General features: G+C 43.8%; 3 protein-coding genes across 4 annotated transcripts in view; 1 reads left to right on the top strand and 2 right to left on the bottom strand.

Annotated features, from left to right (window-relative positions):
• Positions 1–55,133, bottom strand: part of LOC146195979 (venom metalloproteinase BumaMPs1-like) — a 102,812-nt gene extending 47,679 nt beyond the window's left edge. The window contains exons 1-4 of the mRNA XM_084596892.1: positions 54,834–55,133; positions 50,598–50,788; positions 368–463; positions 152–284 (exon numbers count right to left, since the gene is read on the bottom strand). Coding sequence (XP_084453018.1) covers positions 152–284; positions 368–463; positions 50,598–50,788; positions 54,834–54,909 — 496 coding nt within the window. The 5' untranslated portion in view covers positions 54,910–55,133. The remainder of the gene's footprint in view (positions 1–151; positions 285–367; positions 464–50,597; positions 50,789–54,833) is intronic.
• A 22,075-nt stretch (positions 55,134–77,208) lies between these two features.
• LOC146195978 (venom metalloproteinase antarease-like TtrivMP_A) lies at positions 77,209–142,029 on the bottom strand. 2 transcript variants are annotated; one of them, XM_084597982.1, is made up of 14 exons: positions 141,817–142,029; positions 132,641–132,831; positions 129,466–129,561; positions 129,210–129,342; positions 125,417–125,455; positions 124,868–124,992; positions 123,772–123,843; positions 123,587–123,717; positions 116,968–117,017; positions 110,998–111,106; positions 94,012–94,152; positions 93,215–93,365; positions 89,391–89,516; positions 77,209–77,284 (listed from the first exon to the last, which is right to left on the bottom strand). In XM_084597982.1, the coding sequence occupies exons 1-14, from the start codon at positions 141,887–141,889 to the stop codon at positions 77,258–77,260; spliced, it is 1,464 nt and encodes a 487-aa protein (XP_084454108.1). In that variant the 5' UTR covers positions 141,890–142,029; the 3' UTR covers positions 77,209–77,257. The 2 variants fall into 2 exon arrangements, with proteins under 2 accessions (XP_084454108.1, XP_084454109.1); XM_084597983.1 differs by having other exon boundaries at positions 123,587–123,714.
• A 7,819-nt stretch (positions 142,030–149,848) lies between these two features.
• LOC146195977 (uncharacterized) lies at positions 149,849–276,514 on the top strand. The gene is made up of 40 exons (XM_084596891.1): positions 149,849–150,431; positions 175,026–175,210; positions 175,979–176,229; positions 182,073–182,138; positions 196,045–196,155; positions 197,126–197,238; positions 198,482–198,534; positions 200,610–200,662; positions 201,013–201,128; positions 203,175–203,322; positions 204,176–204,231; positions 211,158–211,288; positions 216,959–217,065; positions 217,848–217,886; positions 221,159–221,274; positions 221,345–221,415; positions 221,499–221,563; positions 222,460–222,607; positions 225,494–225,611; positions 228,321–228,421; positions 230,480–230,551; positions 231,259–231,365; positions 231,802–231,874; positions 233,940–234,044; positions 237,230–237,388; positions 240,114–240,248; positions 240,648–240,732; positions 246,167–246,252; positions 247,625–247,687; positions 249,794–249,886; positions 252,474–252,533; positions 259,096–259,187; positions 260,017–260,080; positions 264,216–264,379; positions 265,107–265,185; positions 266,569–266,614; positions 268,013–268,089; positions 270,679–270,781; positions 273,499–273,573; positions 276,299–276,514. Exons 1-40 carry the CDS (start codon positions 149,849–149,851, stop codon positions 276,370–276,372), a joined length of 4,443 nt encoding a protein of 1,480 aa, XP_084453017.1. The 3' UTR covers positions 276,373–276,514.
• The last annotated feature ends 11,844 nt before the right edge of the window (positions 276,515–288,358 follow it).

Raw genomic sequence — 288,358 nt, 5'->3', positions numbered from 1 at the left:
GCTATTCGATCAATAACGTCCGATATTTTTATTTATAACCGAAACGAAAAGAACCGTGATTATTTTCAGCTGTTTCTCCTTTCTATAAGCACTTAGTCAACCACGAACCAGCGTTTCGAAGCGATGTTGACGACAGCCTTTGTAGACTCACCAAGAGATTCTGCGATGCGGTGGATTCCGTCCTTGAAAGGTATTTTCACTATTCTGTGGGCTCGAGCTCCAGATGATGATCTCTCAATATTTTGATCAGGCTCGATTCGATACGTGAAGTTCAAGAGACCAGTCTAACAAGAAGAGTTCATGTGGAAAAACATTGAAGTAGATTCGCGTGGAGGGCTCTAATGCGCATAGAGCAATATCAACTCACAACTTCGTAATGGCCGTTGCCTTCTGGTTTAACAATAAGGGAGGATTTCCCCTCGATATCTTGGTATAAATGTCGTTCGTAGAAGCTGCCATCAACCTGGAATATATACAGTGATAAATGAGTAATGCCGCTAGCACAAGAAATGCAAACTGTTTGATAATTGCCACCTCATTAGTGAAATAACTGACGCAATGAAGGCGCCACGCATAACATTAGGACTCCACTTGCCATTAGTTGGTTATAATTAAACCTCAGCTATATGTGAAATGCGTATGAACAAAATGGACGATACAAGCTCGGCGTATGTTTGCCTACATAATCTCGAAAACGTTCATCATCTGTTTTCGGCCTGTAAAAACTTCGTGCATCTGGCCTTGCAAATACGTGTAGCGCCCGCTTGTAACTCAATGCTTGTTTTAAAATGTCATTGATATAGCACATGGCCACTGCGAATTTTATCACCACTGAGGCAGTCACTAATGCACAGGTGCAAACGAAGTAGCTGATCACACTCGGCTCCCGAATCAGCACAACTTTCGTTGGCTGGAAGAGGAGATGAACACAAACGCATAGCCATAACAGTCGCAAGAAATAAATAGTAGCGTATGATATGCCACGAAGTCTAAAAAAAAAACAAAACAATAATAGCCTTATTATGAAAAGGCAGGATTTAAGCACCGCAATGACGAGTAGTCAAAGGCCTTGACAGTTTTATTGGGCGAGAAAAAACGGTGCATTAAATTTAAATAGACGAAATGAAAGCTGCAAGTGCTTCCTGTGTGATAACTTGCCAGTGCGGTTAGATGAGACAATTTTGTATATTTGTCATGTGCCTCAAACCGCGGGATTTTTTTTAACGCATCTTATACCTTCTCAAAGTCAACATAATACATATCTAGGAAAATGGAAATCACCTACCGTTGTTCAGACAGAACGTCACATATTTTTGATGCTGATAAATATAGACTAGAGACAATTTTTAAGCGAATTTCAACTTTGTTTCCATTCAAAAGTGTATGTGCGTTTGAAACGACACACCTTGTCATAGGATTAGGTTGGTTAATTATTTCTCTGCGTGTAACCTGCTATCTAACGCACTAACGTGCAACAGCTGGCGCAAGTGTCTGATCGTATGCAGAGCTTTCGTATGTAACTTATTCACGTGTTCAGGTTACTGCATGTCCTCCACAAATGTGTAGTCTTTGTCAGTTCAGTTCAGTCATTCAGTCGTGTCCGACTCTTCGTGACCCTATGAACCATATCAAGCCAAACCTTCCGGTCTCCCACTGCCTGCCTAATATCACAATGCTTCATCTGCAGCTCCTCGAGGATGCCATATAAACATCGCGTTCGCTGCCTAACCCTTCTTCTGTGACCCTCAACCTTTCCCGGCATCAAAGTTTTCTCCAGCGACTCCTATCTTCTCATCAGATGACCAAAGTAACTGAGCTTTAACTTTAAAATTTTACCCTCCAATATAAAAAAATAGTTGTCTTCATATTGTTCTATTTAAAGAATGTTTGAAAATCCAATCACATACATGCCAAAGACAATATTTATACTTTTGATAAAATAGGGCTAACGTCTCTTGTTGCGCATCGTGCATAAATCTTCAGGGGTCTTATTGAGAGGTAGTAATCAAGTTAGTGAATATGTCTACATAGGAAATGTAGCAACGGTAGATCCAGACGATGAAAGGGAAATAACAAACATAATAAGATATATGGAGCGCATTTGGCATGTGTTCGTAGATTATGACCAGCAGCTTACCGGTATCGCTCAAGGGGAAAGTATACAATAGTTGCAACTTACTTGCACTCACCTATGGGGCTGAAACGTGGAGGCTAACCAAGAAGGTTCTACATAAGTTGAGGACAGCGCAGAAGGCTATTGAACGCAAAATGGTAGGGGTAACATTAACAGATAGGAAGCGTGCAGATTGGGTCAGAGAAAAAACTCAAGTTAACGAGATTCTAGTGGAAATTAAGAAGAAATGAGAATGGATAGGACATTTAGTGCGAACAGAGAATAACCGATGGTCGCTTAGGGTAACAAACTGGACTTCAAGGGAAGGAAAGCGCAGCGGGGGCAGCAGAAAGTTAGGCGGGCGAACGAGGTTAACAAGTTGGCAGGGGTCAAACTGATGCAGCTCGCACAGGGTCGGGTTATTTGGAGGATTATGGGAGAGGACTTCGCCCTGCAGAGAGTATAGTTAGGCTGATGACGGTGATGATTATGATGAGGAAGATAATGATGATCAAGACATATTTCATTTCGCATGTAGCACGCAATATAGCACCCTAAAGTATTAGATGACAGTTGTATACGAATAGAAGCAGGCTGCGAGCAAAATCATGAGTGAAGCATGTTAAAATGCTAGTGATCAGCTATCCTGCAGCATTGATACAAGCACGTTGTTGGTGTTTTGAAAAAGGCTAGCTATACACACCAAGATGTCGTATCTTGAGGCTTGGATATAGAGCTGAACTTGAATTTAAATCGATTTCATGTTACTATATTTTGAATGATCTATCTTGCACTATTAGTTATTTTATAGCTTACTTCGAGATGTTTCTCCTTCTAGGCTGTTACCAACATGTTCGAATGAGTAAAAACATAGCGGATGTAAGCCGAAGGTAAAAATGTGAGACTGTGAAGCTCAGAGAGCCGGCATAATTTTAAGAAGGTAGCTTCGCCAGGTCGGCCGACCTTTGAATACCGCTAGAGGATGGATCAATAGTTCAAATATTGTCCCGCTTGTGACAAAGTGCCAACCTAGTTCACGAAAAGTTTTTTTCATGGTCGGCATAGCAGGTGCTTTGCTCAATATCAATGGCGAAGTGTGGAAACCTCCAAATCAAAATCAAGCCGCATTCATTCTACATTTCTGCATTAAAAGAAGGTAAATTTTACCTGGAGCAGTGCATACCTTTCTCGGAATATCTACTGCGGTATCCCTATAAATTCCCAGGTAGCACAAAGCGGGCTATGAAGGCGGGCCCCTAGTGGGTCCGATGTAGGCAATGCAGGACAGCCCCGATGGGCTCAATGTGGGTGCTGCAAGAGGGGCCGACGTAGGCCTTAAGGGGGCTGTCGACAAAGCCCCGATGGGCCCCACTAGGGACCGATGCTCGCAGCCCTTACGGGGCTGCCCACATTTGCTCGGCATTGCCAAAAGGGCACATCCCGCCAACTCCCTACGATGGTCCTAATTTGGACAGATTCGGGCAGCCGCTCTGGATGAACATTTATTTTTTTATTTCGGTTAGCCCCTCAGATAATGACATAGGATCGATGTGGGCTCTATAGCGCAAGCCGCACTTGGGCTTGCCCACCATATTCTCATAGAGGTCCGATGCAGGAAATTGATGGCAAGCCCTTGTCCATGTTTTCCCAATCATTATTTACGCACATAATTAAGTTATTATTTTATGCATGTCTGCCCTTTCTACACAGCCACAATAATAAATTTTACAATAATTCTTAACATTAATCTAGCCTAAATGACTTCGTGTACATCTTCTTCAGACTATGGAGATGTGTGTTCTGAACAGTAATTCTGTGCTGAGTGTTGCAGGCTATCCACAGCAACCACATTAGGAGCAACAGTTAGCAATCAGTATGTTTCAGTATTTTTAGCGCAATTTGCATGAGTGCGAGAACTAAAGCCACGTAATATTTCTGACCGACTAAACATGACAACAAGTGTATATACAAATGATTTATAATAGTAATATAGGGCACCATCTAATACAAATAAAGGTTGGAAAGAATCATTACACAATTGCACGAACGCCTTCTAGCCACATTGCGGCCGATGTGGGAACTACAGTAGTTTTGCGTGAACAGCCCCAATTAGGCTCGGTGTTGTTTTTGAACCTAGAGCCCACCTGCGGTTGCACGTGCCTTCAAATTTCCCACAAGGGAGCAATTTTGGTACCATGCGGGCACGCCCGCCTTCCAGCCCCATTACAGCCTATGTGGGACCTAAAGCGGTTCAGCTAAGGCTGCCTCATTTGGGCTTCACGAGGGCTTGCCAAAATTAAGCTCTTATTCATATTTCACCTGCCCTCAAGCAACCTACAAGGGGCCGATTGGGGCAGCATGTGGGGATGTCCATTTTTTTTTTGCCCCACTATGGCCGATGTAGGTCCCACAAAGATTTTATGGGGGCGGCCTCATTCCGGATCTATGAGGGCTTTCCCATAAAGAGCCCACGTTTAGTTTGGATTGCCCTTAAATATCCGACAAAGGACCCTTGCGGTCTTGATGCAGGAATGGGCTCTGCAGTAGCCCGAGCAACGCCGCTATGGGACCCATGCAGAAGGAACAGGGGCAAGCCCAAATGGGGCTTGCCCACAGTTGCCCCATCGGGGACCGATGCGGGTTTTATGATGGTTGCGCCAGCCCCACTTGCCTACATCGAACCTACTGGGGCCCCACATGCTGTGCTACCTGGGGTGCTCTTATATTTGGTAGAAATGGGCACACTGCAACTGATATAAGTATAGGAGAAGCTAGCTTTCTAGCCTTTTCCAGCCATTGATTTAAATCTCGATAGCGATTCGCCTTGTCCCAAACCGATGTCAACAATCATATACAGGGAGCCATGGAACAAAGGGCAATCGCGGAGGCGGCTTCGTAGACCGTATTTCCTGTATCAAAATTACACTTTCTGCGCTATATCTACAGAGGTAAGTATGCTTGAGTATAGAACGCTGGAGCGGGGCACTACGAGGTAAGTAATGGCGAATTGTTTGGTTTTATTTATCTTCAATATCTATCCAGCTGCGCTGGAGGGTAAATATTACAATTGTATGCTAGTATCTGCTTTCAAATTTCAGCTTTGGTTTTAGGAAACCGCACTAGTCCTCTAGACAACTAAGCTGGCCTTTTTACCTGTGTGGTTATATTGCCCCTCAGTTTCTCCAACTGCGTCCGAAAGTAGTAACTGGGGTGTATAACCAAGTGCGTTTACACTTTGTGGCTCTATGTCCTCCCATACTAGTCACTGAACATCTATCACTGAACAACTGTTCCTCGTTAGGACACCGGGCTATTTGCTTCACTCATTAAGCAAGGGTGCCTTCGCATTTTAAAATTGAGGTAAGCTACTTTTCTGATCTCATTATAGATTTGTACTTCAGTTTATTGGACACAGGCTTCGCTATATTAAATATGACTTTTGCGACATGATTTCGCCACTCACTAACCCTTTTTAATTCTGGCTGTTTCTACAACTTCCCTACTTCTTGAAGGAACGCACCTTTTTTCCTTCGTGTTTATACCTTTGAAAACTCATGGAGACATTACAGAAGCCTTTACAAACGAACGATGTATATAAACAACGTCTCGTGAACTTTTGCAAAACGCCCAGAATAGGCATAATAAAAAGTGAATCAAACTGTGCGGAATTAAATTACTATTTTAAAAACTCTCACCGTAAGAATTTTAAACCTTATTTCAGGTATTGCGTTTTTTGGTATTTTTGTCTGATTTCTTTATGCACTTCGGGTTGTAGTTATGACATTTGCAACTGGCACAAAAATACCTTATAGTTATACCTGATATAGAATCACAAGACACATACGAAAAATATTTATACTGCACTGAAAATCGGACGATCGGAACAGACTATGAAAAAGGTGCGTGCATGCATCAAAAGTTCTGTAAAAAAAGTAAAACGTCCCTTATTATCTGCGCAGCCACTCGTTGCAAAATTTCTGAAATACCTTTTTGGGGCTAAAGAGGTAACTTTATCAAATTGAAACCATCAAGGCAGCAGCAATGCAGCGAAAATGGGGTTTATTATAGTGATCTTGAACAAAGGTGCATATTAGAACAGGATACTAACTGCCCTTACAAAATTGGTCGTCAACAGTCTTTAGAATTTGTATTAACACCTGATTGACTCTATCAATATTGTACGTACTTTTAATTTCTATGGACATGTGTAAATACGAAGTTCATACACGGTTACTTTTGTGTATTTAGATCAGTTCATATAAAGTTAGTACATAGCAAGTTGTTAGGTGAATATACTTCTCTGTATATACACCTGTCAATATACAGCAGGGGCGTAGCCAAGGCTCTGTTTCGAGGTCAAAACACCTTCCGACAGTTTTTGAACTCCTTTTTTGGCCTTTTTTGCAATTTTTTATCGATGCCGTATAACGCCCTCGACAATTATGTCTGGTTATACCACTCATACACAGCTATTGCAATATATTGAAGCAATTTGGCATGTCAGAAAAAATGTTCATATCGAAAGTATATAGTCCCAATTAACTGACCGAAAGCATGCTGTTCATTGCAAATCAGATTTGAATTACTTTTTTATTTTTAATATGAGTAACATCTGTTAAAAAAAGAAATGAAAAAAGACAATTGATACGACCAATTTGCAAGAATCATTGATAAAAACGTATAAGTTTATATTTTGAAAAATTTAACTCGTTACAATTTCACTCTTCATCGCGCATTTCTTCGTCAAGCGTCCGCTCTTGTTGAGGACGCACTGAGTCCTGTTATCGAGCTCGCTCGCACGATTAAAGACTAAAACATCACAAATGGAAGGTAAACGCGGACAGCACGGCGTCAGCCACCGCGCCGCCTTTACGATGGCGAATGTGCGCTGAGTGGTTTTGTCGGGTTACATCGCGCGATGCTCTCCAAGAAGCGCACGCCCTGGACGCTCGGATCCACGTAGCCCAGAAGCTGTATGGGCGGGACTTCAGCAATTTTTGATGGTATACACACAACTATTGAGTATATGCACATGTTCAGTAAAATACCGAACGAGCTCCCCCCCCCCCTCCGCCTCCTTCCCTTTTCACGTACCGCAATTACTGGAAAATGGAGAGTGCTTTTCCCTGACGAGGACAAAACGTTCACCAGAAAAAAAATGAACTTCTCTTCTTTTTTTTTTTTATCGACACGATCGGGATTAGAACTGTGCGCCCAGACGCCGTAGAGCCACCCCACTGTTCACGCTACTCACCTGCCCACCACTTATACAAACAATTCAGACATTTTATATCGCCGCGCTCAAGATGTTAGCAATTGTCTTATTCACTTCTGCGCCACAGCTCCCGTCAAGGCAGAGGCCATATCTCAGCCCAGCTGTTCCTGACCGCGCGCATCGTATGTTTCGCTCACGGAGGTTATCCGAGACCACACAGCAGCCTTTGAGCATGTGCGTCAACCGAGCGAGTGCTCTACAGGTTCTACTTTTGTTTGTTATGTTTTTGCTGGAGGGGGTGTCTGGGTGAGGTGCGTGCTAAGGGCATGGGTAGGGAAGGGAGGCGCGCTAATGATAAGAGAAGAGAGCGGAAGAGGGAAGGCGTAGAGAAGGGGGCGGTGCGGGCGAACTAGCACACATAACGGCTTAGAATGCGCTAGCTGCAGCCACCCTCTCCAGAGGGTGGTTGCAAGGTGTCTTTCAAATCCAATGCGCGGGGAGGATGCCAAGGAGACTCTTGACCATCGGAGCGCGCGCCTTCGAGCTGGAGGAGGGGGAGCGTCTAGCCGTCCTTCGAGCAAAGCACACAGCAGCACGCACACTCGCACGCATTCTTCACCCCCCCCCCCTTGAAGTGCGGAAAGTGTGAAAGGAGAAGCGGGCAGGCTTGCCAACGTAAACAGCATGGTATCAAACCTGTGACGGCTTGGAGCTGCCCTCGGCAAACCACAGAGCAGGTTGCACGCTTTCTTCCTTTCGTTTATTTTTTTAAAGTTTGGTATGGATGCTTTAGCCTTATCGGCAGCTAGGTAGCGCTGGCGATTTGACTGATACGTTAACATTTACGCGCCTTTCAATCAATCAATCAATCAATCAAATTATCACTCAATCAATCAATCTTATTTTCAAATACGAGGACGAGGGAGGGGGGGGGGGCTCCTCAGCGAGAAAGCAGTTGCACACTGCTTGAGAGTTTACATGGAACACATTACAGGCATAAACATTTCAGGCATTACAGAGATGAACAGCATCAAAAGTAAAGAAAAGGAAAATAGATAAGTGTTTACCGAATAACAGCGCAATTTCATGGTAATACCGCAGTGATGTCATCAATACAGCGAAAAGGATGGCTTCAAAGTTTCACAAAATATTCACGAAGCTGTCTCCGAGTAAAAGTAACCAAATCAGCAATCAGTTTTACGTGTTTATTTTGCATAAATGGATAATGCTCTCAGCTTTGAGAGCTATATCTTTTCCGCCACTGCAAATCTGCATCTGTGTGTGCGGGCGTGTGTGCAAATAACTTATGCGCAGGTACTCAATATGTGTGGCCCCGCATACGGTCAAAACTCAAGTTTTCATTACAATGAGGAAAGCAAACACACGACCCATGCAGCGCGCTGTGAAGAAGCGGGCTCGCCACTCCGAGTCTCTGCGTCGCCTCGAATACAAGCCACCCAACAAAATTCAGTTCAGTCGTTCAGTCGTGTCTGACTCTTCGTGACCCTATGGACCATGTCACGCCACGCTTTCCGGTCTCTCACTATCTTCCTAACATCACATAACTTCATCTGCAGTGCCTCGAGGATGCCATCTAACCATCGCGTTCGCTGCCTACCCCTTCTCCAGCGACCCTCAAGTTTTCCCAACGTCAACTCTTTCTCCAGCGACTCCTCTCTTCTCATCAAATGACCAAAGTAGCTGAGCTTTAACTTTAGAATTTGACCCTCCAATGAGCAGTCAGGGTTTATGGTTGACAATATCGACTGATTTGATCTTCTGGCAGTCCAAGGAACTCTCAAGAGTCTCCGCCAGCACCACAATTCAAACGCGTCAATTCTTCGGCGGGCAGCCTTTTTCACAGTCCAACTCTCGCATCCATACATCACAACTGGAACGACCATAGCACGAGTTATACAGATCTTGGTTGGCCGACTAATGTCTCTGCTCTTTACTAGGCGGTTAAGGCTAACCATTGCTCTCTTTGCCAGAAGCAGGCGTCTCCTAATTTCATGGCTGCAGTCTCCTTCTGAGGTAATCTTGGAACCCAATAACAGAAAATATGTCACAGCTTCCACTTCTTGTCCATTGATGCTCCAGGACTTGATAGGGCAAGACGCCATGACCTTTGTCTTTTTAATGTTCAGTTTAAGCCCAAACTTCTCACTCTCTTCTTTTACGCGCATCAGAAGTCTCTTGAGTTCTACTTCACTTTCTGCAATTAAAGTGGTATCATCCGCATATCTAAAGTTGTTGATACGTTTTCCAGCAATCTTCACTCCAGCTGAAGACTCGTCCAGACCAGCCTTCCTCATGATGCACTCTGCATATAGGTTAAATAGGCAGGGCGACAGTATGCAACCTTGCCTCACTCCTTTCTCGAACGGAAACCAATCAGTAAGACCATGCCCAGTTCTGACTGTGGCCTCTTGCCCTTCATACAGATTCCTGAGGAGACAGATGAGGTGAATTGGAACTCCCATCTCTTGGAGAGCTTGCCACAATCTGCTGTGATCTACGCAGTCAAACGCTTTCGCATAGTCAATAAAGCAGAAGTAGATGGATTTCTGGAACTCTCTTGCTTTTTCCATGATCCAGCGAAGGTTGGCAATTTGGTCTCTAGTTCCTCTGCCCTTGCGAAACCCAGCTTGCCCGTCCGGAAGCTCCCGATGCAAATACTGCTGCAGCCTACCTTGGAGGATTTTCAACATCACCTTGCTAGCATGCGAAATAAGCGCAATCGTGCGGTAGTTGGAACAATCTTTGGCACTGCCTTTCTTTGGAATGGGGATGTAAACTGACCTCCTCCAATCCTGTGGCCACTGCAGGGTTGTCCAAATATTCTGACATAATGTATGCAGAATGTTAACAGCGTCATGGTTGAGGTTTTGAAGCAGCTCAGCTGGAATGCCATCAATTCCGCTAGCTTAATTCTTAGCAAGGGTGGCTAAGTCCCCTTCAACTTCACTCTTCAGGATGCCCGGCTCGAGATCAGTAATCACAATCGTCTTATGTTGGGTTTGCACATTCGGGTCCTTCTTGTACAGTTCTGTGTATTCCTGCCACCTCTTCTTTATCTCTGAGGCTTCAGTGAGATCCTTGCCTCGTTTGTCCTTTATCACGCCCAGCTTAGCACAGAAGCTTCCTTTGATATCTTTGATTGTCTTATACAGAGCTCTTGTGTTCCTTAACTGGCTATTGTCCTCAACTGCTTGGCACTGTATGTTCAGGAAGGCATTCTTATCTCTCCTTGCTATTTTCTGAAAATCCGCATTGAGAACCTTGTATCTTTCTCTTCCCCCATAACTTTTGCCATCCTCCTTTCCTCAGCTATTTGCAAAGCCTCTTCAGATAACCAGTTTGCTTTCTTGCATTTTTTTTGCTTTGGAACTACCTTAGTAGCAACTCCTTGTATTATATCACGAACATCAGTCCACATCTCTTCGGGCTCTGTCTTATAGATCTAATTCTTGAAATCGATTCCTCACTTCCACAGCATATTCTAGTGGAATTTGATCCAGATTATACCTGAAAGGCCTTCTAGTTTTCTGCGTTTTCCTCAATCGAAGCTTAATTTTGGCACCAAGAAGCTGATGATCGGTGCCACAATCGGCCCCAGGCCTTGTTTTTACCCACAAAACCACCGGAAGAAAAAGAACGAAAGCTAAAGATTGCGAACGCACAGAACCGGGGCTCGCTCGGCATTCCACGCTTCCCGCTTTGCGTCTGAGCAGCGCGGCAGCGCGACTAAAAAAAGAAAAAAGCGAACTCCACGATACACGCGTGATCGGACGCCGAGACTACGGCTTGGCTTCGGCAACCATGTGTCACGTGATTGCTCTCCGAATGCCTGCAAAAATAGAGGCATGCGTCACGTGATTGTGTCACGTGATTGTGCACCGAAGACCTGCAAAAAACTTCTCGGGGAGGCGGCGTTTGGCGACGTCGAGCACGGAAAATAATACTTCTTTCTGCTAGAAATCTTCAATGTAAGTTGCCAAACGTTTTCATTCCTTTTTTATAAACCCTTTGCGCATACTCACGGAAAATTTTATGTTTCTGAACTGAGCGGTTTTTAACTTACACGCGTTTACCCATTTTTTAATTTGGTGCACAGAGCATGACCATTGTGCTAGGAAGATTTTTCAACGTTTAGCCTTTTTAGCACCTAGTTAAGTTCTAAAAAGTGATCCTCGATGGTCCGCGGTCTCTTTCCGATCAATTTGCAACAAAGTTCAGATAGTTAAGGCGTTTTTTTTTTGCGGAGTTATTACCAATTATTCAAACGTAAACAACCGCTTTGCCTCTCAGCCATAACTGTCAGCGCTTTGCCTCTCAGCCATAACTGTCAGCTTCAAATATTGAGAGAGTCCTTGTACTGCGTAAAAGCGATGTAGACGCTATTTTTATCTTCCATCAGACGTGTGCGATATCGCTCGCTACCTATCTTTTTTATTTGTAGGGTTTCTTTGCTGAGCTATTTGCACATAGAGCCGGTAATTCGAGGTTGATTGGAATAGTCCATAAGCAACGACTGTTGCGCGTAAAATTATACTGTATTTTAAGCTTTCCTTTCGAGTAAGCACAGATTGGGGGGGGGGGGGAGTGATATATCATTTTATTCATAACATACTGCAGACTCCAACACAATAATAGTTATATTTGTATCCTCAGTGGGTCAGTACGTATTGTTTATTTAAGTCTCAACGGTTTTTTTTTATGGAGGCGTGGCAAGTTATGTGGGTCAAGCTAACAATTGGCTTTGAATTAAATGATTAGAGCTTTCAAACTTAGTCTTCTGGTTTGTTTCATTTCTAAGAACCTTTAAGCTTCACAGAGAAACAGCATATTTTGAAAAGTGAATTTCAACTATGGAAGTTCTTCGTTTATTGATGTTTGACATTGCTGACAAGGGTCAGAACTGGAACAGATGATAGGATCGAGTTTTTTGGTAACTTATGGCATGTGACCTAGAGCTGCTAGGAATTCGTTTTCTGAGACAGCTTTTCTTTAGGAGTATAGGGAAAGTAATGGTATGTTATGGATTTTGAGAAGCATGGATTTAATGAAGTCTTTCTTTTACTGCGTTTACGGCTTGTTTGGCAATAATGCTTGCAGTCCAGCTGATGCAATTGTACTGTCACACTGCTTTTGCAGCAGATTTCATCTGTCATCGAGGGAGTGCTGCCTTAATATGAAGCAGACAGCGTCATCAATCTGTTGAGGCAGTTTATTCTATCAGCCATGGGTGCCCTGCCCTAAAGCATCCTTCCTGTAAAGGAAACATTGAATTGGTAGTTGTCACATGCTGATGTTTTTGCATTCATGTGCTTGCTTTATAACTGTAAAATGTTTACTGGTTCATGCTTTCTTGCATTTATTGTTTTCTTTTGAGAGTATAAAGGGCGGATATGTAACAGGCTTCATTAAAGCAAAGCTTGAAACCAGCTCGGTGTTGTTACATGATTCTTGCTGTGTTTTTAGCGCAAGACTGACGTGTTGGTGAATCTTGCTCATAGTCTGCACTCAAGAACATGGCCTCTTCAGAGCTTTAAAACAGGAGACATACTTAGCTGTTTTATTGCAGTAGTACCTACTATTTTTATGAGGCAAAATTGAGTAAACCTGTGTTTTAATAGTTCAGTGACAAATATGGTTTCATAATATAGCTGACTGCACTGTGCATATGTGTGCATGTTCATGCTGACATTCAGTTACTGTTTATTTAGACTGCCTCAGCATATGTACACATACAGTGATGCTTCACTTGAACAAAGTTCAAGGGACCTTAGGAAAAAGTTTGTTGAAATGAAAGTTCATTGGACTGAAATAAATGCGTGGAAGATTGTTTCCATTAGCTTCAATATATTCAGTTCAGTCGTTCAGTCGTGTCCGACTCTTCATGACCCTATGGGCCATGTCACACCACGCTTTCCGGTCTCTCACTATCTTCCTAACACCACATAACTTCATCAGTAGTGCCTCGAGGATGCCATCTAACCATCGCGTTCGCTGCGTGCCCCTTCTCCGGCGACCCTCAACCTTTCCCAACATCAAATCTTTCTCCAGCGACTCCTCTCTTCTCATCAGATGACCAAAGTAGCTGAGCTTTAACTTTAGAATTTGACCCTCCAATGAGCAGTCAGGGTTTATGGTCGACAATATCGACTGATTTGATCTTCTGGCAGTCCAAGGAACTCTCAAGAGTCTTCGCCAGCACCACATTTCAAACGCGTTAATTCTTCGGCGGTCAGCCTTTTTCACAGTCCAACTCTCGCATGCATACATCACAACTGGAAAGACCATAGCACGAGTTATACGGATCTTGGTTGGCAGACTAATGTCTCTGCTCTTTACTAGGTGGTCAAGGCTAACCATTGCTCTCTTTCCCAGAAGCAGGCGTCTCCTAATTTCATGACTGCGGTCTCCTTCCGAGGCAATCTTGGAGCCCAAGAAGAGAAAATCTGTCACAGATTTTTAGGTTGTTCAAATCTTATCTGAGCCCAATTATTTGTCACTGCGCTCATTTGCAAGTAAAGAATGCGTAACCTTTCGCAGCACTTTTGAAAGGACTACAGGCGTTTTGAACTTGCAAGCTCCTGAGACTCTTGCCTATCACAATGGCCTGCTGAGGAGAAAAGGCTTTCATTTTCTCCAAACAGATCATGGTAAACCAAAATGCACACATTCGCAATTCTTGGAGCTAAAGGGCCTGGTAGGGCTGAATATCTGGCTTTGACTGGCTATGACTGTGCAGCTAATTAAGCGTGCAGACAGCTACGGATTCATCTGGTTACAAGCTAGTTTAGACAGCCAATTCACTTTAAAGCTAAATAACGGCCACTTTTCTTCACGCGATAATGAAGAGTGGTTCTTAACATAAAAATATGCTACAAAGAGTGCGGACTGTGCTTTTTTAAGCGCTCAGTATGACTTTGAAGACACGGGATAGCACCGCGGAAAATGTTCGTTGAACTGAAATGAGCAATAAGTGAAGTTTGTTAAAATGAAGTGCGTTTGCATAGTGTTCAATAGAGCTTGAGTGGGGGGATTTAATAAAGTTCGTACAACTGAATACATCGTCGAAGTGACGTTCGTTCAAGTGGTATTCTGTTTTTCTGTGACTAAATGAGAACATTTACTTTGCTCAAAGCAACACATACACAAATATTTACTTTCTTGCTAGTCACCAAGATTTGCAATTAACTTCCGAACTCATTTTATTCACAACCTAAATAAATGCATCTTTAACCCTAGAACCAAATAGTTACTAGCAATAACAAAAGTAATATGTTGATATTTATCTGTTGGAGGACATTTTTTGTTTAATTGTTTTGTGTGTTTTTGGGTTCTGCAAACATGAGGGGGCTTGTTACAGAAGGGGTGGGCTGCAAGACGAAGGGAAGTATCAGTGTGGCGGCCCTTTTGTGTTTATCAAATAATAATGCATCCTAACATGTAAAACGAATGCCTTTACAGCCTGCTAAAAATCTTCTTTAAATTGCATGTTTGGGTTCTGCCTGGATATACATAGATGGCAGAGAGAGATCTGTCTGCCATGGCGTGTGAACTGTATTTTGTTCAGAAAGCCAGAGGCTGTCGAACATGTGTTTATAGATTGTTGTGATTGGGTTTTTTGGGAGCAATATCCTACAGTGAACTTTGCTCAAAGATGTCCCTTTAAACCCCCAAGGAATTTGGCTCTCAGGTGTTGAAAATTACAACAGTGTTCTGTAAGATATGATAAGGCTATGAAGCTTGAAAACTCATGGAAGCGCTGAATGGCTGTTCGCCATGCTGATCTTTATTATCAGACCTATCCAAGAGTATAATGAGGGTTTTGTCCAACAGATGATGTTTTGAAAGCTCAGCCATGTGTACCTGTGTTTATCAATGTATTTGAAAAAGTGATCAGTTTGAATGCAATAATTAGAGGTATTGTATCTAAACTAGCTCTCGGCCAGCCTGTAGTGTTTGTGAAAAGGCAACAGTGACAAGAAGGGTGTTTTGCTAGAGCTTTTAAGGCTCTTAAATCTGTGCAGCTCTGCTTTAGTACATGCATTGTCTGCTGTACATGGCTAGTTAAAAGATTTCTGTTCATTTTATTACAAAAAGTCATTTTAAATCTTTAGATAAGCTTGCTCACCTCTACTGTTTGTTTGCATTGTGTTCACGCATGCTATAGCCGGAAATGATGCAGTATTAGTTACAAGTAAATAAATAAAAGGAGCAGCAACTACATTACCTTCGTCCGCACATTTTTAAGAGAAACATACATGGGCTCATTAGATTTTATTGTTGTTTCCAACTGTGTTTGATAGTGAAAGATCTTCCTATCATTGCATAGAAATCTTTCAGAAACTTCCGAAATAGTTTGATACCTAAGGTGTGGAGGTTGACTTCCCAGACAGTAATGTATTCCTATAGTACCGTATGCATGCACAATAGATAAACGTAACCCCTTGCATATATCACTGAATCTTCCACTCTAGAAAAGAATTTAGTGCACAAGCATTTTACTGTAGTTTGCCTATGTGGAGCATTGTATTTTTAATTCTGTGCTTCTCTTTTTATGCTGTTACTCAGCAACATATGAAGTATTCCTTGTTTGTTTCTGTTACTTCTGCATTTGACTTTTCCTTTTTTTATTATTCAAAATAACTTTCTTCCTGCTGTTCTGACTAGTGTTCTCGTATGCATATGCAGTCCTCTTGATGCTTCATTGAGCCATATCTGGAGACTCCCTGTTGCCGTGGTCGGTGCCGACAAGTAAAAACTGGGCAACCTGACTTCCGGGACAACTAGCAGTGGGACGTAGCTGCATGGTTTCTTCAGCATCCATGTGGATTTCTTATAAAAGACAGGTATTTCTTCTATATTTGACTTTCATATGTGATCAAGATTTTACCTTGGTGACAAGCTCTTGAAGGAAAGGATGGACATGAATGGCACTATCTTGATTTCTTACTCTCGGGAATACACTATTACGACTTGTTAACTGCATATGTAGCAAAAATTATGTGTGACTGCATATTCCAGCAGTATGTTGCGTGATTTTTTAAGGATGAAATAATTTAGCTCCTATTGTCGGTAGTCTATTATAGTCGAGCCAAAGCAGGCAATACTAGGTACCAAAACGTGATTATGCGGGGCCGTGTGTGTTGGGTTTTAATTAGACAAGCTCTCCACGTTTTAAGCCTTTGTACAGGGCCAACGTGTCTCCCTGAATGTGTCTGGGACACATGCAAGTCTTGTATCCTCAAAAGGAGCTTGTCTAAATCTAAATAAAAGTAGCGCCAACCTATTTTGATTACGACCAGTTCAACAGTAAGCTCAAAATTGAAGCAAAAAGGCATTCATGTCCTGTGCATTATCGGTGCACGTTAAAGAGCCCCAGCTCGTCGAACGCTCTGAAGTCCTCCCCTACAGCATCTCTCATAGCCTGGGTTGCTTTGGGATGTTAAACCACATAAACCAAACCAGTCATTTTTTTACTACCCCATCTGACTTGTCTTTCCACGTATCTCAAAAGATAGTGCCTACATAAGACTTGCCACTATTCCTGAGTTTACCTAGATTATTATGTATTTATGTATTTTATGATTATGTAATTTTCCTCAGTGGAGCATTGCGTTTCCAATTCTGGGCTTTTCATGCTGTCACTCAGCAACCATATGAAATACTTCTCCTATGTTTCTTTTACTTGTGCATTTGACTTTTCCTTTACTATTAAAAAAATCTCTTCCTGCTGTTCTGACTAGTGTTCTCATATGTACATGCAGTCCTCTTGTTGCTTCATTCGACCATATCTGAAGACGCCCTGTTGCCGTGGTCTGTGCCGACAAGTAACAAGTCAACCTTACTTCCGGGACAAGTTGCAGTGGGACGTAGCAGCATCCATGTGGACTTCTTATAAAAGAAAGGTATTCTAAATTTTGCTTTCATATGTGATAAAGATTTTACCTTGGTGACAAGCTCTTGAAAGGAAAAGATGGGCATGAGTGGTACTTTCTTATTTTCTTACTCTCTGGGAATACACTATGTGAGTGCATATTGTAGGGTAACTATAATATACTTCATCATTCCCTATTACTGCTCTTGTATTCACCTAAGTGCTTGGTGTAGCTGGTCTCCTTCAGTAATTAGTTAGGTGTGTGTGTTATCTGCTATGGCTAACATAGGCATCACTCAGGAAAAATGGGAGCAAACAGGCATAGTGGCATTACTTGCTGGTAGCATGCACCAAAATGTATGTATACATACTGATACGTTGCCGCTCAACATGTGTATTTGCTTGATGTAGCAAATGGCAGAGGAGAGAGTTTATCTGATGACTGAGCATACTGGCGTGTAAATTTCCCTCCTTTGCTTCCTGGGCCCCTATTGTGATAAACTAATGTCGAATGATATAGAGGATCAAAAGGAATACAACTAAACACAGCAATAGTCTCTATATCCTGAGTGTGTTTTGCAGGTACTAGTTTGTACAGAAAGTGGTTGGAAACCAGTTAGCATATTTTGAGGAAAAAGAGGCATCTGAGTGAAGAGAGATGTGTGTGAGGCTAGCACAAAGCACGTGAAATTAGCAGAGAAATTTTGAGCATGTATATTTCTTTTCTAGGTGACACCATGATAAATTTGATATGGCTGCTACATCAAACACACAATGCCGTTGCCATCGGAAACCAAGTGTTTCTGTGTCAAGGGTTTGTGCAATAAATGAAGGTATGAATTCGCATCTGTTTCTTTCACCACTCTCACTTTTCACGAAATATTACACGCATGTGAACAGTGAGTAAAATACACATTATTATTGGACACTTGAAATATAGTTAGCGTAACGCAAGATATTAATACTTTGTATGAACATGATTCTTTAAAATGACGGTGGCCAATTATCGGAACACAATCAATAGGCTAATCATAGGAGGTATAAATACGTTCTATGTAAATACATTCTATTCAATCACGGTGGCAAATTGTTGGAAGGGAGGTCATACCTAGATTATACGTGTTCTAAAGACTTTCTTTTGATGGTCGATAGCTTCTATGATCATATTGTCTAAAGACACCGCATAAAGTGATCATAGACATTTTTGTAAGGGTGAACTGAAACGTATGCGAACATCACTGAGCGTTCTTTCAGACTTTCAGCACACTTTGAATGGTAATTAATTATCAGAATGTATTCTTATTGCAGCGCTTAACGCGCAGCAGTGGCGTTGCAGTAGAGCATCCGCCTCGCATGCAAGAGGATCAAGGTTCGAATCCCGGTTCCGTGCAATTCTCCACCGCATAAAAAAAAATCGGCGTGTTGGTGGGATTACATAAAAGGTTTGAGGTGCGACCTGATGCCGGCAAGCACCTCCGGCAACGCACTCCCTCACCAGAACCGGAGTTGGCCACCCTGGTGCAGTATTTGGCCGCAACCTCACATGGTTAGTTCCATAAAACCCTGGCTAGTTTAACAGTGCTGTTAGAAGAACTAGAGGGTGAGGTTAGGAGGCCGAATGAGGCATATACGGTACTGAAGGATGGGAATGTACTGTGTTATCGAGGGTTACCGGAGAGGCGGGAGCAAGGATTAGGTTTTCTTGTCAATAAGTATATAGGAGATAACATAGATAATTTTTATAGTATTACCGAGAGGGTGGCAAGCATCGTAATTAAGTTTAATAAATGGTATAAACTTAAGGTTGTACAGGCCTATGCACCTACGTGAAGTTATGATGACCAGGCAGTTGAAAGCTTCTCCGATGATGTAGAATCGGCATTGCGAAAAGTAAAGACGCAGTACACTGTACTAATGGGCTACTTCAATACCAAGGTAGGGGAAAAGCCGGAAGGGGACCAGGCAGTAGGTGACTATGGCGTTGGTTCTTGGAATAGCAGGGGGGAGTTACTAGTTCAGTTTGCAAGAAGTAAATCGCATGCTTTTTAAAGGCTTTGTTTCCGCGCAAGAAGCAAAGAGCCAACTTGCACATGTTATTTTCGTCATTTTTAGACGCGCAGAGTGCTTTAGCAATTCTTTTATTTAGGCTTTGCGTGCTGGCACAAGCTGTTAGCCTCCATCTCCTATGTACTTTTTCACTAGCACTTTTTTGCAGTGGTGGCCTTTCCTTTCTTAGTATCCATGGATTATTTTCGAGTGCCTAATCTGCTAGCCGCATGCATGAAATACCTGGAAATATTCAATCTCCAACGTTACAGTGTCTGCGTTGCTTGCATCATCCAACCAACGCTACATGAGACAATCAGCTAGTAAAAGAAGGCAGAAAGCAATGATTGCTAGAAGACGACAACAGACAGCTCTATAGTACACGCCACGCCAGCGCCGCTGCAACCAATGTGATTACTCAATCCATAATTTGCTTGAAAGTGTGCAAAAATATTTCCTTAACGAAAACTTAGCTTGTGTATTCCTTTCATATACATTGCATGGCAACTTCAGTTTAATACCATTATGAATGTTTCCTCTCCAAAATTGACTCGGGTTTTGATGGCAGCAGTGTTGGACGGCTCCGGAAAGTTCTAGCCCCTGAGGATCGCTAACATGCACTGATATTTCACAGTATACTGGAGATTTGAGCTTCGCCTGCATAAAATGGTGGCAGTTGCCTCAATAATTATACGCCCCTGGGCGTTATGATGACCAGGCAGTTGAAAGCTTCAACGAAGATATAGAATCGGCATTGCGAAAAGTAAAGACGCAGTATACTGTACTAATGGCCGACTTCAATGCCAAGGTAGGGAAAAAGCAGGCAGGAGACCAGGCAGTAGGTGACTATGGCATTGGTTCTAGGAATAGCAGCGGGGAGTTACTAGTTGAGTTTGCAGAGCGCAATAACTTAAAAATCATGAATACCTTCTTCAGCAAACGGAAGAACCGGAAATTGACATGGAAAAGTCTTAATGGGGAGAAAAAATTAAATTGACTTCGTACTGTGTTCAACGCCCGCTATTATGCAAGGTGGAAAGGTAATCGGGAAAGGGCGATACACTGATCACATAATGGTGAGGTGCCGAATTCGTCTAAATCTGAAGAAGTAGCGCAACAGATTAGTAAGAAAGGAATCCATCAACGAATTAGCGGTCAGGAAGAGGGCAGAAGAGTTCAGGATCTCGCTACAAAATAGATATTCAGCTCTAGCCGAGGATGGCGACATTACCCTAGAAGCACTAAGGAATAATTTCAGAGATATGATTATTGAGTCCGCTGTAGAAGTAGGTGGTAGGATAGTTAGAGAGGATACCGATAAGCTGTCTATGGAGACGAAATATGTGATTAAGAAACGCCAGAGTATGAAAGCTTCCAATACAATAGACCAGATGGAATCGGCCAAGATATCAAAGCTAATCAATAAGCGAAAAGTGGCCGATTAAAGAAAGTAAAACATAAAAAAACATTGAGTGTGCTGTAAAGAACGGGGGAAGCTTTAAAGCGGTGAAGTAGAAATTCGCATAGGCAAAAATCAGATGTATGCGCTAAACGACAAGGCGAGCAACGTCATCACGAATATGGACAAGATAGTCAATGCAGCCTAGGAGTTCTATACTGACCTCTACAGTAGCCAAAGTAATCAGGACCATAATGATATTCGCGGTAGAGAAAAACAGTCAGACGTTCCACCCGTTATAAAAGATGAGACCAAGAAAGCAGTATAAACGGTGAAAAGGCCGAAACAGCTGGAAATAATCAGATAACTAGAGATTTGTCGATGGACGGGGGAGATAGGCTAGAAAAACTGGCCGCCCTGTATACGCAGTGCCTGGTGTCATCGACGGTACCGGAACCATGGAAGAATGCAAACATTATCCTCATTTATAAGAAAGGGGACTCTAAGGGCTTTAAAAAATATGGAGCAATCAACTTACTGTATATTACGTATAAGATATCTAAGGTAATCGCTAATGGAATCTGGACAACCTTACACTGCATTCAAGCAAAAAATCAACAGGTTTTCGGAAACGGTACTCAACTAACGATGATATTAATACCATCAATCAGGTGATTGAAATATGCTCGGAATATAACCAGCCCTTATACATGGCATTCATTGATTACGAAAAAGCATTTGACTCAGTAGAAACCTCAGCAGTAATGCCGGCATTGCGAATTCAGGGGGTAGATGAGCCATACGCGAAAGTGCTGGAGGATATATATAGTGGCTACACAGCAACCATAGTTCTGCATAAAGAAAGCAACAAAATTCCCATAAAGAAAGGTGATAGGCAGGGAGACACGATCTCCCCAGTACAATTAACAGCTTGTTTAGAGGAAGTATTCATAGCAATGGAGTGGGAGTAGTTAGCTATAAGGGCAGTGTGATATTACCACAGTAATCTGCGATTTGCTGATGATATTGCCTTGCTAAGTAACTCGGGGGATGAACGATAAAATCATTTGCAAGTTCCTTGTAAATGTTTGTATCGGAGAAAAAAATAAGAAATCTATGAAGCACTTTGAATAATTTTGTTTGAGATAACTTTTGAAGTTATAGTTTAAAATCTCTTATCTTTCAAATGTTTTAAATGGCTGGTCCCACTGCCTTAAATGCTGCAAGTGACTATCACGAGCGTGGCGCTAGAATTTCAATAAATCTGTGTGGGTTTTCGAGTCATCTAACTAATAGCTTGTAAAGGTCTGAAATCAACATCATATTATTGCCAAACACAGCCAATAAATACCATTTACCTTACGCCAGAAGGAGGACAAACCTTTTCCTCTTAATGGAAGGAAGAACACCATATACCGAATAATATCTCCACTTCACGCATTTTACGCGCTCGATTTGTATATTTAAAACAAGGCAACAGGTTCTCCACATTGAAACTAAAAAAGGATATATATATTAAGACCTGCATCACTATATAACATCCCATGCTCATTTTTTACCATCCCTGAAAGCCTAACACATTGTCTGCGGATTGTAGCCTATGGTAAAACACACAATGCCACAACCGCTCTATGCATTATTCAGAACCAAGCACAGAAAATTATATGAAGTATTCTGAACGACTGAAGAGAAAAATATTTGTACGCCTAACGTCTTCTTAAAGCGGTGTATTTCGGAGAAAAAATCTTCACCATAAATATGAATAAGTTAATACTACCAGATCCTGGTAATTTGATTATCTAATTTAAGAAATAATAGAGAGCCATTTCCACAAACTAAAAATTACTGCTTTCTAAATTACACATCAGCCGTGTAAAGAAATGAACTGATCATTTTTAAAATACCGGATCTGCGAATGGTAACTCCCAATTTTCAGTGAAATAAAAACGCAGTCCAATAAAACTAATTTCTTGGCTAGCTGTTACATTACTCAGAAAAGGAAAGATTTACAGCGCTAACAAATAGACACACAGGAAAAAAGCTGACTCCGACTTCTTTTTCGAAACAACCCTAAATAAAACTCTATCTTCAAAAAAATTAAAACATCAATCAATCAATCAGTTTATTTCCAGTTTTCTTTACAAAAAAACTGAGGGTGGCAAGATAAAAGCAGTCGTTACGACCGCTTGACAAGCCTCGCCACCCCTACAAAGAGGCAGTTTTGTAGCGACTGAAAGGGCGAGATTGATAAACACTTGTTGTTACACACGGAATAGAAGGTAGAAGGCATACACTCAAAATTATCAGGGTACATCGGACGTTCGAGAATAAAAAGAAAGAATAAGAAAGGAAAAAGAAACATAGTGGTTACATAACATTACAATTCAATACATGTTGGCAGAAGCACAGTACAATCAATTTATTCAAGGAATGTGTTCCGAATAGCTGCGGAAGACATACTCTGCAACTGGTCATAAAACGGTGTGTTTAAATACTTGGGGAGTATATATTTTAGTGTAGAAAGACCGTAATTTGTTCGGCATCGCGGTAAAGAGTAGGTAGGGCTTTTTCGTGTCGTATACGGCGTTTGGTGTCGGGTAAGTACCACCATGTTAGAAAAGAATTTGTTGTTATTGGCCGTTGTTTTTTTATAGAAGGATGCAAACCTGTAGTCAAACATTTTGTTTATCGCTATTATTTTGTATTGCAGGTAGATCGGACTTGTATGTGCGGCATATGGCACGTTGGCAATTACACGAAGTACTCTTTTCTGCAGAATTAAGATCTTCTGGATGTTAGAAGCTGTAGTTTTGTCATCTTTCTATTTGAAAAAAAAACCGCATATTTATGCTGTGCGGGATAGCATACATTTAACAACACAAAATGCATGTAACAACTCGGGAGCACTGTTTACCGTTTTGAAATATAAAACAAGAACCTCTTTTCGTAACCTGGAACTTCAATGGTTAATTCTGCCAGACTCAAATTTCTAACTTTTTCGGCAGATTTTCTGAAGAGTGCTTTTTAGTGGCTGAGTTTATATTTTATGCGTTTCTTTTTATTGGGGTTGGGGGAGTGTGCAGGGCAGTAATAATTTTCAATATCTTATATCTTGTATACATGTATGCTTGTTCAATTATTTAAGAACTTTGTTTTCGTATTTTATGTGTTTGCTAACACATACGTTGGCTTTGGATCCGTGATTTAAGTATGCTCAAAATATTTCCTTGTAATTATAATTTTGATCACGCGAGGGTCACCTCAATAATCTTGAAACCTTCGTCTTTAACACCACCCTCGAGCCGACTCCAATACGGGCAATTATGTCCATATAGTAGAACATTAGGAAACACAAAGAGCTTTGGAAGCACATTTTGAAAAGAGGCAGCTGTATAAAAGCCAAATATAACATAAAACAAAACCTGTTGTCTCATGTTTAGAATCACCATTTTGGGAGTTGCATTTGCTGTACGGGTGCTATTCACAATAGCAATACGACCAAGGCAAGTAAAGCGATATTATCGTGTTCTGCCCACGGCCAAAGTAAAATAATATCCGATTCTCGCAGCTGCTTTCGTCACTCAAGCAGCCCATTTTGTGTTTTATTTGCCATGGAAAAAATGGCCTGATCCCTTATGTGTAGCAGTGCATATGTTCTGCATAAGGTAGAAGTCAAGAGCAACCCTACTGAAAAAATTGTATGTGAGCTGTACAAGAAAGTGTGAGAGCGAATGAGAATGTATAAGAATATGTGAGTTCTTGGTAGATTAAACGTGGATTTATGAGAGCACGTAGAGCCACTGTGCAGGAACGCATGAGATTGTACAAGTTCTTGTGAGTTTGAATGAGCCCATGAGCGAGCTCACAGAAGCACGCACAGCCAATGTGCAAGATTGAATGAGAATGAGCTGGTCACGTATTTGTGCGAGCTTGTAGAAGCACATGGAGCCAGTGCGTGAACAGATGCTCTAAGAGAGCATGCAAACTACGTGGCCATGTACATGCTTGCATGCTAAAAAATTAGTCGTTGAGACTGTGTAGGTCCTTCCAATATGAAAGAGGTCAAAGTTAGAGCTTTCATATAATGATTACTTCATGATTATTTGCGACAGGTACACTTTTTCATATTTCACAATTTTGGTCTCGGCTTGCAGCACATTTTCAACATTAGTAGAAAAGTGCTTGCTTCCATTCATTATGAAGAAATCTTTATATGACAACATGCACGCTGAGCAACAACTACTCGACATATCAAGCTTACTGTAAAGCAATGTCAAAAGCGAGATACTTCAACTAGATCTAATAGCATCATTTGCTTCTCTTTCAACCGTTCGTTTCTGAAAGTTGGACGCAGCCATAGATGCACGACAAAGGCTGTGTGCACAACATTGATGTGTTGCCTGCCAAGCAGATGACGGTCAAACTGGCGATCAAAATCTCCCTTACATTGTGTTTTGCATATGAATGGAGACAACTCACTATAACTGCACACTATTACCACCATTAGGCATCACAAGTTTGTATGAACAACTGGCTTGTAGTTTCATCTGTAGAAGGAAAAGTAAATGTGATAGCAGAAATGTGAAAGCCAACTCCAGTACTAAACTTCACGAGCTCATATTCACTTGTAAAGACCACAGAAAGACAATTCTCAAACGACTGAACAGCACTAACAGATGGGATGGGAGAGAAGATGACAACAATTCTGATTCTTTATCTCCCTTACTATCTTAGAGCACTGTTCACTTAATCGACTCATTATAACCAACCAGCCTGACTCTCTTTTTCAGCACAAGGATAGGCTGAGCAAAACAGCTCCTACAGCCTTTTGAGTTTTGACTTGCACATCTACACCTATATACACCATTTTTAAGTTTCCTGAGACTATAGCAAAAATTTGCTGAACTGCACTACTCTAAATTGAAGCTTTCTGCTGCGTAATGACACTTGCAAATGTTGTCCGTCTCAATGTCAAATAAAAAGAAAAAAAAGAAAGGATTGAATCGGTGATCTTAGACTAATGAAGAGATACACAAATCCTAGTACTTTATGAGAGGCGATACCAACAGTATGTGTTGCATCTTGAAGCTATGCACACTATACACATATATGCTGAATCATCATATTGCAAGGAAATGTATTTTATTTGGCATATTTTTCAGTGTAACTGTAGGCTGCGTCACGCGAGAGGCATTGAGGAAAGCTGCATGTGCAACTCCACGAATATATGTTGTGCAGTTTCCACCAGCAGTGCATAATCATTATGCTGCATGGAAAGAGGAGCTTGATTGCTTTAGCTTCTTTACTGTATGCTGTAGGCCACAGAGATAAGTTGAAATATTTGTATGGTCAGTTTCTTAATTGAAGTAAAGAGCGTGCAAACACCCCACACTGCCTTCACTTGAAGCTTGACCGGTAAGCTATTTTTGCATATCGCATATCTTTCCTGATTGAGAGTTCAGGCTTTCACCCCACTGTCCTTGCTTTTGCTATAAGCTACAGGCATTCAAAAATTTCGTCACCATTTAAGAGTTAAACACTGAAGTAGTGAGGCACATATCACACAAGAAATTATCGCTCTCAGGTGACCAGTTCGAGCTGACAGCCATAGATGTGGCGCCCATAAAGGAACAGCGGACGAGCCGAATTGGGCTCGCCCACTGTTTTTTATGAGCGAGCACAATTAATTCAGCATCTTCTGTTTCCAAACAAATCACTTGATCTGTAAAACGCCGTATAGTCTTTCAATATTAACAAACAAACAATTGCCACTGTAACTGTTTATGAACAGGAGTTTTCGCAAGGAACTTGGCAATGAATTTGGGCCAAAGCTCCGATTCGCCGAACCACAGACCGCGGTCAACCTAACGTCCATGACAAGCAAAGCACGCAGTTTGTCCAGCATCGCGAGAAAAGAAGCGAAACTCACGGTGGTCTTTCGCTAGCACTGCTAATTTTTGAATGTACAAACTACAGGCGCGTATACACGACAAACATGCAGCGTTAGCGCGTAGACGCCCGACATCGTGCTTGCCACTGTTCGGCGAGCAGCAAAGTCGTTAGGTCAGCGACTTCCGAAACCGAAACAAGTCGAAACCAGACGAGGCAGCCGAAGCGGATCGAAGTGCTAGCCGTAGCCATTATGAGTTGGTGGCGTCGCGCCTTTTTCTCTTGTGTGTTGTTGGGGGCCTTGCTGCTGGCGGCTCTTTATTTCGAGATATACGAGGCACAGAGCGCAACAAAATAGCTCGTGCGATGTGCAGAAGCGTGGTAAGGTTGTGTGCATACCTGTGCAAAAAGTTTGCTCGCGTGCCCGACAGGTAGTGCGTTTCCTCTGTGCGCTCTCACTGCAAACACTACGCTGACGACGGGACTATTGGAGTGCGGCCACCACTCGGCATACATTTGACATCTCGGAGGTAAGTTAATTTCCATCTTCTCTGTACATTCTCCTAAAAACTTTGCGCAGAACTGATGATGCATGCCAACACAGCGCTAGTTCGTAAACATCAAGACGCGCATGTCATTATAACATACGGTAGTTTGCTTTTGACGAGGGAAGGGTGAATGCGTTTGCAGTGTCTAGGAAAAGAGACAATTAGTGCCAGGGGCTGCACGCTCAGAGTAGAATATGCCGTACAAATCATCACTCGTAAGACCATTGCGGGGTGCACGATGCTGGCGCCTACTGCAATTCAGCCTTCGGCAAGAATTTAGAATGGGCCAGTTCCAAGTGCCTCGACCCGGGCCTTATGTTGCGCTGCAGTTGAAGATCCGGCGCTTGTGCAGTTGCAACTACACGGATTGAATAAGTGGTAAAACCTACCTGCGTTACAACAGGGCTAGATCATTATTCTTATGTTCCATAAATATTGCGGATGACGAGATATGGAGCCGGCGAACATGCGACGGCAGTATGATTCAGCAGCAACCGTACTTAAACTCCATTGTCGAGCCTTGGGTAGCAGAAGGGGAAAAAAAAAAGTTTTGAGCTATTTTGAATTTTTTCGCCTGTATTGGGCTTGATATTTTCTTTTTCATACTTTGGTCGTGACTGAAGTAATCCCCAAAAACTACTAAGCGCATATAAATGACAGACACCAAACTCAGACCTTCAGTCCAGAAATGTCAGTAAGGTGTAAAGGTAATTATGCATTCAACAGTACCAATAGTATTGATTTTCTTGTTTAATTATTTACAAATGAAGCGAAAAAAAAATCTTAGTGCTGAGATGCCCCATTTTCATCTTCTCTAATATGAAATGTGAATCAAAATGTGCAGTTTTTCTGTACTCAGTATACCACTGATTCATCACAGATGTGAGAATATGAAATTCATGCAAGTTTCAAAATGAAGAGTGCATGCAGAATTCCAAGCAAAGCAAGCCTTTGCTTAAAGTATCATTCAGTTGTGGTGTTTTTGTTTAAATTTATGCATGTTTTGTAGAAGCAACGGTAGATGTTGATATGGAATTAGTGTTGTGTCTGGATCTAGATTATGAATGGCTACCACATTTATGAATTGCTTGGTAGCCACATGCACTTCCAGACATTGTTTGAACAGTCACATCACATTCTGCATTTGGCTTCTTTTTACTTTTTTTGCATGGAACTGTTTCCACTTTAGAGTGTGTAGCCTTTCACAATTCATAATTGATCGGTTGAGCATGTTTTGGCATGATAAAAGGTTTGGAAGTTCGAGAGCATTGGCCCTTCATGATGCACAAGGGGCAGGCTGCTTACTGCACTGGTACCACTATCTTCCTAGATTCCTAGATATCACTCATATTTCTATACAGAATACATGTTTTCAGAAATCCATATTTCTTGTCTGACTCTGCACATTCTTCAGTTGACATAATGGGAGCTAGGGACGAACTTTTGCCTTTCTTGGTGCACTGCTCCTATTTCATTTAAAGAGCCGCCACATTTTCTGTAACCCGATTTGGGGTGCAAACACTGCATGTTCATAGGGTGGTCAGGGAGCAAACTTGGTGGCCCTGTGAAGGCCATGAACAATATGCTGATGATAGGCTGCCTTTAGACTGACTGGCTTGCATTTCTCGGTGTGTTTTGTATGTGCGAGGGTTCCATAAGCTGCCACATATATTGCTTTGATTTGATGTTGAGGTGACTGGCATGATTAAAAAGTAAATGTGATGATCGAAGTCTTCAGAACATTCAGAACATGCTGGGATTGTACTCCTGGCTTAAGTTGCAGACATTGTTTGCTGGTTATACCTTTGAGAGGAAATCTAGTAGATAAAGCTATGGGCAGAGTGCTTGCTTGGTATTCCAACCTAACCACCCAAATGTCACTGTTTACTGGAAACAGATTGTTCAAGCTTCCAGCCTTCCACTTGTTTACTCGTACATTGTAGTGAAGTGCATTTACGCCTTGGCACATGGCAGGCTCAGGGGCTCGTTCATCGCCACTGTACTAGGTTAGACCTACAGTTGACTCGAAATGCCTTTTGCCATTGCCATGAAATAGTGTTTAAAAGAAGGTTCGATGACAGAAATACTGTTTGCTCTCTTAGTAGGTAAAGAAGAGTTAGCATAACATTTCTTTCGAGTTACATTACCTGGCATCTCTAGATGCGCGTTGTGCCTGCTATGGGCACTGAATTCTTGGTGTGAGATCAGAGGTTCCTGCAGAATCGCAGACTTTTATAATGCTACTTAAATTATGAGCAGATCGAGGTGATAGATGACAAGACTTTACTAATAGTCAATTCCAATCACAGGGTTTAGTGACTTACAGAACATTATTTTCTGCTCTTTTTGGAGTAACTGTATTCCAAATGCAGATCCGGAACACAGGTCCCATCTTCCCAATGCAGATGGGGAGCGATTGCTGAGCCAAGATCGGTCCCTGGAGCAGTGGATTGCTCTTCCGAAATCAACAGAACCGGCTAGAAGTTTGCTCGAGTATTTGTTCAGCTGCACCTTCTATTTCCAGTAGCATGCTCTGCTGTGCTGACTGTGCCCTCTGTGCTCTATAATAGATGATTATTACTTGCCACTGCTATGAATGCAAATTGCTGTCATGAACTAGTGCTTACTCTTGAGGACAGCAAGTCTAAGAGTAGCAGTATTATGCAATAATCTTTCTTAAAGACCTCAGCTCGGAGTGTGACTAGAAGATTTTGTGCGGAAGTCATCTTTATGTGCTATTCATGATCTTAAAGCCATTCCTGAACTCTGAAACAGTGAAAATGGTGAACTGCGACTTCCTTTTATTAGAGAATAGTGCCAAAGAAATTTTACCCTGCTTGCCCGCACTCGGCTATATGAAAGAATGGCATAAACTGTTGATGTCAATGCCATCCCAAGAAGCAGCGGGAGAAATGCAGACCTATTACAGGTTTAAAAACAGCTGGCACGTGTAGACGAAGCACGGGCTAGCACACAGAATAACAGGCAATTCTTCTGTCAGTTCATGGGCACCACCTACTTGCGCTGGCATGAGTTCCAAACGCAATGGGGACACAATCTGTACTGGATGCAGGTGCTCTTTTGCGGAGCAGGCAGACCACTTCACTTCTGGGATTGTAATTCACTGTATGTGCAGAGGAAAAGCAGGTGAACGTGTCTCTGCTGGCATATGTCGCATTGCCTGCTGTCATCCTTTTTACTTTCAATATGTGCTAATGACAGGAATGCTCATAGCACAAGTAGAGTGAAGACACTGATCTGCGCCATTATGGAAATGCCAAGATGTTAGCATGGGCAAACATCTCTTTGCATCACCGCGAAGCTTGCTAAGGCTCAGTTCAATATACGAGCAAGCTAATACAATGCGGGCATATGTCAGAGAGCTCTTTAGCTATGGGCCTACGCAACTGCTGCCATACCTTTAATGAGAACTCTTGACTAAAAAGGCAACATTTTACAAAGAGCAAAGTAAATGATAATGACTTTTTTTTTTCATTTAACAAAGCTGGTGGTCACAGTGAAGAACTCATGCCACGATTGTTAATATGCCTCTACTGCCCCATTTGTAAAGCAAGCATATTGAAATTCTCGAATGAGCATGGTTACAGTCGTGAGCAGTTCTGTTAGATGTATGTCCATAAGGGTGGCATATTGTTTCATTGTTCAAAAGAATTCTAAACAATAGGTGGTTTGGAACTTAAAGGAGAAAGAACAGAGAAGCTGGCTGTAGAGGCAGAAATACTGCAAATGGTGGGTGGTGGACAGGTGCCAAGCTGTCGGTATCTGCACTTTGCAAGGAGCCTCATGCTACTCATTAGCCGCAGCTTGGCCATACCCAGCTTATATAAGCTTGGCTTGTACAAAACATGCCTGCAAATGTAACCCTCTTCAAGGCTGCCTGCACCCCACTGTGGTGGTTTCAGTGTTTAGGGCATTTGACTAGTGAGCTGGGTGACGCGGGCTCGGTCTGAGCCGGGGTGGTTACATTTCGGTGGTAGCAAAACGCTAAGTCCCCATGTGCTGTACAGTGTCAGTGCACATTGAAGAAGTGCAGATAGTCAAAATTATCCAGAGCTACCTACTATTGCTGACCCTCATTGTCTAAGTTTCTTTGGCATGTTGAACCCTGTCATCAAATCAAGGTTGCCTACTGTTAGCGTTAGTAGATGACCTTCGTAATGCCACAAAGTCTGCTCCTCACCACTCTCCGAAATTTTGTTGTTTGCAACTCAACTCAGGTTACTTACAGTTTGATGACCCCTTTTTCTGAAACACTAGCAGTTGACGAACTCACTCCCATGCAGTGAACTCCGAGAAAAGGGCTGATTTAGTCATAAACATTTTTTTTTCATGAGAATTTGGTCAGTCATATGACCATTGAAAAGTCATCTGTTGATATGTTCATATAACAAGCTAGGTAGCTTTATAGATGGCTTGGATATGATATCAGAAGTACTATGATGGTGAGCTATGCTTAGTGTCTGCAATACCTTCATGATGAATGTGGTGAATGCAGATGACATTTTGCTCCACTTTTATTTCACCAGTGGGTGCCTGGTGAGTTGTCAGTGCAAGCTATTGAGTTTCACTTTTTTCATGCAGTTTACAGAGCTGTGGAATCTTGATAATAGCAGAAGTATTATATTTATGGTTCACTAACTACTGTTTTTTTTTTTAAATATAAAATAAGTATATGCACAGTCAGCAACCCTGGAGTGCAGCGTGCTATTCACCTGGACACCATAGATATTTTAATCATGCCATACCCCTTTGTTACTTTCAGTTTTCAGTTCTACGAGTCTTGATCACGGTAGCTCATCACTATACTCGGGGATAACTGTGGCTATGCAGCTGAAGTTAGGCAGAAAGGAAGAGGCAACATACCTCTTTCCCCTTGCCATGTAGAGTGGGTTACTTCAGCCCTAGTGTCCTTGCATTAACTCTCCAACTTCCTCCCTTCACTTCAGCCCAGTACACTCCTAGCCCAAATAGTGAGCAAACCACTCTTCACGGCAAGGGGACAGAAACTTTTCTCCTTTTCTTTCGTACCTAGACTCGGCTGCATAGCCCCAAAACATTGCCTCCATGTAAAGCAAGATTCAATGCCACATTTCTTCTCAGTGTCAGAGCACCCTCTGCTTGCTCTGTACCGCCCTTGCAGCAGCCCAGTGTTTTGTTTACCACAGAAAATCATGTCTGTGCAAGCTGTGTTGGCATGGAGAGCTGCATATCTGAGCCAACTTTCATGCTTTATGATGAGGCTCTCATTGATTGGCTTTAAGTTCCATGAAACGTGGTCATGTGTGTTGATTAGTGTCACATGGAGTAAAATTTCACTGACTAAAATACAATCATAAGGATGTAATTTGGGTGAGTTGGTAAGGTGTCATCTTGAAAGCAGCACGAAAAAACAAGGACGTGAAAAGAAGCAAGCAGATGCTAACTCGCAACTAATGTTTATTGATGCAAATAAGAAATATATAATGCCAAGCAGCACTGCAAACCGCTCAGTCACCAATAAGCAGACAGCAAAACATGAATCACTAAAACTTCCGAACGGTTCCATTTGAGTAGATATAGGTAGAGGTCAACTTGGCTGTGCATTGTAAGAATGCACTGGTTGCTTTCAGTTTCTTTCTGCTGTGCACATTCTGGCTGTCATCCATTGCAAATCAGCTGAGAAATCATTGAAGCTAGACATATTTTACAACTAGGTAATGAATGTGTTAGTGAGCCATCCATCATGTTACCATGCAGTGAGTTGGGTTATCTAGATAGGGAACTGTTCTTAAATTTTAGTGATTCATTTCTTGCTTTTTGCTTATCAGTGATTGAGTGGTTTGCGTTGTTGCTCGTCTTCTCTATATATTTCATGTGTGCTTCAATAAACATTAGTTGTAAGCTAGTGCCCGTATTGTCTCCTTTCATACCCTTGTTTTTTCTTGCTGCTTCTTTCAAGATAAAATACAATCTTTGCTACTTCGGTCATAAAATGAATTTTAATGAAGTTCCACATCTCTTAGAAAAGTAGTATTGTAGTTGCAGGCATGTATTAGGCCCTGCAGTACCAATTAAGGTGCTCGCTCGATGTAAAGCATAAAGAAAGGGAGGACTTGTCTGATCTCGAACCTAGTGGGAACTGGTGGATTATGGATAGGCTGTTAAAATGCACTTGCAGTTAAGGTCAAGTAAATGCTTTTTTATTTGTAACTAGGGGCACTGTGATGCCTGACTTGCTCTTTTGCCAGGCTGGCGACGAGATGGAGTGAAAGGAGTTATTTTATTTCACTGTTGGTATGTCTCGGGTGATGTCAACATTGTTTCTTCTCTGGCATTGTAGGCAATCGCCCTTCAACTAATTGAATCCCAAAGTGAAATTTTGAATTAAAAAAATAATAATTTAAGATTATTTAGCAGGCAGAGGCAAATTTCATGCAGTGACCTGCACCAGCATGTCGTGCATCATTTCAAGAAAAAAAACAGTATTGTGGTGTTCCTACTCTGTGCCTTTATTTCTTGCTCACAAAGCCTCTGCATGTACGTGTTGCACCATATTACGTTTTCACTAATTTCTTGGGTCATGGTACTTTTTACCTTGCAGCAAGTTCCATGTGGCTTCGTAAGCAATGGCTCCTTCAAGCTCTATACCCTTTGCCGGAATTGTGCTGTGCTGTGGTGGGCAAGAAGCAGGACATTGATGTAAGTACTGAAGACATCTTTCAGTATGTGTAGTTCTTTATTTGCCTAACCCACTACTGCATTTGTGACCCCTCATGTTTATTTTGACATTTAGGTTTCTTCAGTGTTTTCTTTGCTTGCTGCCGTTGCTTATTGGCTATGACATTTGGCTGTTGAGTTTGAGAATGCGGAGTGGAATGGTGCCTGTGGCCTGTTGATATAGGCAAAATGCAAATTTGCCTGCCCACATTTGGTGCCACTGCATAGCTTGAAGAGCTTTTGTGGAAGAGGGCTCTGGAAATTAACCCAGAGCCCTCCTTCTTGATGTCTCTCATAGCTCATGTTCAGCTTTAGAGTAATAAAAGGACATTGAGGACAAGCTGAAGCTGTATTTTATTATAAATTACTGCATTCTATCCACTAAAGTGCTACTTACTGAAAATGCGAGCTTACTTTAAGATAGGAAAAGCCAGAAGTTTTGAAACAGATGTCATTACCAGCTGATTTCATAAGTTCTACATGATGCATCCATACTTTATTGGGCACAGGCCCCAGAGGCTGGGCTGGTAAGCCATTCCCTTCAATATGATGATCATGGAGTGTGGTTTACACAGGTCTTTGATATCATTGAGTACGCTTGGTTTTCAGGAACTATTTCAAGGAGCTTTGGAACTCCTGTAATTATTTGCTGCTTAAAATTCTCAAAAAAATTGCATGGTTTTTCTCTAAAAGCAAGCCTACATGAAAACTAAAAGTGCACTTCAGAGGGAACAATCGAAGAGAGCATGAGCCTATATAATATAAACCCAAAGTGACAGCCTGGCATGCGTCTAGACCACGGTTACAGGTGGCTCTCTTTTTCGCAGTTGCCACCTCTCTTGTCCCTATTTAATTTTTCTTTTTTTCAGCATGTTTGTCTTTGTTTTCCTAAATTTCACACATTTATGCAAAACTACTGTGAATAATTTTTTCTCAAATTGGAACTCCTTGAAGACCTTTCTGGAGGGTTATTTTTCTGGTCTTCCTGTCTTCAACTAGACCCGTTGATGGCTGCTTTCTTATAAATCAGCTCTGACAAATTTCCTCTCTAAAAGGCCCCCCTGCACTTTTTTGGTAGCTAAACTGAGTGCGAATATAATTTGTATGTAAAGTGAAAAGAGAAAACAGGGGAGTGTTATTGATAATACTATGCCATATGTAATCATAGACCATGAATGAAGTATGGGGTTTTTCTGGCAGAATATTTCTGCAATGCTTCTCTGCTCAGCGCAAACCCCTTCACTGTGGCGACCAAACCTGTTTTGGGGGCAGAAATAGGTGGCTGCCAGGAGACATTTCTTGTGGCAATGACCACATCCATTACCTGCTCCACTCAGTAACAAAATGCATAACCCCCCCCCCCCCACTTCCGCCCTTCTGGTTTTCAATAGTGAAGGCATGCTTCTCGTCAGATTCGTGCATAACATGAGGTTTGATACAGAAATATTCAGCATTGCACCCTCTGCCCCAAAGGGAATTGGGAGGATATTTTTGCATGTCTTCAGTGCACAATCATGTGATACATCAGTGACATAGCCTATGTGTTACGTACACATATCTTGTGGAGTTTGTATTCTTTTTTTCCTTGAGAGAGAAGCGCTGCTCAGTCAAAAAGCATGATGCAAGGGAATTTAGAGTGAGCGCCGATTCTGTGCATTTGCTATCTTTTGCTTAGCTTTCATTCTTTTTCTTCAGGTGGTTTAGTGGCGTTGGTGGTATTCGAGCAATGCAAGGACACGGAGTCAAGAGTGTTCTTCTTCACAGTGCGCTGCAGGGATTGTGCATTTGTTTTCCTCATTGTAATGAAAACATGCAAGGCTAGTGCATGAGTTACTTGCACACACGCACGCCACACACATGCTGTTTTGCAGTGGCAGAAAAGAAATAACTGTCAAGACTGAGAGCATCTTCTAAGGGCACATAAACGTTGGTGTTTGAAGTTAAGTTGTAAATTCATAAAAGATGTGGCTTAGCTTATGAACCAACAATTTTCCGGCACTATCGTTTCACACAACGGGTTTAACTTAAGGTACAAGGGTGGCCGATCGAGCCCTGTGCTCTAACGTGCTGCGCACAGAAGCAATCAAATCTTGAGCGCTCCCTATACTGCTACTCAGGTCAAAGCAACCCAAACCTCATTGAAACAAAAGTGACGTGGCTATGTCACTCCTGCATGTCCTGCATGGGCTTTTTTTTTCATTCTACTGGGAGAGAGTGAGAAAGGGTTGCCTGGTCTGTGCGGGAAGGACGCAAGGGTGCTGGGATGTTGGTCCTTTAAAATGAGTGGCGGGTGGGAAGGGGGAGTGGAGGTAATGGGAGGGGAGTCTAGCTGTCCTGCGAGCTAAACGCACAGCAGTATGCATGCTTTCTTTTTTTTTTATTTAGCAGTGCGGAAAAAATGAATGAATCGAGGGGGGGGGGGGCAGGCTGGCCAACGCAGGCAGCACGGTTTCAAGTGAGTGATGGCTTGGAGCTGCCTCGGCAAAGCACAGAGCAGTGTGCATGCTTGCTTTTTTTTTTGTAGCACCGAAGGTTTCACTGCTTCTGTGTCCGCACATGGGCTGGTTTTGTACCTTGAGTTAAGCCCCCCATGTGATACAAGCCTGAGTCGCTTTGGGGCGTTAAACCCCATAAAGCAAACCTTATGTGAAACATCTTGTATAATTCCATTGCTTAATCCAAACGTCAAAGTTTACGTGCCCTTTAGAAGATGCTCTGTCTTGACAGAATTACTTTTTTTTGCGCCACTACAAAACTGCATGTGTATGGGCACGTATGGGCATGCGTGTGTGCAAATAACTCTCACTCTGGTACTCAATATATATGCAGCCCCGCACACGGCAAGTACTCTTGCACATTTTTTTTAGACTGCAGAAAGCAAACGCACCATCCCGGTGACATGCTGTGAAAAAACAGACTCACGACTCCAGAATCCCGCATCGCATTGCATACCAGCCGTTCCACCAAACTATCGGAAGAAACAGAACGAAAACAAAAAATTGCAAACGCACAGAATCGGTGTGCACTACACTCCCGCGCATCGCGTCTTTTGACTAAGCAGCATGCCTCTGTAAAAAAAAAAAAATCTAGGAGATATGTGTATGTGACATATAGGCTACATCACGTGACTGTGCACCCAAGATGTGCAAAAATATTGTCCCACCAAGATTTTGCTATATAATATAGGTGACGCATTGAGTTTTGCAAAGGGTCCAAGTAGGTCATTGTGCTCCTACTTTCTCCCTGGACAATTCAAGGGGTGAGAGGCACCTAAGAGCACAATTACCTACTATAATCTATATGATCTCGAATGGGCCAGGTGCAGCAGACAGCTTGCGAGATTGAGTATAGTGACAGGAAATCTTGACTTCATAAGAATACATTGACTTCAACTCCACGTAGCCCTGAATGCCTGCTTTTCATTTATTGGCAGTTATGTGACCTTGAGGGCTCATAGACTGGCACTCAACTTGTAAACACTTGACATCTTATCATTTGTTCTCTCTGTGGGCTTTGTTCTGCGGGTTTACAAGCTTTTTACTAAAGTGGATACAGTGAGTATGCACAGATCTGTTCTCTGAAGCATTGGCTGAGTGACAGCCCAGGTCAAACCTGGTTAACTTAGAACTTCTAGCACATTATTTTTTCTGGGTATGGCTTTGGTATTCCTCCTGACATCCCAGCTTCTGACACCAAGTAGGCATAATCATGGTCTATCACTAACTCCAGTGCTGTAGTTGATCATCACATACTTCTGTGGTGCTGCACATTTTAAGTATATGAGCAGTGTTTCAGAACCTACTTAGTGCAGAGCTACGGTACAAATTTGAGGACTAATAGTAAGTTTGCTCTGCTTGGTGGCTTCCACAGACAAGGACACACTTGTGGGGAAGGCATGTTGCATACATACCTGCAGCCAACCCTTCCGACCTTTTAGAAGACTTCAGATGTTTGACCAAACTTTCTGATTGCACGATCACTGCCCTAAATCTTCCGATAAGGGGCTTCTGCCTGCAAAGAATGGCTTTTGCGAAACCAGCACCGAGGAATCAGCAGCCGCATTATAATTTCAAGCATCTCCATCAGAGGCCACACTAGCACCATCGGCATCATTGGCTAAGCAGGAAATCAATCAAAACAGACTTTACCCCGCAGGGGGCACCTGTTAAAGCAGGTGTTTGTGTGTTTTGTGCGACACCACGGACCCCGAGCACCCACGCTTAGCCGTGCGTGGCATCGTCGTGTCTGGGGAAAAGGGGATCCTGGTGGTTGAGCCGATGCCGAGTGTTTGGACCTTTAAGGCCCCTCGGCGGAGGCAACACACCACTTTGGCCCACGCTTCCCATAGACGGCACCTCCGGGCTGACCCACCCGGGGGAAATCGGCAGTCGCCTTTTCCTGTTCTCCCCTCCATCTTTCACTTTCCTATTTTCTTTCTTAGAACTGTCCTGTCCTCTCTTACCTTCTTCATTTCTTCCTACTTCTAGGCGGCGAGGGTTAACCTTGTGTGGCTAGCTACCCTGAGTTACGCCATATTGGGTTATAGTTGCGGTGTACAGCTGGCGTGGGCAGGAATAGACAATTTCTGTCCCGTCCCCTCGTTGGGCTCCATGGTGGGTGGCTGGCACTGCAGCCGAAAAATACACTTTTCATGGCATCTAAACACCTTAACCCCGATCGTCCTCCTTCTAAAAGGGGGCGCACCGAGACCACCATGTTCTTCTCAAAGAACATAAACAACTTTCCTCGTTTCCACGTGGTCCACAGTGACCACGAGGAAATCACTGCACGACTTGTGTCCCCATTTGTTGTTTCTCGAACATTGACTGAGGCCATTGGCCAGGGCTATAAGATAAAGAAACTTGGAAACGGTGACCTGCTACTAGAATTAATATACAACCATCAGTATCAGAAGCTAAGTGCAGTCGAATCATTTGGAGAAATACCGGTACAGATTAGCCCGCACCGATCACTAAACACTGCCCGAGGAGTCATCTCTGATGATGACCTTAGGTACGTCAGTGAACAAGAACTTCTTGAAGGCCTGAAGGAACAAAATGTCACAGATGTTTACCGGATAAAGATCAGACGAGATAACAAAGAGATAGAAACAAAGCACATTGTACTCACCTTTGCTGCAAGCACTCTCCCAGAATCAGTCGAAGTAGGCTACACAAAGATAAAACTGAGGCCCTACATCCCTAACCCACGCCGCTGCTTCAAATGTCAGAAATATGGCCATGGCTCTCAGAGTTGCCGTGGCCAACTCACATGTGCAAAGTGTGCCTCGCACGAACACCCTACAGACAACTGCGAAGAACAGCTGCTTCTCTGCTCAAACTGTGAAGGTAACCACCCAGCTTATTCACGCTCATGCCCATACTGGAAAAAAGAAAAAGAAATAATTACACTGAAAGTCACCGAAAACATATCTTACGGAGAGGCACGAAAGCGGCTTTCTCTTCCTCAAAAGCCACAATACTCCGTTGTGACGCAGCAGGGCGCGGCATCACAGCGGTCGTTGGCACCTGCCCAGGAAGCACACAGTTCTTCCAGGGCAGTGCCACCTGCGCCCTCGGTGGAGTCAGCTAGCGCTACTCCACCACCACCCGCAAAGCTGGCTGCGCGGACCCCCAGGTCAGCCGGCCCAAAGGCCTCGACCCATGAGTCGAGGCCTAAAACTGACAATCCTGTGCTTTCTGCACAGTCGTCCACCGCATCTGAAGATGCGATGGACACAACTTCTTCACCCCAGCTGCCTAGGCGGCAAAGCTCACTGGAGCGAAAAAGAAAGGAAAAAGTCCCAATAACAGGTCCCAAGGACCTACAAACCTAAATTTAATCTTGTCCCTTAAATAACTTTTAATTATGGCGCTCCTCATTTATTGGAACTGCCGAGGACTCTTTAAAAATTTAGATGATATATATGAAATTCTTGCGGACTATCAGCCAAACATGCTTTGTCTGCAAGAAACCCATTTAAAACCAGCAGACTCAAATTTCCTTAAGCAATTTAATGTATTCAGGAACGACAGGCAAGGCAGCTCTCACTCCTCTGGTGGCGTTGCCATTGTAACACAAAAATCAATCCCCTCTCGAAACATCTCACTCAACACAGACTTAGAGGCAGTGGCAATCAGAAGCTTAGTTTATGGCAAAATAACAACCGTATGTTCCCTGTATATTGCTCCAACTTATAAGCTAAGTAGCGAAAGTTTTGAAAAATTGATTGATCAACTTCCGGAACCTTGGTTGCTGGTCGGAGACTTTAATGCTCACCACCCATTATGGGGATGTACAAGAACGGACTCCCGAGGTGTTCTAATCGAAAAATTCTTATTGTCCTCGGGATCATGCTTACTAAACACGAAACAGCCAACTTACTACAATATAGCTTATAACTCTTACACATCCATAGACCTAGCCATTGGCTCCTCGATGTTCCTGGCAGCTACAGAGTGGACTGTCATTAACAATCTATACGGAAGTGACCATTTTCCGATCTTAATAAAATATACTGGGAACGGAAATGAAAATGTGTCGAATCCCAGAAAATTCAAAGAAAATGCAGCCAACTGGAAGATGTTCAGGGAACAGTCATCATTGGCCAGTTCATCAGTTACTGACTTAGGCGTTGATGAAACTCAACGCTTAATCACGCTGCACATCATAGAGGCAGCAGAAAAATACATTCCACAGACGTCAAGTAAGCCACGAAATAAACGAAGACCCTGGTGGAATGCAGAATGTAAGACTGCTCGTGAAACTCAAAACAGGGCATGGTCGAAACTACGCCGATACCCCACAGCCGAAAACCTAATAGCCTTTAAGCGTGCAAAGGCAAATGGCAGGCGTATTCGACGCATCTCCAAGCGAGAAAGCTGGTCATCATTCCTGTCTTCAGTGAACTCCTATTCTGACGCACACAAAGTTCACAACAGGATAAGAGCACTTAAAGGATATAGCACAGTCCCAACGCCCCTTGTCAGCACCAGTGGTGACTCTCTTGAACATCAAGCAGACACACTAGGGCAACACTTTGAATACATATTCAGCTCAGCACACTATACAGATTCCTTTTTGCGGCACAAGGCAAGAGAGGAGAGGAAGCACATACATGATAAAAGGCCATCCTCAGGAGGATACAATAGCCCATTCACCATGCAGGAGCTGAAGATTGCACTAGACACATGTGGTAACACAGCTCCAGGTCCTGACAGGATCACATATGGAATGGAATGCTCAGGCATCTGCATGTGAACACTGTTGAAACCCTACTCTACCTGTATAATAAAGTATGGGCCACAGGACGCTTTCCTAAAGCATGGAAGGAAGCGATCATCATCCCAATATTAAAACCAGGAAAAGAACCCACACTTGCTGCTAGTTATCGGCCTATCGCACTAACCAGCTGTCTTTGCAAGCTTTTTGAGAAAATGGTAAATCGTCGCCTTCTCCATTTCCTTGAATACAATGGTCTTCTTTATCAAAACCAAGCTGGTTTTAGAGCTGGGCGATCAACAGCTGATCAGCTCATTGCCTTTGAGTCTTATGCAAGGGATGCTTTTGCACATAAACAACATTGTTTATCTGTCTTTTTCGATCTTGAAAAAGCATATGATACCACTTGGCGCTATGGTATCATCCGCGACCTCTTCTCTCTTGGCATCACAGGAAACATGTTGAGCACAATTCGAAGTTACTTGTCTGAACGGACCTTCAAAGTTCGTGTTGGCAATGCGTATTCAAAGCAGTACATTCAAGAAAATGGTGTCCCTCAAGGTGGTGTTCTCAGTTGCACACTTTTTGTAGTCAAAATGAACTCTTTAAAAAGCGTGCTGCCAAAAACTATTTCTTGTTCTGTATATGTTGATGACGTCCAGATAAGCTTCAAATCTTGCAACTTGGCCATCTGTGAACGACAAATTCAGCTAGGTGTAAACAAATTGTCCAGGTGGGCTGATGACAATGGGTTTAAATTTAACTCTGGAAAGAGTGTTTGTGTACTTTTCTCTAAGCAGCGTGGCATCAGGCCTGACCCCAACATTACACTGAATGGCCAGAGCCTTGCCTTTAAAAAAGAACATAAATTTCTTGGCGTAGTTGTTGACGAAAAACTTTCCTTCATTCCCCACATAAAACAGTTGCGACTGAAGTGTCTCAAAGCGATGAATTTGCTAAAAATTCTCTCTCACCGGTCATGGGGCACAGACCGCGACTGCCTTCTGAACCTTCTGAATAGTGTAGTTCTATCACGCATTGACTATTGCTCGATGGTTTATGGGTCAGCATCATCCTCTGCGCTAAAATTGCTCGATCCCGTGCACCACCTCGGCCTTCGCCTCGCTACAGGCGCTTTCCGAACTAGCCCAATTGCTAGCCTCTATGTCGAGGCGAACCGATGGTCACTGCAACGAAGGAGACAATTTACTTCTCTAACTTATGCTATGAAGGTACTATGCCAACTGGACCATCCATGTCGTCGGCTCCTGCTTGACAAAACTGGCACAGCACTTTTCTCAAAAAAACCATCTCTAACACCACCATATCCAATCAGAGTTGCCACGCACATTGAATACCTGAATGTTACGGTTACCAGTCTTCATACAACTTCCATAAAAGACCTAATTGCTCCTTGGGAAATGCACGGTGTTAATTGCGACCTGTCGTTTCTTGAAGTGGGCAAACATGCATCCCCTATTGCCATACAGCAGCACTTCATGTCACTTCAGGAGAAGTACACTTGTGATGAATATTACACTGATGCTTCGAAGTCTGCTCAAGTCTCCTGTGCAGCACATGGACCACAGTTTTCACAGTCAAAAACCCTGAACAGAAATACTAGTATATTTACCGCTGAATGCAATGGTATCCTTTTAGCTGTGAGACACATTATAGAAAATAAAATACAGACGTCGATCATCTACACAGACTCCCTCAGTGTTTTAAAGTCCCTATCCTTTTGGAAATGGCAAAATAAGAACCCAGTACTGAACTCTCTTTATAACACCCTTATGTTTGCCCATGAACAAGAAATTAAAATTACACTGTGTTGGGTGCCAGGCCACCGCTGTATACCTGGTAATGAGGCAGCTGATAGGCTAGCTGCTTCAGCTGCCCTTAGAAATGACAAAGACATTGATAAGATAACTTATCATGACCTCAAACCACACATAAAAAACATGATTCGACAACAATGGCAAGAGGAATGGGACGCAGCATCAGAAAATAAACTACACACAATAAAGGCAAAAATAGGCAGGTACACCACAGAAAAACAACACAGATTTAAAGAAGTAGCCCTGTGCAGGCTGAGAATTGGCCACACATACATAACCCATACATATCTTTTAACCAACTCTCCTGCACCACACTGCTCGAGATGTGGTGATAGACTCACTGTCATACATGTTTTAATCATATGTGCACAACTGGAACCAGAAAGAAGACGTCATTTTCCCTCCTTGTTCACTCATCAAATACCTGCACACCCATCCATTTTTATTGGCGACAACCCAATGTTTCCTTTAAAACAGGTGCTTAAATTTTTATCACAAGTAGGCTTTTTACATGAAATTTTTTATCGACGTGGGTCTCAGCCCGCTCCTCCTTGAGAGGACGGATGAGATCTTTTAATACATCTACTTATACATTGCGCATCCATTATATATCACAAATGAATTTTAGGCCCTATACACCATTGTTTTTAGCGATATTACAGAGCGAATACATTTTTAGGCCCTATACACCAGTTTTTTATCCCTTCATGAAAAATCACAACTATTCCATCATATAAACTTGAGTGCACCATTAACCTTGAGTTTGGCGCTCTTTGGCCTGAGTCGCCCTTGCGCCATTAAAATCCATCATCATCATCATCAAAACAGACTTTAGCCGAGCAAGAGTAGGTGTCGCTGGCTGCGAAAACAGTTGGTGTACTGCGCTTCTTGTAGGCAGTGATGCACAGCTAATGCAGTCACAGTAGATATAGATGCTGTGCTGGCTTTGCTTTCGATCTCAGCTAAGGGCAGCCACTCAGTGTACTTGAGGTTAAAGGCTTTGCCCAAATGTCATGTTATCTGATCCTTCTTATTGAGCTCAGCCGCATGCCTTATGTTACTAAGCTGCTCTATGCTCAGCAATGGCGTGATTGCTCTTTTTTTTTCGGAACCAACGCAGCCAACGACGGTCACGGATGAAATTACGTGTAAATGGGCTAGTTATGGTTTTGCATTAAAAAATTTAAACAGCGCTCCGATGGTACTGAGAGAAAACTGGTGGTGGGCATGCAGATCAGTTTTGCGCTGGCTATAGAGACGTAGTGAGAACATTTGGTTGCGGGCTGCAGATATCTCGACGGACGCACACCTTTAGACATGCATTGCATGCTTGCTGCTGCATGTTTTTGTGCTTAGGATGTTTAGATTAGGACGCATCAGACACTGCCTGAAAGTAGCAGCCGCCTCCCCCTTTTGTACACATATGCTGCCTCCTCCCCCCCCCCCCCCCATTTTTGCACTCTTCCCATTTTTGGTCTTAGCAAGTACGTGTTGAAAATCAGTATGCAGAAGACTAAGGTAATGTTCAACAGCCTCGGGAAGGAACAGCAGTTTACATTAGGTAGCGAAATACTGGAAGTAGCAGGCGAATATGTCTACTTAGGACAGGTAGTAACCGCAGATCCGGACCACGAAAAGGAAATAATAAGAAGAATAAGATAGGGATGGAGCGCATTTGACAAGCACTCTCAGATTATGACTAGCAGCTTACCGGTATCGCTCAAGAGGAAAGTATACAACAGTTGCATCTTGCCTGTACTCACCTATGGGGCTGAAATGTGGAGGCTAACCAAGAGAGTTCTACTTAAGTTGAGGACAACCCAGAGGGCTATGGAACGAAAAATGGTAGGGGTAACATTAAGAGATAGAAAGCGTGCAGAGTGGGTAAGAGAAATAACTCAAGTTACCGACATTCTAGTAGAAATTAGGAAGAAGAAATGGACATGGGCAGGACATGTAGTGCGAAGAGAGGATAACTGATGGTCGCTGAGGGTAACAAACTGGATTCCAAGGGAAGGAAAGCGTAGCAGGGGGCGGCAGAAAGTTAGGTGGGCGGATGAGATTAAGAAGTTCGCAGGGGTCAAGTGGACGCAGCTAGCACAGAACCGGGTTAAGTGGAGAAATATGGGAGAGGCCTTCGCCCTGCAGTGGATATAATCAGGCTGATGATGATGATGAAGAAGTACGTGTAAAGGAAGCTGGGGCCACTAGTAGCGCGATTGAGCCTTGTGAACAATGTCAACATCTGTGCTACAGGCATCAATGTCTTGCTTGTCACATCAGGGTACTATGTACTCTATGGACACACGGTGCTGTCAAAGCGGTTGGTTCACTTGTTCTGTGGAGACATATTCACGGTAGGCAGAAGGCATGGCTTTTCAAGTGCAGTGACCATTGTGGCTCCAAGCTTTGTTTGGAAACTGAAATCAGCGAGTTGAATTTGTTGGTTTGGGTGTATATGTAGCGAAGAAGCACGCATATTTTCTTCCCTCTCCCCTGAGCCCTGCAAGCTTAAAGATCAAGTGTAGCAGCAACTTCAAATCAAATCTTAATAAACAAATTTGGTCACTAAATTTCACAGCATTTCTCAATGCATATGTCATGCTCTACATGAACAATATCACCGCAGCAGCGACATTTTGCCTAACATTAAGCGTTTTCAGCTGTTTTTCACAGCTGCCTTTTCATGCAGCCTGTGAATATCGAGTTTGCTTCTGAATGTTCAGAGGACTTGACATTAGGACATGAGTGTTTTGCGTGTGGAATAGTTAATTCAAATTTTACCCTTGTGGCCAAATTCAAAAACTTGTCTCCACTCGACGCTACCTCAGCTCCATAAAGTGCAGAAAACAGTCTTTTCTCTACTTAAGGTTCAGTTCAAATTCTTGAATGCTTTTCAGCATTTCTTCCGACTTACCCTTCAGAAATATTTCTCCACTCCAGACAGCACAAGTGGCATACGGGGCAAGACTAATGGCGAATTCGAGCGGGAGAGCAGGCGCCCTCGAGAGCACTTCGAAAGTGCTCTCAGACAAGTGGGTGCCCTCCAGTGGTAGAGCAGGAGTAGAATCACTGGCTTCCAATGGTAGAGGAGGAGGTCTTTTCCTTTGCTGAGAGCACCTGAATGCACTCCCGGCTGCTCCCTCATCTAAAGCGAGTGTAGAGGAAGTCACATGACATAAAGCGGTGTATCCGCACCATCTTTTTTCTTTTCTCAAGTCGGTGACGCTCTAAATGGTGGCTGCAAAGCATTGCTCAGGTTTGAGAGTCACTGCTGGCATCGAAAGGGCCAAAGGAGGCAGATCGCCGCGCTGTGAGAACAAAGGCATGCAAAGCAGTTCTACATGGAGTGTTTGCTTCTCGGGTTGCAACTGCTGCTACTGCGGGTAGGCGGAGAATGCTGGGGAGGGAAGTGCGGTCACAATGGTCGTGGCGTACTGCTCTCGACACGCAGAGAGCGTTCCCGTGGGAGGAAAATTACACCCTCGCTCGGCGTGCTCCTGTACTTCTCTGTACTGCTCGGCACCTCTGCTCTCGTCCCCCCAACCGAATGGGCCATAAGGCCAAAATTTGGCCCGGAAAGTGCATGCCACTACATGTAACATGCTCATTTTCTAATGCCAAGTCCTTGTGAACAGCATCGACAAGCTGCCTCAAGAGTCACAGGCTAGTAGGCTGTGGCGGCCGCTTTTCGATGGAGACTAAAAGCAAGGCGCCCATGTGCGGTGCGACATCAGTGCACGTTAAAGAACTCCAGGTGGTTGAAATTTCTGCAGTCCTCCACTACAGCATTTCTCATAGCCTGAGTCGCTTTTGGACGTTAAAAAAAAAGTCACAGCCTAGTAAAATATGTTTTGCAGACTGCATGAACAAGTCAGCTGTGAAAAATCGCTGAAAACAATTCACATCTATCAACATTCACTGCCAGTGACATATGGCTGATGTAGAACAGGATTTAGGCATTGAGAACTGCTCGAACTGCTGTGAACTCTAGTGACCTAGTTGCATATTTGCCCTCTGAGTGCTCAGCGGCGAGCGTTGAGCACGTGAGGTTCAAAGAAGCATGTTATAGCGCATGCACCCAAGCCAACAAATTTGTCTTTCCAGAAGCAAATGCCGCTTATGTTTCCAAGCAAGCTAGGAGCTTTAATTTTAAGCGCACTTGAAAAGCCATGCCTTCCACCAACTGCAAATATCTGTCCACAGCTAAAAAGACAGAATTGACCCCCCCCCCCTTCAGCACTGCACCTAGACATACAAGTATATTTGAGGCATTCAGAAAGCCATTGATGTGTGCAGCACAGGTGTTCCATGGCACAACTGCACCTCCGGTACCTCGCTGTCTTCCTATTTACAATATGACATTCCCCAGGATTGCACCACTGTCCACAGTGGTTCACAGAAACCACTGCACATGTTTCATTTGCTGTTAGCCATCAAATGCTTTCTGCAACTTGGCACTCGGCGTGCTCTGAAATGTTGCTAAGGTATCTGGTGATGACTTGAAATGTGTTTACACCACAGTAGCATAATGCGATGATCAACTACAGCATTGAAATCTGCAACTGACGATAGTTATCCATGCTCAACGTCAGCCGCAGAAACTTAGGAGGCTTTTCTTGGTCGTACTTGAAACGATGCTTCAGTATTTTCGCGTCAGATTGAGGTTCTCGGAGCCAATGCTTCAGAGAGTGGGTCTGTGAATCCTTATTGTATCCACTTTCATGAAAGGCTTGGTATGCAGTAGAACGAAGTCTGCACAGTGTGTGAAAGCTGCGATACCCCATGTTTGCAAGTGGAAGTCTAGGTGTCCCCATAGTAGTGTCATTGCCACTTATAGATGCTCTGTTTTCTCATGCACTCGAGGAGCAATTCAAGTGGAGCTTCATTTCAAAAAAAAAAAAAAAAGGGCCTCGAGGACCGCTTGGAGTAAAGGTCTTAGTCAAGGCATGTTTGTGAATAATAGTTAACCTGATCCCTATGCACTGTTTCCACTGCCTCGGGTGGTTAGGGTATTTCTCGACCTTATTGGAAGGAAGGCTGAGGGGCCGTCATGAATCCTAACCAAGCTTTTAGTAAACTTGGGGAGAGCTGTGCCACTTCTACATGGCATTCTCGATCACCATTGAAAGATTCCATCATCTCACTAAGCTCTTGTACCCCGCTATTGCCATTGATAATTCGCTGCTGGGCTCAAGTAATACTCGTGCACTTTTGAAGATGTGTTATCAACTGTTTTTGTACAAGTTGCAATGATGATATACTTTCCGTACTGTTCTGTGTGCAATTTTGTTTTTCTTCTATGACCATATATGTAGAATTGCATAATCTTTCATTTCAGGTTTGGTTTTATTCCTAGCTCTGTGTGCTAAGCCATATCTAGAATGCACACTTCTATTTCTCAAAGTCCAGTCTCCAGTTCTGGACTGCTCTGTTCACTCTAGTTATTGTAGCTTTCCATGAAGCAGTGCTCAGATGTCTTTGATTGATAGGATATGGTTCAGACCCTTGAAATATCTGTTCGACTAAGGTATTAGATTTTGTGATGGACTGATGCTGAACGCCTGTATTCTTGTGTCAGTTCGTCATATTTCTGTAGTTCAGAATCGAAACTTTTTGAATTGTTATCAATTAAAAATAGAGCACCTAATTACCCCTTTCTCAGAATGTTTTGTAAAGACAGCTGAATTTTAGGATTTTGGAATATAGTCCTGCTTTTTTTTTTGCATTTTGCAGATGTCGCACAGCAAAAACCTGTATCCAAGCTCGAATCCAACAGGCCAAGAGCAGCTGAAGAAGGAAACCTGCATCCAAGCTCGAACCTGGTGGACCGAAAGCAGATGTTTTGTGACCACACTGTATCAGCCAATAAAGCCAATCCAGGTGACCACATGTATCTTTTGGAAGCTTGCATTCTTTGCACTTGAGACTCATCTCATGGAGAGCATCATTTCTGCAAAACATTTTGTGTCATAACTGTAGCAGAAACTGATTGAGGCCTTGCACAAGGCCTAAAGCTGGCATATTAGTATTATGCACAACACAAACATGAGGTGTGATGTAGGAGCCTTGCAACCATGCAGAGTATCACCATAGCATGGTAGCATTTCCATGCCGAATGTCTCATCGTTTGAGATCAGACTAATGTCTTGCACCTTCAGAGTGTACTCATTCCTTGCACTAAAGGCCCTAATATAGTCCGACGTTTTCGACGCAACTGGCTAAGTCTGCGACGTCAGCCACGGCACGTCGGCCATGACGGGCGCATCAAAAAACTGCCGCTTCTACAGGATGGCGCGGCTGGCGTGCCCGATGCCACGGCGCGCATGCGCACAAGACGCCCTCGAGGGCTGGTACATTTTTGGGGTGCATTTTCGAGCAGACGATAGGGCACCTACAGGGACCTGGCTGCAGCCTATCAAGGCACTAATTACTATTGTGATGAAGGCAATGACGCGATGTGTTTACTGCGAATGTTCAAATGGCACAAAGCATTTACAGGCAGCCGTGGAGACGTCCAGCCCAGCAACGGCCTGAGCCCGCGTCGACGACGGCTACAGACGGAACGATGATTGTGTACGTGCGTGTTTTACTGAAAACTAATCAAAATTTAAGTGTATGTACGATTACAGAGGAGTTAGCGATTACACAGTAATGAGGATCACATTCTCGGCTGGCTGCAGCTCCTGTAGAATTCCATAAATTTCGCGAATTCCCTGGTTGTTGAGCCGCTGACGTTCCGTGAGGCCAAATCGAGTACGGCCTTCGATTCCGGCGTGTACCGGTCACAACTCTATGCGAAGCCGCTTCCGCAGTTTTTGGTATTCTTCCAATGAATGTACTGCAGATAAGTGAAACAACACCATCGTTACACCTTCTAGAGCAATGCATTAGAAGGAGCATGGTACACACACCGCAGCGAAGAACTCACAGCTGTGCCCAGCCGCACTACTGACAGTTTGCATCCCAGGCATTTTTCTTTCCTTTGAACGTCTGTGTATAGTCAATCCGCTTGGTATCATTAACGCAGGGCTGGCCTCGAATTCCTTCTAGCAGCTTTTCCGCAACAGTGTCTGAAATGCGCGCGTGGTTATAGCGCAGTCTCTGTCTACATGCAAGCCGCCATCTTCACTGCGCGTGAGGAATGCTGGGATGGATGGCCGACGCGGCTGAGGCGGTCGGCGAGAAATAGGCGAGATTCTGTTTGCGCGTCAGCGACGTTGGGCCGCGTCGGCTCGCGCTCGCTACGTCCATCACGCCGTGACGTTGGACTATAGACCTCGGTTTTTCGCCGACGTAACGTCGCGGAGGGCGACGTGCGCGCGCGCGTTACGTCGGACTATATTGGGGCCTTAAGTGAGTGCCCACATCCATGCACTCTGAATGTTGATAGCTATGCACAAATTTTGCCACACACACACGGGTACAAAAATCTTCACAGTGTGCACGCCTTCGCGCCGTGAACACGTTGCACGTTCTCCCACCGTGCACACATCGCACATCCTCGCTCGCACATTCTCACTCGCACATTCTCGCTCGCACATTCTCGCTCGCACATCCTCGAATCGCACATTCTCGAATCGCACATCCTCGCACGCACAAACTCGCGCTGTGCGGGTCGATAACCACGCACAGATAATCACGCAGAGCCTCGCACAATATTTTCAGTAGGGAAGCAGCGCTCTTTGAAAGTAGTATAGTATAAACGAAAGTGCTCACGTAAGTCTCACTGATGCCGACATCTCTTATGTCTTGGAGGAGAAGCGCTTGGGCGAGCACAGAGGCTTTCCTCAAACTAATGGGATATCCGTCGTTAATTGCAAGAATTTTTTCTGGGGCTTCTTTACGGTCCTCATAGACTTGAGGGTAAACAATTGTGGTCTCAGCTATTTCCGTCGAGACAATAAGAGCTGGAAGAAATACCAACCAAGATTAGACTCATTTCATATCCTCTAAAGCTTTCATGAGCGCGAAATTTTACACCAGGTATGCTCCCAATACAAGTAAGTTTTTTAACTGTTCCTAGATAAAGTCATAAAAAACTTCTGATGGGTTAAAAAATAACAAATACAGTGCTTTCAGGTCCACAGGCTTCTTGTTAAAGAGTGTTTTTATTACACCATAAGGGGCACCACTTGAGTCAGAAGACGCACTTATGCATTTTAGACAATGGGTTTCTGTGTACAACCAGGGGAACATTATAGTACAAAACGCCTCTGAAAAACACTTCTTATTTTATTCATAGTAGTAGAGTGCAATAGTATTTCTCATGCAGACATAGTTTAAAACCGCATTGCTGCTAATAAAAGCAATTATTTTTGTAGTAGTGCTAGATTCCCAGCCATAATTGTTCCTTTTAGTGAATATGAGAAAGCGTTGTTTTCTGCAAGTATTCAGTCGGTTAGGCTTCAGGCTTGATGCGTCGCTACGCCTATAAGGGTTGTGCATCTTCACACCAATAGCGACCTCCAGTGCAAAGTTCAGTTTTTTCAGATAAACAAGATGATGCTTCACTTCTAGCTGGTTAACGCACAATGAAGTATTAAAACCAGTACTGGAATATGTATGAACAGGTGGACATTTTAGCAATGGTTACTTTTCTGAATTAGACCCGTAGAGGCGAGCAGATGAAAGAAGTGCACCATTTCTGAAGATACACAGACCCACAGATGAGTGATGTCACATTTTTATTCTTCTAAGCTGGTGTCCTTGTACTCAAGCTTCTCTACCCAATGAGTCGTATACCGAATAACACGTCACATTATGACTCAGCTGATAGTGAGGTTGTGTTGTTGGGGTAGTCTGTCAATTATGCTAAACAAGATGTTACTGCGCACTGCGCTCTTTCTGTATGTGATCAGTAGCACTTTATTTGCCTGGTTATGTATGGGGCATAGCAAAATGGTGCTGATTTACACAGAAGTAAACCCCTCACTTCTAGTCCAAATATTCAGATATGGCTAGTGGATTCAACGCACCGATGCAGACACGGTATAAATATATATGTTTTGCGGATATCTAAACGATATAGTGTTTAGCATTACTTTGAATCATAGAGTTTCTTCCACTCTTAACTAGGGGGAAAGCTGATGGCGCTGCACTTCAGCCACCATGGGCGCGCTAAGGATCATGAGCCGATGTGTTACTTGGTGCGGGACGCGTATTGCCAAACCGTATCCCGTAGGCGCACTGGAGCAGACTACGCTGTCAGCGAGCTGAACGGTGATTGTTGCTGAAAGGTCTCTCTGAACGCAACCTAAAGGTAACATATACTCACTGTAAATGGCGATTGTTGCTGAAAGATGTGTCTGAACGCAACCTAAATGTAACATGCACTCACTGAAGGCAGGAAATAATTACGGTGAAGGTAATTGCTTAGTGTAACATTTGTTACTGAAATACCGATTGTTACTGAAATGTGTCAGTGAACGCACCCTAAAGGTAACATACACTCACTGAAGGCAGGAAATAGTTACGGTGAAGGAAACTGAAAAAAAAAATCAGAAAAATTACCACACAGGATTTGAACACATGTCTGAGTGGCATCAGTGCAGAGGTGGGAGATGTTAATTCATTGCGCCACCAAAACGACGGGAACAGTGCCCTTTAAAAGCATTTTTATTCGTTTAGACAATATATCTACAATTTGTCGCCAGGTGGCGTGCTCAGAGGAATCACGCGCCAGAGCGTCGTCTGCTCGCGTGCTCCTACGGGATATGGTTTGGTAATAAGCGTGCGGGACAGTTGATTTTTCTCGGGTGTTTGGTGTGGCATTACTATGATATTTCTTTTTCATCATCATCTCGAGTTGCGTACATACACCGCAAAAGCCATAGTAGCGAAGGCGCAAAAGCAGACGTCGCCAATAAACGGTCTTTGTTTCCCGAAATGACACTAGAAACTTTTTTAAATTTTCCAGAACATTTCTTTCCTTCCAAGTGTGCCTGTTAAGTGAAATTTTGGTATTTGTGCGGCTCAAAACTAAGCCAAAAGGAGAATTATATCGCTTAATTGGATAAATTTCACAGTGACACTGTTTCGTTCTGTTTTTGTAATTTATAGTCACAAAATTGGATGTTGGAGCATTGTTTACTGTACAACAACGATTATCTTTGCATTAGTTTTGGCAAAAAGTTGTAGTTCTGCACTCGATAGCTCTCCGGCTCATGATGCTTTGAGCGCCCATGGTGGCTGAACCGGTCGTCAGGAAACTCCATGCAAACTCCCACAGATTGCAGCACAGCTTTCTCTCTAGGTAAGAGTAAGAAACTCTATGCTTTGAATAGAACCAGTGAAGTATTGTTAAGGCCTTAGTCAACGGCACTATTTTTCGACGCATAAATAAAAAATAAAATCCTTAAATATATTTTTCACGAATTTTGTGTTTTAGAACTCTCATTACAAGGACCGAACACCAACGTAGAAGAATACAACGAAATAAATGAGCTTGTTTATGTGTGGTTATTGTCGCTTTGTGTACACGCGTAAACTTCTCAATTCATTCTTTTCGAAAAAACCCATAAAATTTCAATGAACGCCCTCAGAGATATTTCCTTGCCAAGTCGCTATAAGACCGCCGCTAAGCTATTGCCTCTAGAAACGCCCATGTATCTTCATGGTGGAGGCTTGCTGGGTACGACTGATCTCGTAAGCAACTGCTCCACCACTTGGATCTTGCCGCAGTCGAGGCATGCTGGTTTGCCACCTTCCATTCATGAGAATACCCTGGACGGAGACGGATCACCTTCTGGCTGCATTACTGCAAGCCCCAATCCTTCGCGGGCGCTGCAGATGAGGTTGTCGACGAATGGTTGACAAACTATCAACGCGTAAGCCGATATCACAAGTGGTACGCGACTGCCCAAACTGTTAACGTGGCCTCCCTGCTCACAGACACGCATGTTAAATATCACAAACGCTCTTTCTCGTTTTCCACACATTCTGTAGAAGAGCTCAGTAAATGCTTCGGTGACACCTCTTCAAAGAAGAAGACTGCAGAACAGACACTGGCTCACCGAGAACAGGCTCATGGAGAGACCTTGACCCAGTACATCAAGGCTGTCCTAAAGCTTTGCAGAATCGCTTCACCTCGCATATCCGACGAAGATAACGTCGGCTACTTGCTAAAAGGCTTCGCTGAGGACATCTGCCGATTGGAACTGTCTTCCTGAAGCCATTTTTCGTTCCCCCATTTTTAGTGAAGCTCTAGCGGAGCATTTGCATGAGCAAACAGGTGCTGTATTTTGTTGTTGGTTAGTGACCGCAATCGCCTGAACTGCCTATTTATTTTATCTATCTTTTTTTTTTTATCTCTGAAGCATTGAATGCCTTGTATTGCCCCTCCTGCACCGGCCAAAATATTGGCCTGCAGTACGCTCGAATAAATAAAATAAATCTACCCCTACTTGATCAGTAAAGAAAACCTGGCATCGGTATTGAACGTGATCGAGCCTTTCCGCACGTTCCAAAACCTTGGTTGCGGAGAATTCCTCCGAAGTTTGCTCGCTTTGCTACTGTGCATACGGTGGCAGCCATTGACTTAAATGTCCACCAGTGACCTTGCCGCTACTATTCACCAGATCGCGTGCGACGAGCTCAGCCGCTGGCAAGATATAACCTGCCTTCCCATTGAACAGCCAAATTATGCATCCGATGCTTCAGCCCCAGCCCCTGCCTGCCAACGCAGCGGACTATGATAAGTATCAGGTACACCAGCAGTCCCGACACTGCCTAGCTTGCCATACCCCAAAATCGCAACTTGAAGCACGTGTCCGCTCCAAACGCAACCGCCGTAAGCCCCTGCCAGTCGAGAGGAGGACGTGACATATAATGCTTCCCATATGGGTCTAAATTCTAAAATGGCCGAAAGCTAGCCAAATGGATGTAGAAAGATAGCGACTGAAGACAAAATAATCTGAATGAACATTCAAACTAAGAATACAAAATTGCACTCACAAGGAACGACGCCTGTAATATACAACAGGAGGAAATGCTGCCATCTTCGCCTTTGGACGCCTTGGTTAATGAGCATATTTCTTTACATAGGAATAGCTGCTGCTTTGGATAATTTGGCGAAAAGGCTACTGCACTAATACTTTGGCACCAGCGGTGTGTTTATATTTCAATCACACACTGGTTTGCGTGGTCAGATATCGCCATAGAAATTGTTCATGACATCCTCAAATGTCGTGCTTTCTTAATCGGCAGCGCTCAGCTGCCTTTTGAAGCAGTGATTCTTAGAGCTGAATTATTTGTCCTTTTATGCTTCCTGAAACACACCTTGTGATCGCAGTAGTAGTGCTGTCGCCAGTAAGAATTCATCGCTCAAATAAATGTCAGTTCAAAACTGTAGGAAACTTTGAGTGCATAGATGTCCGAATATGACTTTTCTTTTCAGATTACAGCTTCTTTACTAACCAGACGTCAAATTAATTATTCTTTGGTACGAGGCTATTATATTCTAATGCTGCGTAGGTAACACTGATTAGTACGAGCTGTTATGAAAAAAATAAGAATATGATCAGTATATTTTTGAAAAACAATAAAATACAAAGTGAAACTGGCTCGCACAACACACTCTTCTATATCTCCAACAAAGGGCTTCACAGAATACAAAAAAATAAATGAAAGAAATGACAAAGCTTTGTCATTCGGTATTTGAAGACCGAGTTGACTTTCCTTGTCACCTTCTGAAAGAAAACTCGGTGTTTCAGATGTGGCCGGTACCTTTGAAAATTGCAAGGTTTTAAAATATAACCTAATCCTCGTATATAACACTTAGAAGACATTTATTTTCAGCCTTTTTTAAAACCACTACTGTGCTCCAGTACTTTCTGTGTAATATTCCTGTGCACGTACAGCCAACAATCAATACCGATATCATTACAGTCTCTTTAGAGTCTTACGCAGAATTTGTAGTAAGCCACGTCAGAATCATTTTTGAAGCTATTCTATCTTCTCTATTGTTTAGCTCATTATGAAGCTGACTGAGAAACGTGGGTTTTGTTTTACTACACTTTAGATGTTTTCGTTTTCAGTCTGGCAAAAGAGTAATGCGATACTTAAATTTCACCTTCAATAGCACGACGATACAACATTAATGGCTCCCACCTGCGGCTTCCTTTGCAGATGTTTCCGTACTCGTACTTCAATATTTGTGTATTTCTCTCATAAAATAATTTGCGCAGCTACAACGTCAAACGCACATATTACCATAAAGTCGTAACCTACTACATTATTTGAAATGCGTACGAGCCGTAAGATTTAATTCCCCATTTTAACGAAGCGTAAACATTTGCCCGCTTTATTTAATTGTGGTGTGTCTTACTTGACAAGCGCGGGCCAATTAGGGTTGAAATCCAATCCCACACTTGCAAAAAAAAAAAAAAGAAATTACTAGGTTTGGCAGCTCACGCAAGCCTGAGTTGGGTGCTTTGAAAGCGATTTATTATGAAAGACACACCGATACACCTCTGGTTGAAGAGAAGGTCGTATCACATTATTTCCTTCCCGACTATCGTATTGCAGCCCTGCAGGGGGCATTACGAGTAAGAAGAATTACACGCTCGGTTAACCATACAGCTGAAAAGAATTTCGAGAATATTTAAAGCTACACAAGTACACCTCAAGACTGACGAAATGGTCCTGTAGTCTAAAACATGAACTCTTTAAATATATCAGATATGCAGATGCAAACTTAGAGAATTGAGCAAAAATAATAAGCTACATGAAAATGAAGGCCGTAAGACATCAACTCCATGTCTTTTAGACACACAAATTCTGAGAACACCGCGTATACTAACTATCTATGGCATGTCACACGTAAACAACAAGTCCGCCTTCTTTTAAATAACATGAAATATTATTGATTTCAGCCAATACACATACACAAATAATTCCGGATATTATTCAAGGCTGAAGTAGGAAGTGTTAGACGTTTAGGCTGATAGACGGTTTAGAGATTGTCTTGCTTTTTAAGGGTACACATGTTTTCCTTCCTGTTCGAGTTCAGTACCTGACATGTGAGTATGATGTATTATATTGCATATGCTTGTTATTGTTTGCATTATTTGCAGTGTGTATGCTGTGATTGCTCAATAGCGCAGGAGCACAGGTTAGGCTACGCCTTCAACTACTGCTGTATTCCTGGTCTTTTTCTCCTTTATTGGAAGCTGAACAATAAACTCCAAGCATCCTACTCGGCAATACATGTGGCCTTTAGACGTCACGCACTACAACCACCGAAGGACACGTGGCGGTCTCGCCTGTCAAAACGGCAAGTGTTAGAGGTGTGGTTTTGAGTTTTCGCCCACAATGTCTACAACACCAACTATGTAAACACCATGTTTATTTTTTCCTTAATGTGTCAGGTAACGCTATAACGTTAAAGACCTAACACTATTCCAAACTTGTTTAACGGAGGTATGTTGAATGCTAGAATAAGAATGGTTGAGGATAAAGGTCCTGAAGAATATGGTGACAATCTTGGTTTCTGCAACACCTATTATGTGTAAGTAACTGAGAATACAAATTTAAAAAATGAGACGTTATCAAGCCAGTTAAAGCAGAACTTTAGCTTTAAATGAAGTACAGAAGACAAAAGTAACGTACGGGTATGTCAGAAAAAAATTAGTTTATGACAGGTAGCCAGGCAGGGAAGTGTTAGGGAAATATGTCTGCTAAAAAGGGGTAGTAACCGCAGATTCGCATGAGGAAAGTGAAGTAACGAAGTGAATGTGATTTACGTGATTCGCATCTCGCAAGCATTGCCAGAAATATGGCGGTCAAGAATATTTTTCAAGAAGAAAGTATATAATAGCGGCATCTTACGCTATTGTATAAATTACAGAAACTTGGAGACTAGAGAAGAAGGTTCAATAAAATGAAGAAAATGCAGCTGAATATAGAATCGAAAAGGATTAAATAACGTTAACAGAAAGGAATGGTGCAGATTAGTCGAATAAAAACAAACTGTTTGGCGGAGCATGTGATTATTATCTATGTTAGCAGGGCGATGATAAGAGTTAACTATTGGATTCCAACCGGAGGCAAGCGTAGCAAGGGGATGCAAAACATTTAGGAGATGCGATAAGAAAGTTTTTCGGGATTACGCGGGTACAGTAGGCACAGGAGCGGACTAATTATGTGGAGATGACACAGAGCTTTTCCCCGTAGTGAGTGTAATGAGAGCACTTATGGTGATGTAATTAGGGAATATCGAATACTATGGTAAACTCGATTGCAAATCTGTACATAAACTCTACGTGCAGAATGGGGCCGGAATGATTATAAAAAAAGCGATATTATGCTGGTAGCTGTAACAGGCAGCAACAAGGATGTCTTAAGCATTAGTGTTTATTCGTTATTTAATTCTAAACATTCTTGCAGCGCTAGGATGTTTTACATTTACCACACATTGCTACATCAAAATAAACGCTATAGCCAAATTAGCTCAAAATGCCTCAAGTATCAAGGGATGTGGAAGATCTGTGATTTTTGCGGTGCCTACTCTCATATAAACTCCGATTGTATTAGCTTAGCACAGCTGGCAACATCAAGTGGCGCGAGATTGCTGTGCCCAGCTCATAATATCGTCGCGTAAACGGGGACCCTCGCAGTTGCGTCCGAGGCAGGCTCAGGTTCCAGAAACAGCGCTCAAACTCATACCTAGAGCTAGCGCACTTCTTTCACAATCCTGCGTGTCTTCGTCGTCAGCGGATGCTGCATTAGCACCCCCATTCGGGAAGCATCGGCCCGGTGCTAAATTGAAGTGGGACAGAATAGTAGTCACTGTTATCTGACATGAAAAGGCTTCAGGCGAGCCACGTGGACCCCTTCCGAACGCTTGGGACGTCGGGGCTCCGGTTCTATATAGGAAACGCCTTCATAGTATAGGTCACCAATGGATTATTCAGTCCGCCGTCGCAGCTTATAGCGTTCTGCATCTCGACCTTCCTGCTTCTGGATTACCACCCGTGCAAGTTGACGGCCTCTTGGGCACGCTGTAGAAAAGAAGCGACATCGTCATTTGGACTTTTGTCTTATGAGCAGCATCGTGTCGAGCGCTGTCGTACCTTCTAGTCTGTAGACTAGCCTCAACGGACTCCTGTTGGTGATTTCTTGAACGGCGGTATTATATGCAAATGTTACGTAAGATAATACTTCGTCCCAGATCTTACGATGGACGTCCACATGCATCGACAGCATGTCGGCAATGGCCTTGTTCAGACGTTCCTTCAGGCCGTTTGTTTGTGGGTGGTATGTAGTCGTCCGGTGATCGTTGGTGCCACTAAGAATAAGGATATGCTGGACGAGCTCTGGAGAGCATATAGCTCTTCTGTCTGTAATCAGAACTTTTGGTGCGCCATGTCTCATGATAATTTCAAGAATGAAAGTTTGGCAACTTCAAAGGTGCCAGCACAAAGAAGAGCAGCGGTTTCCGCGTAGCGGGTCAGGTGGTCGGTTGCTACTATAATGCACTTGTGTCCACCGGTGGAAGTAGGTAACAGTTCGAGCAAATCTATCCCTACTAGCTGGAATAGTCGCAGAGGTATTGTAATGGGCTTTAAAAGACCGGCTGGCTTCAGGGGCTGAATCTTTCGACGCTGGCAGTCACGGCAAGTTCGAACCTATTGCGCCACATCGCGTGATAAACGAGACGGTAGCATTATTCTTTAATTATGAATAGCGTCCGAGTGACTTCCAGGTGGGCAATCCCATGCTGGTGTGACCATTCTGAGAGCTTCTGCGAACTGTCTACTAAGAATTGAATAATCGGCGCCAGTGTCGATTAGAGCAGTGGCGTCTGTGCCATCAACGGTGATCTGTATGTCGGCAGTTTGTGGCGTCGGGTGTCGACAGTTTCGAGTCATCTGGTCTCGGCTTTTGTGCTCTCAAGGAGTGGTGTACTGAATGTCGGCGTCATATGGTTACGTTAAGGATCGGTATGTTGTCGTTTCGGCATCGGTCATGTCCATGCGCAATGAACTATGGTGTACCGCGAAGAACTGTCTTGCATCTGTGGAGGATCTTAGAGTATTCGTACTTGAGCAGCCATACCTCCAGAGGCTGCTGGATCTAGTTTCCCCTACGGGTACTTTGGTGGTACTCCTGGCTTCCAGGAGAGCTGCACCTGCGTGGCGACGGTGATCGGAAGGGGCTTGGGCCTGTGTCAGCATGCGAAGTGTATTCTTCAATTTCGCCTGGCCGCTGTCCAGGCAACGGACGACGGGCATGACAACAAAATCCGCAGAGACCGAGTTCCCTGCAGGAATAGCGGCAACAGATGTGTCCAGCTTCCCTGCAATGATAGCACAACGGTTGGTGGTCAGGCGTCCGCCAGACATCTATCCTTCAAACGCCACGACGGCTTACGTGGAGGACACACGGGTGACCGGTGCGCGTAGCTCATAGGACGGTTGCGTCCTGGGCTTGGGTCCCGACTTGTAGGAGCGTACGGTGCGTGACATTTCTACCCAGCACATCCACGAAATGTCGCATAGACGGGGACTTTCGCAGTTGCGTCCGAGGAAGGGCTCAGGTTCCAGAAACAGCGTTCGAGCTCAGATTCGAATGTTCTATTCGGCTATTTAAAAGCAGTTCCACTTTTTCCCTGCGAAGTGTGCTCCTGAACGTACGCAAGTATTCCGCCTTGAATGTGTCCCATGTTAGGAGTCCGGTCTCGTAATTTTCAAACTATGTCCTCGCAGAATCTTCCAGAATCTTCAGGTCTGGGGCGACGGTACATCTGCGACGGGTGCAGGCGCGGTGGCCGGTGCAGGCACGCCCAGCGCTTGTTGTACTGGTGAGGTCGGAAGAGATTAGGCCACGTTTTCCCGGACTATCTTCCGGATAGTATCGAGTACAAATTCCGCGGAAAATTGTATGGCTTCACCTGCACTGGCGGCGGCCATGGACACAGTAGTGGGCTGGTATGCCGGGCATGCATTTCAAGTGCCTTTTCGATGGTGATGGCGTCACTGATGAATTCGCCTACTGTTGCTCGTGGACTTCGCCCTAGACCAGCAACAAATGTTCTTTACCACCTTTCATTAAATTGTGTACATTTTTATCTTCCGACATAGCCGGGTCTGCACGCCGAAAGAGTCGCTTCGAATGTTGTGGAGTAAATTCGAATGTTCTATTCGGCTATTTAAAAGCAGTTCCACCTTTTCCCTGCGAAATGTGCTCCTGAACGTACGCAAGTATTCCGCCTTGAATGTGTCCCATGTTAGGAGTCCGGTCTCGTGATTTTCAAACTATGTCCTCGCAGAATCTTCCAGTGCGAAGTATACATGGCGCAGGTTGGAGTCAGCGTTCCAGGCGTTGAAGACAGCCACCCGGTCGGACTACCCCAACTAGTTTTCAGCGTCCTCATGGGACAGGAGTAGACACGTGGTGAATCTCGCTGGTGGTGGAGCAGGACTGGAGTAGATAATATCCGCGGATCCACTGCGCTTACACCAATGTTCCTATTTAGTTTGTGGTCAGAGAGAGGACCACGCGCGGGAGGCAGACCTTGCAGTAGGCGACTGCTCTGATGTACTGGGGTCTCTACCGCAGGGATGCGTCCTGGGCTTGGGTCCCGACTTGTAGGAGCGTACGGTGCGTGACATTCCTACCCAGCACATCCACGAAATGTCGCGTAGACGGGGACTTTTGCAGTTGCGTCCGAGGAAGGGCTCAGGTTCCAGAAACAGCGTTCGAGCTCAGATTCGGAGCTATCGCACTACTTCAGCAACTCTGCGCGTCTTCGTCGTCAGGTCATGCCACAGTTTTGCACTGGATGTAATTCCGGGCCACGTTTTCATGCAGCCGCAGTTACTTATCAGGACTGTGACAATGTGGCTTCTCTAGGAGTTTAAATAACTAATTTCCGCACTGGCAAATCTGTTTGCAAAATGCTGTCTAAAATTGCGTTCTCCAGAGCGATAAAGAAATGATTCGTTTAGCGTTGCTCAAAGAGGTGGCGCGTACAATGACAGATTAAATTATCCAGGTGATGAATTGAGGAGTGCTGAGTGGAAAACGAACGCTTATGACTACACGCCAGTGCGAGTAAAAATATTGATTGTTCAATCCTGGCAGAGCTTCGCTGCACAATATTGCTTCATGTCTTGCTTAGAGAACACCGGCCGTGAACCGTATGCCGATGAGCTTTATTTTGTTGTTTTATTTAACGCCCCGTGTCTTCTCGCTCTTCTTCGCCTTAGTTCACGTATTCCCTAGCCACTATTCTTTCTCGTTCTCTCTCATAAGTTGTTCTGTCACGGGCTCCTGAAAGCTACTTTAGTTTTTTGCATATCAATTTATTGTCTCTCGTTGTGTGTTTCCATGTAAGTCAATCAATGTCTGAAACTTGTCACCTACATGGCTAATTGGGATACGTGATCTAAAAAATAGCGATTTCAAGCATAATCTTCAGCCACCTTTATCAAGGACCTTTCATTTTTTATATCTCTCTATACCTCGTGTAAACAAACGAACATTAAAACCTATATCATGTAGTGCTTCGCTCTGTACTAAATCCGTTTTGAGAGTGGTTGAAATTGTCGCTGTTGTTACCGAAAAATCACTGGAATCTCTGTTACTCTATCTGACAGGACACATGACCCTCTTATCACTTGTTGCAGCTGTCCGTAGCATCCCGGAATCACATGGAATGGCCGAGTTTATTTATTGTGCCCTAAGGGCCGAAAGGCATTACAAAGGGAAGTGACTTACATAAAACGCAACAGTAACTACAATACAGTGAATGTTATAAGAATTAAAACTCATTTTTCATCAGAGTAAACAAAACCAGCTAGTGCATCACGAAAACTCTGGTTATCTTCAATGGTTGCAATGTCGAAAGGAAGGCGGTTCCACTCGATGTATGTACAGGAAAGTTAAGACCGTAAAAACGCTTTTGTATGGTATTTAGCCCTTCCGAGCTTGTAACGATGATGGATGCAATGGGAAATGTATTCTGGTGGTGAGAAGAAGTCGTCGTGTGGTGTGTCGTGATGATATAGAGTTAATATCATCTGGAATCTAATATCTTCTGGAATAGAGTTAAGCGGTTGATTTTCTTGCGTTGTTGTAAGAATGGAAAGGAAAGATTAGCTTGCAGGGTAGTGATTATCGCAGTACGGTTATAATTTGAGAGAATGAAGCGGACGGAATTATTTTGGACACTTTCAAGGCAATGTGCTAAGTTATCAATCGCAGGGTCCCATATATGTGTTGCATATTCAGGTTTTGGACGTATTAGTGTTTTATAAAGTAGAAGTTTTAGAGATGACGAAGCACCGGAGAAGTTGCGGCGTAGATACCCTCACATGCGATTAGCGTTATTACTTACGCATTCGATATGAGTATGCGATGATATGTTTCGTGTGGTATTGACACCTACATACTTACATGTTTTAACTGAATCAAGAGGAATACCATTCAGATATTATAAGGAAGTGAATGAGGTGTTGGAAACGCGCATGAACCTGCATTTAATAACGTTTAATTCCGTATTCTATGTTTTGTACCAGTTGGCGACAAGATTACAATTGGACTGAAGTAAGTCAGTGTCGTTCTGTTTACGTATTTGCCGGAAAATGTCAGAGTCGTCTGCAAAAAGATCGATGCTAAAAGATACGGTGAAAGGTAGGTCATCAATATAAATTAGAAACAGAATTGGTCCAAGGAAATATCCTTGTCGTAGAGCAAACAGCACGTTAGTAAGCCATGAGGTAGTCCTATTAGCGAACACAAATTGCCATCAGTCAAGGAGAAATGATACAATCCACCAGAAGACATTAGGATCGATATTAACATTACTTAACTTGCAAAGCAGCAATTGATGACATATTTTATCAATAGTTAGCACGAGCTGCTAATTTAATGAGTGTTTCGTATATAGAAGGGAGAGATGGAAATCAATTCTTCTAAGCCTCACTGGTTTTGAATAAGACACCCTAACTGCAGGCTATAGAGGCACGCTGGCAAGGCTTGGCTCAAACAGGATGCACGCAATCTGTAATGGGTGCAACAGATGGGAACCATTAAAGGCTCTAGCGAGGCGCCTCTGATGATGGAGCTTAAGCCTCATCAAATTTCTCCCAAAAAGGAAGACGTAGAGAGCGGAAGTCGAATAAAATTAAATACACACTGTTTATTCTGCTTCATATTAAACATAATAGTTCCAGAGAGTAGTTTGACATAGCTTGTATCGCACATTTTGTGTGCGGCTGTAATTGCAGTGCAATCATATTATTGTTGACAGTATGCGCACTGGAACATTCTGCCTCAATAATAGTGCGTAGTAGTGGTTTGCTTAGAAGGCAAGAAAGAAAACGTTTTATTTGAAAATGTAATAAATATTATATATTTATTCAAGCATTGAAATTTTTATACTATGTTCAGCGGGAAGAACAAAAGAATTTTCTGTCAACAGGTGGGAAGAACGAGCACCTCATTCTTTAAATAGAGAGTAACTAACAAAACTTTATCATTCCTTTACACCTATTTGTTTGTTTGGTGTCAAAAAAGTTTACTCTGAGCTAATTAAATATGTCTTCTAGCAAGTATTTGTGTTGTATTTTATTTGTTACTTCTGAAGAATCCCTTTGAATGTATATTTACATTTACCGTAATCGTGTGTGCTTATCAAAAATATCTATCAACTATGGAATATGATAGCCTCCTGCCATAGTATAATTATCTTAACTCCTGGGCATTAAAGCAGCGGTAATATGAAAGGAAATTGTATATATATATATATATATATATATATATATATATATATATATATATATATATATATATATATCAACCTTTATGGAACAAACCGTTTTCTTTAGTTTTCGACTGACATTTCTTTAGGGTGATGAATAACTACCGCTGCCAGTTATCCTGCCATCGAAACTTGTTCTTCAAGGGGCGTAAAAGGACACATTATTCAGCACAAACAAACACTGCATCAAATGTCAGCAGAGCGCTGTTGATCACAAAGGGACATTTCTGTATTCTACAAACAATGCCTGCGGTGATGTCTGGATACTAAAAAGCAGTGTGTGACTCAAATGTACTTATAACAGTCCTTGCCACCTTTTAATGAACTAATGTGTGCCCCAAAGTATCTAAAAGTACATCTATTGCAGTGGCAAGGAATTTCTATCATGTTTTCTCCCCCGCTATACAGTATGTATCTTCTCGCCTCTTTATAATAAGCGCCGCTAAAAGAGGATTTGCTTTTGTCCCCAGTGTGTGCATGCTAATGAAGAATATTTTTTCTCGGGCATTCTCAGTCTACAGCCGTTTATCTCTTTTCTGAAAATTTTGAAACCTCCAGGACATAATGAGTCTTTACATAAGTGATCTGGTGACGTAGTTTAGAAAGAGCAGAAATGAACCCATGTAATGCCTTCGGGCCTTTAAGGGATCAATAAATAAATGAAATGGCTTACAAGGCAATGCAAGCTCAGCCTGGCGAGGCAGAAGGCGATCCGCGCTGCTGAAATTGATATGGGTTGGGTGTAAAGCCGCTGCAACTGGTGCAGAGCCAGACCAACTGGAAGTATGCTGAGAGGCCTTCTTTTTGCATAGGCTACAATTTGGCTTTCACTGATAATAAAATATTTTTTCTCAGGAACCACAGGCTAAATTCTTAATGTGTTCGTTTTCGTACACTGAAGAGACACGGGTGGTTTAAGTAGCAGCAGATTAACGAGAAGCTTTCAGTGGAAAAGTTGCAAAACACTTTAACGTTACATAATTTTGAGCCATGTCCCCCTAGCAATACTTGAAACTCTGTGTTTGATGCTAGGAATTTACTTTTGTTTATTCAGCCCTACTTAGCCTTAAACTCACGCATTATCACGGAGGCCAGATTTTGAAATGCCATGAGCTAGCCAGCTTTTTGTGGGAACCAGCGTGAATTTCGGGACACGCCCGTATGAAAACTAACAGCAGACATCGCGTAGAGTCATGGGGCCAGTTTCGACTAAGTACTTAGATTACTTTTTTTCGCCTGAATTGTGATGCATACGTGTCCTGCTTGGAGTACAGCCTTACACGTCTAAATAAAAGAAACCGTGCATTGCTGAAAGTTTAGTGTGTGTGTGTGTGTGTGTGTGTGTGTGTGTGTGTGTGTGTGTGTGTGTGTGTGTGTGTGTGTGTGTGTGTGTGTGTGTGTGTGTGTGTGTGTGTGTGTGTGTGTGTGTGTGTGTGTGTGTGTGTGTGTGTGTGTGTGTGTGTGTGTGTGTGTGTGTGTGTGTGTGTGTGTGTGTGTGTGTGTGTGTGTGTGTGTGTGTGTGTGTGTGTGTGCGCGTGGAGGGGGGGGGGTGCTTGTGTATTCACTGCACTACAGTGTTACCAGCTTACTCTAACCAGCTGAATGAATGAAAAAGGATATTTCACTGAACAAACTGTGCCTTGGAGGGGTATCGCTATAGGCGTAAACGTGTCAACTTCCTAATCAAGTAGAAGGTCCGGTCCTAACTGTGTATTGTGTTTCGAAGGACGACATTTGTGCCTACAAGTACACCTATTCATAGTGTGATTGGGGCAATATCTTCTCCCAGAATCTGCTTGAAACATTGAAGCATAAGTCAAATACGAAGGCACGCACATCTTGCACAATACGATCAGAGAACACTGTAATGCATGTTCTATATAGAACACCTGAAACTTCGCAGCATGGAAATATAATGCATTGACATCTAAAACGTTGGCATTCTTCAGTGCATCGAATGTTTCATTTATACTAGAAAACTTCTACGTTCCAATATGAGAAAACGGTGGCGACGTTGTCGCGACACGGTTTCGAAATATTCAGGCTATGGCAGGAAAACTATGGGGACATCACTAAGTGGCCGTAGGATGCGCACATCTTGGCGAGCAACTACAATGCATCTCCGATGCATGCAGACGCATACATGAGCTGGAACACTGGGCTTTAAGGCGAGTACGTGGAAGTCTTACGTCTATATTTACTGGGAGCTGGACGCGTTGCACGTTGGGAGAGTCTCACTTACTTTAAGTGAGCTGGGGCACACAGTTGATGCAAGCCCTACAGTGTAAAACAAGTGGCTCACCCTCATTTTCAGTGTCTTTCGTATAATATTTAAGTCGGTCATTCACGCAACGTCCTGGCTGTCCAATATAGGATTTTCCACTAGATAATTGAATTTCGTAAAAGATCCTGGTGGCGCACTTATTGAAATGCTGGCATTGCAGCAGGTCATTGCTCTACTGTTGGGAACAGCAAATTTTTTAATGTCGTCGACGCGAAGCGAGGTAAAAAAAATGGCTCTTTGTTGTGGTAATATAGCTTTGCAAAAGACAAATTCGTGAAAGTTTTACTGCGAGTAGATAGTAATTGAATCTTGAGGTTAGATTTCATACGCGTAACGCTTGCTGCCCGATAATAATTTCCAACTACGATACGCGCATCGATTCTTCACTGCAGTTCATTTATTGTGATATTACGGGGGTCCCAAATGAAGGACGCATACTCGAGTTGAGGAAGGATAAGTGTAGCGCACAATAACAATTTCAATCGAGGTGGCGATGAATAGAAATTTAGTGCGCAAGAGAGTTTCTTGCCATGTGGTTCTGCCCACTTGAAGGTAGTGAAAAGGGGCATCGCAACCCTCTGCTGGGAGTCGTCCCTCCGGAATTCGTGCGTATATGAGATGGAAGCTAGCTATACTAACCAATTGGACAGGCTTCATGAAGCTGGCTTCCCTCAGTTCAGTTCAGGCGTTCAGTCGTGTCCGACTCTTCGTGACCCTATGGACCAATTCACGCCACGCTTTCCGGACTCTCACTATCTTCCTAACATCACATAACTTCATCTGCAGTGCCTCGAGGATTCCATCTAACCATCGCGTTCGCTGCCTACCCCTTCTCCGGCGACCCTCAACCTTTCCCAACATCAAATCTTTCTCCAGCGACTCCTCTCTTCTCATCAGATGACCAAAGTAGCTGAGCTTTAACTTTAGAATTTGACCCTCCAATGAGCAGTCAGGGTTTATGGTCGACAATATCGACTGATTTGATCTTCTGGTAGTCCAAGGAACTCTCAAGAGTCTTCGCCAGCACCACAATTCAAACGCGTCAATTCTTCGGCGGGCAGCCTTTTTCACAGTCCAACTCTGGCATCCATACATCACAAGTGGAAAGACCATAGCACGGTTATACGGATCATGGTTGGCAGACTAATGTCTCTGCTCTTTACTAGGCGGTCAAGGCTAACCATTGCTTTCTTTCCCAGAAGCAGGCTTCTCCTAATTTCTTGGCTGCAGTCTCCTTCCAAGGTAATCCGAAGCTTCCACTTCTTGTCCATTGATGCTCCAGGACTTGATAGGGCAAGACGCCATGATCTTTGTCTTTTTAATGTTCAGTTTAAGCCCAAACTTCTCACTCTCTTCTTGTACGCGCATCAGAAGTCTCTTGAGTTCCACTTCACTTTCTGCCATTAAAGTGGTATCATCCGCATATCTAAGGTTGTTGATACGTTTTCTAGCAATCTTCACTCCATCTGAAGACTCGTCCAGACCGGCCTTCCTCATGATACACTCTGCATATAGGTTAAATAGACAGGGCGACAGTATGCAGCCTTGCCTCACCCCTTTCTCAATCGGAAACCAATCAGTAAGACCATGCCCAGTTCTGACTGTGGCCTCTTGCCCTTCATACAGGTTCCTGAGTAGACAGATGAGGTGAATTGGAACTCCCATCCCTGGGTCGGTCTTAATGCCAGTGGCGGAAACGCTTCTGAAGATTATGAAGGCTGGTTCGAGCACGAATAAACTGGCGAGAAAATAAAGGCCTGCTGTGGTTCCGTACGTCACCATAGTTTCTCACGGCCTAGAAGAAGTGGCGAACCAGTTTAATGTACGGGTGCTTTTTCTGCCCCCTCCCCCCTCAAAAATGCCCAGCTAAGCCGTCGCATAACGTGCGAAAGCCAAAACTTTGGCTGTCAGAAGAAACATTGCCAGCAGTTGAAGAAGTGCGCCACCAGGGCCGTCTACGAAATTCAATTGTCTAGTGGAAAATCCTATACTGGACAGACAGGACGTTGCGTGAAAGGCCGACTAAGGGAACATAAAAAAGACATTAAAAAACAATGAGGGTGAGCCTTTATTTTCCCGCCAGGCTATTCGTGCTCGAACCAGCCTTCATAATTTTCAGAACCGTTTTCGCCACTGGCACTAACACCGACCCAACGAAGCCGGCTTCAACAAGCCTGTCCAATATAAAGCTGGCTTCCATCTCATGTACGCACGACATACGGAGGGACGACTACCAGCAGAGGGTTGCGATGCCCCTTTTCATTCAGTTGCATTCTTTCAGACTGAGGCTTCGATGAATAAACTCCAAAAAAAGCGTAAAACATGAAAGTTTAAGTTCAACACCGAAAGACAACCGACAAATACGTCGCTAGCAGAATTAGGTTAATGCACCCCAAAACCTATGTCGAAAACATTTAAGCAGTAAGACACTTTTGCTTTCGCATTATGCACATAGGCAATATTACGTGTGGCTGGGGAAGTTTTCATTTGCATTCTTGTAACAATCAGAAAATAAAACTACTGGAGTCGCTGTAAACATGAAGCAAGCATAAAATAGAATTCTTCCCGCAGTACAGCCCTGTGTCATTTCCAAACCATGGGAGCGTCCGAGCGAAAAGAGCGGATTCGCTTTCAGCCACTTTGGGCTATCTCTTTATAAAACGTTATGGTGTCGCACTCACGTATCCTAAATCGTCTGGGTGGCTAGGCATCAGATGACATGTGTTCCACAGAGCCAGAAGAACACAACCGGAACCTGGGACTAAGAGCGGACGCAGATTTGTGCCAAACCTTCTGCAAAAATAATGCGAAAAATTTGTCGGGGTAGAAGGTTCTCTGAACGACAAACTGTGTACAGCAGAATAATCTCACCTTAGTATCTGCACATGCGATACGTTAACCTTGAGAGAGGCGATTATAAAAAAAAAAAAGAATTCTTACGACCGTCAATAACAGAAGACCGACGCTAACAAACGTAGTACAAACAGCTCTCCCACACTGCGATAGGCTAATTATGTCCGGAACAGGGCACATCCCTTCCCAGAGACTGGAGCGCACTGCGTTTTAGGTTCGGTGCTGGGAAACAGGGGCGTTTGTTCCAGTAGTCACTGCGAGAAGCTTCTTTGCAGGACTCAAATCGACATTTCAACGGCGCGGGTCGACAGCTAACGTCTAGCGACCTGCACGTCCTTTATTTACTTCGCGCTGAAGCGGAGCGGGAAAATACGCAATATCAGCTCGCCTAATATATAGGGAAAGGAACAAAACGAAGGAGTATTGTAAAAATATAGTTTTACGCATTAGGAGCAGAACAAAATACCGTACAGCTACAAAAAAAAAGGTTTTTAGCTTCCATCTTACTCTTCCAAGTTTAAGAATCCCTGAACCATAACCAGAGGTGGTAAACCCCGGCCCACAATGAAATTTTTAACTACAAAGCCTCCGGGAAAGATGCACAGCTTTTCTTTGACGCCGTTGTCAGCGCTTGGGTGAATGACCAAGACTAGTAGAGCAGCACCCCTTGGTTACAAAATGCGTTTTCGCAAAATGGAGTTTTCGCATCACCGTGCTTTTGAAATTCCCCCAAACGATGTCGTTGGTGTCGACTGCTTTGCAGTGATCGTCGTAGCAAGCAAATTACGACGAACATGTCTCTAGCAGGCGGTAGATGGTCAGCGAAAAGACGGGTTCTGACTACCTTGAGGTTTTGTCAAGTCAAGAGGCAATTAAACGTGGCCGAGTTGTCATTAAACGTGGACTAGGTGTCAGGAGATGTCTGTCGAGAATGAAATAGGGACTAAACTAGAGAAATCTAGAGTCCCAAAACTGGCACCTGTGTCTTTCCTGATTAAAGCGGGGCTTTATATATACCTCGGGCACATGGTCTTTCGCAGTGTGATAGCTTGGAACATATGCTAAGATAGTATCTGCGAGCGCAAGTATTTGTGATGGAGCCATGACGTCGACCATTTACTCAGGGCTGCCACGGGGAACCATAGACGTCAGTCAACGCTATCATGTCATACGTACTCATACAGGCGCAGCTTAATTGTTCCCACAATTCTAACGAACTAGCTTTGAAGGGCACGTTACGCAGGAACTCCCGCATCGATGTTGGCGTTGTGTGCGAGAACTCATAGGAATGGCGCTGGCAAGTGGACAGCTCACACACACACACGACACTGGATCCTTCAGTTGTTTGTGCGGCTTAACAAGTCCTTGTTGTACCAAAATTGAGAGAAGTTGCCTACTCAGATTACTCCTTGGATGTGGGAAGATAAATAAGAATCAGCCTTTCAGTGCTCTAGAATCCCTAGTAATGCATGCTATACCTGCGGCACGGAAGCACGCTTATGCAATTTCATAAGGTTCAGCTTTATAGTAGGGATGGCTGCCTGCGCTGTCGCGTCATACTCTGGAATGCAGACATTAAGTGCCCTATAATTATTTCCATCTGACAAGATTATCATTTATCTGGTAATATAACGCAAAATATTATTATTCAATTTATGGTGAAGTTGCTTTAAAGCTCCCGTTCAGCGGGAAAGGAAGCGTCTGTGTTTTACCCAGAAACTCATGGCATGCGTCGATGCCGGGAATTAAAATAATTAAGAATGCAGCTGTTATTGAAAACCAGTTGCTGCCGCTTGGCTGAGATGACTGCCGTTTATAGGATATTTTGGTTATACAGCAAAATGTTTGCACATTTGTCCCGGAATGGTACCACGAAGAGGTACCAAGCCAATGTAGCTAACGACTATACCGCGGCTTCATGCTTGCACGGCTTCAATACAAGCAGACCTATTTAGCTTGTAACAAGGGAGTAATTACTCATTATTTAGCTTATGCGGTTGTTCACGTTAACTGGTTAATTACGGGTGCGTGGAATGAGAATTTGAATTCAGTGGTTCTAACAACGGAAGTAGCAATGAAGGGTACTGGCAAAGTGCATGTGTCGGTTTGTTATCTTTAGATGACGGTGCTCAGAAGCGCCTGCAGGCAGCGGACACGCCCTAGATTTTACATATGTGGTGGACCCGGTAATTGGCACCAATACGCCAATATAAGATAACTCCAATACCTTGCTGCAGCATCCGTTCGACATATGGTGCTACAGTATATTTATGCATGAAAGACGACATAGGTTACAAGAGTAGAAATAAAAGTTTGTTCAGTGAAATGACGAATGTAAAGGATTTATTACAACACTTCAAAATATAAGAAAAAAAAAGCCGAGAATGGTGGAAAATTCACTGCCCTGCTTCAAAGGGAACACTTTTATAATCTACTAATTCATTGTGCACATGCCTTGCGCTTGTTGTTTCTTTGCGGAATTGCTGAGTCAGTATATGTCATCGTGATAAGCCGCGGGAGTCGCACGAAAGGATAGTATTCAATAAGCTAAGGCTGGATATTCGTCGCCGCATCAATGGCACGTAACGTTTTTGTGCCATATTTCTTAATGCGGTTTGAACACGTATACGACTGGCGTCCTACATCTACGACCTTACATTTTTCTAGCAACACTAAAAGTTTATTGAAATGCTTTACCCGCCGTTTGTATAGGTTCGGGCGGTTCTAAGCGTTTCTAGTGAAATGGTTGCATTTTGCGTTGTGTGCGTTCAGTTAAGTGTGCTGTGGGAGTTCAAAACTTTTCATTCCTGCTCTTGCGATGATATTAGTAAATACGGTCCAATTGACTATATTTTATTATTTCTGGAAAAACCAAAAAAATTGCATCATAGATATAGACAGTGTATATAGGAGTACGTGCTACTAATGAAGTTGGCAAATGCAACGTAATTATCAAGATTTATCTTACATTATTCTACAAATCTTGCACATCACCATAAAATATCATGTATATTAGAGCCCTTTTGCATGACAATACTCTAGAAGACTGCTGTCTTATGCAAAAATTTAGTAATACATTTATAAATTATTGCAGCTTACATTCCTTCTAATAATAGTAACAATAATAATATATTAATATAACAAACAATAATTTGTTTCCTTACACAGTCTAAGGAGGGCATTTCAAAATGGCAATAACTGTCGGTGATAGGAGCTCCGTGGTCTCAACTGCAGTCACTTATTTTGGAATTAAGAATGCGCCTAAGGAGTTCAGATTCTGGAAATAAAAGAATAATATGGTCCAGTATTATCTGCCAGTCTACACAAATGTAATATGGGACGACCATGGCGTGACCCCTTTAAGTGCGTAGCCATTTCCAATGACCAGGGATCCAGACAGGCCGTCTTGCTTTTATTACGAAAGGTTAGCGCTAGGAATGGCACAAACTTTCATTTCGAGAACCTCATTATTCATCATTTTTCTCTTTCATATCTCCTGAACAACCGATGACGAGCCTATCTTTGGCCGTCGGCCACATCATCCGCTTCTGTTCCACCCAACAAAAGCTGACTGCTACTATCGTTCCCACACTACTAGCCCCACAGAACGTTCCATAAAACAATAGATGTTGCTTCTACATCTATCTCAATCGATCATCTCTATTAGTATGTTGCATACAATTCTTTCAGAAGCGATGCCAGTGCATTTTGCCTTTCGCTTACATTTACATGGTCGGCAACAATATTTTGATACATTCGTACAGCTTGCTGACAGTTCAACCACACATTACGCCCAAAAGTCAATCGCATGGGGCAAATGGCGCGACAATGGCCCACGTTCGCCTCTCTGCAGCCCAAATACAGCAGAAGTCAACTTACAACAGCAGCCATCAGATGCTCACTACTATCCGGGGTCCCTCGCCCTGTCGTAATGCCATTCCCTAATAATTCACCCTCAGAAAATGTTCTGCTCAATACGTCGGTCCCTATCACGTGCTCGGTAAAGCGACTGATTTGAGTTTCGAAATGACTCAGCTCCACTGTTCGAATGAATACACCGTTCATGCTACGGACGTGTTTGATGAGGCCCTCCTGGAGACGGTACCATGTAACTGCTGTGCGTCTAGTACAGAAATAGAGCTCTTGTCACCGATTATTATGTCATTGTTGTTTGTTTCCTCTTGCGATTGTGTTTCCACTGTACATATTGTCAGGCATTCTTTCTATATAGACATAACTCGCAACAATATTTTTCGGGCTTTATTGCGAAGCTGTAAAGGGATAATGGGGTAACACGTTGGTTTCAATACAAAATAGTTTTTTTATGCTCACTACTGAACAAAAAACTCCCTTAGCTATAGGAAGAATATTAAACTTTTATATGATTCATTCTTACTTCATGATTTCTTTAAACACATATTATAACACTCTAAAATGAGCCGTATGAGCAGTGATGTTAACTTTCCGGTAAATTTAAAGGCGGTAAAATATTAAAAGAAACTGTTTTTCTTTAGAAATATTGCAACAGTTTCAAAATTATTAATTATTTGTAATATTCAGGAAATATAGCGGCGTTCAAACACCAGTCCTTTTTTTCCTAGCTATTTTTTGCTTTTGGATATGTTGCGTCACATTTCATGCTGCAGAAAGACATAAATGGAATCTTTCGTGGTTCTAGATTGTTGCTGCCGTATTTTTTGCACCCTACTATGCTGCATATGAGAGGAAGGGTTCGAAGTTCAGCTATGCGAACAATAAGAATAGGAATTCACATTTTAAAGTCTCTAGTTTGACGAGAAATGCCGGAAATGATTGCTGCAGCGATTCGGAGTAGTGCGAGTGAGCAATATTCTGGCCTTGCTTTCATGCCTCCTTTTCTCTGACGCATTCTTTGTTCAGCTTATATATTTTTACATACTGACTTTTTGCTTTTTGTGTTTTACTTTCTCTGGTTGAAATGTTATGTGCAGTTGAATCAATATGGTAACTTAATTTGTAGTCAATCATATGGGAATTAGGTCTGCAATATTCCCGTGTTTTCTTCTTCCTAGTTAGTACTTGCTTTTTCGTTCTATATAAGTGTTAAGGGGTGCTTTCTTATATTCCAGCGAGATCAGTTTTCCTGTTTGAGGTTTATCTCTTTTCCTTACATCAAACACGTGACCAAATGTGCAGGTGACGTTTATGTACGTCTTGTGTTCTTAGCTATATTTACTGTTGCTAGTGCTCTTTTGTTTAAATTTTAACGTGTACTAGTTCAAAGTTTGCCACATTTTCCTCTAAATTTACCACGCAGAAATATATTTTGGACACATTTATCATTTTGGCGGTATATTGTCTGATGGAAAACGCTCATTTTTATCCTGTGTGAAATTGTGGCAGTTCAAATTTTGCCACTTTTTCTCTAGTATATTAATCCATATGACCACAAAATGCCCTTTTTTGCGAGTGTTCTACTTCTCAGTTTAAATTAGTGCATGTACGTGTACTGCAAATAATACTACTTTGGCAGTTCAAAGTTCATCACCATTTTTATTAAATAATTCACATGGCAAGCAATATTGGCGATGTTCTTGTGTTCGCTTCTTCCTAGATGGTTCTAATCTGTTCATGTTGAGTTTCACTTGCTTTCCGTCATTTTTATACATACAACTGTTATCATGTTGTTCCTTAAAGGAGTTGGAACACCATATTTTGGGGCTACAAAATTTATTTTCAGTTTCTCCTTTTTATGTAACCTCACTCAGGGCCAAGTACTCTACACAGCAAACATGTTGTACATATTTTAATTCAGCTGCGCAGAATCATTGAATTCCCTTTCTCTTGATTGAGACCTGTTGTTAGCACCATTATTAGTGGCATATGAAACTCAGAAATGTCTCAGCGATTACTAGTGATATCACATCAAAGTAGCATGGCCGACGACATCAGCCAGCAGCTGCACGGGCGGTGAGTAGGCAGATCGGCAGGTGCCGACTCTGATGCCTCGGCATCCGTACCCGAGCGAAGCGTTCTCGCTGGTACTATCAACAACTCCAACTAGGATTGTTCGTCTTTGTACTTATTCGAAATAATAATAAGAAAAACGACATTACATTTCATATGTTCATGCTTCGAAAGTCAGCGGAAGAATAAAAAAGTAAAAATGCACCATTTTGGCCTACTCAAGCGTTCCAGTATAATTGGGCATTTACCACGAAGCTTCTCAATTTAACCTAACTTATGCATCCAAAGCTAAACAACAGTAAATGAAAAATGTTGTTCTGTAGCTTTCTCATTATTTTTTTCTATTAAAAAGCAATGCTCTATCGGTTTTAAGGATTAGCACAAATGTTTAAATTTTTTAAAGGCATAACACATGATGGTTTTCCTTTTTTGTCTCCATATCATCACAAAGGCAAAACAAAAATATCTTTATTATATGTTTAGCTATTTTCGGAGCCCTCCCATCTCTATATATAACAGGAATATTGTAGCATCGATTTCAAAGCCTTTCGAAATTTTGAACTTTCTTTTGCACTGCTTTAAGTATATCTATAACGCACAGCACAAATTCTGAGCCTCTTTCCGAGCTGCGCATTATAATAGGACCGGGCAAACCAAGAGAGGACTCCTTATAGACCGGGCAAGTCAATTTATTTCGCACCGGCAAACTCCACAATTCTGAACGCAGTTTAAGACGACTCCGGTTAAAAAGAGTGAAGTTAAGACCAGCCCTGGCGCGGGAAGCAGATATAGAAGCGAAATAGGTAGAGTTTAATCCTTTCGAATGCGAAGTAACGAAAGCAGCTTATCATGTGGCCATGCTGTCGAGCTGAGAAAAAGCGGCTAAAGCTGCGAAATTATTTAAACAATTTTTGTACTGCCTAGCTATACGACAAACAGAATAAAAGGAGAGCTTGTTCAGTATCTTGCCTGTAGCGCATTGCGGCTGTTGCCATTCTTGAGGTGTTTTAAAAACTATGAGCGAATTTTCTCTCATCGATATGGTTCCGATGCCTATTCTCTGTGGAAAGGTACGTGAGAGGAATTTTATTGATATCATGTCCGTGCACCTAGACTCGACCTTATGAGTTGGAGGAACTAACTTTCGCAAAATGTATTTTTCTCTAGTTTTCTGCGTAGGAACTCTAATCCCTTTTTCATCTACTGAATAAAAATAAGCGCGTCCACAGAAGATACTATTTGTATGGCACATTGTAAAAGAAGAGTGAGAAATTTTATTATAGCAACCAATGATTTACTATGAACGAAAACATACAATAAGCAGTTCAGCCCTCCAGCGAAAATTATTTTCTACCTCATTACTGCGCAACAGGGCATCACCAGAGATCGTACTACATAGAGCAATATGCATCAGTGTAATACGTATGCACGTGAGAGTGCATATATTATAGCCGTGTTTGAAGCAAAATGATACAAGTAAATTTCAAGCAAGTATTTGTCTTTATTCGCAAATGGGACATCGTAACTTTTTCACACGCAAACGGTGTTCTTGCATACCTGGAGAGAAAGGGAGAACAATAATTATGACAACCTTTCTTCTACTTCATTAATACAATGATTCTATATTGCTAGTATATCCTTTCATTTTACACGTTGCATCACGAATGCGTTTCAGTCTGCTCGTAATATGCCAGGAGCGCTTCGGCCACACGAAGCGCGATCTTAGTAAGCCCGCAACAGCGATTGATTTTAATTATGAAGGCTAATCTAAACCAGCATTTTAGCTATTTCCGCGCTACACAATTCGGCATAGGTTGTTACCTACAGCAAAATGTTAAGCATAATTTCAAAGAGCCCAAAGTGAATCCGGTGCGCATTTATAAAAACATATACATTTGCACATTTCAGACATAGTTTAGTTATTGTATTTACAAATGCGCGCTATCGATGTTCACGCGAGAACGTGATTTTTGCCTCATATTTAGCTGCGAGGGGAAGAAGATGAGTGGAATGACCTGCGTGCTTCTGTCTTTTATCAGGCACACAAATGGTTCTCTAGCTCTTGGTGGAAGGTGGGGATGCTCATATCCTTTTCTTCTGTCATTGCCAAGTATGCCACCTAACGATGCAAAATTAGGCTTCCGGAAGAATAAACGCATGACCACCTACGGCTCCTTGTGTGTTCTTTTATCGAAATGCACTATGTGTATAAAGAAGCGATGCAGAGCGTGTTAAGATTATTTCGATATCTCTGCGGCATTCCAACCTTCAACAATCTCTCTGCTCGTCTTTTTTTATTAATATGATTGTAACACTGGCAATGAGGACTCTTGCCGTTACGCAGGCGCTGGGGGCGGAAAGTGTGTATGCCTTCCCACCGCTCAAAAAAAAAAAATCTTTCTGCAATTTCCCGAATTTCCGAAATGTTACGAAAAGCTTTATGCAGCGCATACATTCCCCTCCCCCAAGAAATTAAACACCGTAGACCAAACTAATCTAAATATTAAAGAACGAAAAATAACGAAAGGTCTCTACAGCTAAATGTAGTAGAGGTTAGCCGGTCAGTTAATATTCACCTTCACAGTTGACGCAATAGCAGCTTGACGACACTCTCTTCACTGTCAATTGTTTTTATAGTTGTGTTTACAATAGGGGAAACGGAGACACAGTATCGGTCCTAATTTTCGGTAAACGCCCCCACTTAAATCTAACCTCTAAATTGACGAGATGATGGATAATAAATCGGAAGAGAAATGGCATGACGCCACTATGAACGTTGCACTTAAACGCTTGCCTCGCGACTTTGACAGGAAATCATTTACGCGTTCCATGTCGACACCACTAGCCGAGACCAAAGGTCAGTTTTCCAGCGATCGAGCTGTATTCAATATTACTAAATATTATATTCTTTCATATATACTCCTGAAATGAGGCTATGCGGGAAAAATGTCGCCGATTCACCTTGAAAAGCTACCCGTTCACCAAGTACAAATACAAAAATAACTAATGCTAGAAAAAAAGACGAAAACAAGCAATCGCGATGCAAAAAGGGCGCGTTCACGTGACATGGAGCGACTTGCTTAAAAGATAAAACAAATCTTTGATTCTGACCTCTACAATAAATATTCATAAGGTGTTAGGAGCAGAGGTTAATAATTACTTCTTTCTTGCTATTCCGATATCACTGCCAGAATCTTCCATAGCTTAAATTTTTTTCTTCTAATGTAGACGTCAAGTGTACAATTCTACCTAAAATAATTTCTGATGTCAGTGCATGCAAAAGATCCCCAGGTGGTCGGTATCACTCCAGAGCCCTCCACTAGGGCACCTTGCTCTCTTTCCGCTTTCGCTCCCTCCTTACTCTTTTTCTTTAAGGAGTCGCGTAGCACATTCTGCTCGTGACAAAAGCTTGTACGAATCTGAGTCTACTAGCCTCCGTGAGACCACTCCTTCTGTTGGACGTCTTCCTAAATACTCTTACTACGAGCTCCGTCTGATCTTTTAATTTCTTAATCAGGCTTTTGTTACTACTCCTGCGGTTGATAATCATACCTAATATTCTAATTTCATCTACTTTCCAGACTTCGTTTCCGTTGACTTTAATTTTGATATCTGGAGTTATCTTCCCACTACTGCTGGTAATTACCAGGAGCTCCGATTTTTCTGGCGAACAGCATAGACCTACGTCCTCTGCGTGATAGCTGATTATATTTGCTGCCTCTTGGAGCCTGGATGTGATGTACGAGTCGTTCCCTTCGCACATCCAGACGGTGACATCGTCCGCCTAGATGCTTAGTTTTAAGTCATCGAGATGGCCAAGCTTACTGGGGAGCTTCCTCATTACGATGTTAAAAAGGAAATGTGAGAGCACAGCCCCCTGTGGAGTGCCTCTGTTACCCAGCGGGAACTCCTCCGAACATAAGCCCTGAAAGCTGATGATCGCCGTCCTGTCTCGCAGGAATGACCTAATGTAGTTGTAGGTTCTTTCGCCTACTCTAAGCTCAGCGAGCCCGTCGAGAATGGCGTCGTGACTGACGTTGTCAAAAGCTTTCTTAAGGTCTAAGCCTAGAATAGCTTTCGTATTTTTTTTTCCTGAAGTCTCTGGCAACATCGTTATGTAGTCTGAGCATGGTATCTTGCATACAAAGGCCGGGCCTGAATCCGACCAATTAAGCCGGCCACGCATCATTCTCTTCGGTGTATTTGGTTAGCCTCCTCTGAATAACTTTCTCAAGTAGTTTGCCTACGCAGGATGTTAGTGATATTGGGCGGAGATTCTCCAAGCCCGGTGGTTTTCCCTGCTTGTGGATTAGGGTGATCTTAGCCCTCTTCCACTCTTGGGGTACTTGACCACTCTCGCACACCTGATTTAAATATTTGGTTAGGGCATTGATCGATTCGTCGTCCAGATTCCATTCCTAAATATCAACAAGACCGAAGAACACAAATTAAACACCATAATTAGGAGATACACGAAGTGCGCTCTAGGACTCCCCATAACTACTTCTAACGACATTCTAGAGAAAATAGGGTTGCATAATGAGTGGAAAGAGCTGGCTGCAGCGGTCAGGCTGTCCCAGAGAGAGCGACTCGCAGGAACAGCGGCGGGTAGGCAAATCCTCGATTGGGTAAACCTACTAGCGCCCGGGAAAGGCGAAAGTGTCAGAGAAAGCATAGATCGAGAAATCAGAAAGCATCTATACGTCTCGCCCATACCGAAGAACATGCACCCCGTACACGACGAGGGGAGGAGGAAAAGCAGAGCTAAGCACCTCGCTAACAAATTGGACAAAAGCCCGCCGGGATCGGTCGCCTACACCGATGCAGCGATCGGGAAAGAAGGCGACGTAACCTCGGTCGTCCTATTGGACACTGGGATCGCCATAGGAATAGAAAGAAATCGAGATCTACCGCCGGTAGAGGCGGAGGAGATTGCAATAGCCATTGCCATTGCATGACCATGCGTGAAACACGTCATCAGCGATAGCAAAGCGGCGGTTAGAAATTTTAGCAAGGGTAGAGTCAGCAATTGTGCTGCAAAACTTCTGAACGAGTCGTCTCTCGCCGAAAGCGTGACCATAATCTGGACCCCAACACACGCCGGTCTCGCCGGCAACGAGGCTGCCCACATGCTCGCCCGCTCCTCGCTACCTCGGGGTGCTGCGGACGCCTCCACAACATCTTAAACCAAAGAATGTATAGGTACCTTTAGGGATGTAACCGACAACTTAAAGAAAGACCGGAGGATATATCCGCAACCGGTTAGATCCCTGAGTAAAAAGGAATCGTACGACTGGAGAAGACTCCAAGCTCGAAATTTCTTTTCGCCCCTGTGGAGGAATTGGACGGGTGCCAGAGGGCGGAAGAGGGACGGTGCAGAAACCGAAATTTGTAAATTTTGCGGCCACGTGGCAACATTAGATCATATAATATGGAGATGCGTTCGTGCCCCAGGGCGCAACGCGATTAAAACTAGCGATGAATGGGAGACCACGCTAAGAAGCTCCGACGAAAAAACACAGCGATTCGCCGTCCGCCTGGCGGCCGAGGCTGAAGACCTCTTCTCCTAGACGAGGCCGGGTGTCCTCTGGCCGCGGTGTGACAGACTGCCTCCCCGGACGCCTGCGTGCGGACACGTAGGTGGCTGCTGCACCATATTCGGCGGAATGAATGAATGAAGCCTTTATTGAAAGGAAGGGATGGCTCTCGGCCGCTGTTTGGGTTCTTGGGGAGTTGGGAGGGATGGGAGTGTAACTTCTTCGTCTTAACGGTTCTTCAAGCTGTTGCTTGTTGCTTGCCATGCGGCCGATCTTCGCGCTGTGAGTCGACCTCTCTCACACTACTCGAAGCAGGCCGCTCTCACTGCCGTATGTAGCAATGGAGTGTTGTATTTCGGTGCTTGATATAACCTGACCTGCTAATGTGGGCATGTCGTCGTGTGGAATATGCGTAATTTTGTTTCTTCCTTGTGAAAACGATGGACATTGCCATATAAGATGTTCTAGGTCTGCTGTACACTGTTCCTGACAGTGCGTGCATATGTTGTGTTTGAGTGTTTCGTGTCTTCGGAGAAACCACTTGTCAAGTATGTGCGGTGTGTAAGCAGCGTTTGTTATTACTTTGTTGAGAAATATTTCTTGTGGTCGAGTGAGCCCTTTCGTGTCCTCAAACACCGGCGTTGGTGTCGCTTCATGTAATCTAAGCTTACTGTCGTGTTTTATTTTTGTGCGTACATAGTGCATCATCGATCTGCCAGAGGAGCCTTTAGTGAGCATTGTTTGGTAAGGATTTAAGTCTGTCGGTGTAGGCATGGAGTTGGGGTGTGGGGCATTGTACGTTTCAGCAAGCCCACCCGCTTGCGCGGCGGCCGCTTGCGCGGCTGCGTTTCCCCCGTCCGTGCCAGTATGTCCCGGTGTCCATATAATTTGAATTTCTATTCCAACTTCCCGCATTCCCTTCAGCCTCTTTCTGATGTCCTTGGCCACTGCGTCGTCTGTAGTTGGTGCCGTCAGCTCTGCAATCGCTGCATATGATTTGGTTAAAATTCGATAACCATTGAAGTTATCTTTTCTGGCTGCAGCGGTCGTAATGGTATTTATGGCTCCCCATATGGCAAGCAACACGGAGTGTAAAATTGTTCCTCCAGGTAGGTGGCACGTGTGCTGTCCGTTGTGCTGAGGCGCTGGCACACACACCCATGCCACACTCACCCTTTCATTTCTAATTGCAGCGTCAGTGTAGATGTCTATTGTATTGAGTGGTCTTGTGAGGGCAGTTCTCTGTGCTAAAAGTTGCCTAGCTACCACATTCCGTCTACTAATAGGTCGTTGTGGCCTTGTGCGATTACCGGCGCCTCCCACGGGGGTGAAGTGTCTGTCCCCAGGGGCCTCGGAGCAATGTTGATTCGGTTGTCCCATGCCATGATCTGCTGCCCTTGGGTCGTGTTTTCCAGTCGGGATCGCATTCTTATTTTTGCTTCTCTTATAATGTCTTGTATGGGTGGTATGCTGACCATTTTAAGCAGCTCTTCATTTCTCGTGTGCTTAGGAAGCCCAGTAATGGTGCGAAGAGTGGCCCTGTGTAGCTTTTCGATGTCTTTAACATCGCGATTAGAAAACTCATAGACAGGTGCCCCGTACAAAATCCTGCCTACAGCAACCGCTCTAGACAGTGTTTGGCACGATTTTTGCCGGGCTCCACCGTATTTGTTTGAAATCCGGCGAATCATATGCAACATCGGGGTCCAGTTACGTTGCAATGTACGAATCCATTTACGAGGACTGTTGCAACTAGAAATCTGTGCCCCCAAGATTTTTGTCTGCCCATTTGCAGACGTGATGTTGTGTTGTCCAAGATGCAGTGTAATCTGCTTTTTGGTGTTTGTAGAATTCTTGCCGTCTATGCTTATGAGTTGTGTCTTTTCAGGTGAGAGCTGTAGCCCCAATGCTTCCAAGCTGTCAGTGAGGCTGAAGATTGCTGCTTGGAGCTCCGTCTGCATGACTTCTTCATTTGGGTAATCCACTGCCTCTGTCCATATGGTGACATCATCTGCGTAGATGGTGAAGCGGGCCGAAGTGTCTCGCTCGAGCGCTTCTGCTACGCGGGTCATGGCCAAGTTAAAAAGCAAAGGCCCGAGGATAGAGCCCTGGGGCACGCCCCTATCCAAGTAATAGGTTCTGGGGCTCCATCCCGAAGCTTTGCCATGAAGCCTAATAGGTCTACTTTGAAGGAAGCTGCATATCCAGTTGTATGCTTTTTGGCTGGGATATCTTTTTGCTAATTCTTGTAGGATTACCTGTTGGTTTACATTGTCGAATGCTTTGCGCATATCAACCGCGAGGATGTAATCTGGTGTCTGTTTGCGAGACCTGCGGTTGATTACCCTGCGGAGCAGCCAAAGGCAATCATGCGTGCCCATATTCGGACGGAATCCAGCCTGGGCTGGATGCAACCCAGGCTGTACGTATTCTATATAATGCTGTATTCTTGCGGCTATCATTCGCTCAATCAATTTGCAGATAGTGGATGTGAGAGCTATTGGCCGTAGGTTCTCTGGTTTTGTGTGGTCCTTCCCTGATTTCGGTATGGGATATATCAATGATAGCTTTAGTGCATCTGGCACCACTCCTGATTCCCATGAATCGTTTATGATAGTTAAGAGCTGATCTTGGGCTTCGTCGCTAAGATTTCTGAGCTCCTGCCATGTTACTCCGTCGTGTCCTGGAGCCGATTTCGGTTTGCCGTGGACTAATGCTGCCAATAGTTCGCCAAATGTAAATGGTTTTTCAAGTTCCATCACTGTGTTGTCAATCGTGATCGCCGGCAATGGTGGCGTGGGTATCTCAGAAGCATGCGGGAAGAACGTGTGGATCACCTTTTCCTCGAGTGCAGCTGGGTTCTCGCGCAGGAACAGCTCTGCCAGTGGTGGTGTGCTTTTCTTTTTCCCCAGCAGGCTTCGTAGAATTCCCCACAGCTTTTTAAGGCCGGGTTTGCGTCCGAGCGTCGCACAAGTGCTGTGCCATGAATCTGTTTCGAGCTGTTGTTGGTACTCCTTGATGAGTCGATATTGGCGCTTAAGGCTCATGAGATCCCTGTGGCGCTTTCCTTTATATCTGTATTGTTGCGTAAGGATATTGACCTTTCGCCACAAGTTGGCAAGGTGCCTATCCATGTGTGTGGTAGTGTCGTCACATATTATTGTGTCTCGGGACCATGGCCGTGCTTCCGCAACCATGGCACTGAATTGCGCGAAGTCCATGAAGTTGCCGCCAGTGGCTGTCCGAAACTTTTCCCAGTCGATGGTAACCGTTTGCCTTTTTTCACGAATCTTTTTTCGGTTAAGGGTGATCAAAATTGGTAAGTGGTCGCTTCCCCATGTTGTCTGTTCGACTTCCCATTGCCTGATGAATCCTGGTGTGGCCAACGTCAGGTCTGGTGTCGTATCTCGTTGTCGGGCGTGTAGTCCTATGCGCGTTGGTGTGTCCGGGGTGTTGTATATGTACAGACCAGACATTTCTACAGTGTCGTGCAGCATGCGTCCCCTTGGGTCAGCTGTGGCGTAGCCCCAAGTCGGGGGCTTAGCATTGAAGTCTCCTCCCACCAGGATGGGGAGGCTTCCTGACAGGGCCAGGACTTTGGCGAGCCACCCGTATGAGTCGGTATTATGACTGCCAGTCAGAGGCCTATAATACACGGAGACTGCCACCATGGGCCGCTGCCCAGGAGGACACATTTTAACAGCGATTACTTCTCTGAACTCATTACTTAGATCAGGAATTTGTAATTCGGTTGCTGTGCATTCGTTTCTGACAAGGAGAGCAGCTTGACCCTGTGCATGTTGGTTTCCTCTGTTCTGGTGAAATATGGTAGGCTGCTGAAATGTACGGTAACCCCGAATAGTGCAAGGTCCTCTTGTTTCTTGCAAAAGGATGACCAGAGGCTTCAATTTTCTAACCTGTTCCCTTAGGGTAGGTCCAGTCTGCGTGAAACTTCTGCAGTTCCATTGTAGACATATTGATCTGATTCTTATTGCGCCTCTGCGGGCTTACGTCTTTTTGGCTCATCGTTCTGGTGTTGGATGCTTTTGTGCAACTCTATAAAAATTGCCTCAATCTGAGTCTGTATCGCGTTTGTTATCGTTTGAAACTCATCCCGCAGGCTTTTTTCTAGACGCTGTGTCTCGTTGTGTCGCTCTTGCCTCATGATGCTCAGCATTTGCGCATACGCCGAGTCTTGTGCGGTAAGTGCCTTTGTCGTCTGATGAGTCTTTGGCGTTTGAGTCAGTGATGTTTCGGTATGTTGGTGCTTTATGGAGTTTGCAGTTGTTTTACGACTGGACGACCGTCCGGGCCGGCTTTTCGAACGCACGCGTTGCATCTGCCCAGTGGGCGAAGCTGAAGCATGTTGCCGCTGCGTCTGAGATGCATGAACGTCTTGTTCCGGTGGTAGCCTTGCAAGGACTTTCTCCAGCATTTCTCTAAGTTGCTGATTTTCTTTTCGCAACTCTTCCAGTTGTTGTTGGTAAACAGGGGGCAGCGCAGTTTCTGTCGACGAGTTCTGTCGCGCCTTGTCTGCCCATGTAACTTCTCCCTTAACTGCATCAGGGTTCTGCTTATTTTCTTTAGGCTCTTTTGGTACACGACTAGGACAAGCCGAATTGATTGAAATGTGGCCCGGTTTCTGGCAGGCGACGCAGAATAACTCTTGATCGCATTCTGTGTCTTTAGAGTGCAGCCGTCCGCATTCCTTACAAACCTCTTCTGCTGGACAATACCTAGCAATATGTCCCAGTCCGTGGCAGTTATAGCAGGCAATAATTTTCGGTCTGTACTCGTAGACCCTTGTGATTTCGTAATCAAAAACGAGCCTTTTGGGTAGCTGCTCTGTATCGAATTTTAACAGCAGCATGTTTGTCTTTCCTAGCAGACGCGCGTCAAGAATAGTTGCAGTTTCACATCTTAGGTGGTCCTTGATGTACTCAATGGTTTGACCAGGACGCACCTTGATAACGCCGCGACTTTTTTCCTCGCCTCGTGTTGGCGTTCGTTCAATCGTGACCTCGTACGTGCAGACGCGTCCGTTCACTTTCCCGGCCAGTCGCGTTAATGCGGTGAGCCTATTTGCGTGTTCCTCATCTCTAACAGTGACCTTGACGCGATTTGCTACCACATCGTAGCGGAAAGCAGCCAAATCTGCCAATTCCCAACTTTTTGCGGTCATTTCTAACGCCTCTGTAATGGCTTGTTTAGGTATATCATGCACATGTACTCGGTTGAGTGGCCTGATCGAGAGTGGAAAGAGGGGTCGACTTACCCGTTCAAGACGAAGCTGTTCAGGCTTCACTTTCCTTTGAGGTTTCCGTTTCTTGATTAAAGTCCAGTCGCCGTAGTCGCCGACGATCTCACTTTCGTCTTCAGTGTCCATTTGGTCGCTTGCGTGCTGCTCCTTAGTCTTAGTGAGTCCCACAGAAAGACCACTCTCAGCGTCCGCGTTCGGCAGCTGATGCGTTCCGTCCTCTCCATCGCGCGTTGGGCGTCGGAACGCCTTTTCTTGGAGGCTGCTTTCAGTTTTTTTGGTGCCTACACTTTTTGATGAACCCACAGCTCCCGCACTTGCGCCACTCGGGTGTGAGCGAACCGGCGCCGGCTTCGGCATGGTGCGTCCTGACAGCCCGGCCAGGGCAGCAGCTGAGCTGCGTCTGGGTGTTGTTAGGGTTAGCAGTCTGTCGCAGAAAACGTTGTTGCAGGCGGAAAAACGATGACTTCAGATCTACGAAAATCACTCCGCACTCACCGGAGGTACTCACTGGGTCATTGTCCTTTGTTTCGTACACAAAAGAAAAATATTTCCGCACACAGTTCAAAAAACATTGAAGAGCCGAGGTGCCACACGGTTGCAACCTGCGGCGATCGCAGCGCCTCCCATTCGGCGGAAATAAATGTTCTTCCTCCTCCTCCTTTCTTTAAGGGGCAGCTCAGGTGTCCATAGAATGTGTGACAGATACGGCGCCTTTCCTTTGATCTGAACCAATTAGGTTCTCCTATTTTCTTTAGAATTGTACATTTGTTTTAAGATAACGAAGGTGCAGTATTTACTCCCTTGATGGGGCTGGGCGGGGCCTAGCCTGCAACGGAATTATTATCTGTTGTAGGCCGTCATTACACCCGACACCGTTTCCGTGGTGGACGTCGGCTGTTGTTGCAGCGCGCGTCTTTCTCTCCTTCTTTCTTTTCTTTCTTCTCTAATTTCTCTTCTATCTGATTGATTTCTCTCCCTCTTCCTTTTCTTCCTTCTCTAATCAATCAATCTCTTCTATCTTAAAAAAATAGAGAAGAAAGAAAAGGAAGAGGGAGAGAAAGACGCATGCTGCCACAACAGCCGTCGTCCACCACCGAAACGGTGACGGGTGCAATGACGGCCTACAACAGATAAAAAATTCTGTAGCAGGCTAGGCCCCACTGCAAGCGGCGGTGCTCTACCTGTCTTCTGCCTCGAAACGAAGAGGCGTCCGTGTGCTGTGCGATGTCAGCGCACGTTAAAGATCTCCAGGTGGTCAAAATTACTCCGTACCCCTCTACTATGGCTCCTCTTTCTGTCTTTCCACTTTCACTCCCACCTTTCTCTCTTCCCTTACGGCGCGCTGGAGGTGTCCACAGAAAACAACTGAGACAGTTAATGGACATTTCCCTTCCTATAAATCAATCCCTTCTCTCTGCACGAGGCAGCGGAGGTGGCTCAGCTACAGAGCTAGTAGTAGGCCTGTGGGTTTTCTTTTCCTTCTTGCTACAGCCACAACAACAACAACAACCATACTTAAGTAAACAGAGGAAGGTGGGAGAGAAAGCGGAAAGAAACCAAGAATTTCTGTAATGGAGTGCTTCATAGTAATTTGGCCGCCTGGGGGCTTTTAACGCGAACTGACAAAGTTAGCTGACATCGCACAACAGAGGGCTGCCTCTCTGTTATACTCCACCGAGATGGCGCTGTGATTACGGCGCTCGACTACTGTTCCCAAGGACGCGGGATCGAATCCCGGCCTCGGTGGCCGCTTTTCGATTGAGGCGAAAAGCAAGGCGCCCGTGTGCTGTGCGATGTCAGTGCACGTTAAAGACCCCCTGATGGTCGAAATTTTCGGAGTCCTCCACTAAGGTGTCCCTCATAGCCTGAGTCGCTTTGGGACGTTAAACCCCACAAACCAACCAAACCTACCAACCAGCCTCTCCTTTACAGTGGGTCCACAGGAAGGGAAAGACGCAATATCTATTAAACTTGTTTCTGTGGACAGCTGAACCCCGCCATAGGGAAAGAGAGCAAGGTGGCAGTGAAAGTGGAAAGGGAGTAAGAGAAGCCGTAGTGGAAGGGTGCGGAGTAATTTCTACCATCTGGTGATATTTACCATGCATTGACCTCGTCCAGGACACGAACGCCTCTTCATTTCGCCTCCATCGGAACGCAGTCGCCGGCGGTCGGGATCGAACACTGGTATTCCGGCACAGTAGTCGGGCGTCTTACCACTGCACCTTTGCGGCGGGGCCTGCTTCTCGTTCAAGCTAGTTGTTAGAGAAACGAAGGCACAGTTTATTTTTGAGTGGAAACCGTGAAATCGTGGGCACACCCACACTTAATTAGGTCAAGGTCACTTGAAAGTCCTACTCAGGCTCGGGTGACGACTGCTTTACCTGGCTTAGCAAAAACGAAAGGTTTTTTGTTTTTGCGCTAACAGGTCGTTAACATATAAACACCAAGGCTGAATTGCCGCGCAAAAAAGAAGCAGCTTTTTTATGCAATATCTGAAATCACATAGGTAAGACAAATTTTGGTAAGTGCGGCTCAACGTATATTCGAACCAGAGCATATCCGGCTGCCACTCTTGTCCGCCAGTCCAAGAGGGGCTAACCCTTCATGCAAGGTGGTAAATGTTTCTTGCTTAAATTACTTCTGCACTCACATTAACGTTTTCAAGCGATCACAAAGTACCCAAGGCATGCACCCAACATTCGAAGTCACGCAGTGATTGTGAGCGTTGTGTGCCAAGACGCCGGTGGAGGCAGCAACATAGGCAACAACGTAAGCTAGGATTCTTGGTGCAGCGTTTCTGGTCTTAATGTTGCGGCGGCTGAGGATCGATATTTCATTACAACTGAATAGCTTTCAAAGCGCGCACCATGGCTGGCTTAAACCTGTTGCACGGTGTTCCGTCGAAGGCAAATCTGATTGCGTACTCTGGGTCTCCGTTTTTCTTCACACCTATTTTGCAGCGAAACTTGCATTTCAGAAGGTCGGAATCCCACTGAAATTGAAAGACACGAACAACTGTTATTCTTCACCAAGCGAAAGTGTCTCAGCAATAGTATTCTATAATATTCTTATTCCTGCAGCTGCATAGGCCTAGAGGCTAAAATTAGTGGGCACTGGCCAGTTGAAGTAACCTCTATGATGAAGTCCCGGCGATTGGTGATGTATACGCTAAAGAGGAAGGTGTATTTTCGCTATTACTGAACTTGGACGCTAAGAAGTCCTCTGGTGTAGATGGAATACCGAACTGTTTTCTAATTAGGTATGCTGAATGGTTCGCGAAATACCTGACGCCCCATATTTAACAAATATTTGATATGCGCCGAACTCCCAGCTGACTGGAAGTATGCCCAAATCACTCCTATTCCAAAAACTTCTGACCGGTCGCTACCCACATTTTTTAGGCCCATTTCACTGTTGCGCACTTGTGCTGAAACCCTGGAGCATGTCACTCCAAACACATCTCTGTTTTTCTTAACAATCATAACATAATTGATAAACGTCAGCACGGTTTTCGTAAAGGGCTATCTACTGTAACTCAGCTACTTGAAACAATTCACGACCTCACTGCAGCCTTAGATAATTATAATCATATTGACATTATTTTTTTAGACTTCGAAAAAGCCTTCGATCGCGTATCTCATAGTAAACCACTGTTGAAGCTAAAATCTTTACTGAAAAATGATACCTTGCTTGCATGGATAGAAGCTTATCTGTCCTTTCGTCATCAGTGTGTTAAGGTTGGTAATGTGTCCTCCAGACCTGTTTTAGTTGAGTCAGGAATCCCTCAGGGATCAGTACTCGGACCACTCTTCTTGATTTTTATTAACGACATCGTTTGTGAAATCTCAGTGAAAATCAAACTTTTCGCAGATGACTGCGTGATTTATCATGAAATCCGTAGTTTTGAAGATCAGGTAGACTTAAACACATTTCTGGCCAAAATACAAGAAGGGTGCCCTACGTGGCAAATGGCTATAAATAACACAAAAAAACAGTCGCTATGACAATCACTCGTAAGAAACAACCATTGCACTTTACATATTGTCTCGAAAAACATGCCTTAGCTACAGTATCAAGTTTTAAATATCTTGGACTAATAAACACAAGCGATCTCAGATGGAACCAATACGTGGGATACGTTGAAAAAAACGCAATGAAAGGGCTCGGTTATCTGAGAAGAACACTGGGAAAATCAACACGCGACATAAAACTTTTAGCTTACAAAACGCACATCAGATCGATATTGGAATACGCTGCCGCTAATTGGGACTCCTAAACACAAACCAACATCATCAAACTTGAAAGCGTACAACGTAAATCAGTAAGATTCATTTATAACGCATATAACTGGCGTACCATCTCCAACCCAACTCTTACTAGATGCCAACCTGGAAAGCTTAGCATCAAGACGTTAACGGGAAAGAATGAAGCTTTTTTACTTGCTTTATCATGACGAATTAGGAATTGATAAAACGCTGTATATTGAAGCCGCTAACCCACGCGTGTTCCTATCACCCTAAAAAAGTTAAAGAATACTCCTCTAAAACCAACATTTTTAAAGAGTCATTCTTTCCTAGAACGACTCGCCAATGGAATACCTTACCTGCTGATGTTGTTCAATGCACAAGTGTATCTTCATTCTGTCACGCGCTGTCCTGAATATATTGACACATTTGTTGTATCGCATTCACATCGTGGCGTCGGGTTGAATATCCTTTGACTTTTTTTTTTTTTTTTGCAACACGTTTCACTTCCCATTCTTTTCCTATTTATAACTCTGGGTTATAGCTTGCTGGTCTAACGTTTACTTGTATTTATGACGAGTAGTTATGGCTCCGTGTATTGGCACTATGTATGCATTGTGTAAATTGTATGTTTTGCAAAGCATTGTATGCCTGCCCCTGCCTAAAAGCCTGACACTCAGGCTGGCAGTATGTTCTTAAATAAAATAAAAATAAAATCATGATAAAATTATGTTACGAATATTACAAATCTAAAACTTTCCTGGGTCATTTCACTTCGGCCCCTCTCTTGATAGGCACATTTGGTTCATTGAAAACTTATATTGTACCCTCGTTTATTCCGGCTGCAAAACTGACCACGCAATTCATTCCTGACCCAGTTTCAGGGCATCGCTTTGTTTTCTGGAAAGCATAACAACAGAATCATAGTGTTTTAGCCGAGCTTCGGAAAAAAATTAGTAGACTGGAAACTCTGGAAATTGGTTGGGGAATATTTTGACGAAATTATTTTCGTATTTGTACCTCCTCTGAACAGCGGAAGTTGTCTCGATGTTTAAATTTTCACAGCCTGCTCAGCATCCAAAATAAGAAATGTCTGGATTACGTTATTTATGGCTACCGAGATTTAAAGGGACTACTTCTAGGGTTGTCGTATTTATTTAGCACAATTAGGGGATGTTTGACTGAGGCGCTCCGGAAGGGCCTTTAGAATCATTAATGCAGCCTAACGCGTGATGTTAACTTACTATTCAAAAGCGTGTCAAAAAGTATACGGTCGGAATGTGGACATTTACCAGACTATCGGAAAGTAGGCCTTCTATGTCGTTCAGGAGTTGGCCTCTGCTTTAGACAGAGGGCAGCTGGCATACACTTCGGCTACCCTGAGTTTCATGTGAAGCATTTTCGCCCGATGGCCTCGATCCGTATAGGCGTTGGCACCGTCGTGGTGCTGCCGTTGGCGCAGAGCTCGGATAACCGTCGTCATACACCATTGCCGTATATGCCTATCACGCTTGGCTCACATTAATGTTATGATGGAGTGAACCCCGGTTATGTTGTCTTTTTTTTTCTTTTTCCACATAATGAACTCGTGGTACTGAGGGACAACGAACATTTAGGCTCGTTTTAAGTGGTTTATGGCGAATACAAATGAGTACCTAGGCACGTAAATAGGTCCAGGATTCCGAAGTACCTTATTTTGAGGCAAAGGTGGGATATTGTAAAATACTATCATGTGCATGTTATAATCGGTGATTAAAATTTTCTTTTGGGGTTTTCCTGCGCTCGCAATGAACAGTTAGTTCTAGAATAAAAATAAATGGCCTATTCTCTCGGAAAATATAGGGAGGGAAGTACACAATATTTTATTGCAACTCATTGATTATATTCATACATGTGTGTCCCATGCGTAGCAAACACATATTCTGAAGTTAGTCTACCACTCAAAACAAATAAGGGAGATTGCCTTACAAAACCATGGTGGTCCGTTTTTTATTATTATACAAAAACATAACAGCCTGCATGCCTCATGATGATTTGAAGATGTATTCATTGCTGCCGCGAAATTATATAAATATTTTTCCGCGGACAATTCCAAAAAGCTTCTGGTATGGAAGACGCAGAGTAGGAATATTTAAAAGCAAAGACTTATTCTAACTACCGGCAGACATATCTGCCAAAAGAATACAAAGCATATAAAAGCAAATTGCATATAAACCTAATAATCATTTTTTTTATTGGCTTGATCTTTCCTTGTTGTATTTTCAAGCTTTCTGCATCGAGAGCCGAAATGAAGGTTTATGTTGCTAGTAACCGCTTCCCCTCTGTGCCGTTCGTAGGTTGCTCATTGTTGTTGCGTTACTGTTTCCGTCATATTATCCAGGTACATCTCTTACAACTTTCCATTTCCTGAGCTTTCCTTCTAGAAATAAGCAAAACATAAACTCACCTTTACATATGTGACATTCCTTGTTTTTCCGAAGTACATTTCACAGTATTTCGTACCATTTATTACTGCTCCCGGAAGTTTCTCTGCAGAATCCGGTAGGACAAAGATGTGCGTTGACCAATCGTACTCCAAACAAAATGCATCGAATGATCTGTTTAAGAGAACATAGTGGGAGTTTTATCGAAAAATACAGTCTTTGGCAAAAGTAACCAAGCCGCAGGGTGTGCGTCTCATGTTGCGCAGTGGATAACATTTGCCTTTCTTGAAGATTGATAGCTGTTGTAAAGTAAACTGTGAGGTCTTACCTTACGGAGGTTTAGAGAATGGGGAGTGTCATATGTCGTCCTATATTCACCAATGAGAAGGGAATTGCGAAGCTTAGTTACTTTTGAGAAGCAGGGTGTTTTACTTACGTTCAACCTTTGTGAACAAAAAGCTTCCTTTCAGGACCGTCCTATGTATGCAAGTATTGAGAAAAACTCGAGAGATAACATTCGACGATGCGGTCGGTGATCGCGGTTCCATTAATGCAAAGTGAATAGTGCCACTTTACTGAATGTTCTAAACTGTGCCGCAGATGCAGGGCTCAAGCCAACTCTTCGTTACTTAAAGGTATTTTCACTCCGTTTAGTGCCCCACCATTAGGCCAATCAGTTTTGGAGATATTTTTGCAAGAGAATTTGACGCTTGATGCAGCAGCTAATTTGCAAGTGCATTTTACTAAAGAGTACATGACGAAAGTTGCGGCTGCACAGAAAATTTTCTTGCAGATTTTCTACGGAAATTCATCAACTCACGCCATAAATGTAGAGATGGCCGTCTTGCTGCAGTTAGAGAAGTAAAAGCTCCGCCTTCCTCCAGCGTAAGGGTTCATTAGAAACCCGTCTTGGGCTGAACAGTGTCTTGATGTTCCCTCGCCATCATGGTCCGAGCCAAGCCTGCAGCAAAACGTTGGAAATTTCTTGAGCTTGCTTTCACTATTTCGCGTCCTAGATCAGAAATATTCTACTCAGACTTCAGCAAGTTCACGACACAGATGAAGCTAGACGTGCTCTACGTCACATAGGAGCTTCGGGTGTAAAGTATATGAAACTTTGGCAAAGGATAAAATACACAGGCAAAAAAAAGAGGTGCTCAGTGTGAAACGAGTACTTTACAGCCACCGATATTGCGGCCGACATGGCTCAAACAAGCATTTGCTCAGCAAGCGATCCAGAGGCTGCATATTGTGGTATAAGCAGAAATTGAAGACCGTTAAACATTAGGGAGCTTACTAATATGTTGACCCTACTCTCTGGCGTATAGGGCAATAGCGTGATCCGAATAAAGGTTCAGCTAAGTTTGATTAAATTCCCTCCCTCCGCTTCCGCACTATATTATATTCGCTATATTAACACGACTCCTGGGAACACGCAACAATAAAAAACAATATAACCTGCTAAAGCTAAGGCGCAGGCTACACTATATGTTATATCCCTGCCACTAAGCCAAGGGACTTAGCAATAAATGCCACTGAATTTTATTAGCAATGAGAACCCATGAGCAAGGAAAGTAACCTAATGTCCCAGCGTTTCCTTCCATTAAACTTCGCCGTGTTTACTCGGTAGCTTTCAGGACTCTCATGATTTTATATCTTATTCTGAGATGCTTTCTCTAGTGTTATTTCAATAACACAGTCTCAGCACGTCGAATCATTTACTCTAATTTCTTAATTGCCTTTGTACTTTCAGAATCACATCTAAAAACACAGCCCTACTACACTACAGACCTGTACAGGAGCTATGGCCAGAATTTCTGTTGCAAACCGTCTTCTCTGAACTTTTCATCACTACAAGAACGTTTAAGCAACGTTGCCACTCGAAAAAGAGAATTTGAAACTCAATATCAATGTCACGAGGAGCATATTTTACACTTCAGGGCTAACGGGCGCACTGCACGTTTTGGAACAAGCTTAACGCTGCATCACGTTCAGTGTAACGTCTGCCCATGTCCGAGCAGCCTACTGAGCTATTTCTCGGGTTGTTTCAGGCATATCCCACGTAGAGTTTCCATACGAAGCCGTGGCAGCTGCGAAAGCTATGAGGTGCATTTGCTAACAGTGACAAGCGATATATTATGACTAAGTATAAGTGAGGCGTATAAATGAGCTGTAGTGGTGTCGTGGTGGTAAAACATCCGCCTCGCATGCAAAAAAACCGGAGCTCGAATCCCGGTGCCGCGCAATTCTCCACCGGATAAGAAAAAAAATCGTTGTGTTGATGGAATTGCATAAACAGGCTTGGGGTGCGGTTAACACCTCGGGCAACACACTCCCCCACCAGAACAGGAGTTGGCCACCCTTGTGCAGAATTGGCCGCAACCTCCTATGATTAGCTCTATAAACCCCGGCCCTCAGTCACCAGCCGCTGCGGAACAACTGACCACGGCGGCGGTCCGACCAGTGAGGCAGCATGGGGTGCTAAGGGTCTTGGACAAGCCGCCATTGGAAACTGACCTTGGCAGCCTGTAACGCTAGAACCTTAGCTAGTGAAACTTGTTTAGTAGTGCTGTTAAAGGAACTATAGGGTATGAAATAGGATGTCATAGGGCTTAGTGAGGTTAGGAGGACGAATAAGGCACATACTGTATTGAAGGATGGGCGTGTTCTGTGTTATCGAGGCTTACCGGAGAGGCGACAACTAGGAATACGTTTCCTTGTCAATAAGCACATAGCGGGTAATATAGATGAATTCTACAGTATAAATGACAGGGTGGCAGGCATCGTAATTAGGCTTACTAAGCGATATAAACTGAAGGTTGTACAGATAGTTGCACCTACATGCAGTTACGATGACCAGGCAGTTTAAAGCTTCTATGAAGATGTAGAATCACCACTGCGAAAGGTAAAGACGCAGTATACTGTACTAATGGGCACTTCAATGCCAAGGTATGGAAAAAGCAGGCAGGAGACCAGGCAGTAGGTGACTATGGCACTGGTTCTAGGAATAGCAGGGGGGAGTTACTAGTTGAGTTTGCAGACCGCAATAACTTAAGAATCATGAGTACCTTCTTCAGTAAACGGAAGAACCGGAAATGGACATAGAAAAGTCTTAACGGGGAGACTAAAAATGAAACTTCATACTGTGTTCAAACCCCGCCATTATGCAACATGTAAAGGTAATCAGGAAAGTGTGATGCAGTGAGCATAGGATGGTGAGGTCCCGAATTGGTATAAATCTGAAAAAGGAACGCAGCAGATTAGTATAAAAGCAATCCATCAACGAATTAGCAGTTAGGGGGAGGGCAGAAGAGTTCCGGCTCTCGCAACAGAATAGATATTAAGCTCTAACCGAGGATGGCGACATTCTCCTAGAAGCAACGAACAATAATTTCAGAGACAGAGAGAGAGAGAACTTTTATTCGTCCATCAGAGCGACTATCCCGCTCTTCGGGGGGTTAGACCCGGAAGGTGAGAGAGTCGCCATAGTTGCAGGCCGGTAGTTCTTATACTCTGGCGGCATCTTCGCCCAATCGAACAATTCCTCTTTGGGCTCTTGGGTCTGAGCTGCGCAGAAGGGTCTCCCAGGCATTTTAGTTGCATTTTTAGCCCTGCCTGGAGAATTTGCTCATTATCATATTATGTGATCTAGAGATCCCCTTTCTTTACATAATGAACATAGGTCTGATCGTATTTTGGCCATATATGGTTGACAGGAACTGGGTTCAGGTATGACCACCGTGGCTAGGCTTCTCATTCTGTACAACCCTTGCCGAGCTTGCGCTGCGAGCACGCGCGTACATCTTTGTTTTCCTCTAATACAGCTGCTAACGCTGATCTCAGAGCCTCCGCTTTACAGCGTCGGCGGGAGCTATAATGATATCTCACAAATTATGACACGTTAGGCAAAGAGGAAATAATTTCAGAGGTACCAGTACAGTGTCCGCCGACGCTATAAAGCGGAGGCGTTGAGATCAGCGTTACCAACCATGCTAGAGGAAAATAAAGATGTACAACGCGTGCTCGGAGCGTAAGCTCGGCAAGGGCTGTTCAGAATGAGAAGCCTGCCACGCTGGTCATCTCACTCTAGTGCTCCGCTGCGACCCTGAAAATTTGCAACAGAGGTGACTCCGGCCTAAGAAATGATAGACCCTAGCAACATACCACCCTCAGGTGACCTTCCGCCTGACACTGTCTTGCGCCAACGGGACGTCGCGGCTCTCCAGCTCCGCCTACCAACATTCTGGCCCAAGTGTCCGCAGATCTGGTTCGCCGAAGTTGAAGCCATCTTCCATCTGCACCACATCACCTCGGAGGCATCTCGGTTTCGCCATTTAGTTGCCAACCTGCCTCCTGAAGTGGCTCAAGAGGTGGCGGACATTATCGCTGGACCCTTGGGCGATGCCCCGTACCAGCGTCTAAGGCAGGGCCTTCTGGACCACACCACGGCGTTCGAGAGTGCGCACCTCCAGGAGCTGCTTACCTTCGAAGAGCTTGGAGACCGCCGCCCCTCCCATCTACTCACTAGCATGCGGCAGCTCCTGGGCGAAGGCAACGCCGACTCGAATGGTGCACTGTTGAGGCAGCTTTTCTTTCAACGCTTGCCGCAGTCCATCCGCCTCATCTTGGCTGCTGCGAAGGATTTGACCCTTGACCGCCTCGCCCAGTTAGCTGAACGAGTCCACGAAGCGACTTCTCCTTCCGTCGCTGCCCTCTCTTCTCCACCGGAGACCTCCGTCATTTCACGGTTAGAGTCCCGGATCGATCAGCTGGCCGCTTCTATCGATATCCTTCGGACGTCCTCTTATGCCCAGCACGGTTCCTCCTCAAAACCTCGCCACCGGTCGTCTTCGCCGAGCTGTCAGCAGTCGTCCAGTCCTCGCAGTCAGCGTCCCTGCTGGTATCACCGAACTTTCCAGCACCGCGCCCGCCAGTGCACTCCACCATCCAACTGGTCGGGAAATGAGGAGCGACATCACTGATGGTGGCGTGTGACCTCGCTCTTCAACCTGGCTGCCTTTTCGTCGTCATGGATCGCATTTCTGGCCTGCTCTTCCTCGTTGACACTGGTGCCGAAGTCAGCGTACTGCCATCCTCCAAGACCGACCGTGCTGCCAAGTCACATGGACCTATTCTCCGTGTGGCCTACTCAACCTCCACCGCAACGTATGGTCTCTGATCTCTCACTCTGGACATTGGCCTGCGGCGCCCATTTCAATGGGTCTTCATCGTCGCTGATATACATCAACCCATCCTCGGATCCGGTTTCGTGACGCATTTTGACCTGGACGTCAGCATGTGTGATCATCGTCTCATCGACAGCAAGACGCGCCTTTCTATCACCGGCGTTATATCAGCTATCAGTTCCACTGGTATCCGGACTCTGATTCCGTCAGGCCCATATACGCCCAAGTCCTCGCAGACTTTCCCGAGGTCACGAGGCCTTGTAATCTCCATCACCGACCTAAGTGCGCTGTAGAAGTAGGCGCTAGGATAGTTAGAGAGAATACCAGTAAGCTGTCTAAGGAGAAGAAGATTTGATTAACAAACGCCAACATATGAAAGCTTCCAATTCAACCGGCCAGATAGAATTGGCAGATATATGAAAGTTAATCAATAAGCGCAAAGTGGCCAATATAAGGAAGTATAACATGGAGAAAATTGAGCATGCTGTAAAGAACGGGGGAAGCCTAAAAGCGCTGAAGAAGAAATTGGGCACAGGAAAAAATCAGATGTATGCGATAAGTGACAAGGCGGGCAACGTCATCACGATTATGTACAAGATAGGCAAAGTGGCCGAGGAGTTCTATAATGATCTCTACAGCAGCCAAAGTAGTCAGGATCGTAATGAGACTGACAGTAGAGAAAAACAGTCAGACGTTCCAGCTGTGACGAAGGACGAGGCTAAGAAAGCAATAGAAGCATTGAAAAGGGGGAAAGCAGCCGGAGAGGATGAGTAACCTATCAATTTGTTAAAGGACGGGGGTGATATCGTGCTAGAAAACCTGGCCACCCTGTATATGCAATGCCCGGTGTCATCAGTGGTACCGGAACTATGGAAGAACGCAAACGATGTCCTCATTCATAAGAAAGGGGACGCTAAGGACCTTAAAAATTGCCAACCAATCAGCTTACTCTATGTTACGTATAAGGTATTTACTAAGGTAATCGCTAATAGAAACAGGACAACCTTAGATTGCAATCAAGCTTAGGATCAAGCAGGGTGTCGTAAACGGTACTTACTCTACTATCGATCATATCCATACCATCAACCAAGTGATAGAAAAATTCTCGCAAGATAACCAGCCATTATGCACAGCCTTCCTCAATTACGAAAAATTATTTGACTCCGTAGAAACCTCGGCGGTGATGCAGGCATTGCGAAAATTAGGAAGCAGACGAGCCGTACGTGAAAATGCTGGAAGATATTGTTACGATGCGGCAATCCGATGAAGAAAGACGACAGAACATGACCGATGGTGGTGGTAGATGACATTTAATGAATTGATAGCGGGCCTAGTGCAAGCGTTCCTGCCCGCGGCGCGTGATTCCTTTCCCTCAACAGTAGGGTCCTCTGAGCAGCGTCACCTGACGACCGATAGCGGAAATATTGTAAAAATGAATAATAGGGGGTTTAAAAGCTGCCGTAACCGTTGCTTCAGTGGCGCAATGGGCTGACACTACTTACCTTAGCACTAAGCGAATAAAACATCTGTACGACCAACTATTTTTTATTTTTTTATCAGCAACATTAAAATGACCTACTAAGGTCATTCCTGGGGAGTGTTCCCTTTAGGTTGCAATATGTATTGTTTTTATTTCTTAACAGCCGCAAAACCAGCCGTGAACAGAGCACGAAGTGATGCGATGACAATGGTAACACTAATCAATTTCCTTCACCGTAATCATTTCCTGCTTTCAGTGAGTGTATGTTACCTTTACATTGCGTTCATAGACACCTTTCGCTGACTATCGCCGGTTAACCCGCTGAGAGGCAACCAGTGACGAGAAAGAAGTAGCGGGACCCTACCGTTGAGGAGACGGAATTACGCGCCCACGGCACAGCCCGCTTCTTCCTCCTTGCTGGTCCATAACATGATCAGAGCCCACGGAGCGATCGTCCCGATCGTGGACGAGGAAGTCTATCGATGTTGGCAAGTTCATGGAGTAATGATGGGCTTGTGTGGATGCTTGAAGAAGAAGAAAATGGCAAGAGGAAGAAGGAACAAGAGAATAGCTTGCTGCACGATGATTTCCAATGAACCTTGACCCACGACACTCTCGGGCCACACGTCACCACGACCCCATTGCGGAGGTCAAGGCTCACACTACATGCATAGGCAGGGGAGGATGTCTTCAAGTGTAGTGGTGTCTTGGGCCGTGGGGTCATTGGTCGGTACATCAGGTCAGTTGGGTCACACATGGTCGTTCTGGTATCTCCTTGTGTCTTGTGGTCATGTGTGGCGTGTCGGGTCAGTCTCTCCTTCGTCGTGTCTTGTGGTCGGGACTGGGGAACGAGACGGAGGAACGGCAAGATCTTGCTGGGTCCGGTGGACTAGGGAACAGCATTGCTATGCCTCCTAACCTTCAATCGACGGCGCCCGAAGTCGCAGGGAGCTGAAGCTCCAGACCAGGATGAGGGGATGATGGTGAAGTATCTCGAACTTACAACCAAATCTTACTATGCGGCAAGCCGATGAAGTAAGACAACAGAACATGACCTATGGCGATGGTAGCTGATATTTAATAAACTGCTATCGGACCTAGCACAAGCACTCTTGCCCGTAACAATATATATAGTGACTGCTGTTATGCTGGTGGGGTTATCACACAGTAGCCCACCGTCAACAGGGTTGTGCCAGTGGATCCCGCAACTGCCACCAATGTTGTGCCGGTGGGGTTATCACACAGTAGCCCACCGTCAACAGGGTTGTGCCAAGGAGTTGGTAACGCAGCGCTCGTCACCCGTTTCGTGAACGAGGGCTGTCAGCTCCCTGGGCGGTAGCGATGAATCCGAGTCGGCGTTGGTGAGATGAAGAAAAGGCTTTATACACTATTTACATGCATTTACACAACAAGATAGGCTCTGGGGCCGAAAGCTAACATAGCCATACGCGACTGTTTTCGCGCAGCGACGGCCGGGGAGATTCCGCCGCGTCCGCACTGTCAGGGGGCGAACTGCTCCCGATGGACGCTCGTGACGAACTCACACTCGGAGTCTCGAACGGAAGCACTTGAGACTCCGTCGCCGAGAACCGTTGACGCTCAAAATGGTCCAATCCGACGGCAGCACTTTCGCAGGGCCAATGGGAGAGCTTGCTGCGCTCTCGCTTCAAATATGCCGCGGGGCGAGAAGGGGTTCACCGTCAGGGCCACGGGCGCCGTGCTGTCTGGACGTTCAGCTCATGTTGAAACACGTCGCTTCTCTCCCTTTTGTACGGCTCGCCTCCAGTGCATTGATGCTTTGCAGAGAAGTATCCGTATTTTGTGAAGGAGGCGTTAGGTGAAGAAGTTTGGCGTCCGGCTGAATTTCTGGGCGGCTTTGGCCAGGCACAACAGCACCCCCGCCATCAGACAATGCGCCGGGAAGACGAGCTGCTCGCATGTGGCTCGGATGCCGGGCGCGCTCGTTCGCCAGGTTCCTCCAAGCTCACGTCCAGTGTCCGGGCGCCAGGTAGCCTCACGTGCCTCGGGTTCCACTCGCCAGGTCAGGATCTCTGCCGACAGCCTTGTTGCCGGGGCACGCCGATCAACTTCGCTCGGGTCGCTCCGATGCCCTTGCCACTCGCCACTGGTAACAGTAGACTGTTCGGCGGCCTGCAAAACCGACCGACAACAGGCAACACCCAACACAAGCAAGTACCCTCGGTCACCCGTCAAACACCAGACAGAGGCAAAATTTCAAATTCAGTTAGCTAAATTGTTGTCCCCTTTTTGCTCCCACTACAACAAAAGACAAGTGTATAGGATGCAGTACACAAGGTTTAAACAACAATTTTGCGCCTTAAGGATACATTAAATAGCAAAGAAGATTAATAATCAGTAATAGAAATGAGTCTCCTTGAAATCACTTGGACCGTAGACCACAACTGAGGAAGCAAGGAGGTCATGTAATTTTGCCCCGATCTGCCTACAGCATTACCGTTGGCGACGAAATGCTCGTTGAAGGTAGCTATATGTCTCGAATGACTGAAAGCATCCGAGTTCGCATTGTGGTGCTCTTTTCCGCAAGCGGCAGAATGCGTAGCAGTATTCGGGCGGTTTGGCTCTCCTCCCTCCGCTACAGCTTCGGCTGTCCATTTCTCTACGAGACCTTTCTTTCCACTTTGAGTGTGAAAGAACAGACGAGCACAAGTTACTCGCTTTGTTGAAGGATCTGTCTCGTTCCTTACGCTTTGCGCACCAATCGCGCATTTTCTCAGCACGGGTGCATTTGTGCCGCTGGGATCGCCGTTTCTTTTCCTTTCGCGATCGTTTGCGTTTTCTCACCTTTCGATGAGAACATTCTTTCATGCACCTGCCTTTCCGCTCTTTTCGGCGGCAGCGCTTGAAATTTTGCTTTCTTTCTTTTGGTGCCAGCTCTTTCAAGCTGCCGGTAACCGGAGCTAGTATGGCGCCGGCATCGTCGGAGTGCGGCGCCGCGCCTGCACCGCGGCCAGCAGCGCATGACTCACTGCCAGTCGCGTCCGAACAAGGACAAGGCTCTCTCACGCCAGCCCCCGAGCTAGGCATATCCTTTGCAGGCTCGCCACTCAAGTTACACTGATCTGCCGGTGTGCCGCACCGCTCAGTGCTAACCGGCGCACGATCAAGGTCGTCTGATAGCTGGGGCGTTTCGGATCGCGTGAGGTCCATGTTCGCGCCAGGTTTGTTTTCGCCAATACAATTGAGCGCGTCAGGACAGGAAGATTCATGGCTCCTATCTAGTCGCTCGCTGTCGCGCTCGCTGTTGTGGCTCTCGACAGCGTCCGTGTCATGGGTCTGCCTTAGCTGTTCAACACTCGTGGGCTGCGCTATTTCCATGAGCGCCACTTCGCTTTTCTGTGTGTCATGATCTACGTCGACTCTGGCTTCGGAAATTGCCAATTTGTCGTCTCCTAGCCTGACTACATCTCCGTCATGCTGTACAACTGCTGCTTCTGAGTTGTCAGGCGGTTGATTTACTGCCAATTCACCACTCTCGATTGGTGGAATCGGATTGCTTACACCTACGTGAGGCGGCGTGCCGGACGGTGTCACTGCGGATTTCTCGCCGATGGAGTCGGCTCCAACCGTCTCAGCTGCCAGTGGCTCGACCAAGGTAACCCTAGACACTTCTGTTCGAGACTCGATCAGTTCGCTGCTGCTATCGCGTTGCTCGGCCGCCTCCCCAAGCTGTGTCTCATTCTCTGGTGCAAGTACAATTTGCTCCGAGACTTCCGCACTGTTTAGCCATTCGCTTACAGCGGCTTTCAACTGATACGCCAAATCAAAGTACGTTTTAGTACAGTTTTTCTCTCGTTGATACCTGTCCCTAAGTTCCATTGGTGACAGCCGATGTCTTTTCAGTAAAGACTCTTTCAGGTAATCGTAGCTTTTCAAGTCAACGTCTATCACGCCCTTGATTTCTTCCGACGCCTCAGCGGAGACAAGAGCTACCAACTTCTGCGCCCAACTATCTCGCTCGAAGCGCTTACTTTTGCAGACACGCTCGAAATCTTCCAAATACACTGCCATATCCTCGGCGATGAGGAACGGTGGTGGACAGTCTCGCGGTATTGAACCGTTACAATGAATGACATTAAAAGCTTTAATCTTTTCCACGCTCATTCTATGTGTTGAAACCTCCAGCTGCATCAGTTGCCATACACGGGCGTCCTCTTTCTCGTGACGTTCCCTACGTTCACGATCCTCTTTCTCGCGACGTTCTCTACGTTCACGATCCTCTTTCTCGCGACGTTCATCGCGCTTTTGGCGTTCTAGCTTTTCACGCTCATCGCGCTTTTGGAGTTCTAGCCTTTTGGCTTCCTCCTTCCCTTTTCTCTCTTGAATATCATCCCAGGCCTCTGCGGCTTCCTCAACCGTCACTTCTTCTGCCTGCATGATCTCAAGAATATCCTTTTTTCTTTTCGCTGAGCCCAAATCGATGCCCAACTCATCACAAATTTGGAGAAGTTCTTTGACCTTGTAACTCTCCATCTTTTACCGGCCTCTTGTTGTTTGCCTTTTTAGAATAGTGTACTATACGTTCGCTATCTCGCTCCTAGCAAGAGATGCGCAAGCCTTTCTCACACTGATTCCCTTCTCAGCATCCCCTGGTTTTCAAAACACTTCCTATAGGCTTGAAACACGCAAGGTTAACACAATGCTACGCTCAGCCTTTCTCTAAGCTACCCTGTGTGTTAGAGAAGTCTGGCGTTTGAGGGAAACTTCAGGTACTCACCGCGCCGAGGTGCCTGACGCCGGTCGATCCCGCAGCTGCCATCCAATGTTGTGCCGGTGGGGTTATCACACAGTAGCCCACCGTCAACAGGGTTGTACCAGTGGATCCCACCGCTGCCACCAATGTTGTGCCGGTGGGGTTATCACACAGTAGCCCACCGTCAACAGGGTTGTGCCAGTGGATCCCGCAACTGCCACCAATGTTGTGCCGGTGGGGTTATCACACAGTAGCCCACCGTCAACAGGGTTGTGCCAAGGAGTTGGTAACGCAGCGCTCGTCACCCGTTTCGTGAACGAGGGCTGTCAGCTCCCTGGGCGGTAGCGATGAATCCGAGTCGGCGTTGGTGAGATGAAGAAAAGGCTTTATACACTATTTACACGCATTTACACAACAAGATCGGCTCTGGGGCCGAAAGCTAACATAGCCATACGCGACTGTTCTCGCGCAGCGACGGCCGGAGAGATTCCGCCGCGTCCGCACTGTCAGGGGGCGAACTGCTCCCGATGGACGCTCGTGACGAACTCACACTCGGAGTCTCGAACGGAAGCACTTGAGACTCCGTCGCCGAGAACCGTTGACGCTCAAAATGGTCCTATCCGACGGCAGCACTTTCGCAGGGCCAATGGGAGAGCTTGCTGCGCTCTCGCTTCAAATATGCCGCGGGGCGAGAAGGGGTTCACCGTCAGGGCCACGGGCGCCGTGCTGTCTGGACGTTCAGCTCATGTTGAAACACGTCGCTTCTCTCCCTTTTGTACTGCTCGCCTCCAGTGCATTGATGCTTTGCAGAGAAGTATCCGTATTTTGTGAAGGAGGCGTTAGCCGAAGAAGTTTGGCGTCCGGTTGAATTTCTGGGCGGCTTTGGCCAGGCACAACACTGCACAGCAACCATCAGTTCAGTTCAGTTCAGTTCAGTTGTTCAGTCGTGTCCGACTCTTCGTGACCCTATGGACCATGTCGCGCCACGGTTTCCGGTCTCTCACTATCTTCCTAACATCACATAATTTGATCTGCAGTGCCTCGAGGATGCCATCTAACCATCGCGTTCGCTGCCTACCCCTTCTCCGGCGACCCTCAACCTTTCCCAACATCAAATCTTTCTCCAGCGACTCCTCTCGTCTCATCAGATGACCAAAGTAGCTGAGCTTCAACTTTAGAATGTGACCCTCTAATGAGCAGTCAGGGTTTATGGTCGACAATATCGACTGATTTGATCTTCTGGCAGTCCAAGGAACTCTCAAGAGTCTCCGCCAGCACCACAATTCAAACGCGTCAATTCTTCACAGCCTTTTTCACAGTCCAACTCTCGCATCCATACATTACAACTAGAAAGACCATAGGACGAATTATACGGATCTTGGTTGGCAGGTCTCTGCTCTTTACTTGGCGGTCAAGGCTAACCATTGCTCTCTTTCCCAGAAGCAGGCGTCTCCTAACTTCATGGCTGCAGTCTCCTTCCAAGGTAATCTTGGAGCCCAAGAAGAGAAAATCTGTCACAGCTTCCACTTTTGTCCATTGATGCTCCAGGACTTGATAGGGCAAGACCACATAATCTTTGTCTTTTTAATGTTCAGTTTAAGCCCAAACTTCTCACTCTTCTTGCACGCGCATCAGAAGTCTTTTGAGTTCCACTTCACTTTCTGCCATTAAAGTGGTATTATCCGCATATCTAAGGTTGTTGATACGTTTTCCAGCAATCTTCACTCCAGCTGAAGGCTCGTCCAGACCAGCCTTCCTCATGATGCACTCTGCATATAGGTTAAATAGGCAGGGCGACAGTAAGCACACTTGCCTCACTCCTTTCTCGATCGCAAACCAATCAGTAAGACCATGCCCAGTTCTGACTGTGGCCTCTTGCACTTCATGCAGGTTCCTAAGGAGACGGATGAGGTGAATTGGAACTCCCATCTCTTGGAGAGCTTGCCACATTCTGCAGTGATCTACGCAGTCAAACGCTTTCACATAATCAATAAAGCAGAAGTAGATGGGTTTATGGAACTCTCTTGCTTTTTCCATGATCTAGCGAAGGTTGGTCTCTAGTTCCTCTGCCCTTGCGAAACCCAGCTTGCACGTCCGGAAGCTCCCGATCCACCTGCTGCTGCAGCCTTCCTTGGAGGATTTACAACATCACCTTGCTAGCATGCCAAATAAGCGCGATCGTGCGGTAGTTGGAACAATCTTTGGCAGTGCCTTTCTTTGGAATGGGGATGTAAACTGACCTCCTCAAATCCTGTGGCCACTGCAGGGTTGTCCAAATCTTCTGACATAATGTATGCAGAATGTTTTGAAGCAACTCAGGTTTTGAAGCAACTCAGCTGGAATGCCATCAATTCCGCTAGCTTTGTTCTTAGCAAGGCTGGCTAAGGCCCATTCAACTTCACTCTTCAGGATGCCCGGCTCGAGGTCAGTAATCACAACCGTCTTATGTTGGGTTTGCACATTAGGGTCCTTCTTGTACAGTTCTTCTGTGTATTCTTGCTCTTCTTTATCTCTGAGGCTTCAGTGAGGTCCTTGCCTCGTTTGTCCTTTATCACGCCGAGCTTAGCACAGAAGCTTCCTTTTGATATCTTTTATTGTCTTATACAGAGCTCTTGTGTTCTTTAATTGGCTGTTGTCCTCAACTGCTTGGCACTGTATGTTCAGGAAGTCATTCTTAGCTCTCCTTGCTATTTTCTGAAAATCCGCATTGAGAACCTTGTATCTTTCTCTTTCCCCCATAACGTTTGCCATCCCCCTTTCCTCAGCTATTTGCAAAGCCTCTTCAGATAACCAGTTTGCTTTCTTGCATTTCTTTTGCTTTGGAACTACCTTAGTAGCAACTTCTTGTATTATATCACGAACATTAGTCCACATCTCTTTGGGCTCTCTGTCTTCTAAATCTAGTTCTTGAAATCGATTCCTCACTTCCACAGCATATTCATATGGAATTTGATCCAGATCATACCTGAAAGGCCTTCTAGTTTTCTGCGTTTTCCTCAATCGAAGCTTAATTTTGGCAACAAGAAGCTGATGATCGGTGACACAATCGGCCCCATGCTTTGTTTTTACTGCTTGTAATGCGCTTCTCCATCTCTGGCGGCAAAGAATATAATCGATCTGATTCTTGTACAGACCGTCCGGTGAAGTCCATGTGTACACGCGCCTCTTGTGCTGTTGTGCATTCGCTGTGGTCAGGTTGTTTTCTTGACAAAACTCTACTAGCCTTTGCCCAGCTTCATTTGGCTCGCCAAGGCCGAACTTGCCTATAATTCCGGATATTTCTTCACTCCCGACCTTAGCATTCCAGTCTCCTATGAGAAAAACGACGTCTGATGATGAGGTGCGGTCTAAAAGGCATTGTAGGTCCGCATAAAATCTCTCCACGTCAGCTTCTTCAGCAGTAGTGGTCGGTGGATAGACTTGGATAACTGTTATGTTGAAAGGGTGACCTTGGATCCGAAGTGAAATCATTCGGTCGTTTTTGGGTCGTACCCTAGCACTGTTTTGCCCGTTCTTCTGTTTACTATGAGAGCGACCCCATTCCTTCTCTTGGATTCATGCCCACAATAAAAGACATAATGGTCGCCGGAGTTAAATTCTCCCATTCCGGCCCACTTGAGCTCGCCAGATATCAATGTAAGATATCCAAATACCAAGATATCAATGTTTATTCTGTCCATTTCTCGCTCGACGACATCCAGTTTACCATGTGTCACAGATCTTACATTCCATGTTGCTATGTGATATATCTCCTTGCAACATCGGACGTTCCGGTCGCTTCCCGACACGTCCACAACTGAGCGTCCTTTTGGCTTTAGCCCAGCCGCTTCATTCGTCCTGGAGCTACTAGGAATCGCCCTTTGTTCATCCCCAGTAACATGTGGGACGCCTTCCAACCTGGGGGGGCTCATCTTCCGGCCCCATATCTTTAATGGTATTGTGACTGGCCATAGGGTTTTCTTGGCAGGAAATACTGGAGTGGGTTGCCATTACCTTCTCCAGTGAATCACATTTTGTCAGAGCTCTCTGCCGTGACCTATCTTGGGTGGCCCTACACAGCAGAGCTCATGACTTCATCGAGTTTCGCAAGCCCCTCCGCCACGACAAGAAGGAGACAGCAACCATAGTTCTGCATAAAGTAACAAATTTCCCACAAATAAAGGTGTTAGAAAAGGACACACGATCTCCTCAGTACTATTTACAGCTTGCTTACAGGAAGTATTCGGATTTTTGGAATGGAAGCAGTTAGAAATAAGGGCAGATGAAAAATATGTCATTAATCTGCGATTTGCTGATGACATTACCTTGACAAGTAACTCAGGAGATGAAATGTAAAGAATGATTGGTGACTTATTAGAAAGGTAGGATTAAAAATCAATACACAGAAGACTAAGATAATGTTTAAAGCCTCAGGATTGAGGAGCAGTTTACATTTGTTAGTGAAGCACTGGAAGTAGTAGGCAAATATGTCTACTTAGGACAGGTAGTAACCGCAGATCCTGACCTTGGAAAGAAAATAACTAGAAGAATATGATTGGGATGGAGCGCATTTGGCAAGCACTCGCAAATTATGGCTAGCAGCTTACCGGTATCGCTCAAGAGGAAATCATACAGCAGTTGCATCTTACCTGTACTCACCTATGGGGCTGAAACGTGTAGGCTAACCAAGAGGGTTCTACTTAAGTTGAGGAAAACGCAGAGGGCTATGGAACTAAAAACGGTAGGGGTAACATTAAGAGATAGGAAGCATGCAATGGGGCAGAGAAATAGCTCAAGGTACTGATATTCTAGTGGAAACCAAGAAGACGAAATCGGCATGGGTAAGACGTAGTGCGAAGAGAGGATAACCTCTGGTCGCCTAGGGTAATAAACTGGATTACAAGGGAAGGAAAGAGTAGCAGGGGGCGGCAGAAAGTTAGTTGGGCGGATAAGGTCAAGAAGTTCGCAGGGTTCAAGTGAATGCAGCTAGCACAGAACATGGTTAATCTGAAAATATGGGAGAGGCCTTCGCCTGCAGTGGGTTTATTCAGGCTGATGATGATGAAGCATAAATGGTCATACTTCATCATCAAACAAGTTTGATGACAAAAGTTAACATGAGCGACAAATGCGTATTAGTGAATATTCACAATTAGACACAGCATTAAAAAGATGAAAACGATATGGCATTTTGTTTGGTATAAGTGCGATAATTATTTGCGTTAATTAGGTACATACTAACGTAGGAGAGCTATTGACCATTTTCTGGATATTGTGATGCAACAGCGCTCTTTTCTTCAACGAGGAGCTCTTGGAAACGTAATTCTCTGGCATCTATTCGTTTTTATTTCATTATTTAATGAGCGCTTAGAATTGCGGTCACAGTTCGTCTGTTCTGAATTATTATTGAAGATTGAAATGCACGCAGCGTCACCAAGGCCGCTCAAATTACATGTGCCAATCCTGGCCGGAAGTCTAGCATGAAACCCAAATAGTTTTCAGTGATTTCAGAATAGCGCAGTCGGCGCTTTCAAAACATTATTCCGCCCTTCTTATCTTGTCTTGTGCCCTGTGTGTGTGCCCTGTGTCTTGTGTGTGTGTTGTGTGTGTGTGTGTGTGTGTGTGTGTGTGTGTGTGTGTGTGTGTGTGTGTGTGTGTGTGTGTGTGTGTGTGTGTGTGTGTGTGTGTGTGTGTGTGTGTGTGTGTGTGTGTGTGTGTGTGTGTGTGTGTGTGTGTGTGTGTGTGTGTGTGTGTGTGTGTGTGTGTGTGTGTGTGTGTGTGTGTGTGTGTGTGTGTGTGTGTGTGTGTGTTTGTGTTTGTGTGTGTGTGTTTGTGTGTGTGTGAAGATTGTGCCCTGGTATTATGCCATACAGTTCCTCCGTGGGCTATAGGTCTTCATATGGCAGGCGCAGAACTAAGGAAAACAAGCATAACCCAAGCTCTGATATATGTGAAGAAATGATGCTCCCAGAGTAATGTCCGCCAATAAACAGCTGCTGCATATTGGTGAGTAATACCAAACATGATTTCTTTTGGAAAAGTTTATGTAGCAGTTAGTGATAGTATCCTTTTCATACGGGAATCCTACGGTTCTCTAGACTTTGACATCAATTTGGACAGTAAACCATCTAGATGGGAACTCTGGGTTCACTGAGAGAACGACAATTTAACTTCTTCGCCCGACTCCCTGTGACATTCTCCATCAATATTTTTTGGCCGCTCAGTTATCTGAGTTTTCATATGAAAGAAACTGCATTAAAACAGCCGTTCGTATTTGAGAGTATAAACACGAGTATATTTCGGGGGATTCCGTGCAGTAGAAGCATTACCCACGTCCAGTGAACTTCACGAGGTGTTACAGCTGCATAGGGAAACCATAAGCAACTGAGAAGAAACGTACATATTAATATGCTCGCCACCAATACTCACAAATGTCCTAATTCGTGAGCGGCAGTATGTATCCCTGATAACTTTCCAGGAATATCTTCTCCAACTGCAACCTGAAACCGACTGCAAGCTTTTCCTCTATACGCAATACCTGCGGGTACAAATAGGAAGGAAATTGAAATCATAATTTGTGTTAAGAACAAAAACAACATTCGTAAGACCATCACTCAAAGGAGAAATAATTTTGAGCCATAATTTTAATACCTCTAAAATACTAGATAAAATATCTACAATACAAAATAAACGTGGCTAAAATACTGGAATTAGAACTGGCGTTTATTTCTTTTGAAAGAAAAGGAAGGCAATGCATAAAGTGACAGGCTTGACCAGGCCTTATATTGCTAATACAGTTGTGATGCATATAAGACATAGAACAATCATAATGCAACACTTCGTTTATAAAGCTTAAGCGATATGTAGAAAAATGTAGAAACGTGTGTGGCACATACCCTCATTCGTAAGTTGGAAGGAACAGATGACATGCTTGATAACATACGTGTCATGCCTCGCATTGTTTATAGATAAACAAAATAAAGGTTGCTTACAAAGCAAACACTGAACTACCGAAATAACTATCCGTGATACCTTACAGGATATTCAATTAATTATAGGTTTATGTTCTTTTTATATTGTTACGGACGACAAGGAAGAAGAAGCGGGCAGTGGCGCGGGCAGGAGCGCTCGCGCTAGGCCCGCGAACATTCATAAAACGTCATCTACCATCGTCATCAGTCATGTTCTGTATCCTGTCTTCATCGGTTTGCCGCTTCGTAACATTTGGTTGGAGGTGCGGCGTACGGCATCCCCATCCTCGCCTTGGAGCCTCGACGCCATCTTCAAGCCGGAACCATCACCGAGGGCCCAGGGACATCGCTGAGCAGCTTCGCCCCAGCCCTTCAAGCCTAGACCTGAACAACTACCACCGCCCAGCCCCCAGCCTGGACCTGAAGACAAGGAGAACAGACCTACCGATCAGAACCGAGATGAAGGACCCGAAAGACCCGAATGACCCGAAGGAACCGATGGACACGAACACGCAACCCCCGCTCAAGCTGCCCGACGTGACCTAGAGCCATCGGTCCCATGGACTCTGGTGACGGATGGTTGACAGCTCCAAGGGAGGCGGATCACCCACGCATCAGACATCGTACCGGCAAGCAGTTCTATTCTTCCTTCTTCCTCTTCTTCTTCAAGCATCCAGACACGTCTATCATCATGCCATAAAATCATTAACATCGCTAAACTTCCTCGTCCACGATCGGGACGATCGCTCGGTGGCCCCGGGTCGTGTTACGGACGACAAGGAAGAAGAAGCGGGCAGTGGCGCGGGCAGGAGCGCTCGCGCTAGGCTCACGAACATTCATAAAACGTCATCTACCATCGTCATCGGTCATTTTCTGTATCCTGTCTTCATCAGCTTGCCGCTTCGTAACAATATGGATTTAGCAGAGATGAAAATTCCACAATTATTGAGCGAGACAGCACTCGAAAAGTTACTTTCTCTTTCCATACTTGGTCAGTATGAAAAGCACAAGTTTTATCATGACCTGAGATCATACATTCGGGATATGTAGGCTATCGCACATATAAGCCCATCGGCTTGGTGGGCGACAGCCATCAAACGAAGGAGAAAACCTACGGGTAATATCTGCAACCGGATTATTTCCCGAATAGAAATTGCGCTGAATATTATTCTAAGAGTTTTCATCCACAATATAAAGCTAAAGTGTACTTCTGTTGACACACTAGCAAAGATGTAACGCAGCTTTTTCAAGTTATACGCAACTAAAAACAGTACGGATACTGGCCTTAATGGCTAGTGATTGATATAAAATGCTGAAATAAGTGACGAGCATTGGGATGTCTTCAAAACGCTCCTGGCACCGCTCCACCTTTCAACTTCATTATTACACAAATATGTTACAGCTGATCACATCCTAATTGCTAATTAAGTGAGCACCATGTGATTTGAGGTAGCGCTTCTATAAGGCTTTTGATTTCGAATGTTCTTATTGTCATTACCACGGGAGTCAAACATGCACGCTACTACTCATTATCACTTTCAAACGTATAATCGACTCTAATATATACATCGTCCAACGCGCGCAAATAACGCTGTAGGTATCACTAAAGGAATTTTGTGTGGATATGCTGTTCACCTCAGAAAACGTTCGACAAGGCATAGCGAAGGAAGTTTTTTTATAGAAACCATAATCGGCCGCTGAACCTAACTTTAAGTTAAACAGTCTAGAGTTGGGAAACTCCACGTATCTTATTACACTAACCATTATATCACTGAGACAAAACTCTGAGGAGGTCGAGAGCATATGTGAGAATAAACGCGTTGCAAAAAGACATGGCCGGAGTACAATGTTCATAAGCTTCGATCAACAGCCAATTTTTTTGCTTGTCTTAGCGAGCAGCAGTACAAAAAGCGTCTTCGGAGCTTCTGACAGGGGAGTGCCCACGTCAAGAGCGCTGGCCACGTGACGCAGAAGAGCGAATGACTTCAGTGTATGCTACAAAACAGTTCACGTACGTTGAGCGCCTCTTCTTTTGCCACGTCGACTTAACAAATACAGATATTTTTGTGACCGCGCCGTGCTAATGACGCATATGCTTCCACTTTTCTATTTTCATGCAAGTGTGAGCCGGTGGTCAAGTCAGGAGGTGAGGTGACCGCTGCATTTCCTTAAAAGGGCACTGCTTTCAGCCGCTTCTCTTTCTCTATACGCGTTCAGTGTCTTTAGCTCTATTGAATTTGTCCTTCTCGCTTCAGAACAAGTGTTTCTCATACGATTTTTTCTACTTTTATCAACTCTTTGCGATCAGCAATGCTTATTCCCACTCCTTGCAAACATATCCGGCCCAAGACAAAAACAAAGTGAAAGGTGAGGCAGAGTGTGTTAATGTGAACCCTGCTAGAGGTTAAACATTCTTCGCTATAGATCGTTGCAAAGACTTGTCGTCTAGACAGAGTTAACTGATGTTTCAAACTTACATGCACTACTTCCGCTCAACACCTTTAACCATAACGTGTGTAGGTATAATGGTAGGTAGACGTATTTCTCGAACAAACACAAGCTTTCGTACAGGCAACCTAATATACAACTCTAGGAAATAAGCTTTATGCCTGGCGCAGTAAGCAAGTGACATATTGTCACGTGACAGCAAGCAAGAAGACGGCACAACATGGCGAAAGGATGAAGGATGATTTAATGGCTGGGCTAGAACGAGGGCTTCTCTCGAGCCACTGCCGATCTTCTTCGCAAAACTCCACGGTGCACCCGGTAATGTTACGGGCGAGGAAGGAGGAAGAAGTGGGCAGTGGCGCGGGCAGGAGCACTCGCGCAAGGTACGCCAACAATTCATTAAACGTCGTCTCATCACACTGTCATCGAACATCATCGCTAAGTTCTCTTTCTCCTGTGTTCACCAACTTGCCGCCACGCAACAATATTTTAGTGCTCTCAGTTGTGAGAATATGCTAAAATTAAAATATATTATGGGATTTTAATAACAAACTGAGATACATTCGTCAATGTTTTTACCATTGCTTTGTGTTTGCCTATTTAAAAACGAAAACGAAACTATATACGCAATATCTCGGCTATAAGATATCCGATTCGGTATTTCTGCTAAACGCCTACGTGGAGGGAATGTATATCTATAGCCAGATAGTCGTCATCGTTGATTGCCTCAAATGTGAAGCATTTGTCGGGAAAGCATCAATGGAAGTTAATTGTTAGCGCTCAAAACTTCATCCATTGAAAATCCAACGTCGGCGTCCGAGCACTTTCACCGCTAGGAAGGCCAGATTTCACGGTGATCTCGTTGGAATCCTAGCCTTCTCCCCGTGACTTGTGTTTCCGGGCTTCATAGCCACTATATAAACTGACGGTATTCTTTAAAAAAGCACTGTAAAGTTACTCTCTCAATTTTAATTCTACGTAATAATTACTGAATGAAACAAACTCCTGTAATTAGAAGTTCACATTGTGTGAAAGTGGCTAAATGGGGCCGAATAGTGCCTAAAACATTCACTTTGTAGAGCCTTTACCACCCTTTTGTTGACGTACGATTTTATGACTAAGAACAGATGAAGAGTTATAAAAATTTTTTAAATAACTGTTCAATACACGATGTGTTTCATTTACATACCACTTCTAACGTATATCCGGAGTTGCCTATTTTACAGAATACAAGCAGTTTCCCTCTTTGATACTTTGCACCGACGACAACTATACATTTGCGTTTCTCGGGGATCCATCATTTGACCCCTTTTTCTAATATACATTAATGAGCTGCCACCTTGCCTTATCTCTTCTGAAATTATAATATATGCTGATAATGGTACCACATTACTATTCGGAACATGCATGTATTCTTTAACACATAAATTGAATACCGATGCAGCAAATTTAGGAGACTGGTGCAGAAACTAATTTTGTCTTCTCATCTCGTCCCAAGGCTATAATTGCATCTGAGCCTATTTCCACTGACTATCATATACATTTTGTTGCTGATCCTGCAATGTTTCTTGGAATAGATCTTGACCGGCACTTAAAATTCAACAGACGTATAATGGTATAAGGATGCTCATTGGGTGCGAAATTAATTTAAACATGCTTTCATCCTTAGTAATATTACTATTGTATCTATACTTGGGGAAGAACATCTAAGACACACAGCAGCGCTACAAAATATTAAATATCAAGTCATACGCATTACTACGTCCAATACACATTTGTAGTAATGCGTTTATACTAGAGGCTCATAACATCCTAGGAGCATCATTGATGGTCCATTATTCTCTTGACATCCTCATATTATAATTATTGAATTAATCACTTGCCTTTCCGATAATTAACACAACGTCCAAAGAGCCTCACACTAACAAAGCCTAAGATTATTTACGGTGAAGCAACAGACAATTTCTGCCTCATTTCTGCAGAATTCATTATATTTAGTATAAAGCAATTATCTAGCATCATGCTTTGAAACGTAGTTTCCGTACTTTTTTTCATCTCCGCTAAATAACTTTTACTTTCATGCGGAGCCCTCAATTGATTTCATCTGTGAATGCATTCATAAAAAATGCTCCGAAATTTTGTTTCCTTTATATTAGCGGCATCTTTTATTTCCTCCTCTGCTGTAATTACATCATATAACAGTGCAGGTTTTACCCACTGTTGTTTATATATGTCATCATTTTTTTGTTTTTTTTTTTTGTAACGCGAGGTGCCCTTGCTTTGGAACATCCGCCTGGATTTAATCCAATGTTTCTAGAAAGTAATTCTTCATTTAATAAATTGATTGTGATTCAATTCATGGGACAAAAAATTATCCGTGCTACTAAGGAGAAAATTCCGATATACAACTTGGACACAAATATTACTGTGAAAGCCTTTATAGGCTCATGAATGTGCATCACTTTGTGCGTCCGCCCATAGAGTGTCACACTCAACCTGTCAATCACATGATGTTACCACCTACCAATTAGTGATGTCTTCATAAAAAAAATATCCCCGATAATCAATTTAACACCAATAGAAATAAATTTAAAAAAATTACTTTATTACAATTATTCATGCATTAGCCTTAACGCAAACTAGTGGTCCAAGTGCCTCCTAAAATTTTTCCGATGCTTCTTGAACCTGAGACTGAAAGTCAGCAAGCAGGCGTTTGTTTAAAATGGTTATGCATGCATCCCATGTTTTTTTTTCTGGAACGCTAGTTTGCTTTACGTTAAAAGAAAACATACGCATCATGCGCAGAACCTTAGGATAGTTCGGCCGTGCAAAATCTTTGATTACTAAAACCTATTTGTTCCTCTGCCGTTATTATTCATTATATTTTAAATTGCAATAACGAACATTGGGGACGAAAAGCTATATTTCGTATTTTTTGCCAGAAAATGATCAGCTGATTTTTGAAATGAAGTACACGTACCTAGTACATCAGAACTTATGCCACTTGGACGGACACCAACTATGTCTCTTCTGAAAGAGAGAAAATATGTAATACTTGCTGGACATTTCACGTAACTGGAAATTCCTAGCAAACTATTCCATCCGTAATTTTGCTGACTGCAACAGCTATAGCCAGTTTTCTTCAACATTAGCTCAAATAGTCCATGCATAAAAAAGAAAAACATTATGGCGCTAGAATACGAGAGTTCAGCAAATGCTACAATGATATCTTAGTTATCAAATACCGATTACACAGTCATTTGCGGAAACACTTCATGATTTTATGAACACTTGTGTCAGTGCTCAACACATCACAAACATCGGATGAAATGCAACCCTCCCCCCCCCCCCCCCCTTAGACAACAGGAATAAAATCAGTCTGCTGGTTATTTCAGACTTTTTAAAGGCTTTTAAAAGTTCCTAACTGGATTTTGGTTTTGTTTCTTAACCCAATTTACCCGAAACTTTCCAGTTAAAGGGACTATGAAATGGCTAGAAAGGCCACTGATAAATGTTTTGAATGTGTAGAACGAATGCGTCCAAACGTTTTCCCAAAGCGCGACTCCTTGCAACAAAGGCACCGGTTTCAGTTCAGTTCAGTTTCAGTTGATTTCACCACACATGTAAAGAAAATTTTAAAAAATACATGTGGCCTAGGAAAGCGGGAAAAAAGCTGCGTACGATGCATCTTGACTGGCCCCACCTCCCCTAAAGTTGGCAAGCAGGACAGCAAAAGCAAAAACAGTCAAAGAACATAAAAGGTTGAGTGTAAGTTCAAGACATGGGGAATATTTATAATATTTATAAACTGCGTTTTGTTTAAATCTGCGGGCTGCTTGGTTCTCACGGGGCGCTGACATTGGAACTATTCTGCCTTGAGCACCTACGTCACAGCTACCGAGAGTGGCAGGCCACGACAGGCTGCAATTTGCTGCAGCTTCGACGGCCACTGCGTCACGGATACCCTTTCGGTAGCTGCGAAAGCCGTCTGCGCGAGTGCTGCATGTACTTCGTACACGAACTCCTGAGTTTGGCGCTTAATTCGATTCGCGATGTTAACCGAGAAGATGGTGGCGTATGACTGAAAGTGAGCGTCGACTCCGGAGTGCGAAAAGAGCACGAGCTGGTCCGATTCAATTCCGTACCGATTGTACACTTCTGCTTCAGAGCATATTTCAGAAGCTGCACATAAACTAGGCAGCGTAAACCTTCGTGTACCGAGTGACGGCGCAGCAGCAGTGTACTGTAGTCCCGTCTCGTCCTTTTCAGCATTAACCATTTGTGCGGCGTGTTGATAATCAAATAGAACGTGCGTCAAAAAAGATCGGCCCTCAACGACGTCGCGGAAGTACGCAAATTCGCACCGGTTCAGTGCAGCGCAAGATGCCGCCACGTTAGCGCAGAGTTTTCGCCCGCGAGTTCTGCGGCCGACGGCATTCCAGCCGTGCGCTGCTCCCTGGTTGTCGCTATAGGCCTTGATTGCATGGCATAAAAGCCACTGCGGACGGCGTTTTGGAATTGGTTGTTTCACTTCCTCTCTAGCGTAGCTGCTCACGTGCTCCTATTTGCGATTCTTGCGTAAAAGCTGCGGAAATCGTTGACAACCTGCGATGTCGTACTTCATGTGCCAAGCTGCTTTGCTAATATTTTGCATCGTCGATTCTGGCTCAGACGATGCGTACACATGACCTAAAACACGCATACACGTTACCCTTTGGCACTTCCTAAATGGTTTGTGAAAGGACTTAAACACAAGAAACAACACTACACTACCATTTTCGTTAATCTCGATTCTTAAACAACACGGACGAATAATTCGTGCTCGCCTGTAATCCGATATTAAAACTATCTATCGATCCTCACTCAGTGCTCTCACCGATGATATGCGGACATTTAATTCGTTGTGCCCCACAAGATGCTTCCCGTCGACCATCATGAAAGCGCTCCTGGCTAAAAGCGTTGACGACATGTTTGTACGATTGCAATTCGTTCATGCGAGTTGTTGCACGAGGAGGCCAGTCGCCGTTTGCCAAACCGCAGAAGACGGTACCAAGCGACTGACACCGCAAAGATGCCTTGCAGAAAGCCGTACTCAGTAGGAGGTCACGCTAATTGGCGCTGAAGGGGGCAGGGATATGAAGGGAAGTGCTCCTCCACCGCGGCCGTCGGTGTGTGTGGACAGCCTGCCAACCTGCAGGCATGGGCTCGCAAACAACCCAGGTTGTTCGGGTCGCTGTCGCATGCAGTTTCGAGAGGTCAAGAGACTGAAGAAACCGGCAGCTGAGGAAGGCCAGGCAAAGTTAAAAGATATGCAAACGCAGACTGGAAGGGAAAGGCAGAGACCGATGAATGCATGGGTGTCGCTCGGGAAAACAGGCGCAGCAACCAGAAGCCTGCCAACCGAGCGTGAGCTGTTTTCTTCGTTTTTTTTTTCGGGCTTCTCGGAGTGTTGGGTGTAGGGTGAGAAAAGGAGCTCCATTTTTAATCGCCAATATCTCTGGTGTTAAAGGGGTTCGGACACCATAATCTGATGCTATGGAAAGCCTACTGTTGGTTACTCCTGTATGCAAGGACACTCTCAGCGAAGTATCGGGCGCTACAAACAATTTTTAATAATTTCAATTCGGCAGCAAAGAATCTCAAATGCTCTTTTTCTTAATCGAGACCCATCGTTAGCCCAACAGTTTGTGACGTGTGAGCTCGGCAATCGAAACATGGACGAATCGACATCATAGCTCAAAAAAGGGACGTGCCGTAAGCAGCATGCCAGCGCTCACTGCGCTCAAGTGCCCGACGGTGTTCCGAATCCCAGCAGCGAGTCACTTGATTTAGCAGCTCGATTGCGATCGGTGCAGTGTCTGGTTCAGTTGGTTTTTGTCAACGTATTAGCCAAGATCGCTACCGCTTTGGCGACTGCGACGCTGTTGAAGGCACCCGGAACGTAGCAGATGTGACGCTGCGGCCCCCATGCCTTTCGACTACTGTGTGGTAGACTTCTGTGCAAGTTAAGTCGGAGACGGCGCGAGTTTTCACAGGTTCCCTCGGGATAACGCGCAGAGAAACGCTTGGACAGAGTTTGTTCGTGCCACTGGGCGGCACTATTGGAAGCCGGTGAAGTCAAGACTTCCTTGCTCGCTGGACTTTTCGTCGGAATCCGATTCTAACATAGCTGTTGCTTGGCTGGGTGCGCCAGTGCAGCAGTCTATGCGAAAGCAGACGATGACAAGTAGATTGCGTCACTACTATTTGCCCCACGTGACCAAGCCGGTGTGTCGCTTCCCTAGCTGTGACGTCATGGCCTAACTCGCCGCTCAGAAACCGGAACCGAAATCGCTCAGTATAAACATGCAATAATAAATTATTCATCTAACATATATGATTCCTACGTTGTGCATTATGCTCCCTGAGACAATACGCGAGGTTTGAAACAAAAAACGCGCAAAGGAAAAATGAAGCGTCTCAACTCTTTTAATGAAGCTAGCTGAAAAATTCTTGTGACGGATTGATTTGTGAACGGGTACCTAGCTCTTGGCCGATTTCATTTAACTAATTTTAGGCATTTCATAGTCCCTTCAAATAAAAGTTCGAAGAAGAAGGTTTGAAAGACCTTTTACGGAAGCCTAGATGAGGAAAGACGTTGTTTAGCCTTTTCTGCAGGTGTGAACTGCTTCTGAGTTGGCAGATTTTCTACCACCATTAAATCTTTATTTGATGTCGGCCAAAGGTGGGCAGGTACTAATTCCGATTAGCCTTCTGGCTTTGGTCTAAGCCCTTTGGTTCTTTTTTCTGGCTTCTTGAGTGCGGCATATGAGTAAAATACGCCACAATTGTTTAGTGCCTCTTTTGGCAGGTAATTCGCGCTATATAGAACTGCTTTGTTTGGTAATGACTAGCAATGAGTCTATAGATGATATATGGTTGAAGCGAGTCTCTACCAGAATTGCATGAAAACAGGTATCCAGAGTTAAATGTTATTTTGTGGACAAATTCACTAACGTAGCAGTGCGAACTAAGCTTAAGGTCAAGATACTTATCTAAATTTATTCTAGTTTTACGAAAACACAGGAGCAAATATTTTTTCGTGTTTTTTCTGCTGTCGAAGGCCATCATGATTTATGTTTTCAGAGATTGTGATGGACGTTTGTCATCCAGGATAAAAATAAATTATTATGCTGTCATGGTTAAGCTACAGGTTCGAGTCGTATTTTAACTGCAATTTTTGACACATGCTAGGTCAGGAAAAGGGGACGGCTGGCGAAAGACACAGCTATCGCTCCTAGAGGCCTCCAGCTCATTCGGATGGCCTGTTGGACAGTGCTCGTCCGTTTGCACGACGGGTAGTAGAGTGTCGGTAAACTTATTATAAAACTGCATGTTTGACAGCCATATTTGTTTTCAGTAGGGACAGTATAAGTGTGCAGTTGCAGATCATGAGACGTGGGTACTAAAAACGAGCTCGGCTATAAAGACCGAACCTCAAACTGCTCCCGATAACATATTGTCACATATACCATTCTGACGTATACCAGACATCACTTGTACCCATACTATGGGGAAGCAGCACGCGTTAGTAGTAACTGAACGACGGGCAATCGCTGTTCATTCCAGCACGCACGGAGTTGATGTCTGGATGGAGGTTAGTCTTAGTACATGCTGGGTAGTACAGATGTTATGGAAATCTAATCGCTCTCATGAGTGGTTAGTTCTACTGTTGATATGGGTGACTCGGATATCGAGTAATCTAGGTGCGGTAGAACGTCGCAATCCTGCGCGGTTTCATGTAGGTGCTCCATCTGGCTTGAATTGGTTTGGTTTGTGGCGTTTAGCGTGCCAAAGCGACACAGTCTATGTGAGACGTCGTAGTGGAGGACTCCGGAACTTTCAAACACTGGGGGTTCTTTACATGCATTGACATCGAACAGCACATGGGCTCCTTGCTTTTCGCCTCCATCGAAAAGTGGCTGCCGAGGTCGGGATTCGATCCCCCAATTTTGGGAACAGTAGTCGAGCGCCATAACCACTGGCCACCCCGGCGTGCAGCCTGAAATTTGCTTCTAACATTTTGGGGAACGCACGTATTCTGCTTTTTAAGAGAATTGAGTGCGATTAACCATGCGCACATGGGCAGTCATAGAATGGTCTTAACTGTCTTGTATAGAAATCTGCACCTTGGTGTTCTCTTTCTTGACAGGATTGTGGTACGGAAGCTGGTAGGTGAGGCGTACATAAAATAAGCCTCACGTCGAAATGTGAGCAGTGTGCTTTTTATTTCGATAGCAATACTGCGCCAGGTTTCGAGCCGTCGCGTGGTCCCGGCGTACGGAACGCTTAACCTTGAACAGCCGTGCCGAGCAACCGCTTCAGCCGAGCTCCGCCAGTTGGCGGCATTGTCTGCTCGCCTAGCTATTGTCCCGCGCGCTGCAGCGGCGCTACTGCCGCGGTCGGAGGAGGGTATCTGAACCTGGCTCTGATGGGCCTGGGACAGATAGGTCACTGCCGCTTGCGGCGGGAGTAGCCTGCCTCCGACTTTTATCTGTTGTAGGCCGTCATTGCACCCGCCACCACTTCGGTGGTGGACGACGGCTGTTGACACGTGCGTCATTCTCTCCCTCTTCTTTTTCTTTCTTATCTATTTTCTCTTCTGTCCACACGAGGCAGAGGAGATGGTTCAGCTAAGAGCCAGAAGCAGGCCCGTGCATTTTCTTCCTACAGCCACAACAGCAACAAGCACCACTGCCGCGCCGAACAGATGGTTCGCCGTTGCTTCGGCCTCGCCGTGACGGCGTTGCTATGCAGGCTGCTAAACAGAGGTGTCGACGACAGGCTGCGTGAATGAAGCGACAACGTGCACAAGAGACAGTGCAAGAACGTGAATAACGTTACGCTAGCATCCTGCACAAGATGAAGGTCGACAAATACGTTCTAGCTCTCCAAGTGCTTCACGCTCGTCGGCTACTGATGAACACATTACTGCGCAGAAATGCCGCAATGCCACCAAGCGAAGACAGCGCGCTGAAGAATCGTCGGAAGAACAGTCGTAATAATTGTGTGGCATGTGTTAGTCTTTAGCCAAACTATCGAACCACACAAGCTGCGCTACAAGCGAACACACAAGCGCAGCCATGCGGCCATTGCTAACGCAATTTGCCACGCTTAACCAGAGCTAAGCCACTGCCATCTTTTTTTCATAACTGTCCTTTGAGTTGTCCAATAACCAGACCTTATGAAATGTTTAGAAAAAAAATATTTCGCGCCTTTTAAATAGAGCTTTGTGTTGTCATTGCGAGGACACAAATCTTTCCGCGTTCCTGTAATATTTTAACCTACATGTTGGTGCTTAAAAGAAAGTAGCATGAAATAGTTTCGTGAATGTATCTGCATTTCTACACACTCTGCAGTGTGACGAAGATACAGTTTGAAATCATTAATTATACGTGTTTCGTTTCGGTAAAACCGATGTTGACTGAACTTCTTACAGGTCAGCAGTATGCGCTGCTCCAGTCGCCTCACAAGCAATTTAATTGAGGCACGTTGAATGATAAGCAGCCCGCATAGTTCCACTTTTATAAAGAGGGCTACGTGACGAAGACGGTACTCACCCTGTCGCCAGATAGACAACATCGGATTGACGTACATTCACGTTGGACCATAGCTGTTGTGACATGGCGTAAACTGTTTCAGTCCCAATTAACTGATCCGAGCCAGTCAGCTTCACGTAACTTTCGTTCTTCTGAAAGAAGTTCCTACGATGAAACAAAGAAAGATGCATGATGGCTATACTTACCGTGAACGATCCTACAATTGCTGTCAGTGCAATGTAAGAGGGAGTCTCGAGCTGCTGAGTCCTCAGGCTGACCTACAAGGCAGCAATTGCAATAAACCGTTAAATTCGGTGCACGTAGATTTCGGCTGCTGTATATACTTGACTCTCATGCAAAACACGTCTATATAAAGTGTATCCTAACTCTGCAACGCGGTCAGTGCATTGTTGAGGTGCTGCAACTCCACTATCTTAATAAAGTCTATTCTAACGAAGTGATTTCACTGCATACAGAATGGCAGCTATACATATTCCAACTCGGCTGTATTGGGACAATATTCATCAGTCATGAGTGTCTACAATATCATTCGCAACCATCAGCTGGGTGCCTAAATTTTGGAACATGCAGGTCGAAGCATGGCTTTGTCAACCGCAATACTATTATCTTTCTGCGTTCCGTGTCTTATGAATCCCGAGTAAATATATGACTAGCCCATTTACGGAATGGTCATTAGAGAAACCGTAGTTTAGGTTTTCTACTACTTCTACCAGTTGCAGGCTTTCATACAAATTCGTATTGTGCTGGAAAGTGACACAAATATCACGATGCTTTCCTTGTAAGGTTAATCCATTCACGCCAGTAATAAATTAAACTTCATGAAAATTTTAACGACACTTAAGTTGACCTCTAAGGGCATGACGCAAAAGAGGTCTCAGAATCTCGTTTATCTACAATAACCTCTCACCCACATGCATTTCGTACTCGCGTAGTCTCTACCCACACATCTCTTATCTCCTACACAGTTATTAGCCTACATTCGTAGCCTATTACGTTATGCAAAACAGCACAGAACATTTATAAAAATAGCGATTTACGTTGAATTTGGATCGTAGGGGAAGTGTTTCTAACTCAACACCCGTAGATTCCGGGTTCGAATTCCATTTCACCTTCTGTATGTTTTATTTTTAGCATAATTATGCATTTTTATCGCTTTTTCGCAATTGGGATGGCATGTATTTTCGCAATTAGGATGTCACGTAAACGACGACGTTCGCACTGGCACGTTTTTCGCTTAGGGAAAGCCTTAACGCTGCCGCGTTAAAGCATACGCTTGCTTACCGAGTGCATCATCACAGTTGCGTATTGAATCCTCTCCTCCGTACGATTTCCAAAATAGCTGGTGTGTACGTAATCACTCATGTAAAAGAGCTCAATAGTGATGTCGTCTGGGAAAGCTCTCTTTTCTGTGAATGAAAGAAACTGCAAATTACATAGAAAGAATATAAACTTTAACTTAGCGTGAGGAAGAATTATACTACGTGTTGTATTTGCTGTAACTCGGTAGAACACAGGCAGTGGGATGAAATTGTTGTAAATAATTAGGGACTCCACGAATGCTCTATTCTTCGAAAGGCAGCCATGAAACGATCCTAATATATTCTGCCGAAAAGCTCGGGCTATATTTATAGTTATTGCACTTTACGATAATTATATACAATTTCCACAAAATGCTTGAAAACCAACATGTGTCGGCAAAGAGATCTAAGAGCTTACTTGAAACCGGTCTTCCGAGGCAAAGAATATTGATTTTTATAGAAAGCGTACTCTAGAGACTAGCCTGATATCGACGCCACTTCGCAAAGCTTCAAGATTGTATATTGGACGCACCTGCGTGAGCGGACGCTTGTCTCCAGCCAGTTTTGTCCTCTGGAACAGAAGTATTTACTAGCATATATATTTCGTTTATTTAGCAAGGCATACCTACTGTACAGGCAACTGAACTTTCGTATTTGAAAAACATTGCAGGGTTATGGGTCAAGTTCTTTCCCGCAAGATACAAGACATTGTCATCCATCAATGTCTAGTTTAAAAAAAAAACAAAAAGCATAATGCCTTCAAAAAAGCACATTCTCTGTTGAATGTCAATATATGTCATTTAAGTATCTGCTCTGACGCAAAAAGTACCTGGTAAAGTGTGTTTTAAATTTGCAGGATGTTTTAATTTGAACGGCCAGAGCTCGGAGCAGAAAAAAGCAAACAGGTAATTGATTTTAGGCAACAGGCTAACTCTTGCATAGTCCTTCTTGTTCCAGCCACTCAGTATTATCTGTTTGAAAAGAAAAACAGGGCAGTAACCAACGAAAATGTCTTGGTGAGGGGACTGAAAAGTGCAGAAATGTCCACATCAGAAAACCGCAGTCGAGTTTTCAAAATACAATGCGATTTCAGGAAGCCATAGCTGATTTGAATGGTTCTGTCCTGATCTGTAGTATTCGAATGCAGTGAATTATTTCCTCGAGTTCACATTTAGATGCCAAAGCTCACCACAAAAACCCACGCTAGTACTGAATTCACTCCTTTGGAGCCTGGATTTAAGAAAAACTCGGATATAACAGAAACACTGGTACAAAAAGTGAATATAATGACAGGCTCTACTATAAAAAGACCCAGTTGCAACTGAGAACTTGAATATAACGATAGGAATGGATATAAAAAGAAACCGTATCTGAACACGTTGAGGAAATTAACAGTAAACTGCCGACACAAAAATTAGGTGTTTCTGCACGGGCACAAATGCAGAAAATGATGCAGAGGAAAGGCACCGCCTACTACACAATGAGTTCGCGAAACGTGGTCTCACCTTGCGAGTGAAATACCCAGTCTCCATGAAGCATAGGTGGACTCGAGACCAAGAAAGGGCTTTGCAATGCAAAAAAAAAAAAAAGAAACAGCGAAGCAAAGCGTCCAGTTGAGGCGGGGTTAGGGCTTTTCATCACTCTTATCAATATCGTCTGCCGCGTCCAGCACCTGTCACGCACCGGGATAGACAGTTTATGCATGCAAAGGTAAAATCTTTTAACATGCTTTTTTTAAATGTAACATACGCACTCATTCCGCACATATAAAAAAAGGAGGAAAAAGAGCGCGCGTAGTTTAAAAGGAAATAGGAATGGAAGCCCCATAAAAGCAGATATCATCACCGGAAACAAACAAACCTCTGTATAAATTATAGACAAAAAAAAAGCAACTCCGAATATCGCAATAAGCAGCGCATCAACGGCACTGTTGTTGATTAGGCACATTGCGGAAAGTTCATTCCAATTGTTTATCTTTATGGGAATATGATTGCTCCGAAACATTGGTCTTTCTGTACTGCACAGCCTTAGTGATTACGTGATGCGATTCCCAGTTTTTCTCTCACGTATGATGCCAGTATTCAGAGATAATGAACAAAAATGCTAGTTATCTTTGAGTTATTAAATGAAGCTTCAACCTCAATTCTGGAGCGAGAGTTTTAGTACACCACCATGTCGAAACAGATGGTGCGTCATCTTCGGTGACGTCACTATTGATCGTTTGAAGTCTCGTTGTACGGAAAAGTCGGGATCATGCCTCTGGCAGGCTTCCAGTGCCAGAGCGTTAGTAACCCCATGTCCGCAATTATAATCCGAAGGCATCGGTGGCGAGCATTTTAAGCCTCAGAGCAGTTAACGATCAGGGCCATGCTTCTGTCAAATGGTAGGTGGCAGGTAATAAACACATGCACCCTTCCAGTCCTCGTTGGAAACGTCGCAAACTTGAGAATTTACGAGAATGCCTGTAATGGGCAGAGATGGCAGGTTACAAATACCAGGACATTCGAATCCAAATCTAGTAAAAAGACAGGCTTTGTGGCCAGTGCGTCTCTCGGATTTCATTTCCAGCACGGTATTCTTATAATGAAGCCGCTCTCTGTACATTGACTGGATGCAAACAATCGAGAAAAAGCGTCAAATCAACTATTTCTAAGACCAGAACATTGGGCTACATACGTGGACTAAGTACACTCAAGAAGGAAAGAAATGTGAAATCCGCACGATGCGCAATACAACACAAACTAGCAACAAATCGTTAGTAAGATGAAATAGAGATGCCATCATTAAGGAGCACTGCCATTATGGCTCGAACTTTGCCTGGGCATACACCTGTCTTAATTTAACAATCTCTGTTGTTAAGGGATTTTTGGAAGAAATAGTGGATTCACACTGTCACTTCATTGCGGTATATAATTTCTCTGGCACTCCTCTATGCTGTCCTTTGGTTGTCGTCTTAATATTCTTCATCTCTTCTGAAAAGTTTACACTAAAGGCGTCAATTAAGCCTCTTGAGTCCTAATTAAAACCTATAGCACCCGTTATGTATATCGTTAAGCATGACACGACTTGACAAACTAATGCTAAACGAAGCAACACCTAGCTTCTTCATGTATAGCAGTGTTCCGCCAAGGTAAACTGCTTTTTTTAATACTAGTTTTCCTTGAAACGATGTAAAATTAAGAAGAAACCCGGATATAATATTTGTCTACGGGATGGTAACAGCATAATAAACAAGAGGTCCTAATAAAATTTACAGCTGCCTATTATGGTATCAAAAAATGACGTGCGCCTTCAAGTACCGTTAGGTTTTAAGAAATATTTCAGGGGCACATAAAACTTAACACAAGGGCGTGACCCTATCATTGGTCTTCTCGGGCGCTTCCATCTTGAGACGTCAAAATAAGATGCAGAGCGCGTACTGCAGAGCAACCTTCAAATGTGGAACGCAGAAGATCATTGTAGCGGAGTATCAGGCTGCACGAACCATAAAGGAAAAGGAAACAAACACAGTACAATTCATATCGAAATTATGACATCTGCTACCGTGATGTCATGTATTGTCAATTCATGAATGTCCGCAATGGACTGTGAACTGTAATCAAACAGCAGGATTCGAGCACAGCTCCTCCGGGCTGCCTTATCCCTCGTGTAGAGAAAGGCAGAGAGAGAAACGGAAATGAAAGGCAGGAAGGATAACTAGGCAATGCTCAATAGGCTACCCTACAAACAGAGAGGGGAGCGTGTACAAGTATCTAAGCACAAATGTGCTTGTAGGCATATGAATGACGGGGCCGGAAAGTGTCTACAGTGGGCGGCACAAAATATTGCTGAGCCTAATTTGTTTCCATAGCATCAGAGGCACCAGCCGTTCTAGAGCCACGGAGGCGGCGAGTGGGACGACGGCTACCACATTGCTTATTGCTGTGGGCACTGTCAAAGGACGAGTGAGAAGGATAAGTCAGAGGATGGGGAGCAGTAGGGAGGACATCGCCAGACATGCACAGCAAATGCAGAAGGCTCGAGCTACCTGCGTAGTGGCGCGCTGGCAAGAGGAAGCGCAAAAATTGCTCGTTGCGGCAGCAAATTGAGCGAGCGAGCTTCATGCACAAAACCGTTCCTGATAGTCTGTTCTGAATATTTGCCTGCAATATGAATGTTACGTTCGGTACGCTATTCAATTCGTTTCTCCGGTGGAAGCATAAACCCTTTTCATATATACTTCTCAGAAAAAAAGCGTGATGTTTTTCATTTGTTCATCATTATTCCTCACTGAGCAAGCAGCATGTTTGGAGTGGCAAGTGGCGATAACCATTGAAAAAACTCACCAACAACTTCTGCAATGCGATGGATTCCGTCCTTAAAAGGGATCTTGAATATTCTGTGTGCTCGAGCTCCAGACAACGATCTCTCACTATTTTCTCCCGGCTCAATTCGATGTGTGAAATTCAGGAGTCCGCTCTAGGGAAACATATTGTTACGAGAAATATTCATAGTAAGGCAGTTGTATAATAAATAAGGAATAATCAGAAGCACATTCGCTCTAAAGGGTTTATTTACGCGTATACAAAACTTTGAACTCACAACGTCGTAATGCCCATTTCCACTTGGTTTGATAATGAGCGACGCTTCCCCTCTCGTATCTTGATATAAATGCCGTTCATAGAAAGTCCCGTCGACCTGAAATATGAAATTATAAAGTTGTTACGACTGCCTCACGAAAGGACTAATGCAATGAGGGTAACACATGTAGCTATTAAGAATGTTTTATCGGTAGTTATAAAAATTAATTGGAGCTTGTCATGTTGCGGAGCAGTAGCTTGCATCAAAAGTCAGTGTCCAAGCTAAAGGTGAAATATATCCTCTGGGAATTTAAAGTTATCGGTCTTCCCACTATACTAGGATTAGCTTAAGCAAAGCATAGTAAGACGGTTGCTATGTTAACGAGGCGACACAAAATGCAATTACATAGCTCGACTCAGATTGCTGTACTAGTGCTCTCGTAATAAGAAGCGCCTAATATCCTGTGAAAATGCGTGTGCACAGACATCATGGTATAGGCGAGCCGTATGTTTTACAGGCATCATACCGCAGGAATACATTCTTTCTGTTCGGTCCACCGCACCTTCCGAATCTTTGTAGTGATCTCTTGACGGCCATCTGTAATAGCTATTCTCTTAACGAGAACAGTACGCCACTTCACCGCTGGCATTTTGCGCATAACTATGATGACTACTATACGTGAGCAAATATAATAGCTCACGCGACAGGCCTGCTATATTTCTATAATTTCTCCAGGTAATCTTTGCATGCGTATTCTACATTTCCAAGTGAAGTAGACCCCCCCAAAAAAAAAGACATTTTCATCATCAGCGTACATAATCAGAGGAGTAGAGTTAGACGTGTGAGATGTGATTTATATAGAGATTAAATATTATTTGTCCAAGTACAGATCCTTGTGGAACACCACATGTGACTTTTAGTTCCGGTTATATTATTATTTATGTTATGTAATGGTGCCTGTTTGCGAGAGAATTGTTTATTAATGATAGTGCTCTTTAATGTCTTCCTTAATATTTTAGTTTGGATATTGGTAGTTCATGTTCGGCAGAATAAAGTGCTTTATGTTGATGAAGAACAAGACTAAGAGTGCGCAAGTTATTTTCTATGCTGTAAAATATTTCATGCCTCCTTTGTACTCGTATTGTTATCGGTACCATACTAATAAAAGCTTTATTACCTTAGACTGTATCAACGTCAAACAGAGAGTTTAGCTTTTAATAATGTCCAGCTCAGCAGGAAACGGATTTCTCCATCCCTAAATTTTCTCTAAGAGAAGGTTCAATTGTGAAGAAAAATGCTTTTTTTTTTCAATTGCCACTCTCCTCGGTTCTCCATAGTTATGCGTGTCCGATTTGTTCTTCAAAAGTAGTTTCTTATATCATTACGGTAAAAGACAACATTTGTTTAGATGTGCGTCACTCGCGAGGCTACATATGCACCCTTTTAGCCGATAAACTTTTCTGGAAATGCAAGTTAAAGAGTAAAGTTCACTCAACTGGCCAGCTGAAATTTTAAAAGTGTGTAAATTTTTGTTGTTTACACTTAGCTTATAAAGAGCCGAGAATTGTCATTAATGTCACTTTTTAGCTAACCAAAAACGCCGTCAATTGAGATTCTAGGACCTTATTTGTTCTGCAAAATCAGCTCTCCTCATACTTACCACGCAAACGCTTCCGGCTGCAATAATTTGTAAAAATCCGTTCAGATATTTCAAAATGCACGCACACTTCACAGTAGAAATTTTGGGTTTGTGCAAAATTTATAGCAACAAACCTTTGACGTCAGTCAATCTGGAGGCTCATGCAAAGATACTCAAACATTCCTTCAATATCATATAATGAACTTCTGGTTCAATTTCAGACACATTCTGCCGCCACATTCTGAGTAATATTTAATAATTCCTGAAGCACACGACGATCTTTGCAAAAATGTGAGTTTTGGCATATGTACAAAGAGAACGTATACAATCTACACATGGTAGCTTCACCAGGCTCACCGACACAATATTGGCGATCGAAGAACTGAACACTAAGTACACAGAAAGAACTGCAACAGTATACATCCCCTGGGCACGAGTAGGGTCGAGAAATTATTTACTTAAGCTAAAGCAGTACAGTGGCCTGTGAAAAGGAGCCGACGCTCTAGTAGGACACATAGCGAGTTTATCATATCCTAGAATAGTGCGGCCCTCGTGGACTAGATGACCTTAGGTTTGTAGGTATTAGACAGTTCATTAATGTTCTGGCATGAGAACAATTCGCATGAAGGGAAATGTCTACTACTCTCTCTCACTACAAATGAGTGGAAAGAGCGCGGAACAAGGTAAGAATGAAGGGGAGGAAGAAACATGAGAAATGAAACGAATTTGAATTCAGTAAATAAAATTTTAATCAACATGTTTACAAAGTGTTTGGGAAAGCTAACTGTCCAGCTTTATTTTGTTACCTAAAATGAGTATTTATTTTCAACGCGGTGATTAAGAGTTCCCAAAGCACACAAATTTCAGTTTCCTCTATCCCTCTTCAGCTTCTTATTCCGGCTTTTAATGGCGCTTCAAAGCACGCGACACTATTAATGTGTTTATAACTTGAGTTCAAAAAGTAGGCCAATGCATACAGGCACATATAATAACTCATGTTTAAGCCAAAACTACAACTCTCAGTCCAAAATTTCGGGTCTAGTTCCAGTATGTCGATAATAAAAGTGTCTGAGTAATATTGTCTCTTGTTTATTTTTAAAATGGATATTTATTTCTGTTTCGTGACATTTGATGCCTGTAGTCTGTCTTCCTGCTCTAGCCATTTCTACGCAGCTTCGGAGTTTTTTTAGGTGGCGCTTTTATTGTTTTATATTTATCTCACTTTCATCCTTTCTCCCAAATGACGCCAATAAATAATTCCTCATTTGTTCTATTTTTCTTTACTACATCTATGAAGGTTTTGTATATAGTTCTACAATAAACTTCGAAATCTCGAGGCCAGCTGCCGTGCGTTGTCAAATGCGAATTCCATTAACATCCAGGGCTTGTCGCCGGAGGCCATAATTATTGCAGAACACTGTTATTATTCATTTGGCAGCCAAGTGTCAAAATTAGAGTCGTGCATGGTCCCGCTAATCAAATATGTATGCCCTGTGCTTCAGATAGAAATACCTACCATGAATCCGGGAATAAAATACTATAAAGGAAAATACTCACATAGATTTCACTGATGCCATCATCATTTATGTCCTGCAGGAGAAGATTCTTTGCTAGCACTGAGGCTTTCCTCAAGTTAAGGGAATATCCGTCATGAATTAGAAGTACTTTCTCAGATGCTTCTTGGCGGTCCTCATACACGTGAGGGTAAACGATGGTGCTTTCGGAGATCTCGCTTGAAGAAGTAAGTGCTGAAAGAAACATCAGTTTGTTCGCACCATCTATTTCAACTACATTATTAGGTATGTATGTTTTGTTAGAAATTAACAATTTTTAAAAGCATGTTTTAAACAAGTTCCTCTTTTTTTCATGTTTCATGTCATTCAAGTCTTCATTCACGTGAAAAATCTTCCTTTTTCTTTTCTTTTTCCAGACACGTCCATGTCAAACCAGGCTGCTTTATGACAACTCTAACTGGCAATTCTACTTCTGCTATTTAGATTCGAAAACCTTCCTATTAAGTAATCGATACGGCTTCATATTAAAAAGTTCCTTTCTGGAGCCCATTTTATTATATTGCGCACTTTATTTTTCGAAGAGTTTGCCACAAGGCATAAGTTGAGAAAGGGGGAAGGGGATGCAGGAGATAGAAAGTTAAAAGAAGTGAAGTCCAGTTGCGCTAATGTATTCGAGAAGGTTGGCAGTATAGCGATTGTCCATTGTCCATTTCTCATAATCACTAACGCTATTCCACCGCAGGCCCACCTTCATGATTATCCGGTGTCTTATGTGTCGTTGATGGACACGTCCACAACAAGTGACGCACATCGCAGACGTCAGGTGGAGTGTCACAGTGAGGGCACCTGTCAGTCACCGGTAGATCTTTTTTCCGCCATCGATGTCGAACAGATGGAGTCAGAGCCGCCCCTGCCCGGATCCGGCGCACTGTCACCTCCTCCTGCCAAGTAAGACTACGGGGGAGAGGGTGCGAACACGGAGGAATGAGAGCGCGTGTTCGCTGGCGCAGAACTTGCGAATCGGAAACGTGGGACAGGAACGGATCTGGGGGAAGACGGGAAGGTGGTGGATCGCCTGATGTGTTTATATGCGTCATAGCATCCGCTTGAATATTATGTGGATCGCGAGCATGGCCGCGAATCCAGTGTATGCGGACAGGACATGGGCACTTGAAACAGAGCAAATGTATGGACTGTGTTATTTGGAATGTGCGTCGAACGGCCTTAAGCTGTTTAAGGGCAGTGAGAGTCTCTGTAAAGATGAACTGCATTGAATGTAGGAACTGGTGGAAGGGAATGTATGGCATTGTAAATTGCTTGAAGTTCCAGTGTCAGAGGGGTGCACGTATCCGCGGTATATGTCACGTGAGTGTTGAGATGCGGATGAGAGGGACTATACACAGAAGTAACTCCTCGCTCTGCAGTATGTGATGCCTCGGTATATAATATGCACCCTTCAGGCAGATGTGTGGATGGTACCGACGGGGAAGCAGTGGGGCGATTGTCCGTGAGCTGGCAGTACGACCATGGAGGTAGTGTCTTTAAATGATGTAGTTGTAAAGACTGTTTGTGAGCTCTGTTTGCCATCCGCTGATCAACGAGTTCAGTGAGCGCATTTAGCTGGGCATACTCCTGAAGTACTGGTATGGGTGTTAGGCGGGAAAGATATGTTATTGCACGCATAGCCTCACGATTGATGGCCTCAAGGGAGTCCCACTGTCTGCGGGTGAGACGTTGAAACTGTGCCTGGTAGATTATACGCGGCTGGAGGACAGAGCGAACAAGCTGGCGGCGGGCCGTGTGAGCACGCTCGCCGCCAGAGCGCATAGCTATGCGACGACTGAGACCTAGAGTAGCGCGAGCGGTCTTACGGATGGTTGTCAGCCACGGGGTACCAGTCCCAGAGGAATGAAGAACTTACAACTTGTAATGTATCAGTCGCGCATGCGCTCTAGCCGTTATCATGCAGCCGCTTGTAGGCTATAAATACTAGCATGCCATCTCGAATAAACGCTCTTCTTCTTCTTGCTTCCACGCTGCTTGTTCGTTGTTGGACGCTGGAACATGGTGTCAGAAGTGGGATAGTGTTCACGTATGCAGTAACGCGCTGATCGAAGCGGTGGTGTCATTGTGCACTGCACGTTGGATTTAGGGAAGCCACCGCAGCCGCTGGTGCTGTCCGGTAGCACCGCGAAGAACTGGAGCCTTTTTAAGCAGCGGTTCGAGCTGTTCCTGCAGGCCACTGAGTCGACGAAAGAACCACGGACGGAAGGAGCCAAAACCGCACTGCTGCTCACCGTAGCCGGGGAAGACGCCCTAGAGGTATTCAACAACTTTTTGTTTTCGGAGAACGAAAGCAAGGAAGATTATCACACTGTTACAAAGAAGTTCGAGGAATACTGCAAAGAGCAACAAAACGAAGTGTACGAACGCTATGCCTTTCGTTCAAGAACGCAAGCTGAGGGCGAACCCTTCGAACGCTTTTCACGGGACTTGAAGAGACTTACACGAAGCTGCAGTTTTGGAAGCTTGAGTGACTCCATGGTCAGGGACCAGGTTGTGTTTGGCACAAATAAACCGAAATTGCGCGAAAAGATGCTGAAATTTAAGGACCTTATTTTACTGAGGGCGGAGGAAATTTGCAAGGCTGAATAGGTATGCGCCGAACAAAACAATATGGGCTCAAGCGGAGAAGCAAGTAGCACGAATTGAAACGCGCCAGCAAGGCAACTTTTCAGCCTGTGAACAGTGTGCAGAATGTTCAGAGCAGGACGAGGCTCAACGAGAACAGGAAGTTGCTCGTATAAAAACAGGCCGGCAGTTCAAATGCTCCAAGTGCAACGTGTCCACGAACGCGGCAGATGCCCAGCGTTCGGCAAAACATGCTTTCGGTGCCGTGGCGCTAACCATTTTTCGGCCTGTTGCGAAAACGTGTCTCAAGTAAGCGAAGTACGCGGCAAGCAAGAAGGTTTTGAAATAATCGACGTCTGCTTAGGCAACATAGCTGATTGGGTCATTGACGCGAGAGTGGCTTCCCAAGTAATGTCTCTGAAAGTAGACACAGGCTCTTAAGCGAATTTATTGCCTCACACTGTTTTTCAAAGGCTCAAAGCGAAGTCTGGTTTAAGAGCAAGCCCCTTCGTCCTCCGCTCATACACCGGTGATGTTATAAAGCACATCGGCGTGGCTGCGCTCCAAGTGGTTGTGAACGACCAAAGTGGGTACTTCGACTTCTTCATTGTAAAAAAGGGCAACTAGGCCATATTAGGACTGTCTTCAAGTGAAGCTTCAGGTCTGTTGTCGCGTTCTGTGAACACTGTGCACATGAACAGCACTGACCAAGTGGTTAAAGAATTTCCCGAGTTGTTTCAGGGCCTCGGCTGCCTAGCACGCCCTTACCACATGGTTCTGCGCGAGGATGCAACACCGGTAGCCCAGCTGGTGCGACGGGTGCCCTTGGCATTGCTCGAGCCCTTGCGAGAAGAGTTGGATCGGATGGAGCGGGCTGGCATCGTGGCCAAAGTCACCGAACCCCCCCCCCCCCCTCTTTGGTTGAGTCCGTTTGTTGCAGCAAGAAAAAGGATGGGAAACTGGGAAAAGCGAGAGCATTATCAAATGCCTAAGCGAGATGACACTGAGGCTGAGCTTGCCGGGGCCTCCTTTTTCTCTCGCATCGACGCGCATTCGGGGTTCCACCAAATCCCCTTAGGTGAAGCTGCATCAAAGGTATGCACAACCGGAACACCCTTCGGACGCAACCATTTCTTGCGACTTCCCTTCGGCATTGCTTCGGCGCCTGAGGTTTTCTAGAGAACAATAAACGAAATATTCGATCAGGCTCCATGGGTCCGAATCTATGTCGATGACATATTGATATGGGGGAGCACAAGGGAAGAGCACGATACTGGCCTCCACACAGCCTTGTAGCTAGCCAAAAAGGTCGGCCTGACGCTCAATGCGGCGAAATGCAAATTCGGTGTCTCGGAAATTGACTTTTTGGGTGACATCATAAACAAAGACGGAATAAGACCTAACCCCGCACTGATCGCACCATTAAGTGAAATGCCTCAGCCAAAGGACAAAGCCGGCGTTCACAGAATTCTCGGGGTAGTGAACTACTTCGGAAACTATATACCGCATCTAGCGGAAAGGACGACGCTTCTACGAAGCCTCATTAAAAAAGGCGCCCTTTTTGAATGGTCTGCAAACCACTGTAAGGAATGGCAAGCTGTCTGTGACGCACTGAGTAGTCCTCCTTTGCTAGCCATTTTCGATCCTGCTAAAGAGACCAAGGTCGTTGCTGATGCTTCGAAAAAGGGTATTGGTGCTGCCCTTCTTCAGAACTACGGTGGTAGTTGGCGGCCGGTCGCCTATGCATCACGCACAATGACGAAGGCAAAACAAAGATACGCGCAAATCGAGAAAGAAGCAATGGCCATTACTTTCGGCTGTGAAAAATTTTTTCATTTCGTTTACGGCCGCAAGTTCGCCATCGAAACTGACCACAGACCGTTGATAACAATTGCTTCGAAAGCCATTGATGACATGCCACCAAGACTGCAACGATTTTTCCTGCGCTTGCTAAGATACGATTACGTTCTTCACTTTGTTCCAGGCAAACAGCTGTTCCTGGCCGATATGCTTTCAAGATCGTCGCCAGCCGTTCCAAGCGACTTCACTGAAAACGTCGACGTTCATGCAGTGAGCGTGACTTTAGAGCTGGTGAGCAAGAAAATGTTTGATCGACTGGCAGAAGCGACAGCCTCTGACCCATACTTGCAAACAGTGTTGCGGCAACTAAGGAATGGAGAAGAAATTGAAGGCTCGATGAAGCCTTTCGGTCCTAAGTTATCAGAAGTTAAGGGTATTATGAAGGGGACAAATGTCATTCCGAAGAATATGAGAGCTGAAATACTGGGTCGTATTCATGAAGGTCACTTAGGCATAAATTAGTGCAAAGCGAGAGCCCGTCGCTTGGTATTCTGGCCGAGACTGAATACAGACATTGAAACCATGGTGAATACCTGTTCTGTTTGTCAAAAATACGCTTACAAACAAGATACCGAACCAGTGCTGCTTAGGCCGATCCCAGGCCATGCCTGGTACAGGGTGGGTGTTGACATCTTTATGCACGACGGAAACTCCTACCTGTGCGTGTTTGATGCGTTTTCAAACTTCCCTGAAGTCGAAAAGCTTACTGACACAACGACATGCACTGTCATTGCTAAGCTTAGCTCAATTTTTGCACGGTATGGGATTCCGTTGGAAGTCTGCACCAACAACGGTCCTCAGTTTTCATCACATGACTTTGCTTTTTGCGCCTCGAGATACGACTTCAAGCATGTCACGTCCAGTCCGCGATTCCCACGGTCCAATGGCCTCGCCGAGAAGGGAGTCCAAATTGTCAAAAGAATAATGAAGAAGACTGGCGAACTCAACGAGGACTTTTGGTTGGGCCTTCTCGGTTATCGCTCGACTCCACTAGCCGAAGGCCGGTCCCCTGGAGAGCTTCTTCAAGGCAGAAAGTTACGCACTCGGCTGCGAGACTTCGTGTCATGCTCCAGTCAATAGAAGTCCCGGCGCCAACCTCGCCAGCAAAGGCCCTCAAAAGGAAAAAATCTGCCTGAACTGAAAAAGATGCAGTTGTAAGAGTACGAGGGAATGCATGGGACTCCACGGCTCGCGTCATGGGCCTGGTAGCACCAAGGTCCTATCGCGTCCTTACAGACCACAACAAAGTGCTTCGACGCAACCGACAACATCTTCTAGCCACACGTGAGCCATTCCGAAGCGAGTTAACGGAAGATGACTCCGGCAGCGAAGACATTTCCCAGGAAAACGTGGAAACGTCGCAGTCTACAATACAGCAAACTTAATTTGTGCCAAAGCGATCCAACCGACAAAAGAGACAGCCCAATCGTCTTCACTACGACCAGAATTTCCAACAAGTGTCGCGTATTGTGGTCTCCGACTTTTAAAGATTACACCGAGGAAGATGTAATGTATCAGTCGCGCATGCACTCTGGCCGTTATCATGCAGCCGTTTGTAGGGTATAAATACTAGCATGCAATCTCGAATAAACGCTCTTCTTCTTCTTGCTTCCACGCTGCTTGTTCGTTGTTGGTCGCTGGAACACAACTTATACTGTTTTTATGCAAATATTGTTGAACTTTTACATTACGGTTGTTATTTTAAGCCGCGAATGATTCGTATTTTGCCTGTGGTTAGCTAAGCCGGTTAGCTGATGACACCAATGAAGTGAGAAATTGGAGACGTAGCCACTGAAAAATGTTTTTTTTTTATAAGTAGCTTCTGCGGTTTATATGCGTAAGGAAAAATACTACATGCACCTACATCGCCTCAAAGAGGCGCAAGAAGGCACTGTAGGAAATATAGACTAGGGAACCCAGCAGTGTCTTCTTTTTGTCTCGCTACGCCCGTGTCACATGCTAAATTTGACCTACCCCAACAGCTGCACGGCCGATAACACTTCAAAGATTTGGCATAGCTCACAACATTCCAGGCTACAGCAAGACGAAGACGAAATAGGCAAAAAAATGTTCGTACACGTAGAATGTTGTAGAAATGACTGGTCGCTTCAGATCACAAAACTAGAGATGACGAGAACGTCATGGGATCAAATTCCGTGTAAGTACAGCTTTATTTTTATGTTTTAGCTCCGTTCTTGGCCAGAAGCATCACAGCGAAGGAGTGGCAAAAACACAGGAATTAAATTGTGGAAAATACAGCACACGCGCAAAATTTCATAAGGCCTGAAAATAGCCTGCTAGCAATAGATTCCGGAAACATCTCCTAAGACGTAATGATGAAGATATCTGCGTTAATGTTATTTCAAACGCGTGAGACAAGGGGAAGATTAACATGAAAAAATATTTGGTGTTACGTAAATGGAACCCGACTTTGCGAAGATAGTCACGAAAAGGAGGTACATAAAATGGCTGCGGGACAAGGAGGTCAGCAATATGTATGATGGTACAACTTGTGAAACAGTGCGATATGAGACACTTTTAGACGAAGTGATAGCGATAGGAGAGGACTAGATTGCATAGTGCAGTTATATGCTTGCAGCGCGGCTATAGTTGGCAACAATGAAGTGCGCAGAAATATTTTGAACCATATCGGTTGCTGTAATATGACTGTCATAAATAGGATCCAATACTGCCGTTTGGAGAGAATTTGTGTTACATAGAACAAATTTCAAACACAAATTGTCAAAAAGCTCCAACGTAAGCAATCTAGCATGGCGAGTTGCATGTTGACTACTGGATAAACGTCAAGGCATTTATATAGCGTTACCATAATTCTAAAGAATTGATTATGTTATAGTATAAAACTAGGTAGATAAATTTTATTGAAACACACATGAATTAGCGTTTGTTAATATTTGTTTGCACTGACCTCTCCTCGCCCCAGCTAGATATACTAGTATGATCACACTGAAATATACAGCTGTCTTTAGTAATAGTTATTTCTCTGAACACAACGCAATCCTTAGCGAAAACATGAATAATACAGTTAACACGACGCATAATCATTGATGATTAAGAACAAGAGGGACCTTAGGACTGTCAAATAAGGAATACTTGAATGCACTGCTGTAAGCACTGAAGTAAAACGAATAGTGAAAACAAAATCCGAGGGATTAAGGAAAAACATTAAATCTATTGCAGAAGCCAAATACCAATATTTTATTTAGTTTTAATAACAAGAGACCCTGACGCACCTTGTCGAAAGATTTGCTGAAATCTAGGAATATGTAGTCAGCTAGTGATAATTGATCAAGGAGGCGGAATAATGCAAACGGAAAGCAGATTATTTTTGCTTCGCATGACTACGATTTCCGAAAAGCGCGTAGTGCATATGGGAATAAAGCTTTTGATTGAAGAAAATTAACAAGGCTTGTAAATATTATACCGTCCGAACATTGTAAAGCATATGCTAATAAGAAAGATTGGATGAGAAAGTCGGATATATTAAAAAAATCATATGCCCAGAAGAACAGAAGCACGAAGTAGAGGAACAAAATTTGAGAAGTGCATAAAGTACAGTGTCTGCTAAAATATATGTCCGGCGTGACTAGCACCGTATACCATGAGATGCAAGGCCCTAGAACGCTCGTTACAAGAATGTCGACTATAAAAAAATAGATCGCAGTCCATTGTTCCAGTACATTTTCTTATGTACAATATGATATCTGCATGTACTCTCGCGAACTACATATTGCTATCTTTCGAATGAATTTGGAACATTCAAAACAGCCACCACAATCAAATACAGCTGCCGATGAATGGACCAGCCGTCCATCTAGATATTCGCTCATTTGTTTCTTTCAAAAGCATTCTTTTCCTACCTTGCTGTAAACAATTATTTGTAACAAATTATATCTAATCTCTTGGCGATAGATACCCATCTGAGGAGGATTTTCTGAGTTCAGTGACGAAGTTAATGTTTGAGTGGTTTAATTGTAACGTCTATTCCTCATTCTTAATCGTGTTAGTGCGTAGGAATAAATACACTTCCGTCAAAACAGCCAATGATGCACTTTCGTTGCATCAGTGTTCAAGCACCTAGCGTGTTGTCGCAACTATATCAGCACCGACACAACTACATGGTTTAAAGAAAGAATGCTTTTTACAGCCCTTAGTTAGCACACTTTTGAGTCCGCTGCTCCCATTTTGATCTGGCAGAGAATACTTCATCTCCCGCCTTTCTTCTGCTTCCTCCTGCTGGTTTTACGTTATTTTGTAATTTGCACCGCCGAACTTCAGGACAATTTTTACTCCTCCTTAATAGGTCGTAGTCAAAAACTGTTAGGAATGTTCATGGTCGAAAGCAAATTGTAGCCAGATGTTTAGGTAAATAGTAAACAGAGGTGCTTTAGATGGTTGGTTACGTTATAGGGTTTGACGTCCCAAAGCGACTCAGGCTGTCAGAGACGCCGTAGTAGGGGGCTCAGGAAATTTAGACCACCTGAGATCTGTAGTTGCATAACGTACGCTGGCACTGCACCGCACAGGGCTGTCCTGATTATCGGCGCAATTGGAGAAAGGCAGGCACGACCCGGATTTGATCCCGCATTATTATTTGTAACAGTCTAGCACTGTCACCACTGCGCCAAGGCAGCGGAAGGATGGAGCTATAGTGAGGACCAAATATTCTGCATCAATATCCAGTCATAAAAGACAAGGGCTACTTACTGGTCGCAGCGCTTATAATTAGGAACACGGTAAAATGCACGCCGCTTTTTCCGGCGAAAACTTGACAGAACATATTTACTTAAAAGTGGAAGAAACTATAGTTTACATAGCATAGAAAAGCGGCTATTCTATTTACACGTCGGCACCAGTGATGTCCTTATATCAAAGTCTGCTTTCAGCTGTCCAGCTATCTTCTTTGAATTTTGCGTGGCATACAGAAATGGCGCGCTTTCGCAAGCAGCTTCGGTCAGTTGCCTTTTAAAACAGTCCTTGTTAGAGTTAAGTGATATGTCCTTTCACACCCTGTAAAAACATTTTTGACGGCAAGAGTGGTAGCGATAACAAGGATTCATCACTTAAAGAAAATACAAGTATATTTTTGACAGGAGTGTCATCATATGGGATTTCTTTTAATATTAACATTACTTTTCTAACCAGCAGCCTATTCATTTATTTGTTTATATTTTATCTAGCTCTCATTATTTGACGTTATAAATAGATAACAGAGAAAAGCTGTGGTTTAGAAAAAGTTACCTTGAACAGCGAGCTCTTTTTTTAAATGCCAAAAAATAACTTGCCACTTTCGCGTACGTGACATTTTTCATTACCGCAGAGAAATTACTTATGGCACAAATGTAACGGAAAGGTATAACAGAAAATAATGAAGCTATGGTATTGAATACTTTCTGTATTTTTTACCCTAAACATACCAGCGTAGACCACCAAGTCGTTAAGCCAAGGAGGACAGCGGCGCAAACCATCTTCGAGAATATATGCGTTTGCGCGTAAGGAACAGGCGATGCAGCTCTCCACTGCCATACTGTTACGAGAACTAGACAAAACCCCACATGCTTTTTTGTCCGTTATCGCCCCCTCATTTCTGCGTGCCACTCAGAAATGAATAAGAAACGGGAAATGGTATAGACGTCTTTCCTTTAGGAGAGAAGGTGTGAAATGATAAGCGAAATAATCCAATACGATGCCATTGTGATCAGGGAACCTGGACTGCCTAGGTGGCGCTGCAATTGTCCCGCGGCGTGTCTCAAAGATGCTGCTGTTAGCCACTTGTTTCGCGATGAACGACCGAGCATATTCAGCAGCATTATAGATACGCGTGTGACAGATAATGTCCTTGCCTAGGCGCTCTTGACATAGCCCGGTTATCTGACACATCATGCAAAGATTCGACAGAGCGTGCCATTTGATCCCTGTAAGAACATGCAGGGGGCGTCAGAACTGCCTGCGGAGTCCGAATGTATCTTCGAAGTTGGTGGCCTTTACGTGCAGCTTCACCTGCTTTTTCACTGGATTTAATGCCACAGTGAGCTGGTATCCACTGTATTGTCATGCAGTGGCCTGCGGCAATGGCCAAATGATGTAGATAGCCGATGTCAAGGGAAACAGAATGATGATTGATTTTCTTCAGCAGGTTATTCTGGATTTTCAGAGATGCGTTGGAATCAGTGAAGAGACCCATCATTCGGGAGATTGGCGTAGGATATAAAAAAGAGCTTCTTTAATGCCATGTAGCTTAGATTTTGCAGATGATGTCTTCCGCTGCAGCCGGTAAGACAGCACATGGTTTGTTGAGGGTACATAAAGGCCACAGAATAAAGTGTCTTGAGCAGTTGAACTGTCGGTGAATATATGGGCTTATACTACGTATATTCCTTGACTAAGTAGGTGAGAGCGGCTTGCAGAAGGGCTGCCTTTGGCATGCGGCTCTTCGCATCCATGCCAGGAACAGACATATTCACCATTAGAGACGATAGTGTGCACGGAGGGAAGGGGAGTGGTAGTATTTTGCGTGGCTGAATAATAGTACGGAGGGGCAGAAACTGTACAGCTTGACCCAAGCCATAGTTTCAGTGCGTTTGGTGGACACGGTGCAAGAAGTGCTTCTTCCCTTGGAGGACATGTCGGAGATAAGTGCGCATAGTTTCTTGGGTGGCAGTCACATCTAGCGGGAGACATCCTGCTTCTGCAAGTGTTACTGATTCAGAGGATCCCTTTGGGAGTGCAAGACATATCCGCAAGCAGATGTTCCGTGCGGCTTCAAGAGTCTTCTTGCTTGTTGGAGATAATCTTTGGCACACGGATCACCTCGTTACATTCGCCTATGACTAATTTATATTCGAATTTCGTTTCTCATCTGCTTCGGTTTCGATTTCAACCACAGAGCGATGGCTGTGACGTTATAGTCAAGTCTAGGCCACGGAGATTGAAAATACAGCTATATAATCATTGCTCTGTTAAAGCGCACGTTAAAGATCCCCGGGTGGTCGAAATTACTCCGTAGCCCTTCACTACGGCTCCTCTTTCTCCCTTTCACTTTCACTCCCACCTTTTTCCCTTCCCTTACGGCCCGGTTGAGGTGTCACAGAAAACAACTGAGACGGTTACCGCGCCTTTCCCTTCCTATAAATCAATCAATCCTGATACCAAGATTATCTCTATTGTGGTTAAAAAGTAACATGTTTAACGTGCTGTTGGTGCGAAAGCCGTGCGTACTATAATAGGTCAATGTCATAACACAAGGTCGAGAATAAATGAAATCCACAGGCAAATGACAGTTGCTATCAGTACTTATACTAGGCTAAAAACCTGATTGCTTTATAGGAAGGGAAAGGCGCAGTAACTGTCTCCCTTGGTTTCTGTGAACACCTTCACCGCGCCGTAAGGGAAGGGAGGAAGGTGGGAGTGAAAGTGGAAAGAGAGAAAGGGGAGCGGAGGGCTACGGAGAAATTTCGACCAACTAGGGATCTTTAACGTGCGCTGACATCGCCCATCACGTGCGCTGACATCGCCCATCACGGACGCCTCTTCGTGTGCTGTGCGACAGCGCATGTTAAATATCCCCTTATACTAGGCTAGGCTTACATTAAGCCTATCAATGCTGTTGCTATGACAAGGTAACGCAAGATCCAATTTTATAGCTCCGTTCAGTCTGCCGCATAACTCTTTTCTCACCTACAAGCATGTAATAGCCTGCAAAAGTGTGGGCGTAGACATCATGGTAGAGGAGTGCCATGTGTGGCATGCACCGTCGCACCTTTTAGCACCTTACGAATCTTTGTAGCCTTCCCTGCACAGCGATATGGTTTGACTTTTTTCTATTTGAGTATAGTACAACGCTCCGCCGCTGGCATTGTCCACATAACTATGATGGCCGGCGACTACTCTGCAGGCGTCTAGTTGGTATGCAGTCAGAAGCGACAGGCCTAAATAAGGGCAGCATCGACGACTTCCATGTTTCTAAGAGCGCTTCGGTATGTCTCATTACGATCGCGTGCCTCAGCGGGATAAAAACAGACACTACGAGATGCGAATCACAATCTGCGCTCACTGTACAGAGACGTGACTTTACATTTACAGGAAGAAGGCAAACGTTGCAGCAGGAAGAAATCATTAAGTGGATTGTTCGCTGATCTAGAGGACGGCTACAGTCACAAACCAGAGAGCAAATTTTTTAAATGATCCATAGTTACGCCATTGTTAAAGGAACACTAGACGTTCAACTATCATTGAACCAACTCAACAGTGCCAGGCATTATCCGTTGCCGCAGTCGCTGTTGTCGTTTCGATCCCGCGCTTGTTAGGCTTCTCACTAACGAGATAATCGCCATCGAAGCAGTGGCAGAAGTCGCCGAAGCAACAGCTTCACCTACTGCTCTCCGCTGACAACTTTCCCTATCTTGCTGCCGTGGTTTAGCAGTACGCTCTTAGCGTTGGTCGCTTGTTTCAGGTATTTGTCCTAGTGCCCTCACCCGCGCGCGTCTTTTTATTGCGATGCAGGTTGGCGAGACACGTCTGCCGAGTAATATGAAGCAACGTACCGCCTACGCTACGAAATAAACCCCTTCCGTGGCCGCCGAAGACGGCCCTGCAGAGTACTCCTTCATGGTGAGATCCCCATCTAACGATAGGCTTCTTCTCCTTTTAAGTTAGCGGCGGGTCAGGTGGTTCGTCACATGGCCACAGAAGGCGAGGCAGGGTTTGCCAATTGGAGCAGCGACGGCAACTTCGGAGCGCTAGCAGCGGTGGCGCATCACGTGTTATAACGTCACGAAACACCCTTGCCACTCATCTGGCTGAAGGTCAAATCATCGTACCCGACAAGCTTGATGTAACATGGCGTAGTGGAGCTTCTGCTCCAGTAATGCTACTTCATCTCGTCTAAGTAGAGGTTAATGTGATATTAACTCTAGGAAGGGCACTATACGAAGCATGAAGGATTTTATAGTCCACCTAACATATGCTAGTAGAGCCCCGCCGGGGTGGCGCCGTGGTTACGGCGCTCGACTACTGTTCCCACAGAAGCGGGATCGAATTCCGGTCTCGGCGGCCGCTTTTCGATGGAGGCGAAAAGCAAGGCGCCCGTGTGCTGTGCGATGTCAGTGCACGTTAAATAACACCAGTTGGTCCAAATTTCCGGAGTCCTCCACTGTGGCGTCTCTTATAGCCTGAGTTGCTTTGTGACGTTAAACCCCAGAAACCAAACACAAACCAAACCATATGCTAGTACATATGGAGAATTTTGGTGGACCGTTTGTGTATTTGCACAATTCTTTGCCACCTCTATAACCGGCATGGCGTCCATGGCCACCTTTGCAGCTTCAGGAGCTACCGCTCTTCTTCAAGCAATACACATTGCTCCTTGCAACCCCCCGTGGATGTTTTAAGGGGAAAGCCATTATTTCCTCATCGTTCATTGTGAACAAAAAGTGTCCGCGTTTGGCGATAAAATCGAAAGTGGTCCAAAAACACACTAACACCAATGTGGCCTAATTATTAGTATCGGTAGTGGCGGTAATAATGAACCTACCTACCAGATTTGAGAAATAAACAATGATTAGTTAATAATTATCGACCATTATTCGCGTTGAACGTCAAAATGTCATGGATGTCTATATAGTTGATGGGAAGTGACGTCACTCATTCAGTCAAAAACCTTTATTTATGAGGATGACCTGAAACCTAAAGGGGAAGGGGGTGGGTTAGGTGAGATTGAGGGTGCCAGACTCCGACATGAAATCTAGCAAGGCACTGAGCTTGCGCTTGGCGTCGGTATTGGGTAGCTGTCCATTCTTCGTAACTCTGAATGTGGTGAGCAGATGTGTAGCGTGCGCGGAGGCCAGCCGTGCCAGGACAGGTCCAGATCAAGTGCTGCATGTCAACGGAGTCAGCAGGGCAGTTGGGGCAGCTGCTCTAGGGTCGGCGCCATTGACTCAGGATGTCCGGTGCGTACGCTGCACCGGCTCACGCCTTGTGAGGTAGAACTTGGGCAGGACGAGAGAGGCCGGAAGGGATCGAAGGAGTAATATCGGGGACAAGGTCCCGCAACAAACCCCTCTGTTCATGTTTAAGCTGCGTGATGACAGAGTCCGGTACGGTGAATGAGACGGGAGAAAACTAAGGGTGGTCGGAGTTGGACGGGCCCACATCAAGGCTATGCCAACGGTCTTCTCTAGCTGCGTGCCAGCGGCCTCATGGGCACTTCTGTTCCCAAATCCTTGTGCGTGATGTCCAGATGTTCAGTGGATTCGTACCGAGACTTGTGAGGTCTCTCGCAGGTAGCGGCAGCGCTGTTTGATGCGGTGTTGTGCTGAGGTCTTGTAAGAACGGGCTTGCAGGGTTTTTACAGCTTCTTAACTGTCGGTGAAGATGTGGATGAAACGATCTGTTCTTTAGTGCAGTGTTGAAGGGCCTCGTCGATGGCCATTAACTCGAGATCAGTTGCGGACTAGCACCTGCGACCATTGTGGCTAGTAGCGTGCAGCTGTGAACCCTCCAGGTAGTAAGTGGTGATTGCAGACGTGATGCCGGTGTCATCGTCATGACATATGGCGGTGTCGGTATAAATACGGAGAGCGATGTGCTGATCTTGTGTATCAATTATGTGGTGTTGTCGGTGATCTCATCCTGGCCCTTTGGTGTTGGTTGGAAGGAGTTTTGGATCCGTTACCAGTTTTTTCTGTGCATGGTGCTGTAGGGTGGTCCAATATGGGCAAGTGTAGGTTTGCTTAGTCAAAGATTCGAGTGAGGAGGTGATGCCTGTTGGGTGTGTGACGCAGGCTAGTTTCCTAATTCGCTCGATGCGTAGCAATATGAGCATCCACTGGTGGGAGTTGAGCGAATCTGTGAAGCTCCGCGATGCGTGTGTCTACGGGTAGACCAGTTATAACCCTCAAGGCAGAGTTATAAAATAAGCCAAGTGTCTTGTAATTGGCCGCAGTCAAGTCAAAGTAAGGGACACCGTAGCGGAGCTTAGCGAGCAGAATATATTCTGCTCACTAAGCTCCGCTACGGTGCCCCATGTGGACTTCTTATAAAAGAAAGGTATTCTGAATTTTGCTTTCATATGTGATAAAGATTTTACCTTGGTGACAAGCTCTTGAAAGGAAAAGATGGGCATGAGTGGCACTTTATTTTCTTACTCTCTGGGAATACACTATTGAGACTTGTTACCTGCATATGTAGCAAAAAGTATGTGCGACGGCATATTGTAGGGTAACTATAATATACTTCATCATTCCCTATCATTGCTCTTGTATTCACCTAGGTGCTTGATGTAGCTGGTCTCCTTCAGTAATTACTTAGGTGTTTGTTATCTGCTATGGCTAACATAGGCATCACTCAGGGAAAATGGGAGCAAACAGGCATAGTGGCATCACTTGCTGGTAGCATGCACCAAAATGTATGTATACATACTGATACGTTGCCGCTCAACATGTGTATTTGCTTGATGTAGCAAATGGCAGAGGAGAGAGTTTATCTGATGAGCAAGCATACTGGCGTGTAAATTTCACTCCTTTGTTTCCTGGGCCCCTATTGTGATAAACTAATGTCGAATGATATAGAGGATCAAAAGGAATACAACTAAACACAGCAATAGTCTCTATCTCCTGAGGGTGTTTTGCAGGTACTAGTTTGTACAGAAAGTGGTTGGAAACATGTTAGCATATTTTGAGGAAAAAGAGGCATCTGAGTGACGAGAGATATGTGTGATGCTAGCACAAAGCGTGTGAAATTGGCAGAGAAATTTTGAGCATGTATATTTCTTTTCTAGGTGACACCATGATAAATTTGATGTGGCTCCTACATCAAACACACAATGTCGTTGCCATCGGAAACCAAGTGTTTCTGTGTCAAGGGTTTGGGCAATTCAGCGATGCAGCAGCAGTGGCGGTGGCGCAGTTCCACGTTCTCTGCCTAAACCTGTCATCGAATTCTTGCAGAAATTTTCGCACGGTGCCGTCTACAACCTGGTTCATCATATCAGCGCACTGCTGATATCAACTCTGGCCGTCACGTGGGGACCCAAGCGCCGGGACCTTCCTATAAAAGCGGCGACAAGCGACCCCCGTCTTCATTCAGCGATGCAGCAGCAGTGGCGGTGGCGCAGTTCCACGTTCTCTGCCTAAACCTGTCATCGAATTCTTGCAGAAATTTTCGCACGGTGCCGTCTACAACCTGGTTCATCATATCAGCGCACTGCTGATATCAACTCTGGCCGTCACGTGGCGACCCAAGCGCCGGGACCTTCCTATAAAAGCGGCGACAAGCGACCCCCGTCTTCATTCAGCGATGCAGCAGCAGTGGCGGTGGCGCAGTTCCACGTTCTCTGCCTAAACCTGTCATCGAATTCTTGCAGGTTGGTAATAGACAATTTATTAAGCACATCCTTTTTTCGCGACCGCCCCTGCTGCTGATCTAGCTGTTTTGCATTTTTCTGTTATTGCCTATTGAATGCTGGTTTCTGCTCTTGTTTACCATGAAGGACGCATGCTCCTCTTGCAACGCAAATTTTGCCGATGGTGACACGTTCATGACGTGCGTCGACTGCACTTGTAATTTCCACATTGGAAAATGCAGCGGCGTGACCGAACGATCGTTTAGGATGATGAAAGAAACCACTAGGAAAGCGCTGAAATGCCCAGCTTGCAAGCAAGCAGCTGGACAGACCGATTCAGATAATGTCTTGGAAAATTTCCAAGCAGAACTAGCGGAAATAAACAGAAAATTGTCTGGCATGCTCGTACTGGAGACCAAATTAGACAAGCTAATGAACATGCAGGAAACTGTGTTGAACATCGAGAGGTCAGTACAGCTTCTGTCTGACACTTATGATGACATAAAAGTGAACCTACAACGACAGGACAAAGAAATAGGCGACTTGCGGCGTCGAGTGGAGGCTGTTGAGAGTGGAAGCGGTGAAAGTACTGTCCAAACACTAAAACAAGAATTAAATGAACTCGAACAGTATAGTCGCCATCAGAACATTGAAATCCATGGGCTTGAGATGAGTGAAAATGAAGACCTGATGGCTGAAATTAACAAGATTGCCCGAAAATTGGAGCTCCCTGATTTATCCGATAGCAACGTTGAACATGTGCATCGTTTGCCCCCCAAAAAGGACAGAAGGCCTGTGGCGATTGTAAGGTTTTCAAACCGAGCCCTCAGGCGCAAATGGTTTGAAGCACGCAAGTGCGCGCAAGAAAAGTTGACCAACATCAGCTTCTATGAAAACTTGACAGCAATGAACAGGCGATTGCTGTGGCTGGCGAAGATAAGGGCAAAGGAATATGACTACAAATTCGTGTGGACTTCTGAGGGTAAAGTGTTTGTAAGAAAACAAGCAAAAGCAAGTGCTATCAGGATTGCAACCGAAAATGACCTGAGCAAAATTCTTTAGGTTAGTGACGACGGCTATTTCGATTTCAAGAAATCAAGATGGCGTACCACACGACTACTTCGTTCAATGATCTGGTGAAAAGTAACAAGTGTTTTCGTGAAAAGGGGCTTTCTTTTTTTCATTTAAATACACAGAGTCTGAGGAACAAACAAGATGACGTTAGTACATACCTCTCACAACTACAGTGTTCCTTTGATTTCTTGGCTTTTTCAGAAACATGGTTCTCAAGTGTCACTGATGTTACGAATTTTTCCGGGTACAGTCACGTTTCTGTTTATCGTGTGGAAAAACGGGGTGGAGGTGTGTCCCTATTTATCCGCGACTGTTTTCACTATGGTACCATAGACGACTTTACCTGCATGTGTGACGACCTTGAAACTGTTGCCATCATGTGCAAAAACATTGCCACCGTATGCGTCTACCGACCGCCCCAGGGCACGCTGTCAATTTTTTTAAACTACATTGAATCACTCATGGATTTTGTCAATTCCTGGAAGAGGCATGTAGTGATCATAGGGGACTTTAATATCGATCTTAACTCTAATAACCCTGCTAAAGTTCAACTTCTTGAAATTATGCTTCAAAATGGTTGTGAGAACGTCATTGAACAGCCTACGAGAGTCACATCGAATACAAGTACTCTGATCGACTTATGTTTCACAGATTTTTCTAAGTCTGCTAGTTGCTCCGGTGTACTTTGTTCAGGACTGAGCGATCATCTACCAATTTTTGTAGCATTACCGATCGCCACACGTACACAATGCACAAATAATACTATCCGTATCATCAATGACGGCGGAAAAAAGACCTTTCATTCACTTGTTGATAACTTGAACTGGGCGAACGTATATAAGGAACCCGATCCATCTGTATCCTACGATATTTTTATGTCCGAATTACAAATTTGTTACGATGCTGCATTCCCCCTCACAACAATTGTTCGGCACAAGAAAGCAAGGAAAGAATGGATTACGAATGACCTTTTTAAGCGCATAAAACACAAGGATAAGCTGTTCGAACAGTTTCTGCGGACGCGTGATATTGCAAAGCTGCAAGAATTCAAGCGGTTCAGAAACAAACTTAGCTCTGACTTAAAGAAAGCCAAGTGTAGATTCTATCAACATAAGTTCGAAAAGTGCGCAGATAACCCCCGAAAAACATGGAAACAATTCAATGAACTAAACGCCACGCACGTTTCTGGTATACCATTTGAATTAGTTATAAATGGAGCCACTTATTCGGAGCAAAACTTAGTTAACCTTATCAATGATCATCTAGCTAACGCAGGTGCTGGAAACTTTTCATCTCTTTCATTGCCTCGCAGCAGTCTGGAGAGATATATAGGACAGGCGCTGCTTGAAAGTGCATTTTTAACGCCCACTTCTGAGGATGAGATAAACCTTATAATTAACTCGTTCGATAACCGATCGGCAGCTGGCCACGACGACATTAAAGCCGCACCTATAAAAGAAACTGCCCACTTAATCTCAAAACCACTCGCTTACATCTGCAACCGCATACTCGCTTCGGGAATCTTTCCTGAGAAAATGAAGATAGCTCGTGTCGTCGTCATTCACAAGGGAGGAAAATACAGTGACCTGAACAACTATAGGCCGATTTCAGTTTTGCCTCTTTTTTCGAAAGTGATTGAACGTGTCATACACAAACGCCTCAACAACTTTTTTGTTGCAAAAAACATCATATCAACAAAGCAGTACGGGTTCCAGAAAGGAAGATCAACTGAAATGGCTCTCGTACAAATAAAAAATAAAATAATTAAAAATATTGAGGATAAGCTGTACACCGTTGGAATATTTCTAGATTTTCGCAAAGCCTTCGATTCCATCAAACATCATATTTTACTAAGAAAACTGGAAATATGTGGAATTAGGGGCATAGCACTTCAACTCATGCGCAGTTACCTTGAGTCGCGTTTTCAGTTCGTATGCCTACATGGCTACAAATCAAACCCAAGGACTGTAAAATATGGTGTACCGCAAGGATCTATATTAGGCCCTTTGCTCTTCTTGATCTATATAAACGATATAGTTAACATTCCTCAAACTGATGACATAGTATTATATGCAGACGATACGAATGTATTCTTCTCTGGAACAAATCTTAATGAACTTGAAAACACTGCTAACACGTGGCTATTAAATCTTAGTGTATGGCTAAACTTAAATAGTCTTGAACTCAACGAGAAAAAAACTAAATTTATGCTTTTCTGTGCAAAAAACAAACCAATAGATTACGATTTTAAGCTTCGCTACGGCTCTTGCTACCTTGAACGTGTCAGCTCCCATTCCTTTCTAGGAGTTAAATTCCATCACAACCTAGGCTGGAGCGACCACATAGACCACACCCGTGTCAAGATAGCGAAAGCTATTGGTATGCTTTCCCGGCTTCGAGATCTTGTACCTTGCTCGCTGAAAAGACAGTTGTATTTCTCTCTTATCCATTCTCGCATCAGTTATTGTCTTCTTATCTGGGGTACTTGTAACAAAACTGACTTAGAAAAAATATCAGCCCTCCAGTCGCGTGCAGCTCGGTTACTTTTACCTGCAGGAAACAACACAAATAGTTGCTCGGCAAATACACAGTCTCGAATGATCCCTGTGAAAATCATGTATGAACTCAAAATATGTGTGTTTATTTATAACGAAATAAAAACAAATTACATTAATTTTTTTAACACGTACCTAAACAGATCTACTGGTTACAGCTTGCGTCAAACTTCTGTTGTGGTAAATAGGCCTCGTACTAACTACGGAACACAATCAATTGAGCATCAGATCATGTTGATGTGTAATTCTCATCCGTTTGTAATAGATGCAGCTAAAAATAGTTCCACGCACAGGGGTTTTAAACGCATCTGTTCGTCTTTCTTTTTGTCTAACGTTGTGTCCTAACAAAATGCTTACTTCTGGTTCCGTTTGATGTAACCCTGCTGGGGGGGGGGGGGGGGGGTCCTGTGTTGCGGTGGCCTCATAGATTGTTCATAGTAGGATGTCGTGCGGTCTGTGTGGCATATCGTGCGGTCTGTATGATATGCCATACAATTCGTATGATATGCCGTGCGGATGGGGTGGTGTGTCGTGCAGATTGTGCGGTGTTCTGTGGTGGATGGTCTGTGGGGTTGTTGCGTCGTAGGAATGCTGTATCGGTTCGAACAACCCTAATGTATTGCATTACTGTACCATTTTTGTATATGATTTAGTGTGTATTATTATTTTATTATCTGTATATATTTACAAGAACTGTTTATGATGCGTCTGTTTTGTAAGCGATGGCAAAGACAGCCTTTTGTTGTTGTACAATGCAATACCGCTCCTGCTGCTGTACCCAGGCGAGGACAAGACCCAGTCAGGAGGTTTAGCACCTCCTTTTGTCTTGCCTCGTGGGCAATACCTGTATGTTGCCCGAAGAAGAAATAAAAAAAAAACAAACAAAAAAATGAAGGTATGAATTTGCATCTGTTTCTTTCACCACTCTCACTATTCACGAAATATTAAACGCATGTGAACAGTGAGTAAAATACACATTATTATTGGACACTTGAAATAAAGTTAGCATAACGGAAGATATTAATACTTTGTATGAACACGATTCTCTAAAATAACGGTGGCCAATTATCGGAACACAGTCGTTACAGTGTCCATATACGCTATCAATAGGCTAATCATAGGAGGTATAAATACGTTCTATGTAAATACATTCTATTCAATCACGGTTGCCAGCTGTCGGAAGGGAGGTCATACATAGATCATACGTGTTCTAAAGTCTTTCTTTTGATGGTCGATAGCTTATATGATCATATTGTCTAAAGACATCACATAAAGTGATCATAGACATTTTTTTAAGGGTAGACACGGTGAGGGAATGCGCTACCTCTGTCCCTGCGCCCCCCCTCTTGCTGCTGAGCCGTTTGATTAGGTGGAGCGTTGGCTTCCATTGAGATTTTAGCTGTTGGATCTAATCCTTAGCATTACCATGTTGATTGATAGGAACGCCAAGTATCCGGAGATGACCTTCCGGGGGTTGTTCGATGCTTTGACCACCGAAGGTTGACGTCCAGCCATCAGGCGGTGGATGTATGATCAGAAATTTAGTTTTTTTCTGGGAATGGACACTTGCCTGTAGAATAAAGTTCAATGTCAATTGTATCTAGTGCTAGTTGCAGCATCTCCGTTTGTTCTCGAGCCATATTACGGTACGTGGTTCAGAGCGTGATGTCCGCGTATATTGTGAACCATATTGTCAACCATGATTTTGTCTAGTTACCATGCGAATTTCGCCATGGCGATGTTAAATAAGGTGGGGGAAAAGACTGAGCTTTGAGGCACACCCGTGCGGTTTGTAAAATGTTGTGCCGTATGGTTAAAATCGATTTGAATTTCATAGATTCTGTTACTCAGGAAGGATTTCACAAAGTTGATGATGCGGGCTGCAACTCCAGTGTGGATGAGCGCGTCAACAATGGCTTGATGGCTGATGGTGTCGAACGCCTTGTGTAAATCGACAGCTACGAGTATGTCAGGACGGCCTTTGCACCATCGGCGTGCTCTGTTCAGGTTGGTGTGGAGAAGATAAAGGCTGTCCTGTGTTCCTAGCTGAGGGCGGAAGCCAGTCTGGAACTTGTGAAAATAATTTGAGGTCTCAAGTGACCTCACTGCCATCGACTGAGTAATTGCGATGGCTGCTACTGGGTGGCGCCAACACTCTGCGCAGCTGCCGTGCGGTTTGATAGGGGACGCAGCAAGATGATTGATGGTTGTATCAGGCACGCACCGATGGTATACTGTCACGTAGCTCCTGTCGACAGGTATGATTGCTATACCTGCCATGGGGTGACGCAACAAGTTAGCGCGGCAGCTGCGCGACATGGCAGGGGTGGGGCGAGATGACTGATGATTGCAATCGGCGTCCGTCGATGAGATTACTTAACAGTGTGCCTGCTTTGTCAGTAGTCTGCCTGGTGCGTGCGGGGCTTTCGGCTCTCCCCACTCTAGACAGTCAAACTGTCCATTGAATTTCCTAAGCATCTAATTTAATATGTAACATGTAACTGGGAGAATGATTTAAAACATATAAAGCGTGGTGCTACCGAGCAGTTCATGTGAACGTGGCGCTGTTCGACGACCGAGCGGTAACAACACCCCGAATCTACAGTTGCTGCTTCCTTAGTTGTGTTTTGGCTATCCATATTGATACATGGTATATACTGGCATTAGATCTACATGAGCAAACTCATAGCAGAAACGTCATCTTTTTTCCTCAGTGTTCGGACACAGTTTCACCTTCGTATATGCTGCCCGTTTGCTGAGGGTCGCGTACTAAGTTCATTGATTTAGTTGTTTACACAATGGGCAGCTTCGACAATGGCAAGATAACATTGAACATTCAATTAACATTCACAAGTAACAGCATACGCCAAATTAGAAAGCACAGAAAGCAGATTGTAAAAACGTCTCGCTCCGACGTAAATGATTACAGTTTTTTAAAGGTAAACGTCTGTGTGGGCAATAAATGCCGCCAGAAATTGAGAGAATGTGCAGAAAAAAGAGCGCAATATTTCTGTAAACTGATTTAAAAACTTAACTACCTACTTCGTAATTATTGCGTTTAAAGCATGTAAAAGCTGGCTCATTTAAAGCGACGAAAGGAGGAAAAAGGACGCAACCTCTGCCCAAACAGGCGAGACCTCTCAAATCGGGGAAATATAAATTGAGTTCCTGTTTCAGAAAAAAAAAACACATATTGATACATCCCCCAGATATTCGGTACTCCGAGCAACCTTTTTTATTCGAGGATAAGGTGAACAAATTGTATATATGCAACTTGATGTCTCGTTAAGGAACAGGGAAGTTTGATAAAAATATGTGCGTCTTTAGGAAGGGTATATACAAATCAAAACGCCGTGTCCAGGAAGTGATGGGCGTACAGGCAAGGCATACCTACGCACATGGCATAGGATGTTTTCTGGTAATAAAGTTTTAAAGAATGTAGGACCTAAGTGCATGCCGTGAAAATGACAAGTAAACTATTTTAAGACCTGAATCCTCGTTTTCAATTAACTTTTTTAGGTTTTGGAGAGACCTAAGAAAAAGGACATACTTAATGGCTGTTTCAACTACTTGATAGTGCACACATCTCAATCGTGCCATAATACTGCAGTTATGCGTTAAGAGCTAGATGATTCTTCGAGGGGTTATTATATACCAACATGCATGCCGAAGTATCTTGCTTGTTTGCCCATCCGGACACAAAACGTGTATCGAGCTAACTCTCAAATTCGCCTGAGTCCCACACCTTCTGAGCACATAATGTCGTTGTCATCGAAACATGCCGCAAAGTTCGCGCACACCTCACAGTACCACATAGTACATAACACGCCCGCCTCATTGTTCCTTTCCTCATCTCTTCCGTGCCCTCCTGCGACTTACCGTCAGCTGCCTAGTGCTGCGCTGTTGGACCTGATGTGCAATACTGGCTATTACATTCTCCCCTTCCCCCCCCCCCCCCACGAAGTTTGAAATAAATGCATTCACGGGGGGTGGGGGCGGGCGGAGAGGGAATATGGCACATCGTCTCCTTGAAGCAGGATGTTTGAATTTCAAGTTGTATTTTCACACGGACAATAAATAGACATGGCAACCAATTTGCAGAGGGGCGGGGGGGGGGGGGGGGGGGGCAGTTTAGCTCTGACGCCTGAACTCGCATTGCTTACAGAGTCCTGTTCGCGAATCACAATTTCACAATCTTTGTAGGTGGCCGGTTGACGGCGCTTATTGTAGTGTTTTGCTTCCTCTGTCTTCAACTATGTTTAGTGCTCCCTCCCAAGACAAATGCATTCTGGAATTAAAGTACCAGCCCTGCAGCGAGTTCATGGGGCACGGATGCAGAGAACCGATGCAGAAGTAAACGAAACACTGTAGTTCTAAAAACGTTCACGCAATTTATAATTGAAACTGGCAGTGGCGGTATGTGCACACCAATAGTAGACACCAGTGTGCTTTTACTTTGACCAGTAATTTTTTTCCTATGTCGAAAACATAAGGCGCAACTGCAATTTGAACGAAAAAGCTTGATCCGTTTACCAATGTCCACACCTGTACATGTGTTGCCTTGGGGGTCTGGAAAAATGGCCCACCAGGTTCACGTTGAAGTGCTGCGTAGGTGCAAATGTCCAAGTGCTATCCATAAGACACTTAGGCTTCTCGCGACGATGCTCATAGGCTTTGCACTGCTACCCGCCCCCCCCCCCCCCCATCCGTAGCGAGATAGGTCGCACCGCACCCTTATCCGAGTAAAGCGGCTGTCGAAGCCTTTTAAGGTTTGAAGACTCGTGTGGCTCCACAGAATCTCATGGGCGTGGTTTAATATAAGCAGTAATTTTCTCAAATGAGAAGGGCACTGCGGTACTGATTTGCCCATCGGCGTTCGAAGCTGAATTTTGTTCGGCGCAGGCATTCTTGGACAATATTCGTGAACATCTCAACTTCTCAACATCCCCCTACACTGTCGCCTCCACGTCCCGCTCCTCCTGTGTGCCATCATGTTTCCTACCATCAGCATGGTCTCCGAGATCACCATCGAGCGCGCGTTTCTCTCCGGCCGTTGCAATCGGCGCGCACACCAGCCAAATGGTGTAAATTTGTCGATTCCTCCAGATCCCACCAGGCGGCACTGCGCACCTATTGACCGCCCGGCCCACTTGCGGCGTATCTCCTCTGGCGGTTTTCTCGTTTTTTTCACATATACATTGACGAAAAATTTGTTACTAGCGTGTCATGAAGCCCTTCATTTTTTGCTGGTTTCTGAGCAAAGACTGACCGCAAGGTATGTCCGAAATGCATCACTATTTTGGTGGTGTATTTACTACCAAAGCAGAGTGTAGATGGTTTTGTCGCGTTCACATAATGCGTTTAGTTCTAGAGAGAATTTACGCATTGTGCTCGCGTAGATTGTTTTCTTTGCTTGTAAAACGGTTACTCGTCAATAGTGCCTCGTGTAGGTGGTAGTCTTTGAGTGCCTAACGGTTGCTCGTGAAGCCGGCGGTCGATCATTGTCGCGAGCGGACGCTCGAGTGCTCAAAGGCACGCATACTTCTTATTTGCAAGGTCTTAATTGTTGCAGTTTGATGAATTGTGAGATTTGTTGTCCTACCCGTTTTTAATCCTAAGGCTTCTAAGTTTGCTTGTAAATATATCAAATTCCAATGTAGCGTACATCGCCGCATTTGCTGCCAAGTTCGTTGAAGAGCGCAGGAAATGCAGCGCCTGCTTGCCCTGCAGGAGACTACTGCGTTGTCGTCCGACGTTGTGTTCCTAATTAGCCTGCAGAACAAGGAAGACCTGACCTGCGTCATGTTCCAATGCAAATGGTCGAAGACACTGAAAGAGCTTACATTGCCTTATTTCGAGAGGTGCTCTCTTCTAACTTGTCCAGCAAGGGAGGTTCACGCCGCTCACATGCGAAGATAATCCCAGAAAAGTTCGTTAGGCCATACTTTGTGAATGTGCGAAAGACAGTAACTCATCGAGAAGCTTGCCAAAACAACAAAACTGCTCAGCAAGACAAATGCTGCGTGTTTAGTGCAACGAGTTTCACACTTGCGCATGCCATCATGCAGTGACTGTACTTTGCAAATAACAAAATGTTTGTGTGTACTTCATTATTGCGCTCGCACATAATGCCTTTTCTTTGTGTCCGCCTCATTAGTTTCGTAAAAACGTGCCTTTTTTACATTGCTCACGATGTTTGCCTCGTAATTTCGTTCAAAAAGTGGCTAGTCTCATTACAACGGCGGAGGTTTAGTGCCAATAAGTTCCGCGTATTATTGAAAGTGTAATGAAAAAATTGCTAACTAGAGTGGCAGGCGTGTATGACAGCCGTATTCGCCTCCCTGTGGCATTATTCTATTCTAATCATAATTCGTTTGAACCGACTTACTCGGTTTGACCCCCCGCGTGTATTGGTGTAGGAGTAAAAAATTAAAAAAAAAACATTGCGTCGTGTCTGTAGCATATGCAAGGAAGTCAAAAAAGAAATATGCTGTAACTCGCGTGATAATTGCGCACATTTATTCTATGAAGGGCTGCGTAGTTTACAAACGAGGAAGTAGCTTTTCCTCACTTTCGAGCATATAAGCTAATTCGTCTATTAACGGGATCACTTCCGAAAACCTGTTGTATACTCATAGGACGGCAGAGGTGCCTGAACGTGCCACAATTACCCTTCACCTCTATCAAACTTGCGTGCTTACGATCTTCCAAAGCTGCTTTTCAACTGCGCGAGAAAAATAAAATAGCTATCGTGACATGCATCCAAGTCATCAATAATCTTGTGGCTAGTGGCGGAACCATTTATATAATTGCATTCATGCGATGGATGTTTATGTAAGTCACTACACTCGTAAATACTGTTTAGCGAGTTAATGAACTGGCAAATTCAGGGCGTGTATATACACACTGACACAGAAAAAAGGACATGAAACTGCAAAAGGGCACGCCTGAGTAGGCTGAGCTTCGGACAATTGCTGACAAATTTTGCGCATGTGGGCCTCATATTATTATTATGTTGGCGGGTGCGAAATTGCTGGCTACCGTCTTGCCCGTGGCATTTTAAAGCTGGCAGCTCGACTGTGGTTCGAGCGCAAGCTCAGGAAACTCGTGTTTATAATTTGCGCCAAGCTGCGGCGGAGCACTTGATGCAAAGGTGGCGAGCGCCGCACTGCGGCGATAGACACCGCCGAGCCCCTTTTCCAACTTAAGCTCTCTCCGGCCGATTGGAACGGCCGGAGAGAAACGCGCGCATGGGGTTCATCTCGGAGGCCATGCCGTCAGCAGCTTAATGCAACGTTTTGGCACTTGATGGCGCTATCCATACTGGCCCACAGAGTGATGCATAACAAGAAAACAAACATCTGCAGAAAGAAGCCACGTAAGACACAATGACAGGTCACTAGATGAGGACATCGTAGAATCGAAACACTCGTATTGTGAACTTCTAGAAAGCAAACAATGCTCCCACTGCCGAGTTTCGGGTTCTTACGTTAAGCCAAAAAAATTCGGCTGAATAAAATTTTAAAGATTTTCGAGCTTCAGGATACTAAAACATAGTTTGGCTTGGTTTGCTTTTTGGGGTTTAACGTCTCAGAACAATTCAGGCTTTGAGAGACATCTTAGTGGAGAGGTCTAAAAATTCTGACCACTTGGGGTCCTTTAGGTGCACTGCCATTGAACCGAACTTGGTTGCCTTGCTTTCAGCCTCTTTGGAAAAGCGGCCGCTGCGGCTGGGATTTGATGTCGGAACCTTGGGCACAGGAGCAGAGTGCCCTAATTACTGCACCATCGCGGCGGGGCGAAATACAATAATTTCTTAAATATCAGTTAACAAATCTCCGGTTTGCTACTAGATTTCCCTACCATAATTTTCTCAGCGACATTTCATAACATGCGAAGAGTACGCTGAGCCTAACAAATGTGTTTAGAAATACATCACAAAGAGAACGTTTATCACCACCACATGGCAACTTATCATGCAGGCTGACCGAATATTAGCGCTCGAAAGATGAAATATGGATTACACAGACGAAATCTAACGCTTCACGTCGGCTGGCATCAAGTAACGTCGAGAACTACTCTATTTGACCTCCAATGCTGCAATGGCTCCGTGAAGATCATATTGTGCTTTATAAGGGGATGTATTGAGTGGATGATATCCTAACATACCGGAGCACTATGGGGCAAAAAACGAATGCAGAGGGTATAGAAATGCAAGAAACGGACATGCTACATGTTTTTAATTTCGTTTTTGTTTTGGCCCGGCCTTCATAGACATGGAGCAGTCTACCAATATAGCAGCATTGTGTGTACAGAGGCTGATGTTTTTATCAAAAGCGCAGGTGACCTGCCCTTTCGTACAATATTTGCGCAACGGGGGCGTCTTTCAGGGACTCCTCATGTAGAACTCATCCCTTCTACAGGACATAAGCTCCTTTTGTCTTGTCCTGAACGAATGTTTTTTATTCCTGGACGCACGCGTTAATATGACGATAAATCGCAACAACCTGGCGCCAAATAACCTCGATGCAGCAGTTTTGAGATCACTGACAAATGTCAAGTTGGGCTTGCTCAGCCGATTAGTGTATAACACTGATGAAGCGATGAGCTAGAGATGAAGCCCTTGAAAGACATTTTTTCCAAGAGTGGTTTCTGCGGTTTAGACACGTAAGCGTACTGTGAGCAGACGCATGGCATGTACATTGTCTCCAAAGAGGCGCAAGAACGTAGAGTCACAAAATGTAAAGTAGGACACTGAGCACTGTCTCCTGTTCGTCTCTCTGCGTCGGTGCACCAATAATTAAGCTGGCCTACCCCAACGTCTGCACGTCTGACGACACATCATAATGTGATCTAGTTTGACGCTACAGACTACCGCAAGACGCTGACGAATTAGCCTGAGGAAATGGTTATACTTGTAGAAAAACGTCTAGACATAGGTTGCCACAGCGCAAACCACTAGAGTCTACTGAACGTCATTCCATAATATCTTTTTTAAGCACGTTTTAAGAAGTTGCTAAAGCACATCCAACGTCATTTTACCCCGAAGCAGAAATTATATTAACAAGATTTGAAAGACATAAAATATAATGTGCAGTAAATATTCTGGTTGCATGCAAATAGCAGTATATTGCATAAGATAAAAAGTCCTATAACGCGAAATACAAGAATGTCAGCAATAGGAAAAATAGAACTTGGCCGTGGGGATCAGCATGCTTAGGTATGTGCGTTGTGGTAGCTGCCATGTACCTTCACGAACAAAATATTGCGTTCATTTCAACAAAACATTCAACGAAACATTCATTTTCAACGAAAATGACAAACATTAAGCGCACCAGCCACATTCAAACTAGTTGCCGATGTGAAAACTCCCGTCTGTCTAGTCATGCGCTCATCCGTTACTTCTGAAAGCATTTGTCTTCTTGTTTGCTGTAAACCGCAATATGCACGATAGTACATCTAATCTTTACGAGATCGATTAGCTACTTTTTTATGTCTTTTTGAGCAATGCTACAAGCTTCACCTTTCCCTGGTTTGATACTGAAACATCTATAGGCAATTCGTAACCCTGTTATATGGGCAGAATATATGTTTTTCCATCAAAATAGGAAATGGTATGTTTGGCTGGCCTCAGTGTTTCGCTGTTTCGTTGCTTCGCAGCTCGCAGGCCGAAACGCGCATTATTATTACCACGAAACAATATAGGTGAATTTTAGAACACGTACATTTTCACCTTCTTTAATGAACACTCTCCCTTTCTATATGCCCCGTCTTAGAATCAAAGAGATGAATTTAACTGGCTGCTTTAATTTCTACCTCCTCCTGCTATGTTTCTTTCATTTTGTATTTCGCACGCAGAGAGCCGGACCATAATTTACCTGCTTTATAGGTCATTGAAATTATTAGGTATTTTCATTGCCCGCACCAAAAAAATTCTCAGATGCTAGCTAAATAGAAATGGAAGAAGAGATATTGACGAGAAAAACATATTGGCATGAATGTACAGCGATAGAAGACAAAAGGCCACTTACTGGCCAGAGCGCTTGAAATTATGAACGTTATAAAATCCTTCCCGCTTTTGGTGGCACAAAGCTGGTAGAAGAATATGTTTACTTACAAGTGGAGGAGATTATCTTTTGGGAATCTTAGAAAAGAGGCTAATATGCTTACACCTGTCAGCGGCCAGATATCGTCGTGAAATTTCGGAGCATGCGAAAATGCCATTCCTTCGCAAGCAGTAACGCTCAGATGCTATTTACAGCAATCCTTGTAGATCTGAGCGATTTTTGCTTTCGCGCCTTCTGAAAAACAGCTTCTAACTGCTGCAGCATTACTAGGCGCAACAAAGATTCATCACTAAAAAACGCTTGAGGAACCTTTATATTATTTGTGCAATCCATTTCATTTAGGATAAACATAACTTTACTAGCTAGGAACCCATTCATTTTATTTTGTCCTCCTCTCAGTAATCGCTGTTGTAAGCGCGTATCTGAAGACGTTTCGGCTGAGCAAAGCAAGGAAGTATTCATTCTCACGTTCTTTAAACCAGCAAATCTCAAGTTCTTTAAAACCAGCAAAAGATAACCGGAACCAATCCCGCCTCTGATAATTTCCACCACCGTAGTGAAACTATTTTGCACCAAAGTAACGAAATAACGTAGAAGAAATGATGGCACCATTTTCTTAACCTGAACGCATAAGTGCAGACAAGCGACTCGAGAACCGACGTGGGATGGAGCATAGCGATGATATGGGTTAGAATATTTGCATGCGTGCAATTTACAGTCGAAGGCATCGTTCTTTCGCCAGACCTTTAAAAGAACCAGACTCACCCACAATTGCCTTTTTGTCTTTTATCGCCTCCTGTTTCCTGCGTGCCCAAAAGTAAAGATTAGAAAACGAAACAAGTTGCACCTTCATGCTTGTAGGAGAGGAAGTGTGAAGTGGTGAGCAAAATAATCGATCAGATGTCGTTGCGTTCACATTTCAGGATATATAACGGTTAAGTCTCCCTTTTCGCCTGTATAAGCGAATACATATTAAGTGTGGATATTTTTTATAGGCTTTAGCTCTAGAAAAAATCAAAACATTTTCTTCTCTAAAGGCACTGGAAAGGCACCTGTGCTATTCTTTGGAAGATGAGAGCTTCTAATCAGAAATCCGTGCAGTGACAAATACCGTCCTATTTTGCCGGAGGAAACTGGTGCATGAACCATAAATGGTAAATTCTGATACGCATGAAGTATAAACAGCCAGTACGTATTGGATTTCCTTCCAGCTAAATCAATACTAACTGAACCTTATACTTGATGACAGTGTTTTTAAAAGAACCAGGACGAAGACAATAACGGTGCTCAAAAGAAGTTTTGATGGGGGGTGGTTCCCGGGCAACGCTTCTTTACACGGTGCCTGGCGGCGTGGCGGCCGACGCTCGCGAGTTCAGGTTAAAACTTGGGAGGGTGCATATTTGAAGTATACGTTGCCTTTTCATATTGTTACGGACGACAAGGAAGAAGAAGCGGGCAGTGGCGTGGGCAGGAGCGCTCGCGCTAGGCCCACGAACATTCATTAAACGTCATCTACCATCGTCATCGGTCATGTTCTGTCTCCTGTCTTCATCGGCTTACCGCTTCGTAACATTTGGTTGGAGGTGTGGCGTACGACATCCCCATCCTCGCCTTGGAGCATCGAGGCCATCTTCAAGCCTGGACCATCACCGAGGGCCCAGGGACATCGCCGAGCAGCTTCGCCCCATCCCTTCAAGCCCAGACCTGAACAACTACCACCGCCCAGCCCCCAGCCCGGACCTGAAGACAAGGAGCACTGACATACCGATCAGAACCGAGATGAAGAACCCGAAAGACCCGAATGACCCGAAGGAACCGATGGACACAAACACGCAACCCCCGCCCAAGCTGCCCGACGTGACCTCGAGCCATCGGTTCCATGGACTCTGGTGAAGGGTGGTTGACAGCTCCAAGGGAGGCGGATCGCCACGCATCAGACATCGTACCGGCAAGCCGTTCTATTCTTCCTTCTTCCTCTTCTTCTTCAAGCATCCAGACACGCCCATCATCATGCCATAAAATCATTAACATCGCTAAACTTCCTCGTCCACGATCGGGACGATCGCGCGGTGGCCCCGCGTCACGTTACGGACGACAAGGAAGAAGAAGCGGGCAGTGGCGCGGGCAGGAGCGCTCGCGCTAGGCCCGCGAACAGTCATTAAACGTCATCTACCATAGTCATCGGTCATGTTCTGTCTCCTGTCTTCATCGGCTTACCGCTTCGTAACAATATCATTGAGTGCACGGAAAACAAGCTGTCTTTAGAGCGCTAGACGTTTTATTGAAATTGTACGATTTAGGCGAATAAATTTGTGTTCATTTTCATCAATATCTTTCAATGCTATATATTTCTTATCGAGTCTGCTAACAAGCGCTATGCCATTATACTGATTAGGTATTTTTTGACAAACAGTCGTAGTCACTCACTTAACTGTCAGCAAAGGTGTTAAGTGTCTCGACTTGTGTCGTCAGAAGTCTAACAAAATTCACGTTGGTTAGACTCAACATCAGAGTAGCTGTTTTTGAAACTAAACTGAATAAATTAGTTTAATATTTGCGTATACTATATCAATATTGACAAAATTGACCTCTAATATTTTTCCAATTATTTACGTAGACTGCGAAGAGTACATTTTGCTGCATTTCCATTCTTACTTTTAGCCTTAAGTGAAATGCATCATTACTATTCGAGAATGGTTTGTAACCGTCAATCTGGGCTTAAACGTTTTAGTTCGAAACTTTTCTGATCTACAATTTACTAGTGCTAATTCCTAGCTAAGTCAAGCAACAAAACTCAAATCATGATTCAGAAGACAGACAGGCCATGCAGGACGGCGTGACTAAATATATTATCGAGAAAATTAAAGTAATGCTGCATACTCCCGCAAAAGAGCAGCAGTATATGACAGACATCGAGGCGTTCTAATTGGAAAGGAATATCTCGAACTAGGGAAAGAAATCACTGCGAATCCAGACTAATAGATGCCAATGACTAGGACTATCAATAGGTATAAGCAGAATGCAATTAGCAGGTAATCTCATGTTATGATTTTCACATTGCAAGTATTTCCTGATTAAAATCTATATAAAGGTATCACTAAGCAACGGTGACATCATCGCAACCTTGCCGCTAGCCGCTGAGCTAAAACCAGTTATTGCTGTAGGCTAGTTTCTCGTTTTCCATATTCTATGTGCCTACGGTAGCAAGTGAGTGAATGCTTTATGTCAGGATGAACAACGGACCCTCGTGTAATGAGACGTTTATAAAAGGGGAGCAGGCACCAGGACGCCCCTCACTGCTTTCAATTCCCGGCTGTCCCCACGTTTGTCTATCTTACAACATTACCCCGAGTCTATCCCGCGCTCTGTCCTGTCCCAAACCCTCTTTTTCGTTGCAATTACAGGTTTCTACGCGAATCTGCAACACGCTCGCGCTCTAAGGTGAGACGTAGCTCGAAGCAGGAAGACTGTCCCCTCAATAGTCTATCACTGTCACCATGATGAAATCGGTACTGACAACTCGATCGTGACTATCTTCAATTATGGGATAACATATCCCGCGAAGACCGGCTTCCAACTTCTGCAAGAGGACACCAACAATGTAAACAATATTGCTCCGTAGAGGCGTGCACAGATTCGAATCACACACTGTACTCCACACTCTGTCCAGTTCTTCCGGTCCTTATTCTGCTATAATTGTGCTGATTTGTTGCCGCTGAGTGACCACAATGCACCTCAGTAGTTTTCTCGTAGCCTGTGACACCCCTATGACGACCTGCGACTGATAGATGCCGTCCAAGACGCTGTCGTAAAAGTTGCAGACCAGACGTTCACCGCGCTCGTCCAGAATCTGCTTCAGTTTCGCGTCGTGGTTCAACTGATGGTTGTCACTGATCAAGATATAATAATAATCTACTCGCGTCATCTTAGCCATGGTACCCTCATAAATTCTGCACGACATCCACACGTTCCGGTTCTGTTGGGCGAAGACCATACACCACGTCCCCTGGTATCGGCTATGACAATACTTGCTCTACATCCAATGACATGCTACCTTGAAAGAAAAGGGCTCACTTAACTTTTCCGCATTTTCTGGAAAACTGACAGTCTCGATACCCAAAGCAGTATTGGTTTCATGCAGTTCCTGCTGTACGTCGGGCTTGAGACGCACTCTGTAAAGCTCCTGCTTTATCTCAGTCATCTTCGCGCCCACCCCGTAGTGCGCGATCTATTTATTGCGGAACAGCTGGCCCAATGCGCACAGGGCGCAGTAATTGGATGCCATCTTTTTTTGGAGCACTCCTCCTCGGCATAAAGGTATTATTCATTCGTCCCACTTCAATGTCAGCATACTCGCCGTGATCTTGACCATCTGCTTAAACTTGTGAGCTCGGTGCTGGATGTTCATAACTGAAGCTCGAAGTTCTAGACGCATTGCCTTAACGTCAACGCTCTAAACAGCTCACACACTTTGACACAATGTAACTCTTTGGGTTTCCATCGTGTTCTTTTTCTGCGCACTGGCCTTTCTTATTTTGGTGCTTGTGAAAGAGTGGCCGCCACTTTTTCAGGCTGCTCGATGGTTCGTCCTCTTTCTTCATCGACCTTACACAGTGCACAAGTGCTCGCAGCGTTGCATGCCTTAGATTTTTCGTTGGTGTAATAATACCAAAAACAAGCTCTTCACTTGGCCGCTCATATCTTTTCGCAGCGTCTACAGACATTGGCGTGTAGGCTGTAACCACTATTGCGGTGACTTGCCCTCGTATATTCTATACACAAGTGTAACTATTCATCTGTTCAAAGGAGGCTGATAACATATGATCACGCTCAAGTGGTGACGAGGGTCAACATTTTCATTGGCGATGATTTAGAATTCTTCCTGCACTTCCAGAAAGATAGAAAGCACGGTAAGTTTTATTCCGGCGTTTACAGTGCAAACTACCAAGAAGCCTCACTCCTAGATTCGGCCCACCGAAGCTGATAGTGCGCGGACCCTTTCCCAAGCAAACAAAGAAATGGTCTCTATTGGCAGGTCTACTGTTTGTAGTAACAAATTACACCACTGTCATGAACCCCAGACTTTTTCAAGAGAAACTACGCACGGATCACTTTGACCTTAAAATGCCGAAAGATTCAATAATGAACTTGCCCTCTGCCACTGTTTTCCGCTGTCATCATTTTATCTTCGTAATGTTTTCTGGAGAACTAGTTTGTGCATATTCCTTTGAAACGATATAGGGTCATACGGGACAACACGCAGACAGAGAGAGAGAGAACAGGCGCCATTCTTGTCTCTCTATCTACGTGTTCTCCATATAGGCGCTATATCCTCTGAAGGGATCATTTTCTTGTTTTTTATTACGAGCACAGGCGTTAGTCCAACGGCTGATCATTTCTGAGTTGACGGATAACATACGTTACTGCGGGAGGAAACGCAATCAACGCCTTATAACACAAAGAACTTGATCCCATAGAAAAAGATAACAGGAAATAAAAGTAGAAATACGATGCCAGCTTATCGATAAGTTTAAGTATAGGATTAAAGAAGTACCGGTTGTTCACAGTAAATACAATTCAGTTTTGATAAGACTGACTGCAAGCAATGAAAGAGTGTGAGTTACAGTAAGTTTAACTGTACATATCTGGCGACATTTTGTCGTACATTTTGTCGTACCCGGGTTCGAACCCGAACTCGGCGGCTGCGTTTCGATGGAGGCGAAACGAAGAGGCGTCCGTGTGCTGTGCGATGTCAGCGCACGTTAAAGATCCCCAGGTGGTCGAAATTTCCGGAGTCCTCCACTACGGCGTCTCTCATAGCCTCAGTCGCTTTGGGACGTTAAACCCCACAAACCAAACCAAACCAAACCATTTTGTCGTACTTTGCACGCAAGAGGTTTTTTTCAGGGTAAGTTTAGGCAACAATCAGGAACGCATGTTGCCTTCGCAAACCATTTGCCGCTCCCATAAATTGCAACTCCGAGCATGCCGCAGTTCATAAGAGGACACTTGTGCTAACAACGGGAACTTATAACTGTCAGACCACATCACGTTGTTACGGCTTGGCGGCCCAAAACAGACTGAACGTAGAACGTAGCGTGCAGACCGACAGCTTAAAAGTAGTATTTATTTTAACGCTTCTAGACTTTAGCGCCTCCTCGAACTGGTGCCTCAATCGGTCGTCTGTTTTATACACCGCTACTGAATACTACGCTATGCCCGTTTTACGGTAGAAAGCGCACGTCTTGGGCCAAATCTATGATAAATACACCCTTCTTAATGCGGGGTTATATGCAAAGGGTTCAAAACGTGAGCGTATCCGCGTGCCTATTCCTGAAATGTGTTGCAGCATTCGCACGCTCTCCCGTATTTTTTAGTACGATATTAATCCGCACCTACCTTTTACATTTCTTAAAGCATGCCCCCAGTGGTGGTGCAGTGGTTAGGGCACTCGGATGCTGTGACCAAGAATGCAATATCGTATCCCGGCTTCTCAGCGACCGTTTTTCGACGGACGCGAAAAGCAAGGCACCAGTGTGATCTCCGATTCAGTGCACATTAAAAAAAACCAGGTGGCCCCAAATACCCGGAGCTCTCCCCTACGGCGTCTCTTATACTATGAGTCTTTTCGGTGCGTTTAGCTCCATAAATTATTATAACATTCCTTTAAACGGAATTGGAGAAACTGTAACGATGTACCACGAGCAAACAAAAGGATATTCGAACTTATAGAGAGCTGGCAATCACTGCGACTGCGGAGATGGCAACAATTGCGCGATATAAGATAATCTTAGGTAAAAATCGCCGTGATTTTACGCTAAGAACAGTTATATTGCTACAGGCAGAGTCGTGCTACAGGCAGAGATTATGTTGCTTAAGAACATCGCTTCGCTGCCACACAGTATAAAGCGTATGGCAAGGAAATAGCGCATAGATGTTACGCTTTCCTCCAGATATTTTTCAAAATATGGTGTGAGCACTCTATGGCGCTTCATTTTTCACCATAGAGTTCTATGCGTTTCACACGGGTTAACGTGCTGCTTCATCTCCATCCTGCCCCTCTTGTAGATACCCATGGTCATCGCTGAGCGTGGTTCGCTACAATATGCGATCAGCGCTTCAGGTCTTGCCCGACCTTACAATATCCGCCTTGCCCGACCTTACAATATAGACATCACAGCTGCCAGCCTGTCTGATGCCACTAACATTTTATTGAAGCACTAGTGTTGGCTTCCGCGCGCAATGCGATGGTGCTGCTGATAATAGAAAACATGATGATGATTTTCGCTCTCGTATTCTGTCAGACTTTCGTTATAAAGGGCTAGAATTAGACAGCGACCGGCATGCGTTCCAAAGTGCAGACTTTACACGGAGTGCAAAAGAATGAGAACAGGAAACGATGTGTTTTATCTCCGTTTGCCCTTTCCTACCTGTTTCAGAATGATCAGGTTTTCAAACCAGCGCAGAACTCTCTCATACGATTTTTACATTTTATGACAAATCTCCCTCTTTTTTGACCAAGGGTCTTTTGTTTCTCCCAAAAGGCAACTAATAGCATGTAGCTAGATCACTCCGAGGATCACGAAGCCGCTTGCTAGCACTCTCTAAACAGCTACTGCGCCCTCTAACGTCCTAAGGCGTCCTCTTTTAATCAAAGCACCAGGTGAAAACATGCGCCAACACGGATTAGAGTTTGAAAAATCAAAGCAATATGTACAACATTGTCTGGATGGTCCACACGTCCGCGAAGGGTGACTAAAAGTTTCCAGCACTACCTGACGGCACAGCAACCAATCTTCGTTAATACTTCTCGCGAACGAGGTCGCCAAAGGCTAAAGCATGATTATGTATGGAAATTGCCAGCTTTTAGGTCTCGCTTCAATTGCTTGGTAAATGTATTGGCAAAAACCCAGCAAATGCACGTAGAAAAGTACCCACGGAGGGCAAATTCAAGGCGAAATCAAGGCATATAGGTTAGTACCATCATATCACTGTATTCTCGCCACATTGTTACAAAGCGAACTTCATTGCTATAGAAACGCCATCGTTGTACATAATAATTACATAGCGCAGAACTACCAGGTGCAATTATCTTAGAGAACGAAGTTAGTTTCACAACACTTCTATTCCATTACACGTGCCCTTAAAATATGTCTCCTCTTGTCGGTTCCTTATCGGGCCCAAGGAGCGGAGTCGAACGTCTGTAAAATAGAAGCCACTACCAGACTATGCCTGATAGGGTCCGTACTTGTATGCATGCTCCAGCGTTCACCAGCACCTAGTCTTCTCTACAAACAATACGCAATGCATCTCCAGCGCTTCGCTCTAAGAATCTAACACAATGATATCTTATCAATTTGAACCAAACACTGGATGTGGATAAGTGAAACAGGGCCGCAGGGACACTTGCTCCCCCGTTTGCTATGGCTGCTGCAGCTTTCGCAGCGGCTCTCTGGACGGTTCTCGCAGAAACATGCAGTCGAGGATTAGAAATATGGCTAGAAAAAGGTAGGTGAACTGCATCTTATCTGTGCAATACTTTACCTTCCTAAGCAGCAATTAGGAATCTAAGCATCCGATTTTCAAAATTGCGGTTATTGACAGCTGCCGTAAATTTTCTGCGCGTTTAGACTGTACGCTAAACATGTGTTGAAAGCCCAGTGTCGAGAGCTCAAGAAACTGAAATTTCTCACGAAGTTTTTTTCTCCCGCACTTTTCAAATATATTAGAGCTCTCATTCCACTCTGCACCAGCTACATACTTTTCATGCAGTGTGTATAACTCTAACTGCAGCAAAAGGGTAAAGAATAAAGTTTAAGGTAGCCCTAGTGATAATGGTAACAGTCGTTTGCGCAAAACTACTAATTTCTTTTTTCTACACTAGAGGTGAAACTGTCTCGTCCACGCCTTCCATCTGGATAAGGTACAGAACGTAAAAAATTCTGGAGTAGTAAAACGAACAATAATCACTTCGAAATCGAAAGAGGTGTTCCCTTTTCAGTGCCTCAGTTCTCAAAAATTAAGCTCAGGGTATTTGTTGCTAACCCGGATTATGGAGTGTTCTAAAGCATTCGGGAAAATCTTACTCTCTGGAAAGGTAGAACCTAAATATAATGTTTTAGACATTACCTTGAGGAATCAAGTCAAGTGAGAAAACTTGGGGATACAATACAAGCTCAACAGTGCAACTAAAACGCAAAACATATGAGCACTTAACTTTCACAAAACATTGCATTCCACTCCTTGATGCTGACAAACTGCCAGGGTCGAAAACATGCACAATAAAATGGGCCGCGATGTTTAATTCGCCGAAATGCGATGAAAATGAAATATTTATTCTTGTAACTAGATTTACACAATTTAAACGCTGAGTCATCGCGACAGGTTGATATGCTTTGAAAGTGTTCAGATCTGGAAACGTGCTTCGACTAGTTCGGAAGGCAGCAAAACCTCAGAAGTTTGTTCCTTCAACGCAGAGACGCAGTCCGCTCTATTTACCAGAGGGCCTAAAATATATTACCGTAAATCTCGCATTGTTACGCAAAATTTTATATCGGCCACTGCTACCGTAATGTAAGATTGAAAAGTGCAGGATATTTTTCATCTAGCGTGCAAAATGCAGTGGTCAAATCACTGTGTTTACTGTTTTCACTGAAAGGTCATTGTGGCCTCTAAGATCACTGCGTATTCTCTACTATGTACAACTAACATGTAGTGAGCACATTCTCAATCAATCGCAATGGTTGTTCTGTTCCATATTTTAGAAATACCCGACCCACCTAGCTGCTTTATGGCCCCCGGCACAGTGGCGCAGTGGTTAGGGCGCTCTTATACTGTAGTTGAGGAGGCGGAATGGAACCCCGTCCTAATCGGCTGCTTTTTGGGGTAGGCGAAAAACAAAGTTCCCGTGTGCTGCTTAATGTCAGTGCATGTTAGAAGCCGCAGCTGGTCTAAATTTCTGGAGCCCTCCACTACGGATTTTCTCGAAACATGAGCTTATTTAGGATGTTAAACCCCATAAACCATTAACTGCGGCTCTCTCTAGTATAAACGAGGAACTCTCTTTGTGCACTGACAATATCTTTACGCAGTACTCTCAGTTTGCTACCTAGACAGGAGATACAAACGTTTGACCTTTGTGCGTTACTCTCTAAATATTGCGCAGATATGCTCTGGCTGAGGAATACATGCCTTCCTGTCGTTATCAGTTGCTGGAGTGCCCCATGTCTTACTTACAAAGCAGTTATAATAGCGAGAAAATGCTCCCAGATGCTCTAATTTGTATGCAAGCAAAAAAAATAAGTTTCAATTGAGAGTGTTTTGTCATTTTTGGGGTTTATGAAATTTAACGTCTTATATCAATTAAGGCTATGAGGGAAGCCTTAGTGAAGGAAGTTTTAAGAATCTACCACCTGGGGATCATGAAATCGCACAGCATACGGGCACTTCGCTTTTCGCCTCCACCAAAAAGCGGCCAACGCGGTCTAGATTTGATCCCGCATCTATGGTTAAAGAGGTCAAGCGCCCCGTTTAGCCATCGCACCGGAGCGCGAATTGGAAGATGGCACGTGAACCATAAATACCTGAATATATTACTTGGAATTTTACATGTTATATATACTACTTGAAATTTTACATGATACCAATAAAAACAGAGGAGTGTTTCCGCCTTCCAGGACATTATCTACTTAGTTCGCTTCCTTAGTCAACAGGAATGCCCGGCAGTAGGGCGGATGGATATTTCAATAGCCATGAATATTGACTTTTCTCATCTGAAACTATATGTTCTTATCGTTTGAAATTTTTACACACGCCATTACACACGTTTTTACAGAGTCCATTGCGCAAAAATATAGGTTTCTTACCGTCTGTCACAGAATCCTCGGGGGAGTTGCAAGTACTAGAGCAGGCAAAAATAAGTAAATTAGCCTACCTGTACCAGGAATATTCATGAGCTCTTCGAGATGACCGCACAGGTGCTGGCTCGTTTGAGACCTTCAGAGTGCGACCGCATGAAGTACAAACTTCTCGCACAATATTTTCACGCAGAGATTAGACAGATCTAAGCGCCATTCTTTATTCTTTTACTTTTTCGTTTGTGGCCATAAGATGCGAGCTGTCCAAATCTTGTGTGCCCTATTGCGATGTTTTTATCAACATCACCGCAGCAGGTAGGCGGCATCAGCGATTTAGGAATTGGTTGTCTGCTAGGGAGAACCTGATAGGCAGTGAAGATATTAACAATTCTTTTTTGTTTTGGCTGTTTAAGGCCATCATTCTTACCAGAGTTTTACAGTTCAGTGTTATTATTCTCACCAATCTCTCTCAAGTTACCAGTCGTATACGATGGATAGTTCCCGCATCTAAGCCTCGAAGGATGCGTTTCGAAAACGAAAAAGATATGATAAGTTATTTAGGCCATGGCGAGGCGGTGCCGTTCTTCACAGTTTTCAAATGCGAACACTCCAAACGCAAGATGGTCTTTTTAGCGACCAACGTCTACCTTGCACCTGCGCTCTAATTTTATATTACCTACTCAACGCACATTAGATTTGTACCTACAATTGCATGTATGCCGTTACCACGTCAATTCTGCAGTTCTGTTTCACCTTATTCCTGCGCATCATTATGTGGAATAAAGTGCTTTCGCATTAACAAAATAGTCGGATTTTCCAACTCTAAAATGAACAGTGTTGCGTTATTCACCTAATAAAATAGTCAATCAGGTATTGAGTTCTATTATCGGCCATTTGGCTGTAATTACAACTCTAAATTTGTCTAAGTCAGCGCCTTGCGAATACAAACTCGACATCCATGAATGGCAGACCGTTTTCTTTAAAAGGTGAGAAAGCATGTGAGAGAAAATGTTCTTTTTTCCAGGAACGGGGTGCTTGCTTCGCTATCTCGTCGCCGTGGCAAGGCTTACATACCTGCTACGGAAAAAGCGTCGCCTGTTCGAATACTGGAAGCCTCTACTCAGCGACGACATTGCCAACATTGGCGCTGTCTGCAAACCTGTGGAATGGGAAAGAGAATGTCCTTGTCAGAAGGAGCGCCTAAAAAAGGCAAGCTTAGCTCCTTTCCCGCAAAACCGTGCCTCTAAAAAATCTGACGACTAACGGAGCTATCCGCCAATGGTTCGAGTACATCCAATGACAGCTGAAATTTTGCGCCTGCAGAAGAAGGAAGCGGATGGACAAATATTGTTTTGCGAAAACAGGGCCCAAGAAAGATGTAGCCAGCGACGAGCAGATGTTACTAGAGTTTCTAGAAATACAGCGTTAACAAGATCATAGTTTGCTTCAGAAAGTGGCTTCCAAAATACTAATGCCATCTGAGAGCGCAAACTTTTGTTCCAGTGAGTTTCCTCGTAGGCATAAAATTGTTGACATACCGCTAAAGCAGGAACAAGTAGCCGATTCTCGATATTTTAGTGGGCTGGTTGTATTCACCTCAAAAACTGGTCATCGGCAGCAATCTTGGTTTCAGATCCTAGATTGGGAAATGTGATCAAGGGTACAGGCAGCTTTCTTTACAATGTTGAAGTTGGTACAGTCCTCTAAACGGGTCACGCTATTGCGGCCGCAACATGTCAGGTATGCAACGTAACACGTCGGTTTCAGACTTCTATCACAGTCGGCATTAAATTCAAGATTCTACCAATTTCATGGAATTGAACTGGAGCCCCAAGAATCGCAAATCAATATAGAATGTATAACGCATATCATTAGTGATGTTTTACATGCACATTTGGTATATGGGATACTTGCTCTTGTACATTGTTCAGCACATGGCTTACAAAAATCCGCATCAGAACGTGACTCTACATTCAGGTCGAAGACAGGGTGCTCTTCTGCGGAGTGAACACGGAGGGGGATCGGGTGATTGCCAGCCTGCGCCGCTGCCAGAACCAGGTGGCTGAGCTCTGGCTGGCGCTGTGCACCTCGGACGGGGCTCGGTACACGCTACCTTCATCCTTCACTCTTGACCGCAGTGCCGGAAGCAGTTTCTCCGCTGCAGGTCTGCGCCTCCAGTGTTTGGCTCCCAACCGCCGTTGGAGAATAGCGTTCAATGGACTGCTGAGGTAAGCGTCTGTCGTTTGTGGTAAGCAATATTTTATTACAAGTTCAGTAGAGCCGCAATAAGCACATTCCCTGCTTATCGACTGTGAAATTTCAGCTCTACCTACCGGCCTTCCCCCCGCACCCTCTGCTGCACCTGCCGCTCTTAACTCGTCCCCTTCCCCCGTATTCTGATTCTGGCTTTTTTGCGGCCGACCTGCAACCCGATTCTGCCGAAACGCTTTACATGTTGTTGCTTTCCTATATCGCCACTTTTTACTTTGGACCTGATCTTTAGGCCAAACCTCTATTGTAACCAACCGCATCAACACCGGCGATGCTACTTCTATTCAACGGCGACCGGTACGGGTCCCGTTGAATAAGGATACACGGTACATGTCTCGCTCTCAGAGCACCAGGTGATTCAACATGAATTCAACAAGCTGCTGACCGATGACATTATTGAGCCTTCGAGGAGTCATTGGTCGTCACCTGTTCTGTTTGCGAAGAAGATCAGAGCTGGAGCTTCTGCATCGATTATCACCACCTCAACAAGTTGACCAGAAAAGACATTTAACCTCTTGCGCGCATCGACGATGCGCTTTATTGCTTATATGGAGCCAGCTACTCTCCTCCGTCGACCTTCGCTTTGGCTACTGGCAAATCTCCGTCGAATAATGAGACCGCGAGAAAACAGCATGCATTCCCGATGGTCTCTACCAACTTAAAAGCATGCTTTTTGTCTTTTTAACGCCCCTGCAGCTTTCGAGTGGATGATGGACTCGTTGCTGTGAGGTTTCAAATCGACCACCTGTTCGTGTTACTTAGACGACGTCATTGTTTTTATTCCACTTTTTACAGCTTTATCTCTCGTCTGTCTACCATTCTGGAGCTATTCCGCCGCGCCCGCCTTCGACTTCGCTCCAACAAATGCAGCCTTGGTCACCGGTAAATTAAAGTTCTTGGCAACTTTGTTAATGGTGACGGTGTTCGGCCTTACACAAAAAAGATTTTCACCACTGTGTGCTTGTCTCGCGCCACGTTTATCTAGTGATGTTCGAAGTTTTCTCGGCTTGTGTTCTTATTTTCAACGATTCGTCCAGAACTTTGCATCCCTTGCTCGCCCTCTCACCGCCCTGCTGAAAAAAATGAACCTTTCTCTTGGGGCCCGGACCAAGCTGCTGCTTTTTCCGAGATAATTTCTGATCTCACCAATCGACCCGCCTTTGTAGATTTTAAACCTTCAGCCCCTACCAAACTGCGCTCTGATGAATTTGGCCACAGCACTGGAGCTATCATCGCTCAGTGACACAATGGCCGCTCAAGAGTAAGTGTGTGTCAGCAGCATACTATCTACAGCGGCACTAAACTGCTCTATCCCAGAGCGTGATGTCTGGCGCTAGTCCGGTCTATTATGAAGTTCTGCCTTTATTTGTTTGGACTACCCTTTACTGTTATCACGAGCCACCATGCCTTGTGCAGGCATTCTTTACATATAGATGCTACTGGCCGCTTAAGGCGCTGTGCGCTACGTTTGCAAGAATACACCTAATCTATCGTTTACAATTCTGGTTGACTTTACCAAGATTCAGACATCTTGTCCCGCTGTCCTGTCGATCCCCCTAGCTCTACAGACTGTGATATAAACGCTTGCGTCCTGTCGTTATCGGCCTTTCCCCACATTGCCGACGAACAGCTCTTGGATTCTGAATTACGGTCTATCACGACCGTCTCACTACCGGCCAATCTCATCCTACCCGCGCCATGTTCGTACTCCAAGGGGACGCACTATACCTATGCAACCTGCTGGCGCTGCGCTCCTTCTCATCGGTTCCAAATATCTGCAATCCACCATCCTCGAAGCGTTGCATGATGTTCCCACTTCTAGACACCTTGGCGTGTCCTGCACGTATGACAGTTTGCGCCGACGTTTTTACAGGCCATATCACTATCGCTCCGTCCAGAATTATGTGGCCGCATGTAAGCTGTGACAGTGCCGGAAGACACCACCCGTATTGCCTTCTGGACATCTGCATCCCATTCTATCCTGACGGAACCCTTTTTTTGTGTTGGCGTTGACTTGCTTGGGTCCTTCCCACTCTGCACCTGGGGAAAGAAATGAATCACCATCGATTGATTATGCTACGCGCTACGCCATTACCCGCGCGATCCCGATCTGCTGTGCTACCGACGTCATTGATTTCCTTCTAAACACGTCATACTCCATCATGGTACCTCTCGTGAACTACTCACAGATTGTTGTCGCTACTTCCTCTCCAGAATGGTTGACGAACTTGCTCGTTTGTACATCATTCGCCACAAATTTACGCTGCCTATTACCATGAAACCAACGGCTTCACAGAATGCCTCAATCACACGCTCACAAATATGTGGTCAATGTATGTCTCTGATAACCACCAGGATTGGGAGATCAATCTACAGTTTTTAACCTTCGCCTACAACTCTTCTCGTCATGATACCACTGGCTACTTTCCCTTTTGATTTGATCTTTTGCCCCTTACTCTCCTTCGGCACATCACCACCCGCTACTGACACCGCCAACAGACCTTGCGCTCGTGATGTGATCACCAGCGCTAATGAAGCCCGCTAAATTGCTCGCGACAGGATATTTGCCTCCCAAGTTCCCCAGGAATGCCGTTACAACATCCGCCACCGCGATGTGCAGTACGCTCCAGGCTCTCTCATTCTGCTTTGCTTTCCATCCAGCAGAGTGCGCTTGTGCGAAAGTCTTCCACGCTATAAAGGCGCCGAGTCACCGACGTCACATACGCAATCGCAACTCTGAACGCAAAGTCTTCTGTAGCTCCAGCCTCCGACATTGTCCATGTGACATAGCTCAAACCTTATCCTACACGGTCTGCTTCTCCCAGCTAGTATTCATCGGGACTGTGCTTTTGCGGAGGGGGTAATGTTCTCTCCCATACCAAGCAATAGTAAGACGAAGCGTTTGGTCGACCTGACGATGACGACTTTGAGTGTGTAGTTACGCGGTGCCCATCGAGTCTGCAATCATATTGCACACTACTGTGTGATTCCTTCCGCAACAAAATATATATTTTCAGGTTTACCCTGATGAAGAAATATCCACCATCCGATTCTCTTGGCAAAATAAATAGCACAATTAGGAAAGTTGTGCTCTATATTTAGAATTTCTCTGCCCCAGTAGTCAACAACAAACTATGGCTACACAAACACACACACACACACGCACACAAACGCGCACACACACACACACACACACACACACACACACACACACACACACACACACACACACACACACACACACACACACACACACACACACACACACACACACACACACACACACACACACACACACACACACACACACACACACACACACACACACATATATATATATATATATATATATATATATATATATTGTAGATATGCGGTTTATTGAGAAGATCAGCAGGACTGGGCAGATCAGTGGCGAACACAGCGACAGCGAACACAGTCAGGTCCAACTTGCGCAGCGATCACGATGCCACTGACTGAAATGTTCCTCGTGCACTTGTTCCTCTTTACAATTACCCGCGGGACGAAGAGGAGACATCCTGGCGACTTACGGTGTGACCAAGACGGCAGGCGTGTAATAGGGTTTGAGGCGCTGGACTTGAACAATCTCGCGTCCGCGCCGGCGCAGATCATGGGACGGCGTAACAGGTTCCACCACACAATTCACCGGAGAGGTGCGCTCCAGAACTCGGTATGGGCCATGGTATTTAGCAAGAAATTTTGAAGAAAGTCCAGGAACATTGGAAGGTATCCACAGCCACACAAGAGCGCCAGACGAGAAGTCCGGTGTCGAGTGTTGGCTATCATGGTTGGATTTATGGCGGTACTGGGTGTTAGCCGTAATGCGCGAGCAATTTGGCGACAGTCTTCTGCATTTTGGGCTGCTTTAGACGCAGGAGTATACTCTGATATGTCGGGCTGATATGGGAGTATGGTGTCGATTGTAGCAGGGAGGTGACGGCCGTAGAGGAGAGAAAAGGAGAGAAGCCAATAGTAAACTGCGTTGCGGTATTGTAAGCGTACGTGACATACGAAAGGACGAGGTCCCAGTTTGAGTGGTTGGAGGAGACGCACATAGAGAGCATGTCGCCAAAGGTACCATTGAAACGCTCAGTGAGGCCATTTGTCTGGGGATGATAAGCGGAGGTTGTTGTATGAATAATGTTGCACTTAGTGAGCAAGGCTTTCACAACATCACTCAAGAAAACGCGTCCTCTGTCGCTGAGCAGCTCTCGCGGTGCGCCATGGCGAAGAACAAATCGCTGCAAAATGAAGGAAGCTACTTCTGACGCTGTGGCAGATGGAAATGCGGCGGTTTCTGCATACCTCGTCAGATGATCAACAGTTACGATAGCCCAGCGGTTGCCGGCTACAGTGTAGGGAAGCGGCCGGTACAAATCAATGCCGACGCGGTGGAAAGGGCGTGATGGGCTGGGTAACGGCAGCAAATCTCCATTACAACGTTGAGGAGATGTCTTGCGACGTTGACAGGTGAGGCATGAGCGAACGTACTTGAGTACGAAGTTGTACATGCCCCGCCAGTAATAACGCAGCCGGAGACGAGTGTATGTCTTGGAAACGCCCGCGTGACCGGATTGTGGGTCAGCGTAGAAATACAGATTTGCGAACGTAGCTGCCGGGGAATAATTAGCAACCACTTTCGGCCATCTGCGCAGTAGTTGCGGCGGTAGAGGAGGTTACCACTAATGGCGAGTGGGAAGCATATGGCGGCGGAGAGCACGCGATGAAGATGCAGCTGTAGGATTTTAGATAAAATCTAGGATAGAATTTATCCAAGGATCTTGCAGTTGAGCTGACGGCATGTCATTGATGTGAAGCGATGGCGGGGAGTTGTCGGAAGAGGAAAGGCTCGCGACCTCAGCTGTAAGGGGGCAGCGGGAAAGTGCATCGGCGTCGTGATGCTTGCGGCCGGAGCGGTAAACAACGCGGACATCATATTCCTGAAGGCGAAAAGCCCATCTTGCCAGTCTGCCGGACGGGTCTTTCAGTGAAGAAAGCCAGCAAAGCATATGGTGGTCCGTCAATACGTCAAAAGGGCGGCCATAGAGGTAACAGCCCAAATAATCGCTAAGCACTCTTTTTCAGTGGCAGAGTAATTGGATTCAGCCTTCGTGAGTGTAGGGCTAGCATAGGTGACCACGTATTCAGTATACCCTGATTTGCGCTGAGCCAGCACAGCGCCGAGACCAGCACCACTAGCGTCCGTGTGGACCTCAATAGGCGCTGTGGGGTCGAAGTGACGTGGAACAGGCGGTGCCGTGAGGATGTGGCGTAAAGCATTGAAGGCATCGTCGCACGCTGTCGACCACGACGAAAGGTCGGAAGAAAAAAAATGACAGAACAGAAGAAAACCACCGCCAAACTCAGCGGATAGGTTTTCAGCCTGTCACCCCCGCAAAATATTATATTTGACTGCTCTGAACGCAGTGAACACCCATTATCTTGACCATGTCACGACTTAATTGACGGTGTTCCTTCTTGAGACATATAGGATAACGATGCTCTCGTTTCTTCATTTCTGCCTGTTCTGTCCATTGAAATAACAATAGTAATTAATGCAGGCTTTCACTTTTTGGTAATTTGCATTAGGTTTGTCAGTGCTGCTTTTTACATAAAAAAATAGCCCAGTATATTTATTTAAACTCCACAAACTTCTTTTGTGTCAAACATGCATATGAACTTCAAGTCATTAAGAAAGGTACTTTGTAAGCATGGATATGATACCGAAGTTGAATGTAGAAGTCGGCGTCAAATGTATTTTCTGTTTCTTCCCTGCCAGAAATGATTCTGAACCAGGAGACCCTACAAATAAGCAATCTGAAGTCCACGTCAAGATTGGTCTCATGTAAGTATGCATGTGAATGCATGGCTGTAATATTCTTCTTTTTTAAAGATACGAACCGTGAATTACTTTTTGAAGACTAAACCCTCTGGATATATAAAGGCGCTTGCATAAAAAGCAAAGTTTAGAACAAAAGAAATGAAGATAAGTTATTCAAAAAAATCTGGCTTTTAGTTGTTTACTGTAATACAGGGGTAGATGAAAATTTGAAAGGAAAGTGAATGCTTAGCGATTATTGGTGCAAAATTTTGCACAAAGTTTAGAACAATTTTCAAACTTCAGCACACGTGCCTGCAGCTTAGCATGAGGGTTTTATAAATGAAATCATTATTTTTGAAGTAACAAATTAGAATTTTTATCACAAGACATAATTGTACAATCCAAAAGATAAAGAAAAATTTCAGAGAAGCGTGTACACCAACAAATAAAGTAATTAATTTCGCCGGCTTTGATACAGCGCTATGCTAGCGGTTATTTTGCACAGCAGTCTTACAAAGAAATTCGTGAAAAAAACCTTCACAAAATCAAGTAACAGGAATAGCCAACTCATGACTCAAAAATAAAAAAAAAATAAATCCATTACTACGGAAGAAAAAAGCAAAAAAGCAGAGTCAAATGTTTCTGGAGTATTTAGCAGGAAAAATCAGAGTATGATTTAGGCGACAATTCAACTTTCTTTATTCAAGCCGCAAGTCACCCGGCGTCACAGCATCTAGCAATTTCAAAAAGGCATGACAAAATATTTCACTTTCCCTCTTGAATCTGTACCCAGAAACAATGCGAAGCTGCTTCAACAATAATATATGTTAAATATTTGCGACTTCAAGACAGGAATAAGGACGACTCATGAAGGGAGAGTAAATTCAAGCGCCGTGTTCTTTAGAGGTGTTTACTTCGGTCTATTAAGCAAATTACAATACAAACGAGACGTAGCACCTGACAACGGCGAATAAATCGTTACTTCTTTAGTTGTTAGGGGCTCTGCCTTTCACGAAACCAATTTGCTTTCGAAAAATGGCAACAAAAACAATTCATGACGTCAGTTACATCAGCCGTCACGCGTGAAATCCTCCGACTGATGAGTTCGTCACGCTTTGGTAAAACACCATTTTTTTAGACATAAGCAACATTAAGTGGTTCAAATCTAACTTCTCTAAGAGACAACCTGGAAGGTTAGATAACGGAATAGGAATATTTGCCTCGGTTTTTCTGAGTGACCCCCATCATTGCCACTGTATGGCCTTCCGGTAGAATTCTCTTTATTCATCAGAAGGTTCAAAGTGATAAGTGATATAAGGAGGTTAATTCAGAAACAGCAAGCTCTACTCCTCATGATGATAACATATGTGTGTGATTTCCTTTAGTAGAAAAAGGGCCGCATCATCACCCTACGCCAGTGAACAGGGTACACAAATTGATGCTCCCGCATTGCCACATAGCCTCAAGTGGCACAGATAGCGTCATAGGTGGCTTTCACAAAACAACCAACGTTAGCGGTCCGCAAGAGTTGGTACGACGTCAGAGTTAACCTTGGTTGGGTGCACGAAAACCTTCTATCTCTCTGCGCACAATGGTGACGCGTTGCGGTGGTGTTTGCTGGGAGACAGCCTCATAAGCCTATCTGACACTAAACCCAGAAAAAGACCTGCACATGTTTCTAGCCGGATTCGGAAGGCCTTCCTAGTACATAGTTTTTTCGATGAAAAGCGATATACTCTACACGAGAGAGTAGTGACCTGATAATACTGCCAGAAAAACTTAATAATGTGATTGTCGGCTCATTAAATGCATAAATGTCTCCACTGGGTGCCGTATGCGTGGCATTCATGGGCAATCTATCGAACAACTAGATTTAAATTTATGAAAACGAAATTCGCGCTTTGCATTGTTTGCCAACCTTGGGGTCTGTTGAACGCATATCTGTTTAGGTCAACCGAATAAAAATTTTCCTACTGGGTGTTACACCATGTCCTTTTATTTTGAGATGTTGCAGTTTGCGATGGCCATGCAGGTACTCACTATGAACATCTATTATTGAATATTCAAAAAATGCTATATAAGCATGGGGCTGTGCATGAAATAACATAGTTTTTCAATTCAGTCCTAGATTTTGGTTCTTGCGTGTGATTGTCGTAGATTATTAAACGTCGCCGATCGAAATACTTAACCTCACCGAACAGCGGAATCTGATGCGGTAGGAAACTAAAATCTGATTCTTTATTGCTTACGCAGGGGTAAACTTTCAGTTTGCCCTGATAATATTTAAATGGCGTCGAGTGATTACCTGACAACCCGGCATGCTTGGTAACCCACTGCTTTGTAGATATTTTCACGGTGCAATTTTCTTCAAAACTCTTGAGTTCGACACATTTACGCACGACGTATAAAAGCTCTTGCCTACAATATGTAGTTAATAATAAACCTAAATATATGACACACTTTGATCATACACTTCCTTAATACATTTTTGTTGTCAGATAATGTTCATATGTGCGTTATTTTCGCTTCCTCAAATCTTTAAAGAGGTCTTTTGGCAAGATTCTGCGCTCAATGAAAGATAACTATCCCTAAGGTTTACGCTCTGATTTTCTTGCGTCTGATTTTTTTTGTTTAACCATCTGTGTGCAAGAAAATTATGTCTCTGGTCATTATGTCTCTCTGAAACCTGTTCAGTTTATATCTCAGGCGTCAATAAAATGATTTATTTTGCTTTATTATATGGGTTCATGGGTGTCGCTATATTTAATTTCTCTTCGCGTACTACGCTCGGCTACAGAGAGACGGGCTTCATGAGACATATCGTAGAATTTAGCATTTGCCCCCTAGAGGAGGCCTTGCACGTCTGCTCAAATAAATTACTCAGAAAGCTGGACGATTGTTTTTGGGCTCGATCGGATGCTTTCTGGTCTCTGTCAAAGCGTATCGATTATTTCGTTTGAGTATATTCCCTCTTCATAAAAAAACACTGTCCAGATACTCGCGGCGTTATAGTATATCTAATAAGAAAGGTTCCTGGGGGAATAGAAATAATGCATTAAAAAAACAGAATTAGAAATTCAGTTTGCTTCACTGTCAAAACGACAAGTTGCTCACTCAGAGGCTACATTCCAGCCACTGTGTGCCATATATGTTCGAGGCACTCCTATTTAAAATTGTGTCCTACACGAATAGGCTAGCAGCCACCGCAGGGCCCGTGATTCGGCCGAGTGTAGCAGTGAGCAGCTCCATCTACGGGTAAACATAATCAAATAACTTTTATTGAACAGCCAATATAGCCAAAGCCACATTTTCTGGCATCGCCCTGTAGGTTATTCGCCGCCTATTAGTGTGGCTCGCGAACAAACCGGAGTGAGGAAAGCGCGATAACGCGAGTGTTGTTTGCGCTGATAGGACGAAAAAATATCTCTGTCTATCACTAGGTAAACAGGTGGCGCGTGACAAGGTGAGGAGTCAGCAGACAGTGACCTGAATATCTTTTTCTTTTGTTGCAATGGAAGAATGCATTTTTCCTTCTGCAAGGGGGCCAGCCGAGCACTCTCCCAGTCTTTTTACATGGGCACTAGAACGTAGAAAGCCCGGGTGGTAAAGAAATGTTGCATTGAGGTGAATAGTTTATATCTACATAGAGAAAGTGAAATGTCACAAATGATAGAAAAATCTCGCAGGGCTCCAAAATCTAAGACAGCAACGATATTGGTTTCACAAAATAGAGGAAAATAACCGGTTGATGCGCCATACTAGTGCAGTGGAATTAAGGACATTGAAACCACGCAATCACCTTAGCAATAAAAGGCATTGCAAGACTATATCTGGCAGTGAGACCACTAGGCCAGAAAACGTTTCAGACAGCCCAGCTACAGCAGGACTGTGAATTCGCTATCCTTGGCTAAAAAAAATTAGGAAGAGATTCCCTATCGGTTAGTGTTTTTTTTTTATTTCTCGTAAAATATTTCTTGCTGATCACGAAGTATGGATTCACACGATGGAAATCTTGCACATCAGCCCCAACTTGTATCTTGGCGTTTTCGAAGGCTGTGGGCGGAGTCTGTTGGCAGGCAAAAACAGAGAATGGCTTTCTCTTAGTTATTAAGCCTTCTACTACGTTCTAACGCAGCTTATGTAGAGGAATAGTGTAAGAAGGGTAGATGGAGGATGGAAATGTACCAGGGTACTGCACAATATCTGCTCGGCATGCCATGAGCGGTGTGCGCAGCTGAAAGCCTATACGTTGCACTTATGTATCGTCTTTGCCAAAAGGAACTAGGCTGCGTGGTTTGCTCCTTAGCCAAATTGTGCAGAGTTTATGGGATATCTCAAACGTTTAACCTCTTCTACGGAAAGAAAGCCACTGACCCTTATCTCTGAAGACCACTTTTTCCCTTTTGCGATAGACAAAGGGCTCTACACACGGCGAGAATAAAACTCGTCAGCCTCGCTACTTTTGGCAAAGACGGTACATATCATGCACGGTAACGTTTATACAACCATGGACGGATGCTTTCGTCTTTTCGCACCGTTCCGAAAACCGGCAAAGTACTTGAGGCGTCTTGAGTGCCGTTGCCCAAAAGTTGAAAGCGCGCTCCCTAGGCATAGTTCAAGCAAGATGAAGAAAACGCCTCTTCTCACGATAATAGTAGGTTCTATTTATTATCTGTTGAATCGGCGTAGCGATGTTGATGAGAGCTGGCTACTTTCCTGGCTCACCTTGGCCTACAAGTATTTTGCGATTTACCCTTGGGCCGGCATCGCAAATTATTTAAGAATGGGAGTTTTTTGCATCCCTAGTGAGGTCAGAATTGTGGCATCTTTATCGATCGCTAAAAGCTGGCTAGCTCTTGCTGAAGGGTCTCTATACATCTTTCATGGATGGCTTGGAGTTGGCCTGCGCCAATTCTTCTCGTGGGAATATTGCTCCTGCCGCGAAAGGTTTGATAAAAGAGTAATAATTCTTGATTCGCTAATGCATCTTCCAGCAGGCGAGTCGTGCCCTTCGCCCAAGTTTCTACGCGCCTTTTTTTCTTTGATGTGAATGATGAGAAGTTCACTTCGGCACGATAATTTACCGCTCACTCTTTCGCCATTCCCAGCATGGCAGGCGCAGGAAAGGGGCCATTAGCGAGGCGCGCAGCTGTGCGATCTGGGCTCGGAGGCGTGGCTAGCGCTGCCTCCAACCGCTCGGTTTCGCTTTCGTTCAAGTGAGGCCACGGTAGCCCTGGAACTCCTCCCGCTTGAGCGGAGATATAAGAGGAATTTTCGATATTCTAGTAACTGATATTGATATTACGATGAGCAGCAATACTTTCCCAATACTACGGGACTGAGCCGTAATAGTTGAAAAGCTACCTACTAAATATTTTTACCTTTCCTGATAGCAAGTCTTCTTTTTTGCAATGCACATCATCTATAACAACGATATGCCGAATCAAGCCGTCTTCTTAACGAAAACACTTTTTTTTATTGCAAAACATGTTACCTGCAACACATCATTGATGGGTGTGTTAGAGTTATGGGAAAAAATATGGTGAAGCCCCTTAGTCTTATTATTGCCGTTATCACCCAGGTCGAGAACGCGCTGTCAATAACGGATGTCGTTATTGTAGAGTGCACCTTCGCAACGTTTTTGTTGTAAAATCGCAAATAATAATAACAAAATAACCGTACACCTCCATGCATTACATTATTTCTGCTCCTGGTTTTAAAGACCAAACGATAGCGCTCCTACAAGAAGGAAATAAGTATTCACTGCTTCAAAGCATGGTTGTCCAGATACAGCTCTTAGAAGTCCAGATATGTAGTTGCAGCATTGTAGCTTTCCTATGGGAACTTAGCACAAAGAAGACAAGGGCACGGAGGGCTAATATTGTACAAAAGAATAAAAATTAGAAAAAGTTGGCTTTAAATGTGCCAATTTAGTCACAATGAAACGTCAAAGCCTATATGATGCTAATTTAAATAATTAGGAAATTCCTTGATAACTTCGGCCGTAACATGATCAGAAATTTAAACGTTAGTAGAAATATTTAAAAAAAAATGAAGAAGGGGTTTTATGGTGGGCGATGCGTAAAATGTAAAGACAATGCTCTAATGATGCTAATAAGAAGATATGAAGTGTGTAGTTAAACTCATAATAAATTGAAATAGTTGCAAAAACTAATTGTAAAATGAGAGTTGAAACGTGTCAGATAGCTCAGAATAAAAGGAAAGTGCTTGATGGTGCCAAAAAAAAAAATCATTAGAGAAAAAAAAATGGTACACTGCAAAAAGGGGGCTCGAAAAGTATCCTGATTTCTCAGAATGAAAAGCCCATGCTAGCTGATCCTGATAAACATTGTAGAAATGGAAGTTGATCAATTAATGACTTCGAATAAATAAAAATAAAAGTATATTTGAAAGGCGGTTCCCAGCTATCAAATGTTCAGAATAGAAGCGCAATGCTTGATATTGCTAATTAGCAGCAGTTATACTTTTGAACTGGTTTTATAGTTTTGCGCAGTTATAGTTTTGAACGAATGAAATAATAATTGAAAACTGTAAAAATGAGGAATCAAGGGTGTCAAAATGCTCAGAATGAAACGCTCCTCCTTTGATTTTGCTAATTAAAATTGTAATAAATCGCTTAATGAATTGCAATATTTGTCAAAACTGGAAATTGTGAAAAGAGTGTTCAGTTCTGTCCAAATTCTCAGAATGAAAATTTATGCTCGACGATGCTACAATTACAACAATTTGGGTAGCAATAGATCAGTTAACTGATATTATTCAATAATTAAACACTACAAAAATGTTGGTAGAAAGGTGTCAAACTGCTCAAAATGAAAAGACAATATTTGCTGCTGCTAATGATGATGTATATAAATAAAGAGAAAAATTTGCCGACCCTTCGTACTTCCTAATGCAAAACTAAAGCAAAGCTCATCAACTTTTTAAGCTTTTCGATAAACTGAGGCAGAGAATTCGAGAAACACATGTCTGTACAATAAAAATACCAAACCATTTATTTTTAACCCATATTCTATATGAACTAGTTCATCTTCCGCGAGTGACAGATACTCGGCCTTGCCTTTCTTGTAAACCACTTACCTCGCTCTAATTCAGTTTCGATGGAGTTGAAATGAAGAGGCGTCCGTGTGCTGAGCGCTGTTTATTCTTCCTCTCTCTCTCAGTGCATTTTACGGCGCGGCCCAATGGCGATGTCGACGATTACACTACGAGTTACTAGTGACTGCGAAACGAAGGAAAGGGCGCCAAGGAACTGAGCTCTAAAATTTAGAGTACTAAGGAATCTACATCTCGGAAATCGGAAAGCCTAAGCGTTGCTGGTGTACACGATGTGTCACGTTTGCTCTCATTAATATAAACTAAATGCACCTTCATTATCATTGCTAATGCCATCGCTGTCATTATCCCTAATTGTTAGCGTGATTTTTATCACTACTATCATGTTCACTTTACTTTATTTACACTTCTCGACAAATAAAAAAAAGACAGAAAAGCATTCAGATTCACCCTCCCGACAACATGGCGCAGGCTTTGTTACAATAAAATTATGTAAGCATTGTCAACGGTTCCCGCCTTCGAACCCATTCTGGTTTTTTCATCCTCACGGTAGAAAAGGAGAATTATGATGCGCGTCTCATGGTGAATTTTTATTTTTTTTACGGAACGTTTTTCATAGAATCAATAAAAAATAAAAATCACGGGCATGGCGCATTTGGTTAAAGATCTAGGCTAGAAATCCAAGAGATGGAGGTTCGATTCCCGGGGGAGAGTGTATATATATATTTTTTTTTATTGGAGATGGTTACGAGAGTCAACGGCGACGGCAACGCCTCCAAACCCAGGAGCGGGAATCACAGAGCTGCGCTCTGAAAAGTAAAGCGTAAAAAGGAAAAAAAAAAAACATTATCCATCTGTGCGAACACCTATTTCGTTATACATTTGACGGTGGATTCCCCCAGGGTTGCTTCGAACTCAGCGCAAACAGCACGTTCCGCTTAGCGCGCATTGGGGCGGACAGTTTTAAGAAGCGCCGTGCGATTGATTCATTGATTGATTGATTGGTAACAACTCTATTCAAACAGATAAGGAGGCCCTCTGATCCCCGTGGCCAGCACGCAGGCATGGGGACTGGGGCGCTTATCTCTGCCATTAGAAGCAGGCAAACAGATCTTGACTCTTCGCGGCTTCTCCCACCAGCTGGATGGCTTGTTGCTGGGGGACATAGAGGTTGCTCAGCAGCAGTGTTTCCCAGGCCTCTCTACATTTATATTTGCTTTACCCCCTGGAGAGCTAGCATGTTCCCAGTATATGTGGTCAAGGGTCTCTTCGCCCCACAAAGTTAGAACTTATCGGCTTATCTATCATCAATCTTTACGTCCTTTAACCAGACAGGGTTTACGATGTTCCCAGCTTGCAGGCACCAACATGCAACTGCCTCTCTTTTGCTTGAGCAATTATCGGGGGGTGGCACCACTTTCTTGATTAACTTGCAACTGCCGATAATATCCGAATAATTTTGCTGACGCTCGTCCATGTTCCGGCAGTTGAGCAGCTACACACTTACCCGAAAATGAATAGCTCAGGTAAACTCGTGTCCCGCTTCATTACCAGGAACGCAAGCTTGTGTGAGGGTCCAAATTAGGTCAATTTTCTGTGCATCCGTCTACTAGCCAGAATAATTGCCGCTTCTAGCAAAATCCTACCCTTTCCGAAATTGCAGATGCCCGTTTTTCTATTTCTAATTATGAGATTGACTTTCGATCCAACGCAAGCGAGCGCTATCGCAACTTCTTTAGCCGCTTCCCTGTTGCGGCGTCTAATGGTGGCGGCAGATGCGGGGGCACCTCGACCGTCGACCACCGAGGCAACCCCCGGGCCCGATCTGCCTCTTGCCGCGTCCACGTACGAAACCGAATTGCTGTCTATCGAATGGAAGAATCTGATTAATGCTTCTGTTCTATTCTCCCTCCTCTCCGTGTTTAATATGAGATGCATGTTATGAGGCAGGGGGAAACGGCTAAATTATCTCGGCTGTAATGCGGGATGCTTCACTTGCCTTGTGATCCCCTATATAGGTACATTCCTACCATTTTGAGAATACCTCTGCCGTGGTCGTTCTGCCTAATATATCGAGCTGCGAAATTATCAAAGCCTCCGCTATTTCGTCCCTGGTATTGGGCACTTCCATAGAGAAGAGTTTTTCGGGCAGGTGCAAATTGTAAACGCAAGGGCCTCTTTATGCGCCCCGCCGTCGAATGCGAGTGTCTAGTCTCCTCCTCTCCTCCGACCCGATGTTTAACAAAGGCGTGGCATAGCTAATGCGCCTTATTACGAATATGTTTGGGTTAGTTTGGCAAGTTTCTTTCCTTAAGGTCTCGTCCTTTCAGCGCAACCATTGTAAGTATTTCAAGAACTTCCGTGGCAAATCTTTCTATCTTTTTGATTGTTCTATTATTATATCCATTGCCCTGAATGATTAGCCATGAGATTCTGATTCAGAGAAGGGTTTCCCCTTTACTTTATAGCCAAAATCTGAGCTGGCTTGCATCCTAGCGACTTTTGCTACAATATTAATAATAATTGGCTCACAGGAAGGGAAAGGCGCAGTATATGTCACGCTTGTTTCGGTGGACACCCGAGCCGCACCGTAAGGGAAGGGACGAAGGTGGGAGTGAAAGTGGAAAGAGAGAAAGAGGAGCCGTAGTGGAGGGCTGCAGAGTAATTTCGACCACCTGGGGATCCTTAACGTGCGCTGACATCGCACAGCACACGGATGCTTCTTCGCTTCGCCTCCATCGAAACGCAGCCGCCGAGGTCGGGTTCGAACCCGGGTACACCGGCACAGTAGTCGTGCGTCTTACCACTGGCCCACCCCGGCGGGGCAATTGCTACAGACGAATAATTTTGCTTTTTGCGGTGAGCACGAGGTATTTTTAATGACATCATAGTTTCCTTAAGTGTCTGCCACCGCCTGCAGTTGTTTCTCGATGTTCACATGGCTCCCCTGATTATTCTAGAGGTTGATGTCATCCGCATGCATGCTAAAATTTGGCCCGTCTATGCTCCTCACAGCTTCAGGAAGGCTCTTTGTCGCAACGTGGAAGAGGAACAGGGAGAGAATCCAGCCCTGCGGTATTCCCCGCTCCTTAATTTGACTATGTGAAACAATGTATTGGCTCTTCAGGGAGGTAGTTGTATCTGATAAAAAGTCCTTGATGTAGTCGTATGTTCGAGCGCATACCCCAATTTCCTGGAGACCGCGGAGGATCGCTTCGTGTTATTATCAAAAGCTTTGCTCAAATCCAGGCCAAGAAATTTTTTGGGGTCTCTAAAACGCGAGTCGATGATGTCATATTTGAGGCGGAGCATCACGTCCTGCGTAAACAATCCTAGTCATAAGCTAGCCATTTCGTGCGGCCGAAATGTCTTTTTGCTGCATGAAGCGTATCAAACTTATCTCAATTTCACCATATATGAATGAGGCTAGGGAAGTAGGTCTTAGATTTTCTAGTTTGATTTCTCTGCAATTTATAAACAATTCTAGTCCTAAGCTAACCATTTCGTGCGGCCCACATGTCTTTTTGCTTCATAAAGCGTGCCAAACTTATCTGGACTACGCCCTCAGTTTCACTGTATATGAATGAGGGTAGGAAAATAGGTCATATATTTTGGTTTGATTTCCCTGCAGGCTATAAAACTGACAACTATAAAGGAAATAAATAATTTCAAAAGCTGAACAGTAAAACAAAATTTGTGAGCGTTCGCTATCTCTTAACAGTGGAGCTGAAGTGTCCCCTTAATTTTTGTCTTTAAGGCGTAAGCTTTGTTAGGCTCATGGGTGTGCTCGAAAGTCTGCTTCTGCGCGAGGTGTCTAAGACTGCTAGCGCTTCAATCAATAAAGACAGCATACCAAGAATGAGTATAGGGGATAGTGGAAGAAAAATGAACCAAAATCCAACCTGGTTAACTATAGAGTAATTTGCTAAATATTTAGACCCACAAGTGTCTCATTTGCGTGAAAATAGCTCCGGACGTCGTATACTCAAGGGATATGAAAACAGCTTTTATGTCAAAGTAGGGAAAAAAACGACAAAATTGGTTGAGCAACGCCGGCTCAGTGTTAGATTAGATTAATAACGTGTATTAAAAGTAAATAATAATAAAATTTACAGAAAGTTCTAATTGTGGCTAAAAAACGAAGAAACTTAGATGATGACATAACACCCGGCTTAAAGACGTCGATTCCATGACAGATCTCAGAAAATGAGTAAAAAACACTGGATTTGGCTCGAATTAAAAACAATTAGAGGAAAACAGTCACAAAAAAGCAAATGAGCACCAGTGCCAACAACGCAACGAAAAGGAAGCGAGTGAGTGCAAAAGAAGCAAATGAGGCCCAACGCAGCAAACGAGTTCAAGCGCGGCAAAGGAGTACAGAGTGGCCTAAGGGCTTTCGCCTTACCGCTCTTAAGAGGTATCTAAGTGCACCCAAATAATTTTCGCTTTGTTTTTATAGCTCCTGCTTAATAGTTCCTTCCCAGCAAACAGATAACATTGAAATGGAAGGAAGTTTTCTTTACCATAAAATATAGCAATTACTAGAGGTATTGCCATCAAATCAACGAAGCAGGTAGTAGTCATTCTTTTTATAAACGCGCGTAACATTTGCTTTGTAGGCGTTTGGTAAAACGGGCACTTCATATTTCTCCGCCTTAACCTGTTTTTGCAAAATTGGTTTTACCATTATTAGAGGCACACGCTGCGTCACTGTCGTGAATATGGCGTAACGTCTACGTCGTAATGATTTTCTGAGTCAGTTTCTGAGTCATTTTTTTCTGAGATCACGCATGACGCATTTGCAAGTCCCCCGCATCTCATCAGCCCTCTTTTGTGTTTTTGTTTCAGCGGGTGAAATCACAGTGAAAGGTAGTGGGTTCGTTAGTACAAATATACTCCAAGATTTAGGCTCAGATTGCGAAATGCGGGCCAGTGTACTCCAAGTAAAGGACACTGTGTAATTCGTAATCAGAAAAGATAGTTTGCACTGCTTTAAATTCGAGGCGAAATAGGTAAATAAGGGTTTTATAAGACGCTTTCGGAGCAGATATGAGTATTCAGGCAAGCCGTGTGTAAGAGCAAAATATTTCGCCTAAAAGAGTGGAAAAGTTTTACCTGACGTAGGCTTGTAGGCCCCTGCCGCAATCGGGGGGGGGGGGGGGGGGGGGGCGTGGGCTACAATTCCCAGCCCCATAGGGTCGGGAAACCCCAGTGGAGCGAACAAGGCAATGCCAACAGATTGTGCTAAATGCCTAGTTGATTCATGCTAGGTATAAACTATTGATAATTTTTTTATCAAATGGAGTCCAGCAGCATAGCGTATGGTTTGAGCTAGGACGTGGTCAATTGGGTCATTGCCACAACTTTAAAGCCGAATACCGATTCTCGAATGATTATATATTTTCAAACGTTGTCTTTTAACGAACCTTTTACAAAAACCGTGTATATTTTGTTACGTAGGCAAATGGTATCTGTCGTAAGTGCTTTATTGAGAAAACATTAATGTGCCATCATCACAAAAGACGGTGGAGGCGCCCATGACGCATAAATCACAATGCCTCTGGAATGTATAGTTGATGACAGGCGAAATAGCCTAGCAATGGTGGGCAGCAGTTTGTGTCACGTAATGAGATATGTGATCACTGAAATGGCAGAGGCTGCATAATGGGCACCGAATTGGAAGAGATAATCGATCCACGGAGGAACCTTGTTTCCGGAGTCACACAGCGATTCTAAATCCGCCGTACGGAACTTCGCCCGCGGTCGGATCTCTACCCCAGCCTTCCGGTTCCTCGCCTCCCTCTCCCCACCCGAACACTCTATTCAACTAATATGGGTGCCCGCTCACACGGGTCACCCAGGCAACGAAGCAGCTCACTCTTTTGCTCGAGGATACGTCAGCCGAGCAGGGACTGCCACTGCCTGGGGAGATGCTCGCGAGCGCATGGTATCCTATCACGAAATCTCTCTCCATTACCGTGATCAACGAACCATCTACCCTCCTCCTCATAAATCTATGACTAAGCTACAGCAGGTGATGTGGCGCCAGCTTCAGTCCCGTACATTCCCATCCCCCGCTTTCTTATCTTTGATCCATCCAGGACTGTTCTCGCCGCAGTGCACCCTGTGTGGGGCACCTAAAGCTGATTTTGAGCATATTATGATCAAATGCTCGGAATTCCACCCTCCAGCCACTTGGCAACTCTCCGACCTCGAGCGATGGGAGGCTGCGGTGTCCAGCTCTGACCCGGCCGTTCAAAAGCGGCTGACAGACTGGGCTTTGGGTGTCGCTGTGAAGCACCAGCTTTCGGCCACAACACGCAGCCAAGAGCCGACCCGTCATTAGAATGTAATCCCTTAAGGCTCCCAAATATAAAGTTTTTCACCACCACCACCACCGGAGTCACACACGATGCTCCTAGACTATGCATAAACGTTTGGGCTGTTTGGTCAAATGGGGCGTTCTGCCAACTTGACCAGATGTGCAGATATAACGGACCTTCTCACGAGTATTCATCTCGAAGGTGATAGCTTCCCCGTGATATGGCCTGGACTGCTTGGTCGGCAATGGCATCAATGACCACCACGCAAGGTAGCCTAATGTGTGCTGTACAATTTGTATAATCATTTTGCGCAGTCATGAGGCTGAGAGTCATATTCATGAAATGTAGTCATTATGCAACGTAGCATGGCTCAGCCTTTACAAAGTAACATATTGGAACCTAATATTATGATGCTGCATTTCACATCAAGAAGCCGTAGCCGTTTTTGTCGAATAGTTTATTTGCGTGAAATAAAGATATCATTTAACAAAAATTACAGCATACTTTTCTCGCAATTTCTTTGAACGCAGTTGGTCTGCGGTGTCGCACACCTTGGAAATGCCGACTGAATTGTGTCCCGCACAACTGGCCACAGACCTTGCCAAGCTACCTCTGGGGAAGATGCTTCGGGATATCAACAAGTAAGAACGCTCATTGCATTCTTAAACGTCTCCTGTCTTTTCTCAACAGCTAGCCATCCTCATTAGTAAATACTATTCTTTTTTTGTTGAGTGCGCGCTCAGTTGCATTGGCGTCAACTCCCAGAGAAGGAATAATATAGGTTGAATGCGCATTTATCCTAAAGGTTCATTTTTGACAGTGATATTTCGTTCTTCAACCGCACAAGCAAGGAATCTGTTCAAAAAAGCCTCATTCATCGGAACTCGTACTGTGTCCCTAGCAAGTTGTTTTTTCCGGTCCACTGCTAGAGGAATATGTATTAAATATAGACTTATTTTACCGCTCAAGAGTGAATCAAAAACTTTAGTTTAAAATACTACACATTACGAAATATATCCGAGGTAACAGGGGTGCCGACAATTGCTTCATTTTCAACGAATCTAATCTAGTTTTTAATATACCTGACTGTTGTCAAACATCAGCCGAGATTAGAAGCGATTCCGGTATTGCTTTCTACACTAACTGTATGACCCAGATTTATCAAGTTAATGCCCCAAAGAAGGTAAGCGGCCCGCCTCGCTAATGATTTCCGAAAGCGCCCTACTCTCGAGGCTGTAGAGAGCGAACGAATAGGAAAGCAGTCACTCAACAGTCGTACGAGATGTTTGTCATTGCGAATACCGCACAATCCAAATTCATTTATTTGTCGCTGCTGGATATCTTGTGCCTTGAATTTAGACTATGCCACTTTGCTGTCTGCCAGACACCAACACAAGCATTGTGCTGTCATTTGCTAGAGATGTTTTATCAGAACACCCTACATTCTAGCATATATAAAAACGCCGACCAAGAATAGGGGCTATAGTATTTTTCTAGAATATGTTTCATGGAATTGCATCACAAAAATTAGAAGAGACGCAAAGTATTTCTGAAGTTTACCATGCTGCTGAAAGAACATCTCTGCATTCATAATGTCTTTTTTTTTTTCAGGCTGGATCGTGACATGGATGCGTACGACCAGTCTGGGATGATGGCCGGGGAGTTTTCAGTCGGAGGCCAGACAAAGGAAACATGTCTTTGGGGCTACAAAGTCAGGACACGAGGTACCATGCTTTGTGCTGTAGTTCGCGCGGATTTTTTTTATATTACCTTGTAGCGAGGAAACAGATTTTACGAAAAGCAGTAGTTTAGTCTGCACCCCGCGAATTCTTTAGCATTGGTCTTGCATAAAATTCTCAAGCAACTGTAACTACCCAGGCCTCAGCTGTGTCCTGCCAGAGTATCATTGCCTTTATATTCATTCATTCATGAGAACCTGTTCACCTCACATTTACATGTATTTCTAGGTCAATTCCTCGCTTTCGTTTCAACGTGCATATCTCTGCATTATTTCGGTATAATTTTGCAAGATACTTACCTCAACTGTCTCACAATAATGCCATCATCTTCTTCGTCCATAGCCCTATACACTGTGCATTTATAACTACAGAATGTCAGATCCCTTGTTTAAGACTATTTTAGTCTGGGAAGATATTTTAGTACTACCATTTCAGACTTGATGCTATTTTGATTGTAATTTGAGAGCTCTTTGCTGCATCTAAGGCACACCTAAATGAAGTCAAATGAGCTTTGTTTGTGCAGAAGAATGCAAATTTCTGAAAGCACACTGCACTCTACAGTTTTCAGTTTCACCTCTTAAACTTCCTTCTACATTTTTAAATAATCTCTCGGCTAGCATTTTCGTTTACCACTGATCATGCCAATAGAATGTCACTCATTTTGACTGGAACCTCGTAAGGGCCATATCCTTATACCAGCCTGAATTTCTCGTCCTTTTCTATTCAAATTTAATACCGCTGGTCGTCGAAACCGATTCCTTGGGAAGACAAAACATGAGCGCTGATGCCTGTGAAGCTTCATTCGCAGGTTTCGAGCAACAGTCAGACGGCGGCTGACAAAATAACTGCACAGTTTCCCACAGTATAACGGCCAACAATAATCGACCAGAATTTCCATAAATATCCACAGATAAGCCCAAATAAATGCGCACCACGCAAGTGTGTATAAAAAACTTGAGTTGATAAAATGATACCACAAAAATATTCCCACCATACTACCGTACATATCGTACTCGGAATGCTAATCCAGCGTTTTGCTGCTCTATTACTAAAAAAAAAGGTGTTTCGTACCTGTAAAAACCAAGCTGAAATTTTTATTCCTTCAATCATTAGGTTTAAAGCGTTCGCCATCTCCCAGTATAATTAATGTGGAGTTGTATTCCATACGCCCTTTTCACACTTTATTTTGGGCTTTACAAATTGACAACTATTCACCCCTCTGCTGCAGCCAGCATCGTCGATGGCCCGGAAAACCAGGAACACCACTTTGGATATTTTGAGGTGAAGTATTTTAAATTATACATATTCAAACTGTAGGGCACATTATGCCAACTTTCTAGGTATCTTGACAGACATTCTATAAGAAAATGGGAACAAGGAACCTGAACTCAATGAAAATATGTTTTTGGAGGCTCAGATAAATGCGCTGACTATATGCCTCTGTTTGTTTCAATAGCCATTGAATTTTTATTTTTACAATCTCTTTTGTACGTCACACATCCCTGCATATTTTCGCTAGTTTGTTTAATGAAGAATAACCTAAGCATGCGACATCGAAAGGAACCTCTGCTCTTTCTTTGTCCGACTGTATAGGTGAACGTGAAAAGGGCTTTAAAAATAACAAATGATATGGTCCTTCCTGTATGTCAAGCCTGTTTACAACGGCATAGAACGAACAAATGCCGTGACAGCTGGTCACCGCGAAAACTAAAAGCACTATCTGCCAAGTAGTTCTGCGATGCGCTGTGGACGTTTTGTGTCACCCTCGTGCGCTAAATGCAAGTGTGATCAACACCCTTCCTACTATTAATTTAAATTGTGAAATAAAAGTTACTGCAAGGGCCCTTTTCTTTATGAAGAAGCAAAACTATAGAGTCTGGCGCTTAGATACGCCAAGGGGCCTTATCTAATCTTATAAAGCTTCCTACATTATACATCATCAAGATTTTAGGGGCACAGACAAAAAGCTCACAATGGAGCTTGATTTCGTACTTGTGCCCACGTACAAGGGTTCAAATATTGGTACTCAGCTTATCAATTGACCGCGACAAAAGAAAGTAATTTCCCTTTAGGAGATAATGAGCGAGGCATTGTTCACGAAACTGAAAAGGAAAAGCACAGAAACATCAAAACAATAAATTGAGACATAAGAAGTGGATCGAATTAACGCATGGAGGAGTGGATCATATTGAAAAATAATCTAAGCGTTTCACATCCGTACATAGTCGGTATCTCTGAAAGTAACCCCACTTCTGGTCAACAAGGTTGACGACTGGGCAAATTGGTAACGGTTCATATTTAACCAGCCAAAGGACGAGACACAGGAAAGAAGAGGACAGGACAAGGCTGGACTAGCAACTGAATGTTTATTGAACACAAGAAAGCTAAAGCTTTCTTCCGTTCTAAGCTTCTAAAGTCGAAGCTTTAGCTGAGCCAACTGTTCAGAGATATTTCTATGGATATATATTTTTTATACGGCATTACTTAACTTATACAGTTAAGGTATTGGAGTTATTCAGAAGGAATTAACGAAGGTCTGGTTTTTTCGACATCAGTTGTGATGTGCACCTTGCAGCCCGTGTTACCCAATCCATTGTTGCCAACAGTGTATAGAAAAAATTAGCAGTTTTACCCTCCCAAATGGAATCAGCTATAATATCATTGGGTAATAACATGTTCGCAGTACCATGGGTGTGAATCGAACAATCAAATAAGATTGGCGGAACAAGCAAACAGGTTGGACCTATCATTATAATACACTGCTAAGAATATAACGGTTATAATAGGAATTTATTTGACGCTTAGATATCAAACACACTTTCAGAGGTCATTCAAAGGTTTTTACCCTTATGGAGAGTTTCTACAATAACATCTGTAACGCCATAACTGTATCAATCGCTGTACTGTCTCTGGCCATGAACCTACTTTTGGTGCCGGTTTACTTCCCATCTACTTTCTACTTTCAAAAACGGTTTATTGCGCCAGCGCCGCAACGTTACATGCAATGTATTTCGAACATCAGTACCAAAAAATTTGGGAAGCTTCTTTAAGTTACTCATTATTATTTTTACGTGCTAGTACGCACAGGGGGTGTTATTTAGAGAGGGATTGACATAAGCAGCACCTTGACGAACCCTACAGATATCTTTCGGCTCTTGCTCTTTGTTTATTCTAGCGATTCGTCTCACCATTCATCTTCTTCCGTTGATGTTATAAGAAGGCGCGTGACAATATTCAAAGACTCCAATGCCAGCCATGGAGGCGGGTCTTAACCATTTTAATCAGGCTTATCAAATATTACATCAATTGTTTTGATTACATCGTTGCCCATTTCCCTGACGCTTCTGTTCTTGCAGGATGGAGACATGTACCATTTGGTGCACGCAAGCAGTTATGGCGGACAAAATGGGTGAGATATGCATATTGGTTAAAAATACCCGAAATATTTGGCACCACCTTTATTATATAAAACTGCGGCATCGTTGTGAATCACAGTCAATGCTGCCACGTGCTCAGTGTCACGCCTCGTTTCTACTCGACAAGGTTTGAACCCTTGCAAATTTGGCAGCAGTTTGTTCTGAAGCCCTAATTTAGCGTCAAATGTTTCGAAGGTTATGTTTTCTTACGCCAGGTAGCAAAGCTGGAAGTTGAAAATATCATTTTGCATTGTGTGCCAGAAGCTCAACAACAGCAGTGAACAATTCGTTTTGAAACAATAGCAGCCCTTAGAAATATTTACTAACTGATATTTGTCTTCAGGATCTCCTATGGCTCCGTCTATTCGCCCTCTTCAATAATGCTGCCAATCACCAATAGCCCTTTGGGGAGTGAACATTTAAGAGAATCTGGACGCGGCAGGCTCCACATTCAGAGCGGTAAGTTTTGTTACTTTGTCAGCCCCCAGCCGAATCTAACCTTCCTATCTGGAGGTTAGAACCCCCCCCCCCCCCCCCCCCACGCACACATACATTTTTCAGCACCACTTTACCAAGCGTATTGAGATCTTGTTTCCAATTCGTTGATATGCCACTTGGTCGGCAAATTAAAAATAATTAATAAGGAAAAAAATCGAATGCCGCTCAAGCTTTGCCCTAAGAGTAGACGCTGTTACGCCTTTAACACCGCCTTTTCATTCCTCTATTTTCAGAGCTTTAGCTCTACTCCTCAAATTCGTCAAGGTCATTGCACGCTGCAGTTTGACCTTGTACTACAGATTTTGATAGGCACGTGAGCTGCGCTGCGCGGTTGGTGGTTGTTCCTGGCCCTGCGGAGCTGGGGCGGTGGGTCAGCGCTGCTTGCGGCGGGGGCTAGCCAGCCACTGATTTTTTATCTTGTCGTCCACCAGCCCTTTGGTGGTGGATGACGGCTGTTACGGCGCGGGTCTTTCTCTCATTCTTCCTTTTCTTTCTTTACTTTCTCTATTCTGTCCGCACGAGGCAGCGAAGGTCGTTCAGCTAAAGAGCCAGTAGCAGGCCCGTACATTTTCTTTTCCTTCTTTCTACAGTCACAACAGTTTTGGATTGGAAAACATTTATTTCGTCAACATTCAGATGCAGACGGTCCGCTCTAGATGGCCTCCAGTCCATGGCTGGCGGCGACCTTAGTGGCCCACTCGGTGGCCAAGGCTTGAATGCCCGGGTCCGAGCTGACCAGAACGGCCTCCCATCGCTCAAGAAGCTGCGCTGCGCGCGAGCTGCCGTAGAGCATAGGGGTGGACAGGGTAGTCACATACACCGCGCGTGAGCTTCTATAGAGATGGCGAACGGAGAGAGTAGTATAAGAAGCCTCCATGCAAAAGGGTGGTGCAAAAGAAAGGCGTAGTATATGCAGCTCATCTTGGTGGGCATCTGAACTGCGCAATAAGGGGAGGCACTAAGGAAAGAGTGAAAGTAAAAATAAAGACACAGCTTCATTGTGTTGGCCTGGGAATAATTTCTAACAACCTTTAAATTCACCACGCACGTTCGTACTAGGGAGCCTCCATATATACGTATACTGTTCTTAAGGCGGCACCAACCCAAATAGTTGCTTGAACAGCCACCTTATTGGGTGGGCTAGATGCATTGTGCGGGAAGCGGGCGGTAAATGTATCCGGTCGCCACTGTTTTCCGGAGACCTCCTCCTCCCATGGCAGCTCTTTCTCTCCTCCTTCATTCAATCTCTCCTTCCTCCCTTCCATTACTGCATGGTTAAGGAGTACACCTAGAACAGCGACAGATACTGCGTCTTTGGTTTCTTCCAAACCAGTTTAAATTTTAATAGTAAACATAGAAGCCGAGGCACTTTACTAAACCAGCCAGATTACTAAAATGATTACACGGCTCTGTTTGTAATAATTGCAGCGTGAAAGATGTCATTCAAATAAACTTCGAAACCAGCCATGCATCGAGAGATATCTTGGTTGACATTCTGTTCATCAGCGATGAACGCATCCAGAATCTTATATCTTGTGGAGGTGTTGGTAGTGATTATTTATTATATATACAAAAGGAAGGAAACGATGTTTGCCAGGCCGGTATCTGCTATCTGATATCTGAAGCACCTGAACTGGGGCGGCGGAAATAAAGCGATTTCGAGGAAAAGGTAGCGGAAATCAAAGAGGTTTAAGTTCATTTTGGTGTAAAAAGCACCCTAGCCGTCTCAACTGACGTTGGATGCCAGCACTTACAACAAACGGTGTACAACAATACAAGTGTAGTTCGTTCGAATCCCTATCGCGAATAAGCCTGCAACATGACGAGCAGATGGAGGCTAACTGGGATGCGAAATAATATCACTGCGAAGGCTGCACAGAAAATGGATTCGTCACAATATTGATGACAAATCACGTGCGTCTGCCCACTTTCTTAAGGTGCCTGTCGTAGCTTCTTAAGGTGCATGTCGTAGCTTTCGTTTGTGAAGCGGCGGCTGTTTTTCAACAGGTGCGACTGTCCTCGCATTCAACGCAAAGGGCAGCATGCCATCGTTAAGCCTGAAAGGCGCTGACCGCTCAAGCCAAGTGGACCTTACAGCCATCGATATGGAATGGAACAAGAATAAGGGTTCTGGTTTTGTGATGGCTGAGCAGACGTGAGTAAAGAAGTGTGATACTTTTCCTCCCTGTTTGTCCTACGTATTCCAAGTTAGAGTTATTATAAGGAGTGATGCCTGTCTCAATCACAAATATTAAAACAACGCCCATGTAGAGTTCTACGAAACAGCGCATGTATATTGGCTTAGCAAGCATGAATATAAATACCTGCACACATACATTCTCAGGAGGTACACTGCAATGAAATGTAAAAATATTTGCTGTGAATATTTGCCATGTTCTTTAGGCCCTGATATTAAAGTCAACGCTGTTCAATACAGTACGTAAAATAGTTGCAGACGTTCACTGACGAAATTTAATGAAATTAAGAAGAAATTTCGGTCTCCTTAAAGTATTTGTAGAATAAATATTTTACCACTAAAACTGCTTACCTGAAACTGTGTTCATCAAGTACGAGCTAAGGGAAGCCACCATCATGAAAAGTATAACAACATCAATGCAAGCACATCCTGTCAATAAATTGTCACACAAAAAGCTTGCTCAAAATAGTCTCATAATGCATGCCAGAATCTGTTAGCAATTAAAAAAATTAAAATTGTTGCGCTAGCTCTTCTGAGAATTCCTTTCGCGCAGATGTAAACACGTTAACTAACTTCTTAAAACAATTTTCTAATTGTTCCTTATATGGTTACATAATTTACTAGTGATAAAGATACGTATGTATTCAAGTTACTGTTGTACATGTGACTTTGGCTAATGATCGGTTGAGAAAAGTGACTGCCATTCTGATTATTATAAAAAGACACTGGAAGGCTTTTAACTGAAATGCTCTTATGTGCAGCAGTGTAAGCAACATATTCTCAAAACCATTTCCTGTTGATTTGGTACCAGGCAAGAGCAGCCCACAAGCCTTGCTGCTGGCCAATATAGGCACAAGGTTGTTTTGGGTAAGCATTTCAACATTCCGACGTTCTGTTTCTCTTATACTGCATAAAAAATACAATGCTGCTAATATGGAAAATATTAGGCACGTATAAATAATGTGGTTCGGAAAAGCGTTAAGCATAACATTCTTAACCTCCGATATATCAGGAATAAACATGATTCCTTGCATTTTGTGAACAAACTCCTTTTTTTTGTATAAACCTCCAAAGAGTCTCATTTCTTTTATATACAGTTTGTCAGTTTTGAGGGCAACTAGAAGCCGCATAAATATTGTGAGCCTTCCACGGATCTTCTTTCATTTCTACATACCATAATCTTCTTTTGTACATACCATCGTCATCGTCCCGCGGCGCCGGCTCCAGCACTCGCCTGGATTCACCATCAGATTAAAACGCTGACACGGCGTATCTTGCCTGCCGTCACGACTTTGGCGTCTCGACCTGGCCTTCTTTCACAAGTGGTGGAGGTGAAATTTGATCCCCTTGCTGCCTTGTGCCCTGCCTCTCGCTGGAGCTACGTTCCAGTCGCCGTTTGGAAACAACCACCATCGTTATGTCAACCGAGAGCAGTCCCGACCCGGCCGGACCCTCTACCTCGGCTACACCGCCGCCTCCCACTGTGCCCACTGTGCCCACACAACGCGACCCGCCGCTGTTCGCCGGTCGTCGCGACGAGGACGTGGATGAATGGCTTGACACTTATGAACGCTGCAGTGCCTACAACCGGTGGGATGACGCTTTAAAATTCCTCAGTGTTTCCTTCTACCTTATTGAGGTCGCCAGGAATTGGTTTATCAACCGCGAGCCCCACACCACTAACTGGCCCACCTTAAAACAGCAGTTCCGCCAATACTTTGCCGACCCGGCAGTTCGGACTGAGATCGCGAGAAACAAGCTCGCTTCCCGTTTTCAAGGTGCCGATGAGTCGTATGCGTCTTACATAGAGGCCATACTTGCACTTTGCCGGCGTATTAGTCCCTCCATGCCTGAACCTGAACGCGTGCACCATGTCATGAAAGGAATCAATTCTTTGGCTTATAACACCCTACTTGCCCAGAATCCATCAAGTGTTGATTCCATTATTACGACCTGTCAACGCCTCGAACAGCTGCAGTCCTCCCGATTGCAGCCCGGCTTCTCTACCGGCCCCCCCTCTACTGAATTCGATCTACGAGCCCTAATTCGAGCGATAATCCGCGAGGAGCTCCAACCCTTGAGCCCTTTCTGCCGGCACGCGTGTGATCACTCCTCTTCTAATGACGCCAGCCTCCGCACCATCATTAAAGAAGAATTGGCAACTCTTACCCACCCTGTCGCACCTGACCCTCCTACACCTCGTACAGCGCCGACTTATGCTCACATTGCTGCATCCCCTCCTCCTTTTGTTCCCCCCCTACCACAAGCACCGCCCTACAACCACATCAACGCCGTGACGACGGCTCAGCCTACGCCGCCCTATACGCACCTTGGCGCCCCTCTCGCCCAGTGTGCTATTATTGTGGAATCAGAGGACATATATCCCGCTTCTGTCTTCGACGCAATCAGAACGAGCGGCGTGGTTACGACGCCTTTGAAAGTGACGTACCCTCATATTATCAGCGACGATCTATTCCCAGCCCACCTCGTCGATCCTCTCCACCGCCGGTATCCTCGTCTGAACCAAGCGGCGCCCATGTATCCCGACGCCGGTCCCTTTCCCCATACCGCCGCTCTGTTTCTCCACTTCGACCAGCAACAACTGTTCCTGTCCGTCATTCGGAAAACTAAGCGATGCAGTTTCGGGAGGTGAAACTGCATTCTGCGAACTTACCAAAAGTCCTCCTCATCGCCCGTACAATATGATTTCCGTTTGAGCTGAAGGATTACCGGTCGAAGCTTTGATTGACACAGGGGCTGCAATTTCTGTTATTCGCGCTGATTTGTGCCACCGTTTGCGGAAAGTAACGACGCCATATGATGGACCTGAACTTCGTGGAGCAAATGACGTCCCTCTACATCCTTCAGCAAAGTGTACAGTTCGAATTGTTATAGACGGCGTCCGCTACCATGTGCAGTTTTGCTGTGCTTTCACCGTGTGCACATCAGATGATTTTTGGATGGGATTTTTTGTCGACCGCGTCATCGTTAATTTCTCGTGGCGACCGTGTCATTCATATGACAGACAGTGATTTTTCATCTGACATGTCTGAAGGACATCATTCCCTCATTGCCGCAGTTGACACTGTATTGCCTCCACAGTGCGAAAAACTTGTTACCGTTCTTTCGGAACACATCACTGACGGGGATGTACTTATCGCACCATCTCATCGTCATCTTGCACGTGGAATCGCCTTCCGATCAAGTCTTGTACGATTCCGCAGCGGCTCAGCGATAGTAGCTGCCACGAACACATCCCGTGAATCCCTCGTGCTGACTAAAGGAACTTCCCTGCCATGCATAGTGGATGCTCACCCTAAGTCCATGATGGTGCTCACCGCCCCGCTACCTCAGCAACGTGATTCATCGCACGTTTCTCTTCCGATGCTGTCGAAGACAATCAGTCCGGACCTCATGCCGTACCAACGCAAAGAATTGCTGGAATTGCTTCAAGCCCATCAAGCCATTTTTGATGCCACTTCCCCTCCACTGGGACGGACTAGCGTTGCACACCACCTCGTCATTACTGAAGGTAACTCGATCGTACGCCGACGATTTTATCGGGTTTCTCTCTCGGAATGAAAAGTAATCGAAGAAAATGTGAATGACATGCTCCGTCGCGATATTATTCGTCCATCAACAAGCCCATGGTCCTCCCCAGTAGTATTAGTTAAAAAAAAAGGACGGATCGGTACGATTTTGTGTTGATTATCGCGCACTAAACAAAATTACCCGCGAAGATGTCTACCCGATGCCGCGAATAGATGACGCCCTTGGCTCTCTCCAAGGCACCGAATATTTCTCGACCTTGGATCTCCGCTCAGGTTATTGGCAAATACCAATGCATGAGGGCGACAAATAAAAAACAGCTTTCGCAACTCCAGATGGACTTTACGAGTTTAATGTTATGCCCTTCGGCCTGTGTAACGCAGCAGCGACATTTGAAAGAATGATTGATACGGTACTTCGTGGCCTAAAATGGAGAACCTGTTTATGTTACTTGGACGACATTGTTATCTTTTCGGCAACTTTTAACGACCATCTCACGCGCCTGAATGAAGTCCTGACGTGTCTTTCTTCAGCGGGCCTTCAGCTCAACACCAAGAAGTGCCACTTTGCACAGAAGGAAATTAAAATATTGGGACATCTGGTTAGCCGTGACGGCATTCGTCCAGACCCAGATAAAATCAGCGCGGTCTTGACCTTTCCTCGTCCGCTACGGACTGCAGATTTGCGCAGTTTCCTCGGCCTGGCTCATATTTCCGTCGTTTCATAAGGCATTTTGCAACTATTGCTGCGCCACTTCATGAACTACTTAAAGCGCGCAGCTCTTTCGTGTGGACTGAACAGTGTAACACTGCTTTTATCGACCTAAAGCACGCCCGCACATCAGATCCCGTTCTTGGCCACTTCAGCGACAGCACTCCTACCATCCTGCACACTGATGCCAGTGGTCACGGTCTTGGCGCTGTCCTTCTGCAGCGCGATGCAACTTCGCGTGAGAACGTCATTGCCTTCGCCAGTCGGAACTTGACTCCAGCTGAGAAAAACTACACCATTACCGAGCAGGAATGTCTTGCCGTCGTCTGGGCTGTTCAAAAGTTTCGCCCCTACCTCTATGGTCGGCACTTCACAGTTGTGACCGATCACCATGCTCTTTACTCGTTGTCTTCACTGAAAAATTTGACAGGCCGACTTGGCCGCTGGATTCTACGCCTGTAAGAATATACTTTCGACGCCGTTTATAAATCGGGTCGCCAACACCAAGACGCCGACGCTCTTTCTCGCTGCCCACTTACGGAATCAGCCTGCTGTTTTTCTTCGCAACACATTTCCACCTCTGACAACAGCCGACAATCTCTTCCCCCGACGCATATCACAACAGTTTCTTTAGACGATTCTGAGCACAAACACGCCCTCCGCTCGCAGCAATTAGCTGATGCCTACTGCCGGCCCATCATCGACCGCCTTATCGGCGCTTCGAACCCGCCCAATGCTAGGCTTCGCCGACAGCTTCGCAATTTCAAACTCGAAGATGGCATACTACGCCGCTACGTGTATTGCCCTGATGGAACTCGTTGGCTCCCAGTCGCGCCGCGTGCGCTTCGCCCACGTATACTGGCGGCTTTCCACGATGACGCTACTGCAGGTCACCTTGGTTTTGACAAAACATATGACCGCGTGAAAGGCGATTCTTTTGGCCTGGCCTATCTTCTACCGTAGCTAAATACGTCGCTTGCTGCCATCTGTGTCAACGTCGCAAGCGGCTGACTTCTTCGCCCGCTGGCCTCCTACAGCCTCTTCCATGTCCCACCACGCCATTCGACGTAGTCGGCATCGACTTATATGGTCCCCTACCTCTCTCCGATGGGATAACCATTGGATTATAACAGCTGTCGACCACCTTACACGCTACGCTGAGACAGCCCCTGTACCGACTGGTTCTGCCGAAGAGGTAGCTAATTTTTTTTGCGATCAAGTGTCCTGCGTCATGGCGCTCCTCGGGTGCTTCTAAGTGACCGCGGGACGGCCTTCTTATCGACAGTCGTTGCCGAAGTTCTTCATGTGTCATCCACTCTTCATAAGACAACCTCAAGCTACCATCCCCAGACTAACGATCTGACTGAGCCATTTCATCGCACTCTATCCGATATGATATCGATGTACATAACACCGATTCACCGAAATTGGGACACTATTCTACCATTCGTCACATTCGCCTATAATACAGCAGTACAGCGGACTACCGGTTACTCTCCGTATTTCCTCGTTTTTGGCCGTCCTCCCACTACAATGCTCGACACTTCCTTCTTCTCTACGCCCGACTACTCCTCATCAGTACCAGCCCAGTTCTTATCCCGTGTGGCCAGATGCCGTCATCTTGCCCGCCTCAACACAGAAGCGCGCCAGGAAGACCTCAAGAGTCGCTACGATTCTACGCATCGTGCGGTCTCTTATCGTCCCGGTGACGAAGTCCTGCTTTACACACCACTGCGCGCCCCAGGCCTTAGTGATAAATTTCAGCGTCGCTATCTTGGTCCCTACAAGATCATAAACCAAACTTCCCCCGTGAACTACCAAGTCACACCTGTTGATCCCCCAGCCGATCGACGCCACCGTGGAACTGAAATTGTTCATGTCTCCCGCTTGAAGCCGTTTGTGCGCCGCGGTGCATCGGTTGGTTAGGAGCGGCAAGGCTGGCCGCTTCCGACCCCTCGGGAAGATTGTGTTAGCCTTCCACGGATCTTCTTTCATTTGTACATACCATAATCTTCTTTTGTACATACCATCGTCATCGTCCCGCGGCGCCGGCTCCAGCACGCGCCTGGGTTCACCATCAGATTAAAACGCTGACACGGCGTACCTTGCCTGCCGTCACGACTTTTGCGTCTCGACCTGGCCTTCTTTCACAATATTTAAATTGGCATTGTCGCGCTCCAAGAGCGGAACGTATAATTAATCATTCATGTTACCAAAAGTGGCGTGAGAACTCTCCTTCAAACGTTTCCCTCGAATTTAGAGCAGGTAGTTGAATAATTATCACCTCCGCTATGTCCGCTAATAATTGCCCATGATCCAAAATGATTGTCTTCGTCGAAGGAAGATAAATATTGATGGTGAGAGAAACTCATTCCCAACTACTGCAAAAAAATTAGCTTTTGTATGGCTCACTGTTGCCACATTTGTTCAAAAAGGCAGTCAGCCGTAAAGGGGAGCCACTGGCGAGGCTAATAAGCACATACAAAGAAACTGTCGTGCAAAATATCTCATGCAACCTCAGTGGTTGTTTTTAGTGTCAGTGTCTATTCCTGTCCTTACTTTGTATTTGAAACAAAGCGCCGAGAAAAAGGGATATTCTGGCTGCTAAGTTAATATGAATGAAGCGTGTAGTAAGGTCTATACTAGTTCGTTTTCGGGGCTTCAGTGACTCGATTATAATTCAAAATATCTAACTCAGTTCATATCAAAAGATAACCTGCCTTTACCAAGCAAGAATAAAATTATTAAATTTTAATACTCAAGCTTCTTGGATGGGTATAGATTTAAACGTCCATTTCTGCTTATATTTTAGACCGTTAAGTCTGTCAGGTCATAAAAAAACTGTCAATATACCCATCACGGAGCCATGACAGTGAATCTTCTTGCGATCTTGACGACTTTCAAAACCCAAATTAGTTGCCTCAGGCGTGAGTATTGCTTTTTGTCCCGCAAGATTGGTCTTAAAGATTTAAAATAATTTTATTATTTTTTAGTACATTCTATCTTGCGTTTGGCACAGTTGGCGGTACTTCTTTTCCTGTGAATTTGTTTCCTTCTGACTATTACCCATTCTATTAGACGTTCTGGTTTCGCACCTTGGTTTTGAAACGAATACTGCGCCTGAGGTTTTCATGCAAAGTTCTCTGTACAGTACTCACGGATTGAAATAGGACATTCGGAGCGCGTGGCCGTCGCTGAATGCAAGGCAGTGTGGTAAACAGGCCGGCTTATTGGCGACTGGAAGGAGCAGTTCTGCTTCTTAGATGTTCTCCCCCTCGCGCTATACCACAATGCAGCACCTTTGTTCCATGAGCATCCCCGGGCGGCGCTGCATGCAGCGACGGCCACGCGCTCCGAGTGTCCTATTTCAATCCGTGAGTACTACACTCAATGTTCGACTGTACGAGATGGCTAATGCTTTGGAAAATATATAAAACTGCTCACGATCCCAGCTAATCGACAATGAGCTTTCAGCTTTTTTTGTCTAATATGTGAGGATAAACCACTAACTAAATCGAAGTTTCATTAAACAGAGGAAGATGTTCCTACGGTGGACCCGCTTGTGTCAGACATCCAAGACGCTTGCAGCAAGATTCCTGAACTGACCGGCGGAAAAGGATCTTCCCTTGCTGTACTCCAGGCCATCGCCGCTGAGCTCGGAACGGTGAGCATAGCATTACCGCAAATTCATATAATGGGGGATGACGACGCTTCGAGACATATTGGCGAAAGTTATTATGATGACTTCAGATGACAAAATTTCTTGAATCATTCACATCATAGACAGAACACTGCTCGAAGAGAGTAAGTTTGGAACTACACTACAGCCGCAGCGGAACGGACTCGACAAAGCAAAATACATCCAACAAAGCCCTTTTTTTTGGTATTCTTTCTTGGTCAATTCAGCTTCGTTTTATAGACCGTAAATTTTATCCTTTTCTTTTATTTCTTCCGGGAATGGATTATGTGAGAGGCTTAGGTTCAGAGAGTATTACAGTACTTTCGAAATTTCCCAATTTCGTAAAAATGAAGAAATGTTTCCATGCGTATCCAAGTACCTCTTTTTTCACGCGGGCGAGTGCGTAGACAAGACTGACAGCGCGTTTTCGGCGTATGCGGCGCAATCTCAGGCTTCTTGAGTCACTGATTTCCGCCACTGCATCACCACTGCCGCCAAAAATGAAATGCCAAAGCAGGCCGAAAGTGTCTTTGATACCTATCAATTGTGGCATGAACATGGAACCTGTGGTATTTGGCAGAGTTCGGTAGCATTAGCAGGCATTGCAGGCCCGCGTTGCTTTGTTTGGCGTTCTTCTGTTTCACAGCCGTAACGGAATTCGAAGTGATTTTGAAAATGGCTGCCACAGCTTCAAGTTGAAGTGAACTGTAATCTAGTTTGCAGAAGGTGTTTGCCAATATTCTTTGCAAAATAAAAAGTTATTTCTCGCACCTGTCTCTCCGAGCTATTACAGCGAAAACCGGGATGCCGCGAGTGGAGGGGGATGTATTTTGCTTTTTCAAATCTCTTTTTCGGCGTCGCGATCTGAAACAAATAGAATTGCTTAGAATTAAATAAGTACGGCGTAGTAGCAACTGTGTAGTTTCCAACACCACGAAAAAGCAAACCTGTATATTTACCATGCAAAATTTAAACGAAGCCTACCTACCAACACCGCCTTGTTGGATCATTGGTTAGGGTACCCGAGTGCTGAGCCGGGGGAGGCAGGCGCGATTCCGAGCTCGGCGAAAATGGTGGCGAAACGCAAGAACCCTTAGAACTGTGTGGTTTAAGCGCACGTTAAAGAAACCCACTTGATCTATATTAACCGGAACCTTCCACTACGGCATCTGCACAGTCTGAGTTGCTTTGTTTCGTTAAGACTCCTAAACGAAATCAAAACTAACTAATATATCAAATTTCACTGCTCGTACACAGTACTAAGTTTCATTTCTCCACAAATCTTATAACATACCTGGTTCCCTGCATGGTTCCTATTTTCCAGTTATCGCTTTTGAAGAAAATTTCAATGATCTTGGGAGCAGAATTTTTCAGAGTATATGCTGATTTGCATTGTATTGGTCTGACACAACGCTGCTTTCGACTAAGCCGAAATTAGAGCTGCAGAATGTCCATTGCGGCAGGTCGTTTCCTATAAAGGAAAAATGAAAAGAACATATGCATTCGATGTTTACAATCTAGCAAACCACGAGTTTCGATTACTGTTATCTGCTGCCGCTGACGTACTCTTGCTTATCGTGCGAATAGGTACAGTAATCCAGGCCCCTGATCAGCGCATGACAGGCCGTTCTGCCCTGCAATCTTTTAATCCAATCAAAGAATTACGGTGTTACACACCCTATGGCGTTTCCACTCTCCTCTAGCCACCAGACATTGCCACACCTGCTCTGTTCTCTTAGCTCTCGCACATTCCAACTTCATTTGCCGAGCCTATGACAATAAGCTAGAATACGTGTTCCCACCTTTCACCGGCGACACGTAACCTCCTACTTTTATTAGTATTCCATCTTTCTCCGTTTACATTGAAAGTGAAGACAGATCGACCTCTTTCCCCTCTGTCAGCTGCTAACCAAAGCTTCTGACGGCAGTACGGACCGATCATGAGTGCATAGCAGCGCTGATGCTAACGCATAAATGGTGCTTGCGCCATGCGTTGCCAGCGCATATCCAAGAAAGCCAGCCAGTTTAAATTAATCTTGCGCCCAGCCCTCCATCGTCACATAGGCAGTTTTTCGACTTTAATCCGCCCATGTCAGCACTGTTAGTTTCTAAATGTGTAGTACAATTGTTCAACCGCACCCCTAAAGCACATGCTCAAAATATGGGCAAAAGAGAAAGCAAAATCATTAACATACGAATGACAAATGTGGCCCTCAAAGCTGATTGACAAGTGTAGAAATGCGGTTTCTTTGAAAGGCGATTGCAATACGCTTAAACTCAACAGAAACATGAAGTTAGGCATGTTTCAAAGTATTAAATGTAGAGTTTTTGTTCCTTAGGCTGTATGTGAAAAGAAGAAAGGAAGGATGAAAGTGGGACAATGAACTCCCGCGAATCCTTTGATAACTACTTAAGTTCCCTCCACGCGCTGAGGATAATTCCAATCAGACTGGTTGGAAATGTTAAAGGCTTAGATATATTACTCGTCTCACGAATACTTTCGCTCATTGCTGCCTTTATTGTGGCAGTTTGCTGAATGAGGACCTGATCTACCCTTCCGGGGGGTGCTTTGCATAGAATGCGCACTCAGCCACGTTAGCTGACTTTTCAAAGAAATATGCATTGATAAAGCGTAATGAATTCTTGGAACAAGGAGAGCATCAGTACCATAGCCAGCTATTCAAGGTTAGGTCTCGTCTTCCTGCTAAACAAGGCACTCATCGTAAACAAATGTCAGTTTTATGTTACACTATACAGAAAAAGGCTTTAAAATACTAAATAGAAAAGGCAATAGGTCGTGTCTTTTCATAGCGTGGGCGTGTTCACAAAGCTACATTGCAAAAGGCGTCACGAAGGAATTGTCTGAACAGCATTGTTAGTTTTGTGCCTGATTCCTTGCGATCGCCGGTTCTGTGTATACCACTACTTCAGAGTCTTTGGATATATATATTTTTATCCCGCTTATAATTACTGCGTCAAGGCACAAGGAGCACCTTAAGTAGAATATGCGCAGGCATTAGTTAATTTACCTATACTACTGCTCTTTTCATATGTAACGACAACGTTTCTTCGAGAATGCATCCACTCCCTCTCTGGGTGTAGGTTTTTAGAACTTAAAATCAATGAAATTTTCATTATTCGGAGGTGATTATTACTTAAGTAAACATTACGATGAAACTTGTAATTATCTAAATCGATCACTCTATAGTATTATTTACAAAGTGAAGAATATACTGACTGGGATGCTTGTTTTTTGTCAATGGTGCAGCTACTGACAAAGCCTATCGTCAGAATTATGCTCAGACTGGCATAGCCAAGACGAACTTATGTTTTCAGTGTGTTTTTATTTCTTGTTACAAAACTCCTTTGTTTTTACAAGGAATTTACGTTACGCTGAGGTAGCGATTTGCGGTTTCCTTTATTCAGACGCATGCTCTCAGCGTAAAGCTGTATCACACTACTTTATGCGAAACGCCGCATAGCATATATATAAATACCCATTCATGCTTAAATAGTGCAAGCGTTCCATAACTGACCTGCGACCTACCACCAGAATATGCACTGCGCCAGGACTGCTATTCGGCATTTTCATGAAAGGTTTTGGAGCTTTTGTTTGGGGCGCTTCTATGGAACACAATTGACATGCTTTCTTTTTCCGATCAGTCAACGCCGGTAAGCTAGGTTTAGCCAATCTTAATTCGCGTCAGATTGTTTCCTGTTTATACATCCTCTTGGTACATCACACCCAGCATTTACAGATTTTATGCAAAAAATTTAGTTATTGCTTTGCCCATATTGGATTGCGTCGTCTGCTTCGCTAGCTGTTCTTTGTTTATGAGGTTTATTCATAAGGCATGTTTTGTTGCACGATTTCTCGCTCTCCGTTTTTCAACTGTGCTCTTACGTTCAGTGTCGCAAAACCGTGTATATAAAGTAGTGAATTTGCTACATTTCTCTACTCCTTTTTACCGCAATATATACATAGAATTGCCAGGAATGTTCATCTTTACGCGTGTGCGAAAAACGTCACTTTTATCTTTCATTCACGATTTCTTTGAGAAGTTATATAAGAAAATATACCGCGAAGACTTGTCTTACAAAATAGGCATTCTTGTGTCGCCTGTGAAAGGCCGCCTTCGGGCTTTTCCTGAAATATTGAACATTTATTGTTAATTGGATGGACATAATTTTGCTCAAGGATGTCTTAAAATGGACCTTTAAAAATCAAATTTATTTGACCTCACATTCTATTCTATATCTCACCGCAGTGCAATATATTTATCCACCTCTTGATATGTCTTGTTTAATTGGACTAAATGGCTTATGGAAAACTAAAATCATTGGATCGGCACTGTCAATCAGTTGTTTCAACTAAATCTGATTTCTTCAAACGATTCTTCAACTAAGAGAGGTGTATGACAATACCAACTTTAAACCTCAGGGGCACTTTCTCTTGGTGAATTGTTCTGCCTTACCTCCAGTCTGGTGCTCTGTTACTTAGTATGTTTGTATTGTTTTTCGCGGCGTATATCAGAAACCCTTTTGTGTAGTCTATATAAACATAGAATATTTTAAATGTAATAAATAGAATGCATGAAGTACCATGCCTGGCTGAGTAGATAGCGGGTATGGCTCACGAACCAAGCGTCGTAAGTACGAATCCCTGGTCATCTTTTTCATATTTACGAAATCTGTTCATACGCCTAAATAATGTGAGTCATTTGGTGACCGTTCATTTGCAGTGCATAACAATTTAATTTCGGGAAAGCGTCGACAGCTGTTAGCAATTCAGAAAACTGCTGCGGAACCTGCCGAGTGGCTCTCAAGACCAGAGCCTTTGTTTTGTATGCATGAGTTTTAGTGTGATGAAGCCTGTTCCATGCTGCCATATCACGACTCATCATATGCAAATAGCGTTCGTAAATAGCCTTTTGCGTGTTTTTTGTCCATTTCGTTTTGGTGAAATGCGATGTGTCAAAGCCAGTCAATAAAGAAAAATAAATCTTTTAATCACTTTCATTTCACGTATGACGTCACTTTTAACGTTAGCGTTCTCAGATACTTGAAACTCCCGCGTGAGGTCACCTGGCTGTGTCGTCCTGACGTTCGTGATCAAACAGCTTTTTCAGCTTATTGTCAACTATTCTGACACTTGCTTCGTTTTTCTGCAATCCAGGAGCCTTAAAGTGTCGCTAAAAGTGGCTACAAACGCACAAAAGTTATGTTTCTGGGTAATTAACTCAGACTTAAAAGGCCTGCAGGACCTTAAAATTTTCAATGTTTAAAGAATTATCCTGGACACCGCCAGGAACAGATAAGGACAACACTCACCACGCGTCCTCTTCGCGTCGATGTCAGTTTGGCATTACGTTCGACGATCAAGTGACGCGAACAGGTGAAAGCGCGATGCAGTGCCGTCGAAGCCAATTTTTCACTTTTTTCTTGCTCGTCACTTTGCGCTGCTCTGCAGCATAATTTTTATCATTTTCTTCGCTCTTAATGAAGCTATAGAAAAAATATTACATTGCGACGAGGAATGATGAAATGTCGGTTATTTGTGCGCGTTTCCTAATTTCGATAAATAGCCTTTGAGGGACTCTTACAAGGCAATCCATTGCAATATGTTTGAGTGTCCTGTTTTACGCGCGCATTTAGTTTTCAGTGCCACGTGGATTTGTGGTTACGACAAAGTCTTATGAACTCCTATCCTCAAGAGAGATGTTCAGGAAACTCCTGCATGACATTGAGAAGGCGAGGAGCAGGTAAGTTCTGTTTTCCTGAGAGGGGCAGTGAAAAGGGGACTTCATGAGTTCTTCAAAATAAAATAGATCAATAATCTGTACCATTGCTCTGCATTCTTTGCTGTGTTATTTCGGCAGCAGTACAGTTATCGTGCTAATGCAATGCACAGGACTTAGGCAAATGATGCTCACATATCTCGTCGGTGACCTTTTGTGCCTTATAACATTTCTTTGCAATGGAACGAAATGTTCGGAGAAGAAACACGCCTCATGTTTCTACAGCAGCACAATATCTGAGGTTGCAGTTATCGCGTTTAATTATACGTGCAAAATAACTTATGCTTGTTATTTAGCAAATTTCTTCTTTTATATAGTTGGCAATTTACAACGCTGTAAGTAAAATAACAATGATTTCTAGACTGTGAAATAATTACTTACATACTTTGCCAAGAAAAGCCGTCACTGATTACGGTCGAGCCCGTCTACGGCTCCTGCAAATTATATGCTCGAAGAATAGAAGCGATTGCTTACAAGACATTCATGCAAAAGCTTTTTATTATTCGTAGCTAAATTTTATTGCTTTGTGAAATGTGTGTTTATCGCGCCTGTTAACACTTCTGGCATAATATCAAGAACTCACCTCGTGTTGTGACGATAAAAATTTTATTTATGATGAAAAAGAGCAACAAATTGAGCATCATGTGTAATGTGCAAGTAAGGCGTAGTTTCTCATCAGTAGGCCGTACTATGGCAATTATGAAACATGCAAAAATATTTTACACGTTACCTTGGTATTTTTACAGCAGCGACAGTACACCCTCGCTAAAAGAAGCTTGCAGTCGGTGAGTACACTTCTGCTATCACACCGAAAGGTTCTAATTTACAAACAGATTTGTTGTTAACACATCTCATTACCATAAAAAACATGCAGGCAGGCCACGTTTATCTCACCACAATCAGCTTCCACGATGCCTTGCATTCCTTGAAATACAAGTTTAAATTCATGCACGATGTTTATTGAATTGTTTTTTTGAGGCCTGGGATTTATTTGATTATCACCGCCTGTAACGAAAATTAACGAGCAAATATTTATGCATCCGGTCAAGCAGCTAGCAAATAAGCCGTGATAAATTGTAGAATCGGTTGCAATGCTTACCCTAAAAGCAAAATATTTGAATAATCGTAAATTGCATCAAGAGTACTTTTCTTAAATCTAGATATTTGGTTTTTAACATATTCCATAGCGCTTGATGTGTAAGGGGAAATGAAATTTTGGAAACATAACATGAAGGAAACTTCAGTGTTGTCCAGATATTGGCAAAGGTTGCCGGTGTAGCGGATCTATATTGTTCAATTTTCTCAGTGACATTCTTAGTTCCAGCGCATGCCCATCTATCTAAGGGAGTTTTTTCGCACAGATAATTATTGGCCCTGTCGGTGTAAGAGATTTTATTTCTTCTTTGACCATGTTAGGCTCACTAGTGGGTTTGGCTTGTGTGCATATTTTTTTGATGCCATAAACTTTTATTGTTCATTTTTTTTGTTGGCGCTGAACAAGTGTCCATTTCAATCTTCGGTGTTCACAACGTCAGTGGTACCTGGAGCCAGAATCCTGACTGTGACCAATGCGACCACTGCAGATAGCTCGCACTTGTGTAATCGGCTTTTTGGAATTGGCCAACAACTGCCGGGAACCAGTACACGTACATGTTCTGAGAAAGACAATGGCAGGCAGTATTAACGAGCGCATTTAATTTCAATTCCCATTTTCATGTAGCTTGAATAGATAAAGGCGTGCTAAATGACTATGTGCGAAGTACACAAAGCGCCAATAATATTGGGCACCATAAAACGGCAGATCGAATTCTTACCGCGGCGACCGCTTTCAATGGAGGCTAAAAGCAAGGAGCCCGTGTGCTGTGGGACGTCAGTGCCCGTAAAAGTATTTCAGATGGTAGAAATTGTCCCCTAGATTTCGGCGTTATGCATAGCCAGCGTCACTTGGGCCGTTAAATGAGATATTTCAAAGTAAACGAAACCAGCCATAACGAAGTATATGCAGTCACTCGATTCAAAAATATTAACCTTTCTATTCTATATTCATTGTTCATTTACTTCTCATGGGATCTGTGCTTGATCTCGCAGTGATTATGAACTGAATAATCAGACATAAGGGAATAAAATGATTTGGCTTGTAGTAGTATATCTTCGCTGGTTATGTACAGCCATCACTGTCATCCTTATAGTAATTAATACACCAATAAAGATCGGCGTTAGAAAGGGCGCACGATTTGATTTAGCCATTTTCTGCAGTTTACAGGATTGATTAAGAGATTTTCAGAGGTATCCAAATAATTGTCGGAATAGTTAGAGATAAGAAATTATGGTGAAAAACTAGATTCTGCGTTGTTTCAATGAGTGTGGCTTTGTTATATAGTTCAGGAAACCAATTATTGACCAATATTAATAACTTTGAAAAGCCTTGGTAGAATATAGCAGTTTTTCGGTGCGACACGAAGCTTTGTAAGTGGTCCAGGCAGGCGTCTACATACGAGACGAAGAGACTTCCGATCTGGGCCAAAAATTGTAATAACCGGTAAAATCTTAAGAAGGTTTGAGCATCACCGGTTAGAGTAAAACACTATAGTGCGGTACTATAGTTCCGTTCTTAACACGTACATGACGTTCATCCAGTCAAGCTCCTCGACGTACAGACATCTTCTGATGTCTCAAAGACTTGTTTCTTTTTCTCTTCTGTTTTCTTCTCACTTCTCACTAATCCTCACCCCCGTGGCTTGCAGTGGAAACACTCTGCTTCTCTCTGAATACCCTCCACGTAGGCGTTGTAATTGCCGATTGAGTATTCACAGTATTACTACACTTTACAGTTCATCAAAGGCAAATTCCCTTTTCCGGTGTCAACAGGCAGCCTTGGATCGGGCTGTGGGGGTCTTAAATTCAGTGACATAATAAAGGACATTGTACTAGCGCTGTGATATATGTTATCCCTTGTTATAACCAAATTGCGTGTCTATTTACTGGCAAAAACTTATGAACGCTTAGGTACCTGCCTGTAAAACACTTCACCTGGCCACCCGCGTTCATAAGGATCGCTTTCTTTAGCACGAACAGAGCGGGCTGAGCAGTTCCAAAATTCTGCAGAGCGCTGCCATTACCATTCCCTAATCACCGATTTCGCCAATCTTTTTATGAAGTTTGAACTTGTAATCCTAACGCCCAACCAATAAGAAATAACGACTGGATAGCGCATATAACTCACATATTTCCAAACCAGACAAATCGGCATTTTTAAAACAGACACTACTCTGGCAGAATCTATGCCCTTTAGTATATTTAATCCAGGATTTATAAGACAAATGCCGGCAAATTCTTTTTCAGTGCTCTTCACTGATTAGTTAATGTACCGAGGAGGTAAACTGTCATTTTCTGTTTATGTAATTGATATAATGTATGTTCCATAGTTTATTCCTCCCTACCTGACATCCTTGTTTTCTTTGTCCCTGTGTGATGCCAGCCTCATTTTTGTAGCAGTAGTGATTTCTCGAGCGTCCATTGCTGATGTACGTGTACCCTGTCGCTTCATTAATTACTTTGGGTTTCGTTTTTTGTCCGGCTTTTACTCCTCAGATACTGTTGTTGTCGTTTGAAATGATTCCCCTTTTATCGCTCAATGGATCTATGTAAGGAGTTTCCTGGCATTTTTCCTACAAACACTTACTCAAATCAAACATTCGAACCTGCCGATAGTTGACAAAGTTTTAATCTTATGGCGTATGAGGTACGACGAAAGCCCTGATTTTCAGCCAGAAGCAAAGAACCTTCTTCCTGAAAACAGAGGGCAGTTTGTTACACTCTCGCAATGAGCTGCAACAAGGAAGCAGCCTTATTTACCTTTTTATGACAAGGCGCATTCCGCAGTCAGCATTCCTCGACGCGTTTTCTGCGGCAGTCTGTCAGCACTTCTGAGAAAACATTTCAGTCTCCGTTTGCGTTTATTTCGACGATTACGCCGAAATTTTGAATGCCCAATAATAATTTAATTTGTGCTCGTATTTTCTTATCTTACTCTGAGCGGTCATATGGTCACATACAGGGTAGTAGCCGAAATAGAAGACATGGAAATGCCGAAAGAAGTGCAAAGAGCGGCCATTGAGCAGCTGGGCAAGTTCTCTGCGGGCACCAGATTTGCCGTGAGGTCGTCAGCGTTGGGTAAGTTTCTCGTTAAAGATTTCTGACGTTGCATTAGCCTAACGTTGCTGTGCCGTGGACTTTAATGCAGGCGAAGACTCCGAGGATATGTCAGCAGCAGGGCAGATGACAACATTCCTTGGTCTTGAAGGCCAAGAGAAGGTGAGGCAACAGAATTATTTTCTTTTTGTTTGCACGTTTCCTGCCATGAACTCTTAAAATGCTTCACCTTCCTTATTTTCAAGGTCCTCCGCGGCGTGGTCAAGTGTTGGGCCTCTCAGTTCAGCTTCACTAATGTGAACTACAAAAGGTGAGTGGCCGCGCTCATAGAAGTTCGACCAGTAATGTAAAACATTTTGTAGAGTTACAGAAGGACTTTAATCTAGCAGATCTGCTCATATTCTGAGTGTCCAGTTTTACATCGACAGCGATAGGTCAGTGGTGCGGGAGGAGTCCATCCTTGGACTCCATCTTACCCAATGTCCAGCATTACAAGAGAAGAGAAGTGCATACTTTGGTGGGAGGGGGGGGGGACCATGCTTCCAAATTAGGCTCGTTATTTTGCCTTATACTTGTGGTAGTACAAGTGGTTGAGGAGTTGTTTAGCGCCCTTGGTCGAGCATTTATGGTCATCAAAATAAAGTTGTGGCCAATGTACACAAGAATTAATAATGCGAGAACCGTGAATATGTGTTAAACTTGGCAGCTTTGTGCTCAAAAATGCTAGAAAAACTTGGCTCTGGGGAGCATCGTTAGCGCAGATCAAGCGCCCAACTTAAGGATGAAACCAGGTCCGAATTTCAAGCATATCCAGTCTTGGATGCTATTTACTCACTTAGCATCATAATTTATGACAGATCCACACATTAGTGAGATATTAAATGTAAGCAAAATTACATAACATTACTCAGAAGTTGAGTCACTGGACATGTAACAGGCCACTGTCCGTGCTCGCGCGATGTGTATTGGATGACATAGTTGGCGGTGGGCACTGTTGTACAGAAGCAAACAGCACGAAACGCGTTGCTTTGTCTTATGCGAGCACATCCAATCAGCTTAGCCTATGTCGGCAAACTTCTTAATCTGCAGTTTTTTGAGGCACCAATGAAACGTTGAAAAATATTTAGCTTTGCTACGACAAATATTCATTCCTCTTGGGTGTGACGAAAAATCAGTTCAACCAGTTCAAAAGCAAAATACTTTCAGGCAGTACGGGCAGCCTCTGGACGTGCCAATGGCAGTCGTGGTTCAAGAACTCGTGGACGCCAACTCTGCTGGCGTCATGTTCACTTGCGACCCACTGACCGGGAACCCGGCCCTTATTACTGTTACGGCAAACTACGGGCTGGGCGAGGTATGTGACATTTACTTACATCTGCGGTGCGAAGCATCTTGGCTACAAGCAGAATGTTTTTGCAATAAAAAAAAAACTCGAATGCTTGATTTTGCTTTTTGCTTGGGTTTAAAACCTTGGCGGTCGTGGCTGTTCTTTTAGAAAAGTCCAATCACCTGTGATAAAGGACAAAATAGGGAAAACATGGGGCTCGTACCGTGCGCGTAAGACAAAAGTGTTAAAAGCCGAGAATAGAGTTATCAGAGAAATTAGAGTCGGCTTTAGGGAAGGTCCTTTAAGCAGATCAGTGAGATATCGCAAAAACTTTCATGTTGTAACCTAAAACAACTCCTGCACTTATGGCCGAAGATCGGCCGTCGCCCGTTCCCAAGCGAGCCTACCAACCTTTCGCAAATGCCAATTCCTGTTTTTGTTTCGATGGTGGTGTTAACAATACATAGCCCGCGATACATCAGTAGCTTTTCGAGGTTTCAAGGTGATGTAGCAATATATTTATGCTTCGATTTAAATAGATGTTCAATACCGTGTTAGTGTCTTTTCTATTTCTATAAGAGTTCGGAAGGCATTTCGGAACGAAGGTAAATACTCCTCCAGGTATATACGTTGCTCGCCTCTTAACCACGACTCATTCACAAAAAGGACATCTGTTGAGAGATTTCGGTACGCCAGCGGTAGTTTCATGTGGCTTTGCTCAGAAACCGGAATGAAAGTGCTTGATGTTAGCACTCTCGAATATTCAGTGTGTGTCGCCTAAGATTAACCGCAACATTTACATATATGATTTTTGTGTTAGAACTCCGCTTTTGGCGGCATGGCATTGTAAGCAGCCTCGTTCGCCAGAAAATATCTACTACTCATTGAATCGTACTTTGGGTAAATAATAAGTAACATTTCACTTGTTAACTATTACTGTTAAGCTATTTTGATGCGAAAGCCTCCTAGCTGGCCACAAATAATGTACGTATCATATTTTACACTTGCAAAAATATCAAGCTTGACTCGGCAGTACTGTGCCAGGACTTTTGGCTGAACTGAGGCGAAAGAGAAACTGAGCTGCCAGCTAGCGCTTTCCACACCTACGGGCCCATGTCAATCTGCCTCGTGCCTATGCCGTGATTGCTTTTCGGGCCTCCGGAATACAAGCCTCGAGTGGTGGGGTGGCAAATAACATGCCTGCCGCTGTGCGAAGCGTCCTTGTAGGCGTGAATAGCGCTGCCTCAGGACACTCAATCTGGCTTTCGTCAATGTACGGTTCCGAACTTGCGCATGTTGCAGCCTCAAAGAGGATGAAACTATGAAAATCCAGAAACCCATATTCTTACTAATTATGATGGATTAGACCACCCGGATAAACAAAAAGCCTAGCAGTATTTCCTTTAAAAGGTAAAAAAAGTGTACACATTCTACTCCCATTGGACCAGTTTCACCAGCGTAAGTCATTTGCCGCAGCCACTGCTGCCCCTTTGAGCTTGGCTCGCTTCGGGGCTTGGTAAGCTTCACGACAATGAGCTAATCTACCTTCTGTTCGATTGTTTGTCACGGCAGTCTGTCTCGCGCGGCAGTTGGGTCTGTCTTAGTGAGAATGCATGCTCCCCCTGCGCCACTCCAACTCATTCCGTCACGCCACCTGGTGGATTCGTCCGACACTACACTTGCGACATCGGCCGCACTCGCTCAGATGGCGCATTTCTGTTGCTTATTTGCCAAGGTTAAATGAATGGGCGCGCACGTCAGACTTCAAGAAGACGAGCATATAGACTACACAGCGTGAGAGCGTCTTGGAGAATGATGACGTGGTTTGCTGGACAGCACTAAAGTTCTAGGTCGAAAGTTCGGAGCTATCAGACCTTGATGTTTGGCGTCAGAACAGTAGAGCTTACGCTTTAAAACTACCATACTTATACTGCACAGTAGTTAGCATGCCTTAGCTATTTTTTTATCTTCACCATCGCTGACACTGCCAAACCGAACAAACCGCTTTTCTAACCTCATAAATGTAATTTAAAATTGCAGAAATTATTAGGTGGTCCACTTTATATACATATTAAAGACTAATAAAGGCTTTGTTTTTCACGAGCGAATTGCAGCTGTCCCGCCATTGTGGTTCAGTGGCTGGGGCTCTCAACTCGACTACTGGGACCAAGGACGTGGGATCGAATCCCGGCCGCGACGGCCACTTTTCAATCGAGACGAAAGTTAGGCACCCATGTGTTGCAAGGTGTCAGTACACGTTAAAGAATCCCAGGTGGTCTAAATTTCCGGAGTCCTGCACTACTGCGTCTCTCATAGCACGAGTCCGTTTGGGACATTAAACCCCACGAGCCAAACAAAACCGAATTGCAGTTGTCTCACATTACCCGACATCTTCGCGAAAAAGCTCGTGCAGCATATTTTATGTAATGCCACAGCAATTGTTGCTCAGCGTACTCATCATCATCATCATCAGCCTGATTATACCCACTGCAGGGCGAAGGCCTCTCCCATATTCACAAGGTTGGCGAAACGGGTGCTGCTATATTTTAAAAAAAATTGAAACATGACAGCAACTGGTGGCCAGTTTTTCGAATTACTTTAAAAGCAGGTTGAAGTGGACATTGTCCATCGTAAGCTGCTTTACCTGTATTGAGTGTAATAAGCGTAGCCTGGTGCAAAACATTTAGGCGTAAAATAACATCTTTATTATTTTTCCGTACCACCTGAGATGGCATGTGAGGATCTTATAACACGGATAAAAATATCGGCGCAATTATATTACAGCAATGGATGTCTTGTAATCTCAGATAAGTAAAGAAAAATCAGTGCTCTGCTTCTCCCTCTACACGATGCAATGCTTTTAAAATTACCTCTTATTATTCATCACTGCATGCTGCTTATTTTCCTACGCAGTCGGTAGTGTCTGCATCTGCTGAACCAGACACTTTTATTCTCAAGAGAGTGGGTGAAGAGAGACCCCGCATTGAGTCTCAACAGCTGGGCCGCAAATCAGTATACACCGCGACATCCGGTACGTATAAAACGTCAGTTATCTGCTGTGGATGTTAACTACTTTCATACGCAACATTTGAAACAAAGCCTGTAAAGGTCTGCGAATTAACTCTTGTACAAAGGAAAAGTGCAAATCTAATCTCAACTGTCTATTTGTTATTAAGCAGCAACAGTGATGAAAAACTGGAACGATTTATTATACAGATGGTATCTGCGTTCACGAATCACTGTTAGCGAGTGCTGGAGGGATTCAGAAAAATGACAGCCATCATTGAGGCATATATATTTCGTCGCATATTTAAGGAATATTGGCAGGGATGCGCCAAAGATTACGGTTCATTAGTTAAAGATATAAAGCAAAAAAGGCTGTAAAGCCAAAGGACTTTACAGCCGCTCATTGGCAGACAACACTCCGCTCTCTTGTCTTGATGTGAAATATACTTAAAGCTATGGTGACATCGCAGTGCCATCTAAAAGTGTGCGAGTTAAAATGTCCATGCGTGCGAAATGCTTGGGCCAACAGTGAGGTAACCCGTAAGCGTCACTGGACGCCCGCTCGTGGATATTAACAAACGAAGTTTAGGCGGGAAACTTGACAACATAAACATAACGAGAAACAAAGTTGTGGTCACATCTTGTTTGATGTAAATATTGGATATATTAAAACACTGTTATGCACTATATCGCGGTCAGTATGACATGCAACACGCATCAGATTGTATGCGTACACAGCTGCTTATAAGCGAGCCCCGTTTCCTGGTCAGGATAAGGTGGCCTCCAGAACGCGGCAGTTCGTACTGAGTGCATTGATAGGGATGCTCGTCGCTGCCGATGGGTGGAAAATTTCGTTTCTATTGTTTTTTTCTGCTCGCACAGAGTACTTAAACTGCCATTGAAAGCAATGGGTAACGCTTTTGGAAATTATTGAAAAGCAACACTCAAATATTTTAGAATAATTGTATTTATATATTGATAGAATGAGTCTAGTTTGCCAATCAGTAGGGAAGTTTGCTCCTGAAGTCTGTACTGTTTTCGCAGCCAGTAATTAAGACGAGAATGAAATAATGCTAAATTGCAGTTTCGAAAATAAATAAATGAAATTTTCAAGCCTGACTATAGTGTAAGGATCCAGGTAGAACGAGAGGACGAAGATGGCTTACACGGTATGAAAGAGCACTGAACAAGAGTAGACGGAGGAAGCCTCTGTTCGCAGGTCGAGCCAACGTTTCGACAAGTGGACTTGTCTTCGGCTGGGCGAAGCGATTATCACTGGCAGGGGTTTAAATACGCTTTTGATTCCGAAGAAGAAAAGCTGGGGAGGGGAGGAGTGGGTGAGAAGAAAGTGAGCCAAGGAGGGTGGAGGAGGAGAATGGCTAAGAAGAAAGTAGTTCAAGGAGTGAAAAAATATAAGAAAAAGGTTTGTTCAGTAGGCATTTCTCAGCCTGGAACGTGGCCTGAAAAAGAAATGAAACAGCAGTACCAGCAAAAACTACAATGCGGGGTGGATGATTAGTCACCCCCAAAAGCAGGTTCGGTGCAGATACACTTTTCTTAAAAAAGGGACATGCATTCTAAAGGGTTCCGATAATGAATATCTGCAGGGGAACAATTCTTGAATACTTTCGTAAGAAGGGGAGGGGGGAAGGTTAAAGAAACAGTATAATAACAGCACAGTGAACCTCACCTGACACACCACAAAAAATAAAAAAGCGACAGTTCGAGGACCAACTCGAGCAGGAAGTGTAAGGTCAATATAAACCGGGAGGTTTATATTGACCTTACACTTCCTATGCCTATTACAGATTTTAAGCATGTATTTATTCTTTTCAATATTTATTAGGACGCCTACAGCTCATTAATTCCTCTTTCTCTTAGGACCATTCAGGATTGCTTTATAGCTTCTCTGCTAGTTCGTGTGTTTTTGGACAATGCTGCCCGAAACTAACATTTTATAATATATTAAAGCCTATTGTATTCCTACCGAGAAAACCCATAATATCTTCGGATGAAGGCTAGGAAGGCTAGTGAAATAACATGAAAGAAAAAACATGCCCGTGGTTACATTTTCACCATGGATTGGCGCGAACCAGTTCACTTTGTTAGCCCCTGTATTAAGGCACTTGCCCACCGCTGCATTTTTTTTATGTTGCGGCCGGTACCAACTGAGTCGTTGGTAAGCGTTTGTACCCCTTTTTGGCAGCCGCATACATCTGGTCACAACAATGTTAATCAGACCTTGGTTCATGAGCACACCACGCAGAAGCTTATACACATTTCCACAAGATAAAGCGGCAGCTCAGTATACCACTTGCATAACTGCCAATCTCTCGTTTTGTGCCGTATATTGTGGTATTCATAAACGTCCATTATTGCGCACAAGACATCTTCATCTAAAATTCGAAGTTTTCAATGTTTCGCTTGTACAAAGTTCTTAGCGAGCTAAAACAAATGTTTAAAAGCTAATTTTGAAAACAGGAATAAGCAGTTTTTGCTCCTAAAACTTTTAAAATTTAGTAATTGTTATGCAGGTTTTAGCGCACCGTGTTATGAAACAAGTTGAACGCGAATACACAACCCAACCCCCTCGTTGTGTATGAACATTTGTCGGACAGCCAATTGCCAATCATCCGTAATGATATCTTCTATGCTCTATCATGAGGGCTGGACTCGAGCAACATTTCATGTGTTATGCTTGTGTCATACCAGTGTCATCTCTTGCTTCCTACAGAGACCGGTGGTGTGGTCACTCTATCTGTGGAACCTGATAAAGCCCAAGCTGCTTGCATCTCAAGTGAAGACGTCGAAAGGCTGGCTCATATTGGCATGCAGGTACGTTTGAAGTGCTGATCACAATGTAGGTTAAATCTCAGCGGTCAACCTTGAGAGTGAATCTCGGCCAGAGCTGTCCCATCTGCCCCATTGATATAGAGGCAAAGCCTGAAGGAACCGTGTGTACGAGTGAATTTGACCGACTGCCTAAAACGAGTTCCGATGAAACATTTGCTTTTCCCTTCCCTTTGCTTTCTTTTCTCCTGATGCCTTCAATTTTCCGTCGACTGCTGCGCGACTTCTGTGTAGCAGTCACCGTGCTGTTGCCTCAATAATACCAATCCTCTCCTCTCCTGATCTCCTTTTTCTCTACTTGTCACCATTGTGCACTCGTCTAACCCCACAAAGTATTTTCGGATGTAATGGGCTCTAAGGAACAATATTGTGCAGAAGACATATTCAGCGCCACCTGATTACACTGGCAATACTGGTTTGTTTGTGTGTGCGTTTCCTTATGCACAAACGTTTGAATGGTTGCAGAGCCGCTACTAGTTTCTCTTAAAGTTTGAACCTAAGAATTCCACGGCCGTTCCTGCGTGGCTGCAGATGTCAGTGCACCAAAACTAACAGGCTCCGGAAATGCACTTCCGAAGCGCCAGTTTCTTTTGCCGCTTTCACTTTTATTTTCCTTTCAAAAATGTTTATGTCAAGAAGAGAAACCACAAAAAAGTTAAAATATTTCATAACAGCGTCCTCGGAAATATTTTCATGCTCGAACAATTGCAAATCAGTAGATTTAGGAAGCAGAAGCCTGTGAATGCATATGGGGTTTTTGTACATTCTTGCGATAGTTTACGCGTAGAAGAGGATCTTAACCTAAAAGATGGACTAGGAACATTTTCAAGAACTATGGCGCGGAATGTAGCCGCCTTCAGGTAGCTCGAACAGTGCGATATATTATATAGATTTTGAAAGGTAAACATTTCCACACATTTACCTGTCTGGTTTGGCTGAAAACTAAGTGAAATTTGAAAATTGTGTACTGGTAAATTCTTTACTTTACTGTACTGGTATTGTACGGACACGCCCCGTACTTCTATGAGGAAGATGAGCTTGCATCGCTTGAACCATGGTTCTGCCCAGCATAGACAAGCCTACCAAACTGTCATATTTGCTCTATTAAATGCTGGGAGGTCACAGGTATACGCCGAGACGTTTCTTCGCTTCTAAAGTATTCTCACTTCCTCCTCTCAGGCTATTATAACGTCCCCCTATAGCGGTGGAAGTTCAGGGGCCCTGGTTTGAACCTCCACTATCATGAAAATCTCGCAGAATTTTTTTCATTAATATTCGAAGACTAGGCCACTAGCATGTAGGTAAATTGTGTATGAGCGTTCTCGATACATCATTTATGACAACAAATATGGCTTTGCTCTACCCATCACAAAACATGCTTGGTTTGCCCCCCTACAGTTGTGGACAAAGTGTATGAACTCAGAGCTGGAAACCGCAGTATCGATCCGTCTGTGGAGCCCGTAAATATACCGAGAGGAAACGAGAATGGCACGTAAATCGATGTTTTCTTGCGCGTCATAGGAACCCAAGTTTTGTAAGCATTTCTTCAGCCCACCAGTTTACTGGCTTCGTCGCTAATGATTTCCTTCCCCCTGAACGCCCAACAGTAGTTTGGCTTCCTATGGTGCATGCAATGTATTGCCCCGACGTTGCTCAGCCTATCTAAAACAGCGTAGTGGAAGGCTTCAGAAAAATTCGGCGACCTGGGGTTCTTCAATGTGTGTGAACATCACCTTGGCGTATTTTGGGACTCGTCTTTCTTCTCACCCTATTTCGTTGCATACCAGGTTGAAGCTGCGTCCTTGATTCCTACTATCATGAACAGATTAGAAATCGTTCTTGCTGATTTAGTCAAACTTAATTTTTTTTCCTGTTTGTGACAGTTTCTTGATTTCTGTGAATCTCCTGAAATATATCTTAAATATTGCATTTAAATTCAAGCTTTTCCCTTGTTTATGTTCTTAGGGGCGCAGAAGTATTAACGTAAATCAGGAGGAAAATAAAATATAGTGTCTATGTTTCTGATTATTGCTTCTAAAATAGATCGAAAAGGCTTACACCACACCTCAAGACATTGAATGGGCAATCAGAGAAAAAAGCTTCTTTATGCTGCAGGTGAGTTACATGTTTTCGCAATAATTATTTATGGCTAGTAGGGGTTATTGGCATCGCGAGCTTGAATTTTAGAGCCCGAGTTTCAATTAAAGATTATGTCATGGGATGCGAGGCACGTGCGTTAGAGGTAAAAGACTTCTTCACACTCCTCAGTAAGAATGAATTATACCTTCATCAGTAGTAGCAGACTCTTCAATTTCTATGCAGACTTTGCTTACGGATCCTCGCACAAGTTTATGCACTTCGCTACCCGCTTAATCGATAATTCTTTAAATTTGGCGTTTAAATTCTATGAATACTGCTTAGCATATATTTGTAAGATATCACGCTCCTGAAGAGACAAACCGAAATGAATTTAAAGTCCTGCCTTGACCAAACAAAAAGAACGTGTCTGTGTGAGCTAGGGGCAGGAAACGTAACACTAGATGCAAGTTTTCTAGATGGTTAGGTTCGATCTCACCCTCCCATCACTAAGGCGCAGCATAATTTGATCTGAAATGGGACCGATTTCCAGCAGCAGATAGCTCAAACAGCCGGCGATGTTGAATCGCGAAACGGAGGCGGAAGGAGGGGCGAGCAGCAAAAACCTTATACAAATGCGTCAGTTATGTGTGCTGGCTCCATCTAGTATACTATGCATGCGTGTCAGCAAGCAGCCATTTTAGTGCCGTTTCATTAAAAAATTTATTTTTCGCTGTCTCTTGCAGTGCCGACCAGTAACAACAATTTTCAGGGAATCCGACAGCGAAATGATCCACGAATTTGACAACGGTCTGAAGTGCGGAAAAGAAATCCTGAGCAAGGCTAACTTGGCGTGAGAATTCGTCTTTCATTCCCACAGATCTGGATGCCTACACCTGAAATAGCTGATGCTCATATGCATCCCGATTTTTCGAATTCCCTGCAATGTTTTCATAGTTCATTGATTGTCACTTGGAAGGAAGGAGTCTTCCTAACAATAGCAATGTCCTCTTTTAACACCCTGTAAGAATTTCAATGATAGGCGAAATTTTATCTGGAAATACAGCACCCAAAAACGACGGCGGGAAACTGATCATATAAGTGGCCCAAGTACCAGTGTTATTCTTTCGCACGTCCCCAGAATGAATCCATTATTTGTAGGGGTAGTCTCATTTGCTTGCTTATGTAATGACATCTAGTTACTTTTTTCTCTCTCTTTATCTTGTAATTGCGTGCCAAAGCAATCAAGTGTAATTAACAGTACATGAAGTCTGTTTCGTCTTTTCTAGTGAAGTGCTTCCAGGAGCAACATCACCGCTAAGTTTATCAGTTCTGCGTGTCCCCTTCGACGCATATTGTCGGGTAGGTACACTCGTTGTACACTCAATATTATTTGTTACTTCTAGCAGACTATCATAATAATTAGACATGTTGATTTTTCGAAGGCCAGATCATTTTTTGGTCCATTACCTGTTTTCACGCATTTCACGCCTGAAGCACCGCGCACAAAATCGAGAAAAAACCTGTACCCATTGAAAGCCGTTGGGTACCCGGTAGCACCAGGGAATATGTATGGTGCCTCCCAAATGCGAGGCGGATGCTCGACCATGCCTGAAGCAGCTACGCTGTCACGATAATAATTTTCTAATCTCCTCTTAGATCATGAAGATCTAGGGCTACCATTTTTTCTATTTCCTAGGTATCATGTGATGGCATCATAGGCTTCACATACAGGGACATAACCGACAATCCTCTTGCGCGCTGAGATGCCTAAGTAAAAGCGGTCCAGGAAAGGAAAGACGAAATCGAATAAACTAATTACGTACTGTAATCTACGACTATACTAAAGTAGAGAGTTTGTTAACTCGAAATTTAAGATAGTCTCTCTATTATTTTCTTCATTGTTGCGAGATCGGAAGTTAATAGGTCCCATGTTTCGCTACATTGGGAATACTGTACAGCAAAAGGTAGATATGAACTTCAAAATGCGTCTAGATCTTGAAAATTTTCCAGGTTGGTGCTAATTTTTTAGCTCAGGGTGAGCCGTTAGAGCTCGTAACTGCAGGTATTTGTATTGTTATTAGTTCAATCGTATTACATTGGGCAATGGGGACCGCAGGTCCCTTATCTGAACGAAAACGACGGAATAGCTTGATTAACTTCATGATCAAGCAGTGCAAAGGGTACAATGCATGCGAGGTCATTAACATTTACGTTGTAACTCAAAGCACTACAAGCGGAAGCTTTCCATTAGATTTATTTATCGCGATAACACTAATGCAGGCTGATGTCAATGCATATTAAAGATAGTTTTGGGAAAGACAGCTAACAAATTCCAAAAGCACCGGAACATCCTGACATCGAAAGTTTTCTAATGAACAGATATCGACGAGTGCTACAAGGACACGTACTCTGGTCAGGAAGATGAACCATATAGCCTTAACTTCCTCACACATTCAGTTTACAAAGGTGGAATATTGAAGTTGTTTGGTTTGTTTTTCTTAGCAGAAAAAAAAAGTACAACTAAGAGAGCGATGATACATTGCGGTCATTAAATCCTCTGTGATGGTTATTTGCAATCATTTTCTAACATATTCACTTATTCCTTGTCAGATAAAGAGCCGTTGGTATTTGCTGATATCTCTCCTCAGCGATACATCTATGCAAAGAAAACACGTATCCAGTTTTTGTCCACAGCACCCAAATGCATGACGCAAAATAAAATATGTGGCATTTCGCTTTTACATAACATCAGATAGTTGAGCATTAGGATACATTTTCGAAATGTGAAATTTTAAACTAAATTTTTTTAAGGTCTTTAGGCATAAAGCTAGGAAGTAAAGTTGATTAATTTTCTGCAATTCACGAGGACAAGTTCTCTTGACGATACATTGTCTAGGGGACAAAGGTTTCTGCTCAAAACAGTCTCTCTGCTCTATGTTGTAAAGAATTCCGTCCTTTTTTATAATGTTGTTTATTGCCCCAGGGCATAAAGTAATTTGAAAACCTTTCTTGCTGTGTGCAATTCCAACCATCGTGCATGCGACTCGCAGATGACATGTTTGCAAAGGCGATTCACGTATGTTCTTTTGGTGCTTGCATTAGGCATCTTTTACTTCACTGACTTATAGGTGAAGACAACAGCACGAAGGCTATTTGTGCCGCTTTAGCCAACGCATCAAGGCAATGTGGACAGTAACTTGTAGCGCCTCGTCTCGTTTGTATCATTCTTACATTCTGTTAATCGCTCTTCGTTGGTCAAACGCTGATATGTGACGAAGTAGCCCAGCGTTCTAAATTGCCAACGAGAGTTGGTAAGGGGAACTCGACTCTAGATTTGAATATCGACAACCATTGGAGGAGGCAAATTAGAACTCTGATCCCGATTTTCTTCGCGATACCTGTTTTTATACTTTTTCTGTCACAGGACCCAGGCACGAAGCCAGTGCTGGCATATAACCCGGACCCGACGCAGTATGTCCCCTTGTGGATGCCGCTTTACCGCTACAACTACTTCTTGTGGTTTTCTGATGTAAGTGTGAACAAAGCAAACATGAGCCTGAATAAACAAATAGCAAATTCTCAAAGCCAAGAACAAATGCACACGCTTTCGGTATAAAACTGCAAAGAAACTGAATTGGTAGGATGTTCTAGACGGAGAAATAAAACGTTTCTTGAAACCAATAATGTGTTTAAACAGCGAAATAACTGTGTACTTCTTTCGGTAATGCAGACGAGAAGGAGCGTCGGTTATGTAGGTAATATAAATGAGAATTTAATCAAATAATGCGCGGTACAATATAGCCTACATGTGTCTAAGGAGTATTTATTCTGTTATTACCCTAACCTAAATGCTTTGTGATTTGTGCGCGCACACAAAATGCTTTCTCTTCATCTTGCCATCACACAAGAAGAACCCTAGAACTACTATATACCCACCTGAAGCTATATTTCTTTTTTCCTGAAGCACAAATATTTCGCACAAATATGTCGCCACACCATATTCGGAAAGGCTGCAAAACGTCTCCGATGTAGGAGTCAGTGCTGATTAATTGACAGTATCTGATGTTCAGGATAATGAACATATAGTAATATGTCTAGAATGCATGGACACGCAAACTAATATAGAGTAGAAGTAAAAGGCAAAGCAGCAAACTACAACTTATAAAGCAAGCCTTAGAGTGAGGAACCGCGCTAGGCCTTGCTCATGGACTATAATTTAGAGCTAACACGTATGGATACCCGGTAGGTGTACAGAGTCTGGAGCCCTAAATTGGACAGCTATGCTTTACCTGTCACGGTTGATTGTAACTTCTATTATGTAATATAACCTGTAATATAACCGGGATGGTAATTTTCACTCACTCGAACCACGCCTCGATTAAAATAGTGTAATGATACATAACTAGGCCCCTTAATTGGTGGGAAAAACAGAGTTTCTTACACTGCTAACTAGAGGGAAAGCTGAGGGCGCTGCACTTCAGCCCCCATGGACGCGCTAAGGATCATGGGCTGGTGTGCTACTTGGTGCGGGACAGCTGGTTTTTCTCGAGAGCGTGGAGTGGAGTTACTATTATGTTTCTTTTTCATAATCATCATCATCATTTCGAGGTGCGCACATAGACCGCAAAAGCCATAGCAGAGAAGGCACCAAAGCAGACGTCGCCAATAAAAGGCTCCTGTTTTCCGAAATGCCACTAAAAACTTCTTAAGCGCTTGCGCAACCATAAGTATTTCCAAAACATTTCTTTCTTTTGAAAGTATGCCTAATAAGTGCAAAATATTGTTATCTGTGCTGCTCAAAACTAAGCCAATAGGAGAAAGAGCCATCGCGTATATTGAATTAATTTCACATTGACATGCTGTTTCTCACTGTTTTTGCAATTTATAGTAAAAAAAATTTAATGTTAGGGCATTCTACACGACAGAACGACGTTTATCTTTGCATTAGTTTTGGCCAAAAGGTGTAGTTTTGCACTCGATAGCTCTCCTGGCATATGATACCTTGAGCGCCCATGGTGGCAGAACCGGTCGTCAGGAAGCTTCATGTAAACTCCCATAGATAGCAGCACAGCTTTCCCCCTAGGTAAAAGTAAGAAACTCTATGAGGCAAAACATGCGACCGCAGGTGTGGTTACAACAAGCCAAATAGAAAATAAATACCAAGTTTTTCTCTCTCGACGGCTAGCGATACCCTTCGAGACTGTTTCATAACCCTTTTTCTCTGAAGCGCACTGTCGCCCTCACCCCATCACCAGTGGCAGTGAATGCGAGTGACATCAATCAAGCGAAACAACAGCGCAGCGACAAGCGTTCCAGATTGCATTCGCTGCACTTAACTAGGGGAAACTGACGGTGATTGCAGGGTAATGACGGAGCTACGAAAGCGCTGTCCGGCATAATAATATGCCTTGTAACGTAACTCGCTCTACAATGGAGATATTTAGCATACCGGAGAACAATTAACGTCGACGTTTAACCGAAAGCCCGCTTTCACACACTATGGCATGAATGCGGCAAGGGTGTGACCATTGCGCGTACGCGACACGCAAAGTAAACCGGTATGCGTCTACCCTATAGCACGTATCTGCTGTGCTAAGCGCCTCCATAATGCAGTGCCTGCCGTGGCGCTTAAGTACCCGCCTTATGTCCCTCCTATCAGCTTGCAAGTCGCTATCCTGTGTAAACGAGAGCCGGTATACCGGGCTTCAAAGCTTCCACCCAGTATTATGCACCATTTCGGAATACATTCGCAGTTCTTCATTTATGGCTATATTATAATATTACAGATCCTTCCTAAATAGAACATTGGCTACATCGCCCTTAAGAAACCGTCGTATACTGCCAACATATCGTTAATTTATCTGATTTTAAGCAGTCGTAGGCATGCTGCTCCTTTATGCATTTCGCGCACGCAAACAATACGGCATTAGTCAATTGCTACAAGTTGTTAGGTCATGTTCAAGCACTGACACTCTCTAAGATTCTGGTTATCTCCACTCAGCTGCACTAGTTACAATGCTGTCAGCAATACACTCAAATAAATTGAAATTAAATATAGAAGCCGCAATATAGGCCCATTTACTGTTTTCGCTGCACCCAATATGCAATGTTCTTCTTCCTGATCATTAGGGTGCTAAAATGAAATGAAGGCAAACAGAAAGCGATGACGCTCCAGTAAAACGTAGGAACTGGCTTTCGTAGCTCCTGGGGGTACGTCGGGTGCTTACAAGCGCAATTTCTTCGCCACGCTTTTAACCGTTCCATCTGCTGCTCAACTACGACTGATATTTATTGTTTGCGTAAAACGGCAACATTTATATCTGATAAAAATACCTGTTTAAAAAAATCCTTACGTAGAGAGCGCCTTAATGATTATGTTTTACAGAGTATAAACCGATGTCTTCCTGTTGATAGCATAGTGTGCCCACATGACTTGTTGCATAACTATCTGTCTGATGAAACCACATTGTCTTGGCAATTTATGAAAACCCGCACTTTGGATTAAAACTCTGCAAACTAATTAGGCCTATGATGTTCGCTCTCTGAATATGTTTTAGTTGTAGTGCAGAATGAAACATTAACTTTTAAAATAGCACTGCATATTTAGTGCAGCTGAGATCACTTGACATTGTCCAGATTCACTACCATCAAGCTTCCTGCGTCCCTCTGAAGAGTTCCTTAAAATATTTCAGTGCCCTGTGGAATTCATTTCAGGGTCACAGAAATCCCACCTCTGGAGCGACCCTTATGGACAAAGCGATGATGTACAGCATTATGGGGCGGGACACCACCGAAGAGGTAAAACACGGAGTGAAGCGAGCCAGAACGATCGAAAAGAAGAAGCTCCCTGCGCAACTCTACTACACAGCGAAGGTGAGCCTCAAAACGTGCTACCGGCCTAAATATTTTCTTAGCTACAATTAACAAAATGAGTGATCTTCCTTTCATAAATCATTACCGTGTCAGTCGGTTACTCTCTCAATGCACCAAAATGTAGTGCTAAACATTAGTGTCTAATAAACGCTCGAAGCATGTAAATGTTTCTTGCAAAGTGGTCCTATGCGCACAACGATGCCTGCAGTATGTTTTCTTGCGCGCTGCTTTGTAATATACGAAAGTTATCCAAAGGTTAAAAAGTTCGCGTGGCACTCAATAATCAATATTTTCCTGCAAAGCTCATATATTTTAGTTTCCCCTGGATAAGAGTTTACTTGTCAATGCCCACTGTCTGGGGCTGCCTGCCATCAATGCTCCGAAAGGGCTGCTATACTGATTTAGGAATACCACAAGAGGCATAAAGTAGCAATGAATCGACAATTAATTGAAAAATTAGCTTGAGCAAGTGGGCTCCAAGAAATACCTGCTGTTTCCTCTTTTATTGTGTTTGAATGTCGCCCTTCATTGGTTAGTTAAGCAGTATAAGGAAGTATGCTCAGCAGTCATTCCAGCTTCCTGTGGCCAAGCTTTGATCCGCCCATGCGGTCACATTTTATATTGACACGGACTGCCATCCACAGCGGAATGTTCGAAATTTTACACTTCGCAGCATTTATCAAGAGCAGTCTGTCTCGCTATAACATCCCTTACATCATCTCCCACCCCCGTTGCCCCCAGAAAACTAACCGGTACATATTTTACTTTAGTTTCAAAGGACAGAAAATGAAGACATAATAGATGTGATGCCTAATTTTTTTACGAACATTTTCATTATTTAAAATAATACAAGCCGCTAATCTCACTACATTCTTGTGGGGAACCTACGTGCACTAAAATTGCTTTTTTCGACACGAGAAAAGGCGTTTCCGCAGAAAGCGACCCGGATGAAACGTAAATGACCAAAGTTCGGCTCCAAGATCTGCACTACGGAGGTTAGCATGCATGCAGTTATGAGAAGAATTCGTTTCTAGAGCAATCGTTAATGTCATCACCAATTTATTCAACAAATTTCATGCGCCGAATACCTCGGTGTCCCTCTGGCAACTTCCCTGAACAAATGGACGTGTCGTGCTGACTGTCTTGATAGAAACAGCTTGAGCTTTTTTATGTAGTTATGCAATTTAAAGGAACAATTAAGCTCTCTGTCTTTAATGTTTAAAGCGATACCAGTAATGGCTCGCGTTTGACAAGTCTCCTTGCATATCCTTTGCAAGTAGCCTCTCGAGTTCATCTCCAAATACGACTGTATAAAAGCAGAATGTGTGGGATACTATTTGTCGTACTGTAATATATGAAAGGCCATCAGGCATGGATATAATGCCCCGCTTAAAAATGCTGTGCGGACGTGCTTGTTTGGCCTATAGGGTAGCGTATCGGACTCATCATGCAAGGGTATTGGAGAAACTGATTCTGATTTTACCACCCATCTGAAAGAAAAGACATGAGTTGGCAGCTCCTGCCAAATAGGTCATGTCATATTGTCACGCGCCTTCAAGTCAGGCCAGCCAAAAATTACTATCTGCTGAACCATACTCGTGATTTTTCGCTCACAAAATGCACGATTCAAGTAGCGTAGCTTGCTGGGCCAGTTGGTGTATAGTTGAAGTGAAAAGTGTCCTCTTTTCGCTGCTTTAAACCTTCAACAATGCACAATTTTCTGAGGCACATAACGTTAACGTTTTAGCGTTAAAACAGCACTTCTGGTGCTTGGCATACTATGAATGTGCGATATCCGTGTAAAAGTTACCCTCAAGTTGATGTTTTAGCACATTCCGCCCTTATCTCTTCGCCATAGGCACAACGTGTACTATTGCGATGCCATCGAGGTGAAGTTCCCAAATTACCGAATCGCTCTGATGCATCTACCCGCCTGCGACCCGATATTACTAGTGTGGTCCTTTGGTTTCCTGGATCTGCATCCCTTAAGGCCATCGTGTCAAACTTTCATGCCATAGAGGAAAGTTGTCTCCTGGAATACCTTTAGTAACATTTTTATATTTTCTGTTAATCTATATATCAGCCCTTGTTTCTCAAAAAAGGAAATGATTTGGAGCGGCGAGCTTTTTGATTATCTCCGCAGCTGAGCTTCAATGACTGGGTATGATCAGAAGAATTGACACATGATTATGGGGGAAGCAGCTCCGCATTTTGCGCTTTGTCTATTACAATATGGCGCACAGGCGCCCTTGCTGACGTCAGTGAAATGCAAGGAAACATTAGCGACGCTATTCTAAGTAATTTGCAAACGTCTTTTTATGTTCCTATAGCCTCATGGAAATAAAGTACGCTTAGGAGAACACCGCTGTTCACTCCCTTCAAGAATGATTGGGCATAAATTATTTCATAAGGCATGAACCGCGCCTCCAGTCAACCATGGTTTCAGGATATTGTAGCACATTTGTGCATTTTGCTTCGTGGTTTCGGACTAGCTACCGGTTTTGCGACCAAACGGCTCTACTGTACACTCTACTTTCTTACAGATGCTTCTTATAGTTGGTCAAGAATGATTGTGCATAAATTATTTCATAAGGCATGAACCGCGCCTCCAGTCAACCATGGTTTCAGGATATTGTAGCACATTTGTGCATTTTGCTTCGCGGTTTCGGACTACCTACCGGTTTTGTGACCAAACGGCTCTACTGTACACTCTACTTTCTTACAGATGCTTCTTACAGTTGGTAAAGGTTTGCAAGACGTTGCTGAAAAGGCAGCCGACCTCCGGCTATGTGTAGACGAAACGGCTACGTCAACTGAGATATATGAATACATCGCCGCCAACTTCTCTCAACTGAAGGAAGTAAGAACCTCAGTAAATTTATTCATTTGGATGGAGTTTAACCTTAAAAAAAAGCACAACTTTCAACGGAGGATAAAGAGCTGCGTGGACCCCAATCATGTAAAGTGTTTGCTCAGGCACAGGTTTACATGCTAGCGAATGGTTTCATAAATTTGGAAAAACATCGACTAAATCAATGTAGCATACTTCTGTAGGTCAGAGCTCTAACTAAATATGTACTATTAAAAATTAGAAAACGTATCAAATGGCTGAAGTCAGCACTTAACAGCGCAGGTGTTAGCCTTGAATTCTGAGTGTTCTTCTTTTGTAAACATAAATCCTTTGTTCAGCTAGTGCGCATAGCTGTAGTCATCTTTGCTCGTTTGCTGGAATTGAGATCTTTTCTGATGTTCCTTTCAGCCTGCAGAACACCTCATTTCTGCTGCAATATCATCTTCAATCTACAATCTCATCTTACTTCAAGTCTTTGCAAAGGCCAGCGGAGGTTTGTGCTGCCCACAATGACGTTCCTTCTTTTTCGGCCATAATTTATATCATGAACCCTGTGCTTAAATATTCACAGCGGAGGAAAGCTATCGAATGACGAAAGCAACTTCGGTCGTTTAAAGAAGTGATATACACATGCCTCATTAGTTGATACGTTACACGCACCTCATCTAGTTTTGCTCTCTTTTCGTTCAAGTATATTCTTTATTCTTTGGTATTTAATGTTGCGATTATTTTAAATGAGACAGCACTCCTACAAGTTTAAGAGAATATCGAATGCCAATTGATGTTAATTGGTAATTAATTGTCTGCTTTTCGAGCTTTGTGGTGCTGCCGTATATTTCGTGACTTGTCTATTTCCCACGTGTCACATGTTCGCGGAAACCGTGTAAAAGTCCCAGCACATCTATTTTATTATTATATGGGTGCTCGCAAAATTGTTTGGCATTTGTCGTCGCAACTCGTTCATAGTGAGATGATTATTTTGGCCACGTAAGGTACTCAGCTGCCTTCAGGGGGCCAACATGAAGCTTAGCCGAGGTTAGGAATGAGGCGTCTAGAAATTGTACGCGAGAAAGACTACGTAACAAAGTTTTCGTAATGAACCCGAATTTTAGGAAAAAAGAAAGATACAGAAAAAGGATGTCAATGTCATTGCGAAATACTGAATTTGATTTTTCATTATCAACATCGGCATGAGACTCAATCATTTTGCTTGCTTAGAAGTTGACTTCAGGTTGACGTTGTTTTAAGTTATGATTGGGGCTAGCCTTGGTCGCCTGCAATGTCTATATCGTACCGAGGTTTACACGTTATTGAAGCTCGAGAACGTCCGGCATAAAATTGGGGCTAAAGATATCTACGTCATCACGAATACAATAATTCACAATAGGCATCGACTGATAATAGGTGCATGAGAAGAAAGTTAGAAATCACATCCTACACCAAGTTTTCTGTGGACACAATATATGCTTGCAAGGAATAGAGTGAGAAAACTCAAGAACAAAATCTCAGCGCACGCAATTTTATGTAAACAGCTAAGACTCGCTAATTTCTCTGTAAATAATCATGTCTCGCGGTTAGTATGAGTCAGAATTTAGAGGCCCTCGAAACGACAATGACAAATCAGTTCATACCGAACAATAGTTCGTTCATATTTTCTGCATGCAATTGGCTGCCAGCCTTGTTATTCCCTACAGAAAGACCCAGAATTGCGTTCCGTCTTTGTTCCCATCATAAGAGCTATACGGCTTGTCACATGTGCATTCACCGTCGCGCCATTGGAGTATATGGGGCTCTGTAAAACATGTGCAGGCAAAGTTTAACTCATTTTGCACCATGTATTCTAGCAAGAAACCTTTGTCGACGCAGTTCTCGAATCGCACTGTCCAATCAGCCTGTGCATATTGCATTACGAAAGATAGTCGGTCGATCCATCAGTGGCGTTGAAAATCCCAGAACTACTCAAGCTATGAGAGACGCCATAATCGAAGGCTCCAGAAAATTCGGCCAACTGGATGGTGGCGATGGCACCATAAAGTGCACCGACACCTTTAGTCTCACCTGCAATGAAAAACCGCAATAACCACAAGGATTGAACGCGCGTTCTTAGTTTCATCATTCGAGCACTATATCCGCTTAGCCATCACGGCGAGGAGGAACAGAAAAAAGGGTCCGTTTTAAAAATTTGCTGTTAACAACTCGAACAACTCCGCACACAAGCCACAAGTTTAAGGCATGAGTCGCGCTTCTCTCGTGATAGAGCCCTGTGATCGTACGTCTTACTGCCAATAATCATCATGGCGGTAAAATCCTCGGCCAATGTTTTGCTTACTTAATTCCAATAAAACAGGTCACAAAGTTGATATAAAGTTTAAAAATTATAGAAAGAAAAGTAAGCGATGGCTGCAATGCTGAGATAGACAGGGCAGAAATAATTAGGAAACAAACGCGAGATATCGTTTTCTACCCAACAATGTAAACAAAAAAATAGGCACGGGCACAGCTTGGAGCGGGAAGAGAAGACCACGTATTGTCGTTAAGTGCAATGGAATGAATCCTAAGAGGAATCAGTAACAAGAGTGGCGGCAGAATGTAAAGTGGACGGATAATATTTGAATGCTTTCGGTAGCAGGGTGGTCATAGCTGTGACAGGTCCCCGTTAATTGAACATAATGAGAGAGGAGCAGGGGAACATTTTTTACGTACTTTTCTTGCCATCCTGATGACGCCCACCGTCCGGGGCTCTATATGCCGCTGCGGTTCTTCAGTCCCACCAGAGCAGCTGTCGCTGGTATTTTGCGTTGTTGCTGGCCAGCGTGGTCTCAGGAACAAATTTGCAAAATCAATTCATTGGCCACGGCTATATGGCCATACTTATTTTCTTTGCCCGCTCGATCCCCATGCTTTAACCTCACAATGAGTCTGCTCTGGCTGACGACAATCATAATGAGCACAATGGGCCATATAAAATTTCATTAGAAGTTTTGCTTCCTGAAAAAGAAATATGGCTGCACGAACAAAAAAGGTAATGTCGCTGTCTGATCATATGCGCCCGCGTTAGGAAAATATATAGAGTAGTGTACAATGCTCGAAATGTACTTGCCTATTAAACGTTCTTTGCTTGAGGATAAGCCAAACGAAATTGGTTGAAAATTAAGCAAACTCTTCTCTGGCTCCTTGTAGATTTATTGTGGCAGTGCTGACTGACGTCCCTCCCCTGAGCTTTAGTGTTTTACATTTGGTAACGATGTACTTTCGCACCCAATCCCGTTTAGTAAAGGGAGATTTGCAATAACAGCTTAATAAAAGTATACCGGTGCCACATATGCTCTACATGACAAAAAAGAATAAATCGACGCTCTACTGGTATTACTTAAAGCAGTCTGGCCAGGAAAGGAACGTGAACAGCTGAGCTGATTCCGCTGAAGACGTGATATTGCACGCACGCACCCAGTTCTCATATAGCGTATGCCTGAGAGGCTGTTTACATTCATTGCTAAGAAGTAATCAGAACATGAATTCAGGCTAAATTGTTTTAGATGTACCGATAGACAGATCCGTGACCCAATATCAATACCAAGATAATCATGACATTAAACTATATAGAGTGTTTCAAGTTAGCCTAGCATTACCGATCTAAATTATGGGCTTTTGTTATAGATAGATAGATGGATTTATTGAAAGGAAAAGCAGAGAGGTTGGCCGGAATAATTCAAATATGGCCTACTACTATACACTGAGGAAGGGGAAGGGGAGAAGAAAGAAGATCATGATGGGTGACGATGTGGGAGAAGGCATATGAAATATATATGAAATAACAGGCGCAGTAGCTTGCCTCACAAGCGCGAATCAAGCCCGCTGGCGAACAAAAAACGGCAAAGAGCACGTACTGCCTGGCACCCTTCCACTTGTCCTACCAAGCGCCCAGCAGCAGTTCCTCCGACAAAGGCCTCTTGTCCAAACGCTTCAAGGAAGCAGCTAGCACACGTCTTTTGCCCGCATACACTGGTCACAACAACAATATATGGTCCACAGTCTCTGGGATGCCACAAGTTGAGCATTCTAGAGACATGGATATTCGCTCTTCTACCCCACTATATATATATATATATATACCGGGTGTCCCAGTTAACTTGAACCAAGGGTTACAAAATAATATATTAGAGGTAGGTCAGTGAAACCAATTGCATACAACTGCCAGCCTGTTTGCGCACTACAGGCAATTTTTTGTTTTGGAATTACTTAATTAGCTAATTACGTTAATTTTTCTAATTCATTAAATATCGACTTTAGACCAAAAATGTGAATTGGAAAGTTGTAGAGCACCTTCAGAAACCCCCATTCCATTATTTGCGATAAAGAAAGTCTCACGTGTATCTTTTTTTTCCGAGCTCAGAAGAAAGACCGCGAAATACAAATAATACCACGTGACTAGCGCATTTGTGCGCCGCGATTGTCGTGCTCTCAGTCGTGGTTTGAGCGAACGAAATCAGCTGCGGCCGTTACCCGATGGTCCCTTTGCAGAGGCAGGCAGAAATGTTGGCGATGGTTCGAGCGAGCTCGAGCTCGCCCGTCGCCACCGCGATTTTGGCCAGGCTTGCGCACCGCAGCAGCCTACATCACGACAGGCGGATGGCGATAAAGAACCGGCAAATGAAGGTGCAGCGCTAATTTTAGTCGAGTCACATGATGTCATCTCGCCCCGTTACTCAAGTCTGCATGCCCAGATTCAGTGGCTGATACCTTATCGCTCATCCGTTTGTCGTGACGTTCGCTGATGGGAGAGAAGGAGGCCTTGTTATAATCTCGGTGGTGTCGGCTCGCCGCTCTCGCTGCTACTGCACCGTCACGTGGGCCGGCTGTCTGACGCGGGCGAAGAAGCCATCGCAGGCATATCGGCCTGCCGCTTTAACGGGGCCAAGAAGACATGGCCGCAGCTAATTTCGTTCGCTCGAACCACGACTGAGAGCACCACAATCGCGGCGCACAAATTCACTAGTCACGTGGTATTTTTTGTATTTCGCGGGCTTTCTTCTGAGCCCGGAAAAAAAGATACACGTGAGACTTTCTTTGTCGCAATTAATAAAATGGGGGTTTCTGAAGGTGCTCTACAACTTTTCAATTCACATTTTTGGTCTAAAGTCGATATTTATTAAATTAGAAAAATTAACATAATTAGCTAATTAAGTAACTGCAAAACAAAAAATTGCCTGTAGTGCGCAAGGAGGCTGGCAGTTGTATGCAATTGGTTTCACTGACCTACTTCAAATGTATTATTTTGTAACCCTTGGTTCAAGTTAGCTGGGACACCCGGTATATATATATATATATATATATATATATATATTAGTGTGGTAGAATGCATCCACAAAATCAAAATGTTTGATAAGGTGCATCTCTGAACAAAGCCGAAAGAAGGTAACAACAGATTTAGTCCAATCAAAAACCTGCTCAGGGTCAAAATGTTTTTGGCGGCTTCAGAACAGTGAGTGGTAACGAGAAAACACCATGCTTTAGAGAAATAACTCATAACCGCATAAAGGGATCTGGAGGAAGGAATGGGATTTGACCCTATATGCTTCTACAGGCCTAGCGAAATGCCTCAGAATGTCTTAAGAAAATTATGTTAGCTGGAAGAGCCGCTTGTATATTGCATGCAGGTGAGAAATCTGCAATGCTGCGGTCTTAGCAGTGGGCGTCATTTTACTATACGGTTTGCACATAGCAGAAGTCACGATTTCAAATAATCACGCTCTTCAACGGAGTAGGACCCCCAAGTATAAATATACCAGTTAGTAAAAATCACAGATACACGCTGGTGTTGGAAAGCCGCAAGAGTCTAAACGTGCTCCCTGATATGTAGCATTAGCATCCGAAACCAACCATATTTGCTTTTGTGCTAAATATTTGCATATGTGGGCTGTTTTCAGAAGTCAACAATGAAGTATTCAGTGTGCTGTCCAAGATTCTACAGAACAGCGAAGTGGAGAGTGCACAGGTGCCTCAAATGATTCAGGTGAAATACATAGTTTGTCCATTGTTCATTTCACAATGCTCAGTAGTGAAAGAAATTAGTAGTGATGCATTAGCAAATAGACTTTGTTCTAATAATATATTCCTTCTGCTTAGAGCCGCTGAGAAGATATTTTTGGTTATAATTATTCCATAACTTCCACTCCAGTGCATTAAAATGGCTACAAAGAAGAGCCGTCCATTGTTCTGCCAGAACTTTCTCACTTTCGCGTTACAGATTCCTTATCTAGCACTTTAAGATCTACTAGACGGTCTTATTAGAATATTTGGTAGTGCGATCGGGCCATAGATCCACTCACGGGTGAGGAGAAAATGATCATTATATTGGTGTGACTACCCTTTGCTGCATACTAAAGGGTAACTTCTTTATTACAGGCCAAGCCCAACTTCGCGTATTCCAATCCACATGGGCGTATACTGTGAACACGTTTAGTCCCATTTTGCGCGCAAGAGTTGTTTAGTATATGAGCGTACGATATGAAAAAAGGTTGTGTTAGCTATTTTGTGTTAGCCGACGGGAGATGGATAGCTCGACGTGTGTAGAGGTGTGAACTGAGCAATATGACGAATCCTGCATTTGCCTTATATCTTCAAACAATACATTGTGAGTGTTTAATTTTTGTTCATGCTCTTTGCACTTTATGGAAAGTTTTCCACTAAATGGCAATATGGCTACGTTAGCGAAAAGACGTGTAAAGTGCCGCTAACGCCGAAAGCCGGGGTCGGCGTTGTCGAAGGACGCCCGGTCCGAGCGCGCGTGGCTGGAAGGGGGGGAGGGGGGGTGCTAATCACCTGCACAGCAGGTGATTAGACAGCCGACAGACAAAGACTAGACAGACAAAGAGTATACAAGTATGTTAGACATCACCTGCACAGCAGGTGATGTCTAACATACTAGTGCTGAAAGTCAATCACCCATCTTCTCACCGGTTCCTGCCGGTTGTGAGATTTCGCTTAAAGGCTTAAGATAGGTTGATGATTTAGTAATATTATTTATACCTGCAGAATAAAGCGTTCTAATTTCTTATTGCCTTAAATTGCAGTTTTTTTAGAGTAGATGTTTTTAGAGTTTAGTAGAGTAGAGTAGTTGAGGTAGATTTTGTTTTTTCTTTTCTAAAACAGACTGGAATGGGGCACATAAAATAAAGTTTATCATTAAATATCACTACTGTTTATTAAAGTAATAAAGCGTTGTTGCTTCTTATAAAAATATAGTCTGGAACGAAATGCGAAAAAAGTAAATATTTTATTGCCTTATTTAGTCGCTTGTGATAACGAAAGCTCAAGAATTTCAACTAACTTCAAGCCCAAAGGAGCGACGTATTTTGTATGTTTGTTTTCCTTTTGAATCGCAGGAGCTCGGTTCTTTGTTGAGAAAATGCCCTGAGAAAGACCAATTTCTAAGCATGAGCAATGAGGTAAGCTACTGGTTCACTCTATTAATTAGCTAATCTCTGCGCAGGTGACGGTAAATGAGAGAAACCTCGTCGCAGACAATGTGATAAACATTGTCCAATATGTTAATTTAAAAGGCCCTCATGCTGATGGCAGAGACACACTTTCCACTCCTGTTTAGACAATCTTGTGATAAATATAATGGGAAATATTTACGTCTGTTACCTACACCATTATTCTCAGCGTAACTATTACATTAGGGCATCGTTACGACAGGTATACAAGAAATGTCGTTTCAATCGCTGAAAAAGGCACATTATACTGTTAACGTCTCAGCTGCGCATTGTCAGCTGCGCATTGTTTTAAAAAGACGGGCATATAAAACGTTCATCTTTGCATCGCCACCGCGATTATATTTTCGAAATATCTTTTGCGATTTGCTTTGATGGGTGATTAGAGGGATACAAAATCACAAATCACGCGACCACACCCAAAGTTTGCTGCAAATGAATGGTGTGTTCCCATTCTCGTGATAGAATCTGTTAGCTTTTAGGCGTGAGCATTGTTATATAACTCAAAGCAAAAGTTCAGTGTTCAAAGCAGGGCATATGTGTTATTTATAAAAACCCGCGTTCTGCACAGTACTGAATAATAATTGATTTCAGGCTGTCCGTAACGTAGAAACATTATTCACCGAAATTATTCCAAAGTTGTATTTGTGGAGAAGTACTCCTTGAGAAGCTCAGTCATTGGCTATATGTCACGTAATGGTGACCAGCACCGTAGCCACAAAAGAGAACAATGCCGCTGCACTTGAATTAACTCTTTATTGGGCTAACTTGCGCCCGCAAAAGAACTTGTCCTCTTTCCTTTGCCGCCTCGCCTAGCATATGAATAGGAACTGCGAAAAGTTCCCCTCTCCACGTTTAAGTAAGAGTATGAAGCTGAAGAGAAGAGGGTGGTAGAAGAGAGAGAGAGAGAACAACTTTTATTTAAAATGCCTGCAGAATCGGTTAGGCTCCCTCCAAGCAGGGAGGACAAGCTTTTACCGCGACGCGGCCACTACGTAGGGTGGTAGAAGCTGAGAAGCGATGGGTGGCGTAGTTGCTTCGGCGTCCGCTACAGCAGCAGGAGGTGTCTCAAACTAACCGCCCGACAGCCGACTTTCTGAAACGTGTGAGCTTTAAATGGTGCACCCAGATCACGCTGCTCCCAGTCAGGTGCGGCTTGGATGAAGCGGGGCTTTATATCTATAAATCTATGGCGCTTTCATGCATATGTGGTAGCTTATGATGCATATGAAGGAACCCCACAGCGACAGACACAAATAAAAGCACAGCGATTGTTATAGTTTTGAACGATGTGAAAAATTAATGTTTTCATGAAGATAATTGTGCACAAAAAAAAACCATAAACTACATGCCGCCTGTGGGCGCCAAACTCATAACCTCTAAATTTGTACGCTAGAATGAATCTGAAAAGGAGACGAAGATGGCAGCCATTACGCAGTTATTGAACAATTTGCGCTCGAATATCTTCGCGCACAATTAAAATACGGCTACATAGCAGGAACGCCGCACACGATTACGTCAACGAAGCACACCTGTGGTGCCGGAAGATATCATACAGGCTAGTCCTTTATAACAATCATAAAATGAGAAATGACTCGCTCCCAGGTAACGAAATAGTTATACTGGATAAAATAGATAGGGTTGCACATGTATAGACACATGGCGATCTGAGGTTTCTCGCCTAAGAATACTGCCAATCTGAACTATCGAAACAGTTGTGCTCAATTTCCCCATTACTGAGTTTCATAATCGCAGCCCAGTTTGTTTAGTGTTCAAATATTGCTAGCGCCAAAACTGCATTTACAAGCTACTATTGAAAGCAAATTAATTACCGCCTGTAGCGAGGAAATATCTGTATCTAGTTTATTCCTATTTAAACATATTTTAAACAACGAGCTGTAATATACTGTAGCTTGTTCAAGAGAGTGTGTCCTAGATGGCAGTCGTCTGTTTGTAATAGACAGTAGGTAATGTATGTCATAATCCTTCTTGAATGTGTTGTGCAAGGATTCCTCATAAGGCTCAATAAATACTTCTATACTATTTTGGTTTCAACAGGAGGCGTCGCAATGGCTTTCGACTATTGAAAACGACTGTGGAAAGAAGTTCCGAGAGTTCATCAGGAAGCACGGCCACCGCTCAGTTAAAGAGGTAATTATCCTTGATAATCTTTAATATTGTTGCATCAGAATTCCCGCGACATTTATGTGGGACGGGAAGTCCTGATTAAGAGCCCTCACATACTAACTGGATAAGTCAGAATAAGAGACACTTAGGCAGTGTTGCACGTATAAAATGTCTGGAAGCTAATCTTAGCTCTGACGCACGATGCTGACGATAGCGGCCATCATTATGTTCCAGCACAAAATAAATATTGATTTATAATTGCTGGTATAAAAAATGCCAAGTAATAAATTTTATGCCATTAAATGCGAGCTATGCGAAATACAATAGAGGCATGAAACAAGCGAACGAAACGTGCGCCAATCAAATAATAAATAACTTTGATATGCGCGTAGACTGAAGTTGATGGTAGAAGTTTCACCTTCTAACTTCGGATGTGAATGGTTTATAATGTCCTTTTTTTTTTGGACCAACTGCGTTCCCCTTATTGCAATCATAATTATTTGCGTAATCAGAAATAAATGGTTCAGTATAAAGAACGCGGACTGATAAAGCAAGGAATAAACACCCTACCATATTGTAATCATGAGCCCACATGCTATTCAGGCTTCATTTCCATTCGCGGCAGTGATACAAAAGCAGGGCAATGGGCTAAGTTATCAAAATAAAGCACTGAACAAGGACAGTGTTAAAAGTCATGAGAACGACTTGACGTAAGTCCTTGTAATTCATAATTTGCTATTCACGCAATTATTTATTTATTTATTTAAATAAATAAATAAATAAATATGGCTTATAAATAAGTGTTTCGTGAAATGGGAAAGCACACGTGGTATTGCAAGGAAATACTTGAGAAATGCTTCGTATTTAGCTTGTTCAATGGGGAATGAGTGTTGATTCTTAAAAAATCGCTCACAGTGCTCGGATGTGCCCCAGGTACATTTCATAATCCCGTATCACGGGTGCGACCTTAAATAATTTTGTCTTAGATCAGCGATTGACTCTATGAGGTTCTCAGTGAATTTGTAGACAAGTTATGTAGCATACAAATACCTTTTATATAAAAATACACAAATATGAGAAGTAACCTTAAAAATAAGCCAAGAGATGGGAAGCATTGTGAAGCATTCGCGATGCTACTCAACGTTGTTCGTTTTTTTTTTTTCGAGAATGGGGGATTTCAAAAGCTGGTGACGCCTATTCGGTTTGTAATGATGCTGTTGAATTGGTTGGGCAGAATTTTATCATTTCACGACATATATGCATGAACCTATATATGAAAGTTCCCTGCTTGGGTGGCTCAGGGGTTGTGGCGCTCCATTGCTGAAACCAAAGACAAAGGTTTACCCCGGTGATGGGCGCTTTTCGATGGAGGCGTAAAGCAAGGCACATATCTGCTCCGCGATATGAGCGCACGTTAAAGAACCTTTAGAAGGTCGAAATTTCTCGAGCTTTCCGGCGCCTCGCACATCTTGAACCGTTTGTGAAGTAAAACCCCAAATTCAAACCGACAAAATAGAAAATGTGCAAAGATGCTTCTTTCTGCTACCGTTGAGTTCATAAGCAGTGTATATGATAGCAAAATATTGAGTTTTTTTTTTGCACTGGGTAGTTTGTTATTGTCACAATTGAAGCAGTTCATACACCGTCCAAGAAAATATAATATTCTGAAACTCAAGGAAGAATAATTACGCTTATTAAACACATCCTGTGTAAATTTTGATATTTTCAGTGATTTATTTATTTTTCCGATAGCTGCATACAATCGTTCAGAACAATGTTCTCAGTTATTTGCTGAAAGTTAGGTAGTAAAAGGGGGAAAGGGGGAAAGCAGCTGGAGAGGATCAGATAACTACAGATTTGTTGAAGGATGGGGGATATCATGGTAGAAAAAATGGCCACCTTGTATACGCAAGGCCTGGTGTCATCGACGGAACGCAATCACCACAAGCATTTAGCAACTATGCAACACTAGGATCCGCACAAGTGCGGCCGATCAACTGGCTTGCGAACTTATTAAGCATGACCGCTGTCTAAGCGACCCTAAATTCTGCTGACAAGCAGATAAACCACCACACGGAAGGGTGATTTTCATCGATTACTATGCTCTAAGCAAGCGGAGTCGAAGCACATGTGCACATATGGTTACTAGCGGAATGCTTCATGGGACGATGTCGCTTCTGGTCTTGTGATTCACTCTGCTGCGCAGCTTGCCCCGAAAACCACGAGTGGTAGCACTGTAGGCCTAGTTGATGTTTAAATAGCCTTACGTTCAAATGCAACCTTAATTTAGTACATTGAATTAGCCGTTTATACATTTTGAACCAGAACACATACGCAACTGATCTCTGAATCCCCTTTCGACATGAGGATAAAACCGCACTTCTGTCACGTGCCGAACAAATATTCGAAAAGGAATAGAAAACCTGCCATTAAAATGTTGTTGGTTGCTTCTATAAGATCTGTATGAAAATTGGAACTTCTGTTTCTCTTTCTACAGCTGTTACAATCGGGATATGTTTGCATATAACGTAAAATGTCAATAGTAGGTACGAGCATCAAAATGTTCACAACGAATAACTGAGCTTCTAACAAGCATTGTGCTGAATTGCAGTTTGATGTCTACACCAAGCCCTGGGCAATGGACGCTTCCTCACTCGTGAAATCCTTGAAGGTAAGGAAGCCTTCTTGGTCTCTCCTAAAAAGTCGGGAAGTTATTGCGTTCGGGGAGAGGTAGGGCTCACCGTGGGGAAAACGATACCTAGGCGGAGCTTTCATATGTGTGTTATCCAACCATATAGCGCGCCCGCATCCCAAGGTGCTGGCCGCCTTCTGCATTGCTCTTTTCGTTGTGCCTTGACACTGTTTTTTAGGCAGCTGCTGCCGAATGTGCGTTCTGTTACTCGACGTGTATATCAGATATTGGGTAAGCTTCCCCGGATGCTAGTTACATTACTGAAACCCGCAAATGTCTAATATTGCAGTATATTGATATTATATTCATGCACAAAACAAATAGAGGCAATTGAATTTCGCCTTCTGCAACAGAGGGCAGAAATGACCCGTTTCCGCATAGTGCCCTTCGCTACACTGCTATACAAAAAGTTATCTCGGAGTTCTCGCACCTCACTCAGAACGCCAAAGTACAGCCTTCTATTTGTCCATAGTGGTCATAAATCTTTTAAAAATGAGCTTTTATTATGTGTAAATTGCCTCGAATTTGGAGTTTGGAGGTAAGAGAGCACAGGTCTGCATTTACTGATCCTTGTTTTCAGGCTCGGGCAAGATTGTATGAGCATTCTATAGAAGAAGCATCAAGCATCAATACATTAAGGATAACAGGTATTAACTGCTGGGCCAAGGCAAAGTGAATACGTGGTTGGGAAATTATTGTTTTTAGCCCCAAGATGCAAACCGATCGTGGCCCCAGTCGCACCTTTTTAATGAAAGAGAACGCAAGACGCCCATGCGATGTCGACCCACGTTAAACAAATTCAAGCGATCAAAATTGCTAGGGAGTCCGCATGGCTGATGTCACTTTTAAAGCATATGCAATACCACTAATCAACCGACCGAGCAAGTATTTTCGCTGCAACGGAAGAAAGCTTCAGAATAGCAATGAGACACTCGTGCAAACTGCATTACAATAAAGCGCCCTCGTATTTCGGCCCAGAACCTACACAAGGCCGCCGTGGCCTACATGTGTCCACAGCGCGTAAAGAAAGAGCACATTTCGAATTCAAAGAATTACTTTTCGAAAAAACCTCGCTTGTCTGTAAGTTTACTTCGCTTGTCAATTGTCTGTAACCTTATTGTTTTCACACGGCCAATCATTATTTTCCTACAGCTGCAAAATCCACACAAAGAACACTATTGTTTCGTTTATATTCAAACTGAAGTCCTTGGCGTTTCTCAGTATGACCAGTTACAAAGACGTGTTCATTACTAACAACCTTGTAATTCGTAACGAGAGCCTTTTTGCCGCACTATATAGGATGAAACTTACGTTGTTGAGTTGCGAGAGCAAGTAGTATACGCCCCACATAAAGCGGCGGACACGCCGCTGGTGGCGGAGTTACGCAGCCGTCGAGTCACATTGCACTGCTGCAGAAAACAAAAGAAAAAAACATCCACTGCCAATATACTAAGGGACATTCCCAGCAATAGAGTTTCCCTGGCTAAATGTTGGAATGCTTTAAAAATGCGCTGCAGATTGCATTTACTCGCCCCAGCTCATGGATAAATGCGACCGTGAGATCGTTTTAGTTCTTTTGGGTTGACAAGCCGCTTGGTATTCCTTTCATAGTTGACCCGAAAGCTCGTGGAAGAATGTCGGTGCGTCATCATGAAATTTCTGTCGATCCCTACCTTCGCTTTTAGGTACTGAAAACACTATATGTCGGTTACTTCGTAAACCTGCAATAGATCATTTATTCACCTCAATGATGCATGCTTTTGCGGCGCATAATTTTCAAATTCTTTCTAAAGTTGTGCGTGCAAAGTAAAGATGAATATTATCAGTGTCAGGAACAAGATTTTATTGAATTAAACACGGTATGTGTTCCTAGCGCGTGTCACATACATTTAATGACCTATAAGCGATTCTTGTTGAGAGACGCGTGTTGAACTATTTGGTCCTTTTACCTATGCTCGAGAGCTTTACGAAGTTTAGAATTTATCGGAACCTGTAAGCGCTCACTTATCGCGTTTCGCTCTTTCCTGACTGTACATGCTCTGAAACGTGTCATCGCGGCTATCTGAATCCGATCGTCCCGGCTAATCGAGTGGGGGATGAATAAGCATAACCTATTAAGATCAAAACGCGTTGTTAGACCACGTCCGCGACATGAATTCAGTAGGTATACATCTTTCCAGCTTGAACTAGCAAGCCTTCCCAACCTATGTGCGTGTGTCTGTCTCAAAACACAAACGTCTTCGGTTCGACTTGCATCCCTACTCAAAGCTGACTCAGGTTTGATTCCTGCTCAGTTATCTTCCTTCCGTTACGAATCTCCCTTGAGAAATATATCGCCAACCATACCATTTCAAACCACTCCTAAAATTTTCATCGGGATTTTTAGTTCACGGCCAACGACATCAATGATGACTCGGGATTTTCTGCGACACGGGACCCTTAGCGGACTTTCGGCTAATCATGTGATATACATATAAGAGAACGGTGCTGGCAAGGTGTAATTGCGCATAGCACAGACAATCTCATATATTAGGTCGTGGCGTGTCACCATGAGCCTATGAGAAAACAGCTTGCCAAGCAAAGCCATGCAAATAAAAAATAAAATCAAAACAGCGAATATTCTGTTGAAGTAAAGGATCATTCGATGCACCATCCCCATTATAAATTGGAGCTCAACATTGCCACTGGTTATTTAGCGCTTGCTAGTATGAAGCACCCGGAGTGGTTACACATTATATTTTCACCCAGCTCGCTGCATTCATATCAATGTGTTCGCTTCTACACAAACTAGCCTGTTAAAGTTTTGCTTCAGGCCGCCGCAGAAAAAACTCAGTTAAAGCTGAAAAAACAAGAACAAAAACCGCCGTCGCAAACGTCGGCAATTCTCGCAACGATGCAGGAGTAGTGGCGACTCGTATCTTCGAAAGACTTTTGAAAATACCCGCCAGCCGGCTTTCAGTGGTGCTCCTATAGGCGGTGCACAGGGCGTACAGGCCCGGGTAGCGATCAATAACAGGTGACCATAACAAGTGGCAAAAAAATTGTGTTGTGGTTGGGCCTAATATCCTCGCCTCAACTGTATGAATCTCGCTACAATTTATTATCAAAAACGGTTCGGGCACCCATGCATTAGTTTATTGATATTATCTCCCCCTCTAGGTTCAAGCCGTTTTATTTTAGTATAGAAACATACATTTTCTGTTTCGGTATTTTCGCTTTAATCGATCCACAGTGGTCCAAAACAGGAGGACTGCGACCCAAAAAGTCCCAGCACAGCTCAATTATTTATTATCAGTGCATTTATCAGGGCCAGTTTCGATTTCGATCTCTCCGGGCACGAGCGCGCGATGACGTCAAAGTTACGAGAACGCCACACGAGCGCCCCCTACTGGCAAAGTTGGTGGTCCCGTAAACACAAAATCTGATGACGAATTCGGGCCGCGTTTTCTGTCTGCTTGTGGTCGCACGTGCAAGAAAATAGAGTCGAGCAGAGCTTCAGCGTAGCATAATTAGTACTGCGACATTGTTTCGCCCGATAGCGCGGACGTCATGCAGACGTTACTGACATTGCCCGGCACTTTGATCCCTACCCGCTCGCCTGCGACTGAAGCGATGAAGCAGGAATCAGCAGCAGCCACGAACGCTTGGTGGGTTGAAGCGCTGCGGCGCAGGAAATGTCAACTGGTAGGAATGTTGACCAAAGAAACTGATTAGCATGAAGATGCTGCTTTATCAGTCTGGTTGGCCAGCGTTGTGAGCCAAGCTGGCATTCCAAATAAATGTTTTAGGAATGATGCGATCAGCCACCGTAACCCGTAAGCTTTCCCGATGGCTCCCGTGCCCACGCCTGCTCACGCGCCGATTGGTCCCGACGTGACGGGCCTGCGTTCCGCCGTCCAAGCATGTGGCGCCATCTGGCGCAGTCAAGGCAATCTGGGTTTGTAAAAGCATGGCCTCCGAGATCACTTCTGCGCGGGGGTGATCTTAGAGGTCATAATAAAGGCGTGGCCGCCGCGATCGGCTCCCAAGTCATAGCAGCCTCATAGCATCCGCTATCGGTAATTTAGTTATCGCGGATCGCTGTTCATTCGCTTGCATAACTATTTGTACAAAGGACTATCAGTCATGATTAAATTGCGAGGATTGTTCGGCCAATACTGAAGTCCTGGTAGAAATAATTAGTGATACAAGCGAACTTTTATTTCCTACAGCTGCTGCCCGGTGCGACGCACCTGACGTCTGCTAGCTCCGCTGCTGAAGGCGTCGTGCAAAGCAAGAAAATATTTTACGAGATGGACCTGCCAGTAAAGCGGCGCTAAATTCCGACTTTTATTACAGTGTTAGCCAGTTGGCCCGTTCCGATGCGCCGTTCGCCGGCGCTTCGATGTGAAACCAGCTAGGGTTAGCGACGTCTAGGGTAGGCGGGGAGCGGCGCAGTTCGTTTCCGGCGCGCCATCGAGAGGCATCATTGCCGAAAGCCCTGCACTTGTGCAGGCATGCTGTGGGGCCCGAGTATAGCAGACAGTCTACGTACTCCGCTGAGGTAATTGTAACATGCACCAACGAAGAAGCCATCGAGTAAAGCGAGAAGAAGCGTATTACTTTCCCAGGCCACAGCCGGTACCGACGGCGGCGCCACCGCTGTTCGAGTCCGGCCATATGTCGTCACTGCTATTTGCTTTGCCGACTCCACGTCACAGTTGTTTGATGACGTCATGTTGTTTACCTATGTACACGTTTTTGTCACAGAAATGTCGCTGCCGATGGGTTTTGAAAAACGGAGTATTTGCCTGGCTTGTTTTTAAAATCAAATTAAAATATCTTCGCGGCAACGTGCAAGGTCGGGATTGCTTGAGGGGCATCTCTGTGTAACCAGGAAAGAAATCGTATTCCTTCCGACGCTTCAAAAATTGGTGTCTATACTCCTTTAATAAAATTTTAGGCTTTGTTTTTAACATACATATGCTACTGGATCAATGCAGACAAGAACTAATGTTTTTCTTGGTGGTCCTATTATCTCAGGATAATATTGGACAGCCGGAACACCTCAGTCGCCTATATTCAAAACTATCGGTAGAGATCTGGAGAAGAGCCTCCAGCTGTCTAACCGTTGGGCGTCTGCATGACGTTTGAAGGACGGCCGCTCATTGATCGTCATCAATATATAAGAAGATCAAAGTGATGAAAATTTTAACGGTACATTTGGCCGCATTTTATGAAGCATAGACTATTAATGCACGAGAAAAAAACGAGACAAAAAGTTTGCTCGCAGCTTATAAATCCATAATTTTGTTTACCTGTGCGGACAACTGAAGAATGTACACAGGGAAGAGTCGCTAAAATAGAAAGAAAATAGCAACAGCATTTACAATGTCGGATCTCGGAGCAAAAACAAGTGCTTCGGGCAGTCACAAAGCAGTATGAAAATGAATTGCTGGTAAAATGAACTTTATGAAAAAGCTATTTTAGGGCAACAAAACTTGACGCTTTCTTACGAACGTTCATAAATCATTCCACAGTTTTATGTCATGAAAACCAGCAGTTTAATATCCGTGAGGTGCGTTTTAGGAAATATACAATGTCACTCTGGATGTGAAGGATGTTTATAGAAAAACTACAGTACGATGGCTTTCAAAGAAGCCTGATATTAAATTTTAAACCGCACAATTTTGATTATGTATAAATGGCATCGATGAAAATTAAAAACACGGCATCAATATAGGATAGAATAGCCGAGGAGACATGAAAGAATGCATGCCGGGATATAATAACTGGCTTTATGAAAGCGTCAAGTACTTTGAGTAGCTTTCTTTTTCTTTTATTCACATATTGACTGAGCTTTTCTTAAACGCCTAGGAATGTTCATCATCAAGCATAATGAGATCATTGTACATGCAAATTGGTGTACTCTACAATACCTCAGTGGGCTGCAAAGATTTCATACTGCAGCCGGATTATGCATGTGTCTAATATCTCTAATGAACATTTCGCTGCGAGCAGCGAGCATGTCTGTAGTACAGCTGAACAAGTTCAGCTGCACACATTTTTTCTACATATGTTAAGTGAGTGACCCGTTCAGATAAATTCACTCTTGCTCAGGTGTGGTAATTGGCCTCAGTCTGGGCAATAACCGCATTGTTGGGCCGTTAGTGAATTCGTCCACCTTCTCATGACGTTGTTTTCTGGTCTGTGATATACATAGTTGGCAGAATAATGGCTTCCGTTTCGGAGTAGACATGTTCCAACTTGACCTCCTGGACAAAAATGCAAAAAGATGTAGTAAAATGAGCCTCAAGCAGGCGACGCTTCTTAAATATTGGGGGATTGACACTCATTTTGTGCGGCGGGGAAATAATAAAAACAGTAGTCAGACCTTTTGCTACAAGGTGATGGTCCAGATATGTGTCTGCAGAATTAGTCGTTAGTGTAAACGCTGGAATATTGTGTCAAAAGGGCATATAAAAAAATTACGAAAATTTGTAGTGCGTGGTAGAAACTCTTAGAAAGGTAAGTAACAAAAGGAGCCTTTTTTGCCTTCTAGGCTGCTGCCAGGGCCCCGGACACTGAAGAAAAAAGCACAACTGTCTCGTGGGAGATCCAAAATATTCCTTACAGGCTAACAATGTTGCAAAGGTAGGTCTGTATACCGCAGTATTCACTCAGGTTCAAAGCTCAAAAAGCAAGCGCAGCGTCTGGCGCATAAGCGGTGAAGAACACCAAACCCAGTAGACAGAAAGTAAAAAGTCGTCTACACTCTTACGTATAGAAATGCTGTAGCGTTCCAGAAATTTAAAGAAGTCAAATCAGAAGGACGCTTAATATCACCCTTTAAAGCATGCATGATAAAAGCATTAAGACCATCTTTTCATTTGATTAAGCAATTTTTAGTTATGAAATATTTTTCAAATTATTTTCCCATAAACACTTACATAACACAACATAAACATAAGACAAAAAGTGACAGGCACCACATCACGTTCTTTGGGTGCCTATGTAACTACCCCGGGCTTGAATTGGACAAATATATCTTAATGAGTCACCTAACTGTCTCAAATAACCCCGGTACAGGAACCTAATCATCAAATTTTACTTCATTTGGATAATCCCCCAATTCGCTTTATTCTTTGAAGTGTTAAGGATTGTTTTTTTTTTTTTCTGCGGACGCGGACAGTGGCGACATCGGGACGTTCAGCACAACGAGCATCCTTACGATCGCATCTCTGAATTTTTTTTTATATGGAGCCCTATCCTTAAAATTATAAGCATAGAGGTTGGACGTACAGGTACCAATTCAATGAAAGCATTTACAGCCGGGCGTAGCGCATTACCGCGTATTTGAATTTATTATACCGTCTTTTTTGCTTAGATACGTTAGTTTTTAACAATGATAAGTTGTGCGAGTAAAGTAAGGAAAGATAGAATTGTGTTCTACTTGCATTTCACTGGCGTCTTCTTTTTACAGACTCGTTTTAAAGCTGGTCATTCCGAAGGCACGCATAGCTGTAGCGGCACGTGAGACATCAAAGGTGAGACCAACTATAATGCGTTATATATGTGCAACGATGGCGAATAAATAACCTCATGTTATAACGTCTCAAAGATAAACCATGTTTGCAAATGTCGTTCATAGTTGTCGTAGTGGGCAGGGTCTGCCTAACAAAAACGGAAGCATCGTATCAGTATGGCCATCTCTGTGCTCCACCATTTAGGAAACATTCTCGTTGCATGAAAAGAAAATCTGCCAGAGAAAACGTTCGACAGGGTGAGACTACTGAAGATACTGTAATGTCGAAACTAATGTTCCTTCTAAACCAGGGTTACGTACTTCTGCCTAAATGTCATCCGCAAGATTTTTAGCACACTTCTGACGGGCAGGCTTCATTCGTATGCTGAAGAGAGCAAGTTGCTTCTGCACATCCGCCTGGCGAGCAAACATGTATAGTAGAACAGCGCCTAACGCAGGCTCTGCCTTAGTTCGAGTTATAATGGCACCGACACCTGCAGAAGAGATGTACAGTAATTGTGACAGTCATCCTTCAATCGCGTTCGGTATCAATGTCCCGCTTTTTAAAGAGACGCCGCTAATGCAGGTACAGACAGCGCGGATTGAGTGGTGGTTTAATGGCACAGACGTAGACGACGGTCCACCGTCCCAAATTCTGCAAAGTGATGGTGACTGGGGGCTCTATATCAAAGCTGAATTAACGAAGAAAATTTGACAAGACGTAAGGTTCGGAGGCTATGGGTACAAATTTGATTGGTAGTAGCTGCTTGTCCTAAACAATGCTAACACAGGGGCCAATTGTCTGACTATATTTGGAGACTTATGCGCTACTTGTTACACGAAGGGACGGATGAGAGGGGGCAGAGAGGTTGAGCTTGAGTCGTGTGTTGTTTCTCATCCGTCGTCTCGTGTAGTAAGTTGCGCATAAGTATCCAAATATTGTCCTGAATGTTTCCAATATTGTGGGTGTAAATATTACGGCTCAAAAAAATCTTCATTACTACGACCTGTGGCCTATTTGACTTACATATCCTAACGAGCATCTCATCGTGTGCTTTTTTTCCTACTTTACTCAAGAACGTTTCGGTCTTTCCTCCCACAGTTCAAGCATGATACGAGACTTCTGGTCCCTACTAGTTATGACATTAACCTGCTCAAACGTGGTCGTATAATATTTCGTATTTGTCTTAACGTCTGCCATTTTTTCACTGGAACTTTCCTGCTGCACTTTTATTCGCGCTATGGCTAACTGTGGCGTGTGCTATTTATTGATTTATGTTATTCTTTAATTTGTGAACTTAATAAATCACCCATTTAAATTTCAAATTTCGGGAGCACTGTGGAATCTACACTGGAGGAGTGCGAAGGCTTAAGCGTTGCTGGTACACACAGTGCATCTCATTTGCTGTTATAAACATTATCAACTAAATGCACCGTCATTATTATTGCAAATGTCATCATTGTTATTATCACTAACTGCAGCGCCATTGTCATAGCTGCTATCATCCTCACGGTAGACAAAGAGAATTATAATGTCTGTTTCTCGATCTCGGGCGTGGCGCAAATGCTTAAAGCTTTGGGCGGAGATCCAAAGGATGGAGGTTAGATTCCCAGTAGAGACAGGATATACTTATTTTAGTTATATTCCTCACGGTACACAGGGAGAAAATTTTATATGTGTTTTATGATCCCGGGCGTCTTGGCCGTTGAGTCACCAGGTGATGGTCACAATCTCGCGGTATATCGCGAATAAGTGTGACACTTCTCGTGGCCAGGCGGTCAGAGTCATGGCCACGAGTACGAACAGTTAGATTTTCGCCTCGAAATCATCTCCAGTATGGGTATGTGCTACATTTTTGGAGAGCTAGCACGTAGCAGACTATACGGTAATGTTAAAGTTTAGCTTTCTCCAGAGTATGCGTAATTTTTTTACTTCTTTTTTTGCAAGTCGAGGTCCACCCTCATGCAGATTACGCTGATTTTCTTTCTAGAAAACGTACAACTGCAGAATTACAGCATAAAAAATGAAAAAGAAATGAAATAGGCATGGCAGCCTTACCTTGACGTGAAAAGTAGAGCTGGTTGGCTTGATTGAAATCACCATATTAGATATGGAAAAGTGTTTTGACGGCAATCACATAAAGTCCATGCTTCGCATTTCATCCTGGATAATGCCGTAGAGTTGCCGTTCAAATTTAAATCTTGCTTTGGAATTTTCAGTGTTCATATGTTAGAAAGGGACGACAGAACTGAATGAGAGTAGTGCTAATTGCAGTTAGCCAGGCGACGAAATTATTTTCAGAATAGGGGGTTGATTAAGCAGACATTCATATATTTTCGCATGTAACTGAACTGCGTGCTTTCGGATAAGGTAAACCGTATGTAGAAGGTAGTACAACCGTTAACCGGCATTCCTTGTCACATTTGCGATAAATAATACCTGAACATTCTTTACCACGTTGAAAGTCGTCGTTATTCCTATTCACACGAAGGATGGAATAGCTGGAGTCCGCAAGCCGACGAGCAACACGTGACCCAAAGTCACTGGCTCCCCTTGTCCACAGGCGGCGCTGCCTTTGATAGTCAAAAACAGATGCGCATATCCTGACAAAATATATGGGTGGTCTGTTATTTTTGCAAGCATTACTGCATTTTTAAAGTGGGGCAAAAAGGGTAATTTTTCGTTTTTGACTATATTTTAACATATGGGTTGGAGGCAGTTTTCTAGTGTCAACAACAGTGTGAATCGATGATCTCACCTTTCTGGCTATCGACGCACCTTAGTCAACAATGCGGCGTGTTTGACTTGCAATGCCGTCACCTGCCAATTTCCTCTGCGGTGGCGGAACTTTGAGTTGGTGTGCCCCAATTTCCGGCTGTTTGTGTCCGAGCCGACGTCCGCTCTGTTCTTCCGGCGCCTCGTCCGCCGCCTGCGGATCCGCGGGTGGTTTGTCCGCACTGTGAATCGGCCTTTAAATGCAGAGTTGCCTGCAGTGTCAAGTGTTTTCTCTCTAGCAAAAGACAAATAATACGGCAGTAACAGCGCGCTAAGGAAATATGCTCTGGAAAGCTGCTTATGCATGGAAATAAATATGGCATGAAGCAGTCACATTCTCCTTACGCATGGAATGTCGACACCGAGTCTTTTGAGAACCTAAATAAGATAACCTATACTTTGGAAGAAACACAGCAAAACCTTTCACAACGCATTTGGCAAGCTGAAATACGGATGAATACTTCGTGTGCCTTGAATTTTCATTAGTTTTTGCTTCAAATTTGATGTCTCGACACTACCATGCTTATTAAGAGAAAACCAGTCAAAAAGTTTAAGTAGCGGTTTTCCTGGTACTACGCATGCTTGCCAGACGTTTGCAGCGTACAATATGTTGAATTTTTCCATTGGGATATCACTCATCATCATCATCAGCCTGACTATACCCACTGCCGGGCGAAGGCCTCTCCCATATTTCTCCACTTAACCCGGTTCTGTGCTAGCTGCATCACTATGCAGCTAGCAGGGATATCACTCTGCAGGGATATCACTACGAGACTTGTAATAACAGACAAATGGGACATATCTGACCTGCTTTGCATGAACAGTAGCGGTACGGGTAAAACGCAGCCTCAAATACGAGTTTATCTCCTATATATATTTTGCCAAGCCCAAACGTCCCAAATAAAGTATGAATTCTACGAAAGGCCAGGAAAGAGGCTTTATTATTTCGGATTTTGTGGCACATCATAGTGGTTCGTAAAATCCTGATTCCATCAACCGAGGCGTATTATAAGATCAACCCACAGGTTAATGATGTCATTGATCAAAAATTTAAACTGGTACGAGCCATGTTGTTGATTACGTTTACCCACAAGAATCGTTCACCCAACTTAAGCAGAAAGCGTCATAAAGGTGCAGAGTTTGACAGATTCTGGGTGGTGTGCACGGTTGTAAACAACCAAATTAGGGCAAGTATCTGGCTGACCGGTGCCATGCCCTTCGCAGAAGACTTTTGTATTCACCGTTTATTCATGTCTTTGATTTTTATATTAGTTCTATTTTAAACATTAAACTTATAACGAATCAAACCTTTCTTCTCTGAACTTCCCAGCTTGCTAGGTTTGGAATCAATATCTTAGCAGTGCCTTTATCTACATCACAGTCTGCCACAGTGCGCGTGGTCCACCAGCTGAGGCTAATGTTCCACCAGCTGTCTCGGCGCATGGTGGACGAGGGAAGGCTGCCCGACGCCGAGCTGCTATTTTTCCTCACTTTCGAGGAGATCGGCCACTTGCTCAGGACAAGAGCCCCCGAGCTGGTGCTCAAGTGAGCTGCCGTTTTTTTCTTCGGCGAAAAACGTGCGTCGCTTAAACCACTCGCGCTGCATCATTCAGGTACAAGTTGTCACATTACCGCTTTACGCCATGACTCTTCATTTATTTGAGGTCAAAACAGAGTACAGTGACACGCAGCCAATCAGGAACGAGACCCAGGCGCATTTAATGGGGAAGCAAAATGATTTTATTTCCCTAAAGCAAAACTTATAATTAACATTCGTGCAACACATCAATATATATTCAGACAATATATGCAGCGCCTATTCTTCATAGGAGAAAAATCCCGCGAGATTTTAATGTCCTTGTATCTTCGATACTACGTGGGGAGAATATAGTGCGTACTATATTGATATGGACGAGATTCCTCCCTGAAATTATCTTTTCTTAAAAATGCAGCACTAAGTTATCTTCTGCCCCATAGAGATTCAGAAGAGCATAATGTTAACCCAAACTCAACCTCATGGTATATATGGCTAATTTTACGGTACGGCTTATTTTATTTGTGCGCCTTAGTAATTATGTACCCTGCATGTAACTGATGAAGAGAAATATCGTAATATGAATAGTAGGGGGAGGAGACCCCTTAGCGCGTCAAGTTCGCGTCAGCAAATGATTTCAGCACATTTGTTGAAGGGCGTATGAACACGCCTACTACTGCAAGAAAACTATGCAGTCGACGAGAGCTCTAAGTATCGTACATGGCGGCGTTTTTCCAGGGCTCAGCGCCGCAAGGGAATTCACGCAAAAATGGACAAGGAAAGCTACCCGTCAATCTTCGTGGGTATGCCGAAGCCGGTACGCGTCTACTTGTTTTTTATACACATGAATTATTTTTTATTTGTATTTTAGGGTAACTAAAAAAAAATGTGTAATGCGCTGCTATTGAGTATGCAATCATGAAAAAACAAGTTTGGATCTGAAATGCCAGTCATTGGTCAGACTCTACAGGTCGAACAAAATTTGTTCCACACTAGATAAAATACGAATAGTTTTTACAATGTTTGGTTTTGTAATTTCCGCGATTCCGCTTTCGAGGAGGAGCATTATGCATTTCCGCTATTGCAAAAGCAATTTATGTTCCAAATTTCGCCGTTGTGAGCGGTTTCTGCATCTAACTTTAGGATCCTTTATTCGAGTTAGTGAATTTCTTATGCATTACAATACTTTCGTTTTAGCGGCTAATAACAAAGACGTGTGTGGAACGGGAGCAGCAGGATTCAGCGATAGGTTACTAATAAACTACACCAAAGTTCCTGGCTCAATAATCATGTAAACCCTGTTTTGATTAAACATTGTGAAACAAGCGAGTTTCAATGCTTTGTTTTCGCAAATTACAATTGAACTGAATTAGTAGAGTATAGTAAGGTGCCGCTACGCAAATATAATAACTGGCAAGAGAAATTTTTCAATTTCGCTTTGGTTCTGTTCAAAACGATGAAGTTGTCTTTAAACGAAAGAGTGCCAAATGGCTGAGACAAAATCACAAAAACTTCCACATACCCGAAATAATGTTTGTCATGCCTAGCATCGGAATATTACACTAACAATTTACGTGCTATAATAGTCGTAGGTTCTCGAATATACGCGCCGCATCTAAGTCTGTCAGAAAAGAATATTTTGTCTCTATACGACCTAAAGGACCACATTAGTATACGACGGCATACACTACCTCATGAAACTACATAGGTGTTGGCTTAGGTGGTAGCAACAACATTGGCGACACTCACATATAACACTGACAAGAATAAGCAGTGACAAAAGGGCGGAGAACTGATGCCTGCCACGTGAGAAAAGCCGCAAAAAAGCTAGCATGCAAGCGTTCACGTTTAAGTCTATACCAAATGTTTAAATTCCAAGGGGTTCACTTTTGAGTCACACCTCATAGGTCGCAATGTGTTACTATAGTGTTACAAATCTCATGGAGGTAGGAAGATTCCTTGTATGACTCTGTCCGATAAAAAGGACTCTCGTATGGATATTGCGTGCTTCTACACTTCTTATAAAGAGATTTCCTTGGCTTGAAATATAATATAGTGACTCTACATACACCAAAGGCACATTGCTCGTCTTACAATTCAATCTGTTCCCAAAATAAAATTGCAACTACTACGAAAATAGTTATTTTTTTTGTTATTTTTGTGCCCGCTTCAATATTCCACGAATTTTGATTGATTGCAGATTGAAAGAATAAGAAAGCCTGTTGAAGGGTACTTCGAAATCAAAGGTGAGTGTCCCATTTTTTCTAAGCTTCTTGTTAGCCAATTAGTCGGCATTTGATATATATGGTAAAAAAAAAGAACCTTAAAAGCGATATACTTAACAACTTTTGTGCGTGCTTTCCGGATATAGTGCAAATGGAAGCTGCATCGCCTAATATTGCTTTAACCTGGCATTGTGCACAGTTACTTCCTGGTGTTCCAAACAGCCTTCAAGTTTCATTACCCCTGATTTTCTATTTATTCAGTAGTACCCTCGCTGCGTAATGTGTGAATAGGGGACGCGACAGGGGGAATAATTGAGAAATGCAGTCCCGTTGGCAGTCGGAAGCGGCTGTAACTGCGAGGCTGGCAGCCCGATGTCACTGTCGTTAAAGAGGTTACGTAGTACACAGGATTGTTAACACATCAACTATGGCTGATCGGATTACACCGGAATTTTTCTTAACGTCACTGAAGCTAAACTGGGTACCACTTCACTCCAAAGTCTCCTTAGTAGGCCATGTTTTGAAGACGTTCAGTTGCCTTACCCGCGCAGTGTGCGCTGGTGATGATAACGACGGATGGCGCGACATGCTGCTGTCGACGAAGTGCGCGGTGGAAAAAGATCGCAGCATTCCTTCAGTGCTTCCGCATGGGTTGCATTTACATACACGTGTGTGTCACGTAGGTGCCTATGTGACTGTGGGAACTGCTTCAGCCTTGGGGAGAGCTGTCACCGCCGACTGTCGTCTGGTACTGCCGTTCCTGCAAAACTGTTGGCACACGCTGTATATAAAACATAAACAAAAGCGAACACACTCACGCTAGTGATCGTACTGTGTTGACTATTCTCCACTGCTCCCCTCACGGCTGCAGCTACTGTGATGAGCAAAAGTGCATTGTGTCTCACTGTATGCTGCCTTCATAGAAAGAAATATTCGTCAAGAAACAAACTATTGCAACAGTACGGGCTTACTACTGGCGAGTAACAACCGTCATCCAACGTGCAATTTGCGCTTACCCTAAATCCTTGCTCTTGTAAATAAAACCAATACATAAATCATATGTTATTGGGCAGTTAGTTACCGAAATTTCGATACACAGAAACATTTATTGCTAAAACAAAAGAATAATAATGCACGCTCGATCTGTAGGCAAAAATGGAGATGCAGAAAAATCTAAATAGAAATTTCGTAGACGTGGTGCTTTTAGCTAGGAAGATATACATTTTTGTGGTATGAGCCAAGGAAGCGGGCATCTCACTTTCCTTGTCACACACAAGGAATGAGGCTTCGATTTCGCTAGTAATTCACGCCGTATTCTTAGCAAAGCATCACACTAGTGACTTTTAGTCCAGCCAGAAACAAAAGAAGGCTTTTTCTAATGTTCGTTTCCTTTCTTGCATTCCTACGCCTCTTTTACAGGAAATCCAATGTCTCAGGGCCTTGCAGAGGGCAAGGCTCGTGTGGCGCCAACTTTTGAAGAGGCGCATCTGATACAGGTAGAGCTTCACCACGGCGTCTTGCCACATTCAGTGCCACTCAAGCCACATTGAAGCACAGTAATTGCCGGCAACACAAGTTTTTATTCATTCTTGTACTGGTAAAACACATGCGTAAATTAAAAGTGCTACTTCGTGCGGAAAGGGTCACACACCGTAGCGCTCCGGAATAACAGGAGACTGCAGACGTTAAACTGGGTGAGCGGCGTTTATTCATACGTTAGATATACGTTCTAGCTAATTATACGTGCCAGCGATGTTACATTTTAAGAACGCTAGTGAAAAAATGAATAATGAAAAATAAAATATCCGTAAGTAAAAGTAGATATCTTAAATACAGTTAAATAAAAAAACTTAGGGATTGCTAATATTTAGACATTGAAACAATTCAAAACGCCTTCGAGTCAATATTCGTAAAGAAATCAGATGGCGATTGTTTAGTGGATATGCATGAAAGCTTTTTATGATTCGCTTCGAGGTTCTCATTCGGCTTTTGGCATAAAATAAACAAAAGGGGCGTGGTGCTTTACACAAGCAATGTTATAGGTCACTGATCTCAGGACGAAGGAGGCTACATTGTTAAATCAACCATATTTAAAATGACGCTTGTCTATACTCCTCAAGCCAAAATAGATGATTGAATTAGATCCGCAGTAAAAACATACTTTTTTCGAAATTACATGCTAAAACAAGAAAGACATCCAGCACCCTCCTGTTCGGACCGTCTATAAAATGAGAAATGGTGTTTCCAAGGCGTTTAATTCCATAATTGTGAATAAAATTGCTTCCCCGTTTTTGAAGAATATGTAGAGCAGAAAGCCATCACATGCGATACCTTTTCTCTGGATATCACAGCTTCCATAGAAAAACAGTGGCAGGCATGTGACAACCATCTGGCCAACTTAGAAAAGACAGCATCATTAAGTTCCAACATCTTTTTGAACTTGCGGCAATCACCTTAGGTCAGCAATCAGAATGTTTAAATTACTAGGCTTGTAAAAATAAGTGGAACAAGGAATTGCCCGTCATGTTATGGTATGTTAAAAGAGCGCTAGAAACATTGATCGATAAGAAGACAAACACACATTGCGCTGATCTATCTTCCTATATGTCTGTGTTTCTAGCGCTGTTTTACACAATGTCCAAACAACTCGCCCAACCATTCACTATGTTGAATTGCCCTTCAGCACGCCTGCACATATGTGGCTTCTCAAGGCATCATACATTTTTTAGTAGAAGTCTCTTTCAGGGAAATAGTAATAACATCGCTGTCCTTTAACGCCAAAAATTTCATAGTTTATGTTGAAACACACCAAGGGGCTCCAAACAGAACCTTTAAGCCAGCCTTGTTATATAAAGCATGGCGCAAGCGTCAATGTAACTTCCAGCGTGTCATCGTAATGACGACTCATGAAGAGATAATACGCATTTCATGCAAAGAAGTGCCGCGCTGGTTTTGTGATTCTGTGCCCGAAAATATGTTCACACGTCTGCCAATCAACGGTCGTGCTACATGCGTAAAATCTCCCCTCTTTCTAGACCTCGCATCATCTAGAGGGCAATCTATTATTGACTAGCATGGTTACTGGGATACTACTGCTTGGCACTACGTCTCAAATTAGTCAACGTAGAAAGACGGGCTAGTTGGTCTTGATATGTAGAGTGCATATTTTGTCAGCGTAAAATTAAAGACAGGACTAAAGGAGAAAGACAGGATCAGCGTTTGTCCCTTGTCTTTCTCCTTTAGTCCTGTCTTTAATTCTACGCTGACAAAATATGCCCTCTACGTCTCAAATTAGCCTGACGAAATAGAACGCGGGCTACAGAATGCATTCAAATGGGAGATGTAATTTAAGATTGTCCCTAATAATCTAGCATGCTGCGCATCCAAAAAGGCGACAACGGCCAGGAAAGGCATCTTAGAGAAAGACAATGAAATATTGTTTTCTTACGAGATCTCTCGTCGAGCGCAGCAAGAATAAACCCACAGCATGGTCATATAGACCTTTCGATTGGGTTAACTTTTACAGAAATGCGTAAGGGTAGAACATACAACATCGTGGTAAGTAGCAGAGAGCGCAGTGGTTAACGGCTTCGGTCGGTCTATAATATCAGAACCTCCAGCGAAATCGAGGACATGTAATGAAATCTGGAAGCGCCTCTTCATACGAGTTCGCTAGAAAATCTAAATGTGAAACGCCGATGAGATGTGGCGAGTGCGCAGCTCTGCACTAAGCCCTTGAAGCTTCAGCGCTGCCAAAGATTCGATCAGCTACAAATCGAGATATGAGCAATTAAACGCACTTTGAGGTAAATATGTCCGATGGAATTAGAAGGTCATAAAATATATATACTTTATAGTATTTTCTACGTCACTATTGAAGTACATATTGGTGCTGGGGTTCCTCACTGTTGGCTACCAATCAAGTGAACTTGTTCTAGTGCTGTATTACATTTATTATTTTAGTCCAGCAAGTCGCTGCCTACGTGTCCTTTGGTCTGTCTTCTTTCTTTAATTAAACAATGATGCACGCGAAGTTGCGCAGTTCGTACATATCGCCTAATGATGTTATTTCCTTGCGTGTGCAGAAAGGTGAAATACTCATCACCACAGCAACGGACACTGGTTGGACGCCCTATTTTCCTCTTCTTGCTGGTGTGGTGACCGAAATTGGTGGACCACTTTCTCACGGTGAGTTTCTGCTTTTCGTTAGCCATTTGCATATCCTCTGAAATCTCATGAACAATGCGAATCATGCTGACATGCTCCTGAAGGCCTGCCCAAATGTAACACGCAGGCTATCATAAAAGCCGGCGTAGTACTCTCGCATATTCGATAGATTAAATCTGTAATATTAACCAGATAACAAACAATGTTCGGAATATAAACAACCTTTATAATAGGATTCATTAATCAGTAGAGTGGAGAGCTGGGCCAGTTGATACGTATTGATAAGGAATAAAACCAGCCCAGCGGAAAGACGCAAACAGAGAAGCACACAACACAATGCTGGACTAACAACTGAGTTTATTGCTAAGAAACCGACATTCATATGTCAGTTTCTTAGCAATATGTCAGCGAAGAAGCAACAGATGCGCACGTGGCAAGAGAAAAAATCAAAAAGACAATCACGGGGAAAATTACCTTAACCGCACGCTATCTATGTGCGCTGTAAAGAGCTTAGAAAGAAATTCTTTATCGTACAAGGTAACAGAAGTTTCGCTGACACAAGTCTCATCAATTTTAATAATGTGAAAAGCCTCCAGGATTTCGCATTGGCTCTTTGTTTTTCCCCGCCCTAGAATGACTGTTTCTTTAAGCAGCGGCCTGTATTTATGCTTCCGGCAGTGTTTCGGCAAATTGGCCCTTTCGTCGGAATTAACGTAAATATGACAAACTATTGAACTTATTGCGCACCTCAGCACTCATGAAGATATTTTGAAATCAGTGTTTCAGATGAATCATACGGGAAAGTACAGACAGATATTTATATTAGCTGCACAGCAGCCATAGTTCTTCTGGAGAAGAGCAATAAAACTCCAATCAGGAAGGGTGTTAGGCAAGAGATCTCTCGAGAGCTATTCAGCGCTTGCTGAGTTAAATTATTCAGAATGCGATGGCGACAAGACTTAATAGAGAACACTCATTAATCTCTGGTTCTATAATGAAAGTGTGTTTCTACTATGCGGCTGAAATGACGAATTGCAAAGGATGAATAATGATATAGACAAGGAAAGCCGGACGGTAGAGCGCCTAAAATTGCTATACAGAAGGCCAACGTAATGCTGAAGACCATCGAAAAAAAACAGTGGTTTCTTATATCTAGAGACAAACTGGATGTATAGTAAATGATTCAATCTACATGGGACATGTAGAGTCCACTGATCTCGATCGATAACAAAAAGTACAAGATTTCGATGGAGCGCATTCCGCTCCTACTACTAGATCATGAATAATAGCTAACAGGTATCTATAAACAGTAAAGCACGTACCTAACAGTTATATCTTATCGGTACTCACCTATAGGGCAGTAACGTGAAGGCTGATGAAAAGAGTTCAACGTAGATTGAGGACCGCGCAAATAACATCCGAATTAAAAATAGGGAGTATAACGTTAAGAGATAGGAAGTGAGCCGGTTGAATGAGAGAACCAACCCGATTTATTAATAATCTCGTTGAAATATAGAAGACGAATTCGGCATGGGAAGGACATGTAATGCGAAGTCAGGATAGCGACGTCAGGTGGCAGATTGCATTACACCAGAAGGTAAGGGTTGCAGGCTCATAGAGGTTGATTAGATAGGTAGTTTTTACTGATCAAATTGATACAGCTGGTACTGGGAAGGGCTAACTGAAGGGGTATGGGAGAGGCATTTGCCATGTAATCGGTCATAGTCAGGCTGTTTTCACAAAAAGAAGCCGCAATCAAAGTTAGGCAATACCAAAAAAGGTGTAGCCAGGCTACTGAGATCATGATGATGATGGTTGTGGACTTGATCAGTCAATTATATTGTTTGGCTTCAATTCTAATGAAAAAAGTTACCGAACAATAAACAAACGTGTTCGTATCTTAATGGCATAATAAACTAAGCCACATTTCTCGACTTCCTGCTAGTTCTATAGAATTGCATTCGTCGATTTAAGGTAAAAGAAGAACCATCCTTTTCCCAAGGCAGTCTTAACTCCACAAATCATGGCTTCAAAGTAAATACGAACCAAGGGATAAAAATTTTATAGTTTTGTATCTATTGCGTAGACAAGAGGAATAAATATATTATGTCGTGTTAAAAATGCTGGCGCGCAATATAGCAGTGCACAATGAAAAAATTTCAGCTATCAGGCATCCATACTAAAAGTAGTACCTTTATCAGCGCACCAAATTACTGCACTTACTTAATAGAAGCGGCAATTTATCGCAGCATTGTGATTATTAACTTGACTCGAGGTTGTAAATAACTGTTGAAATGCATCACTCTCCAGCAAATCATAGAACGTTACTTTTCAACAGTAGCTTTCTATCTTAAATAATTCCCAGAAACATTCTCACCGAAGTTCGTCTGAGACTCAGTGATGCATCACCAGGTGCATGCGGTTAGAAATCAAAGTTAATTACTACTCATGGACATTTACAAAACTGATTACTAAGTACCTGTGCCCGTTAACATTTTTATTATTCACTATTAGGATCAATTTATATCTATCCTACCTATGCCTGCGGAATCCTGCAAATCGATGGGATCATATCGCTTTCTCGGTCACCTGTGGCTACAAGTAATCCCAGTACTAAGGAATTTATTTCGGGAGTGTCGCTCTTAACGTTAGTTTTTGTTTTTTTTTTCACTTTTTCGTTTCCCGTCTCTCCTTTTCTTTTTTCGCTACAAACCGAGCGTTTCTCCTCCCCACTTCAGGCGCTGTCGTTGCTCGTGAGTACGGCCTGCCATGCGTAGTTGGAATCGAAGGGATCACCTCAATGCTGGTTACCGGTACGTACCCTCTCTTCTTTCTACAGCGTTGCATGCCAGGCTAAAGCAACTACATGTCGGAGTAAAATGTTTACTTGTATCCGAAGAGGAAGCTGACACAAAACCTTCTAAGCCTGGCAAGACCTAAATTTCTCGCCAAAGTTTTCAGCAGTGTAGCGGAAAATAAACTACTTGATAGACACAAAAAAGCTCGCATAGCTCGTAAAGCAAATCCGTCGGACAAAATTTTTCAACAAAATCACTTAACTTTTCTACGTAGATAAAACAAACTATGGTACATCTTCATAAAGCTGCCTCTCCACACAACAAAAATGACAGGAAAACACTGTGACTATATATAAGCACATCACTTCTAATTAGTAAATTGCTTAATACAGCGGATTACTGTCATTCAAGTAGCGTTTATTACTTTGCTTGAAAAATTTCAGAGATACCTTAGAGGTAAGGAAGACTAAAAGCTAGGTCAAAATTTGTTTGCCCGAAGATAATGACGGTAATTGAGCACTGTTAACATTGCTGATAATAATAATAATAATATTATTGATATTAATAATAACAATATGTAATAATAATAATAATAATAATAATAATAATAATAATAATAATAATAATAATAATAATAATAATAATAATAATAATAATAATAATAATAATAATAATAATAATTGGTTCCCAGAAAAGGAAAGGTGCAGTATCTGTCACACTTGTTTAGTGGACACCTGCACCGCGCTGCTTTCACAGTCATGGTGGAAATTGCATACTGGACGTCAACACTTAATTATTCCCAGCGAAGAAGAGAAGGCTCGGCGGGACGAAGTATGAGAGGATTCATGAAATCGCTTCATATTTTGGATATTAGTTAAGGATGTGCCTAATTCAGCCGCGGATTGCAATCATAAGTGTGTAGTCTGGATTAGTTGATAAAGTCTTAAAATCAAGGTTCGAAGAAATCCTTATTACTCTGTTATCTCTTTGTCTTTTATTGTGTATGTATCGTGACAAACTCAATCTCCGCAGTTTGTCCTTGTGCCTTTTTAGGTTCCACGGGCCCCGTAGGGAACTCGATAATGTGGTAACAATACGTACGTATTAAAGTGTACGCATTGTCAGCAGTTTAGCAATGTGCCTTGGTATGCTTGCTGTATCGAGGTTTGTTGACACTTTTGAGCACTCGTGAGCTCCGTATAATTTTCGATAACTTCGCGCCACCACGTGTTATTATTATTTGCTTGTTATTTTAAACCAGTTATAATCTGCACCATGAATAATGTGACTACATGAGTGTTACCTATTTTAGTTTTAGTGTATATTTAGATGGCTACCGTCATCAGTACTGATACTAATAGACTTAGCGTATAAATATAGGACACTGCCTGTAACCAAGTTTCTTCCGACAAAGGCCGGTTCCGCTGCCAAAACATCAATACATATTCTATTCAATCAGCACGCCTGAAGGTTTTTCGATATATATATATATAGTCTGCGAGTCGAAGGCAGACTTTTGGGATTTTTGTTTTGTGTGCTTTGCTGCTGGCAATGACAAGAATTATTCTTATGAAGATTTTAGGAATATAGAATATTAAATACAAAGCGAAAGGGAAAACAACGCGCCAATGGTGGGAGTCAAACCCACCACCTCCGAATAACGCGTCCATAGTACATTGACGGCTGTCCAACACTCCGCTTTCTTCGGTATTATTATGTCGACTGTAACCGAAACCTTACAGTGTTCACCAGCGCCAAAATCAGAGGTACCGTCGAAATTAGAAATAAATCAGAGAGCCGTCGGACGATTAGCACTGGGAGCCCACGGCAAAACCACAAATGAGGTGTTACAGGAGATGTGGGCTGGACATCTTTCGAAGTACGGGAAGCTCAGAGTAGAATATTGTATGAGAAACGCCTGAGGAAATTGGAGAGCAACAGATTGGCAGCTAAAGTATATAAATACCTATGCCTAAATATCGTTGACTCACAATGGAGGAAAAGCACTAGGAAACTAGCCAGTAAATATGCTGGTCACAAGGACGAAGAAATAAAGAGCGTTAAGCAACAGGTGTAAAACAGAGAGGGTAAAATTGTAAAAATTTTAGGGAAAAGAAACAGAGTGTGGAACTATACCGAAAGTGGAAAAGACAGGTCAGGAAGGAAGCTTTCTTTGATAACTCAAGAGGCAGTGCCCTACTTTTTGAAGCTAGATCAATATGCCTTACGCAGCACAAAAAGAAATTCAACAATGAAGATGACGCATGTGCAGTACGTGGTAACTCCACAGAAACAATATACCATATTATACTCAAATGTGATGGTATCCAACCAGACGTCGATGGAGGCGCAGTCACTCTATCTGAAGCTCTGAGGTTTAGAGATACCAGTGGCCGGGTAAATGGACCTGCGGTGGAAGCTAGCAAAAAAACAATTGGGAGCCCTGGTGGCTTAAATGCAGAAAAGTGACATAATGTTAGTAATGTAGAAACAAAACTTAATAAATAGAATGATAGCATAGTTAACCAATCTAAAACAACAATTAGGATATAGGGGAAAAATGAGCATGATTGCAACAGCTACCACCCCATTTCAAAGGGGACGCTAATATATTTCATCCATCCATCCATCTCTCCATTCAGAGGGATGGGGGTTGCTATGTGTTGCGAAGGAAAGTATTAAACACGGGAGATATTTTATATCCCATAAAAGTCTTATAATTTCACGCCATTTATTTTAGGTGATTATATCCAGCTGGATGGCAACACCGGAGTCATCAGGAAGATATCACCGCCGACGGCTGAGGACGACTAAGAAAGCTACCAGAAGTACTCCATAGAGGAATGACTACCTCAAAAGCTTTCACATTCAGGGATCATAAAAAGATTTTAGCAAGTCCAGTAAATAGTGTTTTGGCGTTGAGAAATAAATGCTGCAGTAATGTGTACTCTTCAAATGCATTAGTGGCAGTTCCAAACGTTGAATAGATTTATTATAATAGAGTATTACTCCTTAGCCTCCAATCGAGCGTGGTCGTACAGCTACAAAGGAAAGCGATAGAAGATTCCCAGAAACTATACCTATAGTTAAAGAAAAATCGTTCCTGGTCTGGGGCTTGAACTTGGGACCACCGGCTAACCGGTGCAAGCGGTCTGCTATCTGACGTAAGCTGCACCAGCAGCATATAAGGTGGTGAGACGGTAGTGTGCGAGTAAATTGATCAATATGTCGAAGTCGGAACGCCTTTGTTCTGTTTGAGGGTGCAAGCCTTTTAGACTCGTGAGTGCAAGTACAAAGTGTGTGTCCCCGCGAGGTCAGCAACCCTTCTAGAGCATGGGAAAATGAAGGTAATCGAAAAAAGTTTTAGTGCGATAGAGTGCAAAATGAATCTAGAAGCCACGTTTTATGACTGCAGAGTAATTACTTATTCAATTACAGCCAAAAACATAAAATCTGCGTCCAAATAGATCCGCACATCGATATAGTCAGGGACGTAAAAACAGCTTGTGCGTCTAAATTTACAAAGCATCTAAATTGGGCAGCCGGATTTGTGTCAAACTTGATTTCGAGATTGTAATTGAGAGTAATTAAAAGTTAAAATTAGTGAAGGACCTGAAATTCGGCTAAAAAGTGAAGAAACTTGGACGACGACGCCATTGGTGCCTGAAAAACATTGAGACGGTGTGAGATCTCCCAAAATGGGTAATACATGGCAAAATTGTATTGAGTTAAATAGAAACGTCTAACTTAGTTTGTTATTATAACTTGAAATCCTCGCAGCACCTATATTTGGGATTCATTTCATTCAGAAACGAAGAACGAGAAAAAACATCAGAGATGAAATTAGTCACAAAAAAAGAAAATAAGCCGAAATGAAAATAACGCTGACAAAAATGAAGGAAATCAGTTAAAATGAAACAAATGAGGTAAGATGCGGCAGATGACCACATAGGGTTCCATAAGTGTTTCCTTAGCACCTAAGAGGTAGCTAATTACCTCCAACTACAGTTTTGGACCCTGGGGATCCCCAAAGTGGAGCAAATTTGCAAACAGGGCATAATTACTCATTAGCGTCCACTTGAGCACAGCCATAAGGCAGCAAATGTGAGCTACACAGCTTTACAAGACTGAAGTGAGCCCGCAAAGAACTGAACAACTCGTGAGCGGTGATAGCAACAAGCCTGCTTGGAAGTGGAGGAACAACCGATTCACTACCACTTTCGGCCGCGCTCAGTTTAAATATAGGCAGTACCCTGTCTTTAGAATAACCTTTCTATACCGGTGTTTTAAAAGGCAGCACTATTTGGCCACTTTGCTTCTTCATTTACGTGGCTGGCATCTTACATTGCGAAGAATGTGCGGCGTTGATTTCTTATGCTGACGACAGTGCGTTCCGTGGGACAGAGACAATAAATCTGAACTCATTTGCTCCTTGTTAAAAAAATAGTTTATAAATTAACTCGAAAAAGTATAAAGAGTGTTCTGCATGTCCCGAAAACAAATCAGCCATCTGAAATCATTATCATACATGTAGAAATAGAGTGTATTTATTTGGTTGGCGGTGTAGAGCTGCTTGGTACGACGTTTTCCCATAACTTGACTTGGACATAACCTGAGGAGTACCTTGCCTTTAGTTCTTGATAACTACTTGGTATTGCACGGACAACAGGTCATATATTTCCGGTACAGGTAAATTTTTATTTTATAGCACATCACGGGTTTCACTTTTATACTGCTCTATAATCTAGTGTACCACAGGTGTGACCCACGTTCTCAAAATAACAGCTACAAAAAAAGAATTCGGTAGACACACTCAGGACCACCTACGCATGAGAATGCGAAAACATTGGTCATTGTGGCCGTAATTCATCTGCAAGTGTTCCGTCCATCTTCTTTCGGCTCACCAAGAGAAGTCAGCTGGCTCTGGGGTGTGAACAGTCTGCGTTAATAATAATTGCATCACAGGAAGGGAAAGGCGCAGTATATGCCACATTTGTTTCTGTGGACACCTGAAGTTATTTGTGTACCATCGGATCCCCCCGCCGGCTACCGGAGTTTTGCCTAATGGGGCTAGAAAAGCTTTTGCTTTAATATGTTAGTCTAATTCCTAATTCGACGACCGCTAAGTAGAATCATGCTCTCGTTTACGCCAAATATTTGCTTAATTTTTTTAAAGGCGCAAGTAAGCCCAGTAAAGAGCTTATTTCACTGAAATCAGTCTGCTCTATTATAGCCCATGGCCTAGTCACCAGCACGTGACTTCTGTTGTAATCCTACTGGTGGTTTGTTTTTGGAATCCTAAATTTGTTTAAAGCTTCATTTTGTAAAACTGTGGACCTATCGTGTGCTAAGCACCTTTTTAAAAATCAATATCAAAATCTCTTGCAAAATCACCGCGAGAATAATCTGCGCGCGAAACACTACATTGAGAAAACTGGTACCCTACACCCCGGCACCAATACAATACATATTCTCTAAGGTATACTTTGCCGGATTTGTTAAAGGAAATAACGATTGAGTGCTTTTGTAGCGAAAGCTACATTTGCTGCAAATTCACATTTTCGCTGGAGTAGTGGCCGCGCCGTAGTCGCACCGCTCCTTGCGCCCTTATTCAGCAACCACTGACTCGCCATCTGGAATGACGTAAGAGGAGAGCGGCGCACCTCGCCATCTGCATGACGTCAGGAAGAGAAGCCGCGTGCAATAGCGCTCACTTGCGTCGGAACGCAAGCCAATTTCATAATCAGTGATAGCAAAACGGCTATTTGGAATTTGGGAATGTGTAGGATCTCACCGGAAGGGGCAAGGATTCTGGCCAGTAGATGACTAAACAGGAAAATTCGCCTAATTTGGACCCCTGCAGACACGCCCGTCCTGGCAACGAAGTGGCCCACGAGTTAGCCCGAGCTCTCTATTTCCGGGTAACTGTGGAGCCGCCCGACTGCCGGAACATGGACGACCTCTGCACAATTATACGGTGATTCTTCAAAATTACAGGCTAAGCAGGATACTAGTGCCACCACAGGATACATGTCTAAACAATTGGGAGGCAGTCGCGTGGCGGCGCCTGCAAACTGGGGGCAGTACTTGCCTGGCTGGAAGTTGTCAGCCTGAGTGCCACTCAATATTTATAGGTTGCTATATCGACCAAAATCCTCCAAGGAAGGCTGCAGCAGTATTTGGATCGGGAGCTTCCGGGCGTGCAAGCTGGATTTCGCAAGGGCAGAGGAACTAGAGACCAAATTGCCAACCTTCGCTGGATCATGGAAAAAGCAAAAGAGTTCCAGAAACCCATCTACTTCTGCTTTATTGATTGAGCGAAAGCGTTTGACTGCGTAGATCACAGCAGATTGTGGCAAGCGCTCCAAGAGATGGGAGTTCCAATTCACCTCATCTGTCTCCTCAGGAACCTGTATGAATGGCAAGAGGCCACAGTCAGAACTGGGCATGGTCTTACAGATTGGTTTCCGATTGAGAAAGGAGTGCGACAAGGCTGCATACTGTCGCCCTGCCTATTTAACCTATATGCAGAGTGCATCATGAGGAAGGCCGGTCTGGACGAGTCTTCAGCTGGAGTGAAGATTGCTGGAAAACGTATCACCAACCTTAGATATGCGGATGATACCACTTTAATGGCAGAAAGTGAAGTGGAACTCAAGAGACTTCTGATGCGCGTACAAGAAGAGAGTGAGAAGTTTGGGCTTAAACTGAACATTAAAAGCCAAAGATCATGGCGTCTTGCCCTATCAGGTCCTGGAGCATCAATGTACAAGAAGTGGAAGCTGTGAAAGATTTTCTCTTCTTGGGCTCCAAGATTACCTCGGAAGGAGACTGCAGCCATGAAATTAGGAGACGCCTGCTTCTGGGAAAGAGAGCAATGGTTAGCCTTGACCGGCTAGTAAAGAGCAGAGACATTAGTCTTCCAACCAAGATCCGTATAACTCGTGCTATGGTCTTTTTAGTTGAGATGTATGGATGCGAGAGTTGGACTGTGAAAAAGGCTGACCGCCGAAAAATTGATGCGTTTGAATTGTGGTGCTGGCGAAGACTCTTGAGAGTTCCTTGGACTGCCAGAAGATCAAATCAGTCGATATTGTCGACCATAAACCCTGACTGCTCATTGGAGGGTCAAATTCTAAAGTTAAAGCTAGCTACTTTGGTCATCTGATGAGAAGAGAGGAGTCGCTGGAGAAAGATTTGATGTTGGGAAAGGTTGAAGGTCGCCGGAGAAGGGGAAGGCAGCGAACGCGATGGTTAGATGGCATCCTCGAGGCACTGCAGATTAAGTTATGTGATGTTAGGAAGATAGTGAGAGACCGAAAAGCGTGGCGTGACATGGTCCATAGGGTCACGAAGAGTCGGACATGACTGAACGACTGAACGGAACGGATATCGACCACATCAGGGCAGAATAAAACTAGGATCCAGACTCTGAACAGGCTTCATTTTGTTTATCCTTTCTAACAACAGCACGTTGGACCGTCGGAGCCTCCCTTGACACCAGTGAACATCGCTGAAGGTTTTCAGCACAGAAAACTCTGCGATCACGTGATGCTTCAGTGAGTCAGAAAACACTTGCCCCCGTTTAAATCGATAGTCAAGCAACCTCACCTCAAGTTAGCATGTCTCCCACTTCGCAGGAATAAACCTGATGTCAGTATCCTGAATTAAATAAAAGCAATTCGTATGTAATTGAGGAGCTCCAACATTATGTGGCACTAAATAATAATATCGTGCAGATTGCCGATATTATGATGGAAACTGCGTCGCTTATAACACAGCTAACCACCCTCTGGAATGTATTCCGAGCTGTGGACATAGCACTATAGGGCCTTCTACTAACTGAAAGAGACCTCTCCACCCCAAAACAGGCATGTTTTGCACACATTCTCTTGCCGGATTTACACCTGCAGGCACTTGACGTGTGCGTCGCAAATTAAGAGCTCACCGACAGCGAATTTGATACGATCACGCCCAACCGTGGGAAGGACTGTGCATCATTCTTCGTTGCAGCTATCAGCCTCCGATAGTGAACATTCAAGGAACAAGTGCGATTTTTTTTCAGACCACCACCTACCACATTAGCACCTCCAAGAACTCAAAGGTAGGCGCATGACAGCATCGAGAAACGCCTGAAGCGCTTTCTACATACCATGTCGTTAGGCTTCACTGAGTGGCCCGGGGATTACATTTGCTGGGCCACTCATGTCTATGCGGTCCTTCATTGAACTTCTCCGCCGCTAGTCTACAAACAGCTCATCCAAGTTATTCAACAAAGACAAAGGCAGCCATGTTCAGGCTCTATTAACTATCGTCATCTGTCAGCGCTCTATTCTCTCGTGCTTTATCCCGTCCCTTCTTTCTACCTTTCTACATATATAACAATGGCGCTTACATTTAACGTTAAAGCAACATATGCCCCATTACGCACATATACGCCGGATCAAAATACCCACCGTGGTTCGGCATGTGGATGGATGGGGAACGAAAATCAGGAACAGGCAGAAATTATTAAGACCGGTGCCAGAATTCTCAGGGACCTTAAAAGGAAAATGCAGAAATGAAAATTTGGTTTATATGGGTAAGGTTGGAATCGAACCGGCGACCTGCGCATTGCGAGACGGGCCCGCTACACACAGCCAAAAAATTGCTGTCCACGATGAGTGAAGGTGCACCTGCGAATGCGTGAAGAAGTCAGTGGTAGTGGCAGTTATTATACTAATGATCAGTGGTAGGGGCGCATTGCAGCAGTGTTGTCATGAGTATAATCATTTCCGTCTGTCAAGAAATTGCTTAGAAACATTTTAATGAGTAACGCCGTATTACGAGGAATAGCCTATGTATCTTTTCGCATTCACATACCCGGATGTACGACGAACTTTATTAATGTACGGCGTAGTTTTAATGAGCGTCTTCATATTCGACATGAATTCAGCGGACACCCGTCGGACTATCATTTCTGAATCCGAATCATGTCCCATGGATACCCGACGTACATCTGGAGGAGGACGGCTGGAAGATTCCTTGAACTTGCTCGCATGGCCCGCTATTGGCGTAAACATTTGCTAGTAACATTCGTGCAAAGCTCAGCATGTGTCACGTAAACTTCAGTTTCAAAATAGTGTTAAATGCCTTTTTAGTGAAAGAGTAAAGTATAAAACAGAAATGTTGCAGGTGGTTACGTTTCCTGTGTCCTGATTTACTTCAACGCGACGAAACACTGAACAGCAGTGTGTAATTAAAATTTGCATCCAAGAGATACATATGTGGAGATTTACAAATCTGTATTTTGTGAAAACATGAAAAGTGCATAAGGATACCAACATGCGTAGCTGTAGGATCACCGCATTCAATTTAGGTCTTATTCTAAATATTACATTAACAGTCATCATTAAAACGTTCATATTACAACAACATACAAAAACAGAGAGAATGGCATGGTAAAAAGCAGAACATTTAAAATACTAAGAAAGAATCTACTCGAATAATTTTTAAAATTATCCTTGGCATTGAGAGCTATTCTTGGCCTTGGAGAGGTGTAAGTGAAAAAGGAATTCATTTAAATATATTATGTCGGAACTGGTGAAGAGATGATCGAGTCCTTTCGGGCGATCCCCTCAGGACATGATGCTGGAAGCTGCTACTATGCTACGCACTCGCTGGTTCAGTTGTTGCTGGTTTTGCGGGTCTGAACTGGACAAAGCACGCTTCTCCTGCAAATGAAGGGAGAATAAAATTCAAGTTATCTGTGTTGAGCATTGATTATACCTGAAGGCAACTGCCAGTTTTCTCAATACTTTTTTTTTAGATGCCATTGTACACGTCTGCATCTCCATTCACAAGGGTCATATAAATAATTGCAACAAGACTCATGCAGAATACCAAAAGATAATGCATAGCTTGACCAGCACCTTTCATTCAGTATTTGCATAACTTTGGTACACAAGCTTTGATTGGATGCTATGGATTACGTCACTGTATACGCACTAAAAATCTGAAAAAAAAAAGATAGCTCTCTATTGATGCTGCTAGGTCTTCGCAAGAAACAATATACAGACAGAGGCTGATTTAAGGGAGATGGCAATGGGGGCCGCCTGAACTGCCCCGGTCCAATGACGGTCCAGAACTTGGTCCTATGTACAAACTACCACTGGGGTAAAGTGATTGGTAATAAAAAGTGCATAAAATACATGACTGCTGTGTCACAGGCATTGACATAGCAAACAGTATAAATACTGAAGTACTGCCTTAGGGCAGGACTTAGGTCATTACAAATGCCGAGTCCGCTTGGCCTCATTTCAAGAAAAAAAGAGGATGCCTGCACAAAACCTACCTCAACACGTAATGTTATATGTTCTTGAGATATGAAGCCTCTGTTAGCATTAACAATATTTCATAGTTTTGTGGAAGATTTGGAAGCCCTTTGCTGCTTTTTTTTTCAGGGTTGAAAACAAGAACTCGTCATCTTTACAAATGCATCTAACAGTTATATAAAAATGAACATAATTAAAAAATAAAAACATCCCAAACCATGCAAGTATGCTTCAAGTGCAAAGTCTGCATTTCCAAGTAATACAAGTTTGAGTTCAACTCTGCATGTCAGCTAGACAAAACATGCACATTAAATTCATAACTCAGGCTACAGCGGTTTCTGCCATCTGACTTTTAAAATACAATATGATACTTAATGCAAACTCTGCAAACTTTAATACCAAGGGTCATTTCTAATCCACCCATAACAAAGGAACACACATCTGACTCGAATCTGGTTCGAAAGAGAAGCAGCAAGCTAGGCTATTACTGTCGAAAGTTTGTCTGGCATTTTTGAGGGTGAAGAATCTGACTTGTCGACAATATCAATACGAATAATATGGACCTCACGCCTGATACCCACCGGTTTTCAATAGGTAGAAGATTTCCCTCTGCCTGATGCTCGGCTCCACAAGGGTGAAATGCACCAAAAAAAAGGCCACCTAATGGGCTTCTGCCACCCGAGGTGGACTTGCGATTGTCCGATGGCGGAACCAGTTACTGGACCATCGGCACCGCGTTTAAATGTTCGGTAACTCTACCCGTGCCCAGAATAGTCGAACTACAAAACAGTCAAAGGGTTAAGAGTGTTACAGCTCGCCAAATAGTATTCCCGTGGTTAAAAGGAACTGCCCAGGCCAAGCCCCTTCCCAGAAGCTATGTCCCAAAAATGATGAACGCCATGCCGGGGACCGCTTCTGCACCCATTTACGTTTAGTCATCGTTGAGCCATCAAACAATCCTGGCATGTTCAACCAGTGCGCGTGGCGGACGTGTCTACTGCCCCCGCATTAGTCGTCTGTGGGTGCAAACCACTTTATCGAGCAGACGGGTTCCTAACTCCAACTAATGCACTTCCATGATATGCACACCAGCCAAACGCAATTTCGCCCGCGACTTCAGTAACTCCTTTTGAGCCGCGCTTCAGCGAGAGCCCGATTCTACCAATTTTTCCTCAGCGTCTTAATTTTGGCGCCGCCCGTAGCTGAAATTAATGTCGCCACACGGACCGGCTCCTCTTCAACCGTTCCACCGCTATGTCCCCTCTGCTTCTGCAGAGGGGCTTCTCGAGTGCAGGCTAGCCTGTGTTGCGATCTCGCTCCAGCCGCCCCATGGACTGGACGTGCGGGCCCGCACCAGAAATGGGCCTTGCTATGGGAGGATGACCTTATGCAACACACGCTTCCGTCGTGGCCTTGTGGTAGAGCATCTGCGTCGCATTCGGGAGGTATCGGGTTCAATCACCGGAGCCGATGAGTACCGACCGGTTTTCGATATGGGCAAGATTTTCCCCGGCCTGGTGCTCAGCTTTTCTGGGGAGGAACGCTTGGAAAAGGGGTCATGGAGCAACGCACGTGTTGTATATATGGTGTTATATCTGTAAGGACACGGTAATATCATTGTTGTTTTCATTTTGCTTTTGCTTACTTGACAGATTTTCAAGAGCCTGTGGCTTGCATAAGCCCTGCCAGTATGCCTGGTTTCAATAACACAAGGCGCTGCAGTCGCCAAAGCGTACCGCCAAACTGATTCACAGTGGTGATGTGTTAGATTTGTGACAGAACAGCTCAGAAAAGCGGGTCAAGAAAGAGACGAGCGCTGTTTTTGTTTTTCGGTCTTTTGTCTCTTGCGCTCTTCGGATTTTTGTACCGTTGTTCTGCGCTGTTGGTTCACAGATGCATAGCCAATATGCCCAAAGTGCTGCTCTTGTATGTAAAAGCTGAAGGAGAGCGCTAAACCTTCATTTATTTAGCGGTTACTTAGCAGCGCATAATTATAAGTTTCCAATCTTTGTTGCCGTAAAGCGCAAGAGAGAAATCCCCGGCTGGCAATAAAAACAAGCGCTCGCGACGTTTGCACAAGTGCAGGCACGTCGCACGTAGACCAAAGTGCAAAAGCTTTAGTCTGTAGTTTTTACAACTCAGCACGCTACAAATGCTTTATAGGTTAATTTCTGATTTAAAGCTCGGACCGTCATTTCTCTATCAGAGACAGCCAAGTTTCGCGACTGGTAGCAACTCCACCACCAGCAACCTAACTGGCTTGGGGTGGTGCGGCGTCCCGCAATGCCGAGAGCGGTGGCCTTCACACATGGAGCTGTACATTTGTAAGCCGGCGCAGATACATTCAATCAATCTCGCCTAAAACTCTCAACCGTCCACCTGTTGTATTGAGCTGCTTCCTTACCGCCTGTATACCTGAAAGTGCAACACTTTTATGCACCACAATCCTCCATTGTGCCATGTGCCTCAAAAAGTTGCACTAAAGGAAAACATTTTGGTGAAATACTTACTTTGCGGTCGGCAGGCGAACAAAGTGTGGCAGCCGCATCAAACCTTAATGAAAAGCAATGGTAACGCTTCGTAACAGCCGAAGTTCTCTGAAACTGCGCACAAAGCGCAGAGCGCAGAAGCCTGAAGGCACCCTTCATGACGAAATTCGTCAGGTGGGTTAGATTGGCCCATTTCAGGATTTTTGAGGGGAGGTTCTCTTTGGGGGGTCGTTTTTGAGCCTGCTGCTTGCAGTGGTACTGAGCCTACATTTAGAGTTTACAAACCAGCCTATGTTCACAAAAATGTTCCATTGCCATCTCATGCTTCGTCAGCAAATGTTTAAGAAAGAATGCAACAATGAAACGCGACACAAAGTATAAAAAAGTGTTTCAGTGAAATCTTGATATCATGTCGATTCGCTCCGGCATCATATAATGCCGATCCAACGCCAGTACTGATTCATACACGGTTCAGATAGCATGACAATTACATGCTGTAACATAGCTGTGTAAAACTGAATCCAGGGGCGGACGTCGAGCGGGGGACAGCTGGGCATACAGGTAACGTCCTCCAATTCTGTACGTAGGCAGTAACTCCGGCGGACGTGTGAACTCGGCCGCAGAGTTCGAATCGTGATCGGATGTCCGTCGGGCGTCGTGTGCCGTCTGGAAAACTTAAGCACATCCATGTGCTCTCCTTGACTTTCGATGGAATGCCCTATCTTTTACTTCTTGGTGTCTACTGGGATGCGTCTCTAAGGCCACAAAAGGGCTTCATAGCACGGAAACACCTTATACAATATGAGTTGCTTTTGGCAATGCATACAAAGAGAGCGGATTATAGGAGTGGTATCGTTCGTCCTCCTTTTGTCACCTTGCTCCCAAAAGTCTAGTATTTGCGTCTCTCATAACCTGAGTCGCTTTGGGATGTGCGATCCCATAAACCAGCCTTAAAAGTCTATTATTTATTCTTTAAAATCTACACCGTGGTACTACTTTCCTCAGTGAGTTTTTCTGAAACCAATTATTACCTTCGGAGGCTAGTTAACGATTGCCGCCATTTTAAATAAGGCAAAAAATTAGTTACATTGCACAAAGGTAACACGAAAGGTAGTCCGCCGTCTGACAGAAAGTGCTACACTAACCCAAACAAAATGCTCGGCGTGCTTTTTTAACACAAACCAGTGTTTTGTTACATGCTCGGCTGCCTTCTTCCAAGATGTGTGACTAACTAGGTTAACGTTCAACTAATATTGTCAGTGTAAACGTTCCATTGCCGCTGGAGCCGGCAGACCAGTTTCCACGTACTTTGTCTAGAAATAGAACAAATATCGCGATTTACTCGAGGTTAATCCCTCATGACTCTTTTCTAATGTATTGCAACGAGGATGATAATTGAGTGAGTTAGTATAGGTTCGTGGTGAAATTCCCAAAGCTCTAGCAAACAATTAGACTGGAGGAACGGGCCTTACCCTCGACTTAAAATTTTATTCTGTGGCTTCAATATATATACCACTATAAGCAACACCACTGAATGAAGACCAATAGCGAGCCACGTGCCCAACTTTACGAGAGGAACCAAAAGCCTGCAATGGTCATTCGCTCATTGGGAAACCTCTACACTTTCAATAAAGGCTAGGCGGTTCATCGCTAGCACATAAATGACCGCATTCTAATATAACAAAATATGCCACCATCTCTCGCGTCAACCTATTTTTTTGACGGAATACAACATTCGTTTTCGAAAGTAGCGTGAAGCACACCTTCTGGTATTTTTACATCAAACGCTCCCGACGGTGCAGTACCAAATTTGTGGAAGTGTCACCCCTCTCAAAAGTAAGGAGCAGTGTACTAGGCTGGAAGAACGGACATGCTGTCTCAAAGCTGCTCTAAGTTGCATACGTAGCACATTTAAAGTCAACTGTGATCCAAATAAACATTAACACATCAAAGGGGAAATTTGTACAAGTCTCCGCCCTCGAAGGGAAACAACTGTTG

The sequence above is a fragment of the Amblyomma maculatum genome, chromosome 3 (assembly GCF_055883805.1).
Source record: "Amblyomma maculatum isolate TAMU_Amacu chromosome 3, ASM5588380v1, whole genome shotgun sequence".
Lineage (NCBI taxonomy): Eukaryota > Metazoa > Arthropoda > Arachnida > Ixodida > Ixodidae > Amblyomma > Amblyomma maculatum.
The sequence above is the reverse complement of the archived record's forward strand: the minus strand, read 5'-3'. Positions and strand labels throughout refer to the sequence as shown.

Coding starts and splice junctions, on each gene's coding strand:
- LOC146195978 (XM_084597982.1), bottom strand. CDS start 141,889: ATGTTCTGTCAAGTTTTCGCCGGAAAAAGCGGCGTGCATTTTACCGTG. Junction 123,844..124,867: donor CAACTGTGATGATGCACTCG/GTAAGCAAGCGT, acceptor GCTGCCTTGTAG/GTCAGCCTGAGGACTCAGCA. Junction 111,107..116,967: donor CATAAGTTCTGATGTACTAG/GTACGTGTACTT, acceptor TTGTACCCGCAG/GTATTGCGTATAGAGGAAAA.
- LOC146195977 (XM_084596891.1), top strand. CDS start 149,849: ATGCTCGTACTGGAGACCAAATTAGACAAGCTAATGAACATGCAGGAA. Junction 249,887..252,473: donor GCCACCGCTCAGTTAAAGAG/GTAATTATCCTT, acceptor GCTGAATTGCAG/TTTGATGTCTACACCAAGCC. Junction 265,186..266,568: donor TCGTGGGTATGCCGAAGCCG/GTACGCGTCTAC, acceptor GATTGATTGCAG/ATTGAAAGAATAAGAAAGCC.